The sequence below is a fragment of the Pristis pectinata genome, chromosome 1 (assembly GCF_009764475.1).
Source record: "Pristis pectinata isolate sPriPec2 chromosome 1, sPriPec2.1.pri, whole genome shotgun sequence".
NCBI lineage: Eukaryota > Metazoa > Chordata > Chondrichthyes > Rhinopristiformes > Pristidae > Pristis > Pristis pectinata.
Genome location: NC_067405.1, coordinates 61,553,781 through 61,842,138, shown reverse-complemented (window position 1 = coordinate 61,842,138; position 288,358 = coordinate 61,553,781). Strand labels below are relative to the sequence as shown.

General features: G+C 39.7%; 9 protein-coding genes and 1 long non-coding RNA gene across 47 annotated transcripts; 7 read left to right on the top strand and 3 right to left on the bottom strand.

Moving 5' to 3' along the window:
• Window positions 1-46,186: 46,186 nt before the first annotated feature.
• On the bottom strand, window positions 46,187-49,584 carry LOC127572730 (uncharacterized). Its single transcript, XR_007956667.1, has 3 exons — window positions 49,440-49,584; window positions 48,158-48,180; window positions 46,187-46,435 (listed from the first exon to the last, which is right to left on the bottom strand). It is a non-coding gene; the product is annotated as an uncharacterized LOC127572730 (long non-coding RNA).
• Window positions 49,585-52,627: 3,043 nt separating this feature from the next.
• On the bottom strand, window positions 52,628-134,172 carry pikfyve (phosphoinositide kinase, FYVE finger containing). Of its 8 annotated transcripts, XM_052015564.1 has the most exons (43): window positions 133,782-134,004; window positions 132,931-133,004; window positions 128,821-129,001; window positions 128,191-128,385; window positions 120,921-121,039; window positions 116,533-116,704; window positions 114,780-114,987; window positions 110,227-110,316; window positions 102,119-102,257; window positions 101,404-101,561; window positions 97,803-97,914; window positions 94,980-95,127; window positions 91,287-91,454; window positions 90,191-90,253; window positions 86,590-86,719; window positions 85,023-85,203; window positions 84,682-84,756; window positions 84,440-84,547; window positions 84,122-84,262; window positions 83,428-83,554; window positions 81,007-82,202; window positions 79,302-79,402; window positions 77,431-77,502; window positions 75,739-75,910; window positions 75,411-75,589; window positions 73,292-73,405; window positions 73,086-73,194; window positions 72,827-72,981; window positions 72,206-72,296; window positions 70,073-70,133; window positions 68,911-69,066; window positions 67,669-67,789; window positions 66,953-67,048; window positions 66,787-66,870; window positions 66,119-66,210; window positions 65,753-65,917; window positions 63,293-63,349; window positions 61,187-61,363; window positions 59,106-59,209; window positions 57,130-57,258; window positions 56,416-56,677; window positions 55,692-55,766; window positions 52,628-54,868 (listed from the first exon to the last, which is right to left on the bottom strand). In XM_052015564.1, the coding sequence occupies exons 3-43, from the start codon at window positions 128,990-128,992 to the stop codon at window positions 54,753-54,755; spliced, it is 6,390 nt and encodes a 2,129-aa protein (XP_051871524.1). In that variant the 5' UTR covers window positions 128,993-129,001; window positions 132,931-133,004; window positions 133,782-134,004; the 3' UTR covers window positions 52,628-54,752. The 8 variants fall into 8 exon arrangements, with proteins under 8 accessions (XP_051871524.1, XP_051871506.1, XP_051871515.1 ...); XM_052015546.1 differs by lacking the exons at window positions 132,931-133,004; window positions 133,782-134,004 and adding an exon at window positions 134,034-134,172; XM_052015555.1 differs by lacking the exon at window positions 132,931-133,004 and having other exon boundaries at window positions 133,627-134,004.
• Window positions 134,173-134,342: 170 nt separating this feature from the next.
• On the top strand, window positions 134,343-167,247 carry idh1 (isocitrate dehydrogenase (NADP(+)) 1). 4 transcript variants are annotated; one of them, XM_052024902.1, is made up of 10 exons: window positions 134,343-134,458; window positions 148,583-148,879; window positions 150,512-150,651; window positions 156,263-156,554; window positions 161,170-161,272; window positions 161,711-161,888; window positions 162,172-162,323; window positions 162,660-162,800; window positions 165,146-165,308; window positions 166,301-167,247. In XM_052024902.1, exons 3-10 carry the CDS (start codon window positions 150,527-150,529, stop codon window positions 166,392-166,394), a joined length of 1,248 nt encoding a protein of 415 aa, XP_051880862.1. In that variant the 5' UTR covers window positions 134,343-134,458; window positions 148,583-148,879; window positions 150,512-150,526; the 3' UTR covers window positions 166,395-167,247. The 4 variants fall into 4 exon arrangements, with proteins under 4 accessions (XP_051880862.1, XP_051880854.1, XP_051880846.1 ...); XM_052024894.1 differs by having other exon boundaries at window positions 134,379-134,486; XM_052024886.1 differs by lacking the exons at window positions 134,343-134,458; window positions 148,583-148,879 and adding an exon at window positions 148,914-149,070.
• Window positions 167,248-168,415: 1,168 nt separating this feature from the next.
• Window positions 168,416-189,731, bottom strand: sgo2 (shugoshin 2). Of its 24 annotated transcripts, none has more exons than XR_007956523.1 (12): window positions 189,508-189,656; window positions 189,063-189,108; window positions 184,859-185,044; window positions 183,379-183,554; window positions 182,860-182,964; window positions 181,888-181,958; window positions 180,954-181,177; window positions 176,925-179,138; window positions 174,603-174,762; window positions 172,710-172,919; window positions 171,523-171,617; window positions 170,262-170,272 (listed from the first exon to the last, which is right to left on the bottom strand). XR_007956523.1 is itself a non-coding variant. In XM_052018437.1 (11 exons), the coding sequence occupies exons 3-11, from the start codon at window positions 184,998-185,000 to the stop codon at window positions 170,139-170,141; spliced, it is 3,321 nt and encodes a 1,106-aa protein (XP_051874397.1). In that variant the 5' UTR covers window positions 185,001-185,044; window positions 189,063-189,108; window positions 189,592-189,731; the 3' UTR covers window positions 168,416-170,138. The 24 variants fall into 24 exon arrangements, 21 of the variants coding, with proteins under 21 accessions (XP_051874397.1, XP_051874379.1, XP_051874463.1 ...); XR_007956524.1 differs by having other exon boundaries at window positions 172,710-172,915; XM_052018437.1 differs by lacking the exon at window positions 172,710-172,919 and having other exon boundaries at window positions 168,416-170,272; window positions 189,592-189,731.
• Window positions 189,732-191,023: 1,292 nt separating this feature from the next.
• On the top strand, window positions 191,024-218,813 carry LOC127574032 (uncharacterized protein C2orf80-like). 2 transcript variants are annotated; one of them, XM_052022626.1, is made up of 10 exons: window positions 191,024-191,081; window positions 197,167-197,248; window positions 197,418-197,527; window positions 198,163-198,244; window positions 202,606-202,688; window positions 203,768-203,855; window positions 206,187-206,264; window positions 213,648-213,732; window positions 216,558-216,717; window positions 217,968-218,813. In XM_052022626.1, the coding sequence occupies exons 3-10, from the start codon at window positions 197,475-197,477 to the stop codon at window positions 218,002-218,004; spliced, it is 666 nt and encodes a 221-aa protein (XP_051878586.1). In that variant the 5' UTR covers window positions 191,024-191,081; window positions 197,167-197,248; window positions 197,418-197,474; the 3' UTR covers window positions 218,005-218,813. The 2 variants fall into 2 exon arrangements, with proteins under 2 accessions (XP_051878586.1, XP_051878593.1); XM_052022633.1 differs by lacking the exons at window positions 191,024-191,081; window positions 197,167-197,248; window positions 197,418-197,527; window positions 198,163-198,244 and adding an exon at window positions 200,315-200,396.
• A 6,810-nt stretch (window positions 218,814-225,623) lies between these two features.
• LOC127566596 (gamma-crystallin M2-like) lies at window positions 225,624-229,749 on the top strand. 2 transcript variants are annotated; one of them, XM_052009190.1, is made up of 3 exons: window positions 225,624-225,632; window positions 228,002-228,244; window positions 229,474-229,749. In XM_052009190.1, exons 1-3 carry the CDS (start codon window positions 225,624-225,626, stop codon window positions 229,747-229,749), a joined length of 528 nt encoding a protein of 175 aa, XP_051865150.1. The 2 variants fall into 2 exon arrangements, with proteins under 2 accessions (XP_051865150.1, XP_051865077.1); XM_052009117.1 differs by lacking the exon at window positions 225,624-225,632 and adding an exon at window positions 227,912-227,920.
• Window positions 229,750-234,749: 5,000 nt separating this feature from the next.
• LOC127567435 (gamma-crystallin M2-like) lies at window positions 234,750-236,561 on the top strand. The gene is made up of 3 exons (XM_052010339.1): window positions 234,750-234,761; window positions 235,132-235,374; window positions 236,286-236,561. The coding sequence occupies exons 1-3, from the start codon at window positions 234,753-234,755 to the stop codon at window positions 236,559-236,561; spliced, it is 528 nt and encodes a 175-aa protein (XP_051866299.1). The 5' UTR covers window positions 234,750-234,752.
• Window positions 236,562-255,787: 19,226 nt separating this feature from the next.
• LOC127567671 (gamma-crystallin S-1-like) lies at window positions 255,788-259,025 on the top strand. Of its 2 annotated transcripts, XM_052010626.1 has the most exons (4): window positions 255,788-255,796; window positions 255,892-256,134; window positions 256,678-256,681; window positions 258,760-259,025. In XM_052010626.1, exons 1-4 carry the CDS (start codon window positions 255,788-255,790, stop codon window positions 259,023-259,025), a joined length of 522 nt encoding a protein of 173 aa, XP_051866586.1. The 2 variants fall into 2 exon arrangements, with proteins under 2 accessions (XP_051866586.1, XP_051866581.1); XM_052010621.1 differs by lacking the exon at window positions 256,678-256,681 and having other exon boundaries at window positions 258,750-259,025.
• Window positions 259,026-269,577: 10,552 nt separating this feature from the next.
• On the top strand, window positions 269,578-270,911 carry LOC127567848 (gamma-crystallin S-1-like). 2 transcript variants are annotated; one of them, XM_052010983.1, is made up of 3 exons: window positions 269,578-269,586; window positions 269,692-269,934; window positions 270,636-270,911. In XM_052010983.1, the coding sequence occupies exons 1-3, from the start codon at window positions 269,578-269,580 to the stop codon at window positions 270,909-270,911; spliced, it is 528 nt and encodes a 175-aa protein (XP_051866943.1). The 2 variants fall into 2 exon arrangements, with proteins under 2 accessions (XP_051866943.1, XP_051866952.1); XM_052010992.1 differs by having other exon boundaries at window positions 269,692-269,938; window positions 270,643-270,911.
• Window positions 270,912-275,971: 5,060 nt separating this feature from the next.
• LOC127584349 (gamma-crystallin S-1-like) lies at window positions 275,972-284,676 on the top strand. Its single transcript, XM_052041426.1, has 3 exons — window positions 275,972-276,115; window positions 278,405-278,647; window positions 284,401-284,676. Exons 1-3 carry the CDS (start codon window positions 275,972-275,974, stop codon window positions 284,674-284,676), a joined length of 663 nt encoding a protein of 220 aa, XP_051897386.1.
• Window positions 284,677-288,358: the final 3,682 nt, after the last annotated feature.

The following is a 288,358-nucleotide window of genomic DNA, read 5'->3' as shown; positions in this document are numbered from 1 at the left end:
TAACGCAGTAACCTTCTCCAGAAACCTCAAGAAATCTCTGTTGTTCCAGCTTGGGCGTTATGTGCATCCCTGCCACCCTTCATCCATTCTGTACCTTTCCAATATATCCTTCATTAAGTGAAACAACAAAATGCTCAATTCCCCCTTTCCAGGATGGGGTCTATCAAAGGCTTTGTACAACTAGGCTTAAAATGGCTCCTCATTTCATTTGATCCTAGATGAACTTTGAACAGCTGGATGTATCTCTAAGATAAGAACAGATAATATTGGAAAAACTCATCAGGTGGCGTCTATAGAAAGAAAAAGAATTGATGTTTCTGGTCAAAGACCCTCCATCAGAACACAACAAAAGATCTCCATTCTGAACCATTCTTTTCCACAGATGCTCCCCAAACTACTAAGTGTTTCCAGCATTTTCTGCTTTTATTTCAGATTTCCAGCATCTGCAATTTTCTTTGATGTGCCTCTAAGAGCTAGCATTCAATGTTTAGCATGAATAAGAGTGGATTGAAAGCTATTCTACTTGATAAGTTTAATTTTGAAGTCCATATATCTCAAGTACCTTGAGGTCTCTTCATCTTAAGGAGCAGACCTAAAAATGTTTATGACTGAGTGAGGGGCTCTATAGTAATATTTGGTGTAGCTTCAAAACACTTAGTTGGTCACGTAATAGTATTTTGGTTGCATTGCTCAACCCAGAGGGAGCGGCCTCAACTTTATGCAACCCTTAAGAGCTGGAAAAGAGGTCCAGGAATTAAGCAAACTTGTCCACCGCCGGACATTCAATTTTAAATGAAGACACAAGAGACTGCAGGTGCTGGAATCTGAGCAACAAACAAGATGCAGGAGGACTCCCCGACCTGCTGAGTTCCTCCAACACATTGCTTGTTGATTCAGTTTTAAAGTAGTTTAGACATTGACGGGGTTCCTAGCACTACTGATGTTGCAACTTAAATGAAAGGGGAAGTGAGGGCATTGCAGTAAACCTTCACAACCTGAACGTTCATAAATCAAGGAACACTCTTTCAGTAATCCTTTTGAGCCGGGGGAACACAAGCGGCTCCTCCAAAGCTCCCCTCGGCAGCCTTTGTCTTCACCTATCCTTGATCTCCAGTCTACACAGTGCTCCAGACCATAGAACATTGCCCTCCATACCAGAGACTGGAGCTACCTTATCCCCCCCAAGCCATCCCAACTGCCAACCAGCATCCTCCACTTCCTGATTTTAAGGGAGCAACTGTCCCCACTCTGTCTTTGGTATCCCCCTTGCCTGCTGACAAGGCTACCCCATATGATTGGTTGTCGTGTGGGAGGCATCACTACATTGCAGTAATGAGGGACTATCAGGAGGCTGGGGAGGACCTCCACCTCCCCGACTTGCCAGGGTCATCAAACAATTCCAGCCTCCTGCAACATCCCAGGTCTTTGGATTCATGAAATCTCTTGCATTTTTAAATTATTATTGATCCAAATATTTATCCACGTGAAAAAGTTACATATATCGTGTACAATTGTGAAAGCCAGTACGCTGTAGGAAGAAGTGGAAATTGAATTATGATATTATTAGCTAGGGAATAAGTGAGAGTCAGCATATTAAAAATGCAGAGATGAGGAACATTATTATGGGGTTGAAGGATCAAAATTGGCACCCTTAGTCATCTTAAGAAAGGGGATTGAGCATCTGTGGTCTCACTTCAGGAAGGATATATTTTTTGTGTGGTTCTATTGATAAAATAATGGAAGGTTGGAAAAAAAATCCACTTTGAGATTTCATAGTTTGGGGTGCAATTTTTGCATTTTCTTACAACAGTTAAGAAGACTGTTCGGCCCATCAAGTCTATGCCAGCTCTCAAAACAATCCCATCAATCCCTTTCCACCACTTATTTCCCTGTAATCCATTCATTCTCACATGCTTATCAGCTCCACCTTGATTCTCCCACCACCCACCTACCCTAGGAGCCATATACATAAACGAATTAACCTACCAACCAGCTTGACTTTGGATGTTGGAGGCATCTGAGCACTCAGGAGAAACCCACACGGTCACATGCAAACTCAACCCAAACAGCATCGGAGGTCAGGATTGAACCCAGGTTTCTGGAGCTGCGAGGCACCGGCACTACCTGCTGAATCACTAAACTGTCCCAAACTGCAATTGGAATCAACATGTCTGGTGGGAACATGGTCAATTCAGACTGGCTGCTAGTTCAACAGAAAATAACATTGGACACATGGAAAATGCATCCTGACCCAAACCCACCCCATTTCTTCCATCAGCTGCTTATCAGAAGTGTGTGTTCTTTTATCTTACACATCAGCCCAAATGGGTCAGAGATATGGTGGCACTCAAGCCTCAGTTTGTAAAGAACTTTCAGAGGTAACGTAGCTTCCTGAACTAGTTTGAAGCCTACTTCACACTGCATATAAGATGCAGTTTTGTCAGAGGTATCACTGGAGTCACGTCCTCTTCTTGCAGCCATACACAGAGAAAGCATTGTTATTACAGTCAAAGGAACATCATAAAGAAATTTATGAAACAAAGGGATGAATCATTCCTGTGTGTAGGTACAATTGGCAGCAACTGTGTATAAATCATGCATTATCTGAAACTGCTTAAATGGTGCTATTTCCTGAATTCTCACAAGAAAAGTTAAAGCAAAATTAAATGATCCAGCAGGGTATTTCAATTGAAATTAATCTGCTTACATATGAAAGGGCAATGGTTTTGTCATATGCTGTGTTCAAATGCCCATTCGTGACAAAATTAAGGTAAATGAAATGAAAAGTCATGTCAGGAGATGTACCAAGGACTGAGGGCTCATTGAAAGAAGCCACCAAAGAGAAATTTAGAGAAGTGACGATACACCATTACATGATAAAGGATTAATGACTCATTCATTGAGAGAAAATGTGTGGAAGAACAAATATGCAGCTCCCTCATTGAGAAAATATATTTTGTTCCATTCATAGATTATGAAAAACAATGAACATAATTTTGTTTTTCTCTCTCAGCACTGGCTCACTTTTTCTAACTTAAGTCTTCAAAGCGAATCTTTCTTTACAATGGGGACTACACTGTTGCACGGGATGAACTGAGGCCATTAAAGGCACCATTTTCTAAAATGGTTCAAAAGGCATCTTTTTGGCTACTGGCTGTACCACTTTGTAACCTGCTTTGTTGGAGCAGAGTTAAGAGTGCGACTCTATGCGACTGTTGTTCTCACTTCTAGCCCAGCTTCACACTGGGGCTGCCAACAGAACTATATGGCACAGAACTTCCTACATCCAAAAAGGAAAGTTGGTTATTTCTTATGACATTGAAAGGTATGCTAATTTTCTTGTAAAATCAACAGAGGCCATAGAGATGGGATTGGGGATTTCCTGGGAAAACCACAACGTTTTTTTGACAAAAGGCCGCCAGCAACATCACCACCCTTATCTCTGAATGAACCAGGGAGTGTCCTCCAGAGGCTATGGCTGAAGAATCTCTCTGCTGTCTGCCCGGTGCCAGGGCTTTGCACCAGGGATCCAGTCAGGCCAAGTCCTCCCTTCTGAACACAAGGCCAGATACAGTTCTAGATCCAGAGTAACAAACTAGTGGGCACAGTTCTGTCACAGGCACCATCTGCAAGTTCAAAGAGCTCTTCTAAAGAGCTGTTACAGGCACAGTGGGTAGAAGATTCTTTGAATCACTACCCCTGTCTCAGCCTCCCTCCCAGACTTTTCCCTTGTTGGAGATGGGTAAATGTTTGTGAGGTTGTGAGATTCCAGGATAAAACCAACACTGTGAAGGACAGTAGTTATGGAGGTTGGACAGGAAGGAACTATAATAAAAACTGAAAATGCTGGAAACACTCAGCAGTTCAGGCAATTCTGATGAAGGTTTTCCCACCTGAAATGTTAACTCTGTGTCTCTGCCCACAGATGCTGCCCGACCTGTGAGTGTTTCCAGCACTTTTTGTTCTTATTTCAGATTTCCAGCATCTGTAGTTTTATTTTTGATCTTCATGAAGGGACCATCTCCAGCTTCCTGTTTAGATGAGTGGGATGTGTTTCCTCTCTGAGCGAAAAAAATATCTTAGCTTTTGTGTATTGTTTCTGAATAGCCTGGAGTGCTCCCTTTATAGTTTACCTCAGAATGTAATTACGTACACTTTGAGAACTCCAAAGCTTTCAAAATAAAAGGTCACATTTCAGGACCAGACAACTGGAAGGTCCTGTATTTTATGTTTTGCTTCTCCTTCATTTTTTAAAATGTCCACAGTCACTGTTTAGCCCTTGATCCAGCGCTGCTCCAAGGATCTGTTAAACCATGAGCCTTCTGCCAGTGTCTTCCTTCTCACTTCTTCTCAGACAGTCCCTCTGGATTGAGGATGATCTGCTTCCACTCTAGCTTAGTGGGTTCTGAGGTGGCTGATGAGGCCTATGTGGGAACTGCCAACTTCCACAGTTGGGGCTGAGAGGGTGGGTGGGTGGGTGTGAGGTGCTCAGGCCCTTCCATTGCTTATACAGGACTTGCAGGCACTCCTGATACATGGCTTCATGGCTCTCAGAACTATCCTGAGTACTCCTTTTCCACTCTGAGTGATTATAAGCCTGATGTTTCCAGGAGCTGGGAGCAATGCTACTTCAAGGAAGCTATGAGCACATCGTTGAATCTTTTTTTCTGTCCGCCTGGTAGCCTTCTTATGTGAAAGAGTGTCTGTTTCAGGAGTCTAGTGTCAGGCATGCAAGTGACCTGGCCCACACAACAGAACCAAATGAATGTAACAAACGCTTTAATAATGGGAGAGGACATCGACATTGGTTCACTTATCCTTCCAGTGAATTTCAAGGATCTGGCCAAGACAGCAATGGTGTTATTTATCTAGTGTCTCGAGGCACTTGCTGTATGTAGTCCAAGTCTCAGAAGTATAGACGGACTGTTGATCAATGGCAGTGGAGTTTTATGCCAGGTTTGAAGTCATCATTTTCAAATGCCCTTTTCTTCCACAGACCAAAGGCTGTGCTCATGCATTGAAGGCGGTGGTGAATCTATCACTGGTGTCTGCCTCCATGGAGGGCTGACTCCCAAGTTATGAGAGGTGATCCACTTCATCCGTGAAACTTTACAGTGTGGCAAAGCAGGGTCAAGTTGGCAGAGGATCTTGGTCTTGCGAATGTTAATGTAGAGCCCATTCTCTTCTTTGACTCAGTGGATGAGGTGACAATTTCATGGAGCTCAGCCACCAGGAGGGCACAAACATGAGCTTTGCCTGCTCACCACAGCTCATCTACTGAGGTTCAGGTGATCTTGGTTCTGGAATATAGGCTGCTGTAGGTTGAACAGTTTCCCATTAACTCTGAAAATTAGATACACCCCTATGGAAAGTTTGTTGGCGGCAAGGTGCAACATTCAGTAAGAATGATCGAGAATGATGCAGCCTTGTTTGACACTGGTCTTCACTGAGATTGGTCATGCAATAATCCCATCCAGAATTAGCCTGGCCCAAAAGGCCCACCACACAATCTGACCCTGGTTGCTAGAAATCAAATTTGGCAACCCTTCCCTACACCGATAGGGTCGTGGAAAGCTGCAAGAGATGGTGGCATTCAGTCAACTGAAAATTTCAGTCATGAAATTGATAAGTTTTTGTTAGGAAAGGTATTAAGTGCTGTCGTCCCAATTTGGATAAATGGAGCAAAGGTACTGAATAGCCACGATCTAAACAACGCTTAAGAGGCTGAATGGCTGATGCCTGTTTCTATATCCCCATCTACACTATTTTGACTTGTCAACTCTTAGTTATTTAGTTTCACTCCTTTTAAAATTTGGCCTTTTAACTCCTGTCTGGTGTACTGAATTGCACCACTCAAGTGACTTTAATTTTATTCTCGTGTTCTGAAATAGAATTTGAAATCTAATCTCAGGCAGTGTTGAGTTGGTCTGGCTTCAGAAATGAACATTGGGAAAACAGGGAAAGGTCTCAGGAATTTTCAAAATTACACATTCGGGTCCCACCAGCACACAATTAGTCATAGTCTAAACCTTTCCTATCCATATACAGTATATGTCTAAATGTCTTTTAAACATTGTAATTGTACCTCCTCTACCAATTCTTCTGGCAACTCGTTCCATATGCCCACCACCCTCAGTGCGAAAACATTGCCCCTTAAATCTTTCTCCTCTTAGCTTAAACCTATGCCCTCCAGTTTTAGACCTCCCTACCCTGAGAAAAAGACTGTGACCATTCACCTATCTATGCCCCTCATAATTTTATATACCTCTACAAGGTCACCCCTCAGTATCCTATGCTCTTGGAAAAACAACCCCAACCTATCCAGTCTCTCCTTATAACTCAAACCCTCCATTCCTGGTAATGTCCTTGTAAATTTTTCTGCACTCTTTCCAGCTTAATGACTTCTTTCCTATAGCTGGGTGACCAGAACTGCACACAATACTCCAAGTACAGTCTCAGAAACGTCTTGTACAGCTGTAACATGACATCCCAGCTCTTGCACTCATTGTCCTGATCGATGAAAGCAAATGTACCAAACACTTTCTTCACCACCCTGTCTACCTGTGTTGCCACTTTCAGGGAACTATGTGGTTACACCTAAAGGTGTCCCTGCTAGACAACATTCTCCATGACTCTTCCACTAACTGTACATCCTGCCCTGGTTTAACTTGCCAAAATGCAATACTTGTCTGATTTAAATTCCATCTGCCAATCCTTGGCCCACTTTACCAGTTGATCTAGACGTTGTGGTATTTTTAGTTAACCCTCTTCACTGTCCACTATACCACCAATTTTGGTGTCACCTGCAAACATAACCATGCCAACTACACACTCATCCAAATCCTTAATATAGATGACAAACAACAGGGGATCCAGCACGGATCCCTGCTGCACACCACTGGTCACAGGTCTCCAGTCTGAAAAACAACCCTCCAGTACCACCCTCTGATGCCTACCACCAAACTAATTTTGTATCCAATTGGTTAGCTCACCCTGGATCCCATGTGATCTAACCATCTGGTCCAGGCTACCGTGTGGGACCTTGTCAAAGGCCTTGATGAAGTCCAAGTAGACAATTTCCACTGCTCTGCACTCATCAATCTCATGGTCATCTCTTCAAAAAACTTGATCAAATCCCATGCACAAAACCATGCCAACTATCCCTAATCATTTCTTGCTTTTCCAAATGCAGGTAGATCCTGTCTCCCAGAATACCTTCCAGTAACTTTCCCACCACCAATGTTAGGCTCACTGGCTTGTCCTTGCAGCCTTTCTTAAATAAATGTACAAAATTAGCTACCCTCCAGTCAGGCAGTACATAACCTGTAGCTAAGGATGATACAAACACCTCTACCAGGGCCCCAGCAATTTCTTCCATGGTTCCCACAATGTCCTAGGATAGTTTGTGGCCAGCAAGAGTGAACTTTCAAAGTAAGATGCTCAGACCACTCCTGGCAGTGATGGATAATGTTGAACTTGGGAAAGAACCCATAGAAGGTAAAAATAAGCATCAATAAAGTCGCTGTAAGTGTAACATGGCTGTGTGAATTTTTGTCAATTTTTGTCATCTGCCACACTTTTCCACCTCATTGATTGGCTGAAAATAAATTACACTGAGGAGAAAGGAGAATATTCATTAAAATGGGCGAAGTTGCTGGAAAATTGCCAGCAAGAAACTACTAACAGCTTAGAAAACAATCACCTTGGCACAGTTGCCAGACAATGTCCCCAAAGAATTCTCAACCACGGAGGCTTTCCTTATCTGAATTTCAATTCTCTTAGACAGATGACTTTTGGAAGGTTTTAGACATGGAAAGGCTCCAATCAATATCATTAATCCTTAGCTGACAAATGGAACGCTAAAATTAATTGGTGAAAGCTTGCTGAAAACAGAGAAGTGGGGAGAGACAGGAGTTGCAAAACTGTGCATCCAGAGGCAATTTGGATGAAATGTAAAATATCCTCCCAATTATATTCAATTTATGTCAATATTAGTTTCATCCTGAAGAAACCTCAAGGACATTGAGCTCTATTTCTTTAGATGAGGCACAGACATGTTGCTGCTGCCCTTGATTTGGCCAGAACATATCCTTTGCTTTACTATGGCCAACACCAGGGAAGGTGTGCTAATGTGTATGCAGTTAACTCTGTTGATAAAACAGTATTAAAATTCCCCATTGCTCAGATGGTTTCTATTTTCTCAATGCATACACACATTAAAGTGATATTAAATGATTGAGATCTAGACTTCAGAAGAGAAAAGCTACTGTAAATGGAGGAGTTAGTGAGGAAAGGAAAACTGCTAAAGGGTACAAAAGGATCAAATGTAATTATGAAGAAGAGAATATAGGAGTGGGTGTGAAGGGAAATATACACTGACTAAGCTGTTGGAATGTAATTAGTGAGGTTTTCAATGCAGCAAATCTAGGAAGGAACTGCCCAGAATCATTGGGAAAATTCAATGTTTCAGCTTTAATTCAACTTTGCTGCACAAAACGCAGTTCCTATTCAAATAAAATATTTGCTAACCACAGTACATAGCATGTGTCACATATAATTCATCCCATTATTGACTATGCAGGATTTAGCAAAAAGAAATTATTATTGCATTACATGGTGCTCTGGTAAAATTCTTTCCATTCTGGAAATGAAGCTTTTGTGAACAGATTTTGCGATTATATTGTGTTTCTTTGCCACAATAGTGTTGATTTGAATCCCAGCTGAATTGAGTATGCCACTTCAAATTAAGTACTGCACGTACTTAAAGCTCTTTACCTTGTATTAATCAGGTTGTATGGTGATCTTGCAATGGTTACATTTTAAAGAACATGCCAGGTATTAAAAAGAGAACAATTTTATTCCAACACTGGATGGAATAAAATGCCTGATTTATGATTCAAAACATGGAAGTAATGCAAGAGGCACTGGGCAAGTGTTGATAATTTCTGCATTATATAATTCATCACAAGCAACATTGTCCCTGACTCTTCCTTCTCCAAGTTAATTCCAGGATCATTGTCTTGATTTAAAAGAAACCCAAATGGTTAATTAAACAGGTAGTTATTCAATTAATCAGGGCAATATATTTATATTTAGTTCAATACTGAAAAGAAGGAAGAAGTGCAGATATGGTGGATTGAAGGGCCTGTCCCTGTGCGGTACTGTTCTATGTAAGACGCAGTTCCTTGAGACAGGTCACATACCATCCTCTTTGCTGTCTATTGTCACTGGGCAATAGCACACATGCACTTAACATAAGAGCTAATTAATGAATAGGGACCACTCTCTATTTGAAAATAGAAGAACTATGTCTATATGCTTTATATCTTCAAAATACTAAGTAGTTTTCTGAAAATCAAATATCAGCCTTATCTCCTTTGAGAAATACAGTAATGCCAATAGTCAACTATTTCATAACAATTCATCTAATACTGATTAAACATTATCTCAGGTATAAAGCAAAACCACATGACTATATCAGTCTTCAAAATATCTTGCAACCATGTGTTCCTTGTTGATTTCAAGGAATGGACCATCACACAAACTACCCACTTCCCCGCCCCACTGTACATCTCCTACCCCATCTGTGGAAGAGTCTGAGGTTCCTGCATTGGCTCATTAGTCACCTCAGAACCACATAACTAACATGAAGGCAAATCAGCCTTTATCCATGGGACTGTCAGAGAAGAAGGAGGATGATTATTTCTAAATGGGCTTTGAAAAGACTGAAATTTAACAAAGAAATCATGAAAATACACAGTGGTGTCTGATGAAGAATTACCATTCATGTACTACCTGAACCACAACAGCTGCCCTACTTCATCTCTTCCATTCCAGTAAGATAAACTTACCTCTGAAGGCCTACTCCTGTTAGCTCCTGGGTTCTGCTGTTGCACCCTGAACCACACCAGTGAACCAGACTTGAGGTTATCCTCCATCTCCTAATTATAGTAGAGCACCTCAACTCTAACGTATTTATGGGTCTTACAGTTACCTGGACCAGGCAAAATGAAATGCAACTTGAGAACGGATTGGTTCGCACTTCAGCCTGATTTTAACTCACTGAGTGCAAGAGGTTGCAAAGGTTATGGTGCTGTTTACATGCAATACATATTGTTCTTAGAATGCAAATTTTACCAAACCAAAGCCTGAATATTCCAATAGTGTGCACATTACCATTCAAAATACCGTGATTTCCATTGTAAAGTCAAAATTCATCACTCAAAATATTATAGGATTTAATCATATGCTATATTTCTCTCTTCCATAAGAGGGTCCGTAATTACTAGCAGGGTCATCCTGCCACATCCTCAGAAAGTGCAGTTCATATCTGCACTTGAGCCTGGACTCCTCTGGAGATCAGCATGTCTGGTGTAACAGTGGGTATTTGTCTCCAAACATCAGCACTATCAAAGAACCAGGAACTACCATCATATTAGTGGTCTTGTCTGAGCTCAGCCAAGGTTCTGTGCCCATCTGTAGCCACCAAAAATTCAAGCTTCTGAGCATCATATTTCTCAGCAGATTCCCATCGGAGGCCGAACAAACTCAGAGCTCGAGCTTCATAATCTGAAACATTTTAAAGTATTATCAATCACAAGCAGCAATTCAACCCCAACAGGTAAATAACTTGTTGGAAGAATATTCATTGCAGTGATGGCTCCAAAGAATGATTGTTCCACATGTTGTACAATCAATCTATATTAATTACATGGACCTTACACTCAGTCTCGCGTCAAAAGTCAATTCAGCTACATCAGGTGTGGTAGTGATAAGATAAAATTATGTATGGTGACTCCTAAAGCAGAGAGGGTTGGAAGAAACAAAGTACGGGTTACTTAGAGTGTTGGATGTGTGCATGCAGGTGCTATGTAAGCATCGGCTCCCATAGGCAAACGTCCACCAACACTCATGTCTGACAAGAATGGACAAGATATACAGTGTAGCCCCACATTACAGCAGTTTGGGTAACAGAAATCTGCCTTTACGGAATTCACAAATTATTATTAAAAATTTGAGATATGGAATAAAAATACACTCTTACAAATTTTATCTGAAAAAGTAAACACAAAATGTACACAAAGAACTGAACTAGTTCACCAAGAACAATGATCACAGGCTGATGGTTCACAGCCACAAGCCAATTGAGGGATTTGCTTTGGAAACAGGTAAGGCAGTCTCTTCTACGGATACTTGTATAATGACACTTTATCAAACAAAGTAACATCAGTTTCGAGTTAATTAAAATAACAGCCCCTTCTCTTCAGCCTACAATACAATCAGAATTACCTTGCCCGTAGACCGCGCACCTGCAGTGGCATTACTGTTCAGAGAAAAACTTCCCCATAGGAACGCATCTACACTCATAACAAGGGATTTGATGGGGAAATAAATGGGTTCTCGTTATGGAAAATGATATGTATGTTTTTCTAGGAAAACAACCCCTTTGTAATACAGGGGTACGCTGTATAAGAGCTGACACCTCCTTTGGATCCAAGCTTCAAAATAAGTTATCTTCTGTCGAAGATGAGGACAATTAGTGAAGAAAGGCCTATAAAGATAATATGTTCTTTCAGATGACCCATGGTGCCTTGGTTTTGCCAATCAGGTAAAAGGGATAAGAAGTGGTGAAAAAAACATTTAAACTATGAAACATTCTGTTTATATAAGCACCAGGAGATACTGGTAAATGTGCAATGGAACTCTTAACATATTAACCCAGCCACCTTTGCATCTGAGAGAGATGTAGCCTGGGCGAGCACACCATTTTGTATTCTAATAACAAGTAGTGTCATTGGCTGGTGTAAACTATGCCAGACGCTCTTGAATTTGAGCCCAGCAATATTAGCATACATAACCAACAGCCCTAATGGCATGTCTAATCTCAAACCAACAAATAATTAAGAGGATTACCCCTCTATTGAAATATTAGACGTAGGCACTTACAATAATTGTTCTACTCAAATGTTAATGATTTCAAGACCTGGGCAAATTAGGTGCCATGAAGTGCAGACATAATGTAGGAAGAAAGCCGCCATAATGACTTCTGACCGACAAAAGTTCCATTTTAAAACATTACCAGTCTCACAAAGAAACAGCTACTAGCAACTGTCAAATAATTTGTCAAAGGAGCTGCAAATGGTTTCAGATTTGTATATTATTATGAGGAGTCACGCAGCAGTTTCAGGATTATATAAAAGCTCTCATTGCTTTTGGGACACGATTAAACCTGGCTTCAACCTTGTCTTCCCCTCCTTCCCATCACACATACACTCTACAGCTGTCACCACGTACTTTGATAATGGAAGCTGAATTTCAAAACAGAAAGGACCAATGTAGAAAACAAGGAGACAAAATTCTACTTCAGCACTTATCAGCTTAGCATTTTACATACATTAAAGTAAATGGACTGGAAACCAGGGCAGTAAAAGCATTTTTGGCCTTAGCCTTTTGGTATTTTATTTGCTGAAAGGAAGTTGAGTTGAAAAGAGGTCTCTTATTAAATGACAATCCTGTTTTACAGTTGCTATCCCAGTTCCATATTAACGTGAAGCATATATGCAAGGCACTTAGAGTCCAAAGGCATGTAAGAATTCAACATTAGGTTTCCAGTTTAAGTAAGAAATGTCTTCCTCTCTGAAAAGCAATTAGGGATTTGTTGTTTCCTACATAACATTAATAAAGACTGCGCAGTACATGAGATGTATAAATCCTTTCTGATCTTGGAGTATATGCATATGAGGCCACGTTTCTATATCCCCATCAGATACTGAGGTTGCCCAAATTCAGCTGGATATTAGATTGGTGACAGTTCTCATCAGCATTTCATCTGTGAATATATGGATGCCATCTGAAAGGCTAGAATCTGTTATCCAGTGGCGAGTCCTGCAAGAATGCTGGGATCATATGACCTGTTGAAGGGATGTGAAATCTTAGTTAGCAGCCTAAACATGCCTTGCATGGTGAAGGAAAGCAGGAAGGAGGGAGAGGCTAGGTGGGGATGGGGAGTGAGGGAAGACATAATAATGAATGTTTTTAGAGGAGCTCGTAAATGGAATTAGAACATGCGTACTACTATGATTAGAAGATATAGGTAGAAACTGAGCTTGGTAAGGCCAGTTAATGTTGGAGAGACTTCCTTCCATCCAGTAGCATCTTCACAGTGTGTTGCTTCAGGAAGACTAATGGTATTGTCAAGGATGCCTTCTGCCCAGGCCATTCCATTTTGTATCTTCTACCTTCTGGGAAGCCTGGATGTCCAGACTCAAGCATAGCTTCTTCCCCACTGCTATCAGACATCTGAACCAATCACCAATTTCACACCCCCTTCCCCGTGCTGCTACCATGATCTCATACTCTTAACTCTATTTCCCTTGGTTATTCCATTATTGTCACTTTTACATTTCTTGTTGCACTACTTCAGATTGCACAATAATCTTTCTGCTGTTTTACACTCATTGTTGTATTTATGTATGCTGTTTACTCTGTGAGCTTTATGTGAGCAAAGAATTTCATTGCACACTGGTGTATATGACAAAAAACAAATCAAAATCTGAAAAGAAAGGAGCAGAGTTGCTTCAATTATAGGAAATCATTAAATAGGAATTTTATCTTTGAAGGAAAGGGTTACTGAATTTCATTGTGCATTGCTGTCAGACCTGTGGTGTCATCTCCCAGTGTCTACATGCCCTGGCATTACTGCCCACTGTTGTTGGGCTATCTGGTAGGGTATTAAATGTTTATGTTGGGAACAATATATTACTCCTTCTGGTCATAAGCCACCAAACTATCACAGCACTGCTTGAGAAACAAGAGGCTCTAGCAACCGTGTTTCCCAGCACATCAGCTGTGTGAATCACCTCAGAGACATCCTTGATAGAAGGACAGGACTGGCAACTCAATGTTGTAAGCTACAGCAGGCATGATAGGGGAGGGAGTAAAGCAGGGGGGGTGGGGGTGGGCATTACAAAGTATTGACTAAGGAGACCATCACTGAGTAATGAGTAAGGATATCTTAGATGTGCTCAGTGGGAGGTAGAAGAACTGATATGTAGGTAAACTACAGAGAGGTGTAAAAGAGCATAGGGTTATATTTGTACTGGATTTCAACTTCCTCAATATTAACTGGGATCACCTTAGTGTGAAAGGCCTAGAGGGGCTAGAATTTTTTAAACTGCAACTAGGAGGGCTTTTTGAGCCAGTACATCGATAGTCCTACTAGAAAAGAGGATAGTCCTACCAGAAAAGGGGCCGTATTAAACCTAATCTGAGGGAATGAAGCCAAGCAAGTGGTTGAAATGTCAGTGTGTGAGCATTTAGGGTATAGTGACTATAACTGTAAGTTTCAAGGTGTTATGGAAAGGGATAAGCGTGATACGGAAATTAAGGTTCTGAATTGTGGAAAGGCAGATTTCAGGATCATAAGACAGGACCTGGCAAAAGTAGACTGGGAGTATCTACTTGCAGGAAACCTACATCCGACAAGTGGGCGCCTTATTAAAAAGTGAAACAGTGACAGTTCAGGGCCAATGTATTCCTCTACGGTCAAAGTTAGGGACAGTAAGTCCATGGACCATCAGATATCAAGGGATGTTGAGGATTTGATAAGGGATAAAAAAGGTATAGAGTTCTGAAAACACGTGAGGCCCTTCAGAAATATTGAATGTGTAGGGGGTACTTAAAAATGAAATTCAGAGAGCCAAGAGGGGCCACAAAACATCACTGGCAGACAAGATTAAGGAAATTCCCAAGGCATTTTACAAATATGTTAAGAGCAAGTAGGTAAGCAGCGAAAGAGGAGGGCCGACTAGGGACCAAAGGGGCAACCTGTGCGTAGAGTCAGAGGACATGGGTGAGATCTTAAGTGAACACTTCTCATCTGTATTCATCGAGAAAGACGCTGTAGCTGTAGATTTCAGGGAGAGGCTTGGGAATATTCTAGAGCATGATAACATTAAAAAGGATGTATTAGATGTCTTAACGGGTATAAAAAGCAACACACAATCTATTGAAGGAACTCAGCGAGTCGAGCAATATCTGTAGGAGGAAAGGAATTGTTGGCGTTTGGGGTCGAAGCCCTGCATTCGTCGTGATGACCTGCTGAGTTCTTCCAGCAGATTGTTTGTTGCTCTAGATTCCAGCATCTGCAGTCTCTTGTGTTTTAATGAGTATGCAGGTGGATTAATCCCTAGGGCCTGATGAGATATATCCCTGGCTGCTATGAGAGGAGATTGCTGGAGTCCTGGCAGATTTTTAAATCTTCAATGGGCACTGCTGACTGAAGGACAACAAATGTATCACTACTCAAGAAGAGCAAGGAAAGGCCAGTGAGTTTAATGTCAGTGATAGGGAAGTTATTGGAAAAAATTCAGAGGGACAGGATTAAGCTACACTTGGAAAGACAGGGCTTAACCAGGGGTAGTCGACATAGCTTTAGTGATCCTGTCTAACTTGATCGAGTTTTGTGAAGGTGTACAAAATATACAAAATAAGGGCAGTATGGTTGATGTGGTCTACATGGACTTCAGTAAGGCCTATGACAAGATTGCATGTGGATGGCTAGTCCAAGGGGTTAGAGCCATGGGATTCAAGGAAATTTGTAAAATTGGATCCAAAGATGGCTTGGTAAAGTGAAGACTGAGGATGTTAGTGTAGGGTTGCTTTTATGAATGGTAGCCTGTGGCCAGTGGTGTTCCACATGGAGCAGAGCTGTGACCCTGACTGTTTATCACATACATATATATCAATTTAGATATGAACGTACAGGAAATAATTAGTGAGTTTGCAGATTACACAAACATTGGTGGTGTTGCTGATAGTGAGGATAGTCTTAGACTACAGAATGATATTGATCAACTGCTAAATTGGGCTGAGCAATGATGCATGGAGTTTAATCCCAATAATGGGAAAATGGTGGATTTTGGAAAGTCCAATAAGTGTATATACCGTGAATGGTAAAGCCCTTGGAAGCATTCAAGAACAGTGAGACCAGAGCAGGTAGATATGGTGATGAAGAAAGCCATATGCTGGGCTTCCTTAGCCAGGGCATTGGGTACAGGTTGTTGTACAACTTTATAAGACTTTGGTTAGGCCACAGCAGGGTAACTATGTGCAGTTCTGCTCACCACCCTATAAGGATGTGATTGCACAGGAGAGGGTTTACCGGGAATGAAATGCTTCAGTTCTGAGGAAAGGCTGGGTTTGGTTATCATTTGGAAGGGGAGTTTGAGGGGGAACCTACTGAGGTAGATAAAATTATGAGAGGCAAACATAGGATGGATAGTGAGAGACTTTTCCTGAAAGTAAAGAAGAATGAAGGGTTTAGAGGGGATCTGAGGATTTTTTTTCAGCCAGAGGGTGGTTGCAATCTGGAACGCACTGCCTGAGAAGGCGGTGGAGGCAGGTCCTCTCGCAACAGTTAAAAAGTATCTGGGTGAGCACTAGCATTACCAAAGCATAGCAGGCTATGGACCAAATGTTGATAAATGGGATTAGTAAAGGTGGGTACTATACTAATACTTTTTTTTACTGATGCTAGTTTCCTACAGCTCCTCACTCATAATGGTAGACAACAATTTTTATTCAGTCAAGCATATAACAAGAACACCTTGAGAATGAGTGGTCCTTGTCATCCAGGTCCATAGCTGTATAATTAAAAGTCAAAAACCAGATTGATCAATCATAACTACGACCATGTTAGATTCTAATGCTCAAAGATATATAAAAAGGTATATATAGACTTTCACAACTTTAGTATCCTTTGTTACTCCACCTGAATCTTCCTTGCAGAGTCCCTTGGTATCCTAACAAATGTCATACAGACCTTGCTGTCATGATCACACATCCACTCTCTTCTCCTCCAGTGTCCACTGAGCAAGTTGTCAACAAATTTTGTTACTTGGAAGTAAATCTGATCTATATCCTTTACTCCTGAGAGCTGTTTCATCTTACCTGTTAAAATACTTCTGCTCTAATTTAATTTATCTTGGAGGCCATCAACAAGTCATTTTAGGTTTACTTATGTATGGAATGACCTGTCTGTATGGCATGCAAACAAAAGCTTTTCACTGTATCTAAGTACATATGACAATAATAAACTAATTCCTTTGCCAGTTATTATTTTTACTCTAGGGATTCAAGACAATATTATTTTCCTTTTCAATTTCTTAATTTAAATTCAAATGAGAAACTTATTAAGGAAGTAAGAATGGCTCTTCCTAGCCCCACATTTAATTAAATCTTAAAATTTTTCTTTGAGTTTTTGCCTCCATTACCATCTTTATTATTGGTCTGGCTCCTGCACTCATAAGAGAATTGATTGTAACCTGCACAGTCAATGCAATGAATCAGGCATTAGACTCACAGTTTGCATATGCAATAGGATTACCAGTAGCTTCAGGTGGACAACCTGGATAACTACAGTACATAGGGTTGGTAGAGGGTGTCTAATTAATGTAACTACAAGAAATTTGTGATGCAGGCTGAGCGCCTACATACTGCATGGTAAACCTGACAGGTCAAAGTAATGGATTATATCTTCCATTACCTTTTCTGCAGTTATTTTCATAATCAATCTGATTAATTGCCCTTTTTACCTTCAATAATATCAGAGTGATGTAGGCATAAGTCTATTTCAGTTTGAATAAAACACTTAAGATTATATACCATTACCTTACATAAAGTAAAAAAACCTATGAAACTGGAGAAACCTGTGAACCACAAAATAAAAGAAACTGTGAAAATTTGAGCACATCATAAAGTTGGAGGGCATTAAGCATGAGGTTATTGCTTATTATTGTGTTCTTTTCCACTGGGTTCATTGTCTTGGTCATGTCAGGATACCACAAATAACTTCAGATAATTTTGATTGGAGCTTTCAAGCTCTGAAGTGTCTCAGTTAGAAACATCAAGCCGTTCTCAACTTAAATATACAGCAATAAGCATCACAATATATTCTACTTATTCATCATAAAAATCAGTGTGAAGCTTACATGCTCATGCAACTGCCTCCGATCAGAAAACCTGGGATGTTACTTATACCCGAGCACACAGATAACTTGAAGGTCATTATCTGATGTAAAAGTTGCCATTTCCATGGTTCAGATGAATGTACTTTTTCTGCAGCATATACAGAAAATGCTTGAGGACAACAATGCAACAGGATATTTTCTCCACTGAACACAAAAAATATATTTCATGGACATGATATTGCCAAAGGAAGGAAAAATTATTTTCTACAATTATGCATAGCATATGGTCTAATCAAAGGATGAATTAGGATTGTGAAACTCATGAAATGACACAGGTCTGAGCCAGTTGACTGAAGGAACACTGTTGGTTTTAGCTCACCTCCTGATTAGTTTGCCAACTGTTTGTATTTGTTACAAGTATTCCTTTATATGATTTTGCATGTGTGGACCTGATGAAAGTAGTGCTTAAAAAAAGAATCTAATTAAATGTAGGGCTCCACCAATTAAAAAAATTGCTGCCCAGAAACCTTTCTGAGGAGGAGAGGAGAACACTGCAAAACTGCAAGTACTGGAACCTTTTTGGTTAGTTGTCACCTTAAGGATGGCTAGTTAAGTTGCTTGGTGCCAAGCCACAAGGACAGAGTGTGGGCATTGTATTCCCTCCCATGCCATGTGTTCCTGAAATTCACAATTAGGTGTCCTAGTTATATCATGAAACTCCAATTTGCAAACAAAGTCACCATATTTGCCCACCTGAAATATGGCAATGGTCATTGCATTAGTGTTAAGGCATTAATTTCTCCTGTCTATTGCAGAGAAAGGACTTAGACTATTTATCTAGTCCCACACTTCAGCTCCTCTGAATGCAACAGGCCAAGGTTGCTCACACAAAGGACAGCGCTTATCACTGTTAGCACTGCTAATGAGGTCCAGCTGATAAAACTGACTACAAGATGGCTTTTTAGAGCAACTTGAGGTACAGCCCACTGGGGAACAGGCAATTCTGGATTTGCAGTTGTGTAATGAGGCAGACTTGATCTGGGAGCTTAAGGTGAAGGAACCATTAGGAGGGAGTCACCAATATGTGATTGAATTCACCTTGCAGTTTGAGGGAGAGAAGTTGAAATCTGATGTATCGGCATTACAGTTGAGTAAAGGTAACAATGGAGGCATGAGGGAGGAGCTGGCCAGAGCTTATTGGAAGGGGACCCCAACAGGGAAGACGGTGGAGCAGCAATGGCAGGAGTTTCTGGGAGTAATTCAGGAGACACAACAGAATTTCATCCCAAGGAAGAAGAAGCACACCAAGGGGAGGACAAGGCAACAAGGCTGACAAGGGAAGTCAGGGTCAGCATAAAAGGAAATGGGAAGGTATACAATATGGCAAAGGTTAATGGGAAGCCAAAGGATTGGGAAGCCTTTAAGTGCCAACAGAGCACAACTAAAAAAACTATGAGAAGATGAAATACAAGGGTAAACTCACCAATAATGTAAAAGAAAATACCAGAAGTTTTTTTTAGATACATTAAGGGTAAGAGAGAGGCTAGAGTGGACATAGGACCGCTTAAAAATGATGCTGGAGAAGTAGTAATGGGGAACAGGGAAATGGCAGACGAGCTAAATAAGTACTTTGTGTCAGTCTTCACAGTGAAAGACACCGGTAACCTGCCAGAAATTCAGGAGAGTCAGGGGGCAGAAGTGAGTGTAGCTGCCATTACTAAGGAGGTGGTGCTGGGGAATCTGAAAGGCCTGAAGGTGGATAAATCACCTGGTCCAGATGGACTACACCCCAGAGTTCTGAAAGAGGTAGCTGAAGAGATTGTGGAGGCATTACTGTAGTCAAGGAGGAGTATCCCAGAGGACTGGAAAATCGCAAATACGACAAGTCTGTTTAAGAAGGGAAGGAGGCAAAAGACAGGGAATTATAGCCTGACCTTGGTGGTTGATAAGACTTTAGAGTCCATTATTAGGGATGAAATTTCGGAGTACCTGGAAGTACATGATAAAATAGGAGGAAGTCAGCACATTTTTAGTAAGGTGAGATCTTGCCTGACAAATCTGTTAGAATTCTTTGAGGAGGTAACAAACGGGTTAGACAAGACAAGACAAGATATCTTTATTAGTCACATGTACATCAAAACACACAATGAAATGCATCCTTTGCGTAGAGTATTCTGGGGGCAGCCCGCAAGTGTCGCTACTCTTCCGGCGCTAACATAGCATGCCCACAACTTCCTAACCCGCATGTCTTTGGAATGTGGGAGGAAACCGGATCACATGGAGGAAACCCACACAGACATGGGGGAGAATGTACAAACTCCTTACAGACAGTGGCCGGAATTGAACCCAGGTCTCTGGCACTGTAATAGCATTATGCTAACCGCTACACTATCGTGCCTGCCCTTAGGAATAGTAAAGGGAAAAAGTAACTGGTGGGAGCTGTCTATAGGCCAGGAGGGCTTTGACAAGGTGCCACAAGGCTGCTAAACAAGGTAAGAGTCCACGGTGTTAGAAGCAAGGTACTAGCATGGATAGAAGATTGGCTGACCGGCAGAAGGCAGAGAGTGGGGATAAAGGTGTCTTTTTCAATTTGTCTACTGGTGACTGGTGGAGTTCCACAGGGGTCCGTGTTGGGACCGCAACTTTTCAGTTTATACATCAATGATCTGGATAAAGGAATGAAATGACATTGTGGGCAAGTTTGCAGATGGTACCCAGATGGGTGGAAGAACAGGTAGTGTCACAGAGGCAGGGAGTTAGAAGAGCTTAGACAGGTTGGGACAGTGGGCGAAGCAGCAGCAGATGGGGAATACAACATAAGGAAGCGTGGGGTTATGCACTTTGGTAGGAAGAATAAAGGTGTAGACTATTTCCTAAATGGGGAGAGAATCCAGAAATAGGAGGTGGAAAGGGACTTGAAAGTCCTAGTTCAAGGTTCTCTTAAGGTTGACTTGCAGGTTGAGTCGGCAGTAAGGAAGGCAAATGCAATGTTAACATTCATTTCAAGAGGGCAAGAATATAAACACAAGGATGTACTGCTGAGGCTTTATAAGGCATTGGTCAGACTGCATTTGGAATATTCTGAGCAATTTTGGGTCCTGTATCTAAGGAAGGGTGCGTTGGCCCTGGAGAGGGTCCAGAGGAGGTTCACAAGAATGATCCCAGGAATGAAAGGCTTAACGTATTAGGAGCATTTGATGTCTCTGGGCCTGTACTCGATGGAGTTCAGAAGGATGAGAGGGGGATCTCATTGAAACCTACTGGGTACTGAAAGGACTGGATAGAGTGGATGTAGAGAGGATGTTTCCATTAGTAGGAGAGTCTAGGCTTTGAGGGCAAAGCTTCAGAATAAAGGGAGGTACCTTTAAAACTGAGATGAGAAAGAATTTCTTCAGCCAGACGGTGGTGAATCTGTGGAATTCGTTGCCACAAGGGCTGTGGAGGCCAAGTCACTGGGTGTAGTTAAGGCAGAGATTGATAGGTTCTTGATTGGGAAGGAGGTTAAGGGTTATGGGAAGAAGGCAGGAGAATGGGGGTTGAAAAAAATTCAGACATAATTGAATGGTGAAGCAGACTTGATGGGCCAAAAGGCCTAATTCTGCTCCTACATGTTATGGTCTTATGGACTTTGCAGTTGACTTGGAGAAATTCTTTAATCAGAATTGCACATTCCACATCAATACACTTGGACTGATTGAAAGTTGTAACAGCTCATTGGCTACTTTCTTATCGCTGCACATCATTTTTTTTCTGTATACTATTGACGTCTTTGCATCTATCCTAACACAAACCTAAATCCCTCACAGTTAGAGTTTAGGAATTCCCATAAACTCCATGACATTTCAATAGAAATTCTTTCCCTAACAAAAAATGGACATGACAGAAAGGATAGTGTGGACCAAAATGCAGTGTTCAAAACTTGAGATTGCATTTACCACACAAATCAAACCACTGAACTTAAAACAAACCTAAATCATGAAATACCACAAAGTAAAATCAGACTTTTCCATTGGTTTACACAGAGAATGAGTGCATTTGCTTTTCAGGTTTTTACAAGATGAGCTTTGATGAAGCTGAATGATATTGAAACTGGCACAGCCTTCAGCTAGATCTTAATTAATGTACTGCAGGCTCAGCAGCTAGTCAAATCAAGTTTGTTCATGCACTCAATCTTTGATCACTGAATGCCATTAAATATTTCACCTTTGTGAATTATTTTAAAGAAAACAAATGCTGATAAGCCAGACATTTAAAAAAAAGTTGTGAACAGGCAAAGGCAATCTCCTAGGGAAAGGTTTAATCTTCTGATGTTGCCTTTGATCTATTCCCAAGTTCCAATGAGATTTGCATCCAAAACGTTACCCTTTATTTCAGAACCCCATCAAACATGTCAATTTGTGTATTACTGTTCAGCAAGTATACGGAATTAAGATCTGCACTGATCTAATTGAATAGAAGACCGGGCTTGAGGTGTTGAATACCCTCCTCCTATCCTTCTTTTTCTAATGTGTCCATTTTATATCAGGTCCTTAGCAAAAATGAAGCAAATCTTCATGGTGTCATAAAACTATCTTAGACCACATGCTTGCATGATAGAACGATTTTGATATTTCCTTATTTCCTCTCTCCATTCCACTGAGTGGAGACCAGCACTGGGAGAAGATTCCACTCGAGCTGCTATCCTCTGACACCCCAGCCAAGTGACCATGCAAGCCTCGACAATGAGTGTCACAAGCCCTTGTGCCACAGCCCAACCTGATTCTGACCTTGACCAATGTTCAAACACACTCTTTCCAGCTACGTAAATAATAAACAACAACCAGTGATATGAATTTTGGCTGATTTTCTGATCCCCAGCCTGCTGGGTACTGGTAGTGCTACACATCACGATAAAAGATGAAAACTTGGCCATCCCCAGAAGGACTGTGCAGTGGTCACTTCTACCAGTGCTATCACGGACACACGTATCTGCCACAGGTAGATTATTAAGGAAAGGGTAAATAGGTTTATCCCTTTATTGGTTCACTCACAATCTGCCATCGTAAGATAGCTGTGTCCAGTCTGTGCTATTCTTGGTGGTGGACATTGAAATCCCCCTCCCAGAGGATGTTCTGTGCCCTTGCCACTTCCAGTGCTTCTTCCAAGTGTTGTTCAACACCAATTCATCAGTTGAGGCCGTAAAGTTTATCTTCTCTAATCTGGGTGCATTACAGCATTCAGAGGGAGGAACCAAAGTATTGAATTTGAAACTAATGGTGAGGAAACACACTGCTGACTGTTCATCAGTCCATAAACAATAATCATGATAGAGTCATAGAGTCGTACAGCACAGAAACAGGCTCTTTGGCCCAACTCATTCATGCTGACCAAGTTGCCTACCTGAGCTGGTCCCAGTTGACTGCATTTGGGCTATATCTCTCAAAACCTTTCCTACCCATTTACCTGTCCAAATGTCTTTTACCCACGTCTACCACTTCCTCACCACCCTCTGTCCCCTTTAAATCTTTCCCCTCTCATCTTAAATCTATGCCCTCTAGATTTAGACTATCCTACCTTGGGAAAAAGGCTGACCATTCAAGTTAACTACACCCCTCATGATTTTATACAGGTCACCCCTCAGTCTCCTACATTCCAGGGAAAAAATCCCTGGCCGATCCTGTCTTTCATGATCTCATTATCCAGAAGCGACTGGAATCCTCCAACATTAAGCACAGTCACCCTCAATGATTTTAGAAAGACATTTGGTTATAAAACCAAATGATATGAAACTGGTCCAAGCATTGCCCAGTTTCTGAGTAAAAATAGTTAATGTGAGCTTTGTGGTGGACAGGAAAAGGAGACTCAATGCTCTCTAGGTCATGTTGTCACTGCTAATGGGAAAAATTGCTTGGGTCTTACAACATGCTGCAATCCAGACAATGGATTGATAACTTTGCCTACATTATTGTGGAAAGATTGCTGCTGTTTTACCTTTTTCTTATATCCCCATTATCTACATTCCACAATTCAAAATATACCCCCACACCACTTTCCTTTCTTCCCCTACAATCCCAACATTGCAACTCACTCCAACTCCTAATCCTCAATCCATGCACTCACAACATTTGCAACCCCAAGGTCCATAGACCACTGCCTACCAGACTATTGTATCACAACTGATACATTCATCAAACACCTCCAAAGCCAGTCACTGATAAAGTCTCAGAGGACTGCTTCAAAGAAAGCATGCTGGCTCAGGGTGAGTCATGCCCGTGAGGATTGGCAATGCAGAGGAAATAACTGTGCAGGATTTCTTCACACCTCCTCCTCCTTTTTCCTGAACAGAACCTATCTCATCGCACATTATTTGCATCGCCAAGTGCAACTGCTTTCACTTACCTCTCATCTCCTTTCATACAAAATGCCATGAATTTCCTTCTGTGCCAACGTTGGAAGTGTGAAGATGTTTATGCCAGTACAGGAGGGAGAGGTCTGCCTTCCTGATGGTGCACATTACTTGATCTCACAACAGCAAGCACCTGCTCAGGAATTGGCATCTTGAATAATTATAGCAAGGGTGTATGAGGAGAGAATCAAGAACACCTTGTACAGGAGCTGAGCTGGAGGAACAGGTGGAACCAGTGCCAATTCAGTCACAAATTAGATCTACTATAGAGGAGTAGCCGAAGACCGCAGGGAACATCAGATAGTGGATAGAACCTCTAGTTTGGACGGATTGTATTCTGTGCACAAGAAACAGTTAAAGAAGAGATAACAGAGGCATTGCTGCATATGTAAGAAATATTAAAGAAAGCAGTACTGTGAAAGCGCTAGTGGATAGCTAATCTGACTTATTTTATCAGAAAAGTGATTGAATAAGTCTGCTGGAAGATAGGCCAAGTAGCTCTGTACCACTGGTGGGAAAGATAATAGAATCCTTATTCCAAGAGGTAATAGAAAAACATCTCAAAACTGAAACTATAATTGTCAGCACAGATTTTATCACAGAAGGTCACACTTGGTCAGCCTTATTGAATTTTTGGAAGATGCAATAGAAGGTATTGATAAGGGTAATGCTTGAGACATGATATAATATGAAAGGCTGTTGTTAAGGAAGCATGTGGAATCAGGAACAAGTAACAGAACAGTTACATGCTACATAGGAAAAAGAAACTAGAAATTAATCAGTCTGCCAGGAGGACAGCCAGTGGTGGTACTCCTTGTGTTAGTTTTCAACAGCTGAAGGAACAGTGCAAGTTACAGCAACAAAACTGGTGGCAAATTTGCATACTGCAAGGCCTTTAACGGCCGTGTGATAAGAATCACATAGTGTTTCAATGAAGGTAACTGAAGGAAAAATACTATGAAGGATATTATGGATAACTTGCCCAGTGTTCAACAAGAGAATAAACTGGCATTTAGTTTAACATCTCAACCCAATGAAGGTGCTTTTGATAGTGCATCAAAATTAATAAAATCCTTCTGTACTGTGCTGGCTGCCAGCCTAGAATTCTTGTTTTAAAGTCCTTCGAGTGGACCGGAACCCACAATCTACAAATGCAGAGACTGGGGTGCCAACAACTGAGCAACACTTCAGTTAACAAACCAATAGTTTCAATCACTTTCCCTGAGTGAAGATGAATTTAAGGTTAACTGAAATATCCTCTATGGATGACTGACCCATGTGCAGGAAAGACTGAGCATTTTATGGAGTCAAACTTCAGACGAAAATGAAAAAGAATAGAAGGAAGTGAATATAAAAATATCTAGATTAATGGGAGGAGACCTCAGTGTGTTCACCCAATGCTAGAATTTAACTGATTTACAATCATGTACCTTTTCTTCAACATTAGACCTTATATGCAGTCAAACTACAGTTTGGTAATCATTCCCATTATTGAGAATTTATTATGATGATTTACTTTATCATGCAATAGTTTTTAAAATTGCTTACCTTCTAATCCAGAGGCCTAGACTAACAATCTGAAGTGAGTTTAAATCCCTCATTCACTAATGAAGAATTTTAATAAACTAGCCTCAGTAACAGTGACCATGAAACTGCTGAATTTTTGTAAAAGCCCATCTAGTTCACTAATGGCCAACAGAGAGGGAAATCTGCCAACCTGACTCTGTCTGCCATATGTGTGATTCCAGACACACATAAATGTGGTTGATTCTTAATTACCTCCCAAAATGGCCCATCACAATGATAGGTCACTGCAGCAGTTCAAGTTGGCAGCATATCAACACCTTCTCAAGGGCAACTCAATACAGGAATGTCAATACTGGCCCTGTAAAAATGAATAAAGGAAAACAAAATTACATCTCTTTAGTGCCCTCCCTGACATAATCATCACTGTGGATAGGAGTGCTCAAAGGACATCAGTTTTTCCAACACAACTGGAATGTACTTAAACATGATGGACAGAGTCACTGGTTCTTGTTATTCTTGGCACATTGCCCAATTAACAGATTCATCGCTTGTCTAAGTGTGGGGTACAAACTGCAGCATTTTTGCCATTGACAGACTCTCACTTCTGCAGTTGAAGAGACTGAATCAACTGCAGGGAGAAAACTGTGACTAAGTTAGAGCCAGTTTGAATCTCAAACTATTTTCATAAATAACAAGAGGCTTTAACCTTTTGTCTGTCACTGCAACTCCAGAGAATTCTGTAATCAGTTGCCTTAAAAGAAAGATTTCAGCTCATAATCAGATTCAGGACAAAGGCACATGAATTGTTGCGAAAGAAATGCATTACAGAGCAGGGCAGAACAATACAGGGCTTTACCCCGGGAACAAGCTTTCATCAAAAGCTCCTGTTCTTACTGAGATGATAGTGGAAAAGACAAGTGACAAGTGATAAGTAAAATGCAAAATATCTTGAAGTTTCAGGGAGATGTGGAAGAGATAATGTGTTAGAATTGCAGCAGAAAGCCAAAGGCTCACAGGAAGTGGAGGGAGGAGAGGTCAGATAAAAAGGGTATGAGTTAGAATCAAAAGATTCACCTGTCAAAAAACAGGATCTTGTCTAAAGGACGACTAAGTGTTGACCAACACAAGTGCCAATCAGTAAAATATCAAAGGACTGTCAATGAACTGCCCCACAAATCAATAAGAGACAAATAAAAGCTTGAAATTAGAAAAGGTAAAATGTCAAGTCACTGAATGTAGAAAAGGAAAAACATACCACCAATAAACTTAAGATGATAAGGAGGAGCAGGAGTAGGCAATTTGGCCCTCCATTGCACTGATGTATCAGAGATGACTACAAAGTAAGCTTAGAAAGGTATTGCATTTGAAAGGAAGGCACGATCTTTAAACACCAGAGTAGAATGAACAGGTAACTTAGACTGGGCAAAATAGACTTGCAACAGACAACCATTCAGTAAATGAGTTTAAAGTAAAATTTGTGAGTCAAATACCCCAATATTCATGGAGAAAAAAAGATTAAAGGAATCCTGACAGCATTTAAATTCTTTCAGCACAAGCAAAGGCAATGTAATAGAGTGGGATAGCACTTGTACTGCCGAAAGTGTGGAAATCTCATTTTGGGAACAAATCAAGCATGAACAGCAATCCAATATTGCAATTTACAACAGCATTCACTTATTTCTAATTCTAATTCCTGAACTCTTTCTCATTTTCAAACTAAACTGCTTCAGCTTTGACACAATGCCTTCAATTGTCAAGGAACTATATTCTAGAATTCTCTTCAAAAAATTTTCAGCTCCCTTTAAAATGTTCCTTAAAACATATAAACATATCTCTGCGTCCTCATGTCTCCTTATGTGTCCTCAGCATCAATGTGGATTTGATAACTCTCTTGCAATGTTGGAAGTTTTATTTGTTGTAATTTTCTTCCTTCTGAATGTTAGATAAAGTGCAGAATAAACAAAGTATACAGGGTCAGTGGTATCAATGACTTTGAGAAGTTGGATGGCTATTTCTCATTACATTCCTTGTGCACATTGGTTGATTAATTAATGTGAACTAAACAGGATCTGCACCAGTTTATATAGTGTGACCAGGAGAGAACCAAGCTTTTAGAACAAACTGAGCTGTCTATAAACTCTGTCAAATTGTGTTCAAATGCCTGTCAATCTCCGCCTGGAATATATTCAACGACTCTACTTCCACAGTTCCCTGGAATACAGAATTCCAAGATATACCATCTTCCAGGTAAAGAAATTCCTACACATCTCTATCTGAGATGAGTGACCACTTATTCTGAAAAGATGTCATATCCTCACTTGGGGAAACAGTCACTTGACATCTAACCTCTCAGAATCATCTATGTTTAAATAAGATCATCTCTTATTCTTCTAAACACGGGTGAATACAGGCCCAAGCTGCTCAACCTTTCTTAATACATCAACCCCTTATGCAACAAAATAATGTAATGAACCTTCACTACACTGCCGCCAATGCTAGTACATCCCTCCTTAAATATGACTTAATCTATCTGTTATATTCCAGGTGTGGTCTCACCAGTGCCTTGTAAATTTGCATTAAAACGTCCCTACTTTTACACTCCATACTTCTTGCAATAAAGGCAATCATTCCATTAGACTTCCTAATTACTTGCTGTACCTGCACACTCACTTTTTGTGTTTTATGCACTAGAGCCACCAGATGCATTTGTGCTGCAACACTTCGTCATATTACTCCATTTGAATATTGATTTGTTTTTTCATCCTTCCTTCCAAAATTGAATACCTCACATTATACTCCATCTGCCAAATACTTGCCCATTCACCTTTACTTATCCATATTCCCTTTGCATGTTCTTTGTGTCCCACTCACAACTTCCTAACCCACCTAACACTAATGCTAACACTTAAAGGAGTGCTGCATGATTCAATTTCAATAGAAAAATTAAATGTGATTGAGAACAGTGGACTTCATACAAGTTGCCTGGTCTGTGACTTTGCTCCTGGATCCTCCCTGTGTTTGACGTACGAATGCAGAGAGGACCCCTGACGTACACAGTGGCATCCAACTGCATACAAGCACTCTTGATCACCACTACCATCATCGTTACTCTTGATTACACAGTCTGTGTCCTCTGCAACCCACACGTATCTCCCCCAGAATATGCTACTCATATAAATTGCAAACAGATAATATAATACATTCACATGTCACAATTCACATTGCAAGGGATATCATTCCATTTGCTTACAAGATTTGTATCAGGTCAGCAAGATATCAAATTCATTTTCGCGTCCATTTTAAGAGCAATGTCCGATAGATTTGTTTTTTTAAAGCACAGATTCCAGCCCCAGCAGTGTGCGACGGCAGGAGAGCCCTAATCTGTGACAGCTGTACCAGCCTTCAGTGTGAACCTCGGCACACGGTCCTAGACCTTAGAACATGCAAGTATGCAACATTCAGTGGCAAACAGCTCCTTGCACTGGAAGACCAGCAAGTTTTGGGCAGACCAAATTAATCCTGTGCTACTCAGCTATACGGGATGAACCTGACAAAGACCATTACATCCTTTTCTTGAACTTCTTGGCAAACACATGCTCCTGACATAAATGGATAATGGTCTCATTCCCAACATAGCTCCCTCAAGGGCAGCATGCAATGGGATTGAGACTGTGCATAAACGATATGATCAAGATGTCCCTTCCCACCAGAGTCAAGCAAGGTCTCGGTGCTTCTTTGAAAGATCTGGTGATGAGGCATTCTGCCAAAAGATGCAGAAGCAGCTGTTCACTTTTCCTGTGAGACCTAAATGTGATGGGAACTGATGCAGGTTATCCTCTTTAAGGTAAGCACCTACCTGTCCTCTTGGGTACTCATGAACCTGGCCCAGCCATTGAACTCCCAAACATCTGCCCATCATACTTGTCCTAACAGCTGACTGCCAAGCATAATACATCCCCAGCCACCATTCACACCCTCATTCTGTCCATCATATGCATGACTACCAATTCATCCTTCCCCAGATACTAAACCTATTCTACACTACTGTTACGGACTCAGTGAAAGTCCCTTTAAGATAGAGAGTGTGTGTGTATGTGTGTGTGGGGCGTGCTTACGTCAATAGAAGATAAAGGACGTAATGACGTTGTTGAAGAAGTTAGAAGAAGAAGAAGAAGAAGAAGAGAGAGAGAAGGGAGAGAGACACCAGCCTGCTAGTTTATTCTATCGATGGATGAGAAACAATAACTGTGTCTGCCACTGAAATCCATGTATGGAAGTTGGAAGTAATCCGGTGGGGTTCACTTTGTTGCTGACCTGTAGAAGGAAACAGGTATTTGTGTGTGGACGACCACGATTCGGATGCTTTTCGGGCTGAGGAAGTCACTACCGAGTAAACACTGAAGTGTCGCTGGGGTTCCATCGTGGAACATTTGGATTTCGTATTTACTCTCTCTATGTTTCTCTACGTCTACGTCTTATCTTCAGACAACAGTGGTTGTTGAAGAAGCCCTTGCTCATGTTTCACCTTATGGCTTGCGGAACTGAACTTTAAGAACCATTCCGGAACTGGGAGTTTTGGACTTTGCCACACACACACACGACGAGTTTAGTTTTGGGGTTAACGTTCAAGGTTTAACATTTTTGAATTCTAACATACTAACATTTTTACTTTTATTTTACGTATTATCATAAGTAGTGATTAATAAAATAGTTTTTAACACCGAATCATGCTCAGTGTGTTTCTTTTGTTGCTGGTTCGTGACACTACAGATCTCTGCAGCTGGCCTTTGCCCTAGATCCTCAACCAATAACCACCTCCTACAAATCCCAGGCTCACCCCATATTCTTTGAGCCATCTGCAATGGTGGGACACACGAGGGAGAACTCTCACAGCCTCCCGCACTGAATGCTTAACAAGCACCAACCAGGCATTAATTTTACAGGAGATCTGCTTTTATAAATATTTTACTTATCTTTTTGCTTTTATAAATCATTGTGGATAAATCATATTTGTATAACTTGCCCATGGTAATAGTGGTTTAAGTTTCACACCTTGAAAGGAAAAGCCCCAAGATTTTCATTGTCAGAAATGACACTTCATTAAACAACACCCGAATGTTAATTTCTATTGGATAAACAATGTGAAATTCTACCAAAAACAGTTCAGCTTTCCTCACTTTCTACTGAGTGATTTAACTCTGGTATCCATCCACAAATTGGCACAATGAATATTTACCATTCAATTGTTGATGTGCCTCATCAATTCCAAATTTGTGTGACCCAAAGGTTCATGAGAAATTATCACTTGGGTCAAGGGTGTGAGTTTAATGGAGAGATTTAAGTAGTTTTGTTGAGTACATACCTGGAGCCCGAAGTAAAGTACAATTTTATCCTCCCATGGTTCGTCACCTGTTCTTTTTGAACACTGACTCACTTTCATGACATTTACTTTATGGCCTGTTATGTTTACACCTGTGACTTAAAGCAAAGGACCAAATAACGAGGTGCCTACGTTGAGAATTCTGAAGCAAGCCTATTAGCACCTGATTTGAAAGGCAGATAAGTGATTACTTACAACAACCTGTGTGTGATGGGAGTGCTGATCAGAAAACTGAAATATTATAAGTGTACCTTTAACACAACTTGATGACGTCCCAGCAAAATTGTTGGGTATATCCTACAACTTGAACAACAAAGTAGAGTAAAAATAAATAATCTTACACATCTTTGATTGTCCTCATATAGACGAAGAGAAAACGTTAATGTTAAGGTGGGAAGGAAGAGGAATTTCAGAAATTTCCAAAGGTAAAATTTACCTGGTGTTTCTTGATCCAAAATGGAATGAGCTTGATTTGGTTTTGGGAAACAAAACAGGGCAAGTGGAGTGTGGATGAGGAGATCATCTTGCTAACGGCAATCACAGTACAATTCGATTTAAAGAAATGGAGCAGGAAATAATGAGGAGATCATCTTGCTAATGGCAATCACACTACAATTTGATTTCAAGAAATGGAGCAGGAAATAGGGGAAGAAGCTCACTTTAGCAGCAATAGATCAAAGGTAAACTGGAAAAGGTAAATGTAGAAACATCAGTAAATGGAAAAGCAGTAACATTTATAAACGTAAAAACAGTAACAAAGAAACAAAAAGCTTTCAGGAGCAGATAATTCAGGTACAAACTAGGCATGTTTTTGGTGTTGGTATTGGTTTATTATTGTCACTTGTGCTGAGGTACAGTGAAAAACTTGTCTTGCATACCGTTTGTACAGATCAATACTTACACAGTGCATTGAGGTAGTACAGGGTAAAAACAATAACAGAGTACAGAGTAAAGTGTCACAGCTGCAGGGAAGTGCATTGCAGGTAGACAATAAGGTGCAAGGTCAAACAAGGTAGATTGTGAGGTCAAGAGTCCATCTCATTGTATAAGGGAACCATTCAATAGTCTTATCACAGTGGGATAGAAGCTGTCCTTGAGCCTGGTGGCATGTGCCCTCCAGCTCCTGTACCTTGTGCCTGATGGGAGAGGAGAGAAGAGAGAATGACCCCCATGGGCCATCCAAGCTGAAGCACCCTAGATTAAAAAGAAAACAAAAAAGGTTAAAATAGTAAATGGAGGCCAATGAAAAAGGAAAATTTGGAAAAGTATAGGAAGTTTTCCATCTACCTCCACTTCCTCATCACCATCATGCACTGAAATAGAGGGGTTCTCAGCAGGGAATGGATTCTGTCTCCGCAGAACTTTGGAGAGGTACTCAATAGAGCTAGCAGGAGAAGCCACCAGGGAAGTCCAAAAGGCACCAAACCTAATCAAATCACTGGGCAATGTTTCTGCAAACATAACCAAGGGATCCCAAATGTTCTCCTGATTCTAAAATCACCCATTTGCAATAAATCATCCTAGTGTATAGCAATGGGTTTTCAAGGTACGTTATGACAGTTTTGTATCAGAGAAACACTCTCGATCTTTCGTTTGTGAATAGCGGGGAGCTTAACCAAGTAAATTAAGGGTTACTAATATGTAGACCGAACTGTATGTTTCTCTTAATAATGATATAGGTCTTTGGCATTGTAACTATCTGAGGAGATGCTGCAGAGCCTGTTTGTTCTTTGGGAAGGTGAGTCAGACCAATCCCATGTGGTCTTTTAGTTGATGGGGATAAGGAGGATGAGCAATTGTTGCAGGAAGAATAGAGCAGGAATGGTGTGCATAATCTGTGTGAGGGAGGTAATGGTAAACAATGGCTGATGGCTCACCTGCAGTCGAGTGATAGTGGCATTTTTGCACAAAGGAGCCAATGAAATCAAATGGATCCTGTTAAAGACCATATTGATGAGTATTTCCAGTATTTTCTATTTTTATTTTAGATTTCCAGCATCTGAGGTTTTTTCCCACCATGGGCATTGATTGATTAGCCTCTGTCTGAGGAGTGGTGATAATGCTAATCACATGGAAGAAAGATTCACAAGGTTCACCAACTACAATGGAAGACAGGAAAGGGGAGAACAGGCAGGAGATGCAGATCAAGTCACTGAATGTCAGCAACAGGTTTGAGGGGGTGAATGGCTCATTCTTTCTCCTACATTCTGTGACCATGCTCTCTCTGTGTTCATTTCCTTAAATGATCAGGAGCCAAAGGGAGTGCAGCAGGACTGTCTGTCAGAGCTTTGGCTTAAATTCACACACTGCTCAGAATGCCCCAACAACAAACTTCATTAAGCATTTTCCTCCCAACAGCTCTCAGAGGATCAGCCATTATGGGGGACTAAAACTTCATTATTGAAATGGTGGGTAAATTTACTTCATAACTTTCATCTCTCAAGCATTTGTTGCAAAGGAAAAAGATGATGCATTCCAAAAAAATATTGCCCATATTACTAAGTTATAATTATTTCTCAGCTATTCACAAATTGTCACCAACCTCAGTCTTTGAGCTTTGAGAAATTCCACCCACACCAATTGTGAAATATATCTGCCTATGTTGTCAGGCTGTGGAGTTTCTGACACACAAGCAATTAATGGATCTATTCCCTAAGATTAAATTCACAGTGGAACAAGCACACTTTGAAGATAGACATATAATCATGAATACAAGTGATTCAGAATTGACAATAAATGAAAATACATAAATAAGGAAAGGCTGCATTTATGTTATGCGGGGAATATTATGTAACCATTTTGAGTGCAGCAAGAACTTGTAAAAATCAGAGTCAAAGAGAGATACAGCATGGAGTCCACTCTGACCATCATCCACTCAGTTACACTAATCCTACATTTATCCCGTTTTTCATTCTCCCCATATTCTCGTCAACTCTCCCCAGACTCTACCACTCACTTACACACTAGAGGCAATTTACAGTGGCCTACCAACCAGCATGTGTTTTGTATGTGAGAAGAAAGAATGTGCAGATGACAAGATTGAACCCAGATCTCTGCCACTGTGAGGCAGTGGCTCTACCAACTGTACCACTGTGCCGCCCCAGCTTTAAGTATGTTTTATATACGTAGAAAACTGGGGGAGAAAGTCAATTAGCTTTAAATTCATCCAAATGTCTGCAAATAATACAATCGTTAAAAACTAAAAATTGATTCCCAGTTGATGGAACTTCCATTGAAGTCAATGGAGCTGAATTTCAGAGACAGAGTTCAGCCCACTGTTTCTACTACATAATGCCTTAGTGTTGCCAGCTGGACATATTAACCAATTTTCAAATTTATTGGAAAATTTACCAAATTGCTAGCTTTATTTGGAAGAAACTGCAAATGATTTAATTTTGTTGTTTTCATTGAAAGAATGAAGACTATGGCAAGTCCTCCACCTGTTGCCCACCTGTACTTACCTGTGAGAGGAGGTGATGGTGAGCTGGCATCTTGAACGTTTGCATTCCATGAAGTGAGGTACTTCCACAGAATCAGAATCGTATTTATTATCACTGACTTAGATGATGTGAAATTTGTTGCTTTGCGGCAGCAGTATAGTGGAACGATATAAAATTACTATAAATTACAAAAATAAATAAATAGTGCAAAAAAAAAGGAATAACGAGATAGTTTTCATGGGTTCATGAACAGTTAGTTAGGAAATTCCAGGATTTAGACCCAGCAACACTGGAGGAACCACAATGTATTTCTAAGTCAGTATGGTGTGCGTCCCATGGTGGTCATGTTTCCATATACTTTCTGCCCTTCTCCTTTCAGGTGATAGAGGCCAGAGATCTGTCAAAGATGTCTCAACAAATTGCTGCAGTGCATCGTGTAGTTAGTGCACACTGTGACCACGGAGATGGTGGGAGTGCTTATAGTAGTGGATAGGATTCCAATCAAGCAGACTGCTTTGTCCCGCATGGTGTTAGGATTCTGCGGTATTGTTGGACTTACACTCATCCTGACAATGGAGAGTTTTGCATTGTAGTCCTCACTTGTGTCTTAGATGGTGGAAAGGTTTGAGGATGAGGAGATGAGCCATTTGCTACTGAATATCCAGCTTCTAATCAGTTCTTGCAGTCATTTTATTTTTGTGGCTGGTCTAGTTAGGTTTCTGAACAATGGTGACTCTGGGAGTTTGGTGTAGGGATAATTGATGAAGGAATGCCATTAAATGTCAAACAGAAGTGCTTACTCTTGCTCTTGTTGGAGATGGTCACTGGTGCTAACATTAAGTATAACTTTGTCACATATCAAAGTACCATAATGCTGTCTGTGTCTTGTTCTTCATAAGAAAAAGTATTGTGAATGGGGCTAGTAATGTGTTATGGAATATTCTTGCTCTAATCATACGAAAGCAAAAGGCTAAAAAATGAAGCATCTGAGAACAGTTAGTCCCAGGACGGTGCTCTTAGGCCTGTGTTGCATTCTCTTTGAAAGAGCAAAAAGATTTCCATTTATAAATGCCATCGACATTTTTTTTTGCAAGATATCCCAAAGTGAATTGCAGTGAAGGACTTACTTTTGAAATGTAATCACAGTTGTAATGTAGATGCAAGAAATGCATATTGGGATTTACAATCTATTGCCTAAATTGAACTATTCTTTGCAAAGTCTATGTAGGCGTCACTTCTATTCAACCTACACCCTAGGCTCCTATCACCTTCTCATTATTTTTTCACTGTGGCCCTGAGCTCCATCTTTAGTTGACAGTTTTGAGTAACTGGAGAACACATTCATCTCCTTTTCAACACCCTCGATGAGAGAAATCATGGTTTTATAGCTAAAGTTTTTTTTTGCATTTTGCTCACCAGTTCCTTTCTGGTTCACTGGTTTTTTTCTCATTGTGACAAGCTACTACATATATTGCTTTACACATAAAGATCACATATATCCAATCCAAAGTATAAAAGATTACTGCATTTGGGATTTTTAATTGTTTTGAAATGGATTTTTAGAGGCTGATTTTGCATTGACTTTTTCTAAAAAAATGAGCACGATGAAAAAGAATGTGTTCTAATTCTGTGTCCCAGTTTTGCTTCTGAATAATACTGCAATCAAATATTCATGGAATCAAATATTCATGCGGGGTTTCTGGTTTTTTGTACCTGAAAAGACGAAGCAATGTACATTTCATGTCATTAATTTTTGGTTCCCAGGAGGAATTCTGACTGCTGATTCTACAGATCCTTACGAGGTTGGGTGCTTTCAAGCTGTCCCTAATATAATAATAATAGCCACCTTTTTTTCTAGTGGTTGCAAGGTGACAAGTATGAATAGTGGGAAAATATTACCCTGGACTTGAAAAGATACGAAAAATCAAGCTTGTATGAGCTTTTAGCTGGGAGAGTGCAGGAAAAAAAAAAGCATGAATCTGTAACAAACTATGTTGTGCAAGGGGTTTTGAACCGACTATAGTTATACACACACAGCATATAGGCCATCTATCATTGGGCATGCTACTATATCATATGTTTAGCAAAACATCAGAGGGCACATCCTACCCCACAGTGTTTACATTTTAGATTGATGAAATTTCATCAGAACCATAGTAGTTTGCTTTTGTTTTTCTGCATTAGAATCTACATAGTCCTGTTAAAACTTCTACCAATTGAGTAGATGAAATTAAGAGCAACTTCTCCACAGACATTTGTTTTTAAAAGGTGGAACAAGCTTCCACTTCCACTGCATCTTTGGGCAGTTATAACAAAGGCTGCTTTTCCATGGTACAATACTCATTTGCTTCACCAACTTATTCTCATTGCATGGCTGGACCTCTAACACAATGGAGCACGGAGGAAAATGTAGTATAACTGCCCATGTTTAGGCTATTGTAGAAGGCTGCCTACAGTTATAGACAGGGGCTGGGGAACAGATCATGAGGAGCATGTCTATGAGCAGATACCCTTATGGGTGTGGTTTGGATTTTCAGTAGGTCTTCAGTAAAGTTTCTCAGATTAATGTGCAAAGTTAAAGCACGTGGATTGGGGTAATTATAGGGGCATGGATTGAAAATTGGGTTGACGACAGGAGACAGAGTAGGAATAGATGGGATTTATTCAGGATGGTGGATGAGTGGGGTACCATGAGGATCCAGGCTCCAGTTATTCACAAAACAATTAAGGATGTAGGAGTAGAATGTAATATTCCATAGTTTGCTAACAGCACATAATTGGGAGGGTTTGTGTTGTTGAAGGTTGCAAAGAAGTTTCAAGGACATTTAGATAAATTGAGTGAATGGGCAAATATATGACTAATGTGGTATAACATAGATAAATTTGTAGTTATCCACTTTAGTACGAAAAACAAAAAGGCAAAATATTACTTAAGTAGAGATAGACTGGGAAATATTGATGTACAAAGGGATTTCGGTGTCCTTAAAAGCAAACATGCTGATGCAGCAAACAGTTAAGAAGATCTTTGCAAGAGGATTTGAATACAGAAGCAAGGATGTCTTACCACAGTTATACAGGGCATTGGTGAGTGCACACCAGGAGTATTGTGAAGATACAAGAGACTGCAGCTGCTGGAGTCTGGAGCAACATACAAAGGAGCTGGAGGAACTCAGTGGGTCAGGCAGCATCTATGGAGGGAACTGAACAGTCGATGTTTTGGGTTGAGACCCTTCGTACCAGAACTGGAAAGAGGGGAGATAGCCAGTATAAAAGGGTGGGGGATGGGGTGGAGCAAGAGCTGGCAGGTGATAGGTGGATCCACATGGCACAAGGTGGTAGCAGAGACAAGTGCCCAGCAAAGACACATGGCTGTGGTAGTGAGTCTGGGTGAGCACATGGTCAAAGAGCTGGAGAGCAGCAGAGATCACAGGAGGAGAGCAGTGAAAGAGGGTCTCACAGACCTCCCACTGAAGAGCAGAGGAAAACTTCAAGGTAGGCTTTGCAGTGGAGCAGCAAAATGGACACAAAAGACTGCAGATGCTTAAATCTAGAGTACTGTATGCAGTTTTAGTCCACTAACCTAACAAAGGACATACTTACCCACAGAGGGAATGCAATGAAGATTCCTTGGTCTGATTCCTGGGTTGGCAGGACTATAAGATGAGGAGTGATTGATCGTCTAAGCATGTATTTATGAGAGTTTTGGATGAACAAGAGGGGATCTCACTGAAACATTCGAAATTCTGACAGGGCTTAGTGGACTGGACTTGAGGATTTTTCTGGAACCAAGCATCAGTCTCAGGATATAGGGAAAGACAGTGAGGATTGAGATGAGGAGTAATTTCTTTGTTTAGATTTTGATGAACCCTTGGAATTCTCTACCACAGAAGCCATGTTGCTGTATATATTGAAATAGGTAGATAGATTTCTAGGTGCAAGAGGCACTAAGAGATACTGACAGAGAATGGGAATATAGTATTGAGATAAGCACCCTTGATTGTATTTAATAGCATAAAAATTTCAAATGGCTGAGTAGCCTTTCTCTGTTTCTACTTTTCCATGTTCTTTATTAGAATAGTAATACTAGAACAATGCAGAGCTGGAGTAACCAAAGGAAGAACCTCTATGAAGGAATTATCAACCTTTCAATTAACAATGCTGTTAATGAAAGGACACGCAATAAAATGGATCAACTGTTATTTGACTGTCCATTTGGCTACTGAATCTACCATCTCACATTTTTCCAATGCCTCTCCTATACTTCCTTGGATAACAGACAAGACCTGGCCCTGCAGAAGAACAGTTCATTGCAAAATACTAAAAATCCATAATTTAAGCGACTAAGGACTGAAATTAGAAGTTTAATCTTGTTCATAATACTTGATGCTTCACACAATTAATTTCACAGCCTTAAATGAGGCCTGGGGGCAAAGGAATAATTCAACCATGAATGGAAAGTTATTTTAAGCTGGCTTCACTGTGTCACTGAAGAAATACATTCAATGAAATCCAACAGTATGATTCTATGGTAGAAACTGTTGCATTAGCTTATCATAGTACTAAATCAATATATTTTCTGCAATAGCCTTTGTTGTAATTACATTCTTATCTTGTAATCTATGGTGGTAACTAAAAGCCTCTACCAAATCTCCCTCTAAAGCTGATGGAAGTAATTTCATCTTTCCTGCAAGCCATCCCCACAGCCCTACACAGAATAAAACTAACAACTTGCACTTCCGCTTTACAGGATAAAATGTTCTTGAGCTGAAAGATAATGGAAAACATCTATCCAATGACAAGCATTATGAGATTAACACCACCCCACCTTCCCATCAGAAAATTATTGGCCAATATCATGTGTAGGAACTGGAGGCTGAAGATTGGGGAGAAGTGAAGGATTGCTTTGGAAGTGGTTGTCTGAGTATGTTTTGGGCAATGGTGCTAGGGTTGCAGCCTTGGCAAACAAAACTTGGATTGATTTTAAGTATTTATTGTCTTTCAAAAAAAAGTTATTTTTTTATTCAGGAACTGTTTCATTAGAAACATTACCCGAAGGCTCCACCTAGTGGCAGAGCAGGAGTTGCAGTGTGAAGGCACCATAGGAGCCCATTGCCAGATTTAGAATGGAAACAATACATGAAATTTGATGACAGTTTGTCAACATTAAAACACTGGAAAACGCCAGGCAGGATTATTCATTTTTAATATGGAGTGTATAACCCACATGAATAATATAGACTTATCACAAATTTAAAAGCAATTGTTTTGAATTATTTTGAGTCAGTTCTTTTGGTGTTCCTCTAATGTAAACATCCATGTTTGATACAGAAATGTGTCCAATTATTGTCAATTTGTTCCAAATTATGAGTCCAATTATCATGAGTAGCTTCCTAAGATTGTGGCTGGTCAAAGTATTGTTTTCTGTAAATATCTTTATAGAATAACAATACTTTGACCATCCACAATCTTAGGGAGCTACTCATGATCCTAGTAAGAGGCAGAACCTCATCCATTTATGCTAATGATGAGCAAGTTAGAGAGTCACAGAGCAACACAGCACAGAAACAGGCCTTTGGCCCAACTCGTCCATGCCAATCAAGGTGCCTTCCTGAGCCAATCCCATTTGTCCATATTTGGCCCATACCCCTCTAAACCTTTCCTATCCATGTACCTATCTCATGTCTTTTAAACATTGTCATTGTACCCACTATCACTTCCTCTGGCAGTTCATTCCATACTTACACGACCCCGTGTGGAAAAACTTGCCCCTTAAGTCCTCTTCAAATCTGTCCCCTCTTACCTTAAACCTAAGCCCTCTGGTTTTAGACTCCCCTAACCTGGGATAAAGACTGACTATCTACCCACTCTAAGGTCACCCCTCAGCCTCTTTCACTGGAGGGAAAACAGTCCCAGCCAATCCAGGCTCTCCTTACAAGTCAAGCCCTCCAGTCTCACAACATCCCTGTGAATTTTTCCTGCACCCTCTCGATTTAAATAACATTATTCCTAAAGCATGGCAACCAGAACTGCACACAATGCTATATTGCAACCTCATCAACACTTTGTACAGCTGCAACGATGTCCCGACTCTTGTATTCAAAGCTCTAACCACCACCCTGTATCACTACTTTCAGGGAACTATGTACTTACACCCCTAGGTCACTCTCTGTTCTACAACACTCCCCAGGACCCTGCCATTCACTGTGTGTCCTGCACTAGTTTAACTTCTGAAAATGCATCACTTTGCATTTCTTTGAGTCAAATTCCATCTGCTGTGCTCACTGTTCCAGTTGATCTGGACTTAGTAAGTTTGCAGATCACACAAAAATTGAAAGTCATGTATAACAAAGAAGGTTGTACAAAGATCAGTTGGAATGTTGGGTGGGGCAGTGGCAGATGGAACTTAATTCTGACAAGTGAGGAGGTCAAATTCTGTGATGACATATAGAGTAAATGGCAAGGACCTTCAGGGCATCGATATATAGAGCAACGTTGTGGTGCAAATCCAGAGCTCCCTGAAAGTGACTGCACAGATAGTGAAAAAGGCATTTGGTATGCTTGCCTCTAGACTAGAAGGCACAAGTTGAAGGGGAGAGGGGATAAATTTGGAGATCTTGGGGGTAAGTTTTTCCACATAGTGGATGGTAAATATTTGGAATAAGCTGCCGGGGGGGGGGGGGGGGGGGGGCAGATGCTATTACAACTTTTGAAATGCATTTGAATAGGTAATTGGGTAGGAAAGGCATAGAGGGATAATGGGCCTAACATGGGCAAATGGGACAAAGTGGTCTGTAAAGGCTCATCTCTGCACTGTACACCTGATTTTATGAGTTATGGCAATTTCCCTTGGAGTAGGCTAAGTGCTACAACCACAAAAGGTATCTCTCAATTGTATAAAATTCTCAGTTTTAGTTGTGTTTGCCTTGACCCCAAGTTGAAAAAACTTGTTGCCCCATTTTTAGCAATGAGCTCCAAACTAGTAAGATTAAATCTCTTTAATTTTGTTGTTGACAATGGATTTTGCTAAAGAATTTAAGGAGCTGGCTGGAACATTGATATTATCTCAGCAGAGTAAACAAAGGTGCATCTTAAAATATTGTTGGTATTCTGTGGGTGACTTGTGCTTGAAAGCTTTCCTGAGCAATATTAGAAATATGCAAAGGAAGGCTTCAGTGTTGACCTTGCAAACAAAAATGAAAAGGGATATTTGCTAATGCCAACAGAATAGGTGGGCGAAATCAAAGCATTTGTTTAAAGGCACACTTTTACCTGTGAATTCATTTTCCAAGGCACCATTAGGCTTGCAAACATTGAAGTTCATAGTGGTGTCATCAATGAAGTTATAGCATTTGCTTCTCTTTGAAGCAAACAAAGCAAGCCCAAATTTCCAGCAGGAGTTTGCTCTGATGGCCATGTTTTATACAAAGCTTTTTCAGGGAACTTCAACTCTCCCTTAATTCAGAAACAGCAGATCATCTAATTGGCAATCCTTGCATATATAATGAATACCAGAGCCAAACATTCCAGGAAGGTTCCAGGATCAATCACAGTGGCAATAAGGGATGCTAAAATTAGTCTTGGGATCCCACATCTCTTGAGGGAAAATAGCTGCTGTTAACATTCCTGATCATGGTCCCATAACCCTATTGAACAGTCACTTCAGGTCACAGAGACAAAAATCAGACTCAACTGTGACATTGCCAGTTCCCAGTCAAGAAAATCCACACAACATCCTGGTGAGACACTTTTGCACCTTCTCCAAAGCCTCCACATCCTTCTTGTAATGCAGTGTCCGAAGTTCACACAATACTCCCAATGTGGCCTGATCAAAGTTTTATATAGCTGCAACACTACTTCCCTGTTTATACGCAACATCCTGACCGATGAAGCTAAGCATGCCGTATGCCTTGTAACCCTATCTGCACCCTTCACAATACAAATGTTGCCTTTCAGACACGGCAAATGACGTTACTGATCACTCCTGGCACCTGAACAACTCTGAAGAACTTTGTTAACTTTTTGGACACTTTTCCCTATCACCTTCATTCTGTATTAGGTACCTGATTTTAATTCCTGCCCATCCCAAGGATAACAAACCCACATTGTCCAGTCTGAACTCCCTCACCCTGGAGAGGGTTCAGTGCATTTCTTCTGCACCCTCTTCCAAAATCTTAGGAGTCATAGAGTTGTACAGCACAGAAACAGGCCCTTTGGCCCACCTCATCCACGCTGAACAAGTTGCCTTCCTGAGCAAGTCCCATTTGCCTGCGTTTGGCCCAAATCCCTCTGAACCTTTCCTATCCATGGACCTGTCCGACTGTTGTTTAAACTGTGTTATTGTACCTGCCTCAACCATTTCCCTTGGCAGCTAATTCTATACATGGACCACCCCCTATGTGGAAAAAGTTGCCCCTCGGGTTCTGATTAAATTTTTTCCCCTCTCACCTTAAACCAATGATCTCTAGTTCTCGATTCCCCAACCCTCGGATAAAGGGTGAATGCAGTCTGTGCCCCTCATGATTTTATATATCTCTATAGCACTACCCCCTAAACTACTCAACCACCTCCACCGATCTGCAGCTTCCCCATTGACCTCAGCCACCTCTCTATCCACAGAACTGGAGGTGTCATCCTCAACCCCACTGAAGTATCCAAGAAATCACTGTGGAAAATGTAAAGTAATAAAGCCTTTCAGTACCTCTAACAAGAGGATTTGACATCACACAATAAACGAGAGCACCAGGCGGTATATTTTGACTGCTCCTTGGTTTTTCTTTTAGAACACACTTTTTTTTGGAGCAGGTTCCTGTTTTTAAACGCATCCTGCCCCCTCTCGCTCCAGTTCTGCTTTTCTCCCCACTGCACTCCACTGAGGTGGTCAACATACAACCACCTACATACCCTGCTCTTCACAAAACCCATCACATCCCTACTTAACAGTTTATCCATTTTCCTTTGGTAACTTACCACCCAGCTTCCATTGCCTTTTCAGGCAGTGCATTCAAGATCACAAGACTGGACACAATATTCTCATATTCCACCCCCCACCACCCCAACCATCTAAAACAAGGCAAGTTATCAAATCACTTGACATCAGAAAAGGCTTAATTTACTATATGTATGTACAAATAGGTGGCGGCCACTCAAACTAGCTCCATTATTTAATGAGAACATGGCTAACCTAATCATCTCAACTTTACATTCCTGCCTACTCATGGTAACTTTTCACTCTTGTTTATTCAAGAATCTACCTTTGCCATAAAAAAAATTCAGCCCCTTCTTCCAGCACACTTTAGGGGAAAAAGTTGTGAAGACCAACAGTCATCAAAAATTTTCACCTCATCTGTCTTAAATTTTCAAACAATTGCTCCCTAATTCTAGGTTCACCCATGAGAAAATACCCTCTCCACATCCACCCTGCAGAAAAATTCAGTACCTAATGTTTCAAATCACCTCACTATTCTGACCTCCAGCACATACAAGTTTAGGCATACAAACCTAGCCCATCTAATCTTTCCCTAAGCACAACCCACTCATTCCTCAGGTAACCCTTCTCCAAATTGCTGCCAATATATCACCCCTTTCAATACTGTACACAGTATTCCTCATGTGGCCTTATTAGTACCCTATATAACTAAAGCACAAGCTCTCTACTTTAGCATTTGATTCTCCTAACAGCCTTCCTAATTTGCTGTACTTGGATTCTGAAAATCATGTACTAGGACAATCTGATCTCCGTGTCTCAGTGCTCTGCCTTCTCTCCCAACTTTGATGTTTTTTTTATCCTGCCATAAAGGGACATTTGCATTTTCCCCATATGATACTCCATTTACCTACTGTATTAATGCTATGCATATAAAATTTAGAATATCTCTACTTAACCGATTAGAGAGAAAAAACCTAACCTTTTCAAATCTCTTCACAAAACCAAGTTCAACATCCCTTTTGTTCTTATTAATCACTCATTTGAGGCTTTGGGATTTACCCTGTGCAGTACCTAAAATTGGATAATCTTCCAGCAGAGACCTAACTTGATAAATTAGCCAAACTACCCTGTTTTGGTACTCTGCATGAAATGTTTTTGAAAGCTTAATCAACTTGCCCTATCATCTCAGAAGATCTGAGTATGCAAATTCTCAGTACTCTGTTCCTACATCTATTTAAATGCATTCAAAAGGTATTGCATGCATTCAGATCCTTAGAACAAAAACAGCCTTCAGAGAATTCTAACCAACAGACTACTTGCTGTCATTTACACAATTCTTGATTGAAGTGTGAACTCCAAAGCAGAAAGATGTTCTTAATGCATTGAATGACTTGGCCTGCTTTTTTTTCCCTCCTATGTGCCTCTTTCCCCATGCTCTTGTCACATCAAGTACAGATTAATTAATGCTGACTGATGAATCAGCAGCTTCATTAACATTATATCATGTAACGAAGATACACAAGAGATTCTGTAGATGCTGGAATCTGGAGCAACACACATAAAATTCTGGAGGAACTCAGCAGGTCAGGCAGCAACTCCGAAGGGAAATAAACAGTCGCCGTTTCAGGTCAAGACCCTTCATCAGGACTGGAAAGGAAGAGGGTAAGAAGCCAGAATGGGGGGGGGGGGGGAAAAAAGAGCACAGGCTGGCAGGTGAAAGGTGAGTCCAGGTGAGGGGAGTGAGAGGAGATGAAAGGAAGTGATGCAAGCAGCTGAGAGGTGACAAGTAGGCATCTCCCTCTCCTTATTCCATGGTTACTGCCCTCTCCTACTGGATTCCTCCTTCAGCCCTTTGCCTTTTCTAGCTATCACCACTCAGCTTCTTGCATCACTCCCTTTCAACCCCCTCCTCCCCCACCCACTTACCTTCCCCCTCACTGGGACTCACCTTATCACCTGCCAATTTGTGCTCCTCCCTCCTCACCTAACCTTATTCTGGCTTCTGCCCTCTTCCTTTCCAGTCCTGACGAAGGGTCTCAATCTGTAACGCTGAACATCCATTTCCCTCTATGGATGCTGCCTGACCTGCTGATCTCATGCAGCAATTTTTTTTGCTCCAGATTCCAGCATCCGCAGTCCCTTGTGACCCCAGAGGCTGCAGTGCAAAAATTTATTTCTCTACCCAATAGAGCCACTTATTTCAGTTAAATCTGGTATAAAATACTTTTACGTAACTATGTAAATCTGGAATCAAAATTACAATTCAACAGGCAATCTTGAAATTAATTCAGCTACATTAATGTTTTAGACCCCGTGCAAATCAATTGTTCAACAGAAGTATGACAAGCCAAAAGCATTTAGTATGAAGCATTATATACTCGCACAGTAAATGTGTATGCATATTTAAACTACCAGCATTTAGCAACTTAGGAGCTAAAGCATTTCACAGAAAAACCCACTTAGCTTCCCTCTTATTGTATCAAGAATAGAAAATTCAAACATTGAGATTACATATTAAATGGCACATTTCCTTGGAGGTCAGTAAAACAAGATACAATCACGAGTTTACATTTTATTTTGTAACTATAATACATTATGGCACAGTACTACAACAGACCAATGTTCAGGATCTTTCACAGCCAGCATCCAAGACGTCTATATAAATTGTTGATCTTAGTGGAACAATTATAAGCAGAAATGTCCAGAGTCCATTTGCCATGCAAGATTCAACAAAGCCTGATCAGTACTGCACCATCAGCAGTAGTTCACCTGGACCTCTGCCTCATCTTTCGTCTTTTGCGCTTCAGTCTGCAAAAGGATCAGGAACATTAGTTGGTGAGTTAACTTAAAGACAAAATTTGAAGAAGGATTAAGAACAGGCAGCAATATGCAGTGGACCATTGCTGAACCAAACACCACAACTTAAGTTGTAGTTGATCAAGTCAAACTTCTCCAGCCTCTGGCATGACTGAACACAGCAAACCAAATCAGCGAAGAGTATGCACTGTTTGAGGAATTCTAGCTGTCTTTGCAAACTTAAATGTCAGATAAAAGGCAAGACTTTGGTGGAGAGAAAGGAAATTAAAGATTGGAAATAGTCAGCAGGGTTCCTAGAATTTGTGGAGAAAATACATTATTGCAAACTTCCAATATCTACTACACATTGACAGAGAAAAGGAACTGGAATCAAAGCAAACTGAGAATTGCAGGGTTAGGCCATTGACAGCAAACCTGCAATCCCAAGACATTTGAACATTTCAATTTACCCCAAATTAACCAGGAAGAAAATGCTATCTATTATCTATACATACAATGACATGAAGTTATGATTCAGCCCATGCTGGTTCACCGGGAACAATCCTATTAGCCCCATGCCCTCTCTCCTTATTTCCCTGAACCCGTGCAACTTAATCTCCCCCATACATGCCCATCAACTCTGATTTGATTCATTTTGCCATCAAGCCACACAAATGGGGTAATTCAGAGCAGCCAATTAACCTACCATATGAAATGAAAATCTAAAACTGCAGATATGAAGTAAAGGCAGAAAATGTTGGAAACACTCAGGTCAGGCAACATCCGTGGAACAAGAAACAGTTAATACCCCTGGTCCAAGCCTCTATACCAGAACCTGGCCAGGTAACACATCAAGGGCTCCTCTTTCCAGATGCTATCTTGTGTGCAGAATGCTTCCAGCATTTCTACTTTGTTTTCATTTCAACCCACAACTAGCAGGCACTGTAGTGTAGTGGTTAGCGTACACTTTACAGCACCAGTGATCCGGGTTCAAATCTGGCCACTGTCTGTAAGGAGTTTGTACATTCTCCCCGTGTCTGTGTGCATTTCCCCCGGTTTCCTCCACATTCCAAGGATGTACAGATTAGGAAGTTGTGGGCATGCTATGTTGGCACCAGAAGTATGGTGACATTTACGAGCTGCCCCCAGAACAAAAAGATGGGTTTCACTGTGTTTTGATGTACATATGACTAATTAAGATCTTAAAAAAGCAAAATCTGGGAATCTAGAGGGATATAAGACAGACACCAGAATCAAACATGGCCTGGCTAATCAATACCTGAATTCCACATTCCTCAATATCCTTGACAAACCCACACATCACATTTGAAGCTTCCAATTAATTGGGCTGTAGGAACCATTTGGGGGCAGTGCTACAACCTCATATCCCCCAAAGAACTGCTTGATCTATTTTCCGGAGGAAATATCGATGTACATGAATTCCTTTGGCAATGGTTTACTTTATAATCACATAGGCCTATTCAAAGGTCAAAATCTACACCTTCTGGGAAATCTGGGCTGCACATGTTCCACTCTCAATACCCATGAACTTCATGGTGTATAATCTTATTGTATTACATATCAAAAGGGTATTTAAAAAACAGGTCTTTAGTGCACCAAAAGATAACATTTGTGGCCATCCAAACTTTTGCCCCTTTAGCCACAAATGAACATTCCAGACAAAATTGCCCACAGTTAACAGAAATTCCCGTACTTCAATTTCACATCACATACCTGCGCATACGCTTCTTCCGCCACTGAAAAACAGAAAATGTCATAGGTTAAAAATACAATAAACAGGGAAACAATTGTAAAACAACAGTTCATAGTCATAGAACTATGCAGCAAGAAACAGGCCCTTTCAGCCCAACTCTTTCATACTGACCAAGATGCCTAACCAAGCTAGTCCCATTTGCCTGCCTCTAAATCCTCCCTATCCATCTAACTGTCCAAATGCCTTTCAAATGTCATAATTGTATGTGCCTACCACTTCCTCTAGCAGCTTGTTCCATAGACTCATCACCCTCTGTGATAATTATCAGAGAACAGTACAGCACAATACAGGCCCTTCAGGCCACAATGTTGTGCTGACCTTTAAACTTCACTTAAGACTATCTAACCCCTTCCTCCCACATATCCCACTATTTCAATTTCCTCCATATGCTTATCTAGCAATCTCTTGAATTTGACCAATGTATCTGCCTCCACCACCACCTAAGGCAGCGCATTCCATGCCCCAACCACTTTCTGGGTAAAAAAAATTTTCTTCTGATATCTCCCTTGAACTTCCCACCCATTATTTTAACGCCAAAGAAACCAAGGGAAAAAAAAAGTGCTTTTGGCCCCTAATTTGGGCAAGTACAAAAATAATCACGTTTTGCAGCAATATAGCTGCAGCGGGGGGGGGGGGGGGGGTGGGGGGGGAGGAGAGAGGAGAAATGGGGGTTATCTCAAAGGTCACAATACATGCTTTGTCAGCGTGATTTTATCTAACTACTAATAGGTCAGAAGAAACATGTATTTTGCCGATGTTAGCCTCCAGATACCACTGGTTGCCCCCAAGCACACCACATGCATGCCAGAACAGGGGCAGCGGGCACTCACAAAAGGCAATCAACGAGTCTAAGAGCAGCAACCAGCAGTCACCATGAGCTGACCAACCACCGGGCTGTCCGCATAAACTTCACCAGCCCATCCAACAATCCGCAGGGCAGACAAACCATCTGCAGGAGGAACTCGGAGCAACACACACACACACACAATGCTGAAGAAACACGGCAGTACAGGCAGCATCTATGGAGGGAAATGAAGAGTCCACGTTTCGAGTCCAGACGCTCCAACGTCTGCAGGAGGGACTCAGCGGGTCGAGCAGCATCTTCGGGGGCGGAGAGGAATTGCCCAGACCCTGCACCCGGACTCACCGGTCCCCGCTCCTGCCCATCACTCCCACCCCCAGGCTCAGGCCCAGCATACAGGCTGCTCAACAATAACGTTTTAAATCGCCATCGCTTCTTACCTTGGCTCGCATATCGACAGGGACCTGCAAGAGAAAGGGCAGAGCGGGATTAGCGAGGTCGGATGGCTGGACTAAAGGGCCGATGCGAGTCGGATTGCGCCGGGCACGGAGCCGCCCCGCCACCGCTCACCTGACAACCCCAGCACCGAAAGGAGGAAGTCGCCGCTGCGCACCCGGATATACCCGCCCGGCGCACGCGCACCGCCGCAGCCCCGCCCCTGCGCCGTGCGCGCTCCCCCCACACTCCCGGGAGAGATGCAAGGGGGGTGCGCGCACGTCCTGCACCTCCTAAATGAAAATAAACTGCAGCTGCTGGGAATCTGAATACTACAAGCACACATACACAGAGAAAAATAACGCTACAGACAGTCAGCATCATCTTTAGCGTGTGAAGTTGAACTCCTGATCTCTTAATCTACCTCATCATGGCCCTTGCACGTTGTCTACATGCACTGCACTTTCTCTTTAACTGTAACTTTGTGTTCTGTATTCTGTTTGTTTTCCTTTTGTACTACTTCAAATGTGCTGATGTATGGAAATGATCTGTCTGGATGGCACACAAACAGAAGATGTTCAGTGCATCTCAGTACACTTGATAATAATACACCAATTAAAAAACTGAACATTTCAGGTAGGAGACACTTCAGCTCTGTGCCCAGACCCTGAGAGGGAGCTGGTGCACATCTCTAACTGTACCCAGGAATACTGCATTAATCCCCTTCACAAGACAGTGCAGGCATGAGACATCCCTTTGTGTCATCAGATAGATTTTCCTCATTCACGATTAACATTAAAAGGAAATAATGTTGCAAATTACTTCAAGTGCTTTTCCCCAGAGCCCTGGGATAAGAGATGACTTGCTCCCAATCTGTGGGAGATCATTAAATGCTATCGCAGGTGACAGATGTTGAATATTTCAGCTACTTGTGCATGGCCTCATGGTCTTCCCATTACAGAGACCTTAGATGCTCAGTACATCACAGAAACCAGCTTCCCCTCCGTGGATTCTGTCTACATTTTTCACTGACTCAGTAAAGCAGCCAGCATAATCAAAAACCCCACCCACCTCAAATGCACTGTTGTAATGAATTGATCTGCACAAACAGTTATGCAAGACAAGTTTTTCACTGTACCACAGTCCATGTGACAATAGTAAACCAATTTACATGCCTTCTCCATGGTCAGGGCCAGGGATTCCATTACAGAAATTATAGTTTTTCCAAGATGACTACTAATGTCCTCGAAGTATTTCTCTATCCTGGAACCACATGTTCCAACTGTAGTTTGCATGTTTTGATATCAGGCAGCACATAGATTATGTTTCCTGCATGACAATGCTTAATATTCATTTTTCATACTTGTCCTTATCACGCAGAAGGAAGCCATTCCACTCATTAAGGCTATGTGGGATCTCAGAGCAATTCCATGATTCCTTTCCCCTCATTTCTCTGCAATCTATTCTCTCCACTGTGCCAATTAACTTCCTCATCTCTTCATGATTCTCCTACTGCCTACCAGCACCTGGGGTAATTCAGATTAGCCAAATGACCTTCCAACACACATGTCCTCAAAATGTGGGAGGAAATCAAAGCAGCTGGGAGAAACCCATATGGCCCCAGGAGAGGATGTTGACATTGGTAAGGTAATTGGCCAATAGATCTGGAAAATTTTGCAGACAATCTTGACAGTACTTCTCCACTGAACGGAGGTACCTACTGTCATTTGTGCATCCCAGAAAGCAGGGATTATTGCTATCTAGTAAAGGGGGGGGGGGGGAAGAGAGGGTGTGGAAATTGATAATGATATAATCTAAGATGAACAAGAAAGACTTAAGTGGTTCTGGGAAGTTTAATGGCACTGCAGTCATATCTTCATTAGTCACATGTACATCAAAACACACAGTGAAATACATCTTTCGTGTAGTGTTCTGGGGGCAGCCTGCAAGTGTCCCTATGCTTTCAGCAGCAATGTAGCATGTCCACAACTTCCTAACCCGTATGTCTTTGGAATGTGGGAGGAAACCAGAGCACCCGGAGGAAACCCATACAGACACGGGGAGAACGTACAAACTCCTTACAGACAGTGGCTGGAATTGAACCTGGGTTGCTGGCACTATAATACTGTTGCGCTAACCACTACACTACCGTGCCTAAGCACCAATCTCAACCCTGTGCTGAGTTTAATCAGCAATTAGCAAATACAGAACTCCCTCAAAATACAGTTTTGCAGAGCTAATAGTGGAGTGAAGCAAATCATCCAATAAACTAAGGAGGTTTGGGAATTGACCTACCAGAAGATTTCTAATTGGAGGACAAGTACTCAGAGATGCTAACATACATATCTTACCAGCTTGCACACTAAAAAGCCACTTGTTCAAGCATTAATCAAAATAAGAAAGTGAAATAATATTCGTATATGCTAAATAAATTTAACATAGTGCAGCACTTCAACCCGTACAATCCTGTGTAACTAGATCTTTGCATTTCCTCTTTCCAGTACAACTTTTATAGCTTCCTGCTTTGACTGCTGAAATCTTCTTGCCCAATGTTCTCTGGGCTTTGGAAGCTGTCAGGATCTCACCTTAGACTGCTGCACCTCCATCAGTGCAGGTAAAACTCAGTCTTGACATGAGACAGACTGTAAATGAAGGGAGACAATGGGGGAGAAGTGGAAATGCCCAAACCTCCATGTTCTCTCCCACTGTCATTCCTCTTGTGTCTCTCCATATCTCTTGCTGACAATGAACTGAAGATCACCTGGATGTTGCACAGCCAAAACTAGACCATCATGTATCCCATCAAAGGTGACATATAGTGTACAAGTCCTCAAAAGCCAGAGGCACTTTTGCTAGTGGCTATTCTTTCCATGCACAATGGGCTTGGACATCATCCGACTTATACAACAGATGACTCTAAACAGTTCTCTGCAAGCTCACAGACTGGACTTCCCAAATCACAGCTGACATTGAACTCTAACTATTCATGTGGCATAAATACTGTTGCCATGGCTGGGGAGTCAGAGGGAGTAAAAGGTGCAATGTTGCAAGTACACTCCACCTCCAGCATTTCTGTTTTAGTTTTGAAAAGATGAGTTGAGTAGTTAAAGCAAATTTTATTGATTTAGATGAAGCTATCAGTAGAGTTATGCGAATCCTCCCAACAAAATATGGTCAATGCAACCAATGGCATAACTCATTTATTCCATTATTTCCAGGAAATTTTACATACAAGTTACAGCTTCACTATTAATGCATCACCACTATAGTGCCAAGCTTCCAAAAAAATTAAGGTCTAACGTTTAGTAAACAAATTGCAGAAATGTTTTTTTTAAATGGTTGTACATTTTCAAAATATTTTGAATTACTTTAACTGGCATTAGGTCAGACATAGATAATCTAAAGCTAGCAGCAAGACTTGGGTTGGATTTGGTTCCATGGTAGCTTCATTGTGCAAGGACGAAATTACAATGTCTTGATAGTCAATGTTTTGTTGAGAATTATCAAAACATCTTAATTACTTCACATTGACAATAGAAAATGGTTTAAAAATGAAAATATGCATTCATATTGAAATATTACTTCATATCTATTTAATATTAAATAAATATGTGGCAGTTTTCACTCACCCTCAGTATCAGTGAATATATTCAATTAACAGAGTGCAGAAACAAGCTATTTAGTCCCAAAGGTCAATGTTGGTATTTGTGCTGTATATCAGTTTCTGTCTGCCTTACTTCATTTCACCCTTACCAAACTCATGTTTTAGCAGGTGATATATCCCAATAAGAGTGGAAGAGGCCCCTGGTTCATCTCTGGGACTTCTTGCTGTATTTCTCTTGACATTAGAGAGGGAAAGAGACACTAGCATGTAGAATACATGAAGTTCATTTACAGGAGCGATTAATGACAGAGGACTAGTAATGCAAAGTAGCACCAAAGCTCACAAATGTAATAAATGAGTATGAAATTACAAATGTAATTTAAATCCCAGAAAAAAATCTGCTAAGTTTCAGCAACTTCAATGCCCTAGCATTTCCCTGGAATACATGATAGTTTAAAACGTCACTGCACGTGACCTAACGAAATATCAATTTAAAGCCTTCAACAATATAAATGTCGAGTGAATTGTCATACACTTGCTCTTAATATTTTATTGTAATATCCACTTATAAGAGTTTTTTTCTCCAAAAGTATCCACAAGGTTTTGAATAAGTTAACCTATTTTGAGCATCATTAAAACACCTTATAGAATCTACTGAACAGCTGTACATTGCTACTCCAGATTTCTGGATATTGTTTTGTTAGTATTTTTCATGAACAAGCCTCTGAAATGAATTTTACCTTGCAATTAAATTCATATCTTAGATGCAGATAATTTGTTTCTGAACATGATCAAAAACAATTTTTCAAAGTGCACCATTAATAGTTGTTACATTAACTTGATGTATAATTCTTTCTGGTATTAGTTCTAAAAAGTTAATGGCATGAAACAGGAGCGCAAGAAAATCCACATCATTATTTGTTATTTTTAAGCACTATTTACAAATCTATTTCTGTACCCGTTTTAGAGCAAAAAAAATACAAAGTGCAACAATTGGATGAATACTACAATCCAAAGTTCTTTTTAAAACATGAAAATCATGGCAACAGTTCTAAATTTTGAAAACTTACTTTGAGCTTCATCTGCCCTGCAGCTACATATTGCAGTGGGACAGTTGAATCAACACTGAAATGTATCCAATCTTTTACTTACAGGCAGTATAGCCTAAATACTGAAGTAGCAAGTTTTGTTTTAAACATAGCTCCTGCACTCTGGAGAATCTTTTTAAAAAATACCCCATATATAACATGCATTTTCTATATTTCACAAAAAGAGTTATAAAGAGCAATTACAGTGCATGTATGTACACATACTGACTTATCTGAGAGCAGTTCTGTGCTTTTGTAAGATAAACCCTCAATAAATTGAACCATTATCATACAATTCTTTATTTTAAGCACAAAGTAGAAGCAAAATTCAAGTTTTGCAGGTCTTATTTATAAGCCTCAAATAGGACCATTTGAAATGCTAAATGCACTCTTTTTTTTTACAAAAGAGGAATTTTCATTTATCCAAATTAAACTTCAAAATTAAGACATTCTCAGTGAAAATGGCCAATGATTTCTTCCTGTTCCAATTCAATACTGTAATGAAACATCATTGTTCAGTGTTTCTGACTTAGTGTTGCTCATGGAATGTTTCCTTTCAAGATGAACATGTATCCTCTTCGTTTGTATACATTCGGTAATGTTATCTTGAGTATTGCCTTATCTTTTCAGCAGTTCACACCCAGACCTGTCCAGTGTTCTGGCACCTTCAGGAAATATTTGTCCATTGCTTCACAGAACCGTGTTCTATAAAGTTCTGGGGAAACCACAGTTGGCATTTTCCCTGTGCAAAGAAATTAGCAATATTATCAATTCTTCAAAGTCAAGGTGATTCAAGATTTATATTCAGAACAATTTTGAAATGCTACTAAAACTAATTGCTTGAAACAAGACACTTAATTGACTAAATATTTGTAGATCTGAAAAACAAAGAGTCTTGGATACTAGTTAATTTTGTGGTCTGGACCAGACACTGTAAATACAGAAAATACGATGTACGTTATAGATTTGAATCTCAACTATTTATCAAGATTGCACTCCATTACTCAAATACTGAAAATCCCACTGCACTTTCTACCTGCATGATATAATACTTGGTTATTCTAAACAGGAAAAATCATTAAAGGAAACCAAAGACATTTTTATTTGTATGAAATGAATAACAATGAGTGGAACTACAATGTCTCATAACATACAGTATAGTGAGAAGTGGAAAGCACAAGTATAATAACAAAATCTGAACTAAATAAGAGCAAAAAGTTATTCTGTAGTTATAACAATGGCAAAATAATGTCAATGCAGAATAACTCTTGGACACTAAAGAAAGACAGTGGTTGATTGCAAGTAAGCTCTAAAGGCCAGATTTTGTGTTTAGTACATGCTGCTCTGGTGAAAGGTGGGATGGTATGTAGAAAATGTAATTAATTCTTCTAAAATATTATATGGATGGAAAGAAAGAACTTGGATAAGAACACTATTCCTCCTTTTGCCTCAATTACAACAATATTTAAAGTCTTTAACCCTGTCGTATATTTTTTTACTCATTTTGTTTTAAATATTAGTTCTATTTGTATGAGGTGCCTATAAGCAATCACTTATAGACTTACCTTGTCCACCTAAGATGCCTGTGGACTTTACAACCATTTCAAGCTTTTTATCCCAAGTAAACGTCCTGATATAATCTAAATTTAAAAAAAAAGTTCAGAAGTTATTTTGAGGGAAATAACCTGGGAACAAGGAATAAACTTACAAACACAAACTAGGTGCTCTTCCAGTGTGACATCCAGAGGACCAATGTACAGGGGCTCCCTGGGTTACAAGTGACCTGACTTTACAAAATTCTCACATACATTTTTCAAACTTTTAATAATGTTTCATGGTATTCATTCACTGAATACAGTGTATATTCTACTAGTTTAAGTATTGGCAGCGCTAGGGTAATTAATCAATGAAGTGCAATAATTATAGCAAGTGTATGTAGAACAATACTATATTTTTAGCTATAGAAAATGGATGTTTCTGAACTTATGGAGAAATTGGCTTATGGACAGTTCTCAGGAATGAAACCCATACGCAACCTGGGGACTGCCTGTATTCCATTTTTGATTCCTGCCAGTCTTGTGTTAATTCCCAGTACAAGCTGGTTAAGAAAGGGTTTCTACGAAAGGCCAAAGGATTTCCCTAATATGAAAGAAGACCTATCATTCTGCACCACTTGAATTCAGATTCACCTCATGTCTGTAAAGCAGAGGTAACAATGTTCGTATTTCATTAAAAATTTAACATTGGTGCAACAGATTAAAATCATAACCCATTTTATGTTCTACTTACCGATAATTCCTACAACCAATTCGTTTGTTGTGTCATCCCGGCCCACAAGGAGGGAATAATCAATGATGAGGTGGCTTGATAGAAAGTATGCATCACTATGAATGGATGCCCGCAGCACAGCTTTGCAGTGCGATCGAATATAAAGAGGATTATCACGAATCATTTTTAAAAGATTTTCATCCAGTAATACCACATCACACGTCTCCTTTCCAGTTTCTGTTTTAACATTTCGATTTCTTAAAGAACCTTTTAAATCAAAAACCTGAATGGGGGATAAAAACAATTATACAAGAACATTCAAAAACACACATGGCTTGGCTTTAATAAGAAAGTACTAAAAATTTAAGTCCAGTGAGTCTAAATGGTGTAGCTGCAGTGTTCAATGTCTCCATGGACTGGATATCAGTTAGTAGCCCAAAATTTTAACATGGGTGATGTTTCAGAGACATCATACCATTTCTATTTATTCAGTGGATCAGAGTTAAATAGCAACTGATGCATCTTTGGTTCTAAGTCTATATATTTTGCTAATGAAACCATATATTGCTGTACATGAATGGGGCATATAAACAGGACATAGCAATTGTTTGAATTTCACAATTCTTTGAACTTCATAATTCTTTAACGTAACCAAGATACAATATCTTATGAAACAATTTTGAATTAGAAACCAAAAGTGAAACCAAACCATTTTCAATTATTGCTACTACATACCTGAGCCATTTTTCTCCCATAGAAAAGATTCTCCATAACCAAAAGATCAAGTTTCTTCTCAGCATTATTCTGAGAGTTTTTGTAGCCTATTCGATATACCCCCAGAATTTTGGCCAGTGCAGTAGGTCTCTGTATTGCATATTGGCAGAGGGGAGAAGGAAAGAAATTAAACATGTAATGTTAATGCCAAATTAAAATGTGGTGCAATACACAAGAAATGGAACCAGTAGCCCAAACAACTCTCCAAACCTGTTCTATCTTTCAGTAAGATCAAGTACAAATTTTTACCTCAAATTCCAGTTTTCCATCCTATTCAAAAATTCATAAATGTCTTGAACATATTAAAGACAGCCTACTGATCTACAGAATTTCAAAGGCAAAAAACCTTCTGAGTGAAGACATATCTCATCTCAGTCCTAAATGGCCAACTCTTTGTCCTGAGATGTTGCCTTCTAGTTCTAGACCTTGCATTGCAAGGGAAACATTCCCAGCATCTACACCATCAAGACTCATAAGAATTAAATCACTTCTTGTACTTCCAAGGAGAGAATATATTCCCATATTACTCAAAGAGCAACCCTATCATTCTTGGAATAAATCTCGTGAATCACTGTTGCATACTCTTGAAAGCAAACTTTTCCTTCTTTTAAAGAGACCAAAACTATACAAGATACTCCAAGTGTGGTCCCAATAAGCACTACATAATTGATGCAAAATCTCCTTACTCATTGTCCATCCAATTGCAAAACGAATTTACCATTTGCTTTCTCAACTGGTAGAGATTGTTATAAATGGACCTTTTCACATAATGGGCTGGATTGTTACAGTGATGTGCCAATTCAAGGGTGGGGGTTTCCAATGGGATGCTAAGTTCCATGGAAACTCTGTTCTAAAATGGAGACCATCAACAGCCTACTGAAATTGTAGGACTGCCTGTCAAATTGTGTCACATACCTCAAATGAGCCACTGCCCCTACAGGAGAATCCAGCCCTGTATTTTTCACTGCAGTGAGAAGACATTAGGACTTGTTTTACTTTATGTAGCACAAATACCACATTACCTCACCAACAGCCTGTCCTGGTCAAATCACAGATGCCATGGCCAAGAAAGCTCACCAGCACCTCTACTTCCTCAGGAGGCTAAAGAAATTTGGCATGTCCCCTTTGACACTCACCAACTTTTATCGATGCACCATAGAAAGCATCCTATCTGAATGTATCATGGCTTGGTACGGCAACTGCTCTGCCCAGGACCGCAGGAAGCTGCAAAGAATCGTGGACACAGCCCAGTGCGTCACGGAAACTAGCATCCCCTCCTTGGACTCAGTCTTTACCTCTCACTGTCTTGGTGAAGCAGCCAGCATAATCAAAGACCCCACCCACCCGGGTCATTCGTACTTCTCTCCTCTTCCATCAGGTAGAAGATACAGAGGCCTGAGGGCACGTACCACCAGGCTTAAGGACAGCTTCTATCACACTGTGATAAGACTATTGAACAGTTCCCTTACACAATGAGATGGACTATGACCTCACGATCTACCTTGTTGTGACCTTGCACCTTATTGCACTGCACTTTTTCTGTAGCTGTGACACTTTACTCTGTACTGTTATTGTTTTTACCTGTATTACCTCAATACACTCTGTACTAACTCACTGTAACTGCACTGTGTAATGAATTGATCTGTACAATCAGTATGCAAGACAAGTTTTTCACTGTAACTTGGTCAAGTGACAATAATAAACCAATACCTCCACTAATCCCACAAAGAATAAATGAGTAGAGATCAATGCCAGAGGGAAACAACTACTCAGATGCCACCGGCATTAATTAACTCTTAAATGGGCTAGGTACTACAGAAACTAGACAGACAGTCTTTAGCCATGCCACAAGAAATCAAAAAACTTGAGCATGAGAAGCAAAGAACTGGTAGGAAAATTGGTAACTCCTCCCCATTCCCACCACCTGCTGCAATTACCTTTTGCTGAACAGCAGTTATAATATAACTAAAGTAATAAGGAGCAAAATCGAGGAAAGACTGGACTTCCAGGCGAGGCATCTGCTTCAGAATAAAGCGGTCATCTGAAAAAAAAATATTTTAAATACACCTAAGAAATTTGTCAGATATCTGAACTTGAAATACATGAGTAAAATCCACCTAAAAATAAACAAGACTTCCTAACAAATGCACATTCGCCAATAGTTCAACTGTATCACATGGAATTGCCAAAACAAGATTACTGCTGAGGTTCAAAATAATCCCTTAAACTCAGGTATGCTTCAAAACTAAAACAAAAATTACTACAGCTCTAGTGAGCCATAAATAAATCGAGTAAATTTCGAGGAAGCATAAGCAGAGAAATCTCTCAAATCAGCAAACCTTGGCTTCTTTTTTTAACCCTCTATCCTACAGTTGAACTAATTCTAAATGTGTAATGATCACTTTGAATTCTTGTTCCCCCAGTCAAAAAAAATTGTGAATGTTTTCTTAGATAGCCACATGAATGATAGAGAAATGGAGGGTTAGTGGGAGGGAAGGGTTAGATAGATATTAGAGCAGGATAAAATGTCGGCACAACATTGTGTGCCGAAGGGCCTGAACTGTGCTGTAATGTTCTATGTATGGTACATGACTATTTTTCATTCTCATCTGTATGCATACATACAATCAGTTTGTTCTTTTATATTGGTATGGGCAGATGAAATCTTGATGCAATATTTAATCTAAAACAAAATCACATGACACCATTCAAAGAACAGTACACTGCAAAATACTTTAGTATTCAATTGTCAAACAAAATGACCAAGCAGAATGCCTGGATTTAGGAGGATATTGTCAATGAAACTGCCAACATTCAACAAAATTACCACAGAAAACTGGCTGCAACTTCTGTGTTACTGTGCATCGAAAGAAATAAATCCTGAAGTTGCTGTTATGATTCACCCTCTGTCCTTTTATAGATGTCAGTGAGGAGTAAGTGTGGGAGCAGGAATTTGAGGAAAGTGCCCTACATTTATGATCTAGACCCAATAATCCTGAGCTATGTAATAAAGAGGCATCATTTGTCTGTTCCCTACAATTGAAAGGAAGGGAATGGTTGCAAGTGCATTAGGTAGGTATCAGGGTAAAAATACTTGTATGTAGGAAGATGTAAGAGTATTTTTAAACCCAAGTTTAAACAGAACCCAAGTTATTTTTAAAAAAATATTAACTATTTGAAATTTAGATTTTTGAAAGATGTTTTGAGATGTTTTAACATGCTTTAGGTTTTTCTTTAAAGCTTTTTTATGACTTTGTATTTCTCAGACATATTTAGAATCATTAGATGATTTGGCAGCTTTGACTAAGTTAAGTGCATAACTCAGCTGGCCAACTAAGGTTATACTTCTGTGGTGTGGCCTATTTTGGCTGCCCCATGTGACACTCTTACATTGTGGAAAGCCCTGTGTCAAAGGTGAGTGAGGATTTATTTTTTTAAACTGAGGTCAGTATCCAATCCACAGTGCTTACTGCTGATCATAAATAACTGGTCATTTACCTCATCTGTTATTTGCACAAATTACTATGCACAAATTAAGTTCTATGTTACCTCCATAAAGCACTACTCTGAGATTTTAAAAGGTACAGAATAAATGCAAATTTATCCACATTTTCACTTGGAGCGTGGTATGCAGTTGGCAATGAAACTGGTTTCCAACAGAAATGCTAGCCATAATTTTGAACAAATTGCAAATAATTCATATTTAAACAAGGGGATTTTCTGCTCGTTTTTTTTTAAAGAGAGTGACATTTTGCACATTTTCATTGTGAAATACCAGGAATCTCTGAAATTTACAATGTTTTGTACCATACGAGTTTCCAGTTTTACAATCTTATGGTTTAACCTATGGAATTAAATGTTAACTTGCCCAACGTTAACCTATCATATTTACGTTGCCTAGATTGACTAAACTTTCCAGCTACAAAGTTCAGCATTTCCTCCTTACAAATTATTTGTTTAATAAAATTGCCATATTGAAACTTTATCCTGTGGTACTGAATCAGCAAATTCTTCCTACCTTCTGTCGCATAAAAGGCTGCTCCTGATTTGCCTCCTCGGGCTTGCCATGGCACACAGTGAGATAAAGAGCGAATGAAGTCATCTTCACTGCTTGCCAAAATCACATCCCGCATTTTGTGGAATTCCTCGGCGTAATAAATTCGACAGTAGAACTTGGCATTAGCATCTGAAAATTCTGTGCAAAGTAGTTTGTAAAATTTAACGAACATACTGTGGAAATGTACAGTTACAGTGGTTACTTCCGAATGCTTGTCATCAAACTATGAAGCACTTATTGTTTTGGTTTTTAGCATGGTCAAAGACCACATACCCCACCTACTTCCCGTGCACTCTGGCTGCAGTAAATACCACTGTGCTTCCCCAATATCATTTCCCAAACCTAAAACTTCTGCTACCCAGAAGGTTAAGAGTAGTAGACCCTGGAAACATCACCACTCACAAGTTACCCTCCAACTCACAGAGCACTCTGACTTGTGTATTTCCATTCCTTCATGACCAGGTCAAAACCCTAGAACCCCTGATGATGGAGCAATGGAAGAGTTCCTCCATCAAATGGACCACAGTGATACAAGAAAGGTGCTGAACTTCTTGAGGACAATTAGGGATGGGTAATAAATGCTGATCTTCTGAGTGATGCTAACATTCCATAGATAAACAATATTAAAAAAAATATACCTATAAATAGGGGACTAAAGATATTTTTGCAGATTGTTATGGGTTATTGAAACAAATGATTTTAAATTAAATGTTATGAGATCAATTCTTTGAAATTAACTATAGTACAAACTGTCTTCATGAAATAGATGATTGGGAATTGAGTTGCAGAGTAGCAGCTGAATTGAGATTGGTTGAAGTTTACATTCCCTTCTTAGATTATGAGCTAGCTGTTTTACTGTGAGATATTTTAAAAATATCAATATCTCAGTTCATACTTTGTGTTACATGAGGAGAATGCAATAGAGCAAAGATACTGGGGAAAGAATGCTAAAAATTTTCATGGCATATCTTCATGGGATGTGGAGCAAATTTCATAGTTTTATCTTAGAGATAATTCCTAATAATGTAGTCACTATATAAATGCACACCTATTGTAGTGTGTAAACAAGTAGTACCAAGTAAGCAACTTTATATTATACCTTTCATGGCCCGAGAATCATTGAAATGCCATGCAGCTAAATATGCATTCTTCAAACATGGGCATTCTTGCAAGGTAGGTTGAGAAAAGCCTACCTTTGCACAATAAGGTCCCATTAGAAAATAATGTAATCACCATATTGTACAGTTGGTGAAGGGACAAATATTGACAAATATTCAGAAGAGAATATCCTCCATCTTTTTTGAAATAATGCCACAGGATTCTGTTTAACTGTTTCAATCATAGGATGAAGCATATAATCAGTGCAATTCTGAAGTGTCAACCTGCATTATGCATTCAAGTCTCTGGAGTGGGACTTAATCTAGAATCTTCCAACTTGGAGAAAGTGCCTTAGCAGTAATCTAAAATGACACTAAGCCTAAGAATCGGAGGGTATTGTAAAGGAAGATTTGTGTGCCTAAGTTAACTAGCGCTAAAGGTGAGTAGGGTGTACATGGGGTAGTAAGAGTTTCACAAAGAACACTGTTACATCAGATATTATAAACAAAATGGCAGGATAAGGTTTCCCTTCAGAATCTGCTCAAGTTAATACATGAATCTTAAGGCAGCTTCAAATATCGTCATTTTTCAAATAAAAGTGTACACGGTCTTTTTCCTTCACATCAATTACTCAGATGAAAAAAAATACAGGATTTTTTCACTATTTTGTAATTATACAACTCATGAAACCACCATGGAAGAAGAATCCTAAATTTCAGTTTCATATAAACATAATTATATAAAAAACACTGCACATTTAGAAACCAGGGTAAACAATGCTTTCTTTGTCAAAACAACTACTCAACCTTGAACATACTTTGTTTATATTGCTCAGTGTTAAAAAAAAATGTGCAGGCTTTTATTTTATATATAATCAGCCATTAGAAATATAAGCTACAGATATTTCATGTAAAGTGAAATGAAGAGAGGAGCTCTAGCAAAGCTCGGCAAATAGTCAATAATGCTTACGCAGTTCCACGTGTGTGTTTCCAAGCTGCTTCTTTTGTCTGTCTCCATCACCATCATCTAAAATAGAGCAAAGCACTTAACGAAGGAACATTTTAAATTCTTTTTGGTGAGCAGCTTGTGTACAACTCTATATGACTAATGCCAGAAATTGGACTTTTGACTGCAAGATTATGATGGATAAATACTAAGCTCCAGATAACATCACTATTCAGTCTCTCTTACATTTACATCACAATTCAGTTTTTTTTTAAGTACAACTGCGAACCATGCTTCTTAATTCTCTTTTTGGAGTATATACAGGGGAAAAAGTTCAAGTTGAAAATAAATTCATGGCTTGTATTCAAATAATCTGACAAATTTACTGACATATACATTTCCAAGTTAATCGTTTAAATTTTTAGTAATATATCAAAGATTATAAAATAGTGTAAAAATGATCAAAAGGTTTTATGTAAAAAAAACAACTTCCTCATTTTATTTAACTGTTGGTTCAGTTCCAATTATTTTCATAAACCACTAACAGCCTGCTTATTTAATGCACCTAATCTGATTTAGAATACAGCTTCAATAGATTATTACAATAAACACGTCATTAACTTCAGTTACTACTTTAGTATAGACCCATACTTTGCAACAAATTTAAATTCACAAATCAATTCATCATTGTGCAGACATCAAGCCCTTGTTCTTTTCTCATGTAACACAGTGTAAACCATATTTAACACAGTAATGAAGTCACATTCAATACAATAGTCACAAGGAGACCAAACACTGAACAAAACCTTGAAGTGTTATCAACTTAAAATGAAGATAATGTTGATCTAAACAGATTTTCGGACAATTTCATTTTAATGCAAACACTACTTTACAGTAACCAACTTTTCACTGCTATTGCAAAGAGAAAAAAAAAAGACCTTTTTGGATACCTCAATCTTCTTGAGAGCAGGCAAACTGCTCTGTTACTTGTGTGTTTTGGTTAAATATACCTGATGTAGCTGTGCTACATAGTTAGAACAAAGAAGTAGTTTTCAGCTCAGTGTGTTACAGAAAGGCTTCCTGTTTTGAATGTTGCAAGTTTTCAATTGTATCTAAAAATAGTAATTTTCAGTACACATTGATGCAGCAGTTTGGTAGTAACATTACTAAATTTCCATCAGCTATTATCTAACTGTAGAATAATTTATACTGTAAACAGATTTTTAAAAAAAAACTGATACGGTCAGAGTAATACAAATTCACTCCTTTGAAATGAGCTTAAGTGAGATTCTTAGTTATAATGATTAACAGAAAATTGAGCTTTTCATTTCCTGGTTTGGTGTCTATCAGAATTCTTCAATGTGATTAGCTGCTTGGTTAGCTGGTTGATATCATAGTTACTGGATGCCAGGGAACCCCATGAATCTCTGAAAGCATCTGACAATGGATGAAGGAGAATTCCATGTTGGAGAAATCACTAGATCTCCATGGGCACATTCCTTCAAGGTCAATGGCTACTGGCATTATTTTATAGCTGACTACAAAATCTACATGTTTTTACGGAACTGTTAGATTCCCTAACTTTAATGACATCAGCAGTATAGCTATATCCCTTTGCCTGGTGTCTAAAGAATGACCAAGACATTTTCTAGTGAAATTAATGAAAGTGCACAAGAAACTTACTTCTTCATTGCACATAAAAATAAATCAATGTCATGATATGCACAGCTCTCTAAAATCTTTAATTTTCAGTGAAGAGTTGAAACTAAGTGTTGGCATAGCTTGAATCAAAAATGTTGGTGTGGAGAAATGCAAATACAGACCACCTACACTTAAGAACCAACTTACTGGCAATCCGATAATGAGTTAGTATCATCCTTTTTTTAAAAATACAAAATGGAGGCAAATTTGCTTTCAGAGTCAAGGAGACTTGCTCACTATTAAAAAAAAATTTGATATTTTTGGCCGAAGGATAAACATAATTCAATATTTTATTTGAGGATTTCAACACATACAGAAAGCTTAATGTGAAAAAAAGTTGGAGATCAAGAATTCTAGCAGTCAAACGAAAGAGAGAAAAGAAGATATATAAACAATAAGTCTTTAAAATAACATAATGTAGATTATGAAGTATACCAATGAATGGCACTTATATTACAGATGGTCCAGAGGAATGTTTTCAACTTTTAGGGAACTTAATAACATTGACCAATAAATATGTGATTGGAGCCAATGAGGGAAAATCCCCTTTCACATTATTATTAAAGCAACTACCCTATTCACAACACTCAGCACTTGTAGCCTGATTGCCCCCATGGTACCACAGTGGGAAAACAGTTGTTTCCAGTAATGGTATTAATCCAGTAACTATGCAAGGGAATGAAGAAGAGAAACATATATTGTTAGCAATGCAAAGTTTAAAAGGCACACAAACTGTCATTGTATAAAAGGTTTAGTGTGTCAGTGACTAGGGCTTCACTGTACCTTGTGACTCTGCAGCATGATTCTCTGCCCCTTCTTTCCCTGATTGTGTGACCTGGAAATAAGCACTATCTGCACCTTGTAAAGTCTCTTTTCTCTGTATGGACAGATCAGGGCTTCTACCCCCTGAACCTCGGAAAAATGATAAAACTCCAGAAGTCTTTCTTGCTAGAAAAAGAGCAAGAACATTTTTTTTTATATATATAAAATTTCTAAATTAATTTTGATCAATTTTTGCCAAGAACTAAAAGCAAGCCAGCTAGCCAGCAGTAGCAAAGAAAAAAAATTGTGGCGCTGCTGAACATTTTATGCCATAATGCACTCAAAAATAGGTGCTGCATCTAAAGAAGACTTTCAAAATAAACTTACATGTCTGTTCAGAGTCAGTGCTGCGATTCCCTTGACTACTGCTACTTTCCAAGTGTCTTGCAGGACTATTGGTCTTCGGTCTGTCTGCATTACTGAAATAAGGAAGAGATGAAGGATGAAAATAGAACATTTCATTTGAGGATTATCATCAAAATATACAAGATATGTTAATTGCACAAAATATCCACAGCTGGATCTCTCTTTATGGAATAAGGCCAGATTTAATATTCATTACACTAAAACTACTGACACTTATCACAGACTATTTCAGCAAAACCTGTTCTGAAACTGTCCTGAAGACTGCAGTTTTCCATTGCTGGATATCAGAGGTAAAGAGTCTGCTGTCAGGTTGTATCAGGTTACACAGAAATTATACCCTTTTTAAAAAAAAGTCACAAGAACTTGTGAATAAAAAAAACTTGCTTGAAGATAAATAAGCAACATAAATATGAGGAATTTGACAACACAGAAATAAGATCTATAAGCCAAGTGCTATTGTGATTCAAACTAATTGCTCACATTAAAGTTCCATTTAAAGGAGTAAATGTCAATGTAATTGAAGAACCTAGATACCATTATGTCACATCCACCACAGAGCAGTGACACTGATAAATAGAACTACAAAAATGTGTCTCCACAGCCATTCTCTTGACCCCAAACCCAATTACTTTGCTTGCTGCATGCTCTCATCACTTCCACTCTTCACTGATTCTCGTCCAAGTTCTTCGACGGCATTCTTGTATTCCTTACAGCTGCAAGAAATATTAAGAAGTTAAAAGCTGGAATTCAAATTACAATGCGGAGAAAAGAATGATTTAAAAATTAAAACAGTACCTGAGTGCAAATGCAATAATTGAACTTGGCTCCTTCTCACACACAGTAATTGGGACACGCTCATGTTCCCACATAAGGTAGTGTTTATCTGGATCACTATTAAAGAGCATCATAAACAAATGGTCACACCACTAAAATTGTTATTTATGCATATGACCCTGGCATTGCTTCAGATATGTTCATTCGGAACACATAAACTAATAATGCTTTAAACTGCTTTAAATATATTAGCAATTCTCAAGGGCATAGTAAGCCACAGTACGTCTGGTATACTGACAGTTAAATTGAGAAGCTGGCTATGTTTCATTTCCAGAACTTTGATTAATTATACTTCCTAATAATTTCCCCCCAATATTCAACAGTGCAAGTTGACTTATGAATTCAGATATTTCAGGTCTGGTCTTGGCATCCTTGTGAACAACAGTCATCATCTGGTGGATGGTTTTTCATAAAATTATACTACTGATGTAGTCAATGGATACATTGTAGTAAATAGAAACACTTTTGTATTTTGCATTGAATAACTTTTTTTTAAATAAAACAGAAAAACCCCTCAACTTCTGGGTATATTTCTCAATTTTCATCTCCTTAATTGCAAATGATAGTCATCAAAACATAGGGATAAAATACAGAACAACATGATACAAAATTGCATCTGGTTGTTTTAAGTTAAAAAATAAAACATTTTGGCTTATGTTGAGAGGAACAAAACTTACAATGGGAAAGGAATGGGGTTATAGCTGCTTCCTGGAAGTAGATTTGCAAAAATGGCCTTCATAGTTGACTTTTCTTTCACTTGACTGTCAGTGGAGCCCAGTAGGTGTCCATCATATACATCTGCAAGTGTAAATGTAATCTTTTCAAGTTCATTATATTGAAAACTAACATGTGAACACAAGACAATGGAATAATGCCAAAATATCACATGTACCCTTCCATTATATTCCCCTCATTCTTTCCACCAGTATTGACCTTTAATGAATGCAAACTAAATATGGAGCTTAACATGTCTTGCTTTTATTCAAAATCCAGCAAAGTAAATCAACATTATAAAAGGCATTCAAATCTTCCGCCATGGTAAACTTAAGGGGACTGTTGTGAGGGTTTCACTTTACTGCAAACTTTTCTGACTACAATGTAAGATGCATCAGAAAGTTTACATTATTATTTTCATTGAAGCAAGAGGCAAAACAACACAAACTCTAGATACGAATCACACAGCTAATTTAAACATCACAATCCTGGTTGTCCAAGGCCATGAACACTCAGGAGTATAAAAATAACCAAACTATATGCAACAATTCAGTTGTAAGGCCATCACCATAATTAACGGAATTATGCACTTACAACAAATTTGCTGCCACTTCTATTGTGTTCATTTACATACAATATATAGTACATACACAGGCAATTCAACCCAACTAGCCCATGTTGGCATTCAAAATTTGCTCTGCGCATGTTTGTGTGCATCTGTCCACGCCTGGGAGTGCATGCAAGAGAGCGGACCCATGCTTGGGTGTGTGTGCAAATGCTCGTTTGAGAATGTGGGAGTGTGCATTTGCATTGGAGAACTTGCAAGTGTCGTTTGCGTTTAAAAGAGCGAGAGTTTGCGTTTGATAATGTGTGAGAGCACATGTGAACAAGTTTCTGGGCTCTTGTAGTGCTATCCACTAATCTTGCCTTGAAACATTTCAGTAATACTGATAGTCAGAGGCACATTCCCCCTGTACACCCCTGAATTGTGATGCTCTGTTGGCCGCAATGGAGAAATGTTAAAAGTGGAATAAGTAACATCCTAGAGAAACGGATGGGAGAACTGCATTCAAGTTCCATGTCCATAAATAATAGCTCAAAGTTAGTAAAATAACCTGGTTCTCTAGGGCTGCAGTCAATGTACTCAAATTTTAACTAGCCAAAGTGCAAGTATATCTCTGATGTTGAAAATAAAATTTCCCTACCATCAACATTATTTCCATCTTGGTCATTGGTAATAGACACAGTAGGAATAACAGGCCCAGCAGATGGTTGTTCTGTGTAGGCATCTGGCATGGAGGGTAACTGAGAGCTGCCATTGTTTGTAGAGGCAGCTGCCATATTGGTCAGTAAGCGATCCTCTGTAAAATACATATTCACAAACCATGACCACAAACATTTGATGGTACAGAATCTGGTGCTAAATTTCATAAAATAGTGTACTGCATCTGCCAATGATTTTGCATAAATTTGAAATAAAAGTTTGGCAAAATACAGAGATTCAATTTATAGACTGTTTCCAACACTATAAGTGCATGTTTTATTCATGTAAAAGAGGGATGATTGATCATAAGAATTTTTGACCACGTTGAAGATGTTTTGGAAAGGGTGGCTTAAAAAGACCACTCAATTTTTTCGGAAAGGTCACAGTGCAATGTTGTGCACATGCATTCTCAAACCTCAAATGACAGTGCAGTGTTACTGACAACTGAATGTCCTGGGCTCCACACAGGGAGGAATGCATAAAAGGGTGTGATCTTGGCTGTCTGTACAGCAGATGATAAAGGGAGATCTCATTCCATTTAAAATTCCCCAGAAATTGAGGCAAAGAGACTGTAAGAGTGGGTGACGATTTAACACTTCAAGATAAATTACATTCACACATAAACACATACAACATGTGAAGTTTTGGTCAGTTCTTCCAGAAACAAATATCATCTTTGAGAGTCTCCAAACAAGCTACTGATTGATCCAATATTCTGCCCACCCAAAGTAGAGCACACATACTGTCACCCTAGGAATACTCTTGGTTCACCGAAACCCAGGGAATAGGTGCACTTGAAAATCTAATCAGCTAACACAATATAGCCTATCAATAAAGCCAATATAGCTTCCTGCAGTTTTAAATCGGCAGCTGTAAAAGAGCAAATATAATGACTAAACAATGGATAAGTTGTAGCACCTGCACAATGAATTATCTCAAACCAAACAGAGGCAATCTACGGGTCAGTGAGGTGGCTTTATTGATAATGGGCATGATCATGGATATACTGCAGGAAGACCTCAATGATAGTGGTGCTCGATTTTCATTCAGTCACGATAAGGAATCACTTAAAGTTATCCAATTTTAAAAGAGGCAAGTCAAACCTTTGTCTCCATTCTGTAGTCCTGAGGAAGAATTTCTTGGTGAAGAATCCAGTGTACTGCTCTATGAAAAGGCATTAAATTACACCATTAAACAAAGGGGAAGATAAAAAAAAAGTTTGAGAGATCCACAAAGTCAGTTCAAAAGTTAAAACTAATTAATCTGAAACACATACAAAACATTGTTTAGAATGTCAGGTGCATTTTCCTGAGCATTAAAACTATGTGCATCAATGATACAAGTGGGAAGAAAGACGACCCTAAAACCACACAAGGCAGCAAAGTAGGACAAAAATTATCCACATTACAAGCAGGCTACCTCATATTTTACAGCGCTCTCAATCCAACTTTCACTACTCCGTTGATAATCAACAATTGAATCATTTTCCCCTCTTTCCCAGTTCTGACAAAAGATCTTTTGCCTGAAATATTGACTTTGTTTCTCTTTCCACAGATGCTGCCCGACCTGCTGAGCGTTTCCAGCATTTGCTGTTTTAATTTAAAGTGACAAGCATTTTGCACAAACACAGCTAAAAGTACCTTTTTTGGGTTGAGTTTGCAATATATAAAAATAAATATTAAAAAAAATCAGGCTGAACAGCTAGTAGAGCTGCTGCCTCACAGCACCAGAGACCCAGGTTCAATTTTGCCCTCGGGTGCAGCCTGTGTGGATTCTGTACAATCTCCCTGTGACCATGTGGGTTTCCTCCCATATCCCAAAGATGTGCAGGTTGGCTGCTGTACACTGCCCCTAGTATATAGGTGAGTGGTAGAATCTGGGGGGAGTTGAAGAGAATGTGGGAATAATTAAAAAAGGGATAATGTAGGATTAGTGTAAAATGAATGGCTGATGGTTTGTTTCTGTGCTGTTTCTATGAATCCATAAGATATGAAAGTTGATAACTTCCCAAGCAAACAAGTTGTGACTTCAGAAAATAAGATCTTACGTTTGTTTTATAATCTGCTGCTGGCTCACTTGGTTTTCAGGATGTACTCCCAGAAAGAGAGCATGAATGGAATTATTGCTTGAACAGGTCAGTATAGCATCATAGATATAGTGAGATGCATTATTGAAAAGCTTCCATATCAGGAAGCTGGCAGAAACCTGTACTGAAAATCTGGTTAACAGCTCTGCCCTGGGCTGGTGCTCTCACAACAAGAAAATGGTTAAAGTGATCTCATGGCTAAGTGTGGAGTGAACCACTGAGGCAATGTGCAGAGGCCCTCTGTGAGGGGTGGTGTTTGATCAGCTGTGATGAGGGCTGCAGCCTGGCAGAGACGACGCGTGCAAGCCACCGATAAGGACGAGCAGTGTTCTCTCTGCGTGTTGGCATTCTTCTCATAAGCACGTACTGTATTAGATTGTAGCTTCTGCCTCCCTCTCTCTGTTTGCCTGCATAGCTCTCTACAGTCCTAAGATTTCTCTATGGCAACAATTTCAACTGCCAGCAATCAGCACTGAGCTGATCACAGAGAAATCTCTGGAGCTGCAGACAGTCATGCAGCCAAACAAAGAGAGGGAGAGACACCAGATTCCGTCACATCTAATAAGTGGTGATAAGAAGGGCCATGGGATCCAGGCAGCCTGTCAACACACAGAGCAGCCACTGCCAGTCCTTAGCAATAGCCCACAATCACCCCTGAACCCACACTGCTCACCTCTCACAGGCAGCCTCTACACGTTGCCTCTGTGGTTCACTCTGCACTGGAGTTATGTGGTGATGAGATCAGGGTCTCATTGCTGCACAGCAGCATACAGACCAAGTGGATGTCTTTCCAATGCACAGGGGATAGGTATCTGTAGATGTTCAGACTCCAGGACCAAGAGCATGCTAACAAATCAGTGTTCTGCAGGATAATGCTAAGTGGGGTACCAACAATAAAGGATGTTCTCTTCGCCACTGGAAAAAGTGGTTGGGCAATGTGTCCCTCAGATGCTCATCAGCTTTTCCTTCATCTTTTAGGGGTAGAAGGAATGAAAGGTCACCTCAGGAGAGCTGGGCACTGTATTAGAGAGAGTCTAAATGCTAACTGCAAATTGAGGGAAATGTATGGCACGGTGGTGGTTGTAAAAAATGATCACTCTGAAAGATGCTCAGACTTATTTGTATTGATTCAATTCGTCAATTTGAATACCTTTGTTTCTTCCGTTGATCTTAATCTACCAGGACTTGGTGGTACTGCAGGCCTCTTACGTCCTTTTTCTTGCTGAAATAAATCCTGTAGTCTAAAATAAAGTATTTTTGAAAGAATTATGGTCTAATGCTACAAAGCTGAATAGCCAAAGTTGATAGGCTACAAAAATTATGACAAAATACCAACTCTTTGGCAATTGTATCAATTAAATCACATACGTAACAATTAAAACAATCCTTATAAATTGTTGCAACTGCACAGGACGGTACAGGTGGTTGAGCTGTTGCCTCAGTGCCAGAGACCTGGATTCAATCCTGACCTCAGGCACTGTCTGTGTGCTATTGCAAGTTGGTGGGTGGTTGATGCAGACTCGGTGGGCCGAATGGCCTGGTTCCTTGCTGTATCTCTGTATGACTCTATATTCCAATAAAATAACATCTCTTAATCTCATCCTTCTGCCCAGTTTATACAATTGCACAATAACACAGACTTAAAGTGCAACCATCCTCTTTAGTCTAAGTATTATGCAATTGTCTATTAAAGCATGTCTCTTAGAACTATTCAAGTATATCATTTGCGATTACAGTATGTCATTTGTGATTAAAGTAGTCCCAATCTCACCTATTATTCCAAGCCTGTAATAGCTCGCACAAGTTTTGCTTCTTGGTAATTAAGCAATCATTCACAAATAGCAACTGTTGACAGTTGTCGACTGGAGAGGACAGCAATCTTGCCTGGGTTTTCTCAAACCAGTTTCGAAACTCTGCCTCTTCCATCTACATCAACAAATGCACTTTAGTCTCCAGAAGAAAAGGAAGAATTATTTTAAATGTAATTTTACACATTCAATTATCAAACTGATATGAAAATGTTAAGTTACTTCTTTCTGTGCAAACAAATCTTCAATTTTTTCTTCTCTTGTTTTGTTGAATGTGTCAGTTTTCAGAGAGACAAGGCGATCATCTACAGTTGAATAAATCTGTGATACCCTAAATAATAACAGATCCTTTTGTTAGCAATCAGTTTAAATCAAGCTATCCCTCACCAAGCAGAAAGAATTGTTTTACCAATTGAGTTCAAACTCACTTTTGCGAAAAGTCCTTCAAATCCTGCATAATCAGCTGTTTTGATGGGATTTGATGTTTAATGTATATTTCTAGTGGCGGAAGGCAAATTTCAAGCATTCTAATTGGAGCAAAGCTAAAAGAATAAAAAAAGCGTTTCTCAACCAACAGTAATAGCAAATCTATTTTACATTTAGTATCAAGGTAGTAACGAACTTATACATATTTAACATAGGACCAAATTAACGTAATCAAAAAACAGAATAAACTATATAATAAAACAATACAAAAGAAAAAATGCACTACAATCTTGGTTCAAAGTCCTGCTTTAAGTTGGTGGGTAGCACTACTTGGGTGAGATACTGCCCAAGACTCCAAATAGTTGCAGAGAGTTGTGAATGCAGCCCAATCCTCACACAAACCAGCCTCCCTTCCATTGACTTTGTCTACACTTACCACTGCCTCAGCAAAGCAGTCAACATAATCAAGGACCCCTCCCACCCCGGTCTCTTTCTTCTCCCCTTTCCTGTCAGGCAGAAGATACAAAAGCTTGAGAACACATAGCACCAGGTTCAAGCATAGCTATTATCTTGCTGTTATCAGACTCTTGATCTCCCGATCAACCTTGTTGTGGCCCTTGCACTTTATTTGTCTAGCTGCACTGCACTTGCTCTGTAACTGTAACACTTTATTCTGCATTCTGTTTTCCTTTTGACTACCTTGATGTACATATGTGTGGTGTGATCCATCTGGATGGCACACAAACAAAGTCTTTTCACTATTTTGGTACACGTGACAATAATAAACCAATACTAATACCACTGTTGGTGGAGAGGGTGGATTCAGGTTTCCTTACTCACAGGGTGTCAGGAGTTTGACAGGAATAGAAAATTAAAGCTTGGTAGGATTAGATTTGCTGGGTAACTAAGCAATTGTCCACAAAGAGCAATGCTGAGAGGTGTCGGATGGAGAGGACAGGAACCTCGCCTGACGTTACTCAAACCAGTTTTTGAAACTCTGCTTGTTCCATCTACATCAACAAATACACTTCAGTTGCTCAAAGGATGAAAAGTAGCAGCTGGCATTGTGTCTGATTTTACCCATTCTCCGATCAGACTGCTGTGAAGTTACCATGCAAGTACATCTTCAGTTGTAGTTCTCTCTTGTTTTGTTGAAAGTATCTTAATTTTAACATTGATGAATGTTGATTTCACCTCATACTCACAGATTGATGAGAAAATAATTCCATTCTTAATAATCAGAATTTCACTATTGCATTTTCACAAGTAACTGGAATGAAGATTCTTTATACTTTTCACATCTTAAGACGTTACTACCAAATGAGCACCGATTTAAAGCAGGTATGATTTATTGATTTGTCTATTTCTCATATTTGTATAGGTGGTTAAATGGCTTTTAATGCTATATTATGAATGATAAATTGTCCACACACCAATAATTAAGTACAATCCTGAAAATGCAAGTCAATAGAAGTCAAAATAGATGCCTAAAAATGAACATTGATTTTATCTATTGAAGAAAAACAGCTTGTGCATACTTCTCACTGGAGCAAAATAATGGATTGGAGACCTTATAATATATTCCACAGACTAGTACAGTCTCTTCTGTCCGAAGGATGCCTTTAGTTCACATTGAACAATTGTTTTCCACTCAGTACAGAGTTAATGTGTCACCACTGACACCAAATCATATAGTTAGCTTAATAGTAAGCTGAAGCTATATATTGAAAGAAATGAATGCCAGACCAATTTAGACAAGTAATCAATTTTTTTTTAAAAACAGTAATGGGAGGTACAAGTAAGCCAAATGACTGACTTACCACACCATATAACAAAAGACATTATAATAATCAGTTGCCAAAAACATGATCAGAAAATGCATCAATGTGCAAATTAATTTAATAGGTAGGTTACAACCATAGGATGGATAAAACTATAATCTGTATGGACAGAAGTATTTCATACCTAACATTATGAACAATCATCCTTAAGCCTTGAAGAACATCTATATACTTCCCCAACCAATAGATTGTTCCACATAGCTTAAGCACACAAAATTGTGTTTCTTGAAAACAGTGATAGCAGTTTAATGCAGATTGCAGATTGATCAATTTTAGTTACCTGAAAGAAGCAACCATCTGATTATAGGAGAAATACTGATGATAATCATGATGCATGGAGTGACCACAAGGTTCTGCATTTGCTCTTCGGGTGTATTGATGACCATAGAACCTTAATTCCAGATACTTAGCAAAGGACATAGACCACGAGTCCCTGGATAGTGGAACCACTGGAGTTACCTACAATGATAAGCAACACATTTCATACATTGAAGCAACAATCATCTTCACCCTATAGAAAATCTCACAGGACAATTCAATCCTACAATATGCTATATGTTTTTAACCATATAAAATTATCTTTGCGGAAGTGATGATTTCATATGTACCTGTTTACATATTCGACACCAAGAGTAGGTAAGAATTGTGTGTTGATAGCCAGGAACAGGAGAATCGAGCTCTTTCAGTACAATCTGTACACAACCATTGCCATGTACAAAACGGCGTATATGGTGCACCATAGGTGTTTCACAGAACATACTGGGACACTGATAAGATGGCCTGAAAAGAAAAGAAAAATGAAATGTATGACACACTTTAAATATTTAAAGCCAGAAAGACTTAAAACCAAAATGATTTAAAATACTGTAAATGTTTCAGCCTTGTTTTGTACTCTATATGTGCCGTACTTCATCGTTCGAATATGGTAATGTTCACTCAGCCACCTTCTGCTCACTGTAGCCTCTGACAGGCCCCCAGTGCTACAAAGCACTGTTTAACATGGAGAAGTACTGATTCGTCAGCTGAAGGACTGCAGTAATCAGAGCTTGTATGTTGTCCCAGCACGAGAGAAGTGGGCAGCACAGTGGCACAGCTAGTAGAGCAGCTGCCTCACAGATCCAGTGACCCAAGTTCAATCCTGACCTCTGATGCGTGGAGTTTGCACGTTCTCCCCGTGACAGAGTGGGTTTCCTCCAGGTTGGCAAGGTAATGGGCAACTGTAAATTGCCCCTAGTGTGTAGATAAGTGGTAGAATCTGGGATTGATTGGAATGTGAGGAGAATAACATGGGTTAGTGTGAGAATAATGTAAAAATAGGCACTTTATGGTGGCCTATTTCCGTTCTTTATCTCTCGATGACTCTCAGGCCTGATCTACTCAATCTCTTCTCCTATGAAGGACCTGCCACTCTAGGAACCAGTCTGGCAAATCTTGTTGCACTCCTTCTAATAGCAACTATATCTTCTATCAAAGAAAGAGACCAGAACTGTGAACAATACTCCAAATATGATGTCAACGTACTCAATATTCAAATCTTCTAATAATAAAGACCAACTTTTTTTTCTCCTTATCTATGGAATCTACCCCAAAGGGCTTAGAGATCCAGTGTTTGAATTAATTCAATATTGAGACTGATAGATTTCTGGACATTAAATGAATCAAATGGTACAGGAAAATGGCACTGAGATAGAAGATTAGCCATGATCTTGTTGAATGCTGGGACTTGTCTATATCCTCTAAGTTTTTTTTGCTTGCTCATCACTACTCACATTCCTACATTGTTTGTGTAATCCAGAAACATTACATTTGGTGGAAGCAAGCAAATCTTTGATACAAATTGTGACTACTTGGACCTATGCACCTAGCCTCATGGTACCCAGCTAGTCACAGCTTGCTAACCTGAGAAGGACTCATTTATTCCAATTCTTTGTTTTCTCTTAACTAACTCTCAGCCAACACCAGTATTGCCCCAATTCCATGTGCTCTAATCTCCTAGACCAGTCTTCAGTGTAGGACATTATCAAAATGCTTCAGAAAATCCAAATACACCACATCCTCCAATCTTTAGGAATTATTCCAGAATCTATAGAACTTTGGAAGATGAAGACCAGAACGTCCACTCCATCCACTGGTATGAGATGTAGATCATCAGGTCCTTGAGATTTTATCATTTTTTTTTAAGGCTCTTTAACTTCTTAAGATTCATATACAATTTTATATATCAAACATAAATGGCTGTATTCATCTGAAATCAAAGTCACAGATTTAATGTAACATTAACAGAGAACCACTGGACTCACCTAAAGCAGTACCTCTCTAAAAATATTCCCAAAGTCAGATCGTTTTTCCCATAAAATTCCATTGTGACAATCCTAAAAGTAAAATCACCGCAATTAATAAAAACATTTAGAACATAGAACAGTACAGCACAGAACAGGCCCTTCGGCCCACAACGACATGCCAACATAGCCATTCCCTCCTACCAACAGAACGCCCATATCCCTCTATCTTCCTCTCATTCATGCGCCCCATCCAAGCCCTCTTAAAAGCCTCCAATGAATTTGCCTCCACCAGCCAATCAGGCAACGCATTCCAGGCATCCACCACTCTCTCAGTAAAAACATACCCCTCATGTCTGTTCTGAACCTACCCCCCTCACCTTAAATGCATGCCCTCTGGTATTGGATCTCTTAATAATGGGAAAAAGATATTGCTCGTCCACCCTATCTATTCCCCTCATAATTTTATACACTTCCAACAGATCACCCCAAGCCTCCACCGCTCCAGAGAAAAGAGCCCAAGTTTATCCAGCCTCTCCTGATAACACATGCCCTCTAATCCAGGCAGCATCCGAGTAAACCTTCTCTGCACTCTCTCTAAAGCCTTGACATCCTTCCTATAGGGAGGTGACCAGAACTGCATGCAATACTCAATGTGGCCTAACCAGAGTTCTATAGAGATGCATCATAACTTCTTGACTCCTATTCTCAATACCTTCATTAATAAGTGCAAGCATTCCATAAGTCTTCTTAACCACCCTGTCTACCTGTGTAGCCACTTTCAATGAGTCATGGACTTGCACCCCAAGGTCTCTCTGCTCTTCAACACTGTGAAGGGTCTTGCCAAAAGAAAATCTGTATTACTCATATATAAAGAAGATTTTTCAATTGCATACTTCTTAGACAACCCATTCTTTCATGATCCAAACAAAAATGTCTACAGTTATTTTATTCATTCTGTTAGCAAAGAATTAGTCTATAGACTCTGGCTTAATGACACTAGGAAAATTATTTAAATGGGTCAATATTTGGGAAATGGTTAGATCAGATGTTAAAGTATGGACTTGAAATGGTTAGCTACACAAGTAATACTGTAAATCTTAAATCAAAAACTTGACATATCACATCTGCTTTTTATAAATTCTTATATGTATCATTGAGACTAACTGGTAATTGGAAAAATCTCAAACCAGTAAGAGCACAAAACGCACCACACTGAGAGGTAATCCTCTCACCTCTGGCAGTGAGTTCAAGCCGTACTCCAAAGATTTCAGCATTTAATCTATGACATCAGTGGAATACTGAATAACTACTGAATGCTGGAAGTGCTAGATTTCATTAAACTAGGATCCAGTTATTCTTCAAAGCTGATGTGAAATAGCTCATGGAGAAGAAAAAGGGAAATTAATTCAGTCATAACAATGGTTTAGTTCTGTGCATCTTACTTCAGTAACAAGGGTACAAAAGAGATTTACTAAAATGATTCCACAGAAGAGGGACTTAAATTACATGGATGATGAACTGGAGCAGCTAGTGTTGGTTTTCTTTGGAACCTCAGAGAATGTGAGGGGATCTAATAGAGGTATTTATACCATAAAGTGTCTAGACAAAAATAGAGGAAAAACTGTTCACGTTGGTGGATGGATCAAAAACCAGAAAACATAGAATGAAGGAAAAAGAACAAGTGCAAGGAAACACTTTTTAAAAACACGGCAGACAGCTGGAATCTAGAATGCACTGCAATTGGTAGGGGAAGTGGGTGGTTGAGGCTGTGGAAATCAAAGAACTTTGATGCTTAGAACAGGAAAAAGAACAACTGTCATGGAACTCAAATTCACAATACCTTATCATAAATCATATAAAGTTGCAAACAAAAGGTAGCAGTCACTCACCACGGACTGACACATGGATTTGGTGCGTTGCTTGACTGGACAGATGAACTACTGAAAAGAACACAAAGCTTCTGGTGGTTCGCAGGGCTCAAACAGTCCACCTTTTAAAAAAAAACAAACAAACCTGACAAACACTTCCCTATTATTTTCTAAAATACTCCAACCCTCACTGCTGTTCTCATAAGGATTGAATATACAGAGTACCATGCTCATGATTAATTCAGTATTCATAACTTGCCAGTGCATCAAAAGTAAAACACCTGAAATAAAGACAGCAAGTGCTAGAGATACTCAGCTGCCCAAAATGAATTGACTCACTATATATATAGTAAAACTTCAATTATCCACTATTATTCAGAAAGCCTGATGGTTCAGCATCTGGTTCACCGTTTTCCTGCAATCCCTTGAATCTCACAGGGACCCTGGTTCTGCCACTCACTGGAAACTTCTGCATTTGTTTCCAATGCTCCCTTAAAACTTACCAGGTTCACTGGAAAATTTATTATTCTACTTTGCAAACATCTAAGCAAAAAGTGAATTAACAATGTGCTAGAGCATTAATACTACTAACTTTTGAGGAACAACTTTTCCCCAGACTTGGGTATATCAAAAACATCTGTAACGTTCTACACCTCACTTTAGGTACTGAAAGCAGTTCTGTTATTAACAAATATGCATTGGCATATCAGAGTGAAAAGTAATCCTTTTTGTTCAGCAGAAGATTGGGGCAATATATGTTATTATGCAGTCAGACTGTTCAAAAATACCAATCACCTACCACACTGTTAAACATTTACTTATTTCTGACTGCAACAATCCAAACTTATTCAGAGTGGAAATTCACACAAGCATGTTCTTTTTAGTGCCAAATCTGTCAGCAAAAAAAATGAACCCTGTGGAAAACAGCTTCTGGATTTTAGTGTTTGCTGCATACGAGTGTGCTGGACATTGCTGACAGATTTATTACAATAGTGAAAACTGACTACATCACATTTTGTAATTGATTAATTTTGGGCTGGATTTTGTGTAGATAACATGAGGAGATCACTTTATCTACACAAAATCCCAAAATTAATCCATTCTAAAATTCCCATTAGCGCCCTTAATAAAACACATTCAATATCATGTGACAAATAAGTTATCCAAAATCTCATCAGCACTTCAGACATAATATTCTGGCTTACTTCAACTCTCCCAGCCTTAACCCCAATGCATTTCCACCCTTTTCCAAAATGCTTTCTTCCTCATTTGAACTCCAATTACTTTCTCTGTTATTTATGCACAATGAGAACTGCTCCAAAATACTGTAGAAAGCCCAATTTTAAAATATCTAATACATACTGTATATAAAATCAGAAGACTTTCCAAAACAAAATAGTTCCCATTTTTCCAGAAGGCCTTGCAAGCTATGAAATAAATATCATCTACTGCAGTTTTACCATCTGTTCCCTTACAACAAAATAGACCAAGTTTACAAACCAAAAATAATCGTAATTACTTTCATCTAATTTTGATTTTTCGATTAACAACATTTTAGAGATTAGTCCAAAAGTGCTGTGGTGCACAAGGAATCAAGCAATTATTAGCTCAATGTTTGATGACCTGGATCTGTTTGATGTTTATTGTACATTCTTCAAAACTAGGAATCTGATTATGGGAAATTGAAGCCTTCAACTTACAGATAAAAGTAAATTGACATCCTTACCTTTGATGCCCACATCAATTCATTCTGGGTCTGTCCTCGTTGGATTTCCTCATCCCCATCCTTCATGGTTGTTTTACTGTTGTCCTCTTTACTCTGAGAGAAGGGATCTATTTCTTCATTCTTTATCCTACCACCTCGAGCTCTATAATCAGCTAACAACTTTGACAAGCTTTGGTTACTTCCCAAGGAATGAGTTATTCTGGTGCTCAGCAGATCGTGTGAAGGTAGAATTTGAGTAGATTTTGCCTGGACGTTTCCATTTAATCCCTGAAGATTTGTTAAATCCTTAAGAAGTTGCTTTTTTCTTCTGCATTCTATTTCCTTCACATCTTTGTGCAAGAGAGGGGACCAATAGATTTGCTCTGGAAAATAGTCTCTTGTTGGACATTTCATACCTTTCTCAGTCAATAGGAAAGGTTCTCTGAATGTAATAAAAGGAGATATGCAAAGGATAACATCTTTCAATTCTTGCTTGAATGCAATAGAATAGGATTTTAGTCTGTCTTCAGAGGAAGTAACATGTTCAGCGATGAACAGACCTGTATCATCCTGAAGGGGATCGCGGAAAAGTTTAGGTTCATTTCCCACTGACTGATCACACCCTGCAGAGTCATTTAGTGATTTGGGTTGCTCATTTAAAAATGCATGATAATCACCTGCAGGCATTTGGTCTTCCTTATTTTCAGCTGAGTGAGATGAATGGATGTCAAAAAAAGGGATATCTAAATCTGGAGGGGCGCTATCAGGTGTGGAACTTTCTGGCTTTGCAAAAACACTGTCCTGAGAAACACTTTTTCTCAGCAGTTTATCTTCCTCACAAAGTGTATTTTCTGTTGAACAGTCAAAACTAGGAGCTTGTGTAAATTCAGATACTAAGGAAACGCCTTCGATTGCAGCATCAGAGTCTTTGGAAAGGTGGCCAATCTTTTCATCATTAAATAAATCTTGTCCATCATTATCTGTAGCCTCACCATCAATGATGGAATTAATTGATCCACTTTTAGATAAACTTGGAGGCATCGCAAACTCATCCATTAGGAAAGAAAGTTCAAGCTGAGAATGATAAGCCACACAGACCATGAAAATGAGAATTTCTTTCACCCTTGCTAGCTCGTATTCTGATGCACCCCTTAGCTTCACAGTACAACCCAAGTGTTGGGCACATCCTTCAAAAAACATAAGTGTCTTTGTGTGACCTATGTGGGGAAAATATATATATGTAAATTCAAGACATTTCTGAAGAAAATCTATTGTATTACATATTGTTACAATATCAATCACATACACAAGGTGCCAACAAGCATTTTCTTTTTGTCAATGCATTCTGACTATACATGCAGAAACTAAGTGGTGCTTCTTGTCAACTATGCAAGGCATAATTAATATGGATTTAGTGCAAGTGGGCAGGCACGGTAGCGTAGTGGTTAGCGTAACGCTTTTACAGTGCCAGTGACCCGGGTTCAATTCTGGCTGCTGCTTGTATGTTCTCGCCGTGTGTCTGCGTGGGTTTCCTCCAGGTGCTCCAGTTTCCTCCCACATTCCAAAGACGTACAAGTTAGGAAGTTGTGGGCATGCTGTGTTGGTGCCGGAAGCGTGGCGACACTTGCAGGCTGCCCCCAGAACACCATGCAAAAGATGCATTTCATTGTGTTTCAATGTACATGTTACTAACAAAGATACCTTAAATGTTGCCACAGTATCAAATTCTATGAATTGCTAAATTTACCGTCTTCACCATTAGAATCAGATTTATCATCACTGACTTATATGACGTGAAATTTGTTGTTTTGCGGCAGCGAGACATAAAATTACTATAAATTACAAAGAAATTACAATAGTGCAAAGAAAAGGAATAATGAGGTAGTGTTCATGGACCATTTAGAAATCTGACGGCAGAGGGGAAGAAGCAATTTCTGAAATCGAGTGTGGGTCTTCCACTTCAATTGCTCTAAGGTAATAAAAATGTTGGCTTATTATTAGACCCACATATCATAACATGTAGCTGCTCATAATTCCCAAGCAATTATAAATTGTTAAGCAGTTATAACAAGTAGAAATCAAATGCTGCCATTGTTTATAAACAGATTTGATTTTAAAAATACAATTTTTACTTATAATGTATTAATGGAATATAATAAACCACAATAACAGCACAACTGGAACAATATTTCATTTGACTTTTAATTTTGCAAATTCAAAAAAAAACAATGCAGTAAATAATAGCTCTGAGATGTGCAGATCTGTAATAACTTTGGTATGTATTATATTGGGGGAGAGGGAATGTCAAGTGAGAATACATTACAGCCAGAACCCAATATTCAACCATCTAACTGGAGGCCATTTGTACCATTAAACACCCGCACAAACTCATATTCAGAAACGGAGAAATAAAGTGGTCATGCAAGATGTGTAGTTGCTTACCGTTAGGCAGCTGGAATGGCTGAAGAAAAAATTTATGGCACGTACCAAGCCGAGGCTTGGTTAGAAGCTGGTCCATTGACATAACCAAATCACCCTGGGTTACACGGCTCACTCGGTCCAGCACATTCTATGCATAAAAACAAATGTTTATTATCATTGTTTTTTGCAAAAAAAACAATTATTAAATTTTAACATTTCACCAATTTGCAGCTTTTTAAAACAAAACTGTCTAAAAACTAATGAAACGACTTAAACATCCAAGGACAGTTTTTACATGAGGTACGCAAGTCATAAATTGTATTTACTTTCTCACCCAATGACTAATCCATCTCAGTGCCATGGCTAGCAGTAGAAATTTAGCCAGGATTCCTCCTGCTAATCACAGTTCAGTAATATTTTCCTCAGAAAGCTTTGAAACAGTACCAACAGGAAAAATAGTAACAGATAACCTGACAAAGTTCATTAAAGTCCTTCTGGAAGAAAAACACTTCATGAAAAGAAATCAGATTTAATCAAAATCGATGGGAAATCTAACAATATCATAAAACATTTGCATATCCATTGGCTTCTCCTATACAAACCCAATACTATCTTAATATATTCGTGTGTGAAATATATTGACAGGTGATCAGAAATCTGAATAATGCTTTGGGGTGGAGGGTGGGGTGGGGGTGCAAGATACGGGAATACTTACTGGTTTTACATTAATGACTAAAGTGATGCCATTCTCCAGAAGCATATCTTGAGCAATACGGGAAACGGTCTTTTCTACAAGAACCAGATTTGGTCGAACGTCCACTATTCGCTGCACGTAATTCTTCAGAAATTCTCTTTCCTAATTCCACAATAAGGTTAGTGTTACTCTAATGTGTTTATAAACTACAAAACATGACAAGGGGAAGCACTGAAAACCAAAATGACATTGTTTTGATGATTAGCTGGATGCAATATTACTTCTGCATACTGGAATTTAGGAACGTAAAATATTCACGAGTGACAGTTAAACACAAACCTGTAGAACAATGGGATCTATGCACGTAAACTTAGTTTCCTCTCGATAGAGATATTCAATGGAGCATTTCAACAGCAGAATCTTTGGATTTTTTATGTAAGCGTTCATCTGTGAAAGTTTCAGAACCACCATTAAACTACAACAATATTACCAGGCACAAAGTTAACTGCATAAAAAATTGATTATCAATGACTGCTCTCTTTCAAAATGCAGAAAAATTTAGCAATTTAGTTTTTTCTCACCTTCTTGTGGGCTATGTTTTTGGTACAAACAAATCCATTTACAACTGCAGAATCAAATTTTTTGCCACCCGGTATCTCAAAAGAAAAAGAAAGAACAACCTTTAGATACATTTCATGTATAGCAATCAAATTCATTTATGGCTGGAAAATACATTCCATTTTAAAAAAAGATTAATTCTAAAATTAAACCTCTGCCTTAAAAAGACGAATGCATTAAAAGAAAGCAAAACAAAAGCCATTTGAAATGCAAGCAAATAGACAAAAAAGAGCTGTAAATTTTACATAATTTTTCACAATGATTCTAATGCACGTAGTTGTCACTCAGATGTAGCAGATGATACCTTTTTAATATGAACAAACTGGCGGATATCCATGTCATCATCATTATCCTTAACATCTGGATGCACAGTCTGCACAACTTGCCGGACCACAGGAACAATTATATCTCTCCATGATAATGAGAGAGACTCACTGTACAGAAGCTGCTGTAACAAGGCCATCATATGACTATGATTAGCTGAACTGTGTATAAAAATAAGATAGAAAATAGAAATCAATGCATGTTTTCAGCTGAAACTAATATGCATACTGCCTGATAATGCAAGATGAGCTATTATTTTCAAACAGTTACATCATTGCTTGGTGCATGCAAGGAAATTTGAGCAGAAACTGCATCTTTTATGGATACACAAAATATTTGCTCACACAAAATTATTACTGTTCAATTTTCCATCCACAAAATTAGGAATATATAAAATAATCATAATTTTAAAACTTTTGAAGAACAAATTAAGTTTTTAGTGTGCCTGAATCTGTCAATGTAGAAAACCCCTGCAATTTACTTGCTTTTCAAGAATGCATGAATTAATATTTATGCAAATTATACACTGGAGCTCATCTTAAAATACCAGTGTGTTGTTCTGTATAATACAATTCAGATTGATGGTGACATTGAGTAAGACTCAAAATGTCTCATGAAATCATTGTTTTGGAGATTATCAGAAAGACTGCTGGTTTTTATATGGCCTTTGAAATTGGAATATTAAGAAGGTAGATCTTGATTTAATCAATCATTTCTGACTATAACAGTTCAAACAACCGTCAAACAGCAAAGAGAGTTTTATGCATTTTAAGCATAGAAGGTGCATTGAGTGCAACATGTCTTAGAGCTTCAGTTTCAAATTAGCCTATTGTTGTGACTGCTGAATTGAGCCACATGGAGACTGTAGCTGGGATAAATAGAAAGGTCTTTATTCCACACAGCACATCTTCTGGAGAATATCTAGTTCTCCTCTCCTGACACAATGTTTTATACTTTTTAAACATAAAGACAACAATAAGCGACTAACTGCAGTTTCAATGGCTATAATTACCTATTTTAACACTTTGAATGTGGACAGGTAAAGTTTGCAGAATTACATATTTACAATGGGAGCGTATCTTAATTAGCAGAAACTCTGAATATTCAAATACCAGTGGCCGGTCCGAGAACAAACTCCAAACACCCAAAATATACCTCTTTTGTTGAATATACAAGTAGGCAGAATATTAAGTGACAAAACAGACTTGTCCTGAACTGTGCATTAAGTGGCAAAGATATCCTTTAACAATGTGTTAAATCAATGTTTCAATGAGTGCCAATTAAAATGAACATTCATCCATTGTCTTTCCCTGCGAGTTTCAATAGTACAGAATCAGAATGTCCCGCACCGATGGATTGGTTTTGATGGCTTTAAAGCATTAGTTGAAGTTGAATTGTGAACAAATTTTGTTTCCTGAAGACTGGTTTTTATTTTAATTAATATCTGCTATCCATAACTCCAGAATAATCCCCAACTCCAATTTTACTTGTAGAAATTGTAAAAGTATAACAGCAGATCATATTCCAGCTTGAATATATATACTAACAGTAGTCTCTCCATTGCTTGTTTCTCTCCATTTTCTTCCCTGAGGTGTTCCAGGGAGCTGTGATGCCACCCAAGTGGTGTAAAAAGAAGATCTTTTGATTTTTCTTCAACCCGACGATTAAAGAGAGATTCTAGAAGCAAAACATATACTTTAAAGACACCTTTCACCAGCTCAGAAGGAAATAGCAGACTTTTTTTTAAAAAAGCAATGTGTTGTCAGTGTTTAAATGAGTGCCAATTAACATGAACATTCATCCATTGTCTTCCCCTGTGTAGTTTCAATGGAACAGAATCACAATGTCCCACACCAAATGATTGGTTTCGATGGCCTTAAAACATTGCTGGAAATCTGAAACAAAAATAGAAAATGCTGGAAAACTCAGCAGGTCAGGCAACATCACTGGAAAGAGAAATAGTCAACACTTCTGGTTTACGGTCCTTCGTCAGAACTGGGAAAGAGAGAGATGCGGCACACAAAGCGCTGGGGGAACTCTGCGGGTCAGGCAGCATCTGTGGAGGGAAATGGACGGTCAACGTTTCAGGTCAAGACCCTTCATCTAGACTCATGCTGCCTGACCCACTGAGTTCCTCCAGAACTTTGTGTGTTGCTCTAGATTCCAACATCTGGCATCTGTGTCTCCAAGAGAGAGATGCAAGTTAGTTTTCAGCAGGAGAGAAGGTGGGGGAGGGATGTGTAGCACAAAAGAAGTGTCTATGATAGGACAAATCAAAATGGCTTAATGGCAGTAGTTACCACCACAATGAGCTTCCTGGTCTGTGTACACTGTGGTTAATGGCAAGGTTGTGGAACACACCCAGAAGACCAGACAACACAAGGAGAATAAGAAAAAACTGAGCCAACATAACATAAAAAAAGAAAATGAACATGTTGAAAGAACCAAGTCAGACAGCATTGGTGGAAAGAGAACCCATCAACAGTTAGCTAACCTTAATCCTGTTTTAGGCGATGGTCCCTTCATCAGACTAAGAAAGAGAAACAAGTTAGTCTTGTGAACAGCAAAGGTGGGGAAGGGCTATAGGTGGAACAAAGGGAATTCCTCTGAAAGGATGAAGTTATGTGATTGTGTAATTTGTTGCTGATGTAGTTTTGGTAAACCAGGACATGCTCAGTCAGCCAGACTATACACAGAGAGGAATAGGAATAGAAATAAAATGGCAGGTAAAAATGGTTCTTGTATCAACAGGAGTATATAATCTACAGTCAGAGTATTCAATATTGAGTCCAGAAGGCTGCAACATGCCCAGACAGAAGATTAGGTGTTGTTCCTTGAGCCTGCATTACGTCTCGTTGTAACAGTGCAGGAGGCCACAGACTGATCGGTCAGGGTGGGGGAGGTATGGTGGATGAAAGTATTCGGCCACTGGAAGCTCAGGGTCATTCTAGCAGACCGAGTACAAGTGCTTCACAAAGTGATCACCAAATCTGCCTTTGGCTTCTCCAGTGTAGAGGAGGCCACATTGTGAACATTGAATGCAGTGCACTGGATTGGAAGAAATGCAAATGAATCACTGATTTGCCTGGAAAGACTGCTGGGGCCCCTGGATGGTGGGAAGGGAAAAGGCTAAAGGACCAATGTGCACATCCCGTGGTTGCATGGTGGAAGCGGCATACAATGGGGAATGTAGTTGGGGATGGAAGAGCTGACAAGGGAGTTGTGAAGGAAGCTATCTCTACAGAATGCTGAAAGGGAAAGTGAATACGAGTCTGGCTGCGGAATCTTGTTGGAGCTGGCGGAATTTGTGACGGATCATTTGTTGAGTGTATAGAGGGGTGGGGCGGAAGGAGAGGACCAGGGAACCCTGTTCTTGCTCTGTCCATATTAGAAGGGGATGAGCAGAGGTGCAGGAGCTGCTCCTGGCTCACAAATAGTCCTCAAAGGCAATTCTATTTAGCCTTCCTTGTCTGTCTGCAACTGCCAAGATTCCCAAAGCCTGGGAAATATGGCCATCTATATTTAATGACTGATGAAGTTAAGCCAGCCAGCCTCATTTTTAAAGTTAGAAGGACAATTCAACTCCCACAAGCCAGCTTCTTGACTCTACTCAAGCAAGATGTTTTTTTAAAATTTTAACCTCTGACTCACCCCACCCATTTATAGACGTTATGATTCAGCCCAATAAGATAAAATGTTAGCTTCCATGTTCATATCCAGGGATTTGAAGTGGATCAGGTGAAGATTATGGGCTAAAATGCACAGTCACATAATTTCTATTCCTATTAAGCTTATTTTGGAACATTACTTAATTTTAGGGGTTCTCTGAATGCCCCAAATCGAAAAATGCTGTTGATTCTAGCAAGTTATTCATGAGTTTGTCTGATATTACCACTTGTTGCCACATGCCCATTTAACTGCAAGTCAGCATTTAGTTCGAGTTCAACCGTTCCAAATTTAGTTAATGAGATACATTAGCTTTGATGGAATTCAGCACTTATTTATGCACAGGAGTAATCTACTTCTTTATTATGTTACGGACTCAGTGAAAGTCCCTTTAAGATAGAGAGTGTGTGTGTATGTGTGTGTGGGGCGTGCTTACGTCAATAGAAGATAAAGGACGTAATGATGTTGTTGAAGAAGTAAGAAGAAGAAGAAGGAGAGAGAGAGAAGGGAGAGAGACACCAGCCTGCTTGTTTTCTCTATCGATGGATGAGAAACAATAACTGTGTTTGCCACTGAAATCCATGTATGGAAGTTGGAAGTAATCCGGTGGAGTTCACTTTGTTGCTGACCTGTAGAAGGAAACAGGTATTTGTGTGTGGACGACCACGGTTCGGATGCTTTTCGGGGTGAGGAAGTCACTACCGAGTAAACACTGGAGTGTCGTTTGGGTTCCATCGTGGAACATTTGAATTTCGTATGTACTCTCTCTATGTTTTTCTACATCTACATCTTATCTTCAGACAACGGTGGTTGTTGAAGAAGCCCTTGCTCATGTTTCACCTTATGGCTTGCGGAACTGAACTTTAAGAACCATTCCGGAACTTGGAGTTTGGGACTTTGTCACACACACACACACGACGAGTTTAGTTTTGGGGTTAACGTTCGAGGTTTAACATTTTTGAATTCTAACATACTAACATTTTTACTTTTATTTTACGTATTATCATATGTAGTGATTAATAAAATAGTTTTTAACACTGAATCATGCTCAGTGTGTTTCTTTTGTTGCTGGTTTGTGACAATTAGAACATATACACTTATAGTATACATACAGTATATATGGTATTACATTGTGTGTGTTACACACACAATAATATACAGACACACATTTAATATATATGCATTTCAAAGCCAATGAATTTCTTTTGGAGTACAGTTATTGCGGTACACTACAGTACAGCAAATGTAGCACACAGTGAAGTCATGGAAAATAATCATACATTTCCCTTTCAAATAAAGTGATTAAGTGCACAGCTCCTGTGATGGGCTTAAATCTGTTGACCAATTAATATTACACTCTAGTACAAACAAACAATATTTCAAACTTTGTTACACTTTTTTGGCCATTAAAGGCAAGTTCACAAACATAAACATGCTGTCATTCATAGTCTCATAAATTTTATATGTAAATGTTTTACTTGCCTTTAATAAAAGCATCACTTATACCGATGATTTGTTGTACTCCATCTTCAGATACCAGGAACTCTGGCAAACAAATAAGGTAAATTGACTTTAGCAAGCTGGAAAATCAAGCAGATGCACAAACTGTTATTCATAGTAGTCGGGCAACATGCTTTCAAATTTGTTGAGGAAACAAAAATCAACATTTTACTTTTTGTTGTACAATAATAAAATAAAATCAAGTTGTCAATACAAAATCAAAGTTTGTGTACACCATTTCTGAGATGTTCTGTACTTTTTAAAAGTAATAAAAAACTAAAATATTTAAACTAAATGCAAATTTCTGAATAAAGGAATGCATGAATAGGTTAGCCACCAACAAGCAAGACATACATAGAGCAGACTAAACAAAGCTTGTTATTTCACAAGATCAGGACACGAACACTATCCAAATTAAATGGCATATGGTACTCAGCAAATGACATCTTGCAGAAGCAAAGGCATTAGCTTGAAGAGGGTATGATACAAGAACAGCGAATGGACAACATCAGCATAGCGATAACAAGTGATTGACTTAACTATATTTTAGGAAGATAAAAAATAAACATGAACAAAAGTCAATATAATTTGCAGGCAAACAGCATAGCAAGACAACAAATCCATGACATCTGTAAAATCAGTTGCAATGCAAAAATTAGCTGCAAAGCAGGTGTAGGAATTGCAATGCTACCATGCAAAGATACAGGAAAAAGTTTGTTAGCACTGATTATTTTTGTTTATATATAGAGGGGAAGAAGCTGAAGAGGGGAATGGGCAGAATATGGAAAAATAATCAGGACTGTTTTACTGGCAAGCCAAGGAGCAAATACAGCCCAGTATTCAGGCATTATATACTCATTCAATAAAATGAATTTCTTTTTTGTTTAAGAAATAAAATTATTTTCTCCAGGTAAAACATAGGGTTCAAAACTTTCTGCTAACTACCAGGTGTCAACAATTACTTTTTTTTTAAATCATACTTTTACCTTGGGCATTAGCTTTATCCAAAACCTTGGACTAAAGAACTAAACTTCATTCCTACCACTGACTCCTTCATTGTGTTTTTTCCCTTCCATACCTTTCTGATCTGCTGGATGTGTTGGGACATACGGGTACTTGGAATGTTTCTTGATATGAAAGTTGACATTGTCCATTTCCACATTTAGGCTGATAGAAGCTGCAGAGTCGCTGTCCATGACTGACTGAAAGCTGCTTACTGATGTACGCTTGCTAGGGCTGGAAAAGCCTGTAAAATATTACAATGACTGTGTTCGTGGAAATTCAACCAAAGCACCTACATAGCCATTGACATGCAAACTGTGTACCAACCCATGTCATGGCTTGTATTTACCTTTTTGAAAAATTACCACTAAGCCACTTGATATTTAATTTTGAATCAATTTGTTGTAACCCAATGAAACCTATAGTCACAGTCATTGTGAAGCTTCAGCATAGCTGTCAAGTTGCAAGCAAAGTTAATTCTAGCAGAACCAAAAGCATTGTTTCTAAATAAATTAAAACCAAATTTTAATAAAACCTTAGTTTGCTCAAGATACACGGTAACAATTCAAGATCAGTGCACACTATGGTATTTCACCAAATTCACACACATACTGCATATAAACTAGCTGATATTTGGACATGGTCACAATTAGTTGACTCCACACAGCTAACTAGAATGGGAGCAATATTGCCCCAAACAGGAAAAGATATATACCATTAAATAGGGAGGGGAAAAGTCTCACAGATGTTGACAAATAACCCCGTGATTAGACTTCATGTCACATAAATGACAATTTCGAAAACACTTGTCATATTACTTTTCTTCTTTAACAGACTGTGCGCCCAGAGAACAAAATGTGGTTATGTAATGTGACCATCAATGTTCTCGTCATCTTTGTACTTTCAGTTTCTCAGCTCCCTTACCCCCTTCCTTAATTTTTGTTTGCGTACTATATATGAGATGGTTTGTATACTGTATAACATACAACTATTATTGTTTACCTAGTTCAGTTTAGTAGGTTTCTCCACACTTTAGAAATATATGGAAACTCTCCTTAGCAAAGAAGCCATATTCATGACCAAGTAACCTTACAGAATAACAGAACTTTGACAAATCCAAAATGGTATTTGAGAGGGAAGAAGCACAAAAAGGACAGTTTAAATATTAAATGTAGTAATAATATGCCATTTACATAAATAGTGCATATGCATCCCAGGATTTCTGCACAATTTGTAATGAAAATTCTTACAGCTATGACTGATAATTGTAGATAGAATCTGAACACATTTTGTTGTATAAGAAAGTATTCTGTAAACTGAGCAACCTATTATTTGCTAGAAAAATGCTCAAATAGCGCAATTGGATAGTTAACAACGCAATACATTATACAACAACTTGACAGTACAATTTAAAAAAAATTCTATTCTGCATTAAAAATAAAACTTGCCTACATTACAGATAAAAGCAAACTTTTGCAAAAAGGACTGATTAACCTCTTGGCTGCATTGAAAACAGACCCATTTAAGTGTGCAGATTGTGGTAATTACTGTTTTTTGTTTATCTTCATATTTTAATGTATGGAATGCACTTAACTGTCACAGAGAATGAGAGAATCTTGTTGATGTAACACAATTACACAAGCAGTAGTTGGAAAAATAAATGGACAATACACAAACACACTAAAAGAAAAGCAAATACAATTCACCAAATTTAAAACTGTGGATAGCAAACATACACATATATGACAGGGTTCAAGTGCACAAAAACTTTATGCTGGAATTTTATTGTAACTTTGTCTTTAAAAAAGTTATCCTACTTACATGTCAAAAGACAAACTTTTAACTCATCTATGAAATGGAGTACATAAATTGTAAATGTATTTCCAACAGGATATGTTCAATTGACATTAACTTTACTTCAAACATATTTTCAACAAAAAGCACTACTGAGTACATATTTACGCTCTGGAAGACTACCCTTAATATTCTTTGGTGTCTTGTTTTTTTACCCCCTGTACCACATACCTCTTGCAGCCAAGATGAGGAAGGTACCTGGTCTATAGATTCTTCTTTACCCTATACAGCTTGCAACAGAAACACAAGATCTAGAGGGGAACTGCATACCCTCTCCTCAGATTATCTCCACGAAATGGCACTCGAATAGGTTTTATCTATCCATAACACTCCCACTCTTATTTCACCTCCTCCTTTTCTCTAAAGGATGGCTCAATGTTAGTATCTTCCTACAGTTACACATTAGATTGAAACTTTGAATTACTTTACACAAACCAGTGTTGAAGTTAGCTGACAGGCCATAAAGATTGAATGGCAAATTGCTTCTTAACTCTTTTGAAAATCTTTTGAGGTAAAACATCACTAATTTAAAGTCTTTTTGTCTCCAGAGGTTCTCAAAAAAAACCTGATTGCTTATTCCATTAACACCATTGGAACACAAAGCAGACAGTCTATATCATTCATTCAAACACGACCATTTCAGGGGATCCAAATTTAATTGTGTTAAACTTACTCTTATGGATTAGGTTACTATTGATGAATGTCCCTTTAAGACATAGCACAGTAGTAAGCGTGCGTGTGTGTGGCGTGATGACGACAACAACAGGAGCTAAGGAGATAGGTGATGACGTTTTGGAACAGACAGTCGGAGTCAGTCAGAAGGGGAGAGAGCGAGAGCTACCAGCTTGCTAGTCTCTGTATTGATGGATGAAAAACAATAACTGTGTCTCTCACTACAATTCTCGTATGGATTTTTGGAGTAATCCAGTGGAGTTCACTTTGTCGTTAACCTGTAGAAGGAAACAGGTATTTGTGTGGACGGCCACGTTTCGAATGCCTTTCGGGGTGGCAGATACTTCGGCAGAACAAAGGAATGGAGATCATCAGCGATTGAGGTGTCATATGAGTTCCATCGTGGAATATTTGGATTTCGTAACTTCTCTCTATTTTCTCTCTACATTTCCTCTTCAGTCAACTGTGGTTTTGCAGAAGCCTTTGCTCACATTTCACCTTACAGCTTGCTGAACTGAACTTTGAGAACTATTCCTGGACTTGGAGTTTGGGAATTTGCCACACACACTTAGAGTTTAGTTTTTGGGGTTAATGTTTAAGATCTAACATTTTTACTTCTAACATTCTAACATCTTTACTTTTATTTTTCTTATTATCAGAAGCAGTTATTAATAAAATAGTTTTCAACACATATATGACTTGGTGTGTTTTTTTTTGTTGCTGGTACGTGACACTTACAAAAATCAATTATTTAAACTACTCTAAACTCCTTAATATAGTCTGTCTCCAAGACTGTAGGCTGTCAAGAAGGCACAAGGAACTCATTCTGCTTGATGCAAATCTGTTCCAACAACTGGAATATGGCAGAAAGAGTGACAACCAATCTGTACAATTTTTTAAAAAAATATTTTCCACACTTTCATAAATATGCTTAAACTGGTTTCAGAGAGGCAAAACCCCTCTCAGAATGTATGCTGAGCAGCACTTTTCCTAACCTGCAGTTCATGGCAAAAACATGAGAGGGAGGCTTCTCTTCTCTTCTCCCTTTTGAGAACAACTGGTAATAACTATATAAAGTACAAGCACAAAAGTTGTTATGCACTTCAAATTAATTGTTCTGTACTTAAAGTTAAACGTTCCTCATAAGGGCAACACAAATGTCCAAAAACTATCAAAGGATACTTTCTCACTCTTTATCCTTCAACATGAAGAAGTAACCTCACCAACTGTATCGTTAACTTACTTTGCATGATTTCTTCTCCATCATCCTGCATCTGCTCAGTATCGCTGTCATCAAACTTAATGTCTTTAAACCACGATGGTTCAGAATTGCCTTCCACTGAATTTACTGACTCGCTGTCAGGAGATGGTGTCTCAGAAAACTCCGTACTCTGAAATATACACAGTCCATTTTCAAAACAACTGTTAAAATTATCTGGAAAAGAAATCAACACCTATTTGGAACTAAATTCTGCTACAGACTAACATTATTATGAAACAGGCAGATTAAAAATGTCACTGTTAAAACTGACGAAACTTAAACACAAGATAGAACACAGACTATTGCTTTCGTCACGGACTTTGAATGACATTTAAATAAAAATAGTTCCCAATATTTAATTAACTTCCTTAAACACTGCTTCCACTTGACAAACTTGCCTATTGTTTAATACCTCTGGAAGTTTGAAATCAAATGCTTCTTAGTAAATGTTGTGAAAATTCTAGCAAGTTTACACATTTTTTCTACTTGTAAATCTTAAAAACATAAAATAAACTCTTCATACTGTTAACCATTTAATGAGTTTAAAAAAAAATCAAGGGACACCTTCGGCTTACATCTTGTTCAATTTGATTTGGAACCTAGATACTTGAAGGCCTCGTCACAGGATTGCCGTGAGAATGGGGAAAATTCACACATTGAGATCTATGATTGTTTCACTCTTCTGATTTGGGGATTTCCAAACTCTACGTCATTGTTATAGCTGTATCCCAGAGTCATATATGGAAGATGAAAGAAGGTCCTGGAAGTGGTGGTGAAGGCTCAGAGCTCCCCTGAAGGGCCAGTCTTCATGTGCTATCCCCTCTAACCAAATTTTTCACAGAATTTACCTCCAAAAAGGTTTTTGTCTCAGAATCTTAATGCCATTTTCAGGGCACATCGGTCTTGATGAAACAAATACACTTGACACTTGGAATGTGAGAGCTACTGGAATCAGTGCAATGAGGGGTCATCATTGTATTGCCATACCAGGAATCGGGCATGAAACCAGCAACAAATCACCCCATTGCTGGAGAGACTTATGAGGTTTAGTACTGGGTGGGTGAGGGTGTGCAGTGCAGCTGCTCAGCAGTGAGATGTGGGGCCTGGCAGAGTAATACTGGCCATTGCTAGGGAATGATGTTGTCGACTCCAGGTGTTAACAGAGCACCCAGATCCCACAGTCACCCTCAGCACCTCCTGTTTTGTGATGGGATCGATTGTCTTCCCCCTCCCTCTTTGTTTGGCTGCATAGTTCTCCCCAGGCCAGAGGTTTCTCTTTGGTACCTCAACAGAGGTCATTGGTCCTTGAACTTGTTCTGCTGTGTCCATGCTGGGAAGAGGGGTGCAGCCAAACAAAGTGCAAGGGAGACAACAGTCCCTATCACATCCAACAGGCGGTGATGAGAGAGATCACAGGTTCCCAGCTGTCTGTTAACACGTGGAACAGCAACTACTAATCCTCAGCAATGCTCCACACTCACTGTACTGGGTAAGGTGCAGCCTTTAAGCCTGCATCCCAGTGCTGAGCACATGCACCATGCTCGCTGGCCTGTCTCACACCAGCTCTCATGAGCAGCCTCTCCTCACCAAGTTATGGGGCAATATCAGCAGAAGGCAGGGATTCAAACTAGGATCCTGGTATTCAGCATACAGTGGGTATGTATTTTAGAGCACAGTAGTGTATGTAACCATGAATGTGTGGACTGGAGGACTGACAGCGCAATAAAGAATCAGCACTCTGTAGAGTAACACTCAGCACAGTGGAGCAAGCCATTACTCAGTCTCAAAGATGTATAGACTCCAACAAGGCTGTGGCCTGTTTTGAGGCAAAATTTTCTGCCATTGAAGCTGAAAAGAGGAAAAGAAAAGCAAAGAAATCCTTGCCAGTAGGTACCTGGCCTGCAAAGAAATGTCTCAGTCTTCTGTAGACAGGTTTGTGGTTCTAGGCTCATATGCCCAAGTCATCTCAGAACCCATTTATAGAGATCATCCCTGATTTACAGATCAGCATCACCAATGATCTGTCTTGAAGGTCCTTCACTCAATCTGCTATACTGCTCTTGGTACTTTGTGCCATTGCAATGGCAGATTCTTTTTTATTAGCACACCAGAAGTGTACCATGTATACCCTATTAATCTTGAACATGAAAAGCTAGTCAGAACTGAGGCAGATTTGGTGAGATAGGTGTCTCGCCTCACTAGAACTCCTCCATGAAAGCAAAATCCTGGTCTTGTTCAGTAGAACAGGCTCCGCTCATTGCTGTTCTGCTAACTAAGACAGCAGAAGTAAATTGATTATGCCTGCTTTTCAAGATCCACAGCTTGTAAAATGGTGACAGATGCCATGTGACATGGAGAGTTTGTTTTCTACTCTTATTAATTAATTTGAATATTTGTGGACTTCTTCACTTTATCTGATGGCAAAATCAAATTGATTTAGCTGTTAAGTAGTATTTACTTAAAGTAATGCCATTGAACTAGGTGAATGTAGTCAACAATGGGTTCTTGATAGCAAGAAAGGCTTGTGCTATAACAGCACCTCTGGATAATTTGCTTATTTTTTCCTTTCTTGATATGGTTACATTATTTTTAAAGAACATTAATTGCCTCTTCAGTGCATTGAGAAAGGGTGATTAATATGGTGAGATGAAACCAGAAAAAGCCTGAAAAATTTATTTCAAGTAAGATTGTAATATATTTCATTGATAATTTAGGTGGCTTATCCCAAACAATTTTAATGTACATAACCAAAATGAATGCTTTGAGCAACCAGATAAAAGCAATTCCAGCGTTTTATTCACCTACTTGTAAAGGCTTGTATAAGGCATATTCATCTCTGAAAAGTTGATCATGATGAGTTACGCAGTCAAGCCATCGCCCATCCAATAATGCCTGGCCAATGGCAATCGCCTGGGCTCTGAAAGAGAAAAGATGATGAATGAAGTATCCATTATTGGAACACCCATATGAGGGGTTAACATTGCAAAAAAAATTGAAACTAAATTTTAAAACTAGAGCATGTTTGTACAATGCTATTCAGCTTCTTACAAGTGAGAGTAATTTGTTATTTCAAGATGGGCTCATATTTATAAATCTAATCCTTGAGGCATCACATCTGTTGCTCTATACAGGACAAACTGTGATTGTCATGTGCAAAACATTTAAATCCTAAATTTCATGAGAGGAAGCATTTATATTTCCTGATTTTCATTATAAACATAACATTTCATAACATGGAAGTTGACTTGTGATTACATTGAACAAAAATACCTCCTACAAGTTGAAACAAAATCTCATTTCCATTAGTGATTTTTACTTTGAAAAGAACAGCTGATGGGAAGTAAAGGATTATACAAAGAGGTTTAAAAAAAAGATAAACTTGAATTTAAGCAGTATTTTGTGTTTTCACAAAAGTAATCTCACGAAGTGTCTCATGTTGCGAGAAACTTTGAAATTTATTGACATGACAGAGCCAAATGGGGCAGCCATTTTCTATTAGATTCAACAGTGAACGACATAGGCAAGGTATTTGGATGAAAATGGGACCTTCAGTCCACTTCATTCACCAGAAGTCTGAATTCAAGTTTCATATGGAACCAAAAGTATGTGACAGCTGATTCATAGTAAAGTAGAAGATCATAAACAGATACAGGAAACAAATAGAAAACAAAGCAGACATGAAGCTATATCTAAATCACAAAAGATAAAAATGCAGGAGAATGAGAGCTTGAAGGAAAGAAAAGAGACATCAGGGAAGAACCTTAATAGCAAGAAAGGGCAGTAAGTGTGTGAATCATGCTGAGTAACATACGCTGTCATTGAGAACACCTAGACGTGTATTTGGCAACATACATTATGGAAGTTATGAGTCTGCCTGGTACAGCAAGTCAGGAGCTGTGAGATAGCACAGTAGCAGTATGATTTTAACTGCTTAGTTAATTGTTGGTGAGTGAATAAAGGAACAAGACCAGGTCTTTTTGCCAAGCTGCTAGATGTAATCTCATTCTCAAGAGAAATCTGAGGGCTCATATTCTTAGTGTAACAATACAATGCAACATCATAGTCAGAAATCATGATTCAATCTATTTCCACCATTACTTAAACCTTTCTCTCTCTGATCCCATATGATCAGTCTTCAGTAAGGACTCAGCTTTTCCCATATTTCCTCTCAGTGAACTTAAAGCTCAGCATGATGCTGAGTTCTTCTTCCATCATTGCCACTTCCATCTCTACTTCTGCCAAGAGATCTCCTCCCACCCTGTGCAACAGATTTTTTCTCCATCCTTCAGAATTCTCATTCCACCTAGACTCCTCTCTGAGCTCTTACCTTTGCTTGATCTGTTCAGCATAAACTCCCAGCAGACATTGGGGGTTTCTATTTTTCTACTGCACATACTTACTCTAACCTACATTGCACTACTTTTACTATTTCTCAAGGTTCAATCTGCATCTGTCATTCAACCTGCTGTCAAGTGTGGCAGAGTTGTTACTGGACCTTGTATCTCCTCATCTTTACCAGTTCTCTCCCCTTGTCCGGTAGTAACAAATATATCTGTCACTCCACTGTTTTAAAAGTCACCAGTTTCTTAGTTCCACCCATCTCACTCACACTACTACATCCATTCCCCATTGGAATGGACCAAAGACCTCTGACTTTTCATTGAACAGAATACAAATCAGTCTCCTCCCATTGCCATCCTCTCCTATCTGGCTGAACTTATTTCCACTGAAGAATACATCCAGTGAAACAACTTGCTTCCTCCAAATGAAAGGGAACCTATATTGATCCCAGCTGTGCCCAAATTTACAGATACGTGGAATATTTTTCTTTCCAGTCTTAAAAGGTCTTCTGACTCATCTCACCTCTTTCTTTAAACGTTTTTTTTGGGCAATTTCAATGCTGTCCTTTCTTAGCTTTCAACCAGGACTGGAAAATTCAATCAAATTTGTTGCCAATCTCACCCTTCCCTCAGATTTACATGGTCATTTCTGATGCTTCCTTTCTCCAGTGTCCCTCTCTCAATTACATCTTTTGACCTTCTTTCCAGTGTTTCTGACATTTTTTCCCTTTCTGCTTAACCTTGAATGCCTATTTGCTGTTGTACACAGTCCCTTCAACTGGGTCTAATCCATTTCCAGCATAGTTTTCTCCCACAACAGCAAATGGTTACCCTTAATCTTATTTTTATCCCCATTAGTCTCTATATCCAGCGGAGCATCCTCTGCCACCTATAGTACCACTAGCACAAAGTTACCACTAAAAGCATCATCTCACTTTCTGGTGTTCTGAACCTCCACAAAACCATGCGCACTCCTCAATCATCACTGAGGCCATCAGAATACCATTCCATACATTGGAGAGACCTTCTGCCTCCTTCCTTTTTGGTATCAGGATATCTGGACTCTTTCCAAGTCAAATTATGATTTGCATGTACTTTTTTCAATTTCATATACAGTTAACACTGCTTCTCTGCATTGAGGAACCCAAATGCAGATTGGGCGACTAGTATACTAGACACGAGCTCAGTCCACAAATGAGACCCAAGCTTCCTTTCACCTACTGCTTTATTTCCCTGTCCCAAAACACATTGCCGAATATCCTCTGCCTTCTAAATTCTTCCAATGAAACTCAAATGAAGCTTGAAGAGCAGCAACTTCTCTTCTGACCAGATGCATTGCAGCCTTCCAGATAATCTTCCTACCCTGCGTCATCCAATTTTTTTGTTTCTTTACATGTCCCATTATAAGAAATATCTTTATTAGTCACATGTACATCAAAACACACAATAAAATGCATCTTTTGCGTAGAGTGTTCTGGGAGCAGCCTGCAAGTGTCGCCATGTTTCTGGCGCCAACGTAGCATGCTCACAACTTCCTAACCTGTACGTCTTTGCAATGCGGGAGGAAACCCACGCAGACACAGGAATAGCATACAAACTCCTTACAGACAGTGGCTGGAATTGAACCTGGGTCGCTGGCGCTGTAATGGCGTTACGCTAACCGCTAAACTACCGTGCACACCCATTCCCTTTAACACAATCTCTGCTAGTCTCCAGCCTTTAACAGACTGTCCCTTTTGTGGGCTGCCCCCAGAATACTCTACACAAAGGATGTATTTCACTGTGTGTTTCGATGGACATGTGACTAATAAAGATATCTTATCTTTCCTCCTCTCTGGATCAGAATATCTATTACATCTCTAACTCTCTCCAGTTCTGATCTAAGAGAGTATCAACCTTAAACATTAACTCCATTTCTCTCTCTAAAGATGCTACTTGGCCTGAGTATTTCCAGTACTTTTTTTAATTCCCATTTTAGATTTTCAGCATTCACAGTAATGGGTTTTAAATACTGGCATCCAAGAGAGCCTAATTTTGTTCCCCTCAATATCAGTTATGCAAGTTACCGTGTAGTTACATGTCCATTTCTTATCAACCAGTTCACCAGTTCCTTTCCCACTATGCAATTAGGATACGTTCGCAACCAGTATCGATGATCTTGGAACTCCATGCCAGTACTGTGATGGCATATTTTCTTCCACAAATCTTTAAGTTGCACAGAATCCTAAAAAGAAAAAAATCTATAATTTGTAATTAAGTTACTTTGAAACCAATCATCACATTTTGTCGTCACAATGGATGGTTTATCACTGTATTCTAACAGACAGTGAAATATAACCTTAGGACTGCAGTTCCTTTATAGAGAGTGGAAAACAAATAAAATTGCAGATGCTGGAATCTGAAAGAAAAAGAGATAATGCTGGAAGAACTCAGCCAGTCAAACAACACGTGTAAAGAGAAATCAGTTAATGTTTCAGGTCAGGACCCAACCCAAAATATGGACCAGTTTCCCTTTCCACAGATGCTGTTTGACTGGCTGGGTTCTTCCAGCATTATCTTCCAGGTTTTTGCCTTAGAGAGAGTGCGCAATTATAACCAGCTCATTGAGGGAGATACAATGTTAGTGATTACTCAGAAACAGTAAATTCAGTGGCACATTTCAAAGACTAAACAAGAGAAAATAATCAAACAGATGACAGTGAACAAACAGGAAAAGTGCTGTATTACATTACACAAAGAGACTGTCTTTATCATCAAGAAAAAAAATTAAAACCTAAGTACCAGAAGAATTTTCCTTTCTTCTTCATTGGGATCGGTTTTGATGTATGCCCGGGAAGCTTGAGGACTAATTGAGCTGTCATAGGAAGGAATCATGGGTGAAGCAGATCGATCCAGAGAAAGATTGGTGATACTTGCGGATCTGTCATGAAAAGAAAAATACCCAAAACAAAAAATGTGGGTAAGTTTTGCAATATCTTCTGATATCTCATACAAGTTACAAGATCAGAGATAGAATGCTGATAGGCCTCACAATCAAGAAGATGCCCTGTGTCCAACTTCATTCACTCCTGGCTGAGTTAACACAGTGCAGACCAAGACAACAATAATAGTTGTGTTTTTTTGCGAGATGTTTAATTTAATTTCACACATTGCAAAATGTCATCAAATTGCTTTTTGTTGGACATTCAAAAATGGGAGGTGGGTCTTTTGCCATCTATGTTGGAAACATTGATCAAAACTAACTTAATATAGCTGTAGTATTCAAAATGTGACACTGGGGGAAAAATACCGGTATTGTTCCACATATGTAGTTTTGCAAAACTTCTGCTGATTAACATAATTGGAACAGGCTTAAGACAAATTGAGTTCTGACATTTCCTCATCACTTCTTTCAGTTTAAGTGACAATAATATATTTCACTTGCCATATGGGAGTTCTCAATTTGGAAAACAAAGCCCAAGGAGTGCACAAGTCTATTCACACTGGCCTAAAGAAACTTTTTAGTTCAACATATTGACTGAATCTTTCAATGTATTTTAAGATTCATATATTGGAATTTACTGTGCAGATCGAAAAGTACAATAATTCTTAAGGTTGTCACGAACCAGCAACAAAAGAAACACACAGAGCATGATTCAGTGTTAAAAACTATTTTATTAGTCACTACTTATGACCATATGTAAAATAAAAGTAAAAATGTTAGTATGTTAGAATTCAAAAAATGTTAAACCTTGAACATTAACCCCAAAAAACTAAACTCTTCGTGTGTGTGTGGCAAAGTCCCAAACTCCAAGTTCAGGAATGGTTCTTAAAGTTCAGTTCCGCAAGCCATAAGGAGAAACATGAGCAAGGGCTTCTTCAACAACCACCGTTGTCTGAAGATAAGACGTAGACGTAGAGAAACAGAGAGAGTAAATACGAAATCCAAATGTTCCACGATGGAACCCAAACGACACTTCAGTGTTTACTCGGTAGTGACTTCCTCAGCCCGAAAAGCATCCGAACCGTGGTCGTCCACACACAAATACCTGTTTCCTTCTACAGGTCAGCAACAAAGTGAACTCCACCGGATTACTTCCAACTTCCACACATGGATTTCAGTGGCAGACACAGTTATTGTTTCTCATCCATTGATAGAGAACACTAGCAGGCTGGTGTCTCTCTCCCTTCTCTCTCTCTCTTCTTCTGACTTCTTCAACAACGTCATTACGTCTTTTATCTTCTATTGACGTAAGCACGCCACACACACACTCTATCTTAAAGGGACATTCACTGAGTCCGTAACACCTCCCACCTAAAAAAAATTTTTCCCAAGAAAAATGTAACCGTGCATACAGTTAGTAATGTTAATAATTATCATGCTACACAACTACTGACTATCAGATTAGTACAGATACATGTTTCCCATTTAACATCGGGAAAGACAATCAGCAATCACATTATCTTTGCCTTTAATGTGAGTTATCATGAGATCAAACTCTTGCAAAATTAAACTCCAGTTTAACAGCCTTCTGTTCTTGTTTTTGACTCGGCTCAGAAACACCAATGGGTTATGATCTGTATATACAGTCAATGGTTTCTGAACGGTGCAAACATATACACTGAAATGTTGCAAGGCTAAAACAAGCGACAGTAATTCTTTCTCTATGGTGGAATAATTCTTTTGATGCTCATTAAATTTCTTTGAAAAGTAAGCTACAGGATGGTCAATATCATCAAGGTCACCCTTCTGCAACAACACAGCTCCTGCAGCTTCATCACTGGCATCTACTGCTAATGAAAATGGCTTTTCAAAGTCAGGTGTTTTGAGCACAGGATGGTAGCATAAAATGGCTTTCAGCTTCTCAAATGCTTCTTGACAAGAATCTGTCCAAACAAACTTTACTCCCTTCTTCAGAAGATTAGTTAGGGGAAGAGCAATATCAGCAAAATTTTTACAAAATTTTCGATAATATCCAACCATTCCCAAAAATCTTCTAACAGTCCTCGTACCTGTGGGAATAGGGAACTCAGATATTGCTTGAACTTTTGCCTGAACAGGAGCTTGCTTGCCTTGACCTACAACATAACCAAGATACGCCACAGTGGCATGCCCAAATTCACTTTTAGCCAAGTTAACTGTAAGGTTAGCCTTGGAAAGTCTTTCAAACAACCTTTCTAACGCAGATATGTGATCTTCCCAAGTATCATTCCCAGTCACTAAGTCGTCAATGTAGGCATCTGTATGTTTTAACCCATGAATCACTGAATTAATCATTCTTTGAAATGTTGCCGGAGCATTTTTCATTCCAAATGGTAAAACATTGTATTCATACAATCCAGAAGGGGTTACAAGGGCAGAAATCTCCCTTCCTCTATCTGTTAATGGAACACACCAGTACCCTTTTAATAGGTCAATCTTTTTAAGAAATTTTGCCTTTCCCACTCTGTCTATGCAATCATCCACCCTAGGAATAGGGTAAGCATCTGACTTCGTTAAAGCATTCACTTTCCTGTAATCTGTGCAAAATCTAACAGTTCCATCAGGTTTAGGTACAATAACACAGGGCGAACTCCAATTTGAAGTAGAATGTCTAATAATATCATTTTCCAACATGTATTTTATTTCCTGATCAACAAGTTTACTTTTTTCCACATTCAGTCGATATGGGTGTTGTTTGATTGGTTTTGCATCCCCAACATCAACATCATGGGTAATTATCGATGTTCTGTTTGGAACATCTGGGAACAGATTTTTAAATTTTAAAATTAATTCTCTCATCTGTTGTTTTTGTGAAACTTGTAAATGGTCCAACTTCGTTTCAAGGTTCTCCAGGATATTTTGGTTTTTTAGTTTTGATGGAACAATATTTGGTCTAAATTGGCTTTCCTCAACATCAACGTCAAGCATTCTAGAAACAACCTTCACATCACCCACCAAGGCCACAACTGAATCCCTCTCATAATAAGGTTTTAGCATGTTTACATGACAGAGTTGTGTTTTCTTGCGTCTATCTGGTGTTTTGATTATATATGTTAAATCAGTCACTCGAGATTCAATAACATAGGGTCCAGAAAAACTAGATTGCAATGGATTATTTTGGCTAGGGAAAAATACCAACACCTTTTGCCCCACTGCAAATGTCCTAGGCCGAGCACGTCTATCAAAATATGTCTTCATTCTTATCTGGCTGGTTTTCAAATTCTCTCTCGCTAGCTGGCAGACTCTCTCCAACCGAGTTTTAAATTTTTGGACATAGTCCAACAGACTCAAATGCACTTCCTCATTAACCCATTGCTCTCTTAACAATTCCAAAGGTCCTCTCACCCTATGTCCAAATACAAGCTCAAACGGACTAAATCCTGGATTGAATCTCTAATGGCAAACAAAAGTAAATGAACGCCTTCGTCCCAATCCTTTGTGTTTTCAAAGCAATAAGTCTTCAGCATATTTTTGAGAGTAGAATGAAATCTCTCCAGAGCTCCTTGAGATTCTGGGTGATATGCAGATGATACAATCTGCTTTGCTCCCAGCTCATAGACTAGTTGTTGAAAAAAATTTGACATAAAATTACTACCTTGATCAGATTGGATTTCTTTTGGCAAACCAAACAAGGTAAAAAATTTTAAAAGAGCCTTTGACACCGTCTTGGCCTTAATATTTCTAAGGGGTATTGCCTCTGGAAATCTAGAAGTGGCACACAGGATGGTTAACAAATACTGATTTCCAGTCTTAGACTTCGGTAATGGGCCAACACAGTCCACAATCACCTTCGAAAAGGGTTCACCAAAAGCAGGAATTGGTTTCAACGGAGCCACAGGGGGTTTTTGATTTGGTTTACCTACCATCTGACTTGTGTGACAAGTTCGACAAAACATCACCACATCTTTTCTCAAACCAGGCCAATAGAATTGTTTCAAGATCTTCCCTACAGTTTTATTCACACCAAAATGACCACCCAAAGGCATACTATGGGCCAGGTTTAAAATCTCATCCCTATAAACTTTTGGAACAACAACCTGATGAATAACTTCCCCTTCCTCATTAACAGGAACATGAGGAGGTCTCCATTTCCTCATTAACACTCCATTTTTGACATAATATCCAATTGGCACTTTTTCAATCTCTTCACATGAGAGTGCTTTTTCTTTCAATTCTGTCAACTCAGGGTCCTTTGTCTGTTCCACCATAAACTCCTTCCTCGACAAAGACAAATCTTTAAATTCAGGCTCACTATAAGGATGTTGATCCTCCAGTGAAGACAGAAAAGTCTCAGATAAGGCATCATAATTTTCTTCCTGTTTAGGACCATCACAAGGAACCACATCAGACTGCACCGGACTGTCGGTCTTGGCTAATTCTCTAGCTCTAGCTCGAGTCACCGCACATGATGGGTAAACATCTGGATCATTCTCAGACTCATCAATCCTTGGTTTGGTTGTTAACCATACCACAGGAACAATTTCTCCATCTGCCAGGTCATTTCCCAATAACAAAGAAACTCCTTCCACAGGCAAACTAGGTCTTATCCCTATCTCGACTGGTCCTTCTACGAACTTTGACTTTAAAATCACCTTGTGTAAAGGGACAGATATGGTGTCATCTGTAACGCCTCGCACTAGATTTACCTCACCAGTGTCACTTTCTTCACCAAAATTTAAAACACTGTCCAGCAAGAGAGATTGGCAAGCCCCAGTATCTCTAAGAATTTTCACTGGCACCTGGGGTGACTCATCATTCAGTGAAACAAAACCCTCTGATACATAAGAACGGAATTCCTTTCTCACCTCCTCCAACTTTTCCGCTTTTATCTCTTGCAAGGACTGATCTTTAACAGCATCTCCTAAACCTTTTTGATTTTTAATTGCCTGAAAGCAAGCATTGGGCACAGCTTCCTTCCTTTTCTTCAAAAGGGCACAATTAGATATCACATGGCCAGGTTTCCTACAGTAATAACAAGTACGCTCAACAGGTTTCTCCAGCATGGGCTTCTTTTCATCCTTTCCTTTTTGATTACCTCCCAATTTAATCTCCGGTTTACCTGGATTGTCCTTGTAACTCTTTTGAAAGGTTTTAGGTTGTTCCCATTTGGATTTATGGGTTAAAGCATAATCATCTGCCAACCTAGCAGTTTCTTGTAAAGTTTCCACTCCCTTTTCATTTAAATATGTTGTTAATTCAGCTGGAACACATCTTTTAAAGTCTTCCAACTAATATCAATTCTTTCAATTTATCAAAATCCCCATCTACATTTTTAGCCATGTACCATCGTTCAAAACATATTCTCTATCCATTGGCAAATTCCATAAAAGTCTGATCTGCAGATTTCCTCAAGTCTCTAAATTTTTGTCTATAAGCTTCAGGTACCAATTCATAGGCCTTCAACACAGCTTGTTTTACCTTGGTATAATCAGCTGCATCCTCAACAGACAAAGCAGAATAAGCTTTTTGAGCTTTACCTTTAATCACACTCTGTACCATAAGAGCCCATCCTTCCTTTGGCCAGTTTGAACTCACAGCAACCTTTTCAAAATGTTGGAAATACTGATCAACCTGATCTTCCTCAAAAGGAGGGACTAATCGAACCTCCCTGCTGGCTGAAAAACCATCAGAATCAGATTCCACACTCTTTTGCATCATTTGTAAATCATGCTGCCTCTGTTTCTCCTTCTCCTCACTATCCAGCTCCATCCTCTTCAATTCCATCTGCTTCATTGCTAGATCAGCCTTTATCTTCATCCGAGCTATCTCTCGTTCAGCCTCTAATTTCTTTTGTTCTCGTTCAGCCTCTATCTTTAACTGGGTTTGTTCTCGTTCAGCCTCTAATTTCTTTGCCAGCTGCACCTGTGCCTCAGAAACTGCTATTTCACTGCCAGGAAACTGTTTTAACACTTCCTTCTCAAACACCTTCTTTTCCACATAATGGCCAGCTATCAGTCTCTGAATACCTGCCTTTCTCATAGACTGCTTTACTTCTGTAAGGTTTAGCTTTGTAGCAATCTTTATCAGATCATCCTTTTTTGCCACCTCCAATCCCTTTTGGGTTGGTGACTCCAAAAATGCCTTAATATCCATTGCTGCTGGTTTCCACACACACAAACCAATTAAAAAGAATTTATCAGACCTCCCTCAAAAATCTTTGGATTGAATCCCGAACGAATCTCGTCAATCTGGGGAACGATCCCAGATGACACTCGTTAATCTTTGGATTGGATCCCGGACGAGCCCCCAATTTTGTCACGAACCAGCAACAAAAGAAACACACTGAGCATGATTCAGTGTTAAAAACTATTTTATTAATCACTACTTATGACCATACGTAAAATAAAAGTAAAAATGTTAGTATGTTAGAATTCAAAAAATGTTAAACCTTGAACATTAACCCCAAAAAACTAAACTCTTCGTGTGTGTGTGGCAAAGTCCCAAACTCCAAGTTCAGGAATGGTTCTTAAAGTTCAGTTCCGCAAGCCATAAGGTGAAACATGAGCAAGGGCTTCTTCAACAACCACCGTTGTCTGAAGATAAGACGTAGACGTAGAGAAACATAGGGAGAGTAAATACGAAATCCAAATGTTCCACGATGGAACCCAAACGACACTTCAGTGTTTACTCGGTAGTGACTTCCTCAGCCCGAAAAGCATCCGAATTGTGGTCATCCACACACAAATACCTGTTTCCTTCTACAGGTCAGCAACAAAGTGAACTCCACCGGATTACTTCCAACTTCCATACATGGATTTCAGTGGCAGACACAGTTATTGTTTCTCATCCATTGATAGAGAACACTAGCAGGCTGGTGTCTCTCTCCTTTCTCTCTCTCTCTTCTTCTGACTTCTTCAACAACGTCATTACGTCCTTTATCTTCTATTGACGTAAGCACGCCCCCCCCCCCACACACACACACTCTATCTTAAAGGGACATTCACTGAGTCCGTAACAAGGTAAAGACAACGAATAACCCCATTCACGTTTCCACTTGAATTACTACATGAGATTTATCAGCATCTTGATGTTCACCCACTCACCTGCTGAAAATCAAATTAAAACACACGATGAAATGGCTCAAAAGTATGAAGCACTGAAAAAGAGCCCTCATAATAGACATCAATGGCTGTTTACTAATGTTAATGCATGTTACCACAATATAAATCAGCCAATGGAAGAAGACCAATTAAAAGGAGACAGAAGATGATAAATGATGACTGAAAACACAAAAGGTGTGTTTAAGTCTTCAATTTAAAATATGCATCAGCTACTGTGAACTAAGTAGATTGTTATATAAGTACAGTAGGGTATTACATAAGCAAAGACTGAACCATTTTTTTGGGAACAATTCAGCATCTGCACTGATTTATGTATCCCTGGTCTGTGACCACTCAAATGGAGAAGAAACATCCAAGAAGTCACTGAGCTCATCAATTCTCTATGATAGGAGCACAAGGAAGCTATTTGCAAATGGTGGAAAGAGCTCACAACATCCTAAACTACCCACCCACCATGTCACATACCACCTCTCCCACCTGTGGTTGAGTCTGCAGATTCTGCAAAGGACTTTTCATCAGCTTCAGAACCCACAAATTGGAATGGAAGCATGTTATCCTCGACCCTAAAAGAGTCCCTAAAAAGAGTTCCAACTATAGTCCTGCTCATTTGAAGACAACACTATATTTTCAAAAACTGGGGAATGCTTTTAATCCCATCATGCAGCATTTTCTTTGTATTTCAAAAATAAGACTCCTACAATGATCTGAAATCTTAACTTTCTTTCTCTCTCCATGGATACTGCCTGATCTGCTGAGTATTTCTAGCACTGTGTTTTTTTAAAAATTTTTAAATTGCAATCATCTACAAAGAAAAGAGCACAAGTTACAAAAAGCAGGAACAAAATTATAATTCTTCTCTCATGTACCTTTTACGTGCAGGTGACTTTCCTGCATCTTCTTGTACAGCCGTGAGACGTGTTGTTAAAGCATTATTCTGCGAATCCTGGTGACCCAAGCTAATTAAAAGAAAATCATAATCAATTGGAAAATCTTTACTATGACAACTATGTTGTTTAAAATTGAGCAGAGTGAATCGTATACGTTTAAAACAGCAATTCAAAAGCAACGGGGTTCAGATAATCATTCACTGAATTAGCTGCATACCCAAGTGCAGTTTACTTGTCCTTATACGAAATAGTGAAGTTGGCAAGTAGGCTTTTTTGACAACTAATGCATTACCAGCACTATCCGTAAATGGAAAAACCTAAGGATCTTCTTTATAATTATCATTCACTTCCAACCCAATGATGGCCACTACAATAATTCTGTTAGCTCTTGCAAATGGAAAGCATTTATGGTTGTACCAATTATTAGTTGATGCCATTCATTACATTTGGCCTCCTTGAAAAGGTACTGAGAGACTGATCTATAAAATTCCATTGGTCACAGTAATTGGGAATATGTGCACAAACTAATTATGATATTTTGCTTTCACATACTATCACACCTTTGAGTCCCAAAACCTCTGTAAAAAAAATATTCAAGGTTAACCACATTACCCGATGTAGGATCCTATTATGGCCTTAAATGGCAACTTCATATCAAAAGCACCTTGAGATGAGCTCCCATCATGCAAGATAAAAGTAAGGCATAGGCATGTGTGAAGAAGCTGCAAACTCAAAGATTTGCTATGAGAATGTTTGTCCGGAATACCAATTAACTAGGCAGTTCACAGATCACATTGTTGCAATGCATACAAAAAGGATTATTGACAGTCATATGAAGAATACACAAATAATGCTGCTTGCAAATGTAGGATGCCACGAGGGGCAGGCCAGACAGACATGAACCTATTCAGTTGGAAACGATGTGTGCAAACAAGCTGAGCACAGAGCTTTTTCATATCGTTTGGAATATTTTTCATGGGTAAATTTAACTCAGCTCTGAAACAGAGATTCCTTCCAGTCCAGCAGAATATCATAAAAGTAAATGCCTCTAAAGTTGATCAGAAAATGATAAACAAAACATTGCTCCTCCTTCTCTGCAAAATGGCATCAATCTTGCACTTGAGAAAGTAAATATTAGTAGTTTTCTGATGATTGAAAATGCAAGACTTTCAGTCAGGGTCACTTCCAGAGAATGATACCAAACCCTCCCTTACATCCAGCATTATTTCATATTGAAACCAATGCAGCACCTTAACCCATCTAGCTAGCATTATCAACATTAGTTCCTACCCCACTCTGCACATTGGAAGGTGTAATATCACAACTTTGTGATGGTACTGTTCAGGTACTTGAAAGCAAGCGGGTTGATAATAATGCAGTGAATATCAGCCTTATACAATGGCTTGCAAAAGCTTGGGCACCCCTGGTCAAAATTTCAGTTGCTGTGAATAGCTAAGCAAATTAAAGATGACACATTTCTTTAATATTTTATGCAAGATTACTTTTTTATTTCCATCTTTTACAGTTTCAAAATAACAAAAAAGGAAAAGGGCCTGAAGCAAAAGTTTGGGCACCCTGCATGTTCAGTACTTCGTAACATCCCCTTTGGCAAGTATCACAGCTTGTAAACGCTTTCTGTCGCCAGCTAAGAGTCTTCCTATTCTTGTTTGGGGGATTTTCACCCATTCTTCCTTGCAAAAGGCTTCTAGTTCTGTGAGATTCTTGGGCCGTCTTGCTTGCACTGCTCTTTTGAGGTCTATCCACAGATTTTCGATGATGTTTAGGTCGGGGGACTGTGAGGGCCATGGCAAAACCTTCAGCTTGTGCCTCTTGAGGTAGTCCATTGTGGATTTTGAGGTGTGTTTAGGATCACTAACCTGTTGTAGAAGCCATCCTCTTTTCATCTTCAGCTTTTTTTTTTACAGACGGTGTGATGTTTGCTTCCAGAATTTGCTGGTATTTACTTGAATTCATTCTTCCCTCTACCAGAGGAATGTTCCCCGTGCCACTGGCTGCAACACAAGCCCAAAGCATGATCGATCCACCCCTGTGCTTAACAGTTGGAGAGGTGTTCTCTTCATGAAATTCTGCACTCTTTTCTCCAAACTTTGCTGCACCCTCACCACAAAATTCAGCATCAGAAGTTTGCAAAGGAACATCTAAACAAGCCTGATGCATTTTGGAAACAAGTCCTGTGGACTGAAGTTAAAATAGAACTTTTTGGCTGCAATGAGCAAAGGTATGTTTGGAGAAAAAAAAGTGCAGAATTTCATGAAAAGAACACCTCTCCAACTGTTAAGCACGGGGGTGGATCGATCATGCTTTGGGCTTGTGTTGCAGTCAGTGGCACGGGGAACATTTCACTGGTAGAGGGAAGAATGAATTCAAGTAAATACCAACAAATTCTGGAAGCAAACATCACACCGTCTGTAAAAAAAAAAGCTGAAGTTGAAAAGAGGATAACGATCCTAAACACACCTCAAAATCCACAATGGACTACCTCAAGAAGCACAAGCTGAAGGTTTTGCCATGGCCCTCACAGTCCCCCGACCTAAACATCAGTGAAAATCTGTGGATAGACCTCAAAAGAGCAGTGCAAGCAAGACGGCCCAAGAATCTCACAGAACTAGAAGCCTTTTGCAAGGAAGAATGGGCGAAAATCCCCCAAACAAGAATTGAAAGACTCTTAGCTGGCTACAGAAAGCATTTACAAGCTGTGATACTTGCCAAAGCGGGTGTTACTAAGTAATGACCATGCAGGGTGCCCAAACTTTTGCTTTGGGCCCTTTTCCTTTTGTGTTATTTTGAAACTGTAAAAGATGGAAATAAAAAAGTAATCTTGCTTAAAATATTAAAGAAATATGTCATCTTTAACTTTATACTGTTTGGAAATCAGGTCATCTTTTACTTGCTTAGCTATTCACAGTAACTGAAATTTTGACCAGGGGTGCCCAAACTTTTGCATGCCACTGTAGCTTGCTCCCTTCACAGCATACCCTATATTGCCTTAATTTATGTAGTTCATATGTACTACTCAATCAAAAAACAAAATGTGTTGATAGACATGAATGCAAGAAATGAAAAAGGAGGGAAAATTTGCACTTTAAAAATGGCATTGTTCCCCAGTTTGAGAATGATCCTGGACTAAACAGAAGTCTGATCAATGGAAAAATCTTAAATCATTTGTTCAACATGAAAGCAAGAATAGCTGCAGACACTAAAATGAACAAAGGGTTATTGAGAGAAAGAAACAACAGGACTATTATGCATTCACCAGATGCATAAAGGCTTCACTTCTATAGAAAATAGAAAATTCTCATCTTATACCGATGTTGCTAAAATGCAGAATGACTTAACAAATAATAAGTCAATTGGTTCACAGATCAATGATTATCAAGCAAATGGGTTCGTTCTCCTTCTAATAATTTTTCCACATGATAAATCTGCACTTAACTATACGTTGCATTGTATAACAAGGATTACTCAATTATTGCACAATGGGTCAATTGGTGGCTCTCTCATCTCCAACAGATAATCATGGGCTCTGGTCCCATTCCCAAGTTAAACACAAAATTCTAGGTTCACATCCAGTTCAGCAATGAAATGCTGCATGGTTGAAAGTGCCATCATGTGGCTGAGACATTAAACTGAGGCCCTGTCTACTTTTTTTGGTTGACACAAGAGATCCTATGCTTCCTTGTCGAAGAAGAAAAGGCGAGTTATCCTGCAATCAGCCAAATCATCATTTTTAGTGATGTTTTATAGTTTGATATTTACAGTACACCAATTAGCTGCTGCATTTCTCTGATTATAAAAATACCTCCAATTCAAATATACTTCATTAGCTATGAAATGATTTGTGATATCAAGAGATTAGAAAAGCATGCAGTAAATACAAGATTGTATTTCTTTCTAAGGTGCATTTAACAGTACAGATCAGGACCATCTATGCCTTCTTAAAAATTATTTTGGGATTTTACATGATGCCCATTGAAGCCTTCAATGATGCCCATTTTTCCTTCATAATAAGTCACTTTAAATTTATTATACAACAAAATATTTGCAATGAATTCTTAACAATTCATGTTGGCTTCAGCAGTAGCTGTTCTTAAGAGCCATGCAGCAATGTGCAAAAGCTTTGCATAATACAAATATTTTTGAGATCTATTGTCAACCTTAAGGATCACCAGTGTCAAGCAGAATGGAACACATTTTTACTCTTACTGATTTATTCCAAAATGTAACTAACCAAAAATTGAAAGTTTACTGATCAAACAATGAGTCTTAATGAATGAAGAATGGTAGCTGTAGCACGAATATGAATCTCTGTATTTTTAATAATGTGATCATAACAAGTTTGCCATTTTTTGACAACTTGTGCTGTGGATCCACAAATTAACTGGATAGCATATGAAGTATATTTGTCAGATTAATGTCATGCAATAAATAGGGATGAAACTTTCAGCAGGCTCCCTTGACTCAAACACACGTTACATATTTAAAAGGACTATCTCCAAAAATATGCTTCATACCTCTGCCAAGCAAGGTCCTCTTCCAAAAATATATTTCTGCTGGCTTTCCTCCCGCTTACAGGAGTTCTAGGTTCATTAGGATCCAATATGGAGACAGAATATGTTGAGTCAGTTAAAACATTGAGATCTTCACCAATGGAGCTGCTGTCTGTGGAATGTGCGTAGTTCAGAGCTATTTTCCTACAGTACCTGCATGCCCGAAGATCACCTGAAGAAAAATAGCAAATCAATTTAGAGCAGCTATTTTTCTATTTAGTCAAAATGAGGCACTTTTTCCCCCATGCAGGGCACTGCATGCCTTTGGAACTCTCTTCCTCAAAAGGACAGAAGCAGTCTCTGAATATTTTAAGGTAGAGGTTGGCAGATTCTTGATAAGTAAGAGGCTTAATTGTTACTACGGGAGGGAGAGGCAGAAATGTGGAGTTGCATTTACGCTCAGATGAGCCTGTGACATACTGAATTGCAGAGCAAATTCAAAGGAATGAGTGGCTCAATATTTCCTTGTTCATATGCTTGTACTTTCCCACGTTTCAGGCTAATCATAAGTGACTTCATCTTAATAGGTTAGTAGCTCTATTTGAATAGGTATTAACATAAGATATGTCAAACCAGATTCTTGTAAAACTGCTCTACCCTCGAGCAAATATTGAACTGCATATTCTGGGAGAGTTGATAGTAACGGGGGCAGAATAAGCAAAAAATGGGATTAGTGTAGGATTAACATAATAATTGAAGCTCTATGGTTGGTATGTACTTGGTGGGCCAAGGAGGCTATTTCCATGCTGTATGACCCCATGCATTCTTCATATACTGTAGATGTGCCGGCATACTGATATGCACCAGAATAAACAGTCCACTAGAATTTATAGTCACATGCCTCGTTTCATGTTGCAGAATATCCTAAGGCAGTGCAGGTCAATGCAGCTCAGCACATGCAGACTTGAACAGAAATGGGTATGTTAAGGCACATGCAAAACGTTTTGAATCCTCGTAAGTTTTACAGAGGACCAATCAAGATATGGGCCATGAGTGTACAGGACAGAAGGGTGAAATGAGCGAGAAGTGACAGCTGGAGAGAGGTCGATGAGGAATGAAGGAAGTAGAATAAGTTGAGGTAAAAATGGAAACTTCATCTGATCCAACTGAAGTTGATCCACAGCTGAAGCCAAAACGCATACATCAACAATGACAAAGAAAAATGAAGTTACAAAGACCTGGTTATGAAGATATTATTAAGTCATATCAAAATTGTTCGGATATAAACACCCTGAAGTGAACGGGCAATAGCAACAAACAGTGAGTCAGAGTCAAAGCACCTGCAGCCACATTAAACAAAGATAACCATCAAGTATGCTTGACAGCAATATTGGTGACGACTAAATGGTAGGGTGGATTGAATGATAATTCTTATTTGGCGACATCTGAAGTGACCAACAATGTTGAAGAATTGACTGTGTAATGCATTCCTCACCCATTTTCCATCTTCCCCAGCCGCACACCACAAAAAATTACAAATTATATGTACAGCAATATCTCCATTCTGAAATGTTTTTATTGTGATCAGTCATTTCACTCTCTATGTACAATATAAACTTAAAGTATATTAGTGACCCATTGGTTATATTTATCCAGTTGTTTCGTCCACTTTAACATGTTGATAGCTCTCACTTGTTCTACCCAGTTGCTTAAACGGATCAATCTTGGAATTTGCCAGACGATTTGATCTCTTAAATTAGTTTTACTATTTACATACCAGCATAACCCATGAATTTCCCAGGAATTTCTTGATTGCAACAGCGACTACAGAAGATCTGTCCGCATAAACGACAGTGGTGTCGACGCCTAAAAGTGGTAAACTTCTCACTGCAATCATAACACTCTTTGCACTGGCTGTCTGGCATCCAGTACTGCTTCAAGTCAGTATCCTATATTACAAAACATAGACAATCTAGGGTTTAATAATCCTTAAATACTATAAAGCATAACACAATCTGTATACACATACATGCCACATTTTGTTAAAAGTAAATCAGATTGCCTTTGTCACATTAATGGCCAAACGATCCATTTTGCTTAAATGGAAGGATCCAATACCCCGTACTACTTTTCAATGGTTCTCTCAAACTATATCATGTTTAAACTTGGAAAAAATTAGGAGTGGTACTGTTGATCTGAAGATATTTGGAGTCCACTTATTCAATATTTTCAGATAGATCCCTTTTCAATAACTTTCCAATTTAGAGGAACGGGTTTGACGACGTAATATTGCTCGGTTTCTATTGAGAAATTTCAGTCCAGTCTTTTTTCCTCTTTTTTTTGAAATTTTTTTTAAAGTTTGGTTTGATATATTGTTTATAGTTTTTTTTATTGATTTGGTTTTTTTTCTTTTCTTTTATATACACAATAAATCTTTTTCTTTCCTTTTATATTATATTCATTTACTAAGAGATCGTGAGATCTACAGATTTCTTTATATTTTATTATTCTTTATGATTATCTATGTCATGATTGGTCTCTTGATCTCCTTGTATTACATGTACAAACATCGATGTTATATATTAATCTGTATTAATTTGGAAATTAAAAAAATTGAAAAAGAAAAGAAAGAGAAGTAAATCAACTCAGCATACTTCCTGTGTTTTCTTCAGGGAGCTGTATATAGCATTTCATGAAATTTTAACTCAAACTGTATTTTCTCTCTCTTTCCAAGAAGTCTTATATTTCATTCCTTCCTTTCAAGCAGCTTATAGTGGAAGTTTATTCAAATCTCTCCAACTCTTTAATCACATCTGGACTTCCTTTTTTCTCAGTTTTCCTTCTCTCCATCAACATTTAAGGCAGGTTAGGTCAAAATTTATGGTTTATCATTTTTTTTTGCCAAATAAGCTAAGTTATTAGTTTGCCTTTTGTATGGCATGTCTTGAAGGAAAGCTGGCAGAACAATAGGACAACTTTCAACTCCACTGAATTGTGTAAAACCTCCATCACCTCTACCCAAATCACCAGAACCTCCAGATGGATACTCAGTTACCCATCTCAAGTGGCCGACAGACAAATTGCAACAGTTTTGGTGCATTACTCTGGATAGCATTCTTTTCTCAGGATAAGTCAAATGTACACCTCACTGATTTTCAACACTCATTTTTAGCTGGCAGAGCAGGAAAATTTAAACAGAAATCAAACAGCGGATGAAAGAAGCCAATATAGACTTGACAGACTAAATAACCTCATTCCATAGAATAATCATTCTGTGCGTGAGAAAGCGAGAGAGAAAATTTTTAACCTACAATATTATCACTAAAATCTTGGTGAAATTTGTCTTGCATGTTCCCATTGAAATTTTGGTCAAAATCAATTTGACAGTTTGACATAAGTATATACACAATCCTTATCTGATGAACTCCTAATTTAACACTGGTACTTTAGCAAAAAGACAACTCCTTTATTACAGGAAGAAAATAGATTGCTCTAAAAATTTAAATGCACATTTCTTTAAAATTTTGTAATACCTAGAAATAGCTGCATCAATCTTCCTCACAGCTGTAACAGTAAATCCTTTAATATGAAGGAGACTGTTTGAAATGTTAACAAGTGGACATATTAGGATGGGAATCCATGCAGAAAGACAGAGGGAAGCAAAGCAGAGACCAGAGCAAAAGTTAGAAAAGAGCAAGAGTGGAGTACAGAAAAGTCAAACGCAAAGGACACAAAGGTTACTAGATTCTAAAAGGACAATGAGTGCAAGGGCACTTTATCTGAATGCATGTAGTATTTGAACAAGGTCAGTGAACTTGTGGCACAAATCAGTACAAAGGGGTATGATTTAGTAGCCATTACAGAAACACAGTTGCAGGGTGGAGATGAGTGGGATTTAAATAACTAATGATATCAGGTAATATGGAAGGATAGACAGGAAGGTAAGGGAGGTGGGGTAGCGCTGTTAATTAAGAATGAGATCGGGGCGATAGTGAGAGATGATACAAGATCTAAGGACCAGAATGTTGAGTCCATCTGGGTAGAGATTAGGAATAGTAAGGGGAAAAATACTTGGATTTCCAGAAGGCGTTCAATAAGGTGCCGCAGCAAATACATCCATAAGGATGCATGGAATTGGGGTAATGTATTAGCATGGATAGAGGATTGGTTAGTCAATAGAAGGCAGAGAGTTGGGATAAATGAATGTTTCTCTGGTTGGCAATCAGTGGTGAGCAGGATGTCACAGCAGTCGGTGCTGGGCCTGCAACTGTTCACGACGTACATTAACGATTTGGAAGAGGGGTCCAATGTTGGTAAATGTGAGCTCATCCACTTTGGAAGGAAAAAATAGGAGATCAGATTATTATTTAAATGGTGAAAGATTGCAGCATGCTATTGTGCCGAGGCACTTGGGAATGCTTGTGCATGAATCACAAAAGGTTGGTTTGCAGGTGCAACAGGTTATCAAGAAGGCAAATGGAGTATTGGCCTTCATTGCTGGAGGGATTCAAGAGCAGAGAAGTTATGCTGCAACTGTAGAGGGTACTGGTGAGGCCACAGCTGGAGTACTGCGTGCAGTTCTGGTCTCTTTACTTGAGGAAAGATATACTGGCTTTGGAAGTGGTGCAGAGGAGGTTCACCAGGTTGATTCTGGAGATGAGGGGTTAGCCTCTGAGGAGAGATTGAGTCACCTGGGACTATACGCGCTGGAATTCAGAAGAATGAGAGGGGCTCTTATAGAAACACATAAAATTATGAAAGGGATAGGTAAGATAGAGGCAGGAAGGTTGTTTCCACTGGTAGTTGAGACTAGACCGAGGGGACAAATCCTCTAGATTTGGAGGAATAGATTTAGGACAGAGATGCTTTTCCCCAGAGAGTAGTGAATTTTCAGAATTCTCTGCCCAGGGAAGCAATAGAGGCTACCTTATTAAATATATTTAAGGCACAGATAGAAAGATTTTCGCAGAGTAGGAGAATTAAGAGTTAAGGGGAAAAGGCAGGTAGGTGGAGCTGAGTCCACGGCCAGATCAGACATTATCTTATTGAATGATGGAACAGGCTTAACAGGCCAGGTGGCCTACTCCTGCTCCAATTTCTTATGTTCTTATTAAATCCATAGTCATCCAGATGAAACTAAATCAGAGTTGAAATAATTCCATTAACGATGTTATTTCATGTTATCTTTGGAAGATTTGCTTTGGTAACATCACAATATCAAGCTCACCACTTGCTTCTGTTCAACTTGAGACATCAGAACTTAGTCTATTAAGAGAATTAAAGAAATCCTATGTTGAGTAGTTTGGACACCATGGTTGAATTTTGATCAAGATGCATGCTTTGTCAATTTTAATTACATTATAATTTTTCCCTGCACCAATGAAGCATACAAGACAGTAACAGATCCTTTGGACTTTTGCCTCCAGCTCGAGTTGATTCAAGCTGCATCCATTATTGTATTGCTTAGGAGTCTTCTTTGGTCCTTTCTTATTGGGTTCCAGTTTCATATTCATAAAGGGAGCTTTGTGTCAGACATTTTGAGAATAAGACTAATATGTCTATTCTCTCTCCTTGAAAGTTCCAATCCCTGTTGTCAATAGTGACAGCTAGAGTTTCTTAAGTACATTTTTGCAAAATCCAAGTGCTCACTTTCAAATTCAAAACAATGACCAGCCTAATGCAGTTGAGGCTGATAATACAGAAGGAGTTACCAAGGAGAGATGGGAACAAACACAGCAGTTGTTACAATTGTTTCTGGAAGGATGTTTGGTAATGTTTTTGTGATACTTACCAATCCTATACTGTTAAATAAATGTGGAATGCAATCAAGTTTCCTTCACACTTTTTTGGAATAATTCTGCAATATGATCCCCTCAGGTCGTTGTTTTTTCTTTAAGTTAGCAGCAACTACTCTCAGATCATCTCTTGATTATTTTACAGAAATCTTTTGCCCACTTCGTCTTTATACCTTCAAATCGATGACAAACTTAATTTGATGGAACCTTTCTGTGTTTGAAGTTCCTTACAAATTGCAATTTGATCCTTTCTGAAGTCCTCACATATCTCACCTTACTGTAGCTATTCCTGCCTGTTGTGCCTGCTTGCTTTTGCCTTGTATATTACATGACATTTGTACTTTAATTCCTTATTTACTGTGTACTATACCTGGCTTTTGCCCTCCATTATTTCTTTCAAACGCTTTAAAACTGTAGTAAGGCTCCTCAGTTGTACTGCTGTTCGAGGATCATGGCTACCCATAGAGACATCTGGCTTCCTATGGCCATCTGATTAATAAAATCAGAAACAATCTTAAACATAACATGTTACAACAGGAAACAGCATATTTTGATTATAGCACCTTATTTTGCAATGCAAGTTGATAAGCAGTTGAATGCTTTTTTCCTTCATTAAAATCAATCCAGAACTTAAGCCAGTTAATACCTTGTTTTTTTATTAAATATATTTAATAAAAAAACAAGGTGTATATATATATCTCTTACATAGAGCAGATGCGGCTTAAGTCAATGCTCTTGCTCGCAGTTGATGGCAAAAACTATAAAATGAGATTGCTGCCCACACAAATAAAAACCTTACAAGGTAAGTAACATAAGACCACTGTTGGATTAATTGCCCAATAGACAAGTGGAAAAGATATCCTTTCATACTCCTTCACCATCAATATTGGAATATAGAAGCTGTAAGCCAAGATGCATTATCACTGGAAATTACAAACCATAATATTGTAGATCTTTCAATACAATATGAAAATAAAGAAGTTTGAAGGCATTGGCAAGTACAAACTGAATTTTTGCAGATTTGCTGCTGCACTATCAGGTGGGTCTGATCCTTGGTGGCTGTTCCCATCTAAAGAGTCCTCATACCAGATAATATCATTACATGGCAGCAGGGTGAGGCAGGACAAACCTTGCTTATGAAACAACTCCGAAAATTGATAACTAGCTAAGCTCCTGATTTAGCACATTGTCAATCTTTCCAAAAATACATTCTAAATATCATTTGGAAACATTCAAGAACTACTAAAAATTAAAATTGTTTAAAAAGAGTAAAAGACTTAATAATGAATGCCATTTATCAAAAACCAATTCAAAAATATAAATGACCTAATACTCACCTTGTTCCGCTGCAGGAAGGGTGGGGGAGGGGAATGTGTCTGTTAAGGTAAAATCAGAACTACCATGAGGATAAACCGTAAACAAAGTTATCTGGTCATTATCCTGTCAGAAACAACCTCCTTCCAGCATTCTCCCTGCAGCAGAACAAGCTTCTTTTGTTTCCTTTTCAGTTTTGACTCTGTTTCTCTTCCTACAGATGCGGCCTGACCTGGTTTCCTTAGAGATTTCTTGCGCTCTACTGTCGCTAAGAGTCATACAATATAGACACAGGCCCTTCGGCCCACCGCATCCATGCGGATTATCATGGCTACCTATACTAATCCCACTTGCCTGCATTAATTCTATATCCCTCTATGCCTTCCTCATTTCAGTACCTGTCCAGATGCCTCTTAAAATGTTGTTACTATTCCTGCCTCCACCACCTCCTCTGGCAGCTCACTCCAGATACTATATATTGTGTGAAAAATTTACCCCTCAGGACCCCTTTAAACCTCTGCTATCTCACCTTAAATCTATGCCCTCCAGTTTTAGACATCTCAGTTATAAGGAAAAGTTTCTCACTATCCACTCACCTATGCCCCTCATAATTTTGTACACACCACCAGATCCAAACTTTATGTATTTAGGAAACAAGTTTCCTAACTGCATCAACTAAAACCCCATAAAATCACAACTTAAATTAGCAGTATGTTTTTCTGTAATTGTCAATGAGCTTTATGCTATCAGCATGCTGCTGATATCTTTGCAATTGTGAGAAACATTTCAAAATTCATTTTAGTTTGATGATTTTATTTATTTTAAGTTTCCTTTTTTATGCTTTATCTTGTGTCCTCTTTGGTTCCACAAATGATTCCAAGAGGACAAAAATGGGTAAATTTGGTATAAATTTTAGTTACACTGAGAAAAGAAACATCATTCTTGCCAAGAAAAGATCTGCAGCAGAGTATCTTGATAATTTTTCCACTTGAAAACTCCATTGCTGTGTTTTAGGAACTGCAAATGCACTTGGCTTCAAAGGTTTCCAAAAAAAGCTATCCAAACTCTTTGGTAATGTTGATAGCTTGGTATGTGCATTGGAATTCCAAGTGTTAATTCAACAGGCATAAACAGATAAATTAGTTTCAATTGTGACGATTTCAGTAATCTGCATGGAAGAGCTGCTTTACATTTTTCAAACTGCTCTTCTAAATAAATAAAAATGAAATAACCTCACTTTTAAATGACAATGCTTGTTCTTTGATACACAATATTTGCTTGCAAGCATGAGGAATGGATTTGGCTGTAATAAGTACCACCCGAATGTTTTCAAAGGTAGCCAAACATACTAAAATGAGGTTCAAAAAGCTTAAAGAATTTAAGATACTGGTGTAATCAGTTCAGCTTATAAAATCTTTTTCTTAAATGCCCTCAATTCTACAAGTGCAGATATTTGATCTGTTTTATGATCAGTGCCTCTATGTACACAATGATATTTTTCCCTGCTTATGAAAAAGTTGACATCATCTACTCAACTAATGCATCCTCAGAGAACTCCGATGGATAGGTTAAACAATTTCCATTTTACTCATCCCCATTAAAGGTACTTAATTATTATTTTCTAAGCCTCTTGTTAAACATACTTCATTATAAAAATAGATTCAACCACAGATGTCAGGTTAATAGATTGGTAGTTCCTTTGTTTCCCTCTCCGTCCTTTCCTAAATAGAGGTCTTATTGGCTGCAGGAATTATTCGACTCTGGAATTTTGGAACATAACGAGACTATCCGCTAAGTTCATAAGTCATCTTTTTCAACACTCTTGACAGATTAAGCAAAGCTCTCAAACACATGTATAACCATTCCTTTTTCTTCAATTACCTCTATAAACTAAGAGCTCAGTCTTTTCAGACTAAAGTTTTGATCACAGTAGAGCTGTAATTAGAAAAAGCTGCATCACAGAGGAAAGTAAAGAAGCAACACTAAGCTAGTACATCTGTATCTTCAAATTTGTTGTGTTAACTGTCAATAATTTAATTTCTATCTTCCATGAAGACCAATGTCATACCCTAAAAACCTTCACTGTGAAACGATAAGGTAGAGGTTTGCAACTCCTAAGTTCACCATAGTGAATAAATTTCAAATGCCATCTCACAAACAGTTGTAAGTGAAGACTAGGAAAAGGTAGAGGGAGAGAAAAGACAAAAGTAAAGCAAAAATCACAGAAGCAGGTGTTTAATTTAAAACAGCCTGTATTTTGTTTTCAAACCAGAATCATTCCTCCTACTGAAGCATTCTGCTGATTATCCTTGATCAATAACGAAAGATGCAGAAGCACAAAATCCTAGCTCTGGCAAATTCCATGTATCCATGAACAGACAGAAGCCTAGAGATACAAGCAGATCTGCCAAGGACCACTATGGAAAAATGTCTTTTTAAGTCATTTCTAGGATGCTAAAAACACTACAGGAATAGAAATAAAAATAGTAAATACTGCAAATAACTCAGTAGGTAAGGCAGCTTCAGTGGAAAGAGTTACTATTTCAGGTTGAGACACAAGAGACTGCAGATACCGGAATCTGTAGTAACACACAAAGGAGCTGAAGGGACTCAGTGGGTCAGGCAGCGTCTATTGAGGGAAATGGACAGTCGCTGTTTTGCATCAAGACCCTTCATCAGGACCGGAAGGGAAGAGGGGAGATAGTCAGTATAAAAAGGTCAAAGGAAGGGGTGGAGCAAGAGCTGGCGGGTGACAGGTGGATTCAGGTGAGGGGGGTGATAGGCAGGTCAGGGAGGGGATGAAGAGTGGAAATGATGCAAGAAGCTGGGAGGTGATAGGTGGAAGTGACAAAGAGCTGAAGAAGATGGAATCTGATAGTAGAGGACAGTGAACCATGGAATAAAGGGAAGGAGATGGGGAGGGATACTGGAGGGAGGAACGTGTGGGTGATGGGCAGATGGGATAAGGGAAAAGAAAGGAAGGGACAGAGGGGAGTGGTTACCGGAAGTTAGAGAAATCGATGTTCATGCCATCAGGTTGGAGACTACCAAGGCGGAATATGATGTGCTGTTCCTCTAATCTCTGTCTAGCCTCAACTTGGTAGTAGAGGAGGCCATGGACAGACATGTTGGTGTGGGAATGGGAAGTAGAATTAAAATAGCTAGCCACCTGGAAATCCCAGCTGGTACAGCAGACGGTTGATGCCTTCCGTCAGAACCCTTCCATCAATTCTGTTTTCATTTCAGATTTCCAGCATCTGCAGTATTTTGCTTTGGGAATACAGTAATAGACCTTATTACATTTGAGAAATTTATATGTCTGCAATTTCAAAGCCTGAAAATGATATTAATCAGCTTGTAAAGCAATGGCAGATGGAATTGAATCTCAACAAGTGTAAGGTGATGTGCTTCAGGAGGACGAATAAGAAGTGGTAAAGGCAGATCATACACGATGAATGTTGGGGCCCGAGGAATCATGAAAGATCAGAGAGACATTGGTATACAAGTCCAGGGATCCCCAAGGGTGGCAGCATAGGTAGATATGGTGGTGAAGAAGGCATTCAGAATGCTGGTCTTCATTAGCCGGGACACAGAATATAAGAGCATGGAGGTCATAGTACAATTGTATAAAATTATGGTTAGACTACAGCTAGAGTATTGTGTGCAGTTCTGGTTGCCACACTATAGGAAGGACAAGAATGTGCTGGAGAAGGTCAGAGGAGATTTATCAGGATGTTAACTGAAATGTTCCATCCCAGGCACGAGGAGAGAACGGATAGGCTGGACTTGTTTTCATCATTGCGTACCTGGTGGAGATGTACACAATTATGAAGGGCATCAATAGGATGGATAGTGAGAAACCTTTCCTAAAACTGAGTTGTCTAAAATTAGAGGGCAAAGGTCTAAGGTGAGGCGTAAGAGGGTTAGAAGGGATCTGAGGATTTTCCCAACCAGATGATAGATGCCATTGGGAATGCACTGAGAGGTTGGAGGAGGCAGGTACTCTCACAACATTTCAAAAGTATCTTGATGAGCACTTGAATTGCCAAAACATAGATGGCTATGGACCAAGTACTGGTAAATGAGATTACTATGATGGGTACTTGATAATCCTGTTTGGATTTGGTGGGCCAGAGGGCTTGCTTCTGTGCTGTATGATTCTATGACTCTAAGCTTTTTAAATGAAAACTTGCTTAAAACCAATGATGATAAACTACAGTAGATTATAAAATGTCTTGTTCTTTCACATTTATCTTTTCAACTATTACTGCTGAATTCTTTGTTCATCCAGTGTTTCAAGCATCCCACTTATATTTAAAGACCTCATGTTTTTGAAAAATAGTTGAGACCATCTGTCTCAATCTCTACAGAAACAAATGCTATTACCATTAAAACTGCATTAAAAAAAACAGAATAAACCAAGCTAAATTATCTCATGTCTCTGGACAAAGTGAAATACATCAATCCTATCAGAATTTAGAACATATATTGCTGCATCTTTTCTTGATTGCCAAAGATGCTTTTTTTAAAAAAAAAGCTGCATGCATTTGAAGAGGTGTTATTTTTGACATTTCATTCTTAATGTTATATTAACCTTCAACTTTAAATTATAGATTTTGTTTAGTTGTGTTTTTCCAATAATAAATATTCTTGGATCAGCCTTTAAACCTGTATTTATATTTTAGAGAGCAACTTCAAAAACATAGCTCAATTTTCCTATCTAAATAATTTCCGGTGAGTGATTAAATTACAAAGTGCATTTTTCTCAATTTAATATGTGGACATAACTCATCTTCTATCAGAACTAGACTGGGTCCAGAAAGAAAATAAGATATTTAAATCAGCTATTTTAACATTTTGTAGATCAACTTCAAGATATCAGAAAGTGTTAGACTATAATCACACTTGAAAAATTGGGGTTCAAAATGCTTTACCATGAGATTACTAACTTAGAACCATCATAAAATTCAAATAGAAGTTTATCTTCCATATATTTCTTGACCTGCTTACTTAGAAATGTTAGGATACTGAGAGAAAAGAAAGGAAGAATTTCATTTATAAGGTAACTTTCTCAGCCTCAGATCATCCCAAAGCCATTTACAAGTTATCCAGTGTCACGTCATGCCATGCCTTAAATAAGGCAGCTAATTCATGCCCTGCAAATAACCACAATCATCTATACAATGAGTAACAGATAACCTCCTTTTGCGTATTGAGCAATACATTTCAAAAAGTAATGTCAGTACATCACCCCCACTCACCCTATCACTGCAGTACAGAAATATAGCACGGCTTTACCAATCTGAAACTAAATTATGGATTTGTTTACTCCCACTTTGCATAACTTATAAACTCACTGCAGTAATTAGATAATTACAACAAGAAAATTTCATCCTTTCCACTGGTGATAAAGGATTCAAAATCTCAGTGGGTACATCCTAACCATTCCCAAATACAGAAGAAAGGATTTTGTTGTTACAACATAGTTGAAATTTATAGCACATACACACACTGTGGTAATGAAATGCAGAGCAGTATGATGCGTGGTCTGGCATTAGAAATTTGTTAACTACTCTGCCTGTTCTAGAAAGCCCAAATCCAAAAAGGGTTATATTGGTAATAAAGGCCCCCTTCATCAGGAAATGTAGATAAATACATTTCAAAACAATGTCTGAAATTTTTGCTGTAAATAGTGAACAGTGTTGGGCATTCATACTTGCACAAGAAACTGTGGTGGTAGAAATGAAAATTTGCGTAATGCCCCCAATTAAGGATCAAGAACAAGAAAACTAATGACCTATTTTAACCAATCACATACATAAAAAGTGAAATAAAGGGGAGGAAAAATAAATCAGAATTAAAATTAAAGTAAATAAGAGAATAATTAAAATCTGAAGGAATGAGAGTTCATAGCTGTATAAATTAACTTTTGCATCAGAATGGAAGCGGGCAGAAATTTTACTCAACATGCTGTCAAAAACGTACACTTTAATTAACCAGATCTAACTTTTTGCAATGCATTAATAGTAAATGCAAATAAAGATGTGATGATTTAAGCATTAAACTGCAGCAATATATAAATAATTGAACAGGTAGATGCACAGTTGCTTTACAGTATTTGTGTTTTGTTTCTAAGCCACTTACAATCTTTTAAAGAGAATCTTGGGAAAAGGTTGCAGCATTAGTGCTTTTTGCATGTAGCAAAAAATGTATTTTTGCAAGCACAATTCATAATTTTAAAACACAATGTGATATGAAGATGTACAAGGCCTTTTATGTAATTCATAACACTTGTAAAAATAATAAAATTAAACCATTAACTTTACCTGCACCTTGAGATTTGACTATTGATGCACTAGATGCTCTCCGAGTGTTTTCTCCTGTACATTGCTTTTTGTAGGTCGGTGGTGTCCTTAAATATGCTTGTCCATCGTTTTGGTGGTTGTACCAATTTATTCCTGTAACTTGTGGTTCGCTCTGCGATAGCTCTGGCCTGTATGAAGAGTTGGGTCTCCCTTCATCTGACATTGGTGGGAAGAGGAAACAAAATAACAGAGTTTATTTTACCATCTTTTCAAAAACACTTCCAAAATAATACTTCTCATTTTATAAAGGATGTAAAGATTTACAGAGAACCATTTCTAAAGTTCTTTAAGTTTATGCCACAAAGGTGTTTAGTTTTGTTTCTCTTCTTTTGTAATACCCGTTCTAAATTGCTCGTTCACCAACTTACTCTTCTCTCAAATATTTAGAGCAAGTCATCTCCAACTATCACGATCAGTGTCAACAGTAATTCCTACTCAATTCCCAAACAATGTTTAGAGTTTTAACAATGAGTATCAAAATTTAACTGTAATATGAAATCCACCTCATGTCTTTAACAGACAATTTATAATACACACAAACAAGCTGTTAGCACTTTAGTTTGTTTTTTCAGAAATGGGTCTGTTTCTCACCTTTGCTAAAACGGAAAAGGCTTACAAAGGAGCTATAGGCTGATTTGAAGGGAGGTTCATCTTGATCTGGAGTCAGCGGCTTAAAATGGGTGAGATGCGACGGGCTTGTGGGAGAGCGAGACTGTTCATTCCCAAGATCCAGAGCAGATGTGATCTTCTCCTCTGCTGCCATCTCACACGCCTGGAACAAAAATAAAAAATAAGCTCCAATAAAAATTAAAGATTAGAGAATAAACTTTCAACTGCCACATCAGCTTTGACTCAGTAGGTTGTTGGTTCAAATACAAATCTCAGCAGTCAATCCAGTACAGCACTGAGAACTATTTGCGTGGCAAACAACAAACAGTATGCAAAAGACAGAGCTAAGCGATCCCACAAGCAACGGATTACCTATTCTCAACAACTGATTGTTCTTGGGCGGCACAGTAGCGTAGCGGTTAGCGCGATACTATTACAGCACCAGCGATTGGGGTTCGATTCCTGTCATTGTCTGTACTTTCTCCCGTGTCTGCGTGGGTTTCCCCCAGGTGCTCTGGTTTCCTCCCACATTGCAAAGACATACGGGTAGGTTAATTTGGGTTTAAAATGGGCGGCGCAGACTCGTTGGGCCGGAAGGGCCTGTTACCACGCTGTAAATAAAATTTTTAAAAATTTTTTTTAAAAAATAGGGGAAGTCCAGCACGTCAGTGCAAAAGGGGAAGTTGAAGCATTTGCAAGAGTCTTCAGTCAGAAGTGCCAAGTGGGTGATCCACCTCAACATGTTCCAGTGGTCCCCAGCACGATAGACGACAGCCTTCAGTCAATTCAGTTCACTCCATATTGCATCAAGAAGGCTAAAGACGTTGGATACAGCAAAGGCTATGGGTCCTGACAACTTTCCAGCAATAATACTGAAGACTCATGCTCCACAACTTGCCGCACCCTTGATCATGCTGTTCCAGTACAGCTACAATACTGGTATCTTCCCGACAACGTAGAAAATTGCCCAGGTAGTCCAAATTGGCAGGAAGCAGAACAAATCCAATCCAGCCTTTACCATCCCATTAGTCCACTCTCTTATCCCTTCTGTCACTTTGATAATCGATAATGCTATCAGGCTGACCTTGCTGAGCAACAACCTGCTCGCAGAAGCTCAATTTGGGTTCTGCCAAAGTCACTGAGCTCCTGACCTCATTACAGCCTTGGTCCAAACATAAACAAAAGAGCTGAACTCCAGAGGTGAAGTAAGAGTAACCGCCCTTGACATCAAGGCAGCATTTCATTGTGTATGTCATCAAGGAGCTCTGGCTAAACTGGAATCGATGGGAAACGGGGAAAACCCTCCACTGGCTGGAATCATAATCATACCAAGCACAAAGGAAGATAGTTGTGGTAGTTGGAGGTCAATCATCTCAGCCACAGGGCATCTCTGCAGGAGTTCCTCAGGGTAGTGTCCTAGGACCAACCATCTTCAACTGCTTCATCAATGAACTTCCTTCAGTCCCAAGGTCAGAAGTAGGGATGTTTGCTGATGACTGCACAGTGTTCAGCACCATTCATGACTCTGGAGATAATGAAGCAGTCTACAACCAAATGTAGCACATATTGTGATACTCTAATGTGCACACTCATTTTAATTACATAACCGTTAAAACTGCAAAAGGTTTGCCACATACAAGCTCCATAAATAACTAGCAGTAATTGGGGTGTGCGTCACACTGAGAGTAGTAAGTTTTGAACTAAAATGACCCATCTCCCATGACATTGTTTGTGTTAAAAAAAATCCCTTATTTAAAAAAAAAATCAGTGCTGACAACTGTCTGCAAAGAACAAGGGGTCTGTGGAACTGATGCTGGCGGTGATTAGCCTTTTCCATGTTCGAGGTAGCATGGCCGGCCTCCCTGGGCAACCAATGCACCATTGCCACTACCCTTCTTTCTCACTTTCATAGAAGCCTCAATATTGACTCACCATTGAGAGCTTCTGTCAAACATGCAGGTCAAGTTTTAACACTCTTAAAGGGAAGCAAACAATAGTAATAAGTTCTCAAAACAAGAATGTCCTAGTTTCATGATTCTTTGAGGCTTTTGATTTTGCATCAGCATTACATGCAACACATACTAAATGCATCAAAGATGTTCAAAGTCCAATTTCCAGTCAATAGTTTTTCAAACTACAGGACGGAGCAACAAATCAGCAGGCAGGGAAAACATGCATTTTTCCTTCATATCTCATGATTGCTGATTGCACTGTATCAAAGAATCATTGACCTAATTAATGAAATCGTCGACTCCCATGCAGAAGAAACACAATGCAGTTACTTTGTTGCAACAATTTAAAGTTTGAGAATTCTGCACAAATAATTTTCATGAAATCTTTAAGAAGTGTGTTCAATGATTCAGTCCTATTCCATGAGACACTTAACTCTGTATACAGATCCCATATTTTAGTATGTTCCAAATTTTCTTATGAACTATGCTGTTTCTCAACTTCATAACCACTTTCACCCACAGTCAGGCTGCATATTTCTCTCTAATCAATCTAACCACAATTCTGCACTTAATTTAGTATTGTAAAACAACGTCTGTTAGGTTTTCCAACCTTGAATTGTTTTATGGAGTGTTATAGAGTTCCAAAGGTTGTGAAAAATTGATGTAGAACCAGTTTATTTTAAGTAAACAGCATAACAGCTGCCAGTATATCCTGCGCATCAGCTGCGGAACACACTATGTAAATGTCTATGTCAACAGACAATGCAAAACTTTCTTCAATCTGATTAGTGACATATTTTTTGTTCTATTCACAACAGTAGCATCCGTCACAGCATTCTGATTTCCCACAAAGTAATTCACTATGTAAATGCATGTGGAAATTTAACAAGATAAACTAAGTTAGGCTGAACCAAATTCTAGTCCAATATCTACCTCCTCCATTTTTGCAAAGCTGTACCATTCAAGAGATATTTATAACAGTCTTACTTAGACAGCAACTCCCTTCCATATGATTTCCTCACAAGGTGCAGCAATAACATGCAGTTTGACCATTAACTTCCTCATTTTAAATGTGAATCTTTTCAATTAAAGACACAAAAGGACCTGGGGATCTGGTTTGCCTTTGAAGATAAATAATCAGATTTGATTCGAGAAACTAGAACCACTTCCTGAATTTCCATTTCTTTTTCAGAAATCTAAGTAATACAAGATAAATTCCAAATCAAAATCTTTCTTACAGTTCTGTCTACTCAACTACCACCTGAGCAAGTACACCATTACAGTATTACTGGTTATGACAAAAGAAATACAAAAGCGAACTAACAAGAAAAACTTCATGTATTAAATATATTTACCCCAAAGAATATACTCATTAAGCAATTTTATTGATCCCAGCCAAACTGAAGGTTGCATATAAAATTCAGATTGCCGGTTCTTTAAAAATCATTTCAACTTTAACACTGCCCTCCATTTCCAAAATCATCAATATCTTGCTTTTCTACAATACTTGCTCAGGTAGATTGTGCCATTTGAATGAACCAAAGTTATAAGTATTACTGTGACCCAAGGCTACTTCAAGAAATACAAGGCCTGGGTGATTCAAAGTGATTAAACTTGCTGGCAAGAGTGCTTCATGCTCGTACACAAGAGGAGAGATGTTGTTATGATATACAAAAAAAAGATTCATCATAATGTAGGAATCAACAGCAGTCAATTTATGGTGATGAACCATCTATAAGCAAAACTCCTGAGAATAAAGACTTTTCCAACTTCAGGGCCCAAGCTGTGCTTTGAACTATTATTGTCTCCAAAACGGTCTACAGCACCCAAAACTCCTACTAAACATAGACCAATAATTGAGGAACAGCAACCCCTTTTGAAGGACTACATGGTGCTTATTCATAACTGTACATTTTATTACAGTTACATTTCAGGAGTGTGTGTGTACTTTGATATACAATTGTAAGCTTGAAGTATTTTTGACATTTCAGGGATTGGGGTGATGGAAATGGAAAAAAACTCAGTTCATTTCATTAAGCAGACAAATTAATAACCATAATGATAAAACATTGATAAAACACAGATATTCTCCAAATCACATATTGCTATTAATTCAAGAGGTATTATCAAACCTATTTACCAAATCTTAATATGTGGCTGCACTTCCACTTCAGGATGTTACATTCTCAAAGTTGTGAAAATACAGCGTTTCATCTATAACACAAACCACCTTCATCACAAGCAAAAATTGCAATCTACATATGTACATCTTTTGGGACATATCAGTCCACAGTTACATTAGAGATAGCACATACTGTAACAGAATTAAACAAAACTGTGTCCCCTAATTTATGCTGTGAATCTGACCATGCCATTAATGAGCATTCACGTGTACAAAAGTTCCATATGTAGAGTTACTTCTTTCAGGTTATTCCTGTGGAGTTTTGTGGGTTTGGAGGTTTAGAGGGAGCTAACTTTATTTGCCCCCTCACTGGCAGATGTATATTCAACTTGAAAAAGTGAGACATTTTAGTCTGGGGAGCTATCGAGATATCATGCACGCAAACGGAATCTTTGGACTTGAAGCCCTGGGAAAACATCCCTGTGATCAACAAATAGCAGAAGTCATGAAAAATCATATGCCTTGGATTAACTACAATAGTTACCCGGCAGATTAAGCGGTCAAAAAACCCCCCAAAAATTGCAGATGCTCGATATCCGAAATAAAAACAGAATGCAAAACATGCAGAGCGAGAAATAGGATTGGCATTTCAGGTCGACCATTTCCAGAGTTTTATCTTTTTTTTTCAGATTAAGCGGTCAGCAGCCACGATACCTCAGAAATAATAGTGATGGAGGTGCAGCGCTAAAAACTCTCTTTTAGAAGCCCCCGTTACTAATACGAGGAGGTGGAGTTACTGATCATGAGACTGGGCATGGTCACATCACATCATCCTGGACCGACGAATCTGCAACCGCAAAGCTCCGCACCGGTGTATTATCCGATCGGCTCCCCGTCCGGCAGGAGTGGGCGGGACGCTGTGCCCACACTCCAGTCCCCAGCGTGATCCCGAGTGACAAAGATCAGCGGGGGAAACCGCAGTTCAAGGGCAGGGGAAGCATAAGCGGCGGGGAGCGGGCCAAGGCCTCGCAAACACGGGGCGCCACCACATCATGTGTAGCCGCAGCAACAGCATCCGGCGACCTGCGCCCCCGCCCCAACCCTTCCCCTGCAGCGCTCACCTCTCGCCTGCGTCCACACCGACCGACGGGCCGTGGCGGGGCGGCGAATCAAAACACCCAGTCCCCCTGCTACCGCCCCGAGCGTCACTTCGCCTCTCCCTTTGCTCACACCCACACCGGCCGCTCCGACCAATGGCTGCCCGACCATCTGTCGTGCGTGCGCGCGCGCGCATCCGCCGCCGCCCCGGGCCGCCGCTGCGCGCGCTCCTCGCCCCCCACCCACCGGGCCGCGCCGCGCCGCGCCGCAGCGCCCCCGCCACCGCTGTACCGGTGCGTTCGCTTCGACGTGCGCGGGATTTCCCTGCTGCCTTGTCGTCGGTGTGCCGCACAGCACAGCACAGCGCAGCGCGGATGTTACCGCCTTTGCACTTGCAGAGTGAACTTCTGTCGCATGTTATTTCTAAGGAATCGCGGTCAGCAGGAGTGTGAGTCTCAGAAACGCCGATGCTGGAAGTCAGTAATAAGAATGAAAAATGCTGGGGGCGTCCAACAGGTCGGGGAGCAGCTGTGGGAAAGGAGAATTATTAGTCAAATGGCAGCATGCATTTTTTTTGGAGTGGGAGTCGATATTGTTAAAATTGAGTGGCTGGGTAGAAAAGTTGCTTTGTGAAATAAACAGAAAATGCTGGAGACACGAGTTCTGATGAAGGGATGAAACATTTGCTCTATTTCTCTTTCCACAAATACTTACCAGGCGTGGTCGCAGTATTCTGTTACGACAGTTTGGATGGCACTGGAAACCATCTGCTTTTTCATCATTGAAGCAAAAAACTGCAGATCTTGTTAATCCGAAACAAAACCAGAAAATGCCAGAAACGCTCAGCAACGCAAATGCAATGTTAGCATTCATTTCGAGAGGACTAGAAGATAAAAGCAAGGATGTAATGCTGAGGCTTTGTAAGGCACACTTTGGAAGGACAAACTCCAAGGCTGAATACAAGGTAAATGGCAAGATTCTGGGCAGTGTAGAGGAGCAGAGGGATCTGGGGGTTCATATCCACAGATCACTGAAAGTTGCCACACAGGTGGATAGGGTAGTTAAGAAAACTTATGGGGTGTTGGCTTTCATAAATTGTGGGATCGAGTTTAAGAGCTGCAAAGTAATGATGCAGCTTTACAAAACTCTGGTTAAACCACACTTAGAGTACTGTGTCCAGTTCTGGTTGCTTCATTATAGGAAGGATGTGGAGGCGTTGGAGAGGGTGCAGAGGAGATTTACCGGGATGCTGCCTGGATTAGGGAGTATGAATTATGAGGAGAAACTAAAGGAGCTAAGGCTTTACTCATTGGAGAGAAGGAGGATGAGGGGAGACATGATAGAGGTATATAAAATATTAAGAGGAATAGACAGAGTGGACAGCCAGCGCCTCTTTCCCAGGGCACCAATGCTCAATACAAGAGGGCATGGCTTTAAGGTAATGGGGGGGGGGGGGGGGGTGAAGTTCAAGGGAGACGTCAGAGGGAAGTTTTTCACCCAGAGAATGGTTGGTGCATGGAATGCTCTGCCTGGGGTGGTGGTGGAGGCTGATACGTTGGTCAAGTTCAAGAGATTGTTAGCTAAGCATATGGAGGAATTTAAGATAGAAGGATATGTGGGAGGAAGGGCTTAGATAGTCTTAGGAGTGGTTTGAAGGTCAGCAGAACATGGTGGGCTGAAGGGCCTGTATTGTGCTGTATTGTTCTATGGTTCATTGGTCAGACCACATTTGGAGCATTGTGAGCAGTTTTGGGCCCAATATCTAAGGAAGGATGTGCTGGTGTTGGAGAGGGTCCAGAGGAGGTTTACAAGAATGATCTCAGGAATGAAAGGGCTAATGCATGAGAAGCATTTGATGGCTCTATACTTGCTGGAGTTTAGAAGAATGAGGGGAGATCTCATTGAAACCTACCAAATACTGAAAGGCCTGGATAGAGTGGATGTGGAGGGGATGTTTTCAGTAGTGGGAGAGTCTAGGACTAGAGGGCACAGCCTCAGAGGAGAAGGACATCTCTTTAGAACAGAGATGAGGAGGAATTTCTTCAGCCAAAGGGTGATGACTGTGGAATTCATTGCCACAGACAGCTGTGGAGGCCAAGTCATTGGGTATATTTAAAGCAGAGGCTGATGGATTCTTGATTAGTGAGGGCGTCAAAGGTTATGGGGAGAAGGCAGGAGATTGGAGTTGAGAGGGAAAAAAATCAGCCATGATCGAATGGTGGAACAGACTCGATGGGCCGAATGGCCTAATTCTGCTCCTTGGTCTTATGGCTATACTGCATCTGTGAAAAGAGAAACAGAGTTAATATTTCAGGCCCTGAATCAACTGTGTTGAGGTCTGTTACTCTCTCTACCAATGTTGCCTGACCTGTGAGTAGTTCTGACATTTTCTGCTTTAGTTTGCTCTTTATAATGATACACCATTGCAAATTTGAAATTGTCTTATGTTTGAGACCAAATTAAAAGTGCAGGCTTTTGATGTACAAGTATCAGTTATAGTCCACTAACCCTTGTCCAATGACTGCTTGGTGCTGTCTTTTAAATGGTTTATTGCATTATACACATTCCATAAAGACAAATAAATGCTTCTCACTTAGCCTTGTTTGATGATGGTGAGGCATGTTTGAGGAATCTGTTGCAACTCCGAATCTTGCAAAGTTACCAGAGGCCAACCTTACAGAGCTCAATTATCAGAAAATGACAATTAAAAATGAACACTTCATGTCTGAGCACACCAGAATTTTAACTGATAGTCCCATTACAATCAACACAAAAACATGGGAAAAACCCTTGAACATTCCCTAGTATGATTCATATGATTGGTTATTAACCAGCTCACTGAAATCTGCACTGGATATTCCCACAGCTTTCCAACTCACAGCCACTAGCATCACCTTAGCAATATAATGGATATTCCAGTAAAAGCCCTGTTGATATACCTGCCAAAGAAATAAGCAGTTCATTCTTAAGATCATGCCAGGTAAATTTAACGGAATAATTCCCTGACTACCCTTGTGCCTGCTCTGGGGCAGTCCACTGCCAAAGAGCTAAATTCATACAACATACCCAACTGAACACCAAGGCCAAAATCAACTTGTTTATACTGGAGTTAAGGGGATTTGTGATTCATCCAAACATATTGTTCAAATGAGTTAGAATGGAAAAAGTGCACCAATACCGAACTATATTTCTTATTTCATATCTTAATCTGATGACAGACACAAGTAGCTAGAACCCAGCAACATGTGAAGCATCAAATTTGGACAGGGCAAATAAAGAATAAAATTGTATTTAGTACCATATTCCAAAGGAAAAGCAATAATTTCCTCTTTTCTTTTTGGGAATAGAAGAAAGCCATTTAGCCCATTGAGTCTGTGACGGCTCCCAGAACAGTCCCATTTACTCACTTATTTCCTGGTATTCTCTCTCACATGCCCATCAACCGCTTCCTGATTCTCCTGCCACCCACCTGCTCAATTTACAGTAGCCAATGAACCTAAAAACCAGTCTGTCTCTGGGATGTGAAAAGAAATCAGAGCATCTGGGGAAACCCACATAGTCACAGGGAGAACATGGAAACTACATAGACAGCACGTGAGATCAAGATCAAACGCATCCACTGGAGCTGGAATTCTAATTGCTGCGCCATAGTGCTACTTTTAGGGGCAGGCGCGGTAGTGTAGCAGTTAGCGTAACGCTATTACAGCGCCAACGACCCAGGTTCAATTCCTGCCGCTATCCGTAAGGAGCTTGTACGTTCTCCCCGTGTCTGTGTGGGTTTCCTCCGGGTGCTCCAGTTTCCTCCCACATTCCAAAGACGTACAGGTTAGGATGTTGTAGGCATGCTGTGTTGGTGCCGGAAGCGTGGCGACACTTGCGGGCTGCCCCCAGAACACTATGCAAAAGATGCATTTCACTGTGTGTTTCGATGCACATGTGACTAATAGATATCTTTTCTTACTTTAAGAATCAATTGGTGTAAGCATCCAGGTGGAGATGAAACAAGATCTTGATGAGTCTTGACAGGCTGGATACAATGAGGATCCTTATGTGGGAGAGTCTAGAACAAGTGATCATTTTTCAAAATTAAGAGATCATCCATTTAAGACTGAACTGAGTTGAAATATTTTCCTCTCAAAAGGTAGTGAGTCTTAGGAATTCCCTTCCACAAAGGGTGATGTAAGGAGAGTGTTTGAATATTTTTAAGGCTAAGGCAGATTGATGATTGATTAAAAGTTAGCCTGAGTGGATAGAAATGAAGAACAACTGGAAGCTCAGTGTGTCCCAGATTACAAACGGATTGGCCAGGTTCAAGGAGCTGAGTGGCCTTCTCCTCTTCATTTCCACATTCTGGTGTATGTCAAAGATAAGGAGTTGCGTATGATGCGGTCGCATGAGAAAGCAGAAGTAAAAAGGTTCCTCCCCATGCAAATGCAGGAGGTGCAGCACCTGCTCTTTTACTTTCTTCCTTTCTGCCATCCAGAGGCCCAAATGCTGTTTCCAGGTGAAGCAATGATTTACCTGTATTTCTGCCAAATTTGTGCACTACATCTGTGCACTGTGTTCTGCACGGTCTTCTACATTAGAAAAAAAACAAGTGTAAAACTTCAATCCTTCATCTCATTCCCACTGTGATCTTTCTGCTTTTGTCCTCCTACAGTGTTCCAATGATGCTTAGTATAAGTCCAAGGAACAGCTCCTCATCCTTCAATTTGGTATATTTTAACCTTGTTTTATATTGGCAGTCTGTGGATCCGTGTGTGGGAAAATCTAGAACAAGTGGTCCACGTAAAATACAATTTCGGGTAATCAACAATTCACCATTTAGTTTCTTTTTCTCTTCCAGAAAATTTCAGATTTCACTTGTCTCCCCTTCTTGGCACTTTTCGTGAGTCATCGTCCTTTATCTCCCTCTTTCAGCAGGTGCCACTTGTGTCATTCAATTTCTCTTTATCTCAACACTGTTCTAGACCTACAAACAATCTGCTGGGGGAACTCAGTGGGTTGGCTCTCCTCTTCATTTCCACATGAAGCCTACTGAGTTCCTCCAGAAGATTGGCTGTTGCTCCAGATTACAGCATATGCATTCTCTTGTGTCACTGTTCTTGACCTTTTTTGTTTTCTACCCCTCCCCTACTTTGTCTGAAATTTAAAACTTGTTTTATTTCTGACTTTTCCAAGCTTGATATTTGTGTCAATGTACATAAAAATCAAATGTAAGAATTTTATACATAATTTTTTTTAGTACTTTTCATGTTTATTTTCATTCTAATTTGGGGCGCTACGTACTATCAATTCCTCAGCCAAGTTTCATTTTAAATCTCATTTTCCTAGTGTGGTAAAACTTGGCAGTGATGAATGAGAATTTAAATCCCAATTTGGAAGAACAGTTAATAGTGTTGATACAAGCTGTTTTTATACTCTGAAGTTGATTTCATTGGTTTCTCTTCATTTGATATCTTGTCCTACCAACAGAGAGAAAAAAATTATAAAGAGCTCTGGTAACTTGCCCAAAGAACTATTTTTGTCATCTAAATGTGAAGATTAAATGTTTCCAGGCTGTTCAAGTTTAGAGTACTATTTCCTTGCCTTGCGCCTGACTATCACGTTTATCATGCTCATTTGATGCCAGAGATCAAGAATGAACAGTTTTCATCTCAGAAGGTTTATTTTTTAATATATTCATTTATCAGCATGTAGTGATTATTGGCAAGCCTAACAAGTCCTGATGCAGGGTTTCACCCCAAAACATCATCAATTCCTTTCCTCCCACAAATGCTGCCTGACCCGAGGTGTTCCTCCAGCAGATTGTCTGTTACTCCAGCATTTTCACTGCCCATCTCTTCTTGCCCTTGAGCGGCAAGCCATCTTCTTGGAGAACTGTGGTCATTCTGGTGAAGGAACTCCCAGAATGTTGTCGGTAAGAAATCCACAATTTAGACATGGCAATCATAACTGAAGATGAGAATGATTGGGAGGAGAACCTGCAGGTGTTGTGTTCCCATTGGCTTGCTATCCTTATTCTTCTTGCTACTAGAGGTTGTGGATTTGAAAGGTGCTGTCAGAGTAGCAGAGGTGAGAAGCTGTAGTGGATTAACTGGATGGCACATACTGCAGCCACAAAGTACCAGTGGCAGAAGAAATGAATATTTAGGGTGGTGGATAGGTGGCTGTTGATTTGTCTTGGACGGTGTTGAGTTACCTGACTGTTGTTGGAGCTTCATGCATCTAGACAAGTGGAGTGTATTCATTCACACTCCCAACTTTTGCCCAGTTCGATTGTGTAAAGGCTTTTGGCTGTGGGGAGATAAGTTACTTTCTACAACATATTCTGACTCGGTCTTACAGTCATAGTATTTATGTGACTGGTCCCATTGATTTTCTGGTCAATGGTGATCCTTGGATACTAATGGAGAGGAACTCAACAATGGTAATGCCATTAAATAGCAAGGGTAGGTGGTTACATTCTTTTTTCTTAAAGATACTCACTGCCTGTGTTTTTGTGATACAATTATCAGTATATACCAAACATTGTCTAGGTCTTGCTGCATACAGGAATGAACCGCTTCACTTGCTATGGAGTTTGAATGGAATTTAATATTGTGCAATAATCAGTGAACATCCCCACGTGATCTTGTGGTGAAAGGAAGGTCATTGAGGAAGCAGCTGAAAATGGTTGGGCCCTAGGACAATACTCTGAGGAACTCTTGCACTGGAGCTGGCATGGTTGATCTCTGTCACTCACACACCTTTGTGCAAGGTATGATTCCAGCCATTGGATAGTATTATTTTCTTTCAAATCTTCCTGGAATGCTATGAAATTGAGGGACCTCGTTCTAGGGTATATAGTCCGATTTGTGCTGTTCACATACATAAGAATATAAAGTGTGCTTGAAAGACTACTTTGCGTAGTCACATGAAATGAATATGATTCTTTTTATCTTGCTGTCGTTGCATTACTTGTGCTGCAAAATGCTTATACTGCAAATTGTTAATGGCATCGCATTGTCAATAACGCATCAGGATCATACTTATCTCATGGCACTGTAGATAGGTGAAAACATAATCTGTCACTCTGTTAAATGGTGATCCTGGAAATATTTAAAAGTTTTCATACAAAGCCATAGAAAGCAATTAACTATTTTTTTTACTGTAAAGCTTTTTGCAGAAGCCCATTGTTTAAAATATCATGAGTGTTATAATACCTTAAATGGTCATGTTTCTCAAAAGCTTACCGTAGCATTTTAACCAATGAGTAAATGAGGAGAAATATAAGATCCTGTGTTTGATTAAAAAAAGCTTTGGGAGTTAAACACTAAGAATACTAAAATTTCAAGTCTATGATAAACACAAAGATCAAGAGTGCCCGATAGCTAAATAAAGATTTACTTGCAAAAAGACATCTGTGGAAAAGATACTGCGAAGTCAGTCAGAACCAGGAAGGCCTGCAAAGGCAACAGTGTATAGAAACCAATCTATGTAGTTCTGAGTATAATAAACAAAACTAGAGATAGAGATCAAAAAGATTTGGATTTTGCCTAAACAGCTTGGCAACACACTATTGAATATGTGCAGCCCATGATTGTCAAATTGTATAACAGTCACACCTGTTCCATGGAGATCATAGAACAGTACAGCACAATACAAGCCCTTCAGCCCACAATGTTGTGCCGACCTTTAAACCTCGCCTAAGACTGTCTAACCCCTTCCTCCCACATATCCCTCTATTTTAAATTCCTCCATATGCTTATCTAGTAATCTCTGAAATTGACCAATGTACCTGCCTCCATCACCACCCCAGGCAGCGCATTCCGTGCCCCAACCACTCTCTGGGTAAAAAACCTTCCTCTGATATCTCCCTTGAACTTCCCACCCATTACTTTAAAGCCATGCCCTCTTGTACTTGCTGTCCGCTCTATCTATTCCTCTTAATATTTTGTACACCTCTATTATGTCTCCCCTCATGCTCCTTCTCTCCAAAGAGTAAAGCCTTAGTCTCTCCTCATAATGCATACTCTCTAAACCAGGCAGCATCCTGGTAAATCTCCTCTGCACCATTTCCAACGCTTCCACATCCTTCCTATAATGAGGTGACCAGAACTGGACACAGTACTCTAACTGTGGTCTAACCAGAGCTTTATAGAGCTGCATCATTACCTTGCGGCTCTTAAACTCGATCCCTTGACTTATGAAAGCTAATACCCCATAAGCTTTCTTAACTACCCTATCCACCTGTGAGGCAACTTTCAGGAATCTGTGGATATGGACCCCCAGATCCCTCTGCTCCTCCCCACTACCAAGAATCCTGCCATTAACTTTGTACTCTGCCTTGGAGTTTGTCCTTCCAAAGTGTACACTTCTCCGGATTGAACTCCATCTGCCACTTCTTAGCCCAGCTCTGCATCCTATCAATGTCCCTCTGCAATATTTGACAATCCTCTACACTATCCACAACACCACCAACCTTTGTATTGTCTGCAAACTTGCCAACCCACCCTTCTACCCCCTCATCCAAGTCATTAATAAAAATTACGAAAAGCAGAGGTCCCAGAACTGATCCTTATGGGACACTGCTAGTCACAGCCCTCCAGTCTGAATGCACCCCCTCCACCAGAACCCTCTGCTTTCTACAGGCAAGCCAATCCTGAATCCACATGGCCAGCTTCCCTGGATCCCATGCCCTCTGACCTGAAGAAGCCTACCATGTGGAACCTTGTCAAATGCCTTACTAAAATCCATGTAGACCACATCTACTGCACTACCCTCATCAATCTGTCTGGTCATCTCTTCAAAGAACACTATCAGGCTTGTGAGACATGATCTGCCCTTCACAAAGCCATGCTGGCTGTCCCTGATTAGACCCTGATTCTCTAAATGCCCATAGATCCTATCTCTAAGAATCCCCCATCAGCTTGCCCACCACAGTCGTAAGGCTCATTGGTCTATAATTCCCTGGACTATCCTTACTACCTTTTTTGAATAAGGGGACAACATTTGCTACCCTCCAATCCTCTGATACCATTCCCGTGGACAACGAGGACTCAAAGATTCTAGCTAAAGGCTCAGCAATCTCCTCCCTCACCTCACGGAGCAGCCTGGGGAACATTCCGTCAGGCCCCGGGGACTTATCTGTCCTAATATTTTCTAATAGCTCCAACACATCCTCTCTCTTGATATCAACATGCTATAGAACATTACCCTTACCAACACTGTCCTCAGCGTCATCAAGGCTCCTCTCCTTGGTGAATACTGAAGAGAAGTATTTATGGAGGACCTCACCCAGTTCCACAGCTTCCAGGCACATCATCTCACCTTTATCCCTAATCAGTCCTACCTTTACTCCCGTCACCCTTCTGCTCTTCACGTAAGTGAAAAATGCCTTGGGGTTTTCCTTAACCCTACTTGCCAAGGCCTTTTCGTGTCCCCTTTTTGCTCTCCTCAGCCCCTTCTTAAGTTCCTTCCTTGCTACCGTACAATCCTCAGGGGACCTATCTGATCCTTACTGCCTGAACCTTATGTCTGCTGCCTTCTTCCTCCTAACTAGATGTTCCACCTCTCTTGTCACCCATGGTTCCTTCACCCTGCCATTCTTTCTCTGCCTCACCGGGACAGATTTATCCCTAACATCCTGCAAGAGATCCCTGAACAACGACCACATCTCCATAGTACATTTCCCTTCAAAAATGTCATCCCAATACACACTCACAGGTTCCAGCCTTATAGCCTCATAATTTGTCCTTCCCCAATTAAATATTTTCCTATCCTTGTCCATGACAATGCTAAAGGTTAGGGAGCGGTGGTCACTGTCCCCCAAATGCTCACCCACTGAGACATCTATCACCTGACCTGGTTCATTACCTAATATTAGATCTTGGCATTTCCTCTAGTCGGCCTGTCAACATACTGTGACAGGAATCCGTCCTGGACACACTTAACAAACTCTGCCCCATCTAAACCTTTGGTACTAAGCAGGTGCCAATCAATATTTGGGAAGTTGCAGTCTCCCATGATAACAACCTTGTTATTTTTGCACCTTTCCAAACTCTGCCTCCCGATCAGTATCCTTGCTGCTACCAGGGGGCCTATAGAATACCCCCAGTAGAGTAACTTCTTTCTTGTTCCTAACTTCCACCCATACTGAGAAGTTAGATCCCTCTAACAGACAGCCAAAGAGTGGAACATGAAGGTCTGAACATCTTGGACCTCATGGAGGCATTAATTCCATGTCACTTAGTGCAAGGCTGGGGACAATATCCGACCCTGTTATACCTGCAATCACAGAAAATCTGGAAAAAGTTGATAGATTATGAGCCACTATGTAACCTTCCTAAAATGTCCACAACCTAACCTTCTCCAAAATGTCTACAAAATAACCTGCTAAAATTCAGGTTGTGAATTAAGTAATACTTCTAAGCTATATTTTAACCTGCCAATCATTTAGGCAATAAAGTAATAACTACCCTTAAGCAGTTGATAGATGATTTTAACTGAAGCAGATTACCAAATCAAATTTAGTCATCGAAGACCCTTAAAGACAATTGCTTTACCTTTTGTTCACAATTGAGTGTATAGTTGATCTTCGCTGTAGAGGTGATTGTGCTTTTGGGGGCTTATCTTGTGTCTCTGTTTAGAACTTTGGTAGCCACCATCTTAGTTTTTTTTGTATGTTAAGTTATAACATATTGGCGACAAGGAAAATTGTTCCCGAAGTGGAAAAAAAAGGTAGAGGAGGAAACTCTAACAACTGTTTGATTTAAAAATATAATAGAGGAAAATGTCAGGAGGCTTGGTTATGGCATTCTCAAACCCAGACTTGGGAGGAACACTGTTACATTTCTTTGCTGCAAACAAAATTGACAATGATAATAAACAAAGGTTTCTTCCTTTTAGTGTGATGGAGGTTCTAACATCACACTAGTTGAAAAATCCGCTGAGTGGGAGAAATATGGTAGTAAAGTATATATGGAACTGGTGGATTTGTTGAAGAATCGTTGTAATCCAAAGCCAAAGAAGATGATGCAAAGTCTTGCTTTGATTCATAAAGAAACATAATGAAGCAGTGGCTCAGATTGCAGCTAAATTGAGGAATTTATCACAAGATTGTAATTGTGGAGCACATTATCTCAGATGCTAAGGGACAGGTTGGTGTACAAAATCAGTAAATACTACATTCATATGCAATTGTTTTCTGAATCTGAAAACTGCAGTGGAACCAGAATTGGTAATAAGAAACATACAGGAATGGCAAGTAAGACAGCTTCTTGTTAAGACAGCGTGCACACATGACAAGCAACAAAATGTACTGTTCCAAAACAAACTGAACATTTTTCAAAGGGTAAACAAAGGCTGTTACTGCTGTGGAGGGAAACATATGCAATCTGAATGCTGGTTCTGGCAAGAAGTGTGCCACAAATGTGGTTTAAAAGATCACATCACAAGAGACTGTAGAAATAAGTATAAAGTTGACCATACAAAATGAAAGTGAGAAATTTTGCGGAAGGTGCTCCAAATTTCTCAAGTTTCCACCATTCTCACCACATAAAGGAAGCAAATGACTGTAATAGAGATAGTATTCACATTGAAAAAGGGGATGTCTCAATAAAGTAAAAGCACTGATTGTTGTCATGAAAATGAATGGCAGAGAAATGAAATTTGAGCCTGATACTGAGTGCAACATTACACCAATGAATCAGAATTAATATGTTTGGTAGCCAGAAAACAATATACCTTAACTTAAGCAGGTACTGTTAACTCTGAAAACCTAAACATTTGATAGCATTGAAGAAGCTGAAATTGCTGATGTGACATTGATGTACCAAAACCAGATTAAAATATTGGTGCCAGTAGTTGTTGTTGCAGGTTCTGATCCAAACTTGCTGGGAAAACATTGGCTGAAAGAAATTCCCCTGGTTGGAGGAAGATGCATCGGGTTAAAATGGATGAGGCTGGAACATTGTAGGAGGTGCTAAGGATACATGAATAAGTTTTCAAAGGGCATGTTGAGGCACCCATGCCAAATGATCTTGATGCTCCATTGTGGCTCTTCAAGCCAAGGTCAGTGTCTGATGCAATGAAAACAAAACTGGAGACAGAGATTGACTAGCTTCTCTGAGAAAAAAAATAAGTACTCTGAATGGGCAGTATTAAAGTTGATGGATCCATCAAGATCTGTGGATAAGGTTACTGTTAATTGAATCTCATCCATTCCTAGAAGACATATTTGCAGTTTTATCAGGATGGTGGCAGTGGACAAAGTTGGATAATGGTCATGCATAACAACAGATGTAAGAGGAGCCGTCTAAGAAGTTAATACAAACACAGACCTTTTTACACATAACGAACTACTCCAGTTTTTCCTGAGGCTTCTAATTTTCAGAAAACCATGGAGGGGTCTCTGTATTCTGAGATGATATCCTGGTTACTGGAGCGTTGAGAGAAAAGCATCAGTGGAATCAGGAGGAAGTGTTGAAGTGCTGGAAAAAGCATGCTCTACCTTTAAAGAGAAGTAAGAATCCTATTTTGAGGAATGAAGCACAATATTTGCAATACAATATGAATTCTAAAGGAGCACACCTAACTGAAGGCAGATCTGGGAATGGTTGAATTGTTGAAATAATTTGTTGCCAGATATAGCAAAACTCTGCTCCATTGTGCCAATTGCTTTGAAAGGATGTGGATTGGACTGAAGCTCAGGAAAAGGCCTTTCTGCATTCCAGAGAATTGCTACAGTCTCTAATGTTGCGCATTACTCAAAGTTTAATCTTACCATACATTGTTGATGTCGTATTGTCCCATCGAAGGGATGATGGTTTTGAAAAGCCGATAGGGTATATGTGCTGAACACTGACAGCAGCATAGAAAGGTTTAGCCATCATGTTTAGTGTGCAGAGATTCCTTAAGTGCAATGATGGACCTCACTTCACCATTTGCACAGAGCACAAACCTCTGATTTCCCTGTACCATAAGATGAAGTGAGTGCCTCAGATGGTTTCCTCATAGGTCAAAGATGAGCTTTGACTCTGAGTGCATATAAATATACCATTAGGTGACTGCTGATAAAGAGTTCAGGGCCAGGTGCTGATGATGGATCATCTGGACACTATGCCTGTGAGTATACTACAGTCAGATGGTAGACAGCAAAAGATCCTATGCTATCTAGGTGGAGGTCAGATGCCCTTCCAGGAAAAGGAGATCTCTGGCATATTTGAAAGATTTTGTTTAATAGTGTTGAATTAGCTTGGAGGGAATTGGGGGGAGGGTGGGGTGGGTGAGGAAATGTAGTAATATATATAATTTAGTAATGTATAATTGAATGTATTTACATTAAGACCTCATTATTCACAAGGGGTAGTGCCACGGACCTCCCATGGATAACAAAAAAAACATGAATTTATCTCTAAGGCTGCCAGCACTGATGCTATTGTCTGCAATGGGCATTGGTCAATCTCACCGGTGGATATAACAACTACTTAAATTCCTCCTCCCCAGTGTTCCTGTCCCCAAGCCTGGTTCCAGCCACATGCCTGGCCCATGCTCTGGATCCTGGCTCCAGCCACAAAGCTTGCCCATGTTTCTGACCCCTGCTGTTCCCAACTTTGGCTCTGGCCATTGATATTTCACCATTTGCCAGCACAAGAAATTAAATGGCAGACAAGATTCACCAGGCACCACAGCGGAGTGTTCTGGAGGAACATATCATATTTACCTTCATTCCTGGACGTACGTGGCCTATCCCATCCACGAATAGTAAGTTGGCAGATAACGAGGACTTATTGTCGCTGATTGTTGTTCTTCCTCAAGCCAGAAGGGGTCATGGTTCTTTTGGTAGCTTTTCTTGTGTCACTTTTGATATTTGGTAGAAGTCGTTTGGTTTAACTCTATTAGGTCTGCAGATACGTGTGACTACAGGCTCGAAGGAAATAAACTTCCCAATGGACAATGTCATGCATGGACCATAAATTAACTGAGAGTGAATTACCAGCCTTAAATAGTTGCAGCAAGATTAATTCACATTCACCATGCAAACCCATCAATTTCATGTCAACTTTTATCAACAGAGAATCTCAACATGAGGTTGCGACATTTTCATTTGCTGAGAGGTTGATTCTGCACCCTGTCATATGTGATAAATTGGAATTCAAGGTGGCTTTTTTTTACTGACACAATAAAATGGATGTAAAAAAACAAATATAAGTAAATGTGTGAATTAGCTATTTCCTTTCCAGTAGTTTCTGGGCCACAATTATGAAGACACTTTATAAGTGAGGGCTTTCTTCAACGAAGTAAGTTCAGGACATGAAGTATTCAAGGTCATGATACATATTATTATGTATCATTAGAGATTTTAATTTACGGTCATTACAACTAAAAGGCGAGGAAATAAAAATTTTAGCACTGGGTGGATGGTCTCTTCCACAGCACTTAAAGTGGATTCTAGCTTTTTGAATACGAAGGCTTAAATATCCTGTGTGACACGGAGGACCGACGTTAATTATCTCTGGGCAGCGGAAGAGACATTTGAACGACCCTCTGTGGATCGCTATGTGATTCGTGATATTTGCATTTCCTGCAGAGATACCACCAGAGCCGGGATATCGGCGCAGCAGGACCATGGCCAGCGCTTTGGGGACCCTCTTTCTCAAAATGAGCTGGTTTTGCAGCCCGGTGGCCGATTCCACTCATTTCTCTTGGAGGCATTCGCCCCGCAGCTGAGCTGGCATTGCACCGACCAGAAGACGGGCGCTGACAGCCGTGGGCTGAGGCTCCTCCGCCGGGCAGGAGCCCGGGAGCGCGCGCGGGGCAAGAAGCGGCACGACCCGCGAGACAGCCGCCTGCGCCCTCCAGCGACGCCGGCGGGCGACTCGATGTGGTGAGTCCTGATTGGGCCGCTCGGTGCGGCGCCCCGCCGATTGGACGAGGCGACCCACGTGGTGGTGGCGGCGGACCACCCGTCGGCCCCGTCCACCCAGTGTCGCGACTGCGAGTTAACGTTGAAGCGGTCGGCGGTGGCAGCAGCGGCAGGAGCGAGTAGTCCTTGTATTGTCACTGGGCTCGGAGCAGGTGAGGACGTCTGCACTGGATTGTGAACGGGAGCTCGGGTGGGTGGGACCAGCCGGGGTTGAATGGACGCCCTTGTGCAGCCGGAGCTGGTGACAACACCCCCCCCCCCCCCGCCCACCCCCAAACCACCGACCACCACTCGGCTCGTTGCGAATTCCACTTCCGCTCTTCTCTTCACTTTGGCCCGTGTGTGATCGTTGCTTTCCCCGCCCCTGCATTCACTCTTTTCACCTACACCTTTGCTTCCCCGCTGCACCCTGTGTAAGAAAAGGACAGGTTCGGGGTCTCCGGTGCTCCAGAAACGAGCAAAAGGGCTCTTTGATTGTGTGCCTTGGCTCCTCCATTTCTGACCTCTCGGATTTTTTTTTATTGTTGTGGCATTCGTGCCGTAACAGTTTTAACTGTTTAAATTCGGGAATTGCTTCTACACCTTCCTCAAAAACCAAACTCTCACTCATCTGGTATGAAACATTATTTTGTGATTAGTTGTCAGCTATTTTGTTTCCCAGCAGCAACAAATATCTTGCACTGATTTTGCCACGTTTACCAGCCCATGTTCATGGAAAAGGGAAACCTCTATTTGCTTGGTGCCTTTCATGTCTCTTTCAGGACATACCAAAGAACTTGCGAGCCTTTTGAAATGCTGACAGAAATTGGTACAAGAAGATCCCACAAACACCAGTGTGTTGATGAACTGTTTGACTGGGAGATAACTCCCCTACTTTAATTTGAAGAAGCACCATGGGATCTTTTGCATCAATCTGAGAATGAATGGAGACTCCATTAACTGGGTTATTTCTACTGGGATTAATGTAATTAGACATTTGTCTGATGTACTCTTAGTTTGCATTATTTAGTTCTTTCTTGGTTTTTTTTCTTGGTATACTTTTTGATTTTAATTGTTTCACTGTCAGTTGGCACCAATGGAAATTTTTTTTGCAGTGGTTGTGAAGGTGTATTTTAGCCCTTAGCCCCATAAGAATTCTCATTATCAACTGATGATTTGGACAACCCCTCTTTCTTTTCATACGATTACGTCATTGACAGATCAATTTTTGCTAATTGATGGAAAAGGGATTGCAGTGATGTAATGAAAGCAAAAGATATTTAAGGTAGATTTGCATTATAATCATTAAAGTGGTTGCATGAATCCCCTGCACAAACATGTTCTAAAGTTGTAAAACCAGTTTGTGAAATTCAGGTTGAGTTATTTACTGACCCTGACCTGTGATTTGACAAATCTCTCGGGTCATAAAGCTACTCTCCTAAGTTCTTTGGTGTTGTGATGAAGTTGAGCTGTTGAAATTTGAGTATCTGATTCGTTTAAGAATTATATTTTACAGTATTTTAACAAGTCTAGAACAGTATTATAAGTTGTCAACAAGAAAATCTAACTTGGTGAATTCATTTCTCATTAATGGCTATTTATATTTCTCTCCAGAAACCTCACAAAACAATGTCAGCTATAAAGATCCAAGTTGGTTCTGTGGTGGAAATGAAAGGAGATGAGATGACCAGAGTTATTTGGGAACTGATTAAAGAGAAACTTCTCTTTCCTTATTTGGAGATTGATCTACACAGGTTGTAATTTAAAGAATATTAAAAATGTGTTACTTTTATTAATCCTGCTTTGAATGGCTCAACCAAAGGGAAGTCAATTTTATTTAATATAATTGTGAATATTTGTATTTTGGAACTTTTAATATGAAGTTTTCCACTATTTTCAGGCTATGACTTTTTTTTCTTGGTTGTCTCAAAATAAAGGATTCTAATTGCTGAATGCTTCACTGACTTGATGGGACTTCAGACTTACCATATACAGTGATTCAGCAATTTCCTTTGAACTGAGTTACTGAAATACTTACCTACAGTTCAATTTCCTATTGTACACTTCTGAAATTATTTCAAATTTAAGTAAAAGGAGTTATGTTTACCATTTGAATACATATTAACCTGTCTTTAATGGTATCTAAAATTTTGCAGATACACACAAAGTACAAATTTGATGTAATTAAAAGATTTTCCTTAATTTTTGTCTTAAGTGCTTTTCCTATGAGTGAATACAGCCAGATATAACTCTTGAGATACCAGGAATTGTGTTGCGTTAGAGACCAGTAACAAATGTTTCTATACAAGCCAAACCTGATAGTATTTTCAGGAGCTATTACTTTTGTGACTGTACAGTTGAGCCTCATTTCAATTCTCCACTGAAGTCTGCATACAGCACACTTACAAACAAGGTGCAGGAGAGCAGTCCAAAACGGGTTATGGCTGCTGTTACCTATTTTCTAATTTGGCTGCATTGTATACTAAAAGTAATGCCTGTACCTTGCACTATCCTTATTGTCATTGACTAACTATGTGCAAAGAAAAATGTGGATGTGGGTATGTGCCGTGCAGTACAATATCAATTGAATCAGTTGGTGTGTGAAATTATTAACTGGCGAGTAGAAAAAAAAGTTTTCCCCTTGAGCAAGTGGCTTGCCTTGGAAAAGTTTAACAAATATATAAAATTTTTGAAATTTATGGCACACAAGTGTATGGTAATTTACTGCATTAGCTGCCAGAGTTCTGAACCATTGATCCAGAGACACAAGTTCAAATCCCACCAAGTCAGGTGGGGAATTTCAATCCAATTAATCAAATTGGGAATTCTTGTCAAAAAAAATTGCTGGATAAAGGTTCACCAACTGCTCACGTTCACTCATTGACCAGATGACCTTGTTTGCAGCCAAGGTCACCCTGGGTTTTCCCCTATCAGAGACATCCCCGCTCCCCCACCCTCCCTGCAAGCATCTTTTGTCTCCTTCCCTTTTCTGACAAAGGGTCTTTGACCGGAACTGTCAGCTCTTTTCTCTTCCCACAGATGTGGCCTGACCTGAGTATATCCAGCATTTTCAGTTTTTATTCTAGATTTCCAGCATCTACAATTTTCTTTTCTATTTTCATTCCTTGTTCTTCTATGTTTTCTGATCCATCTGCCTTGTGGAATTTTGTTAACCTGCTTGCTGAAGTTCACGTGCACTATATCAAATATCCTATCCTCATCAACCAACCTTTTCTCCTCCTGAAAAATATTTAGTTGTTAGGCAGATGCAATGTTCAAGGATAGTCACTGTGAATTTATTAAATGAATTGGTCATGCCCCTCTGAGTTTTGCAGGTCCCTTTTTCCAATAATTTGACCTCCATAGATGTGGAGCAGACAGGGCTGTAATTACTATCTATTTCCTTTCTAAACAATGGTACCACATTAGCCAACTTCCTCTGGAAACAAGAGGCAGAGTGTGCCTTCTTTTCTCCCTTGTTAATTGTTCTGTATTCTAATAAAACACCACTTCAAAATACAGGAAATTAAGTTGAAATAATAGAAAATGTTGGGCTCAGTTTCACAAATTTGTGACTTTGTATCTTGTAAATGATATCCAAAATATCAAAAATGTAATTAGTACATGTAATTGAATTTGGATTTAACCTATTTTTTTGGACTGGGTGGAATGTAGCCAATGAAAATAAGTGGAGGATGGATTCTTTAATACTGTCAGGTGACTTGTTCTCAACATAATTAATTCAGAATCCCTTTGAATTGTACATTCATGTGTTGTCTTGGCCCTGCTAAGATAACAAATGTAAATTTGAGTTATTTGTTGAAGTTTTTTTGGATGGAAAATACAACCCAAATGAGTGCTTTGGGATAGATATTTGTTAGTTGTTACTTCACAAAATGACTTTATTATTAAGTGTCTATTTAATGGATAAGAACACTAATTTCAAAAATTCAGTTGCTGTAGTCAGAAAGTGGAGATGGCTGAAATTTGAAGCTGAAGAGATTTGTATATGAATTGTGGTTGCATCTCAGGAATTGGTTTATATCTACATTTTGAATATGGAGGAGGAGAAATATTTCTGTTGGAGTGTATTGTTATTTCTTTTTCAAAGTTATGCATAAAAAATTGACCACTATAAAGTCTTAACTGCTTTTTTTAATCTTGCTCTTCCAACTTGTGCAAAAAGGAAATAACAGTATTTTGAGCAGTAGAAAATTGAACCTTTATGTAGCTTTTGATCCAGTTATGGAACATTAATTTTCAACAACTCCCCCTCCCCCCCTTAAAAAACAATTAAAATGAAAAATAATGTACCTTTCTTAGCATTCTTTGTTCAGAACATAATCAATAGGAGTATGCCATTTGGTTCTTGTGATTGTTAGTCCATTCCGGAGGATAATGGGTAATCAACTTTGGTTCTACCTTCCTGCACCATTTCCATTTCTCTTAACTCCCATAACATTCAGGAATATATTGATCTCTTTCTTGAACGTAAAAACTGAATTACTATGTATTCTCTTATTGTTTTTACCTGTACTACCTCAATGCACTCTGTACTAACTCAATGTATCTGCACTGTGTAATGAATTGATCTGTACGAACAGTATGCAAGACAAGTTTTTCACTGTACTTCGGTACAAGTGACAATAATATACCAATACCAAATGTTCAGCTCTCCAGGTTAGAGAACTTACTACTTTGAGTGAAGAAATTTCTCAGCTTTGTCCTCAAAGGCTAACCCTTTTCCAGAAACTGCGAGCTTTGTTTCCCTAGCTTTGAAAATTTAGTAATGATCTCCCAATCCTTTGAAGCCCCTTCAAAAATTGAATGTGATCTTTTCTTTCAGCATTTTTTATGTCAGACAAGCAATTTTAATTTCTCACAAAGGATGAGAGCAAAAAAAATCCTGAAACCAAAAACTATTTGTGCAAATTGATTATAATATTGCTTTTGCTTAGTATGTATTTTAGTTATGTTGTTGTAAAAGAAACCCTGATATCAAATGTTGTAGTGTGCACATGTGCAGTTAGATACGGAAATCCAGACATTTGTATTGGATATACCTTGCTTCTTCATAGTGTGTGCTGTTGCCTTCATCATTGGCTTCCACGTTGAACTCAGTGTATTGCCGTAAATTTGTTTTGCTTGACCACTTGTTCCACACTAGACATGGTGTGTTCAGAAATATACATGGGCTACATTGATTTTTATCAAGGCTTTTGTCAAGGTCCCACATGGTAGACTGGTCTGCAAGGTGAGATCATGTGGGATCCAGGGTGAGCTAGCCAATTAGATGCAGAGCTGGCTTGGTGGAAGGAGTCAAAAAGTGTAGCGGAGGGTTGTTTTTCAGATTGGAGGCCTATGACCAGTGGTGGGCCACAGGGATCGGTGCTGGGTCCCCTACTGTTTGTTATTAATAATTGGATGACAATGTAAGTGGCATGAGTAGTAAGTTTGCGGATGATGCCAAAATTGGTGTGGTGGACAGTAAAGAAGGTTGTGTAAGGTTACAACAGTATCAACTGAGAAGGTGGGCAAAGGAATGGCAGATGGAATTTAACTCATAAGTGTGAAGCGATGCATTTTGGGGAGTTAAACCTGGGCAGGATATGCAGAGTGAATGACAGGGCCCTGGACACTGTTGTAGAACAGAGACCCAGCGGTACAAGTACATTGTTCCTTGAAAGTAGTGATACAGGTAGGTGAGGTGGTGAAGAAGGCGTACGTGAGTACAAGAAATGGGATGATATGTTACATCTGGTTGGTGAGACCACACCTGGAATATTGTGTGCCGTTCTGGTGTCCATATCGTAAGAAGGATGTGAATGAGCTAGAGAGGGTACAGAAAAGTTTCACAGGATGTTGCCGGTATTAGAGGGCTTGTGAGTTATACGAATAGACTAGCTAGGCTGGGACTGTTTTCCCTGGAGTGAAGGAAACTGATGGGTGACATTATAGAGGTTTTTAAAATCATGAGGGGTATAGATAAAGTGGATGATTACGGCCTTTCCCCTAGGGTAGGGGAATCTAAAGCTAGAGGCCATAGGTCTAAGATGAGAGGGAAAGATTTAAAGGGGACGTGAAGGAAAGTTTTTCCACACACAGGGTGGTGGGTATATGGAATGAGCTGCCAGACAAAGTGGTGGAGGCAGGTACAATTACAACATTTAAAAGACATTTGGACAAGTACGTGGACAGAAAATGTTTAGAGGGATATGGGCTCGAAGCAAGCAAATAAGTCTGGCTCAGGAAGGCACCTTGGTTGGCATGGACGAGTTGGGCCAAAGGGCCTGTTTCCATGCTGTATAACTTTGTGACTGTATATACATATGGCATAATAGATGATGATTTATGCTAAATACCCTCTCTGGCCCCAAAAGATAATTTTGCTAGCGTGAAGTCTTGTTCCTTTAGGAAAAAAAAGTTTTAATTTTTCTTTGTTTTTTATTTTGGCCCTCTAATCCCATCTATTATTCTGTTTTTGACTTCTAATTTATATTTCTTGGTCAGAGCTCTGCACACCTATGAGGATTCTTCACTGTGGTTGAAGATCCTCTGTTTCCTGCTTTGTTCACATATGTTATGGATTTGCTGTAGAGGATGTCACATTGAATTGGGTATAGTTCTATGAAAAGCCTGCACTGAGATGCCCACAAAATGTCTGTTGGCAGCTGTCAATGAGTGAAGTTCCTTTGCTGCAGATTGGAAAGCCCAGGGTAGTGCTTATATTAAATTGATAACAATTCTGAAACCGGGGACTGGGAGAACTACTTTGAGTGGACAGCAAACTTTGGAGCAAGATTCTTTATAATTCTGAGCAGGAAATGAGAGATTCTCCTTTTCAGATTTCACTTATTTTAAAAAAAAAATTAAACTTTGGGTTCTGATTTTTTTTAAATTACATTAATCCCAAAGAAAGGTCCATGCTGAATGGAATAAAAAAAAGCATCAGTGGTGGTGGCTTTAAAATTACCAGATTGTCATAAGAACCATCAATTTCAATTGTATCCTTCCAGCAGAAGAAACCTGACATCCTCGTTCAGTTTAGTCCATGAATGATGCACAAGAATTTTAACTGCTCTGAAATGGCCCAGGAGGCCTCTTTGTATAAAGGATATTAGAAGGCACAAAAATTGCTGGCCTCGGTAGTAACACTCGCATCCTGTCAATGACTTTTTAAAAAAGTTCCAGCATTTAGTGTTTAATTGTCTCATACATTGTTTATTGAAGCATTAATACATTAATATCTTTAATCGTGTGCATTCACTTAGAGGAAAAATATAGAAATGTTACTTAGAGAATGTCAGTTTTAAGTTTTAGATTGATCCAGATTAAGATGGAACCTTGTTTTTTTTTCCATTTAAGTTATGACCTGGGAATTGAGCACCGTGATGCTACCAATGATCAGGTGACTATTGATGCTGCTGAAGCTATTAAAAAATATAATGTAGGAGTTAAGTGTGCCACCATCACACCTGATGAGAGCAGAGTAAAGGAATTTAAACTAAAGAATATGTGGAAATCACCCAATGGGACCATCCGCAACATCCTTGGTGGCACCGTGTTTCGAGAGGCAATCATTTGTAAGAACATTCCTAGACTTGTGCCTGGCTGGATCAAGCCAATCATCATTGGACGTCATGCGTACGGTGACCAAGTAAGCCAAAATCGCTTTTATTTTAAATCAGTATTGTTAGTCAGTGTGAATTTGCTTTCTAAATAACTGCATTTATTTTGTGAATCCCTAAAAGTAAAATATAAAAGGTTTTAGATTCACGTTACAGATTTCAAAGGCTTTGTTACCCTCGGCCAAGTATATTTGAATTATATAGTTATAATTATAAAACTGTACAGCACAGAAACAGACCCTTTGGCCCACCATGTCCATGCTGCCTGTTGTACCTATCTACACTAATCCTAATTACCTGCATTAGGTCTGTAGCCTTCTATGCCTTCAAGTACTTGTCTAGATGCTGCTTAAATGTGAGAGTACCTGCCTCCTCCACGTCTTCAGGCAGTGCAATCCAGACTCCAACTACCATCTGAGTGGAAAAAATTCCTCCTCGGGTCCCCTCTAAACCACCCACCTCTCATCTTAAACCTATGCCCTCTTGTCTTAGACACCTCCACCATAGGAAAAAGATATAGCATTTTCAACTGACAGAATGAATTGCTGCATTTGTTCAAATTTCTAACAGTCCAATATGAAGCCATTTATCTAAAGCAGACACAAACTATTTGTCCCTTCAATTTCCCTTATCTGGCCTGTCTTTATTTGACCTACATTGATTATGTGGAGGAGGGTGTGTGTACATGACCACAAAAATCTGCCATTTGGAACTTCCTTTGTATACGTTGAACTTTTCTGAATCATTATGACTTGCATAAAAGTTGGTGCTTTCTGGAGAAAACCAATTTAAAAGAAACTTGTGTTGTCAGAATTTGACTTCACTAACTGTGATCAGCTGTTATTAACTGTGATCCTTTTTTTGTACATAATATTGATTCACTTTAACGTGTTGTAGTACAATCACCAAGAGGCATAGATCTGTCCAGAAGCAGCTAGTTGCTTCCTGCCAACCCTTTGTATCCTATTACATGATCTCTATTTGCCGAGTGTTTTTCAAGAACCTACACACTGTGTAAATGGATGCCCAATTGTACTTTCTTTGCTTGTCTTGGATACCTTCAAATTGGCAATTGGGCCAGTCTGAAACATGGCCTTCAGAGTCAAACATCAGAAGCTTTCCCAGGTACTAAAAAGTAGCCAATGTGGGGAAACTGAATTATTGTTTTTTCCATGCATAGTTTTTAGAAAAGGCTATTGTATACTGAGCAAACCTTTCTCCTTCCAATTCTCAATTTATCTAGTCTTGTGACTTCATCTGATAAGTGGATGGCAGAGCCAGAAGAGCTGCAGCCTCAGAGCTCCAAGTGACTCCAATACCGCCCTCCGGTGCTGTCTGTGTCGGATTTGCACATTCCCCCAACGTGATGCGAGTTTCCTTTTGATGCTCCGGTTTCCTCCTACATCCCAATGTTGTGTGGGCTGTTATGTTAATTGGCCACTGCAGATTGCCCCTGGTGTGTAGATGAGTGTTAGAATCTGGAGGGAGTTGATGGGAATGTGGAGAGAATTTTTTTTTAAAATGGGCTTGGTGTGGATGGGTGCTGGATGGTTGGCACAATCTCAGTGGGCCAAAGTGCCTCCTTATTGTGCTGCATAACTGTTTGGTGTCTGGATATTCTACTGTAAAAGTGAGAAAAATACAATGTTCTGGATGAAGTTAAATAACTACTGTACATAGCATCTTTGAGAAATTGTCTATCAAGGGTAATTAACACCTTTTAGATGTACAGCACAGAAATAGGCCCTTTGGACCACCATGTCCATATCACCCATTATACCTATCTATACTAAACCTTGCATTAGGTCTTAAACGTGTATCTCCTAAACATTATTCACCCTTTTTGTTTGAACCTTTTAATGTGTGGAATAGCTGTTTGTTCTTTAGTGTTGTTTGATGTAATGGGAATTGCAGAGTTAATAATGTTTTAACAATTCATTCAAGGTGAAAGGGCAAAATCACCTGGTGATGTGTTTCCCTACCATTTGTTCCTTTTGGCACAAGCACAGAGTGGCACAGTTGCATTTAAACCTGAGTAGATACGGAAAATATTGCTGAGAATTGCAGAATGACTCATCAATGTTGCAACAGTAAAGTCAATATCACATGATTCTAATGCTCCTATCTGTATGGAACCAAAAGTGAACTGTTTGGAAAGTTGTTCTTCACATTGTGCAATCAAACTGAAGGTTAACCAGTTCAGTGATCAATGTCACAATTTTGTATAAATTTGCATCAATCATTTTTAATGCATTTAATTTTGGTAGATTTTGTAAATTATTTTAAAATACTGATCAGCATTTAGTTTAATATTCATTTCCTATGTATAGTTGAGTAAGAAATAAAATCATCTTTAAAATGCTACTTTCCCATTCTAATTGTTTTCTTCACTGTTCTATCACTTTATTTTATTTTTTTGTAAAATTTCTCTTACCAACCCCCCCTCCCCCCCACCAAGTTTTCCATATTTTTATTATTCACTTTGTTTTCTGTTTACCAAGCATAAGACATAGGGGCAGAATTAGGCCAGTCAGCCCATAGAGTCTGCTCCACCATTAGATCATAGCTGATTTAATTTTCTCCCTCAACCTCATTCTCCTGCCTTTTCCCTGTAATCCTTGATGCCTTTACTAATCAAGAAACTATCAACCTCCTCTTTAAATATACCCAATGACTTGGCCTCCACAGCCATCTGTGGCATTGAATTCCGCAGACTCACCACCCTCTGGTTAAAGAAATTCCTCCTCATCTCTTTTCTAAAGGGACGTCCTTCTGTTCTGAGGCTGTGCCCTCTGGTCCTAGACTCGCACTACTGAAAACATTCTCTCCACTTCCAGTCTATCCAGGCCTTTCAATATTCGGTAGGTTTCAATGAGATTCCCCCGCCCCCCCATCCTTCTGAACTCCAGCGAGTACAGGCCAGAGCCATCAAACACTCCTCACACGTTAACCCTTCCATACCCAGGATCATTTTTGTAAACTTCCTCTGAACCCTCTCCAACGCCAGTACATCCTTCCTTCGATATGGGGCCCAAAATTGCTCTCAGTACTCCAAATGTGGTGCGAACAATGCCTTAAAAAGCCTCAGCATTCCATCCTTGCATTTATATTCTAGTCCTCTCAAAATGAATGTTAACATTGCATTTGCCTTCCTTACGACTGATTCAACCTGCAAGTTAACCTTTAGTGAATCCTGCACCTGGACTCACAAGTCCCTTTGCAACTCTGATTTTCTGAATTTGCTTCCTGTTTAGAAAATAGTCTCCGCCTTTATTCCCTCTACCAAAGTGCATGACAATACACTTCCCTACACTGTATTCCATCTGCCACTTCTTTGCCCATTCTCCCAACCTGTCCAAGTCCTTCTGCTGTCTCCTTGCTTTCTCAACACTACCTGCCCCTCTCCCTATCTTTGTATCATCCGCAAACATGGCCATAAAGCCATCAAGTCCATCATCCAGATATTAACATAAAACATGAAAAGTAGCGGACCCAACACCAACTCCTGCAGAACACCACTAGTCACCAGCAGCCAACCAGAAGAGGCCCCCTTTGTTCCCACTCTTTGCCTTCTGCCAATCGTTTATCCATGCTAGTACCTTTCCTGTAATACCATGGGCTCCTACCTTGTTTAGCAACCTCATGTCTGGCACCTTGTCAAAAGCCTTCTGAAAATCCAGGTAAACAACATCCACTGACTCTCGTCTATCCTTCCTGTTACTTCCTCAAAGAATTACAATAGACTTGTCCGGCAAGGTTTCCCCTTAAGGAAACCCTGCTGACTTTGGCCTATTTTATCTTGTACTTCCGAGTACCCTGAAACCTCATCCTTAATAATGGTCTCTTACACCTTATCAAAAGCATGTAATTTGGTGTTTTGGAGATCAATTTTTACTTTGTCAGTTTTTGCCTTATTGCCCTGTATTGAAGAGCTTTTGGAAGGCAAGTTGTTATTCATAATCTACAGTTGGAAATGATTGCTAAGGAGGGTGATTCTCGTAGAAAGATTCATGTAAATAGTGATTCATAAAAACATCTAAAATTCTGATAATCTGCTATTTGATCATTTGGAAATGTTGATGGTTCAACATCTGGCACACCAGGTAATATATGTTGCTTTCAGTGTCTATTCAACAGGGTCCCATTCCCGTGCTCCCTGTCCACCCGATGGGATTCCTGTTCCTGTGCTCCCACCCACTCTCTGTAGACCCTCTTTCTTTGTTCTCCTTCCACACGCTGGGACACCATGCTCCCCTCTACTTGCTGGGGTCATGATTCCCACGCTCTCTTTTAACTCACCAGTGCATCAATTTACGAGCTCCCTTTAAACTTGTCTCTTCCGTGGCCATGCTCCTTTGAACCTTACCTGGTTCTGTTTCCCGCACTCCCTTTTAACTTGGCTATCTGAAATGTTACTGTATAACAACTTAAAAGTAAAAGTGTAACTAAAGTGGAAAATGCTGGGGAAAACTCAGCAGGTCAGGGAGCATCTATAGAAAGAGAAACAGTCAGCACTTCGGGTCTGTGAACCTTCATTGGAGTTGAGTGTGTTTGGAGTATTATTAAACTCCTTTCAATCCACTAGTCCAGCACCAATGAAGTTCCAAGCTTGCCAATTAATGAAGTTTTACTGTATTTCCACAGTATAGAGCTACAGACTTCGTTGTGCCTGGTCCTGGTACAGTTGAAATCAAGTACATACCTGATCACGGTGAACCTGTTACCTATACTGTTCACAACTTCAAAGGTAAGGTTTGCATGATATAAAGATGCATGCTTTAAAGTCTGTACACTTCGATTTACTTATCTGTATGAACCCTTCATCATCTCCCGTGCCTCCACCCCTCATGTAAAGACAGATAATATGGTTCTGCATATTAATTGCTAGTATAGAGCCAATAACTTCCGTTTCAAAGTATAGGAGAGGTTAAATTTGCACTCCTGTTTTAAGGTAGGTTAGAATGTAAACAGGCAAAAAAAAAAGTTCCATACAAACTGAGACATGCTTGTGAATATAAACCAGGTTTATTGTTATAGGAAGGTAGTACCTAGGAACTTACTTCAATTCCTCCCAAAAGCACTCAAGTTTAAAAAGCATTTGGAGGATATTAACACAAACGCAGTTCTACTTTTTGTATATTTAGTGAGGCTTTGTTTAAAATAAAATCATTGTTTTCTATTACAGATGGTGGAGGAGTTGCTCTGGGGATGTACAACACTGACTGCTCTATTAGGGACTTTGCTCATAGCTCCTTTCAACAAGCTCTTGCTAAAGGTTGGCCATTATACATGAGCACAAAGAATACCATACTGAAGCGATATGATGGACGATTCAAGGATATATTCCAGGAAATCTATGAAAAGTAACTTTCTCTTTATATAAACACTTCAAAAAGGTTTTCCCACCCCTCCCTCTTCTCCTTCAAACATTCACTGCTTCACTTTACCGCCAGAAATAATACTGTTTGAAGGGGAATAATGGTGGCAGAAGTCAGCAGTTGAGTACTCAAAAGAGAAGGGCAGTATAAATTTAAGTATTTGGAAAGCTTGACTTCCAAGAATGGTTGAGGTAAGAAAGCTAACGGCACATCTGCATTTAAGACCATGAAAATATTTTCTCTAACTGAGAATCACTTTCTGTTACAGACAATACAAAACACAGTTTGAGGCCAAAGGAATCTGGTATGAGCACAGACTAATTGATGACATGGTAGCTCAAGCACTAAAATCTGAGGGTGGTTTCATTTGGGCCTGTAAGAATTATGACGGTGATGTGCAATCTGACTCTATTGCACAAGGTAATCTTGCCAATAGCAGTTACTTATCTGCCTGTGTAATAAATAGTTATACTATTTATACTCCTAGATTTATTGTTTGGTTTGATCAGACACTTCTACATCAATTTGTTAAATTTCTGAGTTTAACAATATATTCCAAATACTAAACTTCTTGCTTTGAAGAGCCCCACTGATTGATTTAAGTATTCTGAAAATATTGTGTCTGGTTCTGTCAAATAGAATGAGCAGAAACTAAGAAAAATTAGCTGTACCTCAATCTATAATTTTATAATTAACTATTCTAATGAAGCATGGACATTATTTTATTCTTAAACAAAAAATTCTACTTGTGTGCAGGATATGGCTCATTGGGAATGATGACAAGTGTATTAATTTGTCCTGATGGCAAGACAGTAGAAGCTGAGGCTGCCCATGGCACTGTAACACGTCATTACCGTATGCACCAACAGGGCAAAGAAACCTCAACTAATCCAATTGGTAAAATGATTTTTGCTTTTTGTTCCTTAAGGATGTCTTTCTATTTATCTGATTATACAGTTATACAAAGTCTGGCATGAAAGCCACAAGATGTGCATTGTCTTGAAAATTACATTAGTCCTTTACAGAAACTTCTAATACCCATTCTGCATGCATTTCAACTTTGATGAAATACTTCCTTTGAGATGGAAGAGATCATAGAGTACTACAGTGCAGAAATAAGATCAATGTAGTTACTGCAACAATTTCAAATTATTTCTATTCTGTGGAAGACCATTTATGCAGATTTTGGTAATTTTGCTATTTAGGGCTGAATTTTCATTGAGGTTATTTATCTTATCCATTGTTGCTTGTTTTAAAGCTGAGGAGCATGGTAAACGGAGATTTTTTCCGATGAACACCTATTGATTTTGGGGTACCCAAGTTGGCAAAGCTTTCAGAAGTTCAGAAACCATTATTTTTGGAGTCTCTAGATCCGTATCAAATAGGTTGGATAATAACTTGGTTATGTAACAGGAACTGGAGTCCTGTGCAAACTAATCCATATTGGGTTGGTTGGTAGACCCTCTTTGAAGGCATAGTTTGTTCAGGAGACTATTATAAAAATGTAGCAACCTCTCGAAGCTTCATTTTTTGGTTCTGGCCTCCAAATTACCAAATGGCTTGAATTCAGTTTCATAATTTTTCATGGTAAAAATTGAATTCAGGACCACTAGGTTGCTTGGTCTTTTGGCATGATGTTGGCATGATGTTGTTATGATGGAAAAAATACTCTCATTATAGTTTAGAATCAGGTATTTAGAAGAAGCGTTCATGTCGGAACTGGCTAGTTCTGATGCAAGGTCATCCATCTGTAATGATCCCTTCTCTCCCAAGATACCACCTGATCTGTTGAGTATTTCCAGCATTTTCTTTTATTTTGGATTTCAAGCGACGGCTGTGTTCTGCATCTCACAGTTCAAGTACTTCTTTAATTTTTTGTCTGCCTGCCCACATCTATTTCCCTCTTAGACAGCACAAAAAGTAATTGTCACCTAGACTTCGTGGGTGCCCAATCACAGACATCGTCCTTGTCTGCAACTTTAAAAATACAGGTTTTCACATCTGATTTTTTTTTTATTGCAGATTTCTAGTATCTGCAGTTTTGTTTTACTGTTTAGAAAATGGCATAAGATTGAGATCTATATTTGAATTAATACCCAATTGGGTACACTTTAAATTATTAATTTACAATTTTAATGATATCAGAGACTCAGTTGTATAGGATCATGGATGTTACCAGAACTGAAGGTCACATGTACGTGCACCTTTGTTGGAGGTGTCCTCTCCCTACTAAAGGTTCTTTTCAAATAATTATTTTTCCTTTTTAGATACCGCATAGGTTGAATGAAGAGTTAAGGGAGAAACCAAAGCTGTACTACCCCATTCTCGTAATCTCCTGATCTGCCATTAGTTTTGTGGTAGTTTTAAATTGATGACTTTGCAATTAATTTTCCAAGAATTTCCTTAATTAAAAACAGAGAATGCTGGAAACATGGATCAGGTCAGGAAATGTCTGTGGAAAGTGAAACAACAGTTAACATTTTGGGTTGATGACCCTTTATCAATCTTATTTTTTTTCTGTTCAAGATTTCTATACTATACTACTTATTTGGCCATGCTACTTTTCTGATCTCTGACCAACTTTGCTTCACTCTAATTTAGTTATGCTCTACCTTCTTTACTAGTATCTTAAATTCCTCCCTCCCCAAGGTGAGTTTCCAATCTTGTTCACAACCAAGACTATTTACTTGGACCAGAGTCATCTAATTCACTCTTACTGCCACTGGACTCCTTACCCTGATGCTCTCTAAACTTTCTCTTTGGCTTTCTCACCCTTCCAATGAATTCAAACTCGTCTATTGTGCAGTTCAGTAAGCACTATTTGCTCGCTTGTCCATGTTCAGTTACTCAAGTTGTATCTATAGATTTAACTTTAAACCTCTTCAGTTCCCTCCAAGGTCTGTCTTGGTTTTTGGAGCTTCTTACAAACTTATCCCATGCCCTCTTTAGCATATCCACTGGGTTTCTGTCAATTTTCCTTTGCTTCAACAACTAGCAGAGTGTAATCTTTCTCCCCTTAAAGTCATCAACTTATTTATATCCCATTCATTAAAAACAAACTGAATTTTCAACCCAGCTGTGTCCTTCCCCCTAGCATGGTATTCATTACGGTTTTCCTTCAAGTTGTGAAATACCAAGTATTTGTGATTTTAATGGTAGATACTATTGAATCATAAGTTAACTTTTCTTGCCCTTTATCATAATCTTACATTTAAAATTTTTTTTCACCCATTCTGTTTTAGCCTCAATCTTTGCTTGGACTCGAGGATTATCCCATAGAGCAAAGCTGGATGACAACTCTGCACTGCAGAACTTCTGTAACATGCTAGAGGATGTATGCGTAGAAACCATCGAGTCTGGTTTCATGACTAAAGATTTAGCTGCATGTATCAAAGGTCTGCCAAAGTAAGTATAAACATTCCTTGGGGCTCTTCACTTAAATTAAGGAATCCTGAATATTTTTTGGAAATCTGTTATTTACTTTTCTTTGGCATGATAGGTCTATTCTGGATTGTAAATTTAACACTTTTTTGCTTGCTAGTCATGATACTTGCATGGTTAACATTAAGTACTTTGTGCTAAATCATGTAACAGCAGATTTATTATGGTGAGATAATAGCATCAAATATGTATCTTTTAGTAATTAAAATTAATATGAAAGCCTATGATTAGATGACAGCACTAATCAATCAGCAAGGGTACTTAAATATCAACTTCTTGCTATCACAGGTCAAAACCAAGAGGTGCACATCAGATCCATTCAATTCTGATATTATAAAGATCATTAGATATCAATTATTTAAAGTAGTAAGTGTTGCTTGATCAGTGATCTGTTGATGGTCTTCAGCCAGAATTGTGGATAACTGTGCTAATATTATGGAAATTCATGAGTTGATATTTGTTCAGTGCACTAGTTGGGCCAAAAGAAGTGGGGTCTGAACTGTGGCATTTGATGTCTTGTCACTTAAGTGTTGCATTAGGCTCAAATGGTACATGTTTGTTGTCATCAGATTTTCAGTGGTTTATTAGCTGAATCAGTAATTTTTCCCTCTTATAAAATCTTAATAAATGTAGTCTGTAAATATATATAAATACAGTATTGATCTTTTTGACCCTGGCCACAGCTGTCTGTAACTAGATAAATAAAAGCAGCTGGCTTAAGTGCAAGGATTAGTGATCTAGGAGATGACCTAAAAATAAAAGTAATTTGTGTAATTAAAAAAAGCTGGAAGAGTATGCAAGAGGAAACATTAGATGATCTTGTATAAATTGTAAAACAACATTATCAAGTGTGAATTCACAAAATATCTAACTTCTAAACATGATAGACTCATTTTAAATGCCTACCTTATGCTTTTACTAGTTTGGTTATAATTCATTTTGTTTTTATTTTGAAGTGTGCAACGCTCTGACTATCTGAACACTTTTGAATTCATGGACAAACTTGCAGAAAATCTCAAACTGAAGCAAGTGTCTTCCCACAAGCTTTAAAATTTGCTGAATATGCACTGTAAAAGGTGCACTTAATCATGGTTGCTTCAGTATACTGAATGGTCAAAAGTCTTGTCCCAAGTCAGATCTGTCTTGAAGCTGAATGTTAAAACAGCATTTAGGAATTGCTATATTTAGCAGATAATAACACTTGGAAAACATTGCATGTGAGTATTGAGCTATTAGAAAAGTTGCTGGATTTGATAATGACTTGTTTTCACTGAGATTAAGCATAAATATTATGTACTGTTTACAGCAGACTTTCACTACAGTTTATATACAAACAGAGGGCACAAGTTAACTATAGTTCATAACATCTAGAGAATTAACTACCTGAAAAACAGCTGTAATCTTCAGTTGATGTTCACTTTACCAACTTTTTTTTTGTAAAAGGGAATGAAATTTTTGACTCACTTTAGAATATTGGCCTTGGAAATTTGAATGACTATTAAATCATGTGGACTGTCTGGTCACTAAAGAACTTGTTAATTGTATGCAACTCAAAGTGAGGGTGGGGAGAAGAAATTAGGAGCTTGGATTCCTGGGGATTTGCTGGACATCTCACGACACTTTAAATCCAAGGATTTCAATCCTGACTATAGAGTGCTCCCTTCGCTATCACTAAAGATGGCTTAATTTTCTGTCTGGAAACTAAACTGGTCATGATCTTAAGAAATTTTCAGGCTAATGTTTCAAAGTGGGAGTATTTAAAGTCTGTTAAGTTTTGATCACAATTTTAATTACATAGTCTCAAAACAATTGAATTAATCTATAGAACTACTAAAGAATACAATTATTAATGTATAATTGCACACTGAAGCATTTACTATTCAAATAAAAGTTTTGAATTTTCTTTGAGTATGATGTGTCACAACTTCTACTTACATATCCCATTATCAAAAATATGGACTTTCACACAAGGTAAATCTCTTATCAGTTTGGGGTTTTCAATGAAGGGGCTTGAATACTTCAACTTATTCAGTAATGCATGTTATTTTCTATAACAGCTTTACACACAAACATTAGTTCAAGGAATTTATGAATAAACAAATATGCACAGAACTGCTGCAAAGTGTCCTGCATAGATGACTAGTTTTATAATCCAGACTAGTACTGAAAACCACTCAAATGTTTTAATTGTGTAACTAAAAATATCTGTATCAGGGCACATTTGAAGACAAATATGCTTAAAAACAATACCTATGCCAATCCTATCTTCCTGCATTTTGCCCATCTATTCCTTTCCTGTATACCTATCCAAATGATTTAAATATGCTGTGATTGTACTTGCCTCTACTACCACCTTGTTCCATATACCCACCATCCTGTGGGGAAGGATGCCCTTCAGATCTCAATTAAATATTTCCCCTCTCCTTAAATCTATGCCCTCTAGTTGTAGACTCCCCTACCCTGAGGAAAAGACTGATCATTTTACCTTTTCTGTGCCCCTCAATTTGTCAACCACCTGCACTCCAGTGAAAACAATCCCAGCCAATCCAGTCTTTCCTTATAACTAAAGCCCTCCATTCTAGGCAATATCCTGGTAAATTCCTTCCACACTTTATTGTGGTGACCAGAACTGCACACAAGATTCCAAGAGAGGACTGCAGATACTGAAATCTTGATGAAAAATGCAATGCTGAGGAACTTTTAGCAGGCCAGGTAGCATCCATGGAGAAAAGCAGGTAGTCATAGTTTTGGGTCAGGATCCTGCTTCAGGACTGAAGATAGGAAAAGGGGAAGCCCAATATATAGGAGGGAAAAGCAGAGCAGTGATTCCAAGACTCCAAGTGTGGCCTAACTGGTGTCTTGTACAGTTGCAATATGTCCCAACTCTTTTATTCAATATCCCTGCTTATGAAAGCAAACTAAACTGTCTTCACTATGTTATCTGCTTGTGTCACTATGAACTTGCATCCCCAAAGTCCCTCTATACATCAACACTCAGGGTCTCTGCCATTTACTGTAGATGTCTAGTCAATACTAGATGACCCAAAATGTATGATCTCACATTTGTTGGAATTGGTTTATTTTTGTCATGTACTGAGGTACAGTGAAAGACTCATCTTGATACTATTCACACAGATCAATTTAATACACAGTGCATGCAGTAGTACAAGGTAAAACAATAATACAGAATAAAATGTAACAGCCACAGAGAAAGTGCAGTGCAGGTAGACAATAAGGTGGTTTGTCTCAATTAAATTCAATCTACCACTGCTCTGCACTCACAGTCCTGCCTCTGCATTATGGCTTGCAGGCAAGATACTGTGCACTAGAGGATGAACCAGGCAAATTCTTGTTGCACTGTAGATAGTTTGTTAGAAAACCATTTTCATATCACCTAAATCAGATAACACACCAGCATTTAAGGCCAGCTGTACAACTGCAACACAAATACTGCAAGTTTGTTGAAATCCAGATACAGACTGGCTCCTCTCCAAATGTAATTCTGCTAGGCAACTTGAATTGGCTCAAATCACCCATTGTGAACATGTAGGTCACTTTTTTTTTAAAAAAAAAAATCAGAATCCTGGAGAGAAGCAACATGAAGAGAAGGTGGGATGGTTGGTAGTTGAAGAGAAAGAGGAAGGCAAATGAACAGCAGTTTTAATGAGGAAATGGGAACTACACTCCAGCCCATTCTCACACTATGTTGATATATTAACATTTTTGTTGTGGTCTACAGAAGTCTTTCATGCGAAACCACAAAAGTAAAAAGATGCCATGGACAAACTATTTTTTGCCCTTGGTCACAAACTAAGTATTAGATTTTAAACACTATTCCAGAATCCTTGATTGGATGTTACATCCAGAACATAAATACACTATAGAAGGCAGAAGATTAAAATAAGTTGCAAAGCAATGTGGCTTCCTAATGAGCAGTTTTGGAAAGTCAAATGAAAATGGTCATCTGCAATTCCAATTTATACATTTTAGGTGAACGTTTTAGCTTTCCTTTACGAAACTGGTATGAAACAATAATTATATAATAGTGATTGAACATAATTTCAAAGAGCAATATATTTATTGCATCTCAAGTATTTATTCAGTTTCAACTATTAAATTCAATGCAATAAAAAAAAACTTAGAGGTAGGTATACTTAAAAATCCATGACAATGCATGGCTAAATCAACTGAAGTTTTAAAAGAATAAACAGAAACTGACCAACGTGCATTTAACAAATGGATATTTACCAAATCACATGAGCTACAACAACAAAGCAGAACTCATATACAAAACTGTCGTTGCACTAGGCTCCCCACTGCACCCGCACCTGTTCAAGACTTGCTTTCTTCTTGCAAGGTGTAAGCTGATCACAGTACCTCAGAATTGGTAGGTTATCCCAAGGGTATGCATCTACTGTTTACAACCTTAGTACAAATGAGCTTCAGCCTTCTACCACATTTTTTTGTGTAAGCTCTGCTGCATTAATTCTACACAAAACTTGGGTACAATAACTATCTGTACAAGTAGGGTGTATGAGCTTTAATGTACCAATTATAGAGTAATCGGTAGTGCTGGTATTAGGATTTTTGCACCGGTCTAGATATTTACACAAAAAGTACATCAACCTTGTTACATAATCTTTAGCTGCATAATTATACCCAAGATATAGTTTGAATACTGAGATGTCAAAACAAATTTACAGTTTTGATATCTAAGTAGGTGAAAGAAATGCAAGTATTACTTGAACTGACATTTTAGTTGGAAATTTAGGAGATTACAAAACCAAACAAAATTCAAGTTGCTTCCCCCTGCCTCATGTAGCTATCTGTGGACTTTTGGTATACTGCACCTCTTTTTCTTTCCATTTTTATGGACAGGTGAACGTAGATATTTTGAGTCTGTGAAATCATCCCCTCGACGCAGTTTACTGCAAAAAGTAAAAAGCACGTTCCATGAATTATTTCAGCAATAATTTCTTTACATTTGAACATTCCTACAAAGCTTATGGAAAATGAAAGAAATATTGCAAATGATAAATCCACAGATTCAAACTGATGACATAATCCAAGTTTCATGCTCAACCACATACAGATGTAGGAAAGCAGTAGTATCGGGAGTGGTGTGGTTGGGCCTACTTGAAAAAGACTTCTATTTTGAGTACAAATTGCTGTAAGGCAACCGCTGAAGCTTGCAGAAGTAAACTCTACATACACCTTTAACTCAAAAAGTACTGAGGGCCACCGTCAACCGAGCAAGACTGACACTATCCTTTGAATATCCCATCCACTGCTGAACCAATATATTCCATCCTGATCATTTTCCCCTTAATTAGCACCACCCAAACTGGATTGTGCACTGCAAAATAAGACCCAAACTCCTTGCTACAGTTAGTGGAATTTATACCAATTCCTTCATTATTTCACTACACAGTCCTCACAACCTCCTCTATCCTTAAGCCATTACTCCTCCAACTCCGTACACCTGGTTTGCCCAAATAACAAAAGATACATTGTGCTACAACACCTCACAAACAGTAATAACCAGTAACATTTGAACAAAAGAACTTGGGTGAAGAATAAAATGTTGCCAAAATATGGAAGAACTTAATGCAATAATAATGCCCTGGCTTCTTTCATCCACCTGAAGTGGCAGCAGGACCTTAACTTCTCATTCAAACGATATCCAATGACAGTATAACATCTCAATACTGCATCAAAGTTTGTCAGGATTGTGAGCTTATGTACCTGGAACAGGCCTTGAACCTATAAATTCTTATTTCCTTTTCTAACTTCCATCATTGCTTTCTATTATTTATGCTACTCGAGACAACATGGAGGTTTACAGTGTTAAAGCTGTTACATATAAATGGGGGTTACAAGTACAGCTGCTTGAGAGTTTTGAATCTCCAGTGGAAGAGGCAGAAATATCAGTTTGCCTACACAGCTTCAAAAAGGCCCCTTCCATTTTGAGAAGTTTAAAATACATCTTTGATTGTGTGAGCATAGTAGGATAAAAAAAACTCATCGTTATCAATTCTTGCAGATTACCCTCCCACTGGTGCATTGAGGCAGACATCATGAATTCAGTACATCGTTTTGAAAACAATTGTACCATCTGATGGATAAGTTTATCCAGATACATTTTTAGTGTTCACCTTGCCTCACACTTTGATAGTACCTGTAGGCTGATTGCTTGAAAACTTAATCCAGTGTTCAATCCAAATCATTGCTTTGTTTTTCTTCCACCTAACTTTATTCCAATCTTCATGGTCCCTTCACAGAACATGGAATTCATTTTCAACTTTGAATTATTGCAGAGCTTTGATGTATTTTGATTTTGTGTGAAAGCATTTAAAAAACATTGACCATTTAAAAAAAAACCAAATTGCTTAAATAAAAAATGTTGGAAATACTCAACAGGTTAAGCAGCAAATGTTGAGAGAAACATATTAGGTGAACAAACTTTCATCATAACTAGGACAATTTAAAAAAGTGTTTTAAAAGGAGGGAGTCATGATTCCCAATGTCTGAAATAGGGTGGAGTCTAAGAGTTAACAACAGCTACAAGATCATAGTGAAAGCATATAAATCAGAGCAGATCTGGATGAAGGAGGCATCAATAAAGCTAAAAGAATGATGATAGAGGAGATTTGAACAATCTGTTTGGAAATGATAAGCAAAACACTGCAGTTGCTAGCAATCTTAAATGAATACTGGAAATACCTAAGAGATCATGCAGCATCTGAGGAGAGAGGAGAACACTTAACATTACAGGTTGACGATCCTTTGTTAGAACTGGTAAATTCTGACACAAACTGGAAAGGTGGTTTAGCTGAAATCAATCATTAATGAGTTGAGAACTGTAATGTACCCAGGCAGAAGACCCTGTTCCTCAAAGCTTACATTGTTCCAACAATGCCCAATGCAAGAAGATAAGGACGAAGTAGACCAAGAGTACCAGGGGAATTAAAGTGATAGGCAACTAGAAGCTAAGGATCACTCTTGCGGACTGAATGGTGTTGTATAACGCGGTCACCCAACCTGTGTTGGTTTCTCCAATGTGGAGACCACTAAATCATCACCAACTGCAGTGTAAGTTGAAAGATATCCAAGTGAATCACTGACACACGGAGACACAAAAGACTGCAGATGCCACACGCACAAAATGCTAGAGGAACTCAGCAGGTCAGGCAGCATCTATGGAGGGAAATGAACAGCGGACGTTTCAGGCCGAGACCCTTCATCAGGACTAGAAAGGAAAAAGGCAGAAGCCAGAATAAAAAGGGGAGGGGGAGAGCACAAGCTGGCAGGTGACAGGCACGTATCCATATAGTTAAATAATTAACGGATTATTAAACCTCTCACCTGATTTCACCTATCACCTGCCAGCCCATGCTTCTTTTCTTCTGGCTTCTGCCCTCTTCCTTTCTAGTCCCGATGAAGGGTCTAGGCCCAAAATATCGACTGTTCAATTTCCCTCCGAAGATGGCATCTGACCTGCTGAGTTCCTCCAGCATTTTGTACATGTTACGAGTGAATCACCGCTTCACATGGAAATAGCCATTAGGTCCCTGGCTGGTGGGAAGAGGTGGTAAGTGGGCAGGTATTGAATCTCCTGAGGTTGAACAGGAGGATACTGTGAGGAGAGGGGTTGCAGAGGAAACAGTTCTCTTGGAAACCACAGGAGGGGTGGGGAGGAAAGATATTTCAGGTGGAGGCTGAGGACAAAGGGAAACCCTTTCCTTGCTTTGGCTGGGAAGAAAGAGGAGCTGAAAGCAGAAGTATGCAAACTACAACAGTTGAGTGCCCTGTCAACTGCAGTGAAGGGGAAGACAAGGAAAAATTTATTGTGGAATCACTGGAGTGGAATGTGTCATTAGAGCTGGAGAAACTGGAAAAATGGAATGGGGTTCTTATAGAAAGCAGGGTGGAGGTGTAGTCAGGAGAGCTCATAATAAATATTAATTACTAACCTCTTTCAAGATAGAAGTTGCCAAGAATCAGAAATGAGCCATGTGGAAGAGAGAGCACGATGGAAATTGTAAGTAAATCTGTCAAGCTCTACATGTCTTAATAAGGGATAAGTGCATGAGAGAAGGGGTTCACAAGACAAATAGCAGCAGCTCATCTAGATGTGGCAATAAAAGTGCTAATGGAAATTAGGATTTATGTCAAAAGGTATTGAATCCAAGGTGCAGATTTCATGACAGATTTATCTGAAAACATAGTTAAAGTACTGTGCAGTTTTGAGTCTCACCGGTTAAACAAAATTGAGTACAGCATTGATTAATTGGAAATATTAAAGACAGTAATCCTCGGTAGAACAGGAAATTGGAGTAATTTGGTGGTGTTAAACTAATGGAGCGGTAAATGGAAATCATCTTTTCAATAGTTGAGGAGTCTACAGTGAAAGATTCATTAGATCTAAGGTTATGAAAAAATTAGGGCAGAATTTTAAAAAGCTGTGAAATTGAAGAGCAGTAAAATTAGATTAAAGCCTCATAATAGGTTGGATTGGTAGCTAGAGGGTCAAGGGACAAAGGAATACGTTAACAGGCAGTTAGGAGACCACTGCTTATATGGATAATTAAAACTGGTCGGGTGGTTGAGCTAAACAGGCTTGATCCATGTTATAATTTCTCTTTCCAACTCTTAAGGTTCTATGTCATTTCATCAAATATTGGTGCAAGATTCATTTTGTAATCAGGAGACTGAAATCCACTAGTAGCAAATATGTTCTGCCCAATACTGATCTTTCTGCTCACAAATCTCTACCAGGTGTTGATGGCATGACCTGGAGTTATATAAAATCGGTGGGCTGCCACATTTAAGCCACAACTTTCCTGGTTAACTAATTTGGTCTCAAAGCTTTGACTCCTAATACAGCAACATTGGTATCAAGAACAAAGAATACTATGTGGGTTATGTAGCAAAGCTCTGAACCACTGGGCACTACTCTTAAAATGTTTCTGGATTCAAAACCTTCAAGTATTTGGACAATTTATAATTGAGACTGTAACACCTGTAATCAGGAATCTTTTAGTTTTGACCTTTCCTGAAAAAAAAATGACTCTGCAGCATATGCAAGCTTGTCTTCTTTGCTGAGCCACTACATTATCAACCAGGGTTAGGATCTTGTTTGAGTGTGGCGAACACATAAGTTTGGGTAAAGAAGTATAATTTTTGAAATGATTTTAATCCAATATGCTTTGTTAGTATTTTGCTTTTAAGTAAAGCCAATTAACAAAATTCACGTACCTTCTCAGGGTTGGTTCTTTGTAGTTTACTATTGCAGTGGCTTGGCGTTTGCTGCGTAAACACAGAAGTTCTTGTTTTCCTTCTGAGAGTTGTGACTGACAGTTAAGTTTGCTGGGGGTTAAGTTTGTCACATCTTTTAGAACTTTACATTCTTCCTTCTCTGTAATGATAAAAAGGGGAAGGAAACAGGCCTTTGGTATATTACAACAGATTGATATGAAAGCAGTAAAAACTGTCAACCCTTACTGATTAACGAAATCTAGTTAAGCAACTTGACTTTTAAATGTAGGAACACTTTCAATGAATCCACTGGGGAATGACATTTATGCATTCATGCCTGTATGATTGATGGGATAAAGCATTCAGTGCCAAATCTGAAAAAAATTGCAATTGTGGTCTCTCTTCTCCATTTTGGTATCATAAGGTTTCAGTGAAAATATTCTTCCTGACCAACAAGTCTGCCTCATTTAAAATGGGAATTTTGATTAATGTTGTGACAGTACTGATCCATTTGATTATAAACTCTTGCTCAGTGATCAAACTTGCTTTTAAAATGCAGAATTCTGAGGTTGAGTAAATTTGCATTATTCTGCAAGGAAGTGCACTTTAATATGAAATTGGAAGACAATTTTACAGGATTTGGGCTTCACAGGCAACGTCAGCATTTATTGCCAACTCCTAGTTGTTCCTGGGAAGGTGATGGTGAGCTACTTTTGTGAACTACTGCAGTTCTGGTGAAGGAAGTCCCACAGTCTTGTTTGGTTGAGATGTCCAGAATTTAGACATAGTAACAATAAAAGAATGAAAATACATTTCCAAAACAGGATAGTCCGTGACCTGAAGGGCAGACCCCAAAACACAGTCTAGCCTGGAATATTTACTTAACTGCTAATTTTTATGGAGCACTACCACTAATGTTATTTACCACTAATGCACTTAATTTGTTGCTAGAGCTACATACCAAGCTGAAAGAGTGCAAATGTAGCTTTTTACCATTTGGGAGAATGAACTTGCAGAATTTATAGCAAGTTTGTCAAAATGAGTACTTATTGCCGGGTTTGCAGCATTCTCAGTTTTGAAAGTCTCTAAACCCTTCTAGTTGGTGCTCTGGGCACTGACCACCAGGAAAGCCCTGAGATCTAGTGCACAGCTTGAAGTTAGATGACTAATGTTGACTAATCTAAGGTGTCAGTACAGATGCAGATAAGAAGAATGAAGCAACAGAAAAGGAGTACTTATTTCTCCCTTTCAATTAATGATTGAAAGAATTTATAGAAAAGAGCATTTTTTCAAATTTTGTTAGCAGTTAATTATGGAGAAAACAGGATTTTAAAAAATCCCAAAGAGCTTTAAGAAAAATATTCAACATAACTGTCAAACTGTATTTCTTCAAATCTTATGCTGTAGTATTCAAGTTCAAATCTGTAATTCATAAGCTGAACAATTTTTGCAATTTTTCCTTGTTAAATGATGCTATTTTTCCTCATGCCCCAATTCTTTTATTACACTTTAAGATATTTCTGTCAGATATTCTACTTGGTTTCCTAACATTTGCTCCTCACTGCCTTTAGGCCCTTATTTGTACATTAACCAAGCATTTAATCAGAACCCAAATGTACTTCTGATAACCAGGTGTAGCCACATTTGATCCAATCATACTATAAAATATGTAATGGATCATTTCTTTCTCCACCTTCAGCATTGACACCACCCCGTCAATTGTCCTCCCATAAATAATTCTCCATTCCATAGTTAAATGCCAATAATACATTTAAAGCTTCTTAGAAATAGTGGTAACTCCTTGATTTTTTTGTTTTGCTGCATTCTTGTTAAAGATTAACCATGTCTCCACTTTTCCATTCCAGACTAAACTATGTGATCGATAGACCCAAGTTTAATGTGGATGAGTGAATTTTAATTCACTTGGACCAAATGTTTATTTTTTTCAACTGCTTTAATACATTTTGCATCATATCAATGTTACAAGCTTGTCACAATCTACAAGTGAATTTGAAAGCAAGAGTAGGACTTAAAATTGAAGTATTGTTTAGTTAGGCATAACTGTAGACCAATGAGCACAGGTGAGATGCAAATGGGATTTGATCCCAGCTAGGAGACAAGCAACAGAATTTTAAATGAACTCAAGTTTTAACAAGTAAAATTAACAGATTTTCTGTTTACCTCAGCTCATTATTGCCATACTTGCATTAAGTAATTATGATATATTTTGGAACATTGAGAAAATGACTTCCATGTCATATTTATAGCAATTAGCTGATGTAATTGTATTAGAGAATTGTTTGAACAGAAATAAAAGCATACCTAAAACTTTTGAACATTCTGCTATTGCAAGATCCACTCCAACATTGTCCTCTCTGAATAGTTGCTGGTCAGAGTCACTAGAGCCATTAGTGCAGATTCTCTCTCCAAGTTTGTTTCTTTTTTTTGAAAGAGCCATCTGATCACTTTTTAAATTCACGCAGGTGTTCTCCTCACACAATCCCAGTTCATCCTTCACTTTACAATGCCCTGGATTTTCCTCCGGTACAATTGAACGAGTTGTGTTTTCAATGCTTTTACAAAAAACTGTTGTTTCAACCAGCTTCTCTTTAAGATTTTCCAGAGTTGCATTTGATTTGCAACATTTTTGATTCCTCTTCACCAAACTATTCAAGTACTGATTAATCTCCACTGGAAACTGTTCTCTGCTTTGCTTCTCCACAGGTTGATTAGATGAATTTTCAACATTGTTACACATTTTGTATGTTGGCAATGTTCTTTTGTCTATGATTTCCTTCACATTTTCTTGTGACACATTGGTAGTTTCAGTGCTATCTTTTGAAGCTGGCAGATTTTCAGCTATCATGGACTGTTGACCACATTCATGTTTAATTAGTTCAGAGGGATTCTCTTTAATGGTATTATGTTGTTTGCATATTACAAAAGTTTTTCGGTCTGCCTTGCACCTTTTTTTGCCAATCTCTTTCTGTGAAGCATCAAAACTGGAATCATCTACTCCCACACATTTATCTGGTACCATTTCAGGCTGCTCTCTGCATTTCTCCTGGTTGGATGAATTTTTGTGCGTTTCAAGCACTTGACAAGCTTCAAATGCAGTGTCAACTTTTCTGCAACTTGTAGGCTCAACCATGTTCAATTCGTGTTTGGTGTCATTCTGATGTATTACTGAACATTCTTTAATGGTGTTGCGCTGCTTGCACACAAGTGTTCCAAGTCTAGCCTTGCCTTTACTAACAGTATTTTCCTCTGAGGCATTACAGGTGCCGCTTCTCACTTCTGGACTACGTGAGCATTCACCTATTGCTATCACTTGTTGCTTTTCAAGTTTCTCCTGACCAGTTGATTTAGACAGGTTTTCTTTAACACTCACATGCTCTTGTGTCACCATAAGTGTCTTTTGGCCAGCCTTCCTATTACATACATTTCCACATTCATCACGATATAGATGTTCACCCATCTCCTCAGCTTTAGGTTCTCTATTTTTATGCGTAATTGGATTAGATTTACTTTCTTTTAATCCTTTGTGCTTTTTCATCTTAAGTGTTTTTTGAGCAATCTTTTCTTTCAGAAAATCATTTGAAATTACATTGCTCTCTTGTGCATCATCTGGATTTTCATTTATCGCCACTTCACAACAATCTTCCCTGTTCAAATGTACCATTATATTGGATGCAATTTCTTCAACACTCTTCTTCCCTTTTTGGGCTGCAAGTATCCTTTCCTCAACATTTTCTTTTATATTAGCTGGTGGACCATTTAAAACCTGGCTATATTTCTCATTACTATTTGTATGAATGTTCTCTTTACCCACTGACCATTCACTCAGTCCAACATTAGACACCTCATTATTACTTACTTGGTCCAAATTAGAAAATTTCTGGAAACATTTTTTTGGCTTCTTTTCACACACAAGAGGAGCAGTGTTGCAACTGCCTTTAGCACTGGATTTTTTCCCCTTGAGTCGTTTTACTTTTCGCAGAGAGTTCACGTTCTCAGACTGTGTTTCAATTTCCACATTTCTTGCCGGTTTTTCGAAACTGCTTTTTGTGGCTTTAGTTCCAACAGTAATAATTTCTGCGACATCAGCGGCTGTCAGATCCATTTCTGCACTAAAGGCAGTCTCTTCAGGTTTCTGTAGCTCAACTGACTGTTCCTCAAACTCATTGGCACCACTCATTTTTATGTCAGAAAGTTGTGAAGTAGACTGCACTGGCATTGTTATGGCTTGTGACGCTGCCAAACTGGTCCTGCTAAAGTCTAAGCTCTCACTGGATACAGAATTTCTTGAGAAGGATTCTTTGGCCAGGGACGTACTGTTTTTCTTGACTACTTCCATGAACATTTTAGAACTTCGAGAATGTGAATCTTTTCTTCTTAATGTGATATTCTGATTTGCACACATAGCCCCACTCAGCTCTGCTGCAGGGATTTGCTGAATAAATGTTGGTGGAACATGAATACCATCAATTGCAGATGTTCCAGAATTGTGAAGCCTGGGATGACTTGAAACACCATCTAAAATACAAAAAGCACGCAAAATGTTTTGAAATGGACCAAATTAAGAGCATCTAACCACATACTCATAACTCATACATAAACAAAACTAAGGCCGAGTGAATGAACGTAACTACAAAAACAAAACATCTAGTAACTTATACTTTCATTATTCATTAATGGAACTGAACCTACAACATAACTCTTGCTTTTACCAAAAGCCCTGAAGCTGTAAAAGCACAGCAGCAGTCAACAACATTCTCATATCCCAGTTAGAAGTCCATAGACCTGAGAACAAAAAAAAACTTGACTGACACTCCAGTGCAATACCAAGGGAAAAATAAATTATCAAATACTGGTGTTTGAATAAAACAGAATTTCTATTTTACTCCAGTAAATACCAACGACCTCATTGAATTATTGAGATTAGATAGGTGTCTCTGATATCCTGGTCAACCCCTGGCCCTTAAAGCATTAAAAAGAGATGTTGTCATTGTCAAGGTTGCTGTGCACAAACCGTCATATTTCCTAATCTTCAACAGCAACTAGGCCGCTCTTGTCAGAGGTAGTAAAAACACTACAAGTACACTATAAGAATAAAAAGATTACTTATTTCAAGAAGAACATGCATCTGTGCAGTACCTTCATAATAGGGACTATCCCATGGCACTTCAGAGGTATAATCAGAGCTAAAGGAGGAGCAACTATAAACTTAACCATACCTTTGAGTTTAAAGGAGGGTTTTCAAAGAAAAGTCATCAGGCCATCAGAGGGCCTTGCCAGAGAATGCCAATAGCATGGGTCATGGCTGCCAACAGTGGCATGTAGGATGAAACACTTAGGGAATGGTCAGAGTTTTGGATGATATTAAGTTTGCAGGAAACAGCAGATGGGAGGCTGGCCAAGATGGTGTTAAAACTCAGAGCCACATTCAAACATTTCAAGTGATGGGCTAAGATGGATTGACAATATTACAGAGATGAATAACTCTGCTTAGGATTGAAAAGGACATAGCGGATACAACCTTGTCCAATCCAATACCAAGGCAGAGAGGAAAATGAATTTGTAGATAGGGCCAAAGTTTCACTTCAGTGCTTAACCAAAGTCATTAGATTCCTCAGTAGTAACCTGATGCAATAAAATTGATTACAAGGTACAGTTGTGCACTAAATACACAGAGCAAGCTGAAAAACTGAATAAACCTTTTTTACATTCATATTCTGTCTTTCACACTCAAAGTACTCTCAATAATTACCAAACAGTAGCAAACTTACTGGGACTTCTCACATTTTCTTGAAGATTTGATTTTGCTTTATCTCTAGATTAAAGATTACAGCAATATTCCACATATATGGATGCATTCATTTAAAACACTTTCATACAAATGTCCACAAAGTATATGCTTTAGTGTCCAGCAAGTTCCAATAGGTGTGTTTATGCACCTTTACCAGTGCCCACTAGGAGCAGTGTGAGCCATGTGGCCCATCCACCTTGCTCCAAAATTAAATACGATCATGGTTCATCCTCTAACTTAATGCTGTACTCCCAATCTCTCCCCACACCTGCTGATACCTTTTGTATTTATTCAGTTTCAGTATTCTCCATAGCGAGTTTCTGATCTGATCGAATCAGAGACGGTGGTCAAAACAGAAAGCCAGATAAGAGGAAAACAGTTTTATAGCCAGCCATCCGCAAACACTTAAAACCTTGAAAGAATGATTGGATGTTTAACTATTTACTTGCATACAATCCAGAACTACACTACATTAATTTACAGTGTGATTACACAAGTTTCATATTGATAATATTGAGATTTTTTTTTAAATCCATCCATACCTTGAATAGGCTGTCCAGTTATAAGCTGTTCTCCCATATTTGGGTCTTTTAAGGAAAAATTTTCATGGAAATTCAGGTTATAGGTTTGAGATGTTGGTACACAAATTGATGATTTAGCATTTTCAAATGGAATCTTTATAGCTCCGTTAAAAGAATCAATGTTACTCTTAATGCCACTAGTCCGATGAACTTCTCCAAGATTTACTGGGATTCCTGATGGTAACCTAGTATTTTTGTAAGCAAATAGACAATCATTTATGATATCAACTTCTTTTACATTTATTTGAAAATATATATTCCCATTTCTTTTCATTGTACTTCACAAAAGAACTAGGCTCCTGATGCCCCAGGTTACAAGAAACAATATTTTCCATCTTCAGTTCATCAGGACAAAATTTGGCTAAAAGGAGTCAAGGTCTCCCCCAAACAAAATATCAGTTTCAGCAACACAGAAGAGATTGTTCCAGGTTACTTGCAGAGGATTGGCATTTGGACAAATCTGAACAGTCTAGAACCTATTCACCACAGCAACCCGAGAGAAATTGCTGATCTTAGTGAGGTATATCGAGAGAAAAACTGGGCTGTCAATGAGAACCAGTTAATCTGAAATTTGTCAATTGACCACATACTGAGTGATGGCTTGTGCAAGAGAAAGCTTAAAAGCAGCTTGTAATGCTATTACCAAGAACAAAATTAAAAGACAACCAAGAGCAAGAATCAGCCAAATTAACAAATGCAATACTAAATATTATTCATTTTGAAATTCCACTGCAACGGTAATAAAATTTTTGAACTTCCAGTTGAATTTATTAAACCCCATTGTAACAAAATTTCAAGTTAATTCCTGTTCCAAATCTTAAAACAGTAGCCAATGTAACAATCATAATTTCTCAACTTTGAGTCAATATTACCATTTACTTGAAGAATTACTTACAAGCTAGAGCTGCAACTCCGACTTACAGTGCTGCTTCTTTCACATAAACCATTCAACTGATGTTCTTGAAACTAGATTAAAAAGAGCAAATACTACAATTGGAATAATACAAGTTATTAGTCTAATATTCACAGAATAATGTTAAGATTTTAGAAAATTTATAATAAAAAGTATGTGATTATTGTTGTGCAAAAGGCAGAAGGAAGAGGTCTGTACCACACCATGAAATGCAATAAAAGTTGAGCACATGCAGCAGATAACCTTCATAAAGCATATGCATGTCAGATATACCAAACTGGAATCTAATTAATACTGAAGATTGCAACAAAAAGCCAAGACGAAATGTGCTGAGCAGATACACAATTGGCAAATGAATGTCATCGTGGACATGCGAAATGGTGCATTTTGGTAACAAGCAAGGCTGTGCTCCTTGAAAAATAAGAGTAAATATGGTTTCATCAGAAATCCAGAAGTACAGCAATGTTTTGTTGATTTAATTAAAAAAAAGTTACTTAATGATTTTGAATGTTTGTGGACATCAAATGTATGGGTGTCAGGCACTCAAGAAAATCCAGCCACATACCAAGAACACAACCACAGTTGACAAAATAAAGATAATTAACTAAAAGCCACAGATACAAGTCACCGTATTCTAGTCACTAACTTCCTGAACAAAAAAAAACACAGAAATCAATACTCTGATATCCCCCCAAACAAACTTACTCTGCATAGGCTATACATCAAATAATTTCAATAAGACTGAGAAATCTGGATGGCCTACACTAGCATTCCGACATTGCTGAAGGAGTGCTGCATAGTCATGGAAAGGAAAAATGGAAGGGGGAGAAAAGGGAACACCGAAGCCTAGATTTTGCTCAGTAAACCACACAAGTTGTTTTTCTTGGATGCAGTATGCATTCTGTAACGTCAAAAGTTCAACTTAAAAAGAAATGGGATAAAGAAAATTCTTACATCACATTCACAGGTACTGATTGCAGTTGACAAGTAACTTGTAGCATCTGAGAAACAGCTTTTTATCTTCATCAAGAATTCTTCCAAGATTGAAATTTTAGCATTCTATTTCTCAAAAGAAATAACATCCAGGGGTCACATTTGCAGTCTTGAACTAGATATTTACATCTAAATTGAAATTTAGATTAACATTTTCTCAAATATCTCTTAAGCCCATAGTTTACACATTTGGCTATATATCCTGACATCAATCCTTAATCCTTCCACCCCAAATTTCCAGTGTATCTACCTATGCCTTTAAGTTGTACCTGAACATATCCCTTGCAAGATTAACTCTCTATACTTAAGAAGCTCATGTTTTATGAACTTTCAGCTTAAACTTAGAAGGAACCAGATAAAAATAAATTATCTAAATAGGAGGGAAGAAACTCAAGACAGATCCCAAAAATGTTTAAGTTAGCATGCCAAGTTAACTAAGGTTGACAACTGGAGGGGAAATCAGAAATATGTCCTTATTACCTGAGTACTCAGCCTTTGCTGAAGCATAACAATGTCATAATTCTGAGTGCATATTTCTTTTTGAAGCATTACTTTTTCCTGCTCAACCATCCTATATTTTTGTTTCTCATTGGCAAGAGCTAACGCCAAAGCTTTATTGTTATTTTTAAGTGAAATCTTCATCATGGATGAGTTGTCTGAAAGAAACAAGTCATTCTGAATTTAGTCCAATGCATAGTTTGGAAAATGAGCTATTTGTTCTGTAAAAGAAATTGATATCTCACTTCAGTCAGCTGCTCAACCATTGCCTTCAAAGGGATAAAGCACTTTCTAAACAATTAAACGGTTTGATATATAGCATAATAGATCTGAAATGTTTTGATTTTGCCATAAGGACAAAATAAAGAGAAATAAAAGTAAATTATCCAAATAGACAAGCATTTTAAATATTACTACGAGATTGCCTATCCCATAGACATTCAATTCATTCTACTTTGTTGTAATGTTTTTTTTTCCCCAAACAACTGTAAACCGTGGACACAAGTCCAGATTATAAATTGGTCGTATGGAGAGAATGACTTACTTGGATCAGCAAATACTGCAAATGAATAACCTGATTGACAAATGACAATTTTTAATTATGGGGTGGGTTTAGTTGAAGAGAGTGTTTAAGTAATATTAACAAACTGCTGAAGGAACTCAGCCGGTCAGATCGCATCTGTGGAGGCAAGGGGATAGCTGACATCCCCCACCTGACTCCATCTGCCCCTTTCCTTTCCTCTCTCCACTATCACCCACCAGCCGCAGGTCTCCCAGCTCCACCACCTGGCTTCATCTGCCCCTCCTCATCTGGTTCCATCTGCCAGCCCCTGCCTCTCATCTCATCTCCTCTCTACACTCTCAGTCTTGATGCAGGGTCTCGACCTGTAACATCAGCTATCTCTGCCTCCACAGATGCTGACCTGACCCACTGAGCTCCTCCAGCAGTTTATTTTTTGTGCCAGATTACAGCATCTGTAGTCTCTCATTTCTCAAGTTTAAATAATATTAACAGAATCTGGCTGATGATTATGATTGGGCATATGTGGAAATGGTCTTTAAGTTCAACCTTCACTGGTTTAGTAAGTTGGGACATAACTGCAATTAAACCTACATCAAGTTTTGAAAAAACATTTCCTCCAAACACAATTAAGCCTCCATTCAAAATTCACATGAATGGCTGATTCAGTGATCAATATCAATGGCCCTCTGCTAACTCAATTGACAATTTCACATATTACCTCTCTTACAGTTTAACGTTTTCAGCACTTTGAAGTGCCTCAACAAGACTCAAACCAGGACCATCTTAAAAAAATTAATGACTGTAATCCTCAATTTTAAGGAATCTACAAAAGACAATTCAGATTTGATTACAATTTTAATTTAGTGAGGTTTAGTGAATTTGATTGCAATTCAGAAAAATGTTCAGAAACTAGCATATTGGGAGCAATAGATAACTTACTTAGAATCTTGGTCTTAATTTTGGAGATCAAGAAAGCATTGTATTTTGTCTTTTTCAATATACCATTCCTTCGCTCCTTCATTTTATCAGAAAATTCCAAACCGATGGTGGATACTTTCGTCGACATTGTTCCACTTTCCATGTTTTGAATGCTGTCACTATGAACACTTTGAGAGATGTGTTGCACTGTAAACAGCAAACCTTCACTCAATGAATTTAACCAAATATAAAACTTCCAACATGCTTCAGTAAATGCAAATACACAACCATAAATATTAAAATCCTTTTCAAATAATAAAACAATTATCTAATAGAAAAAGGGACCTTACTTTCCTTTTTTTAAATCAACTTCCTAAAGACAAGGAAGGATTTCACCTTACAATACGTGTCCCTGGCCAGTCACAAGAATATAAATAATAGGAGAAGGCCATTCGGCTCCAACTGTGTGCTCTGCCAGTCAACAAGTCACATCTAATGTTTTACATTAGTTTCTGCCACTGAACCCATATCTGATGGAAAATTTGGCAAAACATTGAAAAACAGTATTTAATGCCAACAAGTATGAGAAGGCAAATAGGGGTAGGACACATATAGTAGAGCACTAAGGAATATTGATGGTCACAGAAACCTCAGGTTCAGGTCCACAATTCCCTGAAAGAGGCAACACCAGTAGACAGGTTGGTGAAGGCAGCATATGGCACACTTTCCATCACGAGTCAGGGCACAGAATATAAATGTCGGGACGTTTACATTGCAACTTTACAAAAAACTGGATTAGACTGCACTTGGAGGATTGTGTACAGTTCTGGTCACCACACTAAGGAAAGATGTGGTTGTGCTGGAGTGAGTACAAAGGAGATTCACCAGGATGTTGCCAGGATGGAAGATTTTAGTTATGGAGATTAGATAGGCTGGGAGTATTTCCCCTGGAGTGAAGGAGGCTGAGGTGGGACATAATAGAAGTATGTTAAATTATAAGAGGCATAGATAAGGTGGATAGTCAGAATCTTCTTCGCATGGTAGAGGTATCTAAAACTCGAGGGCATAGGATTAAGTTGAGAGGAAGGAGTTTTATAAGGGATTTGCGGAGAAAGTTTTTATTTTGGCAAACACAGAGAATGGCTGATACCAGGAATTCACTGCCAGAGAAAGTGGTTGATCATGTACAATCACTATATTTAAGACATTTAGACAGACACTCAAAAAGACAAAGGATATGGACCCAGTGCAAGAAAATAGAGTTAGTGTTTGTGCACAAAATGTTCAGTATGAAGATGTCAGCCGTAGGCCTGTTTCTGTGCTGTACATCTCTATGACTCTACATCCTTTTGTTCCTTTAGTGTTGAAAAACCTATCATCTTGAATATAATCAGCAATTGAGGCTCCAGAGTCCTTTTTTTGGGTGAAACATTCCAAAAGATTCAATACCCTTCATGTCCCAAATGACTAAACATTTTGACACTGATTCCCATGTTCCAGACAGGGGAAACATCAATTCTGCATCTAACCTTGGAATATTCTCCAATAGTTTCCTTACTATTAATGCAAGGCTCACCGGCCTGCAGTTACCTGGCTTATCCCTGCTGCCCTTCTTAAATAAAAAGGAACTACATTAGCTATCCTCCAGTCTTCTGGTACCTCAGCTACAGCTCAGAACGATGCCAAAATCCACTCAGGTCCCCAGCAATCTCCTCTCTCATTTCCCCATAGCATTCAGAAATGGATCTCATCCTGCCCTGGGGATTTATCAACCCTTTTACGTTCCAAGACACCTAACCCCTCCACCTTCTTCAAAACTGCATAGTCCAGATATCAACGTATCCCTCTCCAAACTCACTGTGCTTCACTTACTTCTCCTCGGTGAATACAGACGAGAAGTATTCATTTCCGACCTCATCTGGCTTCAGATATAGATTATCCCTTTGATCCCCAAGAGGACACACTCTTTAGCTAGCTACCCTCTTGCTCCTAATATATTTATAGAATGGCTTGGGATTTTCCTCGATCTTACAGTCCAAGGATATTTCAAGACCTCTTTTTGCCCCTTTAATTTCATTCTCAAGTACTCTCCTTCATCCACTATATTCCTGAAGGAACTCACTGGATTGTAATTGCCTATACCTGCAATTTATCTTTTATCCCCCTGATCAAACCTTCAATAAACTTTGACATCGAAAGTTCCCCTGAACTCGTTAACCCTCTTAAAAGGCTGCCACTTGTCAGATGTTGTTTTACCCATAAGCATCCGCTCCCAGTCTATTTTGGTCACATCCTCTCTTGCACTAGCGAAATCAGCCTCCCTCAATTTAGAAACTCAACTTGAGGACCAACCTTATCCTTTTCCATAACTGTCTTGAAACTTACAGAAATGTTTTCAGAGTGTTCCCCAACCACCACTTCCACCATCTGCCTAATTTCATTTCTCAAAAATGAGATCAGTACAGCCCATTCCCTGGTAGGACTCGCTGCATATTGTCTCAAAAAGCTACCTTGGACACACTTTACAAATTTTGCCCCAGTCAATATCAGGAAAGTTAAAATCCTTATTGCTTTTAAATCTTTCTGCGACATTACATGCCTTTTCCTTTGATTTAATATTATATAATCTTTATTTTCTGTTTTTAGCCATAGCTGGACAACTTTTCACTTAGTTTTTGTACCTTATGTTGATTATATATATTAACTATTTAACTATTATATATATTAACTAGATTATATTTATTTTATGCTTTATTGTAAACTCTATTCTTTAAACATTGGCCCTTTCTTGTCTACTGTTATACCTTTTAAAGTAGTTTCCCAATCTACCATAATCATTTCACACCTCGCACCCTCACGAGATTGTTTTCTCTGAATCTAAGACCCTAGTCTGAGAATTAGCTAAATCTCTTTCAATCTTGTTATAGAATTCTATTTATGTTATTACTCTCACTCTACCCTAAATCGTCCTTAACTACCAAAGATCCTTCCAATCATTGTAGGTGCCTTGTGTTGGTGCCTGCTGATGTTTATGCTCCACATTAAGGGAATCTGGGCCTTAAGGAAATCAAAGGCAATCAGAATAGTGCAGGAAAATGGCACTGTGGTAGGTCAGCCACGATCCTATGAATGGTGGAGCAGGCTAGAAGTGCTGGATAAGCAACCACTGCTCAAATTTTTATGTTATTACGTGAGCTTCTTCTTTCCCCCTTCGTGCTTTTTTTATTCATGTAATGTGGGTGTCATGGATAAGGCTGTGGTCGCCTCATTATGGGAAGGATGTGGAGGCTTTGGAGAGGGTGCAGAGGAGGATGCTGCCTGGTTTGGAGGACATATGCCGTGAGGAGATGTCAGACAAGCTGGGACTGTTTTCTCAAGAGCGGCAGAGGCCAAGGGGAGATTTGATAGAAGTTTATAAAATTACGCGAGGCATAGATAGAGTGGACAGTCAGTATCTTATTCCCAGGATTGAAATATCTAGTACTAGAGGGCACATATTTAAGGTGAGGGGTGGGGAAGTACAAAGGAGATGTGCAAGGCAAGTTTTGTTTTAATCCATGGAGAGTGGTGGGTGCCTGGTGGTGGTAGAGGCAGATAGCATAGGAGTGTTTAAGAGCCTCTTAGAATAGGTACGTGAATATGCAAGGACAAGAGAGGAGACAGGAATTAGATTAATTAGGAGTCATTGGTTTAATTACTTTGGCACAACAATGTGGGCTGAAGGGCCTGTCCTGTGCTATACTGTTCTATGTTCATTGCACAGCACTGAATGTAAAATAGCCCACTCCTTCATTGGTTCCTCAGCATACGCATCTGGAAAACCACCTTTTCTAACATAGAACAGCACAGCACGGTACAGGCCCTTCAGCCCACGATATTGTGCTGACCCATATAAACCTAATCTCCGTTCAATCTATCCCCCTCTCTGCTTCTCCTCCCATAACCCCCTATATTCCTCTCCCCAAATTCATCGCCTACACAGCCACTGCAAATTTGGTTTGCCTTGTCTATATGTAGATCAAATGTCCGCCACGATTATGCATTTTTTTTAAAACATGCACTTTAAATTTCCCGATGCACCATACATTATCACTACTGTTTGGAGTCCTACAGACAAGTCCCTTGTCGTTTCCACCTCCATCTAAAACGACTCTACTTGATTTTCCTTAAGATCCACTCTCTGTCACATCCAAATCTTACTTCGGGATGGCAAAGATTCACCAACCTTTGTAATAACAGAAGATGCTGTAAACACTCAGGCCAGGCAGCTTCTGGGGGGGGGGGGGGGGGGGGGGGGGGGGAGAGAGAGAGAGAGAGAGAGAGAAACAGGATTAAGCTTTCAGATCCACGACCTCTTCCTGCCTCGCTGAGTATTTCCAACATTTCTGTTTTAATTTGAGATTTGCAGTTCCTTCCTCCCGACCAACCTGCCTAAAAGTGGCGTCAAATGCAGGCTCCGCAGGGAACTGTTCACATACCGCTCCCACCCCGCTCCTACACGCCGCCTGCAGCCACCCCCACCGCACCGCGGCCGTTACCGGACGCACTCACCCCTCCCCGGCAGGCGGCGGATCCGTTAACGGACGCAGTCAGCCCGCTCCGGCAGATCCGTTAGAGGACGCACTCACCCCTCCCCGGCGGGCGGCAGATCCGTTAGAGGACGCACTCACCCCTCCCCGGCGGGCGGCGGATCCGTTAGAGGAGGCACTCACCCCTCCCCGGCGGGCGGCAGATCCGTTAGAGGAGGCACTCACCCCTCCCCGGCGGGCGGCGGATCCGTTAGAGCTCACGTTGCCTGTGTCCCCGCAATAAAATTAAAAAAAAAACGTCGGATCCGATTGGTCGGACGGGAGCTCGGGCTCACACAGCGGAGGGCAATTTCATTGGATCGATCGGGTCGAAGGGTGAGCTCTGCTCTTTCATTGGAGAAGTGGAAGGGGCGGGGCGCTGAGTCCCGACAGACGCCGCCAATCGGCCACTTGCGTTGGAGGGACAGCACCTAACGGTATGAATATTGAATTCCCCTACTTTAGGTAATCCCCACACCCCCCACCTTCCCCACACCCCCCACCTTCCCCACACCCCCCCACCTTCCCCACACCCCCCCACCTTCCCCACACCCCCCACTTCCTCACAACGCCCCCTACCCCACACCCCACCCCTTCCCCACACCCCCCACTTCCTCACAACGCCCCCCTACCCCACAACCTCCCCTACCCCACACCCCCCACTTCCTCACAACCCCACGCCTGTCTTACAACCCCCTTCCCCATACCCCTTCCCCACAACACACCCTGATCCCCATAACCCCCCACAACACCCCCTCTTCCCCACAACCACATCTTTCCCCACAGCTGCACACTTCCCCACAACACACCCCTTCCCCACAACACCCCCCCCACTTCCCCACAACACCCTCCCTTCCCCACAAACCCACCCCCCCACCATGCTTCTTCTCTTCTTCCCTTTCCCTACCTTTAACCCATCCTCCAGTGGATCTGCTCTCCCCACCTCCCCCGCACCTGCCTATCACTATCTCTTATCTGCGTCTACCTTGTTCCCACCCCACCTCCCCTCCTTTGTCCACCTATCACTGCTCTGCTTTTCCCTCCTATATATTGGGCTTCTCCTTTTCCTATCTTCAGTACTGAAGAAGGGTCCTGACCCAAAACATTCTGTCTACTTTTCTCCACAGATGCTGTCTGGCCTGCTGAGTTCCTCCAGCATCATCGTGTTTTTCATCATGGACACTTGCACAGTTGTCAGGCAACAGCCCAGGGTGGTCACGTGTCTGTGATGTATCCTGCCACCCGTTCACTTTGCTACTGGAAACGAAATTGTTTTCTCTTTTTCCCAGTACTGACAAAGGGTCTTCTATCTGTTTCTCTTTCCACAGATGCTGCCTGACCTGGTGAGTGTTTCCAGCATTTTCTGTTCTTATGCAACACACACAAAATGCTGGAGGAACTCAGTGGGTCAGGCAGCATCTCTGGAGGGAAATAAGCAGTCAACATTTCAGGCTGAGACCCTTCATCAGGACTGGACAGAAAGAGGCCAGAATAAGTTCTGGGGGCAAGGGGAGGCGATCTATGGAGGGAAATGAACAGTTGATACTTCTGTTCTTATTTAAGGTTTCCAGTATCTGCAATTGTTTTATTTCTATCTTCTGCTATCAGATATGTTTTTGGCTACATTCAATGGTAATGGCATGCAGTCTTGTGACGCTTGGTGCTGCTGTGCATCGGTAAGTAATACTTTAGAGCTAGGTGTGGTTACGCAATGAGTCAAATGCTTTGGAGACACCTTATTCCATCTTTCTCATGGCAATACTACATCTCACCGCCAACAAAACTACTTGTCACATCAAGGTTATTGGCATATACACAAGTCTGGTGAGATACAGGGGCAATGAAAAACTTGCTTGCAGCAGCATCACAGACATTAGGAGGCTATTCCACCAACGATGACTGCATTCCAGACCAAGGTCTAGCACCTCATTAACTGAGCTGTAGTATGCAAATGATATTTACATTTGCTCTTGCTGGAAGGCTGGTTCCAAATCACTGTTAACACATACACTGAAGCATAAGAGTTATGGTCACAGAATTATACAGCACAGAAACAGGCCCTTCAGCTCACCATGTCCATGCCGATCATTAAGTAAGGGAGTTGGCCTTATGTAAGACAAGGTCCTTCGCCAACCTTCTCCTGCTGTACAACACCACTGTTAGACAATAAGGGTTGATGGCAAAACCCTGCAAAACTTGGACCAATTCTCATACCTCGAGAGCCACCTCTCAGCGAAGTGCACCCTTTGATCGACTGAGAAAAGGTGTGTTTGAAGATCAAAATCTCAACCTGATATAAATCTCATGGAGACACAAGAGACTGCAGATGCTGGGATCTGGAGCAACAATCTGTTGGAGGAACTCAGCAGAATGGTCTTCAGACAGCAATGACCCTTGCCTTTTCATATGTTGCTGAGACCTGGATTACTTACAATAGGTACCTCAGAGCACTGAAAAGATAACGTCAGTGCTCTCTTCGCAAAATCCTCCAAATCCAGGCATGGTAGTGTAGCGGTTAGAGTAACGCTATTACAGGACCAGCGACCTGGGTTCAATTCCAGCCGCTGTCTGTAAGGAGTTTGTACATTCTCCCTGTGTTTGCGTGGGTTTCCTCCAGGTGCTCCGGTTTCCTTCCACATTCCAAAGATGTGCAGGTTAGGAAGTTGTGGGAATGCTATGTTGGCACCGGAAAGGTGGCAACACTTGTGGGCTGCCACTCTACACTCTACACAAAAAGATGCATTTCACTGTCTGTTTCGATGTACATATGACTGATAAGGATATCTTATCAAATCCACTGGAAGGATAAGCCTCCACTCCCAGGACAACCTCCCAGCAGAGAGGCCCTAGTTACATCCAGTCAGCTTCATTAGGTAAGCCATGTTGTTTGCATGCCTGACAGCCAACCAGGAGAGAGGAAAAGATTCAAGGATGTGCTCTAAAGCCTACTTCAAAGAATGCAAAGTCTCCACTGATTCCTGGCTAATGGCCATGGTAAGAGGGAAGGGGAGTTGAAGTGGCTTGCAACCGAGAGCTTGAGATGGCCAATGCAGATGGAGCACAGGTGTTCTGCAAAATGATTGCCTATTCTATGCTTGGCCTTGCCGATGTAGAGGAGGCCATATCAAGAGCACCAAATGCAGTAGAATTGGTTGAAGGAGGTGCACGTGAATCTCTGCTTGGCCTGGAAGGGCTGTTGAAGACGATGGTGAAGGAGGAGGTATCGGTCCAAGTGTTGAACCTCCTATAGTTGCAGAGGAAAGTGCCCGGGGATGGGGAGGAGTGAGTGGGGAGGGTTGAGAGAACCAGAGAGTCATGGAAAGAGTTGTCCCTGTGGAAAGCAGAAGGAGTAGGGACAGGTAGATGTGACTGGCGGTGGGATCACATTGTAGTTGGTGGAAATAATAAGTGTTTATTTTCTCCTCACCTTTGACCCATCCCCCAGTGGATGCTCTCCCACGCACCTGCCTATCCCTATCTCTTACCTGCATCTACCTATCACCACCCTGTGCCCACCCCGCCTCCCCTCTTTTGTCCACCTATCACTGCTCTGCTTTTCTCTCCTATATATTGGGCTTCCCCTTTTCCTATCTTCAGTCCTGAAGAAGGGTCCTGACCCGAAACGTTGACTGCCTGCTTTTCTCCACGGATGCTGCCTGGCCTGCTGAGTTCCTCCAGCATCATAGTGTTTTTCATCACAAATGATAACGTGCTGGATGTGGAGGCTGGGAGGGTGAAAGGTGAGGACCAAGGGAACCTCTATCTCTGTTCTGTCTCGGAGGAGGGGCTGGTAAGAGAAGAAGTCTGGGAAATGGAGGAAATGTGCATGTAGGCTCCACCAACCATGCTAGAGGGAAGCCACTGTTAGGGATCATTCAGGAGTTATGGAATTATGTTGTCAACAGGCATTAAGACAAACAAGAACCAGTCTCCAAAACACAAACCTGTTCACAATCTAACTTCTACTGATACTTTAAGACCATCGAAACCAATCATTGGGTGTGGCACATATGAAGGGGAAGACAATAGATGAATGTTCATATTGACCCTCATTGAAACCCTGATGATGAGATGAGGGAAAGCATTAAGTGGCCATCTCCTGTATTAACACATTGTTAAAGACATATCCCTCCACCTAATGCACGGTTTAGGACATGTCTGTTTTGTCCCTTGATATTCTGGCTGTTACTGTATTGAGGGAGCTGTTGGATTCGACTGTTTTAATTAGTTTTTTTTAACATGTATAGTGTTTAATACACCTCAAGTGGCTGCACAAGGAATGGCCGTTTCCTAGCTTATCGGTTCATCCATCAGGTGAATACGTGCTTTCTCATTGGTTGGTTTTGACACAGGTATCTAATAGGTTTCCTGATTGGACTATTGTTAGCTAAGGAGTACCTCCTATCTCAGGTATAAAAGGTGTTTTTTTGTTAATCACTCTCTTCCCTCTATCTCTCTCTTGCTTATCTTGCTTGATCTCTCTCTTGCTATCTTCCCCACCTCCACCCCACCCACCCCCACCCACCCCCCCCCAACCCCCAACCCTAGCTCATCTTTAGTTCTTTTTGTCTCGGCTCATCTCCTAGTAGTAAAGCTAGTGCCATGTGCTATATGACTGTTTGTTTTAAACTTTTCCAATAAAACTTTGTGAAGCACCAAGTTGTTTTCAACTCATACTTGGACTCCTGAAAGAACCTGCGGATTTGAAAATAACCCGATTTGACAGAGCCATCCCTCAACGCTGTAACAAAATCCATATATTTTTGGTGTCTGGTGTTTTGTGCCTCCCAGGCAGTCCTGTTGTGGACCTTGGGTAGGAGATAGAAGCGGACAGAGAGACAAAGGACTGCAGATGCTGGAATCTAGATGAAAAACACAATGATGTTGGAAGAACTCAGCAGGCCAGACAGCATCCATGGAGGAAAGCAGGCGGTCAATGTTTCGGGTCAGGACCCTTCTTCAGGACTGAAGATAGGAAAAGGGGAAGCCCACTATATAGGAGGGAAAAGCAGAGCAGTGATGGGTGGACAAAAGAGGGGAGGCGGTGTGGGCACAGGGTGGTGATAGGTAGACGCAGGTAAGAGATAGTGATAGGCAGGTGCGTGGGAGGAGGGGAGAGCAGATCCACCGGGGATGGGTCAAAGGTAAGGAGAGAAAGGAAACAAGAAGTTAGAAAAAAAAGCTAGGAAAGGGAACAAGAGAAGAAGCATGGTTGGTGGGGTGGAGTTGTAGGGAAGGGGTGTGGGGATTACTTAAAGTGGGAGAATTCAATATTCATGCTGTTAGGCTGCAAGGTTCCAAGATGGAAAATGAGGTGCTGTTCCTCCAGTTTGCACTTGGAATTCTCCTGGCAGTGGAGGAGGCTGAGGACTGACATATCAGTGATCACGTGGAAGGGGGAGTTGAAGTGACTGGCAACGGGGAGATGCAGGTCGCGGTTACGAGAGCATGGATACAGCAGAGAACAACGAAAAATAACAGTCCCGGGCACATCTTGAAGAGAGGTCCGGAGCTGTGGAAGAGAGAGAGGGCCAGAAGGTATTGGCACATTGCAGAGTGGGTAGAGCAGAGGGCACAGAGAGAGAACCAGAGAGAGCAACGATGGATAGAGTGAATGTACCCGAGACCCAGGCTGGAGCTGAACTGGGAGGCCTGGAAGAGAGCACGGATACGGCGGAGAACAATGAAAAATAATGGTCCTGGGCACATCTTGGAGAGTGAGGTTTGGAGCTGTGGAAGAGAACAGAGTGGGGTTACAGCACAATCGCGTTGGAGGCTGTGGAGGGGAGATCTCCTGATGTGATGAGATCTGTGATGGTCTGGGAAACAGTGGCCTGGTGTTCATTAATGGGTCCATGGTCCAGAGGTAAGTATGAGGAGGTGTCTGAGAGTTGCTGTCTAGCCCCTACAAACTAGAAGTCAGTTCTGCAGACTGTAATGGTACCACCCTAGCCGGTGGGTTTGATGACTAGGCATCAAACCCACAGGCTAGGGTGGTACCGTTACAGTGTAGAGCGAATGGAGAGCTGTGCGTTCAGAGGGGTTGAGGTTGGAGTGGGTGAGGGGAGTGGAGAAGTCTGCTATCATCACCCCAGACAGAACAGAGACAGAGTTTCCTTGGTTCTCACCTTTTCACCTCCACATCCAGCACATCATCCTTCATCATTTCCACCAGCTGCAATGGGATCTCCCCAACAGTCACACCTTCCCCTCCAACCCCTTTCTGCTTTCCACAGGGACCACTCTCTCCATGATTCCCTGGTCTGCTCATCCCTCCCCACCCCCCCCCCCCCCCCCCCCCCCCATCCCCTGGCATTTTCCTCTGCAACCATAGGAGGTGCAACACTTGTCCCTACACCTCACCCCTCACCACCATCCAGAGACCTAAATAGTTCTTGCAGGTCAGGCAAAGGTTCGCGTGCGCCTCCTCCAACCTCGTCTACTGCATTCGGTGCTTTTGATGTGGCCTCTTCTATATTGGTGAGACTGTGGCGAGTCACCTTACCGGTATTGAACCGGCTCCCAAGATCGCGAGCGCGTCGGAGGCCCTGACACAAGATGGCGCGGGGCCCTCCTTCTTCTCCATCATTGGGCTAGGAAAGCCCGCGCGCGGGAAGGTCAGGTGACCCGCGCGTGACGTCTGCGCGGTAACTGAAGCGCAGGAAGAGTTTCGGTATTAAAAGGCGCACCGCGCCCTGTCTAGCAATCGACTTCTGAATCCAAGCAACAGACTCCGTGTCTTTATTCTATAGTAGTGTAGCTAGCCGCTACAAGACCAAGTCTAGACTAGGTGACCGTTTTGCAGAACACCTGTCCATGTCCACAATGGCCATCTTTGGAGGAGGGTGGGGTGGTGTTCAGAGACAAGTTGTTGAGCTATAGGTGGAAACATAATAAAAAAAATTAGGCAGATGAAGCCAGGTGAGGTAGAGACAGAGGCTGGAAGGTGATAACAAGATAAGGGAGGCATAATGGGCACGTGGAGCTGGGTGGGGGTGGAGGAGGAAGGGGAGAAGAAGGTAGAGACAGAGGCTAAAAGGTGAAAGTAAAAGTAGATAAGGGAGGGTGATGGGTAGATGGAACTTGATGGGGGAGGGGAAAGGATGGGTAGAAGGGGGAGGCTGATGAACCTAGGTAAAGGGTGGGGGGAGGGGTTTAGGGTGTGAGAATGGAAAAGGTGAACCATGGGGAGAGAGAACCTGGCTGAACCAGCAAGAGTGGGAAAGGAGCACTGGGGGTGTGTGTTACCTGAAATTGGAAAATTCAATGTTCATACCATTGGATTGCAGGCTACCCAAGTGGAATATGACCTAAATTTGCCTGACAGGTTAAATGCCATTGATACTGATACAAGAGTATTCTATGAAATATTTAAAGAAAGAACAATTCTAATAAAATTTAAACTTAACTAAGCAAATATCTGTCTTCTACAAAATAAATTTGAGTACACTACAAACAGTTTGTCAGAGTATCTGAAAGCTACTTTATAACAAAAGAAGCATTTCTTTGTTGGTTTCTAATTGAAGATAAATTGGCTGACTAAGCACTTGGGAAATATTATACCGTAATTGAGACACGTGTAATTTAAGCCCAGGGCACACATTGCCATTTTTGTTGACTGCAAGGTTTCCAAGCAACAGAATAGTACTTTGATTCTTTGGATTGAGAACAGAAGCCTGAGTATTGTCTTTTAGCAACAAAAGAAAACTTCTCAAGCTCATTTTGCTATCTTTATCAATGGTTATACTTCTTTTTTTGAAGTCAAGAATATATTGGATTGAATTCTTAAGAATGGGGTTCCTGAATTCCTGGGACAGCACTGTATATGAGCAATAGAAATCAGGTAGTGTATTTAATTACAAAATGTATATCTTTGAGAGTAATTTCCCACACGTGGAAAAAAATTGAAATGGTCTTTAATCATTTAGTTTTCAAAATGTTTTATCAGTAAATACAGTTGAAATTAGAATTGTGGTGTTATTCCTAGTAAAGAAACTTAACTTTCATTGCAGAGGATAAGATAATGCACAGTCTCTGGAGTTCATTCACATCGTGATTTTTGAAGGAGAATGGCACTGAAATTGGAAAGAAAACGTATCAAGAAAGAAATTGAAAAATTATTGTATGTATCTGATGGTAATAGTTTACCTCTCTATTTTGTGTGCAAGCATATAAAAATAACTGAAGGATACATGAAGGGAAGAAAAACTCTTAACTTGAAGGATAACCAGAATGGTCGATAACTTTTATTTTTCACCCTCATTTTTTCTCCTAAATGTGCTGCTGCTGCATGGTCCTTGAGGTACTAGTGGCCCTCTAATTCTAAATGAAAGTGACCATCTTCTCTGTTTAATGCCTGACTTGAGTGTCAACAGATTTAGATTATTGTGGGAATAACAGATAAAAGCATCTTTGGTTTCATCCAACATCTGTCAAACACATTTTTCTCAGAGACCGTTGATTAACAATTGGGGATTGGAATCTTCTATGATTATTTTCTTGCAATTTTTCCTCTCATTAGCCCAGGGACATTGATGGTCCCACATCTTATAGCAAATGTAAGAATTAAACCCAATTTTTTATGGTTGTTCTGGCTTAACATTACATAAAGCTATGTTTTAACCTACATGCAGAAGCTCAGTGATCTGTCATAGATTGGAAATTGTACTCTTAATAAGATAGGAAACAATCTAGTTATTTTCTGCTGTTGTGCTTTTGTCATGTAACCAGAATCTAAGGACCTATTTTTATATAAAGGAGAAACTACATTGGCACCAGACTTCATGAAAACAACTTCGATCCCAAGGGAAAAATGGAGTCAACTTACTTCACTGATCTGGTAATAATATAAACTACATATAATTCTTGTTACATGGAAAATTTGAAATAATATTTACTTGTTAGGAATATTCCTTTATCAGGACTTCACAGCGCAGTGGTTAAGTTACCCAACTAGTAATCCAGAGACCTAGACTAATGATTCAGGCACCTGAGCTTAAATCCCACTACAGCATCTTCGGAGTTTAAATTCAGATCAATAATTTGGAATTTAAGAACAAACAACTGTCATTAATAATTATGACCATAAAAGCTACAGGTTTGTCAGAGGAGGAAATCTACCATACTTATTTGGTCTGGTCCAGATGTGACTCCAAACCACTCATGTATTTGACTCTCAAATGCCCTCTGGAATGGCACGTCAAGCTATTCAGTTGTATCATAGCTGCTTCATTGGGATTGGAACAAAGAAAGAATAGAAGTGGATGGATCACCTATATTGACCTGGGCTCTGAAATTGGAGACAGCAAAGTTGCTCTCATCACAGCTGACCTTGCAAAGTTATCTTCCTGAACATTTGAGGTTGGTGTCTAAATTTGGAGAGCTGTCAAGCTATAGTCTGCACGGTGGCTGCAGTATGTACTATCCACTAAATGCCTTGCAGCACCTCCCAAACATGTGACCTCTGCCATCACAAAGGGCAAGGGCTTTAGATACACGGAAACATGGGTCAGCGCAGTGGTGTAGCTAGTGGAGCTATTGCTGCACAGCTCCAGTGATCTGGGTTCAAAGCTGACCTCTGGTGCTGTCTGTGTGGAGATTATACATTCCCTTTGGGTTTCCTCTAGCTGCTCCTGTTTCTCTTCAAAGATGTGCAGATTGGTAGGTTAATTGGTGACTATCAATTGCTCCTAGTGTGTAGGTGGGTGGTAGAATGTGGGCAGAGTCAATGGGAACGTAGAGGGAATAAAATGGGATTAGTATAGGATAAGTGTACAAGAGTGCTTGATGGTTGGCATGAACTGGTGGGCTGAAGGGCCTGTTTCTGTGCTGTATGCTTCCATGACCCTAGGTTGCACACCACCCTGACTTGGAAATACATTGCCGTTCCTTCATTGTCATGGGATCTAAATCATGGCACCGTGGGAGTGCATTCGCCAGAAGAATTGTAGTGGTTCAAGAAAGTGGCTCACCACCAGCTTCTCAATGCTAAGTAGGGATGAAAAAAATAATAAAACCAGTTTGCTTTACTTTTTCTTAAAGCTCAATGTATGAATGCTGGGACCTATACCTCCAAAAACTTCAAATCCCTTAACATTTTGCCAAGAACTTATGTGGCGTTTGTCAGTGTATGCTTAAGGATAACTGATGCCTACAGTTGTCTTGCTTAACTGAATTAAGTTAACCAGTTCAGATTTTTATGAGGAATTGCACCTCTGACTTTCCATTAAGCTTAACATATGAATAAATTCACTCCCTTGTGAATTATTAAACAAGACAAAGTTAACAGCTAATGATGGTTTATTTGCAGAATCATGCTTAGCGTCAGCCTAATTCTGTGTTTGTCTTTGAATGGGGTCTAAACCATTAATATTCGAATCAAAGGTTTCAGTTTCCACTGAAACAATGCTAACACTTGTTACTTAAATGAATTGTGCATTAAGTTTCAGATAGACATTTTATATTATATTTGCAGTAAGACATAATTCATTAATCACTACTTTTTGAATGAGCTTAAGGCACTGTGGACATGGAAAACTGTGCCAAGTTCTGTTTACATATAAACTGGGTAGCATTACAGCCTCTCAACTTACAGAAAATAGAAGCATACATGTCAGGAATTTAAATCGCTAATCTAACATTACAAAATCACAGAATGATTACAGAATAGAAGGGAGCTATTCAGCCCATCCAGTCCCTGCTGGCTCTATGCAAAAGTAACCATCATGACCCAGAACTTGTGATCAATAGTGCTTACCAATGACTTAGAAGAAAGCCCCACACAGATTAAACGATCACTGTGGTAAGGTTCTTTTTGGAAGCCTTCAGCTGTCACGTCAAAGGGACTTTAGACAAGTATTTTAAATTCATTTCACTTCAAGTGATTTTCCTTAATTGTGGTGGAAGAAGACTGAAAACAGTATGCACAACTGCACTGACAACTTCAAAACTTTCATGATACCCTATACATGCATGAAAATATGAAAGTTACTGTAAGTTTCATAGTTAACATCTTTGATCTTGCCATCATTACTATAGTATCTCACCAATAAGTTACCTTTAGATGTTTTATTGTGTTTTGTGCCTTTTTCTGATTGCAATTTTTAGGTTACTTCTAGGTGTCTGTTATTTACTGTCAAAATAATCATGACTTGGTATTTGATGGTGAATACAACTTCTGCCCAAAGTCTCTTTGTAGGAATCTGTTTAATTAATGTTTCCACTTGTGGATGATCCAGAAACTAAAGCCATAGTTATATAATAGTCGCTGATAAATCCGGTAGGAAATTCTTAATCTTTCTTAAACATTCTTATTCAGTGTGATTAGAGTGTAGAACTTGGTATCAAATGGAATAGCTGAGAGGACTAACACAAATGCATTTGAGGGGAAGTTGGATAAGCATCTGAGATGCAAAGATAGAGAAATATGTTGATAGGGTGGAGTGAAGAGAGGTGAGAGAAAGATCAGAAACATGACCCTATTAGAACCTTCTCTTTGTTGTAAAATTTAATATAAAAGGGCAAGGAAATAATTCTCCTTTTCCATGAAACTTACTGCTGTTACGGACCAGCAACAAAAGAAACACACCGTCATGTATAAGTATTAGAAACTATTTTATTAATAACTACGTATGATAATAAGAAAAAATAAATGTAAAAATGTTAGAATGTTAAAAGTAAAAATGTTACATATTAAACATTAACCCCCAAAACTAAACTCGAAGTGTGTGTGTGGCAAATTCCCAAACTCCAAGTCCAGGAATAGTTCTCAAAGTTCAGTTCAGCAAGCCATAAGGTGACACGTGAGCAAAGGCTTTTGCAAAACCACCGTTGACTGAAGAGAAAATGTAGAGAGAGAATAGAGAAATTACAAAATCCAAATGTTCCACGATGGAACCCATACTACATCTCCGACACTGATGATCTCCACTGCTTTGTTCCGAAGTATCTGCCATCCCGAAAGGCACTCGAGACGTGGCCGTCCACACAAATACCTGTTTCCTTCTACAGGTTAACGACAAAGTGGACTCCACTGGATTACCCCAAAAATCCATACGTGGATTGTAGTGACAGACACAGTTATTGTTTGTCATCCATCGATACAGAGACCAGCAAACAGTGTTTCTCTCTTCCTCTATCTCTTTTCTGACTGAACCAAAACGTCAACACATTGTTATCTTGCTGTTGTCGTAATGACCACACACACACACACACACAACTGTACTACGTCTTAAAGGGACCTTCACCAAATAGCAACCTAATCTGTAACACTGCAAAACTGCAACATGTTCATTTATCACGTTAGCCTGCCATTTGTGGAAGCCCCCACTTATGTTAATGATCACATTCAACAACTTCTTTCCCATCTCCTTCACAATGATTCTCACTGCCGATGGAAGTGGATTGCTCTTTTGTTTTGTAATAATATTTATTAACGTGAGAATTGTTGACACTGATTATTCTATTATCAGCATCAGGCATTTACCAAGTTAAAAATGCAACACATTTTTCCCCTAATCTTTCCTTTCCGGGAGGGAGTAAGCTATGAAGGGGCAGCTCTGCAACTCCATGTCTCTCCATGTGCACAGAGGATATTCCTCATAATTACCTTTGCACTGGCCATTCTGTCCTTCAGTCACATTGGCATTCAACCATACCAATTTCAGCATTCAAAAATATAATCTTGGCTTAAAAAAATGTCTTTATAATTTTGACTATAGCACAAAGATTGTCTAGAGACCACAGGTAGGAAAATGATGGGTGCAAAAAGGAATACCAGTTGTGTCAATCGCTACATCATTGCCACTGGTGAGAGTGAGTACTATGTTGGCTATGTCACATTGGACTTGCACTGGGCTTCAAAGTGCTGAGTTTTTATTATCTTTAAGTACTTAAAAGCTTTCACTTAGATTCACCCATTCAGATTTGTGACAGTATTGTTTTAGCACCAGAGTTATAAATCACAGCTGAAACAAAAAAATGAATGTAATAAAGAGTGATTTTATATAATTTTTCTATGATCATGTTCAGGCTCTACTGCTTCTAGATACAGAGGTATTTGGCTAGGTGCTAGTAGTTCTGTTTCCCCAATGATGTGACCTTCTATAAAGACTCAAATGCATGGGTACAGTAAGCAGTGTCTCCATAACATACAATGCAGAGATAACTTTAAAAATAACCATTTAAATGTTATTGCTTTAGGCACATTATGAGCTGGCTATCAATGTTGCTTTGCTTTGGTTAACTGATGAGGAAGACTGGGAAGTTCCTGAAAATGAAAAAGTGTAAGTACCCCAACTGTGACTAATTAAGAATTGATTAATAATATTATTTTGTAATCAACTAGGTCATTTTTAAGCAACCAAACCCTATCACAAGATCACAAGACAAAGGAACAGAAGTAGGCTATTTGGCCCATCGAGTCTGCCACATGAGCTAAATGAAAACTATTCCTATCTAGCCCCAATTTCCAGCCTTATCCCCATATCCCTTGATACCTTGACTAATTAGATACCTATCAATCTCCTCCTTAAACACGCCCAATGATTGGGCCTCCACAGCTGGACGTGGCAAAGAATTCCATAATTTCACTACCCTCTGGCTAAAGAATGCTACAGGAATATATTTTATGCATAAAATTATGGAATATTAAGAGCTCCGTCAATTATATGGGAACTCAAAATCCAAAGAGGAACAATTTTCAGGACATTTTGAAACACGAAACAAATCATCTGTTGATGCTGTCTAAAATCAGAACACCTTCTTAGTTAAAGTTACAGTAGCTTTCAGAGGAAGACATTATTACTGGTAGAATCAGCATGTATATGTAGTTTTCAAATGCTTTTAAATTGTTAATTATTTAAATACAGCTAATTTCTGTGGATGAGTAACCTGTTTGTCAAAATATTGTATTTATGTATTAGAAATTTCAGGGTGACGTGCACCTGCACATTTTTCATGGAAAGGAAAAAAATTCTGAATAATTCAACTCCTGGTATTTTTGTCAACTTTTGAAATATAAACAGAAGATGATTGCATTTTGCATATAAATGATCCTGTAAATAGGGTATTGTCTGGGTTACAGAGTTTGGAAGAATGTAGTTAAGACTCCAGATTTCAGATTATTTTGTGTATAAATTAATTAAAATATTAAATCTGATTTGATTGCAATTTATATAATGCTAACCACTTACTCACCAATTCTTGCTCCTTCCCTTTGAGAAACTTTCACCTTCTCTCAGAATTCCTCTCTCTCGATGATAAAAACCACGCATGGACAGCTGAAATATAGCATATTACACCACTATTGCAAAATACATGGTGCATTCCTGAAGTACACCTAATTTCCTTTTATTGACTATAGGACTATTTCAAGTTGTGCTCTTTCTAAATACCCAAATAAAATGGAAAGAGAAGCAATGATCCTTTCTTCTTTCGCTGGAACTTTAATGGCAAGTCGTTGCATTTTCATTGTAGTAACTTGATGTGTGTGTTTTTCTACTGTAATAAGTCTTAAAATTATATTTATTTGTACAACAAAAAATAGTTTAGTCAAATGTAAAATAAAAACAGAAAATGCTGGAGATGTTCAGCTTGTCAGACAGCTGAATGGTTCAGGTTGAGAGCCTTTTATCAGAAGCTAATTGAAGATAATGGTTCAATTGTAATTGTTTCAATCATCCACTTTCATTGAAATCTATTAATTTGAAATGAATTTGTTTGTTGTGGATATTTTGGACTTGCAGTTATTTTTGAAGGGATAGCATTATTAAAGGTTCCTAATAAAAAAAAGAAAGCTTTGCATTTTTCAGAATTAAATACCAGCCACATATCTCATTTATTAAAGTAGCCAGAATATTAAAATAGATTCTTTGATGTTCCACAACAGCACCATTCAAGCCCACCTGGAATATCAGTAAAACCTTGAGATTCTACCCTAAGGACTATCGGCCCATTAATTACTTAAGCTAAGACGAAAGAAATGTTACAATTTACAGTCAGACTAGAAAAAGAATGGACAAAGGATCACTGTATAACCACAGGGGTGGCGCCCCAACCCTGGAGAGTAACCTGCTGAATCACATTAATGGCTAGTCGGCAGTTATGGAGTCATGAAGTTGTGCAGCACAGAAACAGGCCCTTCTGTGCTGACCATCATGCCTATCTATACCAGTCTCACTTGCCTGCATTAAGTCCATATTCCTACATGCCCTGCTTGATGCTTCTTAATACTGTTTTTGCCTCCGCCGCCTCCTCAACAACTCATTCCAGGTACTAATTACACTGTGTGAAAAGTTTACCCCCAGATCCCCTTTAAACCTTCTCCCTCTCACCTTAAACCTATGCTCTGCTGTTTTAGGCACCTCTCCCATGGGACACAGACATTGGTATCTACACGTTCTATGTGTCTCATAATTTTATATACTTCTATGACATCACTTCACAGCCTCCTTTGCTCCAGGGTAAACAGACCTAGTCTACCCAATCTCTTCCAAGCTCTCCAATCCAGCAACATCCTTGTGAATCTTTTCTGAACCCTCTCTAGCTTAATCATGCTCTTCCAATGGTGTGGTGACCAGAACTGTAGCATCAATGCAAGAAGCAGCACAGAAGTGCCAGACACACTGATGCATCCAACTTCCTGCATCATTGATCATCAGGGACATACTGAATAGTGGACAAGGTCTTCTGAAAGGTCAGAAGCCTATCAGGGTGTGTGTGACCATGGGACTAGCACTGAAGCCAAGCTAGACCTTCTGGTCATCTCAGGTATGATCTGGCCAATATAGAAATTAGTATTAAATGATATTAATAACAAAGGAATGCCAAGCTTTCCAGTCTTTTTTTAAAATATTGCAGTATAGAATAGTGCAAATCATGGCACAAATTGCAGCAGGATGAATTTATCAGTTAAAGGTATCCCTTTCCAATACAAAATCTACCAATACCATACAGTGCTGTTTATTAGTAACATAGACTGCTATTGTCCTTTCAAATTCACTGTTTAGTCAATTACTTCATCTAACCTATTAATCAGTTCCTTCAATTTTGATGCATAACAACAGCAGAAGTTTATATATTACAGTAAATGCTGAAATTATCCTGAATATTGTTCTGGAATCAGGGTGTAAACCGAGTCACATTGCTGTGTGCATAGAGTAAACCTCCCAACCCGTGAGGCTGATTAGGAATCAGAACTTACAGATCTTTGGGGTCTAAATTTCACAGGTCTTGGCCTATCAAGTAACAAAATTTTCCATTATAAGAATTTGAGAGAGAAGGGGTTGTAATTATTTATCCTCATCTGGGATGAAAGAACAATGAAGATGTCCATAATAGTGGATCATCCAGATCTCTAGCCCAAAGCATTTGTGTAGCTTCGGGGATGGGGTTAAAATACTTTAAAATGGGATTAAACTCCTAAAATCTGATGTCAGCGCCTAAAAAAGTATTGTGTTTATAGCCAACATAATTTAATTGGAGATTCAAACAGTTTAGCTAATAAAATAGTATAACATCAATAACTGAATGTGTTACAGGTGCCACATTTGTTTCTTATACTGTTAAAATTTAAATGTTTTCCACAGCCTATACTCTTCACATAATTAAATCATTTTTGTAAATTATTGTTTCGTGATGTGAAAACAATTGTCCAGAAACATTTTGTCATATGTTTTTTTGTTCATTGCAATGCATGTTGTGAATTGTACTTCTATTGTTATTCTGAAATGTTCCTGATATTCTTCTAAAGGCCTCTGTCATTTTTAAAAATCTATTTTCAGAACAATATGCCACTAGAAGACATTCTTGAACTTTACAGATTTAGGCCCTCAATGTCTCCATTCTGTAAGAGAGCAAAGGTAAGATTATCTATGGAGGGATAAAGACAAAAAAAAAACTAATTTGAGAGAAAAGTCCAGTCGGTCATTTCATAAATCTTGCTTCAAGCATTTTTGTTTCTTTAGTTGTTAATTTATCTTGTCTTAAAAACATCTAGATATTATATTAATATTTGTCAAAATTTGCAAATTACAGGAAAGCAGTTTGTTAAGCCATTAGCTCTGGTGAGATACAGAAACTTTATGCAAAATTTCCTCCTTCCAGTTCCTTGCACCCATTTTGTGTATACAGCTTTAAAACTAACAGATACATACAGCTTTTTCCTTTTGGTTGTCCTAAATCTTTAACAACAGAACACAACTATGCAGAAGCACAGGCTGAACAATTGTTCAGTTCTTACAGTTTGATGTTAGTTTCCAATCACTGACTTGGTTAAAAAAACTATTGTAGTTGTTCATATTTCCTTCACTTTGGCCTGTTTAAGGATGCAGAGGAAAAACAAAGTAACTACTGATGATCACCGATTTATGTTACTAATACATCAAATCTTTTAATGGAAGATATTAAAAAGTGTTACAATTAATGAACAGCTAAATTTCAGAAGATTTCTCTGCAGTATATGACTGGTTTAGTTTTTTTCTTGTATTGAGGAAGCCCTGGATGAACAATGCTATCTCCACCAATCACCTCCTAGCCTCGGTCACTATCTCCAACCCTCGCACCCCCACCTGGCTCCATTTGCCCATTCAGACCTCCTCACCTGTATCCACCTATCGCTTGCCAGCTCCTCCCTCACCCCTCCCCTCTATATACTGGCTATCTCCCCTTTACACTCTCAGTCCTGATGCAGGGTCTTAACCTGAAGCACCAACTATCCCTTTGCCTCCACAGATGCTGTCTGACCCATTCCTGCAGTAGCTTGTTTTCTGCTTCAGATCCCAGTATCTGCAGTCTCTTGCAACCTTCTGCATGATGACTTGCAGTTCAGCGTTTTAACGGAACAGCTTTGTGAATAGTGTTAATATTAGTACAGTTCTTAACTTTTATACCTCTGACTTTTTTTTTAATTGGAGCTTTTGCAACATAGCCAGGGTGCTGCCTGTATTAACATATGATGCCATGAGGAGAATGCTCTGAGGAGATCCCATGCTCGGAGTAGAATGGGAAGCAAGACATAACACTGGTGCCATCCTCTGGAAAGCTGCAGAATTGATTTATCATGGGAACACCTGATGTAGCCACAAGATATAGAACCATAGAACCATAGAACAGTACAGCACAATACAGGCCCTTCGGCCCACAATGTTGTGCCAACCTTTAAACCTCACTTAAGACTATCTAACCCCTTCCTCCCACATATCCCCCTATTTTAAATTCCTCCATACGCTTATCTAACAATTTCTTGAACTTCACCAATGTACCTGCCTCCACCACCACCCCAGGCAGCGCATTCCATGCACCAACCACTCTCTGGGTGAAAAACCTCCCACTGATATCTCCCTTGAACCTCCCACCCATTACTTTAAAGCCATGCCCTCTTGTATTGAGCATTGGTGCCCTGGGAAAGAGACGCTGGCTGTCTACTCTATCTATTCCTCTTAATATCTTGTACATGTCTCCCCTCATCTTCCCTCTCTTCAAAGAGTAACGCCCTAGGTCCCTTAGTCTCTCCTCATAATGCATACCCTCTAAACCAGGCAGCATCCTGGTAAATCTCCTCCGCACCCTTTCCAATATTTCGACATCCTTCCTATAATGAAGCGACCAGAACTGGACACAGTACTCTAAGTGTGGTCTAACCAGAGTTTTGTAGAGCCTCATCATTACCTCGCGGCTCTTAAACTCGATCCCCCGACTTATGAAAGCTAACATCCCATAAGCTTTCTTAACTACCCTATCCACCTGCAAGGCAACTTTCAGTGATCTGTGGATATGAGCCCCCAGATCCCTCTGGTCCTCCACACTACCCAGAATCCTGCCATTAACCTTGTACTCCGCCTTGGAGTTTGTCCTTCCAAAGTGTACCACCTTGCACTTCTCCAGATTGAACTCCATCTGCCACTTCTCAGCCCAGCTTTGCATCCTATCAATATCCCAATGCAATCTCCTACAGTCCTCCACACTATCCACAACACCTCCGACCTTTGTGTCATCTGCAAACTTGCTAACCCACCCTTCTACCCCCTCATACAAGATGGTGAATCAATTCCATCACATTGCTGCATTGCCCAAATTAAAGAGAGCAATGGATGGCAACCATATCTTTCTGGACACATCAATTTATTTTCTTCATTAGAGAGTGTGTTAAAACTATGTGGCCAACTACAATGGGTCATGCCGATGGCTGGTTGGTAGTTGTAAGAGGCTGCAGTGCATGCATTACTTGTGCACTGCTATGCTGGAAGTCAGTTGCAGGTGCATTGCCTTCTGCTCTGCCCATGGTTATACCATAGGCCTCCTATGTCACTGGGAACTGGAGGAACAGATAAGTAAACAAATCAAAGAAAGGTGCGAGTTACAGCAGTGGAGGAATTTAAAATTTCCCAATATTGACTGGGATTAACTTAGTGTAAGGGGCTTAGATGGGACAGAATTTCTAAAGTACATCCAAGATAGTTTATTGAGACTATATGTAGAGTGTCCTACCAGGGAAGGGCCTGTACTTTACCTCATCTTGGGAAATGAAACTGGACAGGTGGTGGACTTGTTGGTTGGGGAACACTTTGGAAACAGTGACCACAACCCTGTAAGTTTCAAGGTAATTTTGGAAAGGGATGAGGTCCTAAACTGTGGGAAGACTGATTTCGATAGTGCAAGATAGAACCTGGCAAAAGTAGATTGGGAGCAGATGTTTTCAGGTAAAACAACATGTGACAAGTGGGAGTCTTTTAAAAGGTTAGCAAGAATTCAGGGACAGTCCAGTAAGGATGAAAGGAAAAGAAGGCAAGATTAGGAAACCTTGAATGACAAAGGCTACCAAAGGTTTGATCAAGGAAAAAAAAGAAAGCATATGACAGGTATAGGCAACTACAATCAAGCAAGTCCCTTCAGGAACATAGGGGGTGTAGGAAGGTATTTAATGAGGAAGGAGGTCAGGAAATATCCTTGGCAGGTAAGATCAAGGAGAATCCTAGGTCATTTTATAAATATATTGGGGGCAAGATGGTAACTAGGGAAAGAGTGGGTCCTCTTAGGACCAAAGGGGTAATCTAAGTGTGGAGCCAGTGGATGTGGGAAAGGTCCTAAATGATTACTTCTCATCAAGGAGAAGGACATGGAGCATAATGAGTTCGAGGAGGGATACATTGATTACTGAGGTGGAGGTGTCTGATGCCTTTGAATAAGGGTTGATAAATCCCCAGGGCTGAATAAGAGCTATCCCAGAATGCTATGGGAAAAAGAGGAGATTGCTGGGGCACTAATGGAAATGTTTGTGTCTTTGTTAGCCACAGGCAAGGCACAAGGAAACTGGAGGATAGCTGATGTTACTTTATTTAAGAAGGGCAGCAGGGATAAGCTAGGGATCTACAGGTTAGTGAGCTTTACATCACTAGTAGGTGAGCTAAGGACAATTCAAAGGGACAGGATTTATATACATTTGGAAAGGTAGGGACTGATTAAGAATAGTCAGCATGGCTTTGTGAGGGGATATCTTATCACTAATTTAATTGAGTGTTTTGAGGAGGTAACGAAGGAGATTGATGAAGGCAAGACAGTATATCGTTGTCTGTATGGTCTTTAGTAAGGCACTTGACAAAGTCCCGCATGGTAGGCTGATCCAGAAGTTTAAGGCACATGGGATCCAAGGCAAGCTGGTTAATCCAAAATTGGCTTGATGATAGGAGGCAGGGGGTAGTGGTGGAAGGATGTTTTTCTGATTGGAAGTCTGTGATTAGTGGTGCACCATAGGGATTGGTGCTGGGACCTTTGCTGGTTGTAATATATAATTAATGACTTGGATGTGAATTTAGGAGTAAAGATTAGCAAGGTTGTGGATGACACGAAAATTATTGGTGTTGTAGAGAGTGAGGAAAGTTGTCTAAGGCTACAACAGGAGATAGATCAGTTGGAAAGTCAGGCAGAGCATTGGCAGATGGAATTTAATCCAGACAAGTGTGAGGTGATGCATTTTGGTAAGTCAAAAAGGGGTAGGAGGTATACAGTAAATGGTAGGGCACTGAGGAATGTTAATGAACAGAGAGACCTAGGGATCCAAGTCCATAGTTCTTTGAAAGTGGCACCACAGATAGGTAGGGGGTGAAGAAGGCATATGGTCGGGACATAGCATGTAAAATTTGGGATGTTATGTTGTAACATTATAAAACACTGGGTAGACCACACTGGGAGTATTGTGCGCAGCTCTGGTCACCGAACTGCTGGAAGTATGTGGTTGCACTGGAGAGAGTGCAGAAGAGATTCACCAGGATATCAGAGGACCTTGGTTATGGGGAGAGATTGGATAGGCTAGGCTCCTCCACCCTTTCCATCTGCCCATCACCCACACACTCCTCTTGCCGGGTTCCCTCCTCCTACTGTTCCCATCTGCTCACCCCGCCCTACTTCCCTTACTTGGTTTCATGCTCCATCTTCCTTTCCTATCAGATTCTATCATCTGCAGCCCTTTGTTGTCTCCACCTATCACCTCCCAGCCTCGGTCACTATTTCCACTCTTCCCTCCTCCTTCTGCTTATCACAACTCCTCTCCTGGATCCATCTATCGCTTGCCAGCTCTGACTCCACCCCTTCCCCTCACCTCTTTATACTGGCGATCTCCCCTCTATCTCTCAGTCTAGGCAAAGGGTCTCGACCCGAAACATCGACTGTCCATTTCCCCGCACGGTTTCTCCAGCATTTTGTTTTTTGTTCCAGATTCCAGCATCTGCAGACTCTTGCGTCTTCAACTCATAACATAAACTCCAGGAAATATTACCTTAGCTTCTGTAATCTTTCATAATTTAACACTTGAAGTCTAAATATCATTCTGTTAATTCTATGCTCCACTCCTTCCAAGACGAACATATCTTGCCGAGGTTGCTCAGATCTGCCCAGTGTGCCCCACAGGTAGTCTAACCAGTACCTTTGTACAGGTGCGGCCTTATTTCCATAAACTTTCACCTTTGCCCCCTAACTCTCATGGGTGATATATTCTTCAAGATATGTAGAACAGTGGCCTTTTAGATGATTCAGTATCTCTCAGTGACATTTTAATAATCCACATACATGAACCCTCAAGCCTTTTTGGACCTCCAATGCTTATAGTTTTCACCATCTAGAAAGTGCTCCATTTTCTGTATGTCCAATGTCCTGTCAGTTACCCACATTGAAATCTACTGTAATATTATTACAAGTTCCTCTTTTGCACTATTTATTTATTTTTGTAATTTAGTAATTTTTATGCTTTTGTGTCTTGCACTGTACTAATGCTGCAAAACAACGAATTTCACGACATATGTCAGTGATAATAAACCTGATTTCCCCTTCAATAACCTTTGAATATAGAGGAGCAGAGCTGACGACATAAGAATGTGTTTTTTTTAATTGAAGAAATATCAGTCCAGTTTTTGTTTCTTTGAAGTTTTTGGTTTGCTTTTGTTTAATATTATACTTTTTTTTGATTTGGGGGTTTTCTCTTCATATAATTAAATTTCTTTTCAATTTTTTTTCCCATCATGTACACTTAGCAAGAGTGCGGGAGGTCTAGATTACATATTTTACTCCTTGTGAGTATAAATATTAACTGTTATTGTTATCCCGATCTCTTTGTATCATATGTATAATTATTAATGTTATGTACATCAATTTGAATTAATTTGAAATTCAATAAAAAGATTGAAAAAGAAAGATAATAAACCTGATTCTGATCTATTTGCATAGTTTTACCCACTTGCTTACTGCATCAGCTTCTCTGCAATTAAATGCTTCAATCTCCATCGCTTACAATGTCATCTAGCAAAGCAGCAAAATTGGTGAATAGTTGCAGAACTTATGGGGCGTCACTCACCTGATCCAGTCATGTTGAGTCCCTTCTCTTTTTTCTTCTCTTTATCCCTTCTCTTTGTCTCCTTATGCTCAGGCATTCCCCAGCCAAGTCAATGATTCTGAGGGAGGTGAGCACTGATGCCAGCAGCATTCTGTGGGATGGTCACCACCACTACCACTGTCTTCAGAAGTTGCCAAAACAAATTTATATTCATCAACATCATTTGTCTTTTTTTGTCACTGTTATATCATAAAAAGAACAGCAGCTAGTTTGTGCCAGTGAGATTCCATAAATAGTAATGAGTTACTTACCAAATAATCCGTTCCAGTGATAATGGTTGAAGGATAAATCCAAGACATCAGAATATAACCCCACTCTTCTTCAAATAACACAAAGGGATTTTTTACATTCACCTGAGAGGGTGAGGGTTGTGGTTTAACATTTCACTAGAAAGATGGGACCTCTGAAATTAAAGCACCCTCACAGCACTGTATTGTGGGTGTAGATTTGAAGTCTTTAGTGGGACTTGAAGCCATGTTGTTACAGTGGACATATGGAAGGCAATAAAGGCAAAGTGGCCTGAATAGCTTTGTATTAATTTCTAATGATACAAGTGTTTCCAACTGTATTTAATATCATTACCGTTCAAATCCGGCCACTGTCTGTAAGGAGTTTGTACGTTCTCCCCATATCTGTGTGGGTTTCCTCCGGGTGCTCTGGTTTCCTCCCACATTCCAAAGATGTACAGGTTAGGAAGTTATGGGCATGCTATGTTGGCGCTGGAAGTGTGGCGACACTTGTAGGCTGCCCCCCAAAAATCACTACGCGAAAGATGTATTTCACTGTGTGTTTCGATGTATATGTGACTAATAAAGATCTTATCTTATCTTAATAAATGCATAAAGTAGTTGGAGACTTGATAATCTTAGCAGCTGGGGCCACAAATCCCTATTATCAAACCTGGGTGCCAAATTTGCTGTGACTTACATTTAAAGGAATCTTACCAGATATCAAAAAAGATGAATCTGGTTCTTATTTTTATCTTTTTCCTCTATGGGAGAGACAGCAGGAATCTAAAATCTGTCTGAATAACATTTGTGCCCTCAAAGGAGCGGAGTGCAATGTTTCAATTGTTGACAATAAATAATATTTCTCCAAGTGTTGATCTTTGTTTCAACTATCTATTATATGTCAGCCTAACACCACTGCCCTGATTAGCACAAATACTAATGAATGGAATGTCCATTTCAAATATTGGCAAATAGTTAATGTTAATCTACTTAAATGCATTGGTTTAGCAAGTCTGATCTGTCATTTTGAGTTCACTCTCTCTCTGGGTTTTATGAGAAGCTGCTGGAATGTGTGCTTCAGAGAATGGATGATAGAGGGCGATCGCCATCTGTTGTTTCCTTTTATCTTCCAGGGACATGTTCAACCATCCATTTTGTCCATGCATCCTTCTGCAATGCTGACTGCAGCCTGTGCAGCAGAACATGCTAGAAAATTGAGTGAGTGGGTTATATATTTTGTTTGCAGGCTGAGAGGTACTTTTTTTTCTCAAGTTCTTCCCAGATAACTTGTACAGTAGGATAGAGTGATAGAGTCGTACAGCATGGAAACAGGCCCTTCAGCCCAACTCATCCATGCCAACAGTGTTGCCCAGCAAGCTGGTCCCATCTGCTTGCATTTGGCCCATAGTCTTCTAAACCTATCCTATTCATGTACTTAGGTAGCTGGCTTTTAAATGTTGCTAATGTGCCCGGTTCAACCACTATTTCTGGCAGCTCGTTCCAAATACACACCGCCATTTGAGTGACGAAGCTGCCCCTAATGTCCCTTTTAAATCTTTCACCACCTATCTTAAACCTATGCCTTCTTGTTTTTAGCACACCCTCCCTGGGAAAAAGACTGTGTGCTTTCGCCCTGTCTATGTCCCTCATGATCTTGTCTCCCTCTCTCAGGTCACCACTAAATCTATGTTCAAGGGAATAAAGTCCTAGTCTACACAACCTCTCCTTGTAGCTCAAGACTCTAAGTCCAGGCAACATCCTGGTAAAACTTTTCTGCACTCTTTCTAGTTTAATAACATCTTTCGTATAACAGGGTGACCAAAACTGTACACAATACTCCAAGTGCGGCCTCACCAACATCTTATATAACTGCAACATAACTTCCCAACTCCTATACCCAGTGCCCTGACTGATGAAGGCCAGTGTGCCAGACGCCTTCTTCACTACTCCATCTACCTGTGACGCTGCTTTCAGTGAACTTGCAATCCTAGGTCCCTCTGTTCCATAACACTCCCCAGGGCCCCACCATTCACTGTATAAGTCTTACCCTGGTTTGATCTCCCAAAATGTAATACCTCACATTTATCTGGATTGAAAGCCATTTGCCAATCCTTAGCCTACATACCTAGCTGATCAAGATCCTCCTGTAATTTTTCATAACCTTCTACACTATCTACGACACTATTCATTTTAGTATCATCTGCAAACTTACTAACCATGCCTTGTATAGTCACATACAAATAATTTCTATAAATTACAAACAACAAAAGTCCCAGCACCAACTCCTGTGGCGCACCAACTCCTGTGGCACACCACCAGGCACAGGCCTCCAGTCTGAGAAACAACCCTCAACCATCACCCTCTGCTTCCTACCACTGAGCCAATTATGAATCCAATCAGCTATCTCCCCTGGATCCCATGTGATCTAACCTTCCAGACTAGCCTGCCATGAGGGACCTTGTCAAAGGCCTTGCTAAAGTCCATATAGACAACTTCCACTGCCCTATCCTCATCTACCCTCTTGGTTACTTCCTCAAAGAACTCCAAAAGATTTTTCAGACACGACTTTCCACGTACAAAGCTGTGCTGACTGTCCTAAATCAGACCCCTGTCTCTCCAAATGTTGGTAGATCCTGTCCCTCAGAATCCTCTCCAGCAACTTACCCACCACTGATGTCAGACTTACTGGCCTGTAGTTTTCTGGCTTGTTTTTGCTCCCCTTTTAATACAATGGTACCACACAAGTCACTCTCCAGTCCTCCGGAACCTCACCTGTGGCCAGAGATGAAGCAAAAATTTCTCCAAGCGCCTCCGCAATTTCTTCTCTAGCTTCCCACAAGGACCGAGAGTGCATTAGAACTCCGATGATCTGTACAGTAGAACTCTGATAATCTGCTATCCAACCATTTGGAAGTCCTAAGAGTTCATCATGTGGCTCACCAAGTGATGTTTGCCATGCTTCCTTTAAGCTCAGCTGGTTCTATTGCTGTGCTCCCTTTAAACTTACCCTGAGTTCACTGAAACATCACCGGGTAACATTTAAAAAAAAGTGAATTAAAAGGTTGTTGGAGTACCAAAAAAAAACATTCGATCGTCTGGAAAATCTGCTAGTCTGGTGTGACCAAAGTCCCAAATGTGCTAGATAAACAGAGTTTTATTGTATTTAGATAAATAACCTATGCATTTTCTATTTAATCTTCTAAACTATGCACTCTAACTGGAAAAAACTTTCAGTGTCAATTCATATTATCTGGTCATCAACGGCAAGGTTAGCATTTACTGCTCATTTCTACATAGTGAGAAGATAGGGTGGGTCTTTTTGATTGTTCAGTTGTGAATCTTCCTAACCCATTTCAAATAACAGTTAAGTGACAAAGTTGGTGTGGCATTTGAATCACATTATAGAACTGGTGGGGAAAAGCAGTTCGTGAACAAGTGGAGCTTTTACAACAATCCAAAATAGTTGCTTTTGTTGTCCCTAACTGTCTTAATTTCCATATTTCTCAAATTCTCAAATTTCATTTCAGCTCAGATTTTCTGAACTATTAGTCCTGTAACATAACCACTGAATTACCTTAGCCCTATAATGCTACTGTCATTGACATTAGTTTTATGGTTTGACAATTTGTTAGGGTTTCTACTGAAGGACATATTTAGGTTCCTATGGTATTCAAGACACCATCCATAATAAAAATCACAAAAAAGATTTCAACCAGAAGATTAAGTTGATTTATAATAGATTTCAATTTGGAAATTTTGGTTTTAAGATTATTTACAACAGATTGTTTTGAAAATTTCCGTCATGTATGATACACTTGACTTCTCTCCATAAACAATGTTATATTTACTTTTCTATCCCAGAAACTTTTTCAAATGCCACATTTGTTCAGGATGGGAATGGGCTACCTGTGAGCTGATAAAATTCGTACCAACTGTTTACAATTTGGAACCAGAAAGATTAACGGCATAAGTATCTGAATGGTATAATGGCAACTTAAATCATTTGTTTAGTTTTTAAATACCCATATTTTTTCTCTAAATAGGTATAAAACTGAAAGTCAAGAAAATTGCCTCAAAGCAGGACTCCCTGAGTCCCTCTACTACAAGTCGACCTGCTGGCCAGCTACAGGACAATTATAGTGTGTTTCAAGAGAATTCAGTATGTACGGTCAATACAAAGACTTTTAAGGAACAGTTGTATGGGTGAGAGGAATAGCAATTGTTATTAAAAGGAAAGGTGTAAATTTTTGGATGAATGAATATAGCTTGGAAGAATTTTGCTGAAAACAAAAGAATATGCTGTGTTATTGAAAATATTGTGCAAAGCAAGTCGGCATGAAATTTGGTTATAAATTGGACAAGATATTTGAAACACCAGACATGCATATTGTCAGGGTGGTACAGACATCCATTTTGTTTTACTAGGAGTAGAGACTTTAGAACCATGGAAATTTAAGCACAGGAGGAGGTCATTTTTCCTATCATGTCCATGCTGGCCAAAAATGGCGTCATACACTCGACTTCTCTCCATAAACAACGTTATATTTACTTTTCTATCCCAGAAACTTTTTCAAATGCCACACTTGTTCAGGATGGGAATGGGCTACCTGTGAGCTGATAAAATTCATACCAACTGTTTACAATTTGGAACCAGAAAGATTAACGGCATTATCATGGAAATGTATTCTATAACAATATAGATTTATTTGGCAGATCATTAGGTAATCAGCAATATGCTGCATTCATTGAAACAAGTTGATTGGGAGCTTGGCTCACTTGAAAGAAAACATTACTAATTCAAGGCACCTGATTAGATAATTCCAATGTAGGTGTATTTCGATTAACGACTACATGATGCAGAGCATAGGGACAGAATAATGTTGTGTAGAGCATAATGTTGACTGATCACTATTATTGATCTTTGGTTAGGGGCAGCATGGTAGCGTAGCGGGTAGCACAATGCTATTACAAGTGCCAGTGATTGGGGTTCAATTCCCGCCCCTGTCCGCTGCTGCCAAATTTCAAGTATTTGCACTTTTACGCTAAATCCAAAGATGGGAATGGGCGAAGCAGGACTCCCTGAGCCCCTCTACTACATGTCGACCTGCTGGCCAGCCGCAGGACAATTATTAGTGGGATTCAAGATGGGTAGGTAGGTTAACGTGGGTGTAATTTGGCGGCACAGACTCATTGGGCTGGAAGGGCCTGTTACCATGCTGTATAAATAAAGTTTGTAAAGGTTAACCTGATCTTGGGAAAATAAATGAAGCATGAATGTGAACAGAGATTACCCGGGAAGTTCCCACTGGATGCTAATTTATGTACAAATGAACTCTGAACAAATACTTTGTTTTATTCAGCATAGTTAAGAGAGGGTTATGTTGGATACTGGGCATAATATTTAGGGTATTGCAATAAAAGTGATTGTGTGGGAACTTGTATCCTCCTATCAGGAAACGAGTAGCCGTCCTGGAGAAGACAATGGAATAGAAGAAACAGGATGCTAAGCAGAGTTTGAGGAAGTAAACGATTGATTTTCCATCACATGTAAAAGCAAAAAGAAAAAGTTAAACTTCAAGATTTTACTCTTGATTAATTTTTTTGGAGTTAGAAGCAATTTAAAATTGCACGTGAACATATAAGGAAAACAACTTGTTCTTTTAACCCTTCTCTTATTTATGTTGTTGCTTCTAAAATATTTTATTGAGCTCCAAATATTCTTTGATATTATTGAAGCAGTCTTGAAGCCATAGGTATGGAAGATGGAGAACTGTGTAGTCTTAGATGTGCGAGATAACAAAGTGAGTAGACAACGTGTGTAAAATTGGTGGTGTGTAGTCAAGCTGTAACAGTGCAGTTACAGCACTGGCATCTGTCCAATGATGTGGAAAGTTGCTCAGATATGTCCTATTAACAAAAGAGCAGGACAAATCCAACCCAGTTTGTCATTGCCCAGTCAGTCTGCTATCAGTCTTTGTTCTGCATTTGCCTGGAAGGGTACAACTCTAACAATACTGAAGAAGCACAATACCATCCAGGAGATGTCAATCACTATTGTAGATCTTCTCTACCACCAACCACAGTGGTTGCAGGGCCCACCATCTACAAAATGCATTGGTGTTACCTAACCAAGTTACTCCAGTGGCACCTCCCAAACCAGTGATCTTTGCACCAAGAGAGACACGGGCAGCAAGCGATAGAAATGACACCACCAGTGGGCTCCCCACCAAGTCACAGACCATCTTAACATGGAAGTACATCGCCATTTCTTCATCATCACTGGGTTTAAATCCTGGAACCAATCCCCACCTCCCCCCCTCCCCCCCCCCCCCCCACCGCACCATGGAATTCTTTTTTTTTCATTTATTCAATCCCAAAATAATGAATAAATGAAAAAAGTGGAAATCCAATGATATCCAATTTACAATAAATGAAAGAATGTTCTGGAATTAACCACAAATGTGAGTTGAAAGCAACACAAGATAGGAATGATGATTGGTGATCCATTTTTTGCTCCTGGTTTGGTTCTGTAGCTCAGGGACAGTTCTTATCCACAATGTATTACATTGCTTTCCTAATCTTTGCAGCTCATCCTCTTGCACTGTTGGAAATTCATTCCTTGATGCTGTATAAACCACCGTATTAATTATGGGCCTCTGAAAGAACATCTAACTGGCTTTTCATGTATCCATAATAGCAGCCATGTATTTGTGAATGGAGCTGGATCATTCTAAGCCAGCACTGCAGCATACACTTACCGCCCACAATCCCAGCCAATCTGTACTTTATCTGGCTGCAGACTGCCGGAGAGACGTACCTAATGCATCTGAGAGGCAAGGGAGCCAGAGGCAACCTGTCTTGAGGCCCCACCCCACTGTGCCTGATAACCGCTCACAGTTTGCCAGCTTTTCACAGCTCTTTTAAATCTATACAAATACATTAAACTAACACTAAAAATAAAAATCATTCAAAAAAAATGTAATTAAAAGTACAGTAAAGCACTAATGAGTAATTACAAACATTACTTTAAATTAAAAGAAGCAAAACATTTACTTGCACTTACCTTATTCAAATGGATGGGAATGCCATCCTTACACAGATCCTCCCTGGCAGGAATCTGAAGAGCCCTCCCCAGCAAACCATTGCTCTGCCATTGTGCTCAATGGTCTGTGCAGTGACAGAGCAGGCAGTGAGACAAGCCACCATCTAACTTCCAGCATCAGTCCATGCAGAAGTCTTGGGCTGCCCATGCAGCAGTCCAAGACATGCTGAGGTGAGTGGCTGATAGCCAGAGGGGGTCATGGAGGAGCGTGGGGAAGCAGTGGCTGGAGAGAGAAGGAGAGCATAGGGAGAGAGAGAGAGGGGAAAGGGATGAGCAGGCCAGAAAGGGGATGCAGAGAAGCAAGGAGGGAGGGGAGAGAGGCAGGGAATGGATTTCTCGCAGATAACGAGTCCACTCTCCAGCCTTTGACATGAAGCTGCACTCCCACCCTCCTATCTCTTGCACTCCTACTCTCACTTTCCTTTCCCCCTCCACTTCTCTCTCAATCCTCCCCCATCTCTTTCTTTCCTGCTCTCCTTTCTTCCATTCCCTCTCTCTTCCGACTCCCTCTTCCCTCCATATTCCCTCTCTACCCTGACAAATCTTCACCCTCACTCTTTCCCCCACCTGACTCACAACCACTCTGTCAAAGGCAAAATATTTTCCTCTTGCAATGTTCAAAAATATTGATGTTCTCTGCAATTGAAATCCTGATTGTCATGATGAATTATTTGAATTGCTCAACAGCCTTAATAATAGTTATCATGTTCAAAATGTTGATACCATTATGTTACATTAGTTGTAATATTATAATTTAAAGATGTTCATAATTAACACAGAAAATTATGAAACTTTGTAGATCTCCATTAATAAACTGGTCAAAATTCTGCATTTCATCTTTTATTTGTATAGTATTTTGCATTATAGTTAATATTTCAAAAATGTTTTGAGTCACAGAAATATTTCCTAAGAATTGGAATGATTCCCTAAGGGTTTGAAAGACCATATGTATAACTTGGACTCAAAAGGGTTGACAGGTATGGATAAGAGCAATGTGCCAAAGTCACTCCCTCTGTCTCCTCAAGCAGCAAGTTCCCAGCCGAGGTTGATTCCCACAGTTTTGCTTCCTTCCTTACCTTTGGGATTGTAGTTTCCAGAAAAAATGCAATATTCTGTTCTGATTTTACACCATAACTTATTGAGATGTTCTGGGAACAGATTTTTTTTTGTTGTTAATTGGTGGGTTTGGTTCCAGATGATTCAGGATGGCTCCATGTTATGCCATGCCATGCCAATTTCCCAGAAAGATATGTGAGTATTGTCTATTTCTGTCCCAAATTACTCCATAAGGTCATGTGACTCTTTCTTGAATGACTATCAGGTATTGCTTGTCACACTAGAGTCGAGGGTTATGTAAGAATTATACACTAAAATATCAGTTCAATGTGAAGTAGGATATTACCACCCCCTCATTCAGCACACTGGGTCCAGGCTGGCCGGCTCCCCGGAGAGTCCCATTTCCCCTCTCCTTATTTCCTGCTATATTCTGCAACTTATTATTTCCTCACACATGCCCAATAGCCATTTCTCTTTAATTATTTTCCCCCCATTAACCTACATAACTTACACTAGCCAATTAACTTACCAACACGTCATTGGTTGTGGAGAGAACATGCAAGCTCCACACAAACAACAACAGAGGTCAGGATTGAACCTAGATTCCAATATACAGTTAATAATTCTTGCCAATGTAACAACATTAACACTTGCAGAGGGTATTGGATGGTTGCAGCGCAAAATTCTATTATTTCACACTGGTCCAATGGAAGAGATTCTTCTTAAGTACAGGTGAATGAAGAGGAGAGGGGATTTGCAAAGTATAATACAGGACACTCTTTCTAGATACTATTGCCCAGCCCTTAATAATGAAAGAATATTTTTGAGATTTAAAACACATTTAAAATCATTTACTAATTATAACCTGGAAAATTACAGTGAGTGATAGTGTTGTTTTGAAGGGTGGGGCAGGGGTTGCACATAGCAAACAAACCTTTGAAGAGCAATAAGTTTGTGAACTTCTGGTCTGGATTCATTCATTAGGCACCCTGTCTAAATATTTTCATTCCCTGCAGTACTTAACTTTTAAACAATTTTATTCAGGACATTCATCAGCATGTACTCAGTACATAGTGTTATCTGATATAATTGGGTTTCTTGTACACCACTCATTAGTTACTCCCAACACAAAGTTGCAGCTTTTCTGTTGGCCTCTGCCACTGGCCAAAGTTTTGGGCAGCTTGGATGCCAAACTAACCAGGTTTGAACTGAATAATCTTCTTAAAAGTAGAACCAAATCAGCTCCACTAAAATATGATCTCTCTGATGCAATTCTTTTCATCTTTATGAATTACTCCATGCAATTTACATAACTTTCAGCTACATGGGTCAAGTATCTAATTTCCACTCTTCATGGCAGCACATTTTAAGCTATTTCCATTGACACCTGATAATTTTAACTTACCCTTATCTCTAGTGCCTCCATACTCAACTGTGTGATTTGTTAATCATTTTGGCTTTTTTCATTCATTTAATCAAAATACAAGTTTCACATATAGTAATAGATCCACAATGGGAACATGATCATTGAACAAACAAAATGAAATCAGTAAATTGTTTCCCCAATGACTTGAGAACTAATCTCTTATTTGGCAACGAGAAATAATGGAAAATTCTGTAATTTATTTAGGCTATTCCTTTAAATGGATATAAGATAAGATCTTTATTAGTCACAAGTACATCGAAACACACAGTGAAATGCATTTTTTGTGTAGTGTTCCGGGGGGCAGCCCGCAAGTGTCGCCACACTTCCGGCACCAACATAGCATGCCCACAACTTCCTAACTTGTACGTCTTTGGAATGTGGGAGGAATTCAGAGCACCCGGAGGAAACCCACGCAGACATGGGGAGAACCGATAGTTGGTTAACTGCTTTTGGACATGAGCTTTAAGAAATTCAGACTGATGGCCCAGCACTAATTTGTCCTTTTGACATTTTCACTTTAATCAGAAATTCTTTTCTCAACTAAAGCAATTTCTTTTGTGAGGGACAAAATTCATTAGAAAACATGAGTTGAGAACAGTGTGGGATGAAGGAACGGTGTGTTAGGTGAGTAGGAAACAAAAATGAATTACAAAGTATGGAAATTGACACATTTAGTTATTTTGCTGACATTATAAGAAAACGTACTTAAGGGTACAATTGCAAGAAGTCAATAATCTCAACTATACAGGCATTGGGTAGATATCAATAGCAGAATGTGAAATGTTAGATTGGGGTGGGAACTGATCCTCAAAAATGAAGGTTAGTTTTTATGGTTATGTCTCATCGATCTAAGTCCGCCGTTTCATAGTTTTCACATGTCCTCCTCCAATCTACCTGCAAGCTGGAACACTTTTATCTTGATCATAATTTATTTAGGTTCCCACGTGAGAATTGAATTAACTCTACTATCCCACTACTGGACAGACTGTGATTTCAATACTATCTTTAGTGAAACAAAGGATTATATTTCCTAAGAACAGCACTGGTTGGAAGCAAAACAAATTAAATCATTTCATTTTCTTCTGTTCCACTTCTGTGAGGGCAAGAAATTGCAAATTGCAGAACTGACTCTGCTGTAACTTATGCTGGACATGGTCTGCTGCTGATACTCACCGCCCACGTGTGCTCACTTCTTCTGGGTGCCAAGGGCTGGACAGGCTGATACACCACAAGACAGAGTGGGGTCTGAGTGCTGACTAAGCATGGTATTCAAAGGCCCCTGTCAAAGGTCTTTAAACATTTTTCTGATATTTAAAAAACTATACAAATGTATTTCAATAGTTTTGAAAAAGAAAAATATTCATTGAAAATATATTAAAACAAATAGTTATCAACTTTCAAACAAAATAAAATGACTCAAACATGTACCTTTTCCACCTTTTCTCCACCAGTCTGCTCTGTGTAAATCTGAAGGCCAGATTTGGAAAATTTAGGCCCTCTCATCAGCATGTGACTGCTGTGCTGCTGAGCTCAATGGTGAACACAGAATGGAAGATCTAATACACCAGCTTCTGAGCTCCAGTTCAACTTGGACTGCCATGTCTGGCTAAGCATGCATCAAGTACAAGGTTACGTAAGCCATTAATAGTTAGTGGGTAATCACTGGCATCCTGTCACCGCAAATGCCACCTTATTATTATGAACTCTTGCACTGTCCTGACTTCTTTTGGCCTTTATTGAATGGAATATCCAATGCAGACATTCTGCCGGTTGTAATGTCTTCACACTTCATGTGTAGCAGTTTATGTTGTAAGGTGGCAAGGATCAATGTATACACAGATGCATAGCTATACCAAGAACAGAAAGTTGCATCAGAGCCTTACATAATCATAAAATTAATAGTCTGGATTGTACTAGCCTGGTACCCTTTTCCCATATAGAATTGCCACGTCTGATCTTCCACACCTGCATTTACTTTCTTTCAATGTTTTACTTTCTTGTTGAGTTCCTGCATCCTAAATTCCAATGGTCTGTGGTCTAGCTAGCCAGAGGACCTTGGGTACAGAAGCCACAGTCTCAGAACACTCTGAGTGGTCAAAATTGGTGCAGAGCTTTGAAAGCTGTTAATGATTTTGGGAGCTTACAAATGTCTCTGACTTTCAAAGACATTCAAACTCTGAAGAGAAGATTTAATTGTAAAAACAGTATTTTTAAAAATATGAGAAGTTAACTAAAGTTAGCACTTGGAAATACTTCAAAACATTAAAACAAATTTTTTATAAGAATGAAACTCCCACCTTGGCTCTTGCATCTCTAATCAAAGACCCCATTGAAATCTCAGATTCTATGATAGCTTCATCACCTCTGGCACCAAAAAACTAATTTTATATGTGTGGGCACTTATACTCTCAGAAACAACTTTTTTTGAAGATTAAAAAGTGTAATTTCTTTTAGCATTTTCTCCCTTAATCCCACACGCCTTTTGACTTTTCACTTCCAGTGCAATTTTTTTCCCCTGGTTTGTCTTGCAAGGATTCTTCAACCTGATTGGTTGCTTCCCTCCCTGTCATTGCTCTGTTCTCAGACACCACAGATGGCCTGCAGATGGCAATGGATTCAAACTGATATAAGAGGAGGTGTGCATTCTAAAGATAGCTTAAACTTTGTGGCAACTTTTATTCAGCTGAATGACAAGCACAATTCCTTTACCTCTGACCATAAGATCCAGGCTGATGATTTGCTTTCAAATTAAGTTGGTCACTTTCAGTGATCTTTACTTAATTCCTAATTGTTTGGAGATGTGATTTATAAATTCTATTCTGCCACTGTAGAAGAAAATTAAATCTAAATTTCTTTAATAATCTTTAATGATAAAGATTAAGTATATATTTCTTCAAGAAACTATCCAGACAACATCTGGATTTAAAACCAGATTAGTTATAAATAGGTTTCTGTGATGTTATCTATAGTTTACAACTCCTTTGCAAATAAACCTTGTCAAATACCATGTGCTGAATAGTAAATGCAGTCAGTGCTATTTATGGTATTGACAAGCCATGGCTATGTTATGGTCGAGTGGAATAGCTAAAATCATATAAAGATAAACATTTTAAGATCATACACACTCATATTTAGAAAAATCAACCATCCTTGACGATTTTCCTTTATATATTCTTCACAGTATTTTTCCAGGCTTTGTGGGAAGGTTTTGTGAGTTTTGTTTTAGTGAGTAGTGGCCCTCATGTGAATAAAAATATCTGGTTTCTTGTCATGGGGAATAATGATATGATGGGCTGACTGGATCTGTATTTTGCTTAAAGTACTATAATTCAAGAGGGCTTATTTTTAGCTCCTTAATATACTTAAGCATAGAAACCCTGACCAGTCAGTCAGTTCCTCTACATTATTTCTCATTGCTGGGTATACTTTTTTAGTTGCAATGTGCCATTTCCTTGGTACTTGTGGTGGTTGATAGAACTAACATTATCCATGACCTAATACAATAGTGGTGGGGAGTGGGGGAGGATGGGCAGGGTAGGGAAGGATCAGCTTTATTTATGCATTTGTATGATAGAGATGGCTTTGCCCCAATTGCACCTAAAGTCAGTCTGAGACCCAAAATGTGGATTTTGCTTGGATGGATTTTGCTTCGTTTTTTTTAAATTCTCCAAATCAGTTCACACTGCTCACGAGAATAGAAGCTGGTAACCTTAGAGACTTCTGCAGAGTCTTAGAAATAAGTGCTTGCCCAACCTTATCCTCATTTGTCTTCAAAGCACATTATACCATGTAATGTTAAGGGCCAACAAAGAAATTAAAATACTGGATGCTTTGTAAGCTTTATCTCAGTTCTTTCCACACCCCTGACTCCCAAAAAGCTTATAAGGAAAAGCATGGTGGGAAATGGAATTAAATTATAATAAAAAGGCACCATGTTCTGATATTCAGTGACTTCAGCCAATTTCCATAACTAATGCCAGTTACGCAAGCAGTGTTAACGGTCCTGCAAAGTGGCCTTTTCCCAATAGCATTGTCTCTGAATGTCCACTGAATGCTGGCAGCCAGATGTTAATGCCTTGCATTATAACACGCCGGTGCCCAGTTTCCTGGAGGTCATGACCTGGAGCCTTGGCAGGAACAAAGGCAACACTTTAATATTGTGGCCAAGGATCACAGACCTCAAATGTTAACTGTTTCACAGCAATTTCCATCAATTTTTGTTTTTACTACAGATTTCCAGCATCTGCATTTATTTTGATCTTCATTTACTTTTGTACTCACTGACACTTCTCTTCCAGGAATCCTTGAAGATATTCTCCTCTGCTCTCTAGTGGGATATCTGTCCCTTTGGCCTGTTCACATTCAGTGGTTTCTGTTTCCCTCCTCATCTTCAATAAGCTATTGACCAAAACTCACTTCCACAGTCACATCTCTTTCCTTACTCAGTGTCTCTGGATCTAACTCATCCCACTTGGATCTCTACTCAGATCTCATCCTTCACAATTTGGACCCACCCAGGATGTCCTCATTGCACCCTGAGATCCGTGCTTCGTGCCACACGTTAGTACATGCATGCTTTTGAAATCTCCCTGCAACACCGACTCACTCTATCTCAAAGCCATCGTGGTCCATGGTTCTACTTTATTCTCTGCCAAATTTGGTGTTGCAACAGGTGACTTTTATCCTTCCTTGCTGACTTGCTCTGATGAAGGGTCTTTGACCAGAAATGTTAAATGTTTTTCTTTCCACTGATGCCTGCTGAGCTGCTGAATGTTTCCTGCATTTTCTGTTATTATTTTAAAGAGTATCTATTTGAGCAACAATAGTTTCCAAAACTCCAACTTAAATGTGCCTTAAGTCATTCAAACATCTTTAAGGGCAATTGAAAGAATACTTCTTGTTCCTCTGCAAGGTATGTTACAGAATTGTGTGAATCTAACTGCTTTGATTTCTATGGGTTCCAGCTTCAGATTTGCATTACACAGTTAGATTTGTTCATTTTAAGGGGAGTAAAGGGTGTGGGAAGGAGTGAGGTGAGGCTTACAAACATCCAGTGTTTTAGTTTCCCAGTTGTCCCTTGACATGGGATCATGTGTTTTGAAATCAAACAAGAAAGAGTCACAGAGTTGTACAGAACAGAAACAGGGTCTTCAGCCCATTATGACCAGGCTCACCTTTTTGCCCATCTATACTAATCCCATTTGTCCACGTTAGGCTCATTTCCTTGCGTGTTCAAGTGTCTATCTAACTGTCTCTTAAACATACTGCTTGTATCTGATTCCACCATCTCCTCTGGCCGAGCATTCCAGATATTAACCATTCTCTGTCAAAAAAAATTTCCCCTCAGATCCCCTCTCAAACTCCTTCCTCTCACCTTAAACCTGTGCCCTCTTGTTTTTGATACCGTGAACAAGAGGTTTGGCAAGCATGTATTTCATTAGAGTCCTGTCCCTTTAAAATTAATTAGAGTAAGACTGAGTGAATTCATGCAGACTAGACTTTACTAAATCCCAATTGGTACACACTGATGATTCAGAATTATTTTTATTCAGAAGATTAATCCACTTTGTACCTGGTCCAAAACCAAAAGCTTTTGACAGAAATGATGAAATACAAAGCGACAAAAATTTGTGATGCTAGACTTTCTGTAATGATGAATCAGGAGTTATTTTCTTGTTTTGAATGTATGCTGTGCTGGTCAGAATAGGGAAAGACTTTATAATAACAAAGGATTAGCGCTGGATTTTTATTAATGGGAGTTGTATAAAAGAGGCCAGCATTCTGAGGTCTGGTGAGCGCGCGAATTAGGCAAGATGGGAAAGGTAAAACTAATTCATTGTAGACTTTTTTTTCCATGAAGCTCTCTGAATGTGTGAAATTTCAGTCTCATCCTACTTTTGCAGGTTATCTTCTATGAGGACAGGAACTTCCAGGGTCGGCACTACGAGTGCAGCACCGACTGTGCCGACCTCCATCCTTACTTCAGCCGCTGTAACTCCATCCGCGTTGAGAGTGGCTGCTGGGTGCTGTACGAGAAACCAAATTACATGGGATACCAGTATGTCCTGACCAAGGGAGAGTATCCTGACTACCAGCGCTGGATGGGATTCAATGACTGCATCAGATCATGTCGCAGCTATACTTTGGTAAGCTTCAGCTTTTCAACGGCTTATAGATCTTCCTCCAATTTCCAAATTTCATCTTAATTATAGTGCTGTGTTGGTCACTTATTCGCATCGGAATGTTAAGAGTTCTGCAATGTGATGGGTCTCTACAAAACACTGAAAGATCCATATACACCAGGATACAATGAAATTCCTTGCTCATGTGTAGCTCACAGAACAAGGAAAGGAAGATGACATTGAAATAATTGAAATTATTGTCCAGTATAGACTGTGTTAACTACACAAAGTTAAGTCTTGTAATTAAAATTAATTATTTGAGTCATGCCAATAATTGTTAGTACAATGTCAATAACTTCTCCAGAAATTTGCCAATTATGTTAGTTCAAAACTACTAGCAGTAAGCTTTTCTCAGAAAATTTAAGCTTTTTTAAAAAAAAATCTGTCTCTTAAGTCTCAAACTCATCTTTTTGCTCTTAATTTGACTGTAATTTATGCTGCTTCTTGGTAACTTCCTGGAAGTGTGGTGAAGGGACTGAAGACTTAAAGAATGATTAGATCTATGGTCCTTCTCCTTAACCAAAGATTTAAGGGTTGGTGAAAGAACACAGGAACTGAGGAGAAGAGGTGTGAATCAGAAATGTAAATTAGTGTCAGTCAGGTACAGCATGATAAAGAAAGAGAAGATCGGATTTAAAGAGGCAATAAAAGTATTGCTTTAAAAAAATTAAGACCAATTTACCACATAGAGGATTGAGGTTGAATCAATTACTCTCTTTTAGGTACCAGAGAGATTAATAGGCATTGCAATAAAAATTATCACATTGCTAAAAGGTTCAAGGCTGCTGTGTTCCAGCTCTAACTTTACATGGCAAATTTAATAATATAAAAACCCATGTAGAGCAAATTGTAGAATGATATTAATCATCCAGCACATTCTGGAGATTCATAATTCACAGATAATCTATTATTCCCCTGCATGTGTTGATTAATTTCCAGTTAACAATGGAATGTTCCAAACCAGATGAGGTTAATGTAAGCACCACCTCCACCACCTTATGAAAGGCAATTAGGGACAGGCAAATCTAGGCTAGTTTTAACCATGATGCCCAGACTCATAAAATAACATTTTACTGTTAGGATTTGGTCTAGTGTTTTACAGCTTTTACATTTCTTGGCTTTTCATTTTGTACTGATGTTGGTGATATTAGCAGGATTTTTGAAGTAGTTTAATGATTTTTTACACTTCATAGCCCAGCGATAGTTCCTACAGAATAAAGATTTACGAGAGGCCTGACTTTGGAGGGCAGATGATGGAATTCATGGACGACTGTCCCACTGTCTTTGATCGTTTCCACACCCGTGACATTCACTCCTGCCAGGTGATTGATGGTTACTGGACCTTCTATGAACAACCCAACTACAGGGGCCGACAGTACTTCATGAGACCTGGAGAGTATCGGAAATTCAGTGACTGGGGAGCAACTTGCGCAACAATTGGGTCTTTCCGCCGTGTAGTGGATTTCTGAATACTTTAAAAGCTTAATGTAACTTCAGAAATAAATACAGCTTTAATCTCTAAAGTTATGTGTGTTCCCTTTATCTTTATAAAGCAATATAAATATTTCTCAATATTTTTAGCAATACTACATATGAAGGCCTTGTCCCATTTATGCTTCAGTGAATCTCTCTCTAGCTAACTGACAGTCAGATAAATTTTAATTTCAATTTGTGAAGCTACTACTGTACTGTACCAAACAATTTTCTTCTGAGTTAGCTCCAAAAATCTAATTTTGGTCCATGGAACATCATTCATATTAGAAGCTCAATAATGACATGCAATCAAACTTTACAATATAAGCACACTATAATGATTAAACTTCAGAGGACAGCAACACATCAAATCGTTCCAAATTTTTGTCATTATCTTTTTGAGGCATCACACAGTTCCACACACAGGGAAGGAGAATGAAATAAGACAAGATAAGATATCTTTATTAGTCACATGTACATCAAAACACACAGTGAAATACATCTTTTGCGTAGTGTTCTGGGGGCAGCCGGCAAGTGTCGCCACGCTTCCAGTGCCAACATAGCATGCCCACAACTTCCTGACCTGTACGTTTTTGGAATGTGGGAGGAAACTGGAACAACCAGAGGAAACCCACGCAGACGCGGAGAGAACGTACAAACTCCTTAAAGACAGTGGCCGGATTTGAACCCGGATTGCCGGCACTTTAAGCATGATGCTAACCGCTACACTACCGTGCCTGCCCACAACAGAAATGCCAGCTCAACTGAATAAATTAAAGCAAAAATATCCAAATAATTAAAACTAAAAATTTAACTCACCTCTGTGGTATTTGCTCAAAATGAAACATCTCAGGATGGATAGCAACCTTCAACTTTACCCCCATTTGATGCTTGGACCAGAGCATAATATTGCTCCAGGACCTCAGACCAGAGCATAACAGAGCATACAAGCATAATATTGTGTGGTGTTGCCTGTCTATAAAATTGTTTCTATTAAAATTAATAACACATGCATGAAAGCAAAACTTTACTCTACACCAGATGTGATATTTCCTCTAATTGGACATTGTGGTCAGCTCTGAAGTGACCTATTTACCATCTATGAGTTTAATCATAATTCATTCACAACTTTGCATTGTGTTGGCAATATATTCTCACAAGCTACATCTCTCCCAGGAGCACCATGGGAGGAATTAGATAGTCAATGATATATTGTATGTTCCCACCAAGCCTTACAGCACTCTGCAATCTAATAAAGTGCGCATTTCTTTAAGAGCTAAATCCAGTCCATTATTTTCTGCAAGTAACCCAAACCAGTTGATATATGTGGTAAAATAACCAAATAACTTTGTCCTGACTTCAAGACTTCTGGAGAAACCAACTGCTCCCAGACTTGGGTGCATTAGCAGTCAGTACAACTGGGAGATTGAGCAGAGAACATGCAGACCAGAACAACTTGCTGCAAGAGGGATTTGGTGAAGGCGGATGAAGGGCTTTCAGCAAGAGGTCCGCTCCATATAGGATATTTAGTGAGAAATCCTACATGAAGATCAATTAATAGTGTGTGAACATTTGATCCAGTCACAACTGCAGCCTTACAGCAGACTATAAATTACATTGGAAAACAAATAAAACTGCAGATACTGAAATCTGAATCAAGAACAGAAAATGCTGGAAGAACTCAGCCTGTCAAGCAGCATCTGTGGAAGAAAGAAATCAATTAATCTTTCAGTGCAAAGGTCCTTCATCAGAACGGAGGAAGAGAGAAAAGAAGTTGGTCCAAGTAGCAGACGAGATGGGATAGGGAAATGGGCGGAAAAAAAGGAATATCTGCAATGGGCTGAGAGGATGTAGCCATTGAATGGACAGTTAAGCTCCTTTGTGTAATGTGTTGCTAATGTTGTGAAGTCCAGTTGATGTTGTTATAGTCTGGCCTACTGGAACATGTTGAGCAGACCAGAATATACAAATGAACAAAAAACGGGAGAGGAACGGAATGTATAAATGGCCAGTTCTGATCCAAACGCAAAGAAGTAATTTATTTGAAGCCGGAGAGCTCAGTTTCAAGTTGTGAAGGCTGCAACGTGCCCAGATGTAAAATGAGGTGTTGTTCCTCGAGCTTACATTAGGTCTCGTAACAGTGCAGGAGGCCAAAGTCAGAAAGGTCCAGGTGGGAGTGGGACGGTTAATTAAAATGGGAGGCAACTGGAAGCTCAAGGTCACTCCTCCAGACTAGTTCCAATTTTCAAGGAGGTTTTGACAGCAACTTTGAACTTTTACTCTGTCCACCAGGCAGTCACCTTACTGCCACAGAGCTAGGAAGTTTGACTGTTTCGGGAATCTGATGTCGGACATGTCTACATCATGGCCTGACCAACAGAGCAAAGCTCGTGTCCGCGTGGGTTTCCTCCGGGGGCTCCGGTTTCCTCCCACATTCCAAAAGACGTGCGGGTCAGGAAGTTGCGGGCGTGCTGTGTTGGCGCCGGAAGCGTGGCGACACTTGCGGGCTGCCCCCAGAACACTACGCAAAAAGATGCATTTCACTGTGTGTTTCGATGTACATGTGACTAATAAAGATATCTTATCTTATGTGTAATAAGGGCCTCAGTGCTGTGGATGTTGGCTGGAAGAGGGGATTCATGTTGGTTTAGTTATCCTTCCAGTGGATTTGGAGGAATTTGCAGAGATATCATTGGTACTGTGACCAAACACAGATTGGTGGAGAATCTGCACTTCAGCCCACAGGAATGACCCTGATAGCCCACAACTGGAAGCTCAGGGTCACTTCTTGTTACTCTGTGATAAGACTCAGTTTGCTTTTGGGAAAACAACGCAAGTGCAGCCAGGCACCACCTGGTCTGTCGTGTAGCCGGACAGGCAATAAGCCACCCACAAAGAGAGCTAACTGCAGATAGAGGCTTCTGTTGTCCATCAGCTGAACAAAAAAAGAGAGACCTACTAGATAGGGGACCACTTGGCCTAGCTGTCCAAGGTCATAGGGGTAAGGGGGAAGAGATTTAGCAGGTATCTGATGGGGACCTTTTCATCCAGAGAGTAGTGAATGCAGAGTTGAGGCAGTGAACCCTGAGACAGTGGTGGATGCAGAGTTGCCGGCGGCATTTAAGAAGTGCCGAGACAACAACTTGAATTGCTTAGGCATAGAAGGCTATAGGCCAAGTGCTGGAATGTGGATTAATATGGATAGGTGCCGACTGGTTGGCATGGCTGCGAGGGCCAAGTGGCCTCTTTCCAAGCTGTATGACCCTCTGACTCTATGACTTTAATGTTATAGGTCCCATCCTTTGGGTTATGCATTCAATTGTAACCTACCTGCACAGGCAGAGACTCCCCTGGCAGAGTGGGATGCCTTCGTGAACTAATCGTAATTCCTTCAACAATCAGTCATCAACATTACCTAACAATAGCCACTCAATCTGATGCACTTTGGTTCGCAAGTGCAAACAGAATGGCTGAGCCATGTGCATTGTTAACAATGCATTTCAAAAAATCAAATGTATTATTATTTCACCTCTGAAATCAGAAATGAAATGGAGTATTAGCTTGTAGTATTGAAAAATGCACCAACCAAAACACAAGGCTCATTCAAGTGACTTTGATGCAAAAAGAAACATCAGGTGCTGGACTAATGACACAATCACTTGGAATGCACTAAAGATCAAAAGCTAAATGAAAGGGACATTCACTTTCCATTATCCTGGCATAAATAGACATCAGAATTCCATAGGTTTCTTTATTCTCTTCGTAAGTGTTACCTTATTTCACAAAGAGATGGCTACGTACAAAGTGAGAGGTAATTCTTAGTTATGCAGAGGGATAAAGTGAGCACAAACAATGGGTAGAGTTTAAGTTCCTTTATGTTTCCCTCTTTCTCAATAGTTTGCATCTTCATCGATCTCCTTCATTGATCTCTGCATCAGACCATTCCATTCTCAATGTAACTTGTCCATATTTGATGAGCTCCAATATTTAACCAAGACCAAAAGGTCGCAAGCAATAGTCATTTCTCCTCATAGGAACGACTCAAGCTTCTTACTAGAAAAGCTGGTCCAATCGTATCAGTAGTCCCTAATATCTTTCTACTAGACAGTTCCAATAGGTGGTATTGAATTCACAATTTACTTCTACTTCTATTTTGGACACAGGTCTGAATCCTCTCTTTCATGTTTTTGTGCTTTAGTCTTCTAAATTACTTCAGCAACAAGGCCTGAATGAGTTGATCTTGAAACATTCCAGAGTTCAGTCGGTCACCTGCATCAGATGATCACCCTGCTGCGCCTCTAACTCCCTGTGTTGTTTTTCATATTCTCCCTCTCTCTCTTTCTCTTTCACTGTCTCCAACATGCCTTCTGGAGTTGCTAAGAGCCTTGGAGAAATATCGGCACAATGCAGATTATTTAAAATGAGACATTTTTTGAAATTACCTCCCTGGATTTTTTTGTGTTCATGTTGGCATTGGAATTTCAGCTGCTCTTAGCTGCAGGATTCACGGAAGCTGCGAATTCCCTCAGGCACTACATTAGACGATTCAGGCAGTCGGTTCTGCTGTTTGTATGAGTTTGAACTCTTACCAATGCAATTAATGCCCCCAAAAAGTAAGTTTCCCATGATATTCCCACACAGACAATTATTGCACGTGCTTTGCTCCATGGGGTTTTTCCACACATTCTTCACTTTGTTTGGTTTGCTGATTTGTTGTCCTACTTTGCCTGCCTTAATGCGGGGATTACTGGTGCTTTAATTTGTGAAGACTTCCATTTAGTAAAAATAAAAGCTGGCAGCAATGAGAACAATAATTGTCCTCTTGAGTCAGGTTTTTATTTTCTAAACAGAATGTGATATTCAGCAACACTTGGCTAACTTGAACAAAAGCTAATTTAAATGTCAATGTCCTTCGTAGTCTGAATGGCCCATGGAAAGTATAAAAGAGGATAACGTTCTGACAATAACATTCACCAAGGACTTTGGCAGGGAACTGAACATGGGCAAGGTAAAAAAGATACTTTTTTAAAAATTAATATGTAATTTTCTTTAGTTTTGATATGCTCAATTTACATTCACTTTTCCTGGGTAGGAGCATGGGGGAGCTTGGCTTGAACAGTAAGTCCTGCGGCTATTAACAGTGCCACAGAGCCTGATCAAAAATACGCTGATGGCAGTGCCACCAACCAGGTGAAACGTTTAGCCTTGGTCATGGACCAGATGCCCATATGAGAATGAAAATAATTTGCCCTACCCCACTATTATATAGCTTTGTACTTCTAACAGATATGATTATCTGGGGGCAGAGGATTCCGTTGCCTGCAGCAGCACCATTTGGTAAAAAAGTAAACCTTTTTATTTTCTTTTGTGATACACAGATCATCTTCTACGAGGACCGGGACTTCCAGGGTCGGCACTACGAGTGCAGCACTGACTGTGCCGACCTCAACTCCTACTTCAGCCGCTGTAACTCCATCCGTGTGGATGATGGCTGCTGGGTGGTGTATGAGAGACCAAACTACATGGGATACCAGTACGTGCTGAGCAGGGGCGAGTATCCTGACTACCAGCGCTGGATGGGATTCAATGACAACATCAGGTCCTGCCGCACCTACCCATGTGTAAGTCAGAGCTTCTCCTATCCTCTTCCTCATACCTTGCAAATGATGCTGCCTTTTTCAGAGTCCATTTCATTAATTATATCTAGACAGATACAGAGTTAAATACTACATTATCTAAACAAGAGCAAAATGGAGAGATATCATCACATACTGTGCAGTCAAGAGACAAAGTAATTAGAGCTAAAAGCTATAACTTTGGCCTCAGAGAATCACATATCTTACATATTTGAAACAAATTATTTTGCATGAAATGGACTGATATTTAATTACTTACAAAAGTTGAAATGGAAGCAAAAGCACACTAAAATTGCAGGAACTTATTAATATGGAACAAGTTCTCTGGAAAGTCATAATCGTAGACACTTTGTAGGACTGCTGCAATGTACTTCACATAAGGGATTGCAAGTATGTCCAGATGGACAACAGAATAAAAATAAAAATAAGTCATGTACTACTGTGCTTTCTAATCAACTCCTCTTTGAAAAAGGCAAAAGGCATATCAGAAGGAGAAGAGATTTGAAGGGGGCTTGGAATACACTGATGAATTTATAACACAGTTTGCAGAATTATTAAAACATACTATCCACAACAAAAGAAAGTATGTAATCAAAGCAAACTGCAATCAGAGGTTAAGAAGTGTTTTTCTTTGGTTTTAGATAGACTGAATAAAATTACACATACATTGAATAAAACAGTAAATCAGCAAGCAGAAAAATTCAATTTTCAAGGTTCTTTCACCATAGATTTTACGTGTTTATTGCATTTTCAAGAGGTTTGGATACCTTGATAAATTTTTATTTTGTTGTAATTCAGAGAAGGAATTTTACTTTCATTGTAAGAAATGCATACCATTCTGTATGCATTTTAAGCAGCAGTTTTACATGAAGTTAATGATTTTGTTAATTCCATAGTCCAGTAGTGGTCCCTACAAGATAAAGATATACGAGAAGCCTGACTTTGGAGGGCAGATGATGGAATCCATGGATGACTGTCCCTCCGTCTACGATCGATTCCGTTACCATGACATCCACTCCTGCCAGGTGATGGATGGTTACTGGACCTTCTATGAACAACCCAACTACAGAGGCCGACAGTACTTCCTGAGACCCGGTGAATACAGGAAGTTTAGTGACTGGGGAGCAACCTGCTCAAGTATTGGATCTTTCCGCCGTGTAATGGATTTCTAATTCGCAGATGCTGATGTCTGCTGCTGTGAATTATTCAATAACTAAGAAATAAAATTGATAATATTATAAATGGTTTATGATTTCCTGTTTTCTGGTACTAAAAATGGCATACATATCAGGAACATGGTGATTAATGCACCAATAAAACAGCAGGGTGGAAACTAAACTTGTGTGACCACCTACCTGTAAGTTGTCATCAAAGAGCAACCTGATAACATACCATTCCAGTCTAAGAAACTACAGGGCCTCTAATCTTCCATCAACAGTCTAACTTATAAGGGACATGACCATCCATCTCTTAGAAAGCCAAAAAGCACTGGGCAAACAATATTGCCATAATTTCAAAGAGAATGTCAGACAATGAGGTCATGAACTAAATTTCCTTATTAACATAGTACGGGGAGAACGTACAAACTCCTTACAGACAGCGGCCAGAATTGAACACGAGTCGCAGACGCTGTAATAGCGTTATGCTAAGCGCTACACTATCAGATTTTACTGGATAATATAAAGTCTATTTAAGATCACACCTTCTGCAACAATTTCAAAATCATATTCATCTTTTTCCTTCTTGAGTTGATGCTGTTACGTTGGTGATCATACCTCCCTTGGAAACATAATACATTGAATTACTTGCCTGTGTCTGTCTAGTGAGTGCTTGAGACTCCTTGAACTCCTGGAAGTTTTCTCATACTACCGCTACTCATATTTGCTCTGGGTTATAAGTCAAAACGTCATTTGATTCTCAGGGTAACTATCTTTTGTATCATTTATTCACATATTGGTCAACCTTGCAGCAGGGATTCACTCATTTGATAACAGTGCCTTACAAAACACATGCCATGCACTTTTAATGAACAAATGTTGAATGAAGAAAAGCTAGATATGTTCATAAATTGCAAAACATTGTGCTTTTCCTGTCTTTGAATACTTGTGGCAAGGATTAATTCACTCTTGTCCTATTGGAAAAACTTAGTTTATTTTGTCTGAGTTTAATTTAAAACTGAAGGTCTCACAAATTAAGAATGTCTCAATCATTGGTGGGAATAGGCTAGGAAAGGTTTAGAGGGATATGGGCCAAAGACAGGCAAATGGGACAGCTAGGTAACTTGGTCAGCATGAATGACTTGAGCCATATAGCTGTATAGCTCTATGACTCTGTGACTCAATTTACTATTTAGGGTTTTCTTACCTTATCCTAAACATTCATTTAACATTTTTTGTCGAGTCTGAGAGCTGCTAGTTTTAGCCATTAATGGAGGCCAGTATGTTAACAGTGAATGATTCATTTGTCCTCATGTTACTACTTTGGCTCTTTGCATGTTTTCCCAGAATTTTGCTACACATGCAATTTTTCTGCAATGCATGGATAGCTAAACAAACTTTTTCATTGTATTAGAGTCATGGGATGTTTGAAGCTATAGCAATTATAGATTTTGGATAAACATCGGTTTGCAAAATTGGAATTCAAGTAAAATATTGGTGCTTTAAAACCTAAAAATATAAGCTAATGATTCATGTGAATCACTTGGATGATAGATTTGTTTATTTTATGTAGATTTAGTGATTACCATTACTCTACTATTATCCAGATTTTGTAGATCTGGTTGAATCGCATCAATACTCTATATTTTCCATTGTGGGTATACTTTGAGTTGAAATAGTTAGAAACAAGTGCAAAAGTCAGATAAAGAATGAGGTGCTTTAATGACCTTATTGTACAAAAAACAATAATAATTCACTCATTATACACTTCTCCTCGTTATAATTTGTATCTGGTATTCTTTATCCTGATCTGGTTTTTAATCCTATATGGTCTCCATGCCCAGACAGCACACTTTAACTTCTTTAATATAACACAACTTGATTTTCATCTCACTCCCTCATATATGAATCCATGACTCATTATTTAATTAACTTCAGGTCCTTCTTTATGGCCTCCCAATTTCTTCCCTTCCTAATGGGTGACCCAACCTCCCCTATCTTTATTTCTCTTAGCCACACTCTACTAATGGCAACCATTGCACAAGAACACAATAAAATAGTAGGAGTTGGTCACCAGGCCCCTCAAGCCTGCCCTACATACAACATGATTATGGCTGATCTATTTTGGCCTCAATTCCCCTTCTATGCCAGTTCCCCATAACCCTCAATTCCTCCATCTTTCAGACAATTATCTATTTCCACCTTAAATATTACCATAGATCCAGTCTCCATCAGCTTCTGAGGCAGACAATTCCAAAGATTCACCACCCTCCTTGAGAAGGAATTTTTATGTACCTCAGTTTTAAATAACCGGTCCCTTATCATGAACTATGCCCCCTTGTTCATAACTATCCCACAAGTGAAAACATCTCAGTGTGTACCCTGTCAATCCCCCAAGGATCTTATATGTTTGAAGCTTATCCCTTATTATTTTTCTAAACTCCAAATAGTTTAGACCCAAACTGTTTCGCCTCTCTTCATAGGACAGCCATCTCAGCTCAGGAATTAGCCTTTGGACTGGCTCCAATGCTACGGTATCCTTGTTTAACTAAGAGGACTTAAACTGTGCAAAGTATTCAAGATGTAGCCTCAACAACACCCAGAACAATTGCAGCAAAACCTCCCTATTTTTGGACCGCAATAAAGGCCAAAGCTGCCTGCTAATGTGTTGTGGTACATGCACTAAAACCCCTAGATCTCTCTGAACTTCACTCATTTGCCAACTCTCTCCATTTAGACAATAATCCACCTTTTGATTCCTCTTACCAAAGTGCATGACCTCACACTTCCCCACATTATATTTCATTTGCCAGATTTACACCCAATCACTCAATCTATCTATGTCCTTTTGCAGAATCAACCATGTCCACATCACAACATGCCCTTCCATCTATGTTCATATCATTGGCAATCTTGGAAACCTTACATTTCATTCCCTCCTCCAGGTCATTGATGTAAATAGTAAACAACTGAGGGCCAAGAACTAATCCCTGGGGTACTCCACTCGTTACATCCCTCCACCCTGAAAAGGAGCCAGTTATTTCAACTCTCTGTTTTCTATGTGACAGCCAGTTTTCAATCCATGCCAACCCATTACCTCCAATATCATAGGCATCTAATTTTTACATTAGCCTGTTAGGTGGCATTTTGTCAAATGCCATTTTGAAATCTAAACACACTACATCTACTGGTTCCCCTCTAACAAATCTCCCAGTAACATCCTCAAAGAATTCAAACAAATTTGCCAAACATAATTCACCTTTCATAAAATAATGTTGACTAAGTTTGATTATAGTCAGCTTTCCTAAGTGATGAGTTCTTTCCTCTTTGATTATTGATGCAAGCATCTTGCCAATAATAGATGTAAGACTAATCAGCTATAGTTCCCCAACTTCTGTCTTCCTCCCTTTTTGGTACCCTCCTGGAATTGAGCCGAGTTTTGAAAATTTTCAACCAATCAGTCCACTCTCTCTGCAGCCACTTTCTATAAAACCCTTGGATGCAGGCCATCAGGTTCTGGTGATTTGTCTGCTTTTAGCCCCACGAGTTCCTCTAATACTTAATCCCTTGTGATTGGAACTTTTACAAGTTCCTCCCTGTTATTTGAAATTAGTCCATCCATTATCTTGGGAATGTTTGCAGTGTCCTCCACATTGAAGACTGATGTAAACAAAAACAATTAAACATATTTGCCAGTTCTTTATTTTCTGTTTTTAATTCACCAGCCCCATTCACTAGAGAGGTCCACCCTACCTTAGCCTCCCTCTTCCTAATTATATATCCCTAGAAGTTCTTATCGTTTGTTTCGATATTGCATGCAAGTTTCCTCTCAAAATCAATTTTCTCCCTTCTTATGAACTTTCCCTGCTAGACCCTAAAGCTTCCCGCTCCACTGGTCTACCACCAGCCCTTGCTACTTTGTATGTCCTACTTTTCAGTTTAATATCAGTTTGACCTTCTTCGTTACCCACAGATTGTGCTTCTTCCTCATGGAATCCCACCTTCTAATTGGGATAAATTCCAGCTGAGCGTTATGGACCAGCTGTTTGAATACCTTCCACTGATCATCTATTGATCTGTTTCTACTTTATTTACCCAGTCCACCTTAAACAACTCCACCTTCATATCATTATCATTGCCTCCATTTAAGTTGAAGACAGTGCTTTTGGTCCTGTGGTGTTCATCCTTAAAATGCACCTGGAATTTTATCATATTGTGCTCACTACCTCCTAGGTGATCTTTAACCAAGAGATCTCTTATTAATACTTTGTCATTACACATGACTAAATCTAAAATAGCCCGTTCCCAGATAGGCTTCACAATGTACAGCTCCAAAAGGCAATTCCTGACATACTCCACAAATTCTTCTTCTGCGATACCCTTGCCAGTTTGGATCATCCAGTCAATATGTAGCTTAAAATCTCCCATGACCATTGCAGTTTCCTTCAAATATTCCCTAGATGTTTTTCCATTTATGTTCTGTCCTACCAAGAGGTCACATTTTGGAGGTCTATAGAACACTCCACCTGTGCCTTCTTCCACGACCATTCATAATTTCAACCCAACCTGATTCTACATTACTATCCACTGCCTCTATATCACAACTCAACATTGCCCTGATACCTTCCTTGATTAACAACATCATTCCACCACCTTTCCCTTTTGGCCTGTTCTTTTGGAACATCTTATAACCTGGAATATTGAGCACCCAGTCCTGGTCATCCTGTTAGATCATAGTATTAAGATCATATTATTAAGTCATACCATTAGATCATACTATCTTGCTATGAGATCATACTCATAAATTGCTATCTGTGTTGTCAACTCATCTATCTTCTTACAAATATTACATGCATTCAAAAAAGAACATTAAGCACCAATAGCTGACAATCTTTATTAACTCTGGGTTTGCTCTGTGCTGCAGTTTTTGCATTAATTGCCCTAGCCTGTCACACATGGTCGATCAATCTCCCATTCACTACCCTCTGTCATTGCTCTCTCATATACTCTTAATTTATTAATCAGCCCTCCCCCCTCCTATTTAGTTCAGACCCCTGTCTACAATTCCATTTATGTGATTGGCCAGGACACTAGTCCTGCACAATTCAGGTGAAGCCTGCCAAAATGGAACAGCTCTCTCCTTCCCCAGTACTGGTATCAGTGTCCCATGAAATGGAACCCATTTCTACCACATCACACTTTGAACCATTCGTTTACCTCTCTAATTCTACTGACTCTTTGTCAATTGTGTATGGTTCAGGCAATAATCCAGAGATTATCACCCTTGTGGTTCTGCTTTTCAATTTTGCCTGGAGCTCCTCATAATCCCACAGCAGAACCTCCTTCCTAGTCCTACCTATATTGTTAGTACCTACGTAGACCATGAAAACTGAAACCAGCATCCCACTCCAAGCTCTTCACCAGCCCAGAAGACATGTCCTGAACTCTAGCACCAGGCAGGCATTGCAGCCTTCAGTGTCTGCTATCCCCTATGACTTACATTTCTCTTTTCTCCCTCCACGAATGGCTCCCTGTGCCATGGTGCCATGGGCAGCTTGCACATCCTGCCTGCAGTCCCCACCTTTATCCACACAGGGAGTAGGAACCTCATCCCTACTGGACAAGAGTAAGGGCTGAGACTCCTCTGGAACTATCCTCTGGATCCCTCTACCTGCTTTATAAGATAAGATTTCTTAATCAGTCAGATGTACATCGAAACACACAGTGAAATGCATCTTTGCATAGAGTGTTCTGGGTGCAGCCCACAAGTGTCACCACACTGCCGGTGCCAACATAGCATGCCCACAACTTCCTAACCCGTATACCTTTTGAATATGGGAGGAACACTCAGTGACGGGGAGAACGTACAAACTCCTTACAGACAGTGTCCAGAATTGAACCCAGGTCGCTGGTGCTGTAATAACGTTACACTAACCTCTACATTACTGTGCCTGCCCTTCTTTGCTCTGCTCTCTGATCCATCTTGTCCCTGACTATTTGCCAATTTTGAGATGGTTAATCTAAGGGGTGTAACTGCCTCCTGGAATACCGTGTCCAGGTAATTCTCCCCCTCCCTGAAGTGTCGCAGTGCTTGGAGCCTGGACTTCAGCTCATCAACCCTGAGCCGAAGTTCCTTGGGCAGCCAACACTTGCTACAGATCTGGTCACTGTTTATGTCAATGGTGCTGCCAATTCCTATATGTTGCAGCTACAACACATCGTCTGCCCAGCCAACTTTCCCAGTTAATTAGTTGTATTTATTCGTTTAATTTGTTTGTACTAGATTTCACCACTTTAAATGTGAAGAGCTTGCCCACACAGATGTGCCCTCTTGACCAATTAGAATAGATGCAGAGAAAATAAAAGAAAAATATCCACCAATCACTGAGCTACTATCCTGTGACCTCCCACATAGGCACTCACATTTAGAAGGAGATTATGAGCTGTGTTTCTTCATTAGACTGAGCTCTCTGAGCAGGTTAATATGTCTAGTTTCTTTTCTTCTCGGCCTCTAAGGTTAAGTCTCAGAGCTCTGCTTTTAACCACTTCTCATCCTCTCTGAAGTCTCCATTATCCAGTGCATTCAATTCAAACTTGTCGTATGTAGCCTACGTCCAAAGTTGTTCAGGATCCTGTTCCATTTTCTAATGTGGCTCACTGTGTGTTGCCTCCCCAAGCTGGTAGCAGAGCCTCGGTACTACTGTCTAGAAGTCTTTTTCAACCACTCCACCTTGCTTTCGTTTTAAACCTGCACCCACCCCTCCTCAGGCCTTCCCAAAATCTTGTTCTTCAATCACACATATTTTGGATCCCTTTCCAACAAAATCTCTGTCACTGCTTTATGCATGTTTTTCCTTTGAGAAACATCTTTGGACAAATTACAATGCTAAATGGGTGACATGAAACATGTTACTTTTTTATGTCAATGAGAACACTAATCTTTATATCAACAGTTTGGACAAAGACCTGCATTTGCTATAATTTTCCATTAAGTAGCTTCCCATGAGATTCATTACACATGACAAAGATTAAAATATAAAAGGAGTCAAAATTGGCTTTTCCTTACATATTAGGGAAAATGTATTTCTTATTAATGTTTATTAAGTTCTTGTGCTCGCTAAATTGCAAGAAAAATTCCTAGATTTTAGTTAGATGGTTGCTCTTCAACTTAAGCCAATAAGAGTACATAGCATTCTGTAAAATACTCCAATAAAGATCAATTCTGCTTATCTTTTACACAAACAGACACATTCAGAAACTTTAAAGAAAGTGACCATGAAATCTATTTACTATTTTTGGTTTTAAAGTAGATGAACTGCCAAGTGAGTTGTATAGACATCAGATTTTTTATGTTGAGCAGATAGTTATGAAAAGGAAAAATGAAAGCAATTAGCAATTAGCTGGGTATAAATAATGCAATTATTGGTACTGGTATTGGTTTATTATTGTCACTTGTACTGAGGTACAGTGAAAAACTTGTCTTGCATACTGATCGTACAGCTCAATTCATTACACAGTACAGTTACGTTGGGTTAGTACAGAGTGCATTGATGTAGTACAGGTAAAAACAATAACAGTACAGAGTAAAGTGTCACAGCTACAGAGAAGGTGCAGTGCAATAAGGTGCGAGGTCACAACAAGGTACTGTAGATCGTGAGGTCATAGTCCATCTCATCCTGTAAGGGAACCATTCAATAGTCTTATCACAACGGGGTAGAAGGTGTCCTTAAGCCTGGTGGTACGTGCTCTCAGGCTCCTGTATCTTCTACCTGATGGAAGAGGAGAGAAGAGAGAATGACCTGGGTTCACCAAGGCAGTGAGAGGTGAAGACAGTGTCCAAGTAGGGGAGGCTGGTGTCCGTGATGCGCAGGGTAGCCGGGTAGCAAAAGTAAGAACTTTGTTCCCAGCTGGGTATCTTTAAGTTAAAATTCTCTAATGTTTAACCATTTCAATACAATTGCTAGCATGTTGTTTTGGCTGATAAATGTGCAACTACGTAATATCAGGCGCAGAAGATGATATGGGACAAACGTGAAGAGTTGGATTGCAAGAGAAAGTTAACTTGTGAAACTCTTCTTGAATTGTACAACTTGTTGGCTGATCACAAAATCCTTCTCATAGAGCTGTGAAAAAAAAAGTTCATGTACAGACTGTGCTAACAACCTTGTCATAGGGAGAATGTGGTTGGCATGTAACAGCGGCATAACAATCATGTTTTAAACAGTGAGCATGGTTGGCAGGTTAACACTGTTGGCAGCAATGACCTTATTCATAACCAGTCAATGAAAGTATAGTGGATGTGTCTGGCAAAGAATGTGCAACTGGAGCAGAGAGTTAATTTGGCATAGTAATTGGAGGCCACTGTTTCAATGATTGTTTCAGCCAAATGCAAATAGCCCAAGGTCATGTTTTTATCAAGAGAGCTATAATGAACATTGTTGACACAATTTTTGTTGTTGGCGGGGGAAAGGAGTTGGCAGAGTAAATGAGATTGGCACGGTATGAATAGTGATATTGTTGTAATTGTTTCCAAAACTATATTTAGTTTCCAGGGCCGTAGTTGGTATTGGAAGCACTAATTTAGAAATACCTCCAAAATTGGAATTGAAATGATAATCCTTTAATCTAAGGATAAAATAGAGGTAAAACATCCCAGTTTTGATTTACTGTAAGGAATACGTTAATAATTGAGTGTTAAATTTTTATTTCAACGTAGTGTGGAAATGAGGCAGCAGAGAGGGACAGTCAATTTGAGGAATAAATAACAAGTGCAGAGTGCAGTAATATATCTATACTCTTTAAGTCACAGGTGGTTCTATTTCATATGATCTTATTCAAAAATACTGCAAAGATCGTAAAATAACTAAACCTTTTTAAAGTGGTAAATTATGGCAATGCTTTGCAAACAATGCTGTTCACATTGCAAAATCCTTTTGTTGATTTTAATCCTTTTAAGACCCAGAAACAAAGGTTCTTTTTGTTCTGTTGTGCTCATCCACCTTTCAAAAGGCCACACCATGTCATAGGGAGTTCACTGCTTTTCTGTAGCTGGCTGCAGAAATGGAAAGGCAATTTTTAGGTGCAGTATTTTCTTTCAAAACTTTTTAAATATCCACATACATTTTATACATTTCTTTATGAGAACTTAAACTTCCAGGGTTAGCACAATAAGTGTAGAGGTGATCATGGGTACCTGCACACTTACTTCAGACATTGTAACTCCCCATGTCAATGACATAATTATTGCTTTCCAGGTATCAAATAGAGTCGGACCCATTTTCCCACTTTGCCTTGTGTTAGCCAAGTTGCCAATTTTAATTTGATTTCTCTCCCCTTTTTAAATATCACTTTATATTACATGTCTGTTTGTTCTTCCTTTTCAGATATCTACAAATTGAGCAGGATGAGGAGAGCTAAGATAAGATACCTTTATTAGTCACATGTACATCGAAACACACAGTGAAAATGCATCTTTTGCATAGAATGTTCTGGGGGCAGCCGGCAAGTGTCACCACGCTTATGGCGCCAACATAGCATGCCCACGACTTCCTAACCTGTACGTCTTTGGAATGTGGGAGGAAACTGGAGCACCCGAAGGAAACTCATGCAGACACGGGGAGAACGTACAAACTCCTTACAGGCAGTGGCCGGAATTGAACCAGGGTTGCTGGTGCTGTAATAGCGTTACGCTAACAGCTACACTACCGTGCTAATGTCAGTACATTGAGGATGTAAACAGCCTGTGTAAATTGGAGCCAAAGACTCTTTGAAAGATGTTTAAGTAGTTGAGGTTCTGTCTCAGAACCCACCCATGGGGGAAGGGAAGCAACCAAATACAGGATGATGCAGTGGGTGGGGAACTGGGTTGAGGTAAGAAAAGCCGACTGGAGAAAACAAAGGAGAATCAATATAAAAAATATGCAGAAGGAATGAGGAAGTAAGTAAGATGGCCAAAGTGAAAGGAGGAGAGTAGCCTGACTTTAGCTGGCATCAGCTCAATGTGGGTGGCAACCATTCACGTGTGTAAACAGAGGTGGTCACCAATTCAGTTCTGAACAGAGTCTGGCCCTGTGGAAGTTCATGTTGGACTTTGCTATGCTTTCTGACATTGAACACAATACTTTTCTCAATGCATCAAGCATTCCTTTGCGCACGTGAGCATCCTTCTTCTGCAGCTTTCCCCATCGACATCCACATTCAAATTAACTGCAACAGAACTCACAAGTGACCTTGCCCTCCTACAAACCGTTATCCTTTGCCCACTCGTGAAGCCATCCTCCTCGAATGGCTCACCATGATCAGGTTGCCTGTCCATTCTATCCTCTTAATCCAAGCTGGAACCTCAAGAAGACAGTGGTGATGAAGTGACAGAGTGCCTTCATCATCACAGTTTTCTTGAGGTTCCCACGCTCCTGACCAGACTCTGCAAGAAGGAAAGCACAAACGGAAAGCTACAGGGAGGGAGAAAATAATAAGTGCACACTTGCAACCGACTCAACATCCAAATCTGTACAGAATGTGTTGTTGAGGGGGAGGTGGGATGTCCTTTCAAACATTGTAATTGTATCTGCCTCTACCACCTCCTCTGGCAGTTTGTTCCAAATATTCACCACCCTCTGCGTGAAAAACATACCCCTAAGATCTCCTTTAAATTTCTCCCCTCTTGCCTTAAACCTGTGCCGCCTTTTACTAGGGTCCCCTGCCCTGGGGTAAAGATTCTGACTATCCCATCTGTGCCCCTCATAATTTTATAAACCGCTATAAAGTCTCCCCTCAGCCTCCTACGTGCTAGTGAGAATGAACCCAACCTATCCAATCTCTCCTGATAACTATACCCTCTCTTCCAAGCAACGTCTTGGTGAACCTCTCCTGCACTCTCTCTATTGCTACCACATTCGTCCTGTAGTGTGGTGATCAGAACTATACACAATACTCTAAGTGCGGTTTGATGTTTTGTACAACTGCAACATTACGTCCCAACTCTTATACCCAATGCTTCGGCCTATGAGGCAAGTAAACCAAATGTCTTTTTCACTACCTTATCCACCTTTGTTACTACTTTCAGGAGGTTATGCACTCGTACCCCAAGGTCTCTCTTGAGACTGGCTGGAGTGAGTAAGATGACATATTTTCTTCCCTATGGAATTTCAGTGATCCTGATGGATCGGTGATGATCAGTTTCACTACAGGCTGCCTGTTTCACCGCAGGAGGCCACATAAATTTGCTTTGGAAATTGACAAGACAATCAATGCTTGATATTTGTGCAATGATACTCGATTAAACAATATAGCGTCCACTGATACTTCAAGGGCATCAAACCAGCCATTGAGCATGGGACATCCTAATTCTGTACCATCGTAACTAGGCAGGGGAAGATGAAAAAATAAATATTCGTGTTAATTGGCTATCACTGAAACCCCCATGATGAGATAAGGGAAGGCATTAGGTGGCCATCTCCTGTATTAACACATCATTGAAGAGATATCTCTTCCACTTAATACACAGGTGAGGACATGTCTATTTTGTCAATTACCATTCTGGCTTTTTGTATATCAGGGGAGCCATCTCTCAGCACTGTAACAAAAGGCGTATATTTTGGGCATCTGGAGCTTGTGCTCAGAACCCCTTGGACCAGCCACCAGTATTTGAATACTCAAAGAGATTCTGTCAGTTGGGATGTGCTCCCATCGTAACTATGTAATTCTGCCAAAGTTACTGGTTTACACTCGAAATGTTAAAGTTAATTAGAACCATTAAACTGTAGTTAACTGTTTATTGTTGTCTTTGTGTTTAAAAAAGTATAAACATCATGGTACTGTTGAGTATGGGAAGAGGAGAAATAGATTCTCCAGAAGATCTGATTGTGTTGAACAACAACATCCTTTAACATCTACCAGCTTCAGACTCCAGTGGCTTAGTCACAGTCACAGCACCATTCAGTACATTACTGTGGAGGTATGGTTACCACATCAAGAGGTTTTCTGTAAATTTCCACTTATGGACAAAATCAACTTATGGACATCTAAAAACATAACTCATTTGTTATGAGGGATGGCCTTTATTAATATTACCTAAATTATTATAAAACATTGTATTCTCCAACTTATTGTAAATAATGCCACGAAAGATCTGAGAAAATAATGTTTTTGTGTCAAGGTAGATCACATTTTGTTTTTATACACAGTACTGTGCAACTACAAGATGAGGATTTATGAGAGGCCTGACTTTGGAGGGCAGATGAAGGAATTCATGGATCACTGTCCCTCTGTCTAGGAATGTTTCTGTTACTGTGACATTTATTCCTGCCAGGTGATGGGTGGTTACTGATCTTCTATGAACATCCCAACTACAGAGGCCGACAGTGCAACATGAGACCTGGTGAATACAGGAGATACAGTGACTGGGGAGGATACAACTCAACCATTGGGTCCTTCAGGTGCATGAGGGACTTATAGATAGCCTTTGAGCAACCTAAGCTTGACTTGCTAAAGTCATTCTTAACATAATCAAATACTGTTATTGATATTAGTTTCATCTTTTTCTGGGTCTTTCTGACTCTTTCACAGCATAATTATTAAATTTGCACCAAATTTCTAATTCAGTGATCTGTACTAATGAATTTTAATTGAAAAACTATTGCAGAAGCAAATGATACCTTGATTCTGTCAGATACTTTAATTATTTCAGCAAATTAATATAAACATATGGCAACACAACAGAATACCGTATTACTGTACTTGCAAACAATATCAGGCCAAACATCAGCTGGAATTTTGCAGCCAATTGCAGTGCAATACCAACTGCATGACTATGACATCTATGCAGATGTGGGTCACACTTTGCTATGTGGTGTATTATTCTAGGTTTTGAAAAAGAAATAGCTTTTCATTGTTTTAAACCTCTCACAATAAACAATTCAGTACTTTTAGAAGTGTATTTATTTCTGCAACATAGGAAAGGCTGCAAACATTTATACACTCTATTGTGATGTGACAAATGCAAGATTGTTTTTAAGTGGTGTCAATCAATTAATGCCATCAATTTGGCTGAGAAGCCAGTCACACAGACAAGATCACACAGAAAACCAGGAATAAAAGTCTTTCATTTCTATTAACTTTTGAAACATTTTACTGAGAATGAAATAATGATTGAATCACACACATAGATACAGTAAATGCAGAAGTAGGAGTAGCTGAAATGTTTTTAAAAAATAAAATAAATTATCTTTTAAAAATGAGTTTAATGGAAATTTGAAATATTTTTGAAGGTGTTAGATTCTGCAAATAAAATTACCTTTTCAGAGCCTGAGACATTTTGAGGCAATAATCATGGTTTAGCATGGTATTTAAAAGCAGTCGTAGTTCCTTTGCTTTCCTGAGCAACTCAGCTGCCAGTCTGATGAGATTTCTTGCGTTTTCACACATAACAGCATAAGTGAGGATCTCACTGCCTTTCATGAACTTCCTCACCAAAAGCTATTAGTTCTCTCCTCCTCAAATGTCAGGAACAATATCAGGCCAACGCACATGTAGCAGTACATCAGGAGCTCAAACATGATCTGCACTAATGTCCTGTAAACATCTCTGCCATTGTGCCATAAGGATTCTGTTAGTTCTAAAGAACAGCAGGGATTGGTAGCATAATTGCCCTGCTTCATTCTGAACAAAGACTGAATTGAAGGGCTCTCACAAGAATTACCTAGCTTCAACTTGATCAGAAGGGGGCAGGATGCACTCAGTCACATTCAAACAACAGCTGGTAGGAGCATCCATCCCTTCAACACATGGAGAATGAGGAGATAGAACAACTGCAAATGTGGTGAAGGAACAAAATGTCTGTCATGTAACTAAGTACGGCATACATCAAACAACTCGTGAAGCCACTGAACAGATTGGTAAACCCAACATGAAATACAAGTTCAAATCCAGTCATAGCACCAAGGAATTAAAATGACAGGTCAACAGAACCTTGCTTAACATCACAGTTGTGTTTAAATGAAACAATGCTAAATAGATCCTTTTCCTGGGATGAGGCCAGAATCAGGAATCAGACAGATAACTTTGGGTGGTTTGGCCCAGTTTTTCGGGTCAGGACCAAATATCACCTATCGAATACTGAAAGGCCTGGATAGAGTGTATGTGGAGAGGATGTTTCCAGTAGTGGGAGAGTCTAGGACCAGAGGGCACAGCCTCAGTATAAAAGGATGTCCCTTTAGAACTGAGATGAGGAAGAATTTCTTCAGCCAGAGGGTGGTGAACCTGTGGAGTTCGTTGCCATAGACGGCTGTGGAGGCCAAGTCATTGGGTATATTTAAAGTGGAGTTTGATAGGTTCTTGATCAGTAAGGACGTCAAAGGTTACGGGGAGAAGGCAGGAGAATAGGGTTGAGAAGGAATAATAAATCAGCCATGATTGAATGACGGAGTAGACTCGATGGGCTGAATGGCCTAATTCTGCTCCTATGTCTTATGTCAGCATTATTTGAGGATTCATTTTGAGCAGCTCTTGGAGGGAGCTTGAACGTGATGCCATGGGAATAGGAAAGTGCCAGGGAAGTGCAAAACCTTCTTCCTGTTTCTCCTGATCTGCTTCATCCTTCCAGCATTTCTGTCTATGCTTTGGGTGGACAAGGTCTTAGTTCACTCAGAAGGACACAAGAAAACAGGAGTAGGAGTAGGCCAGCAGGCTCCTCAAGCCTCAATGCCACTCGGCATGGTCATGGCTGCTCCATGCTGACCTCAAATCCTTTTCCATGCCAGTTCCCCATAACCCTCCTTTCCTCAAACTCGATCAAATTACTGGATAAGAAGTAGGGCCCTGGATAATTACTGGATAAGTAGAGTAAGCTCCAGGGCCCTGCTTTATGCTGATAGTAATGGCAAGGCCAGCGTAATCTTAACACTAAAAATCCTTTAATAAGTACTTTCATTCAAATATTATTCTTGAGCCAGAAAAGGCAAAGGGCAATCTGTTAACATAGAAACACAGGTTATCACCACCACAGATAAAACCAATCACAGGAAACAAAGTCAGAAGCAAAAAAAAACAATCTGCTGGAGGAACTCAGTGAGTCAAGCAACATCTGTGGAGGGGAAAGGAATTGTCGACGTTTCAGGTTGAGACACTGCATCAAGATAGTTCATTTACTCTAACTTATCTATTCTCTGGTTTATTAGGGAATGTATGTGCGAGTTTATATAGTGTGGATAGAAGGCTTACATGTAGATATCTTTATATTGTCCTAAGTCAGGATGCAGAAGCCCAGAGAGGCGGCAGTGTGGATTCACTAGAAAGGTTTCTGGGATGAGGGTTTTCACCAATAGTAGACTTGATCCAGGTATGGAAGCTAATATGTAGGTTAGCAGGGTTAAGTCAGGAGAAGCTATTCACATTAATGGATGGTCCTAGGACCAGGAGGGCACGGATTTAAAGTGAAGGGAAAGGATACGGAGGGGATGTGAGTGAAGAGGATCAACTGGTCAGTGGATAAGTGGGATCGAACTTGTATGTAGGCTGGGGTTTGGTGGAAGAGGGGGTATAGTCAACGATGTGCTCAAGTAAAGTTTGGTGGGTGGAAGATGTGATTGGGGATAACGGGGCCAGAAAGATGTGGCAGCTGGGAGTTGAGGAAACACTAAAAAATTTTTAAAGCAGGATACTGATGATGAAAGCAAATACCAAACCAGTGGACCAGGTAAGGCTGTTTTCTTTAAGTAATTCGGAACCAAGTCTAAACTTTCTTGTTTGACCTGTTTCCATGTAAGTTCAGTGCACTGCTTGTTGGTCTTGGATGAGCAAATGAATTTTGCACAAGTGACGTCAGGTGACAGAAGTATGTGTAGGTGAGCATTTTGGGTCCAGTGACCATAATGTCATTAGTTTCAAGTTAATTATGGATAAGGATAGGTCTGGTGCTCGGGTTGAGGTTCTAAATTGGAGAAAGACCAATTTTGTGGAAATGAGAAAGGATCTAGGAAGAGTGGACTGAAAAAGTTGTTTTCTGGCAAGGATGTGCTCAGTAAATGGAAGGCCTTCAAAGGCGAAATTTTGAGAGTGCAGAGTTTGCATGTTCCTGCCAGGATTAAAGGCAAAGTTAACAAGCATAGGGAACCTTGGTTTTCAAGGGATATTGGCTATCTGGTTAAGAAAAAGAGAGAGGTGTATAGCAGGTATAAGCAACTAGGAACAAATGAGGTACTTGAAGAGTATAGAAAAAGTAAGAAAATACTAAAAAAGGAAATCAGGAAGGAAAAAAGAAGACATGAGGTTGCTTTGGCAGATAATGTGAAGGTAAACCTGAAGGGTTTCTACAAGTATATGAAGAGTAAAAGGATAGTAAGGGACAAAATTGGTCCCCCAGAAGATCAGAGTGGCCGTCTATGTGTGGAGACTCAGGAGATGGGGGAGATCTTAAACAGTTTTTTTGTATCAGTATTTACTCAGGAAACTGTCATAGTGGATATGGAAGGAAGGGAAACAGGCAATAGTGTCATGGAACATATAGAGATTAAAGAGGAGGAGATGCTTGCTGCTTTACGGTGAATAAAGGTAGATAAATCCCCCAAGCCTGATAAGATATTTCCTCGGACCTTGAGAGAGACTAGTGCAGAAATTGCAGGGGCCCTGGCAGATATATTTAAAATGTCCTTAGCCATGGGTGCGGTGCCGGAGGACTGGAGGGTAGCTCATGTAGTTCCGTTATTTAAAAAAGGATCTAAGAGTAAACCAGGTAATTACAGGCCAGTGAGCCTGACATCAGTAGTGGGTAAATTATTGGAAGGTGTTTTGAGAGATCGGATATACAAGTATTTGGATAGCCAAGGGCTGATTAAGGATATGTGCATGGCTTTGTGCGTGGTAGATCATGTTTAATGAATCTTGTAGAGTTTTTCGAGGAGGTTACCAAGAAAGTAAATGAAGGAAAGGCTGAGGTTATTGTCTACATGGACTTTAGTAAGGCCTTTGACAAGGTCCCACATGGGAGGTTAGGTCAGATGGTTCAGTCACTAGGTATCCATGGAAAGGTTGTAAACTGGATTTGAAATTGGCTGTGTGGGAGAAGACAGAGAGTGGTAGTGGATGATTGTTTCTCAGACTGGAGGCCTGTGACTAGTGGTGTGCCTCAGGGATCTGTGCTGGGGCCATTGTTGTTTGTTGTCTATATCAATGATCTAGATGATAATGTGGTAAATTGGATCAGCAAGTTTGCTGATGATACTAAGATAGGAGGCGTAGTTGACAGCAAGGAAGGTTTTCAAAGCTTGCAGAAGGATCTGAACCAACTGGAAGAACGGGCCAGAAAATGGCAGATGGAATTTAATGTAGACAAGTGTGAGGTGTTGCATTTTGGAAGGACGCATCAAGGTAGGATATACACAGTAAATGGTAGGGCACTGAGGAGTGCAGAGGAACAAATGGATCTGGGAGTTCAGATACATAATTCCCTGAAAGTGGTGTCGCAGGTAGACGGGGTTGTAAAGAAGGCTTTTGGCATCCTGGCATTCTTAAATCAAAGTATTGAGTATAGGAGTTGGGATGTTATGGTGAGGTTGTATAAGACATTGGTGAGGCCAAATTTGGAGTATTGTGTGCAGTTCTGGTCACTTAACTATAGGAAGGATATTTGTAAGATTGAAAGAGTGCAGAGGAGATTTACTAGAATGTTGCCGGGTCTTCAGGAGTTGAGTTACAGGGAAAGATTGTACAGGTCAGGACTTTATTCCTTGGACCGCAGAAGAATGAGGGGAGATTTGATAGAGGTTTACAAAATTATGAGGGGTATAGACAGAGTTAATGCGAGTAAGCTCTTTCCACCTAGATTAGAAGAGGTAAGTACAAGAGAACATGGCTGTAGGGTGAAAGGGGAAAAGATAAGGGGGAACATTAGGGGGAACTTCTTCACTCAAAGAGTGGTGGGAGTATGGAACGGGCTGCCATCTGATGTAGTAAATGTGGGCTCACTCTTGAGTTTTAAGAATAAATTGGATAGATACATGGACGGGAGAGGTCTGGAGGGTTATGGACTGGGTGCAGGTAAATGTGACTAACGTAATAACGTTTTGGCACAGACTAGAAGGGCCAAATGGCTTGTTTTCTGTGTGTAGTGTTCTATGGTTCTATCAAATGCATGTGGCTTGTAGTTTGATGTTATTGGATGTGCTGAGTGATTTCTGCATATTCACAGGCTGACAGAACCCAAAGCAACATTTTGGAAACTTGCAATTTGCACACTGATTGCCTGGTCACATTCAGCAATTGAGTTTTAGATTATATTTCTCTGAGCAGCATACAAAAATGATGCACTAAACAGAAGAATTCCTACCTTTGATTTCTTAAGCAATATAGATTTTCCTTGTGATATTAATTGAATTCTGTTATAGGAATTTACAGAATAGTTATTGCAATACACTGCCTGCTATAGTTTTGAAGTATTTTTGTCTTATTTTATTAATAACTTGATGGATGTAAAGTTTTTGTTGAGCCAATATAGAAACTTATTGAATTTATTTGAAATTCATTAAATGATGTTACATTTTGAAATAATTATTTATTTTTGAACATATAGATCTTTACTTATATGATGGAACATAAAACATAGTTTACTCTCATAAAATTGGTAATTCAGTCTGAACAGAGGTATTATCTGCTATTAGACAAATCCTGAAATAGAAAACTTGTGAATATATATCCCCAAAAATGAGATGGTAACAATAATTCAAACAGAAACAAAACTCATCACTAATTTCTTCTTGACCTGTCTGGCATAAAGGCAGATAAGGTTGCAAATACACACTACTTTTTGCAAACTATACTCAGTAAGTAAGCTTGAGGAAATAAATCAGAAACACTAGAACAGTTTTATCCACATGTGTTATAAAGAGCAATGAAAACATCAAAATACATTTGTTGGACTCAGCAAAGATACAGATGAAATGTGCTGTAAATTTTGGATGAGCTAGCTCTTAGAAGTTCTCTGGAATCTCATCCTTTGATTTTATTTTTCTCAGAACAATAGAAATGAATAAAGGCAAAATGAAAAGAATGAATGGCATGTTTTTTGTATGAGTCCTGCTGTTTCGCTGTAATGTACATGATGCCTTTTGTTCAGATTCTGCTGAAGTACAGATCTCTCATTAGTATAACAAAGTGATGCACTACCATGGGCTTTCAGTTAAACGTATAAATACCAAACTGTACAAAGCAGGAGGATATTCAGTTTGCTCAATCTTGCTGTGTTCAAAATGGGGAAGGTAGAAGCGCCCATTGTATTTTTAATTTGAAGTTTTCACATTTTAATAGCTTTAAGACGTTTTTAACAGTTGGTTAATTTGTGCTTTTGTTTTAGATCATCTTCTACGAGGACAGGAACTTCCAGGGTCGGCACTACGAGTGCAGCACCGACTGTGCCGACCTGTCCCCTTACTTCAGCCGCTGTAACTCCATCCGCGTTGAGAGTGACTGGTGGGTGGTGTACGAGAGACCCAACTACATGGGATACCAGTATGTGCTGAGCAGGGGCGAGTATCCTGACTACCAGCGCTGGATGGGATTCAATGACTGTGTTAAGTCATGCCGCAGCTACCCTTATGTAAATTCATTCTATTGGCCCTTCTGTTTGTTTATTTTGCCATTATACATTTTCTTGTATATATTTGGGTTATTAATATAATTCTGTTAGCAGGTACCTTTTTTTATACAGTTTTAATTCTCTCATTTTTTTCATTGACTGATCATTTATTCAATTGACCAGTTTTTGTTTCGGTTTCTGAATTTGCAACTTAACATGTAGCTTTAGATTATTATTGCACTTTGGGAAGTTAAACATCAGAATAGAAAATATAACTCTCTGATCACAGGTAACCAAGGTTACAGTGATAAATGGCATTGTTGAAACAGAAACTGGTGGAATTACACAGCGGTGTGGGCAGAGTCTGAGGAAGGAGAAATAGAGTTATTGTTTCAGATCGATGACCTTTCACGGGATGCACAGGTTTTAAGTTGCAAAGAAAGGGAGAGGGCAGTGAACGAAAGAGAAAGCCAGTGAAAGGATGGAAGACAGGAGAGATTAAATACAAAACGGTTGGAGGATGATTCAGGTAATGGGACTTAAGTCAACAAAATATCATTTGAGACCAGTGCCTACACAATTTGAACTCAAAGGGACCTACCTCTCTCATATACACCAGGAAGGATGGCACAATGGTAGAGCTGGTGGAGCCATTAACCTCACAGCTTCAGCAGCCCAGTTCAATTCTGACCTCTGAAGCTGTCTGTGCGGCGTTTGCACGTTTTTCCTGTGGGTGGGATTCCTCCAGGTGCTCTGGATTCCTCCCACATTCCAGATTTATGGGTTATTCAGTTAATTGGACACTGTAAATTACCTGGTTGGGGTGGGGGGGGGGGGGATTGATGGGAATGTTGGAAAAATAAAAGATTAGTACAGGATTAGTTTATTTAGTGCTTAATAGTTAATTAGTGCTTAATAGTTAATTAGTGCTTGATAGTTGGTACAGACTCGATGGGCTAAAGGATCTTCTTCTGTGCTGTAATACTCTATAACTCTTGAATAGTGACCTGCTCAGAGTATATAACTGAATCCCAACTTGACCACAGCCATTCTGAACCTGACCTGAGCCCAAGGATTTATAATTTTCCAATGCCTGACCTGACAATTGCCATAGATGCAATGTTCAGACATCATTTGAGTTCTGTGCACATTTGGTGCTGACATCAAGGTTCAGGCTGGGCCGGACCAGACCAGTGCAGGGTTTTAGAATCATATCCAAGCAGATCATTAGCCAAGAGATGTAATCGAGAGAGGCAGAAAATATTGTGATGGTGGAAATCTGAAGTAAACACAGAAAATGCTGGAAATACTCATATTTGAAATGACTGTGCTTATTGTTGAGTCTGGAAAGCAGTAATCTGTGAGGTGCTGGTCTTCAAACAATGAAAGGGGCAGAAGACACAGGTCAGATTTGGAAAATAACATTGATGGAAATTTCATGACAGGTGACTGGAAGCTCAGGGTCAAGCTTGCTGAAGGAGATGTTCTGCAAGCCAGTGGCCCAAACTGCTTTGTTTCCCCAATGCAGAGGAAACGTTGCCTACATTTCCTCGCACCTTATTTCCAGTAAAGACCATTCCTTTCTCCCAGTTTTTCTACCTCTGTCACATCTGTTGCAACCAACTTTCATACTAGTGTTTTTCATATGTTTTTGTATTCCTCAATTGAGGACTCTGCTCTAACATAGTTGACAGGGCCCTTCCAGTATTATGACAGGGTCCCCCTTGTCTTCACCTCCCAACAGCTTTCTCATTCAACAGATTGGTCCCTGCCATTTCTGCCAGCTGCAATGTACTGCCATCACCGAATGCATCTTTCTTGCCCTTTCCCTTTCAGCAGTTCAAAGGGTCCTTTCCTTCCTCAACATTCTGGCCCATTCCTCTTTCGTCAACAATACTCATTCCCGTTACCAATAGCACTGTGATTAGTCACAGGAAGAGTTAAACTGTAGCTGTTCTCATTTATTTACCTTGATCACCAGCAGAAGGGAAAGATTACAGAGAGGGTTAAAATCCTTGTCCAAGGCAAACTGGTTAACCCAAGTTGTCCTACCCTTAGGAGTTTCTTGTGTCAAGAGTGCCCTGGCAGTGTGGGCTAAAATCCCAAATCTATTTCTCCCTCCTTCTTGATCTTCCTTCTCTGGTAGAAAGTCTGTCCTTTGTGACCTGTTGGCATAGAAGTTATGTAAAAAGGAGCATTGCTTTATATCTGGTCCAGAAGGGTCCACAATAGTCACCAAAATGATCCAGAAATACAAAATTTCAGAAATCTCAGAGTGGATCGCTTCTGTAATATGAAAGGGGAAAGGATTTCTTAAATGCTGCCTATCCTTGATGTACTGAGAAAACTCACCAAACTCTTGACTGAGATAATCTACTTGTATAAAGGTTTCTGCTGCAGCTAAAGTCAGCTCCAAAGGTCATTATAAATGTCACAGTGAGCAGATTGGGAGTGACAGTGGTGTAACCCAATGAAAACACAAGATCAAAGTATTTGAATGGACATTTTTGATTTACCTTGTTAATAGCTTGATCTGTTGTTTGATTTTGTTTTACTCATGCTGCTTTTTGTCTGTCTGTTTTGCTAATTATGCTATATACACATTAACATGTACACCATTGTTAATTCCATTACAGTACAGGGGAGATTCCTACAGGATGAGGATTTATGGGAGGCCTGACTTTGGAGGGCAAATGATGGAATTCATGGACGACTGTCCCTCTGTCTATGATCGATTCCGTTACCATGACATCCACTCCTGCCACGTTATGGATGGTTACTGGATCTTCTATGAGCAGCCCAACTACAGAGGCCGACAGTACTTCCTGAGACCCGGTGAATACAGGAGATATGGTGACTGGGGTGGCTACAACTCAACCATTGGGTCTTTCAGGCGCATGAGGGACTTCTAGATTGTTGCTGGGAAGTCTTATACTATTACACCAAAATACTTTTGAGCAGAATAATGTATACTTCTCTGCATTTTATTCAGTTTACATTGCAATCTGATTTACTAATTATGTTTTATGGAACATCTGCTCAAAAAAGCAGAGTGATCAAATAATTACCATGACATAAATAAAGTACCATAGCTATTAAAAAAGCTTTCTCTTTCTTTTGTAAATTGGTCTTACTATGACAGAATATTCAGTCTCTGATTCCTCAGACGCTAACAACATAATCACTTTCATAACATAGAGCGTGTAGAGGCAAGGTACATTAACCTACAATGAGCCTCAGACTTTTCCACACTTACTGTGATCAGCTGACTGAGCACTTTCGCTTCAATTGTTCCAGAAGCAAAGTAGATGCCATAACAAGAAAATCACTTGGTTTTATATAACTTCTGACCAGATAGGGCTGGATTGTAAAATAATCTCAATTAAAAGCACTCAATCTGTGATGCCTTCCCAATCACCTTCCTTCCTTCAGGCAGAATGCAAAATGCTGTGTACTGAAGGTAGAAATGATCTCGACAATGCTCCTGAAAATGGATCACACTCGATCTTTGTCTCTTACCTTTTATTTTAAATTGAAAGGCAGACTTTACTTTAACAGGGTACAGAGAATGAAGAGTTGGTTGAAAATAATTCCCATGCAACATATGCTTCTTTAAAAAAAATCTGGGGCTTATTGATTTTGAAGAAAGACCAATTCTATTGTGTGGCTAACACTGTTTTTCTGTGCCATCTAGCTAGCTTTCAGTTACATTGTGATCAAAATGAGAATGTTCCTGTTCTTCATTATCATTGTAACATGGAACTAAAAGCAGAGGGTGGGACAATTTCATTTCACTAAGATATTGAAGAGAATTTAGATGGGTATCTCAAAATATAAAATCTACTGAACATACAATATGTTACTGTCATAACAGCATCCTTCAATGGATCAACTAGAAATCATTAAAACATGGATTTATTATTGTGAAATCAACAACCATATACTAGCTCTAGGGTCCAGCCACCTTTACTTGTATTTATCCACTAAAAGGCATTGATAACAATAAGATTACAACACAGGTTATACATATGCCTCAGGTTACCATAATTACAGAAGTTAACTGATATTTGATTATATCAGATTTGCTTGAGTTGCTTGAAGCCAAATACTTTGAACAGATTGCAAAGCTGAAAGCTCACCGAACCATCATCAACATTTCTGTGAAATGACAGGGAAAGTTAAATATACATTTTCTCCAGGGCAGTCTGTGTTGATTAACCAGGCTTTTATTTAAATATGCAAAACTGAGCTGGTTCCCAGTAATTCAATAAAGCCAAAGACTGAACATATAAGAATTTTTAACAAATCTATTTATAGAATTAATTACCCTTACCTAGAAGTTGATCACTGGTAGGTGCTACACACATTATACTACAGGAGCAAGGTGTAGCACAATGTTTCGGAAATTCAGTGCCCCTGCAGGCAGAGCACAGTCACCATACACATGGACTGGAATGGACAGCTCATTACACTCCCAGATAGACTTCCTCTTCACATCGAAGATAGTCAAAGTCAGGTCAACTGCTGTCACACCGGTGTTCTTCTCAGACCACTGCCTCATTTGAGCCTCCTGTCACCTACAGGAGGACCAGAAGGCAGGCAGGGGAACGTGGAAACTGAATGTAAAGCTGCTGACCCCAGAGAATATGGAGGGATTACACTGGTGGGAAACAACCAAGGAGAACATCAAGAGGTTCTTCATCCTAAAAGGTGTTCAGAAAGCCAGGATAGAGTCAGAGGAAACTGCGCCAACTCCAGACAGACTCGCAGCAACTTTTCCTTCTGCATTTGAGGGGGGTGGATGTGAGAGAGGAACTCCGAGAGGTAAAGAGCCAGCAAGCTGCACTCTTTGCCTCTGAATCCTCGAAGATCACCTTCTGATCCAGGGTCTGCTTTGTAGAGCAGGTGATCCACCCAGATCAAACCTGTGTTGTACCTGGCAGGAAAATCTCTGATAGGCTTGCACTTCTCAGAGATACCATCGCCTATGTGCTGGACAGAAGGGTGGACACCACCCTGGTCAACTTGGACCAGGGGAAGGCCTTTGACAGGATATCCCACACGTAGGTGCTGGACGTGCTCTCCAAAGTGGGTTTTAGGGAACCACAAACTTTATCACCTGCTTAGGTAAGTTGTTCTACCATGTAGTAGGGAATAGTGGAATGGTGTTGTATCAGAGAAGATAACGGAACTCTGCAGGGCTGGTAACAGAACAGGGTAGTGGGAACTAGTTCAGATCGAGCCGAACCGCAAGTTGCAGGCTACAGTGAATTACGCTAAACCCATGCCTGATTACCAGCCTAGCAACTATCCCATAAACTCCAGGGAAGAAGCTCACCATTGTCCATATAAGTAAAGACAGAACTGCACATGGCTCACGTAGCACACAAAGTGCTGAAGCTCAACAGCTCATGAAGCATGTAGGCGCTGGAGCTCGACAGTGCGAAAGGCTTAGCTCACTCCATGCATACACAGCGCATGCAGAGGTAAAGGGGAAAAAAGTAGATAAGAGACAGTATAAGAATAATGGAAATTTTGGATTGGGAAGCAAATGTTCCAAGATGGATGATTCCCCTGTTTCTAATAAATAAAGTTTGTTCTGAAGGTAAACCTCAGACTCTATGTGAATTCTTTCCCTCTAGGTCTCTACTTTCTTGCACCTTTAAATAATGTAAATTAACTTATAATTCTCTCCATATTCTTCTTACCATGATCTATCACCTCACACTTTTCTGTGTTGAATTGGCCATGTATCTGTCCATACCATCACTCTGTTAACTTCCTTTTGAAGTTTATTACCATTGCAGTTTTTACTTTCCTTCCAAGTTTTGCATCATATGCAGGTTTTGAAATTGTGCTCTCTATTCCCAAGACTGAGTCAACAATGTACATCAAAAACAATGGTTGTCCCATTGGTGAACCCTGTGGATCACTCCTGTATTATTCAATCTACAAATACCCATTCACCACAACTCTCTGCAGGGCTTGTTATCTATTTTATCTGTACAGTTTCCAAACAATCACCAGATTTACGTAAAAGGCCAACAGATAGAATGCATTCAGTAGTTCAGCCATGCTTACATTTTCACTTCTTGGTGGCAGTTTTATACTTTAATACTCAGCTATAATCCTACTGTTTACAGGTCCATCGAGGGGAGCTGATAGAACGAGCAAACAGGCTGTAGCACACATAACACCTGCAACAGCAAAACAGAAGTGACAGGATTGCTGGGATCAATACCTCAACAAGTAGAATCATCAGGGACAGCAGATGAATTCTTCACCCCATCACCTTAACTGCTAACCAAGAAACCATCTGGGAGTTCCCATCCATTCTATGTGTGGGAGTTACTGGCAACTGGATATCAAACCTCTTCCATCAACTGGTTTGGATTATATTCGGATTTACATTCCCATTACCCATTGGAATTCATGCAGGTCACTGAGTAAATGACTTTGCTCTATCTTATCAATTACTGAAGGTGAATTTGTAGACATAGTTATGAATTAACAAAACTGATTTAGTTTCAAATTGTAGTTAGCAACACCAATTCAACATTGAGATTGCATTTAATAAGTGCTGAGTTACACTCTCCCATTGCTGTTCTTTCCTTAAATAAAGTACTCCTCGTGACATTTTCTAGATTCTTGGTGAGTCATGTTGTAAGATTATCTCACAAGCCTGCAATGTTGTCATTCAGCATTTTGGAATCCCCTCTGACCTGGAAATGCTCAATGCTTATAAATATCATATTACCATGAAGTGGCACAACATCATTGAAAATTGGTAGATGGTGTACATTTAGCGAGTAAAGGAATTGACCTTGTTTTTCAACTACAAATGTTTCTATTATAAATCTACAAATAAGATTTCATTTGAAATAAATCTCATCAGTTTATATCATTGACATAAACTGACGAGATTAATTCATTGTTAGAATCATTACTTGTCTGGTTATTTAATTTTATTGGATTGCCAGTCTATTGAATGGAAGATATCTATGTGCTAATACTTACAATGTTTCTGGAACTTATATGGTCCTCATCTTCCTTGGGGAATAGGCTCTTAGAATGACTGATAGACCCCTTTATCTATTCATTCAGCATCTCCAGTGTAAATTTGCCTTCTATGCTGTTGACTGCATTTCCAAACTCATTTAAATCTCATCTCCCATGACCTCAATAAAACTTAGGTAACTTATCATCCTACATTGGACAGCTATGACTGCTACTTCCAAAAAGCCAAAAGGAAAAGTGACCCAGTTATGGCAAACAGAAGAAATTAAGAACAGTATCGGATCCAAAGAGGAGTCTGGTGATATTTTACCAGAAAAATTAGCAATTCTGAGGATTGGGAACAGTTTAGAATTCAGCAAAAAAAAAATGACCAAGAGATTGACTACAGGAGTGCCAATAGCATATGAGAATGAACATGGAAGGAACATAAAAGCAGATTGTAAAAGTTTCTATAAATAGGTAAAAAGATTTAAAAAAAAGACTATTAAAGATAAATATTAGTCCCTTACTGTCAAAAACAGGTGAATTTGTAACAGGGCACAAAGAAATGGAGACCAAATGAACTAATACTTTGGTTCTGCCCTCAAAGAAGAAGGCAATTGGTAAATTGGTTTATTATTGGTTTATTATTACTGACGTACAGTGAAATACTTTGATTTGCATGTCATCCATACAGATCATTTCATCACATCAGTGCGTTGAGGTAGTACAAGGGAAAAGCAGAATAAGATAAGATAAAGTATTTATTTATTAGTCACATGTACATCAAAACACACAGTGAAATGCATCTCATTGTGTCACTGAGAATGTGCTGGGGGCAGCCCGCAAGTGTCGCCACTCATCTGGCGCCAACGAAACCAACGTAGACATGGGGAGAACATATAAACTCCTTACAGACAGTGGCTGGAATTGAACCCGGGTCGCTGGCGTTGTAATAGCATTACGCTAACTGCTACACTACCATGCCTTTACAGAGAAAGTGCAGTGAAGGCAGACAATAAGATACAAGGCCAAACGACATAGATTGTGAAGTCAAGAGTCCACCATTTCGTATTAGGTGACCATTCAATAGTCTTATAACAGTGGGATAGAAGCTGTCCTTGAGCCTGGTAGTATGTGCTTGCAGGCTTTGCCTGATGGGAGGGAGGAGAAGAGAGAATGTCCAGGGTGGGTGGGGTGTTTGATTATGTTGGCATGAAGCCTTCCCAGAAATTCTGTCAGAAAAAGAGGCCAATGAAAAGGAGGAATGAAAGGAAATTAGTTTAATTTAAAATAAACTACTGGAGAAATTAATTGAACTTTAAATAAATCCCTAGGGCCTGATAATCTGCATCTCAAAGCATCAAAAACATATGGCATGGAAATAGTGAATGCATTAGTTGTCATTTTCTAAAATTCAATAGATCATGGAACAGTTCCTGCAGAGCTGAAGCCAGCAAAGGTAACCTTGCTGTTTACAGGAGTAAGAGATTAAATAGAGAACAGCAGACCAGTTATCCAAACTTCAGTAGTAGGAAAAATGCTAGAGTCTCTTATAAAGGATATGATAAAGGATGCTTAGGAAACATCAATGTGATTAGACAAAGTCAACATAGGTTTATACAAGTGAAATTACGTTTCACCTACTGGTGTTCCTTGAAGTTGTGACTGGTAGAATGGATAAGGGAAACATAAGTGAATGTGGACTTTTTGGACTCTGAGAAGCTTTTGATGAAGTCCCACATAAGGGGTCACTGGTCAAAATTAAAGCACATGGGATTGGGGGTAATGTACTGGCATGGAGTAAAAATTGATTGACAGACAGGAAACAGAGAGTAGGAATAAATAGATCTTTATCTGCTTTGCAGGCAATGACCAGTGAGGTACTTGGGGATAAGAGCTTGGGTCCCATCTGTCCACAAAGCATATTATTGATTTAGATGAAGCTGCAGAATGTACTATTTCTAAGTTTGCTAATGACGTGAACCTGGGTGAGGTTATAGGTTGTGAGGAGGAGGTAAAGAGACTTCACAGCAACTTAAGTTGGATGAGTGGGCATGTATATGGCAGATGAAGTATGGTGTAGATACTGTAAATGTGAAGGCATTCACTTTGGTAGGAAAAACACAGAGGCAAAGTATTATTTGGATGGTAATGGGTTATAAAAGGATCTGGGTAGCTTGTGCACCAGTCATTGAAAGCAAACATGCAGGTGTAGCAAGGGGTTAAGAAAGCAAATGGTACATTGGCCTTCATTGCATGATACTTTTAAGAGGAAGAAAGTCTTGTTACTGTTATACGGGGCTTTGGTGAGACCATGGTACTGTGTGCAGTTTTGGTCTCCTTATCTAAGAAAGGATACACTTGCCATTGAGAGGGTTTAGTGAAAGTTCACTAGACTAATGCAGGGAGGCTGTTTCCCCTGGTGTGGTAGGAAGAGAGGAGGGATGGGGGAAAGGGGCTAGATGTAGAACCAGAGGCCACACAAGAACACAAGAAGTACACAAGAAAATAAGAACAACAGTAGGCCACCTGGCCCCTCAAGCCTGCCCCACCATTTAATATGATTATGGCTGCTCTGCACCAGGCCTCAGCATCTCTTCTGTGCCAGTTCCAACCTAGCTCTCAATTCAAGTCAAGCCAAGTTTATAGTCATGTGCACAGGTACGGTGAGGTACAGTACAACAAAAATCCTGCTTGCAGCAGCATCACAGGCAATAGGTACAGACAACACACAGAATATAAATTATACTAAATTATTGATAAATTATGCAAGACAGTGAAGAGAAAAAAAAGACTATTTGAAACAAAACATTAGTGCAAAAACAACACAATCGAAGACCAGTCCATGGTTGTACAAGAGGTGGTCCGTAGTCTTCCATTGCTGAGGCAATGTTAGGGTTGTGCAGATCAGTTCAAGAAACTGATGCTTGTAGGAAAGTAACTGTTCCTGAACCTGGTGGTGTGGGACTTCAGGCTTCTGTACCTCCTGCCTGACAGTAGCAACGAGAAGAGGGTATGAAGAGGATCCTTGATGATAGATGCTGCTTTCTTGAGGCAACACCTCCTGTGATGTTGCCAATGATGGGGAGGGCTGTGCCCATGATGACCGGGCTGTGTCCACTACTCTCTGCAGTCTCTTGTGTTCCTGTGTGTTGGAGCTGCAGTACCTGGTCATGATGTAACCACTTGATCTTTCAAAAATACTTCAACCTTCTCTTTAAATACCTCAGGGATCTAGCTTCCACAACCTTTGGGGCAGGGAATTCCAGAGATTCGCCACCCTTTGTGAGAAGAAATTCCCCTGCACCTCAGTTTCAAATGACCACCCTCTTAACTTGTAGCTATGTCCCTTCATTTGAGCTTCTTCCACAAGTGGAAACACTACCCTGTCATGCCTCCTAGGATCTTACATGTTTCAGGACATGGGTTAAGGCATTTAGGATTAGATAAGGAGAACCATCTTCACTCAGAGTCTAGTGATTCTGTGGAATTCTCTGCAGCTTAAGACTATGGGGGCTAAATTACTGAATAAATCCAAGGAGAAAGAGAGATTCTCAACACAACGAGCATCTGGGGGAATGAGGAGAGAGCAGGGATATGGTAATGAGATAGAGGATCGGTCATAATCTTATTCCATGGTAAATTAGGCTCAAAGGGCTGAATGGCCTACTTGTGATCTCATATTTTAATGCTTCTATGTATTTATAACTATGTAATACTAGTTATTATATTGAAATTAAGCTGCAGACGTGGGAAATCTGAAACAAACAGAAACTGCTGGAAAAAATTCAGCAAGTCATGCAGCATTTGTTTGAAGACAGAAACATTCTGTCATCAGAAACAGTCAACGTTTCGTGCCTGTGACCCTTCTATGATTCCCTGTCTTTCTCTCAGACAATTTTTTTCCCATTTTACGGAGACACTTTTCAATAAATGCTTGACAAACAATTCTGCTACCAGAACTAATTAAAACTCTGAACTGAACTGCGAAGAGGATTGGAGTTATTGTGTCAAAGTAAAACCATCTTGGTCATGAACAATGAAATCTCCTGGTCTCTGTCTGTGTCAGTCAGCCAGCTGGTGCCTCTAATGATCTCAAAAGCAGTGAAGCACTGGGATTGAGACAGACCAAGATAAAACAGGGCATACTTCTGTTTCCCTTGATATGGTGTCTTCAGAGACATCCATTTGAAGGCTTGTCTTCTATTCCTGCAAAGGGAACATTTTATTTCTCTAACCTCACTCCGTTTATTAGTTTAACTACTTCTCTTTCTGAGCATTTATTTTATTGATTCCAATTTGAAGGAACATTTAAGGAACATACTGAGCATTTGGCAACTAAATTAATTGATGGCTGGAAGTCGCAGATGTGCATTCAATTGAATGACTCTTTGAGAGGCATTTTTAATTCAGATGTAGCTCTCTTGATTGTTAATATTTTACTCCTGTGAGTGCATTTGCCTTGCTAAAAATTAAGAGAAATAAAACGTTATTTAAAGGTTCACAAAAATCTTTGGCATTTCCACATGTTCAGCCAAAGTTTCCATATTATCTTACGACACAGAAAAAGGCCACTTGATTTTTCTCCTTTTATGAAAAAAAAACTCAATAATCTTCATTCACCTCAGAAAGATTCTAGAAAGGACAGAAATTCAAATGACGTTTGCAAAATGACCAAAGTGTTACAGAAAGAGGACCAGGGGTATTAAAAGTTAAATTGAACCAGAATAAATTTGTAAAGTATATTCTAATTATTGGCTTACAAAATGAGCCATAAATAAAATTCATTTACTACAGACAATTTGCAAACACGTTTACTTTATCCAGAATGAAGGCAAAAGGTGATATAAGAAAGAATTTGACAACAAGGTGTCCCATAAGACATGCCAGAAAGAGGAAGCCAGGTTGACACGAGTAACTATGAGTGGATAAGATTGGAGGAGGGTCAAAGACTGTTTGTGGAGGGTCAAGTTCAACAGCAGGCCTTAGCCCGCAACTTAACACTTTTGGTATCATATCCATGCAAGTTGGCACGACTTCTACTATCTGTGTAAACCTCAACTTCCTTTCACAATGGTTTATCATTTTCACTTTTAAAGGCTTGGATTGTTAAATTACATCTGAGGTAAAAGCTTCAGATTAAAGTTTGTGCCTGTGTTCATGTCAAAACTAAACATTCCACTTCTCTATCACACTTTTCACTCTTCTAACTGGAATTGTGGACAGAATTGGTAAATCCCACAGTACCCTTAGTTTGGTGGTTAACAGTTCAGCTTGAAGAATTTCACAGGGTGAACATAACTTAATTGTTGTCACTGGGATATCAGTGGGATTCTTATATCTGTCGATGGCCTCACTGAACAGAATGATGCAATATGCCTGAGAGAGGCCTCCAGGGTTGGTGGCAAAATCGTTTCAATGTTTCTTAAAGAAATATGTTTTAACAGTTTGCCAGCCAAAGCTTTAAAGTACTGTACATTTTCAGCCACTCCAGTGGAAATAAACATACAACAACGGTATTACTTCAGCTCAAAACATTGTTTAATCTGGGCGGCACAGTGGCTCAGCTGGTAGAGCCATTGCCTCACAGTGCCAGAGACCCGGGTTCAATCCTGACTTTGAGTGCTGTCTGTGTGGAGTTTGCACGTTCTCTCTTGAGCACGTGGATTTCTCTCAGGTTTCCTCTCACATGCCAAAGATGTATGGGCTGGTAGGTAGGTTGGCCACTTCAAATTAATCGGAGTGGTGGAATCTGGAGGGATGAGAATGTGGGGAGAATTAAAAAATGGGATTAACATAGGATTAGTGCAGGTGGGTGGTTGATGGTCAGTGCAGACTCAGTGGGCTGAGGAGCCTGTTTTGGTGCTGTAAGAATCTATAGCTCTGTCTCTCAAAGTGATCTCTGCACCTGAATATTGAGCAGCCATACAAGAGCAATGGGAACACACTGAGGAACTTTGTGTTAAATTAAACCCACTTATCCATGGAGTTTGATGGCACTACTTCACGTAAATTCCAATCCTACTTTAATCTTGTAAAACATTTAGGAAAAAGATATTCAATATTTAACTAAAGAGACAATAAATTTAAATTATATGCTATCTTCATCACAGTCACCACGTCCGTAAATGCAATATCTTGTGTGTCTTTCATACCCCCAGGTCCAAGAAGCATCACAAACTCTTCTTCCTCGAGACTACTTTGTGGCAGGATAAATAAAACGAAAAGTAATGTAAAAGTTAAATGAAAAGATTTGATGACTGTTCTTTTAAATATGTGCACTGGTGTTAGTTTTGCCACATATTGTATGTGATATCTTTTTTGTTCTCCTTTCTGCTGATATGCAGTCCTCAATCATCAGCAGAATCAACCATTCTTTACATTGACCTTTCAGTCCAGCATATAAATACCAGAATGCAGCAAGCAGGGCCACAATCAGTCAGTGGTTGCCTGACTAAACTCAAAATGGGAAAAGTAAGGACTGCAATTTCCATTGATGCAATGTATTTTGATGGTTATACATCGCAAAGATATCCTGATGTGATAAATTATTGATCTATACTTTCACTTTCCCCACAGATCATCTTCTACGAGGACAGGAACTTCCAGGGTCGGCACTACGAGTGCAGCACCGACTGTGCCGACCTGTCCCCTTACTTCAGCCGCTGTAACTCCATCCGCGTTGAGAGTGACTGGTGGGTGGTGTACGAGAGACCCCACTACATGGGATACCAGTATGTGCTGAGCAGAGGGGAGTATCCTGACTACCAGCGCTGGATGGGATTCAATGACAACGTCAGGTCCTGCCGCAGCTATCCTTACGTAAGTTCCAATTTTGTGATTGTTAAGAATGATATATTTTTTGCTTACGAGATCTACTTTTCATTGTGCTGCCCTTCCCTCCCTTTGTATAATGACAGAACTTCATGCTTTATTAGATGGGACACCTCAGTGATTGTACAAATTACATCAGGGGAGCTTTAATGTCAGTGTTTATTACAGATACAAAACTAATAGAGCAGTTGATTGTATCGATTAGCTGACATCGTTAGCTTACTCTTTTCCTGCATCATGTGAAATGGAAATAAAATGGCACAATAGTCTCTCGATGCATTGGGCAAACTCTTCTGCAAGGTGCCTCTATTATGAGAGGCCTAAAGACAATGGAACAGTGTCAGCTATGGCTACAACTCCACTTGACACTGTGGCTGTTGTGTTAGGAGAGCTAGGGTCAGGATAAAAATATGGAAGCAACCTCCATGTTGTCATAACTGATCTATTTAATTATTGATTCATTACGTGGAATATATTACTTCCAAACACATCAATAAATTCCACTTTCTGAACTAATTTCAATGCATCAGTTCTGCAAGCTACATTTTAGCTTGATTGGGAAAAGATTCCTTGAAGCAAAACCCTTCAATCCTGAAATACTCGGCCTTGGAATTCCGTGCAAGTGATCTGTTTTCATATTATTGTTACAGTTATGCTCTCATCAGAAAATGTATTAATTTCTATTCCAGTACCGAGGTGGAAACTACAGGATGAGGATTTACGAGAGGCCTGACTTTGGAGGGCAGATGATGGAATTCATGGACGACTGTCCCTCCGTCTACGATCGTTTCCGTTACCGTGACATTCACTCCTGCCACGTTATGGATGGTTATTGGATCTTCTATGAACAACCCAACTACAGAGGCCGACAGTACTTCCTGAGACCCGGTGAATACAGGAGATACAGTGACTGGGGTGGCTACAACTCAACCATCGGTTCCTTCAGGCACATGAGGGACTTCTAGACAGCTCTTGTAAAATATAATGTTGTCTAGAGTAAATTTTGGCAGACAAAAATAAAATGTCCTTTATTGAGCTATCAATTCAGTGCATTGAGTTTTCATGAAACCATACACAGTCTTTTCTAATACACAATTTTTCATCACAGTGATTTGACAACTTATCTTAAGTGATAATGTGGAAACAACTGCTAGAAGTGGCAGTTAAAGAGAAAATAGATATGAACTTTAATTTGCCACATTTCTAGATCTATTTACAAATATGTGCCGGTAGATAAGATGCACTGGGGTAGAAATCCATCCCTGGTCACACCCATGAGAAATAAAGGACTGCAGATGCTGGAATCTAGGTGAAAAACACAATGATGCTGGAGGAACTCAGCAGGCCAGGCAGCATCTGTGGAGAAAAGCAGGCAGTCAAGGTTTCAGGTCAACTATTTCATCTCCATGCCACTGAAACCTTCAATCATGTCTTTCACCAAGAATGCAATGTTATTTCTTTTTCACATAGATATCTAAATCTCTTTTGAAACTAACCAGCAATCCATTTCCAGTCACTGTTTCCAACAGTGCATTCTAGGTGGTCACAACTTGCTGTGTGAAAAAATTCCTTTTTAGCTCCAATATGTTTTTTTAGCCCTTTATGGAAGCACAGGTGCTGCATTGTTTCCAACCCTTAGAAGGAGGTGTACAACTGCACTCTGAACAATTGCATTTGAAGACCCGAAGCGTTGACTGCCTGCTTTTCTCCACGGATGCTGCCTGACCTGCTGAGTTCCTCCAGCATCGCTGTGTTTTTCACCTGGTCACACACATTATATGTGATGGCAGCATTGACACACTCTACTCCATTTCCAAAATTAAGTTCTAATGAATTCAGCAGAGCCATATTTTGAAAGTGAAGAACAACACAGATTTGCTACTGTAACTTGTATAGGGTGTAGATGTCCAAAGTCTAGCTCACTATGTCATTGTTTCATTGTCAGCTTCTAATATTCCAGGCTTCAATGTCAGCACAGAAATCCTTTAACTGGTCTCATTAGGTTTTGCAGCACAAGGTGCTCTTAGTTTTATTGTGAACATTCAACAGAGATTGCACCCCAAAGCCCTGATTTCAGGGAGAAAAATACACAGTGCTGTGTGTGTGACTGATGCCCAGAAAACACCTGCCATGCTGAGATGAACTGCGTACAGAAGTGTCCGGGCATTGTCCCAGTGAGTGCCATTTCACCTGGAAATGATCTCTGTAGTCATCTGGCCCAGGTGCAATCACACTCTTCTGGGCAAATTGTGCATGAGAAATGGCCGCTAATGTATTTAATTTGCGAGCTGAAGTAGCTAAATTTCCAACGCCATAAACTTTTTTTCTCAGACTGTTACAGAACCTATAGTATATTTCCCCTAAACCCTTCAGCTAAATTGAATAGCAAACTTCTAACACTCTGGTGTCCAGCTCACTACAGCAATATGGGGTTAAATAGTCAAACCACACAAACTAAAGGTTATTTTCGAATCCACAGGTTCGAATATCTTGGAAAGATCCGAATATCTTGGACCTTCAAATGCAATTGCTCACAGCGCAGTTGCACACTTCCTTCTAAGAGCTGGAAAGTATTATCAAAATACATTCATATTTACATTCACCAGTGTCCAGGAATAAACAGATCCGTTAAAGGTTAACCGGGAGTCTACAATACTATGGTCTCTTTTGTGGTTTAGCTGGAATTCTTAGCTCCCCTCCTGTCGAATGTTTCCAAAGCTTTTCTCCGCTTTACAAGTTGGTGCATTGAAGTATGTACTCAGAGCTATGACTGAAAAAATGTTGATTTAATTTATTTCTATTAGCAATCCATATAAGCATTTGAAATATTAAGATTAAGATTTCTTTATTAGTCATATGTACATTTAAACACACAGTGAAATACATCTTTGTGTAGAGTGTTCTGGGGGCAGCCCGCAAGTGTCGCCACGCTTCTGGCACCAACATAGCATGCCCACAACTTCCTAACCTGTACATCTTTGGAATGTGGGAGGAAACTGGAGCACCCGGAGAAAACCCATGCAGACGTGAGAGAACGTACAAACTCCTCAGAGACAGCGGTCAGAATTGAACCCGGGTCGCCGGTGCTGTAGTAGCGTTACGTTAACCGCTACACTACCATGCCTGCTGAGGAAGCAGGTGAAGTCCATTTCATTTGACCTGCTAATTACTGATAATGGCCTTGGCATCTTCATTTCTTGAAACTCTGATTGATTAATAAACTAAATGCAACTGCTTCTGTTGGTAGAGCAGTCTCCTAAGCTCAACCATATTCAGCTGCTGCATCAATGACCTTCCTTCCATTTAAAAGTCAGGAGTGGGAATGTTTGCAGATGCTTGCACAATGTTCAAATCCATGCATAGCTCCTCAGCAAACTCCAAGCCTGTGTGCAGCAAGATCAATATAATATTCAGGCCAGATGAGAGAGAATCTAGTACCCCCCCCTTGGCATTCAATGGTATTATCATTGCTGAGGTCCACACCGTTGACATCCTGGGGTGGGGGTGGAGGGGGTGCAGAGGGGAGGGGAGGGAAGGAGTGTCATCATTGACTGTAAATTCATCCGGACTGACCACATAGATACATGCAGTGGAGTTAGGGTTAGGTCAGTGGCTGGGTATCCTGTGATGAGTGACTCACCTCCTGACATTCCACAGCTTTTCTACCATCTACGAGGCACGTCAAAAGTCAAAGTCAAGTTTATTGTTACATGCACAAGTACGTGTATGCACAAGTGCAATGAAAAACTTACAACAGCATCACAGGCATATAGCATCAGATAAGCAGCATTCATAAGAAAAACATAAATTAAACATAAATTATACACAATTTTTACAAGAAAGAACAAAATTCAAACAAAACAAAAACAAGGTTAATTGTGTGCAAAGTGATGAAAATGGTCACAATGTGCTATACTGAGGTAGTGATTAGGGTTGTGCAGGTTGGTTCAAGAACCGAATGGTTGAAGGAAAGTAGCTGTCCTTGAAGCTGGTGGTGTGGGACTTCAGGCTTCTGTAGCTCCTGCCCAATGGTAGCTACGAGGAGGTGGCATGACCTGGATTGTGGGGATCTTTGATGATGGATATTGTCTTCTTGAGGCAGTGCCTCATGTATATATTACTGACGGTGGGAAGGGATATGCCCACGATGTCTTGGGCTGAGTCCACTACTTTCTGCAGCTTCTTATGCTCCTGCACATTTGAATTGCTGTACCAGACCATGATGCAACCAGTCACGATACTTTCAACAGTACATCTGTTCAACAGTACATCACGAATGTGGTGGGATACTCTCCACTTGCCTGGCTGAATGCAGCTCCAACAACTCTCAAGAAACTTGACACTATCCAGGACAAAGTAGCCAACTTGATCAGCACTTCATCAATCATCCTAAATATTCAATGCTGTCATCGATGCATAGTGGCTGCAGTGTGTACCATCTACAAAATGCACTGCAGAAACTCACCCAGGCTGCTCTGACAATACTTCCCAAATCTGTGACCTCTGCAGGAAAAGGACAGGAAAACACCACCACCTTCCGCTTTATGTCACACAGCTCCCTGATTTGGAAATCTATCACTTGTCCTTCATCGCTGCTGGGTCTAAGTCCTGGAACTCACTGCCCAACAACTTTGTGGGAGTACCTGCACCAGAACAACTGCAGGGATTCAGGAAGGTGGCTCACCACCACATTCTCAAGGGTAGTTAGGGATGGGTAATAACTGCCGGGCTTGCCAGTAACACCCAGATCATGAGAAACGAATACACTTTTTAAAAAACATGCTGCTTGCAAATAATAGTTAAGTCAATTTTGTTAAAAAAAGTAACAAAATAAACAATGTTGCTTCCTTGCATGATTTTTTTAACAGTAGGAACTGTTCCCTGTATTTTTTTTTGTTGATCAATTTAGCAAACGATAGACATGAGTATGATTTATGTCAACTTTTACACTTGTTCAAGATTAAACTTAAAGTAACACTTCCTAAAAGGCTAAAATTAAAATTGAATTAACGGGACATTCATTGCTGTTTGAGACTTGCTGTGTACAAAATGGCTGTCTATTCAGCTACAAAACCACAGTAATTGCACTGCATAAAATAATCCATAGGGTGTTTTGGAATGATCTTGTGCAGCATCTTAAGGTGCTATATAAATGCTCTAATTATTCACAGAATTTGTACATCAGCTTCTTGTTAAAACAGATTTATTGTCTGAAAGCATCATAAAAAATTTGGATCAATGGGATAAAATCTGATCTATTTAGAGGAAACATAATTTTCTTGCACTCTCTCAGAAACATAACTTTTAACTGGATTGACGACTGATGCATGGCAGTCTGATCATTTATCTTTGAGCCTTTCACATTGTTAGTTCAGAGCCTCAGGTAAGATGCTACTTGAAAATAAAATTATATTATTCCCTAAGAAATTCTTAGTGCAAAAAAAAACCCAAACAGATACTATGATCTGTCGGGGTAGGCTAGCAAAGTGGACAATATTATTCAGAGCCAATAAAAGCATTTCTGAAAAAATAAAAATGTAATTTACCTCAGGCATGCATTTTGCTTGTGTTCCAAAATATATTAAAGTTAACTTCATCCAAGTAATTCACGTCTTGCATCCTGATTACTTATAAAGCAAAAATGTCCTCCACCATCATGTGAGTTATGAATCCAAGATTTCTAAAACATTATCACTGTTTCTCTCTCCACAGATGTTGCTCGACTTGTTGCATATTTTCAACATTTTTGGTTCTAATTTTGCCTTTCCAGCACCTGCAGTATTCTTCTTCATCATCTCAAATTTCTATCACTAGTACATGGTGTGATAGAGCAATCCGACCTTCACCCAAAATGGGACAAAGTAGGACGAGTGAAACCTCTATGTTCTGAACCTGGTTGGATTTAGCCCTGAGCTTAACTTGGCTTCCACCCTTAATTAACTGCTGCTAGCAAGCCACTAGCATCAGATGAGGGCTAGGCTGCTGCTCATGGGTTGGGGATGGAAGGAGTCTGCTGGATCTTACCATGGCAATGTGCTTGGAACTGGTAGTAAATCCCAGGAAGGTCTTCAGAGAGGCTGGGTGCAACCCAGAGACTGTTGATCCAGGTGGAATACTCCGATTTTTCCAGGGACCACAGAAAGAGAAACTGGATATTTCCTGGCACTTGGTTTAAGTAGCCTTCAGGAGTCTTCTTTTAAAGGCCCTGGAAAAGCTGCTCAACAGCTGGAGCAGTGAAGCAGATATGAGGTGCAAGGTCTAGTTATCTTTCCCTGAATTTTGCATTTGGGACCCTGCAACCTTCAGTTTGGGATCCTTCAGAGAGGCTGGGTGCAATCTGGAAACTGTTGATCCAGGCGGAATGCTCCTACGTTTCCAGCGACTACAGAAGCAGATACTGTATATTTCCTGTTTTTTTATTTTTAAATTTGCATATTTAATAAGCCTTGCGCTTTATTCAAATGCGCCTTCTGGGTGATGAGAGGATGGATGAGCAATTATGGCACGTCTTTTGCTTCATGCATAGTTTGGGTATTACAGAATCTACTTCAAAACTCAGAGGGCTTACCCCAACTTTAGGTCAGATTAACAGGTGGCTTAAATATCTCCTCCTTGATATAGCCATTTAGCTACTCTCAAACTGAAAGATGAGTAGGAAGTCTAACTGGGCCATCTTGACTTTTGCTTTATGCACCATGGCATGGAGTACAAGAACAATGATGAGGCTTTATAAAGCATTGGCTTAGCCACAACTGAAGCAATTCCGGATGCCATCATTCAGGAAGGATGTAAAGGCCTTAATAGGGATCCAGGAAAGATTTACAAGATCATTCCGGGGATGAGGGACTTTAGTTACATGGATCGACTGCAGAAGCTGGGATTATTGTCCTTGGAACAGAGGAGACTGAGCGGAGATCTGATAGCAGTCTTTAAAATCATAGAGAAGATAGAGAGAAACTGTTCTCAGTGGCATAACTCGCATGATGGTGGAAGTCAATGCCCAGAGGACATAGAAGGAAAAGGATTGGCGAAAGAACCAAAAGTGACCTGAGGAAAAGTTTTGTTACATGATGAGTGGTTAGAATCTGGATTATACCACCAGGGCGGGAAATTGTAGCAGATCCGATTGTATCAACTGGATAAATACTTGAAAGAATTTGCTGGTTGCAGGAAGGAGGGGAAGAGGTAGGAGCAGCTCAATTTCTCTTCCAGGGAGTTGGCATGGATGATGGGCTGAATGGCTTTCTCCCATGCTGTAACCCTTCTGTGATTCTACAATCCATGGATAAAAACTCTACAGTTTCCCACCACAGCAAACTTACTGCATCATTTAATGTAGCTGAGATAGTACACAGCTCTGTAAATTCCTGGCCATCCCTGCTAGCCATGTAACATTGGTGGCTTATTCTGCTGGACTGTAATAGTAAACAGCTTTCACTGTTCTTTCCCAGCTCTCACTGGATTTATTCAGCAGCAATAACCACACCTTCTCCTCTGTGTTAATTCTGGCTTAGTCCTGTCAAAGACATCTTTGAATTAATTCCTATCTCACTTTGGTTTACATGTGAACTACAAGTTTCAGAGAATCTTCCAATGAGTAAAAAAATATTGAGCCTCATGCGTGAAGTGTCTTTAGAACTTTTTTAAAAGAAGCCCTGTCCACAAACGTCATTTAAATTTGGAATTGACATAAAAGTCTCACAGTGGAAATACCACTGAGATGTATCAGGGTTTGTTTGTCACCAAGAAGTGAATGATCAAGTTGTTTCAATTTTATTTTACAAGCAATTTTATTGACCATTTCTTTCTGACAACATTGAACAAGTTAAAAGCAAATTCCTAAAAAAACAATATTGTTCCAAGACATTCTTGGCATTTATTACCAATCCCGTCTAGTCTTTTGGTACCTCATGTTCCACCACAACCATTCTCCCTGTCTTGTGCCACCATCTCTCCAATCCCTAATTAGTGTAAATGTGTGGTTGATGGTCGGCTAGGATACGTGTGGGCCGAAAGGCCTGTTTCCATGTTTTACCTCTCTATGGCTCTATGATTCTATGACATATCTCGACACTGCGGCTTTTTTTGAAAATCTAGAATGATTCCCAGTGTAGAAAGAAAAAGGCTTATTTACTGCGTTAGACAATTAAAATGACATGGCTGCAAAACAAAAAAGGATCACTGACGCATCAGGTATCCTCAGGTGCTTTTTCAGCATTCATGGGACAAATGTTGTTTTCCTGCTGATGTTGGGCTCTGCTCCATTTACATTACAAAAGCATTGCTGGAAAAGCCTTTCTGCCCAATATATAAATACCAAGTTACAGCCACGTGTAGTCAGTTAGTCACTGACTGTGTACTACAATGGGAAAGGCAAGACCACATTTCCTTTTGCGAATTATATTGCCATCATCGTGTGTCCTGTAATCTGATTCAAGCTGTTTATTTTTCTCTGCAGATCATCTTCTACGAGGACAGGAACTTCCAGGGTCGGTGCCATGAGTGCAGCACTGACTGTGCTGACCTGTCCCCTTACTTCAGCCGCTGTAACTCCATCCGCGTTGAGAGTGACTGGTGGGTGGTGTATGAGAGACCCCACTACATGGGATACCAGTATGTGCTGAGCAGGGGGGACTATCCTGACTACCAGCGCTGGATGGGATTCAATGACAGCATTGGATCATGTCGCAGCTACCCTTCCGTAAGTTACAGTTTATGATTGGTGTATTCCAAGTCACTTGACACACTGCTAGAAAATGACCAGCACTTGCAAGAATTAAACTTGTGCATGGTCTTTGTGGGAGTAACTGTGACCCTCTTGGCACAGTCACTTGGATTCCTGCCGTCAAGTCCTTCAAAATCAGGTTACATTGGAGCTGTGATGATGTTTTGAGGTTCTGCATCACGGTGAGTCGTGCAAAAAAAAGGCTTCTGTGGAAAAGACTTCTCGTTTTCTGATCTGTTATGCTGATGTGCATGCTGGATTTAGCTTCTAGGATTTTGAGACAAGTTGGAGGTCAGTAGATATTAGTTAAAAGATTTGTCAACAGAAATGAAGTTGGCATAGGAAAGTGGTGAATCTGGCACGAGGGCTGAATGCCCTATTTGTACTTGTGCTTTTGACAGATGGAGCTGTTTCATAGAACCGTAGAACCATAGAACAATACAGCACAATACAGGCCCTTCGGCCCACCATGTTGTGCCGACCTTTAAACAATGCCTAAGACTATCTAACCCCTTCCTCCCACATATCCCTCTATTTTAAATTCCTCCATATGTTTATCTAACAATCTCTTGAACTTGACCAATGTATCAGCCTCCACCACCACCCCAGGCAGCGCATTCCATGCACCAACCACTCTCTGGGTGAAAAACCTCCCTATGATATCTCCCTTGAACTTCCCACCCATTACCTTAAAGCCATGCCCTCTTGTATTGAGCATTGGTACCCTGGGAAAGAGGCGCTGGCTGTCCACTCTATCTATTCCCCATAATATTTTGTATACCTCTATCATGTCTCCCCTCATCCTCCTTCTCTCCAATGAGTAAAGCCCTAGCTCCTTTAGTCTCTCCTCATAATCCATACTCTCTAATCCAGGCAGTTTCCTGATAAATCTCCTCTACACCCTTTCCAATGCCTCCACATCCTTCCTATAATGAGGTGACTAGAAATGGAAACAGTACTCCAAGTGTGGTCTAACCAGAGTTTTGTAGAGCCTCATCATTACCTCGCGGCTCTTATGCTCGATCCCACGACTTATGAAAGCTAACATCCCATAAGCTTTCTTAACTACCCTATCCACCTGTGAGGCAACTTTCAGTGACCTGTGGATATGAACCCCCAGATCCCTCTGCTCCTCCACACTCCCCAGAATCCTGCCATTAACCTTGTACTCCGCCTTGGAGTTAGTCCTTCCAATGTGTACCACCTCACACTTCTCTGGATTGAACTCCATCTGCCACTTCTCAGCCCAGCTCTGGATCCCTCTGTGACAGCCCTCCACACTATCTACAATACCACTGACCTTTGTGTTGTCTGCAAACTTGTTAACCCACCCTTCCACCCCCTCATCCAAGTCATTAATAAATATCACGAAAAGTAGAGGTCCCAGAACTGATGCTTGTGGGACACCACTAGTCACAGCCCTCCAATCTGAATGCACTCCCTCCACCACAACCGCCTGCTTTCTACAAGCAAGCCAATTCTGAGTCCACACAGCCAAGCCTCCCTGGATCCCTTGCCCTCTGACCTTCTGAAGATGCCTACCATGTGGAATCTTGTCAAACGCCTTACTAAAATCCATGTAGACCACATCTATTGTACTACCCTCATCAATCTTCCTAGTCACCTCCTCAAAGAACCCTATCAGGCTTGTGAGGCAAGATCTTTCCTTCACAAAGCCATGCTGGCTGTCCCTAATCAGTCCATGATTCTCTAAATGCTCATAGATTCTATCTCTTAGAATCCTTTCTAACAGCTTGCCCACCACAGATATAAGGCTCACTGGTCTGTAATTCTACCTTTTTTGACTAAGGGGACAACATTTGCCACACTCCAATCCTGCAGTACCATTCCCCTGGACAACGAGGACTCAAAGATCCTAGCCAACGGTTCAGCAATCTCCTCCCTCGCCTCGCGAAGCAGCCTGGGGAATATTCTGTCAGGCCCTGGGGACTTAACTGTCCTAATATTTTCTAACAGCTCCAACACATCCTCTCTCTTGATATCTACATGCTCTAGAACATTAACCTTGCCAACACTGTCCTCAGCGTCATCAAGACCCCTCTCCTTGGTGAATACTGAAGAGAAGTATTCATTGAGAACCTCACCTACTTCCACAGCTTCCAGGCACATCTTTCCACCTTAGTCTCTAATCGGACCTACCTTTACTCTTGTCATTCTTCTGCTCTTCACGTACGAGAAAAAAGCCTTGGGATTCTCCTTAACCCTCCTTGCCAAAGCCTTTTCATAACCTCTTCTTGCTCTCCTCAGGCCCTTCTTAAGTTGCTTCCTTGCTACTCTATATTCCTCACGAGCACTATCTGATCCTTGCTGCTTACAGCTTATGTATGCTGCCTTCTTCTTCCTAACTAGTTGTTCCACCTCTCTTGTCACCCATGGTTCCTTCACCCTGCCATTCTTTCTCTGCCTCACTGGGACAAATTTATCCCTAACATCCTGCAAGAGATCCCTGAACATCGACCACATCTCCACAGTACATTTCCTTTCAAAACTGTCATCCCAATTTACACTCTCAAGTTCTCGCCTTATAGCCTCATAATTTGCCTTTCCCCAATTAAATATCTTCCCGTCCTCTTTGCTCCTATCCTTGTCCGTGACAATGCTAAAGGTTATGGAGCAATGGTCGCTGTCCCCCAAATGCTCCCCCACCGAGAGATCTGTCACCTGATCCGGTTCATTACCTAATACTAGATCTAATATGGCATTCCCTCTAGTCGGTCTGTCAACATACTGTGACAGGAATCCATCCCGGACACACTTAACAAACTCTGCCCCGTCTAAACCTTTGGCACTAAGCAGGTGCCAATCAATATTTGGGAAGTTGAAGTCTCCCATGATAACAATCCTGTTATTTTTGCACCTTTCCAAAATCTACCTCCCAAAATCTGTTTCCTTGGTTGTGAGGCCACTACGTAAAGATGATCAGTGGTAGCCTTGAAGGGGTATCGAGGAAATACTTTTGTCCCCTCGGGTAGTGGGTGTTTGAGATGTGACAGAGATGGTGATGGAAACTCTCACTGCATTTACACGAGCAGATGATCAGGGGCAATGTGAGGAGGCGCAGGGTGGTGAGCTGCCACGCCAGGTATGGTGAAGCACAGGCAGGCTGAGAAGGCAGATAAGATAAGATTTCTTTATTAGTCACGTGTACATCGAAACACACAGTGAGATGCACCTTTTGCGTAGAGTGTTCTGGGGGCAGCCTGCAAGTGTCGCCACTCTTCCAGCGCCAACATAGCATGACCACAACTTCCTAACCCATAGGTCTTTGGAATGGGGGAAGAAACCGGAGCACCTGGAGGAAACCCACACAGACACGGGGAGAACATACAAACTCATTACAGACAGCTCAATACAGAATTAGTACAGCTCAGTACAGTACAGCTCAGTATAGCTCAGTACAGTACAGCTCAGTACAGCTCAGTACAGACAAACTCAGTACAGAATTGAAGCGGGTCGCTGGCGCTGTAATCACATTACGCTAACCACTACACTACCATGCCTGTAAAGCACAGTACTGTAGAGGCAGAGCGAAGCGAGAGCAAACTACGTAGGGCAGAGAGGTAGTGGGCGGCAAAGGGGAATATAGAGGTGATAGGATGACCCAGGGTGCAGTTCAAGCCGACCTGACGGCGATGGCCCAGCAGAGCTCAAGCGGACTTGAAGGGGACACACCAGGGTAGAGCTCAAGTGAACTTGGAAGTGAGAGGGCAGAGCGCAGCTCCTTTAAGGGAGATGGCAGAGCGGACTGTGTAGAGTGGTGCGGGAGCAGGGATGGAGAGAATTCCCCAAGAATGGGGAGAAGCAAGATAGACAATGGCTCAGCTCTAAGGGGGATGTTCACGGACAGAGAAACGGTGTGTGGATTGGGAAGTTCATGAGCACATCAACTAACGTGGCAGGATATATCAAGTGTTGTTAGCAAAACGTGTGTCATCTTGGGCTCCATAAATAGAGGCATTAAATACAGAGCAGGAAAGTTATGCTGAATCAAAAAGAAAAAAAATTCTGCAGGTGCCGGGATCTGAAATAAAAACAGAAAATGCAGGAAAAACACATTCGGTCCAGCAGCAACTGTGACAAGAGAAACAACGTTAACATTTAGGGTCATTGACCTTTTATGCTGAACCTTTATTAAGGTCTACACACCAGATGCTGGAGGAACTCAGCCAGTCAGGCAGCATCTGCCAGTCCAGACGAAGGGTCTCGACCTGAAACGTCGACTGTCCATTTCCCTCTACAGATGCTGCCTGACCTGTTAAGTTCTTCCTGCATCTTGTTTGTTGCTCCAGATTCCAGCATCTGCAGTCTCTTGTGTTTCCTTTATGAAGGTCCTGTTGGGCCACGTAGATTATTTGGTCAGTTTGTGCTACTTTTATAGAACATCATGTGTACACCTGGACATTGATGGCTGAGATTTCTGTAAAACAAAAAAAATAATAAAAAAAGAAACATGGATAGGAAAGGTTCAGAGGGATATGGATCAAATGCAAGCAAATGGGAGATGGGCATTTTGGCTGGCATGGATGAGTTGGGCCAAAGAGTCTGTTTCTGTGCTGTATGACTCTATGACTCACTTGATGTGCTGAACCCACCAAGCACAGGGAAATAGGATTGGACAGAAAAGAACTTTGACTATCTTCTCCTTTCACACCATAAATTTTCATGAACCTGTACAGAGTTGGCTCATGATAAAACATCAATCTAATTCACTGAATCATGCTGTTCGTGGACTGGATTATAAAATTCTGCCTTTTTAATTGCATGATTTCACAGAACCACAGTAAGGTTAAAGCATGGAATGAGGCTGTTTGGCCCATTGAATCCATGTTAGCTCTATGTTGGAGTAATCCGGTTTTGCCATTCCTCTCTCCTCTCCCAATAACTTGCAAATTCTTTCAAGATCATCTGCTTCACTTCTGTCAGTTAATGAGAACCAACAAAATAAGTCAGGCCGTATGTGATACCTAGGATGAAATGAGTGATGATTGTTTTATTGTTTCCAACAATCATACCCTATGTGGAGTTATGTTTACTGTTCTGACAGAGAGGAAGTGAGGAATGAGCTATCTGAAGCCCTCAGATAAATTTGCATCCTCTTTTAGATTAAGAATCCAGCCTATTTACAAACACAGATCAGCACTTACGTACATTTGTCATGATCCTTTAATTAAAGTTGCACATTAATTGCATAATGCTACCTCTAAGTGAAAGTAAATTCAGTAAGCTTTGTTCTTTTAAGTAACACTATCCTCAGAAGCCCAAAATACACTCTTCAATCAGGTATCATACTTTTTAGATATGCAAAAGATGCATCTACATCTGAATCATAATTATGATATTATTTCTATCAGACACATTTTCACGTGATTATATTGAGCATGCATTAAAATCCTTAAAATACCTTTCATTTGATCAACAGGCAAAATTTATTTTCTTTTATATATTCGTGAAATTGTATGGTTCTTAGCTGTCTTCTGTAGAAGCTGTGAACTACATCGACCTTAGATCATAATTGACTATGGTTTAACTGCTATCAATGTAGAGATAAATGTTGTCTGTTTTATTTCATTAGCGATGGACTGGAAATATAATTAATTCTTGATCATTACTGAGGCTTGATATTACTGCATCTATCTATAAGGTCTATATTAATTATAGGCATTTTTGACATCATTATATTAAAGATGCATTAAAATCCTTTTTTCCAGTACCGAGGAGGTACCTACAGAATGAGGATTTATGAGAGGCCTGACTTTGGAGGGCAGATGATGGAATTCATGGACGACTGCCCCTCTGTCTACGACCGTTTCCGTTACCATGACATCCACTCCTGCCAGGTGATGGACGGTTACTGGATCTTCTATGAACATCCCAACTACAGAGGCCGACAGTACTTCATGAGACGCGGTGAATACAGGAGATACAGTGACTGGGGCGGATACAACTCAACTGTTGGGTCCTTCAGGCGCATGAGGGACTTCTAGTTTAATCTCAATGCGCAGGATGTTATTCTGAGAAAGTATTTCAGAAAATAAAATATGCTTTGCAAGACCATTGTCATTGGAACTCATTTATTTTCATTTGCTATAAAATACACAAAATAGCAATGGTACTTGAGTCTCATGAGAAGGCTTTGAACCACATTAACCTTAACTCATGATTGGTTCTCGTCTTAGCTGCTATCAATGTAGAGATAAATTTTATCCAGGATTTTAAACAGTGGACACATAATTCATTATGGTTATGGATTGCTGCTCTTATCATAGCGAGATACAACATGGAAACAGGCCCTTCGGCCCACTGAGTCAGTTCCAACCATCAACCGCCCACTTACACTAATCCTTCATTGATCCCATTTTTAAAAATCTCCACATTTTCTCATCATTTCCCCCTAGTTGTGACTCACCTGCACACTTGGGACAACTTACAATGGCCGGTTAACTTACCAACCAGCACACCCTTGGAATATAGAAGGAAACCAGAGCACCTGGACAAAAAAGCCCATGTGGTTAGAAGGAGAATATGCAAACCCCACATAGACAACACCCCAGGTTGCTGGTGCTGTGAGGCAGAGGTTCTACCAGCTGCACCACTGCACTGCCCATGTCAACCTGTTGCAAAATGTATACGTACCCTCCATTCCTTCATCAATGTCTTAAAGACATTAATAAACTAAAGGCCAAAGATTCCAATAAATCCCTTGACAAGAACTCTTGTCACAATCAGAGAGAATCCCTTTTTCCCAACACTGTCTCCTTCCCAATTAAGTTCCAGCCATGTTGCAAGGATACTTCCAATTCCAATCAGTTTTATTTTGATTATGATTTGTGAGAGATAATTGCATGTTGGAAGCTTACACTGACACCTGTCCATCATGCAAGTGATCTCTATCAAAATTCAACTGGATTATGGGATCAATTGTATCTCTTCCAAATCCATGCCCTTGTTGATCAGTTGTGTCTATTCAACTATTCAGTCATTGTGTCATTCATAAAATATTCCACTCATTCCCTCAGACATTCAGCTAGATGATTGGCATTTTCCTGGATTCGCCTTCATTCCTTTTGTAAACTTAACAATACTGTAAGTTTTCATAAACTCCTTTCATAAACTTGCCAATACCTGCGCGAGAAGACATCACCACCACTTACTAAAAATCAAGCGAAAAAGTAGTTCAACTGTGGCAAAAAAGATATATTGAAGATGTCACTAAATCAAAGGAAAAGGTGTATGTTACCAAAAAGGTATTCAGCCAAAGGTTTGAGGAAATTCCAAAATTTATCAAAGGCGGAGTAAGAAAATGATAATGAAAAGAGAAGTAAATTATGTGATTAATTTAGCAAGGAACATGAAAATGGATTTAAGGTCTTCTGAAGATGTATAAAAAGGAAAGGAGTAGATAAAATTAATGTGGGTTCAGTACAGACTAAGACAGGATAAATCATGACAGGGAATGAGGAAATGGCAGAGAGATTAAACAAATATTTTGCATTTGTCTTTATAGAAGACACAGAAAACCTACTGGAAATAATGAAGTACAGCGAGTGGAAAGAGAGAATGAGGAACTGAAAGAAATTAGAATGAGTTAAACAACAGCAGTTGAAAAATTAATTGGACTGAAAGCCAACAAGTTCCCGGGACTTGATGAATGGTTTTTTTGAATGGCTATTTCAGATTGGAAGACAACAAGTATAACCCCACTATTTAAGAAAGTCAGGGGAGAGACAGAAAAAAGCAGCAAACTAGAGAGCAGTTAGCTTGACATGCGGGAGCCATTATTAAGAAAGTGGTAACAGAGCACTTTAAAATAAGAATTGGATCAGGCAGAGTCAACATAAAAGGGAAATGTTGATTGACAATCCCTCTGCCACTCATTTACATCCCCACACTCCCCTACTGTCCTCCAACCAGAAGCCCCAGCCCTGTGATTTACAGGTTGACACACACAACCTAAGCCCCTGCTATTTATGTGCTTAACCTTGCCACCATCTAGCTGATCTATGAACGAGTTTGAGATGTTTTGGGATATGAGCCAAACAAAGGCAAATGTGATTTGCTTAGGTGGGCATCTTGATCAGCATGGACGTTGGGCTGAGGGGCTTCTTTCCGTGTTGTATCCCTCTGACTCTTTGACTCTATGACTTTATGTTTAAGGAGGTTACTTCTGAGATCACTGATTGGCCAGCACAAGGTCATGGAACCAAAAACTGCCAAGCAGCCAGAAAGTCAGATTAATAGGATACTTGGAAAAGACCTTTTTACAAAGTATTACACCAAACATATTGTAAAGAATTCAAGGAAAGAGGAATTCCTGACTGCACTATTTTAGGCAATTCTAAGCAATGATACATACACACTACAGTCATTTAGCTACTACTTCATTAGGTCCTTGATTCGCCAACTTCTGTGTGAGAAGAAGTTCCTCCACATCTCAGCTTTAAATGACGGCCACTTTATCTCATATCTATGACAACTTGTCCAAGACTACTGGTGGTGGAAACATCTCAACATCAACCCGGTCGTGTGGTTCAGAATCTTATTTGTTTCAATCAGATCGTCCCTCACTCTTCTCTACTCCAAAGAATACAGAACTGTGGCTTAAAGCTGGAAAGATTCTTCGTCCGATATTAGCGTCACTCATCAAGCAGTGAGGAAGGCTTCCCAAAGTGATGTTAATTGCTGCTCTTTGGCCAAAGCAAAAACCCTTGCTCTGATATCTATTGTGTCTGCTGCTGGAATTAAAACCCTGCACTGCACTTATGCTTCGATTTCATTCCAGCTTAACTGGAACCCATCAAAAATATGTGGAATTGATGAGCTTCAATTTTTACTCAGATTATGCTTCGATGTTAAACTAGTTAACACTTCCTGTATCTCTTTCATACCATTACGGTATTAAGTGGTAAGAAGTTATTGCTACACCATCGGTATCTGCCCCTGTCCTCTTCTGTGCAATTTTCCCATATCCTTGAATTCCCTGAATTTCCAAAAGTGTTTCCACTTCATCTTTCAATATCCCCAATGATCTAGCCTCCACCAGCTTATGGGACAGAGAATTCCAGAGAATCACTGTCCTCTGAAAGACTTACATTTCTGTCTGATTGCATTCTTTTCAAGCGGTGTTAACTGAGGATTAAATAATTCCAGCTTATTTTTTTTTGTTAAATTTTCTTTGAAGATTCTAGAGCTTCAAATCATTCCACATGGATTTCAACTCAAATTCCACCCTTCACAATCGGACCCAAGCAGAATCCAGATATGTACAAATTATCCAGCAGATTTCTGTCTGTGTCCTTTTGTTGTTTACAGTGGGCTCAAGGTGGAATTCATTATGTTTTGTAAGACTTCAGAAAAGAACATGAATAGGAAAGTTTTAGAGGGATATGGGGCAAATGTGGGCAAATGTCTCAGATGTGCATCTTGCTGGGCATGGATGAGTTGGGGTGCAGGGCCTGTTTCAATGCTGTGTGACTCCATGACTCTATTTATGTTGTTTATACTTTTGTGAAGTCATTTCACAAGACCATCAGAATCATGGAGATCATAAAGATAGACATTTGTCCTCATTAAATTCACTGGAAATGAATTTCAGAAGCGGAGTACAATGTCACACAACTGACACAATAGCACAAAGGGCAAATAGCAAATTTCTACTCAGTTTATATT

Excerpts from the sequence above, each read along its gene's own strand:
- idh1 (XM_052024878.1), top strand. The coding sequence starts at position 149,838 with ATGAATGGAGACTCCATTAACTGGGTTATTTCTACTGGGATTAAT. Across the intron at positions 149,883-150,511 it reads TTATTTCTACTGGGATTAAT|AAACCTCACAAAACAATGTC; the intron begins GTAATTAGACAT and ends ATTTCTCTCCAG. Across the intron at positions 156,555-161,169 it reads GTCATGCGTACGGTGACCAA|TATAGAGCTACAGACTTCGT; the intron begins GTAAGCCAAAAT and ends GTATTTCCACAG.
- LOC127567671 (XM_052010621.1), top strand. Across the intron at positions 256,135-258,749 it reads CATGCCGCAGCTACCCTTAT|TACAGGGGAGATTCCTACAG; the intron begins GTAAATTCATTC and ends ATTCCATTACAG.
- sgo2 (XM_052018437.1), bottom strand. The coding sequence starts at position 185,000 with ATGGAAAGTGGAACAATGTCGACGAAAGTATCCACCATCGGTTTGGAA. Across the intron at positions 183,555-184,858 it reads AATTAAGACCAAGATTCTAA|ACAACTCATCCATGATGAAG; the intron begins GTAAGTTATCTA and ends TGTTTCTTTCAG. Across the intron at positions 181,959-182,859 it reads TCAGTACCTGTGAATGTGAT|TTTCAAGAACATCAGTTGAA; the intron begins GTAAGAATTTTC and ends TTTTTAATCTAG.
- LOC127567435 (XM_052010339.1), top strand. Across the intron at positions 235,375-236,285 it reads CCTGCCGCACCTACCCATGT|TCCAGTAGTGGTCCCTACAA; the intron begins GTAAGTCAGAGC and ends TTAATTCCATAG.
- LOC127574032 (XM_052022626.1), top strand. The coding sequence starts at position 197,475 with ATGGCACTGAAATTGGAAAGAAAACGTATCAAGAAAGAAATTGAAAAA. Across the intron at positions 202,689-203,767 it reads GTTCCTGAAAATGAAAAAGT|GACTATTTCAAGTTGTGCTC; the intron begins GTAAGTACCCCA and ends TATTGACTATAG. Across the intron at positions 213,733-216,557 it reads AGAACATGCTAGAAAATTGA|GTATAAAACTGAAAGTCAAG; the intron begins GTGAGTGGGTTA and ends TTCTCTAAATAG.
- LOC127566596 (XM_052009190.1), top strand. Across the intron at positions 228,245-229,473 it reads CATGTCGCAGCTATACTTTG|CCCAGCGATAGTTCCTACAG; the intron begins GTAAGCTTCAGC and ends TACACTTCATAG.
- pikfyve (XM_052015546.1), bottom strand. The coding sequence starts at position 128,992 with ATGGCAGCAGAGGAGAAGATCACATCTGCTCTGGATCTTGGGAATGAA. Across the intron at positions 95,128-97,802 it reads CCTTATACAAGCCTTTACAA|AGTACGGAGTTTTCTGAGAC; the intron begins GTAGGTGAATAA and ends TGTATATTTCAG. Across the intron at positions 54,869-55,691 it reads AGGCATCTTAGGTGGACAAG|GGAAAATGCCAACTGTGGTT; the intron begins GTAAGTCTATAA and ends TTCTTTGCACAG.
- LOC127584349 (XM_052041426.1), top strand. The coding sequence starts at position 275,972 with ATGGCAATGTGCTTGGAACTGGTAGTAAATCCCAGGAAGGTCTTCAGA. Across the intron at positions 276,116-278,404 it reads TGGATATTTCCTGGCACTTG|ATCATCTTCTACGAGGACAG; the intron begins GTTTAAGTAGCC and ends TTTTCTCTGCAG. Across the intron at positions 278,648-284,400 it reads CATGTCGCAGCTACCCTTCC|TACCGAGGAGGTACCTACAG; the intron begins GTAAGTTACAGT and ends CCTTTTTTCCAG.
- LOC127567848 (XM_052010983.1), top strand. Across the intron at positions 269,935-270,635 it reads CCTGCCGCAGCTATCCTTAC|TACCGAGGTGGAAACTACAG; the intron begins GTAAGTTCCAAT and ends TTTCTATTCCAG.